The sequence below is a fragment of the Notolabrus celidotus genome, chromosome 19, assembly GCF_009762535.1.
Source record: "Notolabrus celidotus isolate fNotCel1 chromosome 19, fNotCel1.pri, whole genome shotgun sequence".
NCBI lineage: Eukaryota > Metazoa > Chordata > Actinopteri > Labriformes > Labridae > Notolabrus > Notolabrus celidotus.
The window spans coordinates 25,682,826-25,971,183 of record NC_048290.1 but is presented as its reverse complement, the minus strand read 5'-3'; the positions used below and the strand labels follow the sequence as shown (position 1 = coordinate 25,971,183).

Genomic DNA, 288,358 nt, shown 5'->3' with positions numbered 1-288,358 from the left:
ACTACGATTCAGATCAATGTAGTCTCCACACTAATCAGCAGGTGTTCCTCTGAAGCTCTGAGACATTTCAATTTGCCCTCCTGCTTTATTATTCAACAGGCAGGGGCACTCTGATTAGAATCAGCAAACAATGGTGCAAGAGGCTTGCATAATCCATTATACATGAGTGGAAACGGACAGAGAAAAAACACTTCTCAATCTATCTATTACTCAAACCTTCTCTCTGTGTTCTCTCATATTACAGTTTTGAACTCAGCATACGTGTGAGCACAAAACAGTGGGACACAGGTGGTAGATACTGTGAAGACAGGTGAAAAATGAAGAAAAGGGAGGATATGGAGAAGGTGAGGGAGAGGAAGGAGCCTGACAGGCGGATATGAGATTCGTCCCGCATGCTCTCAGACATGTGACGGGGGGTTTGGGGGAAAGAAAGAAACCAGTGAGGGAGGGGAGCTGTAGAGTAGGGATGGGATTACCGCAGAGAGGAAGAGCAGTGTAGAGAGAGAAAACCGGGGCATATTAAAAATGAAAAGGCGGAGTAAACTTGAGGAAAGGGAGCTTGGCAAAGAGTGCACAGTCAGGACAATAAGGAAGAAAGAGATAAAAGTGACAGCAGACTCAGTTTCATCTGCAGGACAAACTGCATCTTTGAATCAAGTCAAGCATAAAATCCTTTGTGTCACTTGAAGGCCTCTTAGAGGGCCTTTCACCTCAAAGGGGCTTCTGCAGTTCCCTTCAAGTACTGTCCTCTTTCTGTGGTCATGTTTTAAAGAGGAGATATAAATATGACAGAGGTTCAAGTCAATGCCCTGGATCAGATCAGATCACATGAGATGTTCTAACAGTGATGGAGCACTTAAAGAGACTAGCTGAGGTCTTATACCCTGAGGGAAAAGTACAAGTCTGTCCTAAAGTGTTTCTAAATTGGACAGGAAATATTTTACAACTCTTCATGCCATCAAAGATTATAGAGAGGTTTACATTCAAGCGTTAAAGGAACAAAACTCATCAGAGGGCCAATTTTCTTAAGAAGGGTCATTTATAGCTTTCTGTCATATTCCATGCTTCTCCTCAGCAGATTGGTCAAGCTGTGATGGGAATGCAGATGACTCTTAAGGACCTACACACATGTTGGTTTGAAAAGCTGCAATTCAAACTTACATCTGTACATCACAAAGAGCAGGCATTAAAGTCTGCTTTGGTAGTCGTTCAAGAGCAACCACATTATCTTCATCAAAAGATGATGTAACCCTGTTGCCATGGAACTATGCCAAAGGACTAAAAATCTTGGAGTAAATGTGCAATTTTGTGCCAATGTGAAAGAGTTACCTCAATCTACCAATAAATGAAAGCTCCAAAATATGGAGCTGTTTTTAGAATGATTCCCAATATATAAAGAAGCGACTGGTTTGTCTGCAATCATCTACTTTATGAACTAAAACTTGCAGCAGATAATGAAGGGTTGTCATTGCAATGTGGCTCTTAAGAAAACTGTTCCATCATGGCACGCTTATGAGCTTATTGGCAACCAAAGCGAGGAATTTTTTACACTCATACTCTACTATGTCTTGTATCTGTACTGATTTTATGACAGGGTGTTGACCTCAATTTCCAACATGCTTTTCATGTTACTTTCTATGGTCCATAAAATGTCCACTTACTGATATATAAGAGAAATGACCAAATTTACAATCCATCTCACAATGTCCTTGTGTTTCTTAAATGAAGGATAGACAATGTCACACATGAATGCAGAGCTATCCTCCTGCCAACTCAGATGTCCCAATGTCCTAGAACAGTACAATTGAGAGTTTTGGAAACAGTTCCCCTTCTCAGATACCCAACACTTCTCCAAATGAATTGACCTTGTTTGAAAGTGTCCTCCACAGTGGTGCATAGAAACAGTTACTCATCTGATCATCAAGACTGTGAGACAACAGAATTTTTCTGTGTCCTTCAAAAGTGGAAATATAAATCAGTTGCATGATGTTTCAACGCTGTGGTTGAAGCTTGTTTTTTAAGGCAAATAAAAAACCTTGGTCAGGGTCAGATAAGATCATGATTGGAGTGTGGTTTAAGGTTGTAAATAAATGGTTGAGAATGAGGAGAAAACCTTACTTCCTGTCAGCACATTAGTTTTCATGAGCATGCTAAACTGGTAGGCCAAAGAATAATGTTGGATCCTGTCCTGAAATCCAGGCAACAGCACAGAGCTGGTGAGTGCATCTCTAATAATGTCTTTAGTTTGTAGCTGAGTAATAAGCACAATAATGTATAGTGAGCATATGGTTATGTGTATTAGAATCCCTTCAAAGTGGGGCTGCACGATATCAGGAAAAAAAAATGGTATTGCAACATTATTCCTTTCTCCAGTATATATTGCAATATGAAAAAATACAGGGATTCACACCAGATAAATGCAGTACAGTTACACCTATTCATTATTTGGATATTTAAATATATTTTCTGTTTCAAATCAAATCCCCTCCTACTTTTATCTCACTGTGCCAACACAGTGGCTCTGGCACCTGCATGGAGAAGAAGAGAGCCAAAAGCAGGAGAGAGTACAGGAGGAGCGACACGTTTCTCAATTAACTTTACTGATAAGTGCAACTGACTTGATTACATGTTGCAAGCAATGAATGTATATTAAAATGCCATTGCTCAGGATTGATTGATAGCTCTGTTGACAAATATAGGCTCCTGGGACGTTCTGTACCGGATTAGCAGTGTAGAGGAAGAACAACAGGAGAAAACGTAGCAAACACTAATTTGAGATAACCATGAGTGTCTGCTTGACATCAACAAAATAATCTGTTCTGCTGTGGACTTATCTGACCTGAGGGATCTTTGACATTTTTTTTGTTTTGGTTAGCAGAAAGGATGTGACGCCTGTCCCGTGGCTCTACCAGCCAGGCCCATGTCTGTGAATGCCTTAGCTGGACCACCACAATATATCAGCACCTGTGGAAACAGTCTTCTGGCTTCAAAGCTCATGATGGTAAGAAATTAAAGCATGTTTTCCATTGTATGTACAGTCAGTGGTCAATCATCTTCTTCTGCATGTGATTTTCACAAAACTACATTGTAGACTTTGCTGCAGGTGTAGACACTAGAATTAGATACTCCATCTTAGCAGTCTGAAAGTGTGCCCACAATGATAACAAGCACTGGGATGAGAGGGCCAACACATCCATCCAATGAAATCCATCTTCAAACTTAAGTGTGTATAAGGTTAGTCTTTGACAACAGCCGTGTCTTTTGCATGTGCATGTTTTACAGTCATGTGACACAGGTATAGATACTGCACAGTGCTCAGTTCTCTGTGTTTTCAAAGTGAAACTAAAATGATGTCAGACCTTTATTGTAGATTATCCATGGAAAATGAGGAACTGGTAACAGTATTACATGAACAATATATGATCGTCAAGGAATGTATTGTTCAGCTTTAGTCCAGGGTCACACATGACCCCTTCACTTCACATCAGGGTCCTACTCAACCTTTTGGGATTCTAATTTGCACAACAACCAGCTTACTATACCTTATCCCTTACTTTACATAGTTGAGCCCTGATAGGTTCCAGGATTGCAGCCCAGTGGATTACTTTCCATGTCTTCTGAACTCTGAATGGACTGTTGTCTTGCTTATTTCCAAAACTTGCGAAACACTAATTGATGATACTGATCGAACTACAGACAAAAACAAGGACATTTCTAACTCCAAAAAACCCACAGATTGTGCCTTTTTATGCAGAATCTATTAAGAGATTAACAGAGACCAAAAACGTTGTCAAGTTCATTACTAAACATTAACTCCCAATGTTTCAAATATCCATATCATTAAAAATCTCCTATAGGTACCTTCATCTTCATGGTATCAGTAATAACTACATGGTTCATGTTGATCGGCAAACCTCCTCTGTATGCAAATTATTTTCCACAAAAGATAAAGTCACATGACATCCTTCTCTTTATCTCAACAGACAACTTCCATAAATGCTACAGCTGCTAGAGGACACTTAACATAGTGTTTACATATGCTGATTTTATCTGGAATGACTGATGTTGTCATCTGTCTTGGAGGACAGTTTCCAACATCAGTCTCATGCAGCAAAGATACTGAATCCTCGATGTCTTTGTATAAACTCAACTCTTAGGTTAGCTCAAATTCGGTGATATAAATAACTGAGGACAACTTGAAACCTGAACCTGCTGTCTATTTTCTTGTCATCGGTTTTGTTCCCTCCGAATGAGTGAGTGAAAGTGGATAGGAGAAGACTTCACCTTTGCTTGAGTCTACAGTTCAGCAGGTTCTCAGGTGTACTTTGCATTTCACAAGCAGGATGAGTCAGACACAATTACGCACAATCCGATCCTTCAACGACAGATTCTGCCACAAACTCTTCTAACCACCCCCACATGCATAAAACGATCCTCAACAACAAGAAGATACACCTCAGCCCCTCAGCTCTTTTAATAGATTCAGACAGAACAATGCACAACCAGATACCTGACAGATGGGAACATTATAAAGCCTGTAAACAAGCGCCTTTCCATTCAGTCTCTTCAAGTTTGTGCTCACTAATACATGCAGGTGGTTAAACATTGCTCATTACTTATTCCAGTGGCACTTTATCCCTTTTTGTTTGATGTTTTTTTTTTTCAAAATGTCATGTTTAGGGTGCTTTCACTCCTACATTTTCACTTCTCATCAATCAGACATTTTGGCTGGGTGGGTTTGCTGTTACAGGTGCAAAATATCCACCCACGTTTGGATATGTACCAGCCAAACAAACCTTTCCTTGTCCTTCTCCAAGTGAAGAAATATTAAAGTACAGTATATGTTCAGTCAATGCAATTGGATATAAAATATAACCTGATTTCAAGATAGCAGTTTCACAAGAAGATGTTTTGGAACACAAAAAAACTCAACTTTTTAATGTGAAAAGATATTTAAAAATCCAGTGTCTTCATGTTTTCACTCTTCAATTGTTTTTCTTGTTAATTTCTCAGTGAACTTAATCATGTACCAAGCACTTTGGTTATTTAAAACACTGATCTCATCTAGTATTGAATGGAACTATTCTAACCATGCAACTAGGAAAGTGAAATCTTTTTTTTTATCTAGAAATGGTGAAACTAAAGTCTATACAGCTAACAATCCTTTCTAGATCAAAACTTTCAGCAAGAACCCCGACTGGTTAGGGTTAGGGATCAAGTCCACTGACAAATACTGTAAATTAGGTTTAGGGACCATTTAGGGTGACAGATTTGCCTTAAGCTGTGCTGCAAAAGCAATGTTTAGAGTTCCTGACTTCCTTGAAAGCATCAGAAAAGAACAGTCCAACCTCCATTTAACAAACAAGTAAAACAATGTATTTAAAATGTATCTACTTAAGACCCATTAATGGCATGTGAATCACAAGAAAATCTGTTTCTTTGAGGGCTCTGGAGTAAGCCTGTTTGAATAATCTGTATAACTTACTATTTACAGTGAGACTGAGACTCACAGATCAGAGAGGGCTCATCTGGTGGAAACAAGGGGTGTTATATGCCAAGACATGATGGTGTTGGAAGGGCAAATTTCACTTCCCTTTTGATGTGTACACGTTTGCTTCTCAGGTTGCTAATTAGTCTGTAAACAACACGGTGCAAGTGAGTCCTTAGCCGGAGAAATGTATAGCCAACTGCTGGCCTCATCGGACTGCTCGGGATCTTGGCCAGTGTTTCCAGAGGTGTATATTGTTTGGATACAGTAGCCGATTCTAGGGTTGGTTTAAACATGACTTCTGGCACAGTTCAACCACCAACTCTATTATCAGAGCTACACCTTGTCAAATAATAACAGAAGGCCCAAAGTGTCAAAAGACACAACAAAAAAAGAAATTGCCCCTGTAGATATACAGGTTGCCTTGAAATTGAAGAACTGCTTGTCTCATGGAGTAGAATTTATTATAATGCTGCCACATACAGTGTTTCATGCCATATTGAACCATTTCCAATCATCTCATGCCTTTCCCCTGTGGATTTCGATGCAGTTCAACACTGTGACGATACATCTTGAGAGGACGAGCAGCTCATGGCTGAAACCAGGCCATCACTCCCCCTGGCCGAGTTCCCATTGGTCTCAATATCATCAGAGCTGATGTCTCCCTGGGCGTCTCTCCACTGTAAACAATGGGCTGCCAGGCTCAGAGATTCCTCACTCTTAATGCTCCGTAATCGAATCCACCTCTCAGATGGTCTAATTGAATTGGGTTTCCTACAAACACACACATGGAGGAGCACACACACACACACACACACACATGAAGGCACAGCTGGGGTGTTGAAAACCTGTTGAGAGGCTTGTTGCGCACACTGAGGGCCAGAGGGACCCGGGAATGTTAATTGCAGTCTTGAAAGTGTGGTGCAGTATGGGACATGTGGGAATGAAGCACCTGATCGAGGAGCTGATTAAAATGTCAGCAAAGCCACTCGAACCACATACAGTGCTAAGTGATGCAACTGTTTCACACACACTTACACGAAGCCCCCCACCCCCCTTCTATTTTGATTTGTTTTTTCTCTGGCCTACACATATTAAAAGTATAATGCGATAAATCTTTGGCCTTCAGTTTGAACATGACTGGACCAATATTATTTATCTAGACTGGAATTATCACGAGTGTATTTTATCCAAGGCAGAGCTGTGTTTCATTTTGTCACTGGAAAACACTAGATAATACGTCAGAGTGGGGAATAAATTTAACCAACCGCTTTCATTAGCTGACCTTTTCTGCAGCTATAATTCGGATGAAATGATATACCATCAATTTAAACATCACCCCCCCCCCCCCCCCCCCCCCCCCCCCCCCCCACACACACACACACACACACACACACACACACACACAACTTTTGTATTTCCTCCTTTCCAGAAAATACAAACCACTAGGGGTCCCATATAACTGAACAAGAGACAGCTCCCTCACTCCAGGTCTCAATCCCTCTGGTTCCACCAACACCAGCTGACACCAGTCCATCATCTCTCCCCTCAGTCTCTCCAATATTGACCCCAAGCACCTCCCTTACCCTTCATTCCCTCTCTCCATCCTTCATCCTCCCCCTTTTCATCTGTCACCACATGCCTCCACCATCATCACCCTTTCCTCCCTCATCCATCCTCCAGGTCTCTTATTCCTTCCCTTATCTACCTGTTGGATCCCTGCCATTTGTATCATTATATCAAACAATAGATTATTGTAATCCATACCTCTGATAAAGTGGGCTTTGTAACTGACTTTGAGTTTAACCCTAAATATCTCAACTCCCATGATCTCAACCCACTTCATGACCTCATCAAACAATGTCTTATGTTTTGATCATTGACTATATATCAATATGGTCACCTCCCATTGTGAGATGGGGGGCTGAAATACCAACTTGATGGGAGCTGATATTTAGGGCTGTTGGAGCCAAATAAGCAGTTTGGCTGGAGGAGCAGGGGGACTGACTTCACATCCCTTCCACTAACAAAACACACATTTAACTTACTGATAAAACAACAGTAATCCCTCAGGTCGGTACAGTCTGAACAGATTCTTATGTTGATCTGAAGCAGACACTTATGGTTATGGATAGTTCAGTGAGTTCTTGTGTGTTTGTTTTCCTCACTGTGCCTCTCTACTCTGCTAATCCAGCAAAGGATGCTGCCAGGGCCCAGCATCTGTCAACAGAGATGCCAATCAATCATCTTTTTAACATCAAATAATCAATTAAAACTTCTGAAAAATGAACTCTTGAACATAAATCAACAAAATGTCGACTAATTGCTCTGACAGAAACCATGTTTGAGAAACATGGGGAGCTCAAACAGTGCTGGCTTAACTTGGGATAGCTGTTGTCCAATGTGTTGTATTGTGGTGATTGTGAGAGCCAGAGAAGGAGTTACAAAATGTGTGTGTGATTTAACCGTCCACCAATATTGGCTGATAATTAGGGAGCAGGTTGGCTGATGGCCGATATATTGCCAATATCATGTTGTTGTTATTTTTTTCATTTGATAAAATTCAACAATGTAATGATAACAAATGAGTAACAAGTCATGTATAAGTCCCCTATGTCATGCACATTACACCAAATATAGTGTTAGACAGTAACATGTGTTATATGGATTATTTATTATATCATGAAATTGAATAGTACATTGGGTTACGCTATAGATTTCAGATTTCAGTCGGAAGCAATGCTGCATTATTCTATACATCATAGCAGAATTGATACACTAGCCAGTAACTGCTTAGATATAATTTGATATAGGATGGGTAAAACATGTTATCATTTAGAAAAGACGATGACTGCAGAAATTTAGGCAAACATTTATAGCTAGGTTCATGAGAGTTATAAGAAAGGCACAGGGCTCAATACTTACTTTTCACCTACCTCCCAAAACTGTCCCAAAGCATATTTTATGTTTGTTTATGTTTGTTGACAGACTCTGCTCCAAGTCAAATAGCCAATCTAAGCCAAAAAACACATTTAAAAAACATAACTTTATTCACTTGCATTGCACAGCCTGCTCACATACCATCTATCTGGAGGCAACACTAACAATGCTGCCTGTAGTGTCTGCAGACATTGTTTTTTTATTATTGTAATCAACCTCTTGAGTGCCAATGCAGATCATTTTAAAATGCCATTAATCAGCATATCTCGTGATCAGTTCTTTTCTGTCTTTGTCTTGCAGGAAACATTTGATTTGAAGCGGTGTGAAACGTCCTAACAGAGAAATGAGCAAGGACTGTTTTGTTTAAGTGTCCCAGTAATAAGTTTAACAGTGTAACAGGAAGACAACGTGAACAACATCAGGTCTTTAAAATGAAATCAGCTAAATGGAATACAGCCATCATTATGTAAATCATTTTCAATAGCTATTTTCATACTGAAAATACTGTACTGTATTTTCATACTTTGTTGAAAAAGGCCATACTGTAAAAGTAGGAAGAGGAACAAAAGCTGTTGACAAAATCAGCAGTCTCTTTTATAAATTTCAGCTTGCTGAGTCATTTCTGATCTGTAAACAGCTGGGCCTCTAATGTTCTGTGAAAGCTGAGAAAACTGGGTTGATATTATTTTGTCAAAGAATAAAACAAGAAACAGAGTAAATGTGCACAGAAGCAGACAGACAAATAAAACAATCAAATAACACTGCAGGAGCTCCAATCATTCTTCAGTCTGTAATCAATACAATCTGCCTCCTTCAGCATAATTATTGCAAAGGTATTACACTGTGGGAGATTGTGAGGAAGATAGATGTGATAGAAGAAGACTTGTTTTGCTCAGAGACAAACCACTTAGAAACTAAAATCCAAAATGAGAGTAAACAGAGGATGCCCACATTTTCAGAGGTTAAGAAAAAAAATCCTCACTCTGTTGAGCTTGAATGAATCTGAATAACTGTTGTCTCAAACAACGGTTACATAACTGCCCTCAACCCCATGAACCCATTGGCTGCAAACCTGCAACAAAGACAGTTGCTTGCACCTGTCCTGAATAAACCCGGACACGTATGCATTGTTTCATTATTTCATTAGCATTAGCATTGCATTTGCTTTCATCTTGCATCTCTCCCATCTTTCACTCCCCCACAGCTCTGTGAACACCGTTGTCCGATGCCCTTCAGCCGAACCACCACACAGCCCCGCTCTCCTTCTCTCTGGTAGATTGAAGATCAAAGTGTCTGCTTTCTCACTCATGTTGCAGAATTCTGGTGTGTGAATTGGCTGTAATCTCTCCTTCTTTCTCTCTCTTTCCCCCCTTTCTCACTCTCTGTCGCTCTCTATGTCTCAGGAGCTGCCAGAGGGGATAGCATGACTTGTTTCATAACCAGCAATCCATAAACATGCAGGAGATTATACGGGCACAGACCAACATCAGGTAAAAGAAAACAGAGTCTCTTTGGGGTTTCCTCATGTATTATTGTTATTCTATACCCAACCAACTGATGCCATCTTTAACAGCTCGCCATTCAACAATAACCAACAAGCTCCCAGAGCTTCCCTCACTGACCCGTGTGAGTTTTTGTTCGTCATCTGGCTGGGACAACGACAAACCAGCAGTCATCTAAATTCATGCAAGCATTGATGCAATAAGGCTTGCAATGTCAGACTGTCATACATTTAGGTCCAGATGGAAATATTTTAGCATCTATGAGATAGAGTATGATCAAATATGATACACACATTCATGATCCCCAGAGGATGAGGCATACTGACCCTCATGATTCCCTCACTTAACCTCTGCTGAAAACAGTGGTTTAACATTTTTAACTTTCGTGGAATTTCTTTACAATAATGGTACAAATTGCATAATTCTAGGTCTGGATTTGGCCTGGTGGAACAGTAGGATTTATCTGGGTGATGAGGAGATTCATTTATCTTCATTTAAATCAGGTAATCCAGCTATTCGTCCTGTTTTTTTTGTAGAAAAATAAATTTGACTGACATGATCCAAATACAAGGATAAGAGATGACCAAATCTGGATTACTCTTAATGGGATCAAATAGGATATACTGTGTCCACATGGGATGCAAAAATCTGCACAAACTGAAAGATCCCAATAATTACTTTCAATTAAATTACAATTATTTGATGTTAAAGGTATTTAATGTGTGAAATCTTTTATTCTTTAAAAACTCTAGGGTCACGTTTACCTACTGGGTCATATAACGATTTAAGAGCAAAATTTTGAGGGAGAAAAAAGTCTCTTGAGTCAATACCATTGCAAAAAAGTTGATTTGTTTGTTAAACTAGAAAGTCTTTAAAGTTAGTTGAGTAAATGTTATCCTAATCCTATGCCAAAGTTTTGGACATCCCAACTATGGATCACTTTATTTTATAAGATTTTCATACCTTTTAGCAATGTTGAACTGCTTGATTTCACGATTAATCCCATCAAATAGTTTTAATCCATTCAGATGTCTGTTGACAGACTGGGCCCAGTGGATAGCTCAGACTGACTTTGGTTGATTTTAGGCCCACAATAAAGAGAAAGATTGAAGTCAAGTGAATAAAAGAGGAGATTTAGGTTTGGTTACAAAAAGCTATTGGTTGAAATGAAAGGAGTATTGTTTAGAGCTCAATTAGAGTCAATTTAATGGACATTTCTTATAAAAAAAAAATCAACTGTCTGTGTTTGTGTAAGGACATCGCACATTTTCTTTTATTGGATTATATACAGAAATGTGTGATTTTAAGAACAACATATCATTCCTACATTTGGTATGAGAAGACAAGGGAAAGATTTTTATGGACAAAATCAGAAGAGAAGAAACTGCAACTGCATGTTAAATATTTCTGTAACCAATTGCTTCAGTCTTCACAGTGTGCAGTGTGCTGGCTGCTTGTCAGATTCAACGCCCTTTCAGATAACTGAGGCGATTCAAAACTCAGTCGATGCCGTGACCTCCTCCACAGGTCAGCATATTCAATAAATATTTCATGTACTTCTCTGAGAGTAAAGTCAATGCAAGAGAAACTGATTACAAAAGTTAGGATGAATGAGGAAAGAAGTCAGAACTGTGAGGATCTTTTATACATGTGTGTTGGTTTATGTGTTTGAGTTTTATAGAAATCGTTAGTTAGTGTTGGTTACAAGCTACAGCTAGTGTTATGATTTTGCATAAACTAAGTAGTGTAAAGTTAAGAAAACAGGGAGTCCTTAAAGTAAGTAAGTGAGTGTGTGGGAGGGGTGGGGTGGTCTGTATTTATGACCCCAAATAGTCACTGCTTCAGGTTATTTATTGGGTGCAGGACAAAAGGTCTTTGTATATGTAGTTATTTGTGGATGTGCAAATGACGATGACTCAGACTTATAGACACCTGCTATCAATTACCTGCTCTGAATGCACTGAAAAGTCTCTCTCTCTCTCTCTCTCTCTCTCTCTCTCTCTCTCTCTCTCTCTCTCTCTCGTCTCTCTCTCTCTCTCTCTCTCTCTCTCTCTCTCTCGTTTCTCTCTCTCTCTCGTTCCTCTCTCTCTCTCTCATTTCTCTCTCTCTCTCTCTCATTTCTCTCTCTCTCTCTCTCTCATCTCTCTCTCTCTTTCTCCTCCTCTCTCTCTTCTCTCCTCTCTCTCCTTCCTCTCTCTCTCTCTCTCGTCCTCTCTCCTCTTCTCTCTCTCTCTCTCTCTCTCTCTCTCTCTCTTCTCTCTCTCTCTCTCCTCTCTCTCTCTCTCTCTCTCTGTGTGTGTGAGTGTGTTTTGTAAGTACACAATATGCGGAAGATAGAAGGAAAGTGAAAGAAAATTAAGAAGGTGAGACAAAGTGTGTCATCATCATCATTGAACTATGTGTGTATTTTTGTGGGTGTGTCAAACTTAGTCTAGCTCCTCTGACAGCAGTGTTTTATAATACATGTCATCCTATATGATGTGGAAGCTGTAGCCGGCTGGACACTATCTGAATATCTTCATGAGTCAAACTTTGCTATGACCATACTCTGTGTGTGTGTGTGTATGCCCCTGACCTCAGTCATCATTGATATCCAAGCATCTTAAGACTTCAGGCACTCAAGAGGCTCATATTGACCATTCTGACCTGATATAATCCAAACATCATTTAACAGTAGAGTGTATTTTCCTCCTGAGTTTTGCACAAACAGCAGTAAGGACAGCTTACGTTTATAGCCTCAGCAAATATAACAAGAATAAGAAATAGCAGCCTGGCCTTGTAGATACAAAAACACAAAGGTAATTTGAGTTGTTTCAGATGTTTCACTGAGGGTCACTCAGCTGCTCAGTTTTTCTTACCCTGAAATGTATTCAGGCCTCACACATGACGCAAGCTCAGCACAAAATGTTCTGAATGCACAGTATTGCAAAAAAGATCCTTGAAACAATAATTGAAAAAGAAATTGTATGTCAGAGGCAAAATACTTCAAATATTAATGAATGAACATAGCTGCATAAATGGCTGTGCTGGGAAAGCCTAATGTTACACTGCAGACCGAGCTCCAATATTAAAAAATCTGCAGGGTCCGGCCTGCAAGTGTGACTGACTGAAGTGCATAAGTATATTCTGATGAAATGCAGAGAGCAGAGTGTGCACACACGCTTGACTGTACACGTTTAGATATATGTCTGTGTTTAATTTGTGACTGAGGCAGAAAGGTGTCCTAGAAAAACACTTTGGAGTGTTTGCTTCCACAGTCACGGGTCTTGTCACAGTGAGAGGCTGATCAATATTGGATGTGATTCAGCTGCTTCTCCCGTGTATGGGAGGCAAGGCTCACTCCATCATTAACTCTAAAAAAATGTGTGTGAGTGTGTGTGTGTGTGTGTGTGTGCGTGTGTGTGTGTGTGTGTCTCTGTCTGTGTGTGTGTGTGTGTGTGTGTGTGTCTCTGTCTGTCTGTGTAGGGGATTCTCCTCAACAGATATGCAAAGACATAGGGAAAAGCTTGCTGGCCTCGAGATCCCCCTACACACACACACACACACACACACACACACACACACACACACCAACTACACCTGCTAAACACACCCTCATAGTCCCTTGCCATTGATTATGAGCATCTCATTCCCATCTTCCTTTCAAGGTGGCCCATACACACACTCACACGCTGCAATGCATACAGATTAAGGCTCATACCGACTATGTAACCTAACGTACGGCCGCCTCACACACACCGTGTGCATGACGTAATAGCACATCAGCCCACATCTGTGGCTGTTTGAGTCTGCTCAAGTCAAGGTCATTCATTGATTGAGTTACAATTACACACCCAGGCCTCCTGCTGAAGCGTGGGAAAAAAAATGTGCAGAGTTTGTATCCTGATCTCACTCCAGATCCACGCTCTGCGTCCGCACAACATGTGTAAACGCATGAACACAGTCACACGTGCTTTTCGGCACAGCTGCAGCTCCTTTCAGCGCGAGCTGCACACACACGCAGGATGGGGATGACTTTGCCTGCATGGTGCTTAAACAGATTGATGCGGACGTGGCCATTAAAAGAGATCCATACAGGCCATAAATATACACTGAAAGCCTCTCTGGAGTGAGTCGTTAACAGCATTTAACGTGTTGGTCTCGTGCCAAACAGTCTGAATATATTAACAAACGCTTGTGCCCGCGCTGCCCTCTTTGACCGCTCCAATAACTGTCCGTGATTGGTGATCCCTCCCAAACGACGCAATCGATTGCAGTGATTGATTAATTGACAGGTGGATCATTGGCCCGGCGGGGTGTGGAGGCAGCACCCTCGTCGCTGCACACGCTGTCCAGCTTGGGTCGATGCGGCCAGACAGGAAACCGTTTTTGTTTAAATTGGCGTAAAACATAACTTAGCAGGCTATGAATACAGCTGATGATGGTGTCGTTCAAGTAGTGTGGCTTTGAGGAAAGCGTATCAGGGTTTCTGTGAGTCAGAGCAACCCTCGCTTTGCCTCTGCATGACTTTCATTACACAATGATGCTTCATTCATAACATCCGTAAAACGCTGCGACGAGCCAGGGGGCAGAAAAATCCTCCTCCAGCTAATTTAGTTCAAACAGAACAGAACTCAGTCTGTGGGGAATATGGGACAGCCTCCCTAAAAATAGTCTGCATTTTTCTAGTTGCAGGTGCAGTTTGGGGAGAATAAAGGGTCATTTACGCACACATTTGTTCAGACGCACGCCCCAGGCTAGACGGGACAGACGTGCGAAAGCGCAAAGAGCCTCTCTTGCGCATTGCAAAGAGATTTGGGCTTTGGCTGGGATAGCGCAGTGGTAATTCATCACAACACACAACTGTCACACATGGTAACCCCGCACCTCAGGGCTGAAACACCTGCCAAGTCTCCCTGAGGCTGTAACAAATGACGAAAAGGGGAGCAAAAAGGCAAAAGGCTCCGGCAGTCACTTACCTAACTTTTGCTGCCACAGAAGATATCGCATCGTTTCTTAAATTCTTCCTTTTGGACACGGCAGTTCCCATGCTGACATGGAAACGACGCAGGCAGGGAAACAGTTCATTCCAAAGACTCTCAGGACGGAGGACTGCGACGATGAAAACAGTTCAATCAAAAAAATGAAAAGAAGAAAAAAAAGTTGAAGGAAAATCCGGGAGCTGATGTGTCACGCACGCGTCTGCGGAGGAAAAGATGCAAAAGAAGGAGAGGGGACGCCAGCCTCCCTCTCTCTCTCTCTCTCTCTCTCTCCCTTCCTCTCTTACTGTGTGAGCACGTACGTGGGGTAGCTACACAGCTGTCAGCGTGTGGCTGAAAATACACAGACCCCTCTCTCTCTCTCTCTCTCTCTCTCTCTCTCTCTCTCTCTCTCTCTCTCTCTCTCTCTCTCTCTCTCTCTCTCTCTCTCATTCTCTCTCTCTCTGTATCTCATTGATGGGAGTATGGTATGGCTGGTGATATCATCATCATCATCATCATCATCATCATAAATGGGAGGGCAGCATGCAAATTGTGTCTGAGGGACACATGGAGCCATCCAGAAGCTTTTATCCCATCCATTTTTCGGTCCATTATTTGGATATCTTTATTTATTTATCACATCCTGTTACGTAATTGGACATTTTGGTAAAAGGGTCCCCCTTCTCTTACAATGGAAAGCTTCTCATCCCCAGCCAAAGACTGGGGGAGCAGTGAGGTTGAGACTCTGCAGTGCTCTGTGAGCATCACTTCAAACAGCAGCAGGATAACAATAGCTTTACAATGTTGTGCTTTTTTTCTGCTGTAGAGTGTTTCTTTGGGGCCACTGGCAGGACTTTGAATGTTAGCAGCATTCAAAGAGGTGCAGGAGATTGACAGATCATTAAAGGAAGCTCTAACTGTATCTAGGGCAAAATTACAGCAAAGCTACTCATCAAACACTCCAAAGAGGGGTTCCTTTTTTGAACAATACTCCAATTTTTTTTCTTTCTCATATATATGTGGAGGAGCCACAAAGACTCAACCCAAACAGATATTTGGCTACTTGAGGTATCATCAAGTTGTTTTGATCCTTGAAGTTAGGACCTTTGTGAGCAGGCATACAGGTTATTTGCTTAGAAATTGACAAGATAAAATAGAATGGATTGAAAAAAGAAAACTGCATAGAGATTTATTTAAATGTGCCTTCTGGCTGCAGAATGCTCATATTTTTCAATAAAGTCATCCTCACTTTATTCTGTCTGTGAAATTTCTGCAGCGAGAGTCAAAATATCACTAGTAGCTGTCAGTCTTTCTTGCTCTACATCAGTTCATCTGCAGAATTTCAAGGTTACAAATACAAGTGAGCTGCTGTCTTGAATAGCCTGCGCTACCCAACACAGAGGCCTCCAAGAAAACAGAGTGATGGCAAAATGATATCAGAAGAGAGAGATTGAGAGGAAGAATAGAAGGAGAAATGAAGGAGGGAAGGAGAGACAAAGAATAAAAAAGAGACAGAGGAAGAGAAGTCACCCCTACGTGCTGTTTCACATAAAGCAACCCCTTTTGGCTAAGCTGCATAGATTGTACCATTCAATGGATTGGTTGCAAATAAAGATGGGCTGCGTTTCTCCACATCCTCATGTTTCACAGAAGTGAAGCCAAAATACCCCTATGACAGGACTGACATTTTGCAATGGTAACATTTTTGGACACAAAGTCTTTGCAGTAAGGAACTGCATTGTTGATACCCCACCCCTTCTCTTAACCAAAAACACATCTAACTTAGAGATAAAACAGCAAAGATCCATCAGAGTGGTTCAGTCTATAGCAGAACAGTTTCTTGCTTCTGAAGCAGAATTATAGAAGTGTCATGATTCTTATGTTAGCATCAGTTACGTTGCTTCTCACTGTTCCCCCTTCACTCTGCTTATCCAGTGCACGCAGGAGCCACATTTGACAACAGTGCTGTCAATCATTGGGGTTATATCCACATTTGATAGTATCAAATAATTGGTTAAAACTAAACTTCCCAGAAAAGTGAACATATGTAAATAAATCAGGGTTATACAAACTAACTTTAAGGATAACAACTGCTTCTGAAATTTGTATTTGACAAGTATTTTAATTTTAAGGTTTGATTCATGTCCCATCTGTTAACATTGAGGAATCCAGCTGTTTAACTATACTGCAGCCAGTCATAAGGGGGTGCTCAAACAGTCCTGGTTTCACTTGGGATAGCTGGTCTGTCTATACTGCAGCCAGTCATTAAGGGCAGCTACAAATGTCTTTGTGTCACTATTGGAGAGTTGTTATATCGTCCATCTTTTTATGCTGTCTATGGCTGGTCTCCACTTGGCTTCACAACAGCTTTTCATAGTTCTCACATTGCACAGCCTAGTCCCACATCCCATGATGGCCTCCCGTCACCACTCCCTGACACCTTAGTTCCCAATTTTTATTCTCTTATATCCCCATATCCCATCGTGTGGAAAAACATTTTTTTAGGATGCACAAATATGTTGAGTAAGCATGGCTTTCAGGCAAAGAGATATGTATACTACTTTTTTTAACTAAACAAATCTTGCTACAAATTCAAGCATGATTGAGATTCATGAAGTAAATAAGATCATTAGAGATCACACTTTTTTGATGCATTCATGAACTTGCTGTAGTTGTGTCTCAAAAGGCCTTACTAAAAACTTGGCTATAACAAGCAGCATTCTACGGTGTTGAAAAATGACGGTGATGTTGAAGTGCAAAGGACTGCAGTTCCTCAAATGTCCTCTTGAGGCTTGCTCCAAAAGCCAAGGAATCCGAAGTAACATCAAAGTTAAAATATCTATTATTTACTGAAGAAATAACCATGTTTACATCCAAAAAGGTTATTCTAATTTATTTATTTGTGTACATTATATGTGGGAAGCATAATTTCCTGACACGTCCATTAAGGTAGCATAAAGGCTTGGAGATATACATATATTTGCATAATAAAGGGGCATGGCTAAGTTGTTGTACAGGTGTATTGTTGCTGTTTACCAGGTTGTCAAAAGCCCACCTTAGTTTCACCTCTTGGCCTCATGTTTCTCTGTTATTCAATTGTTAGGCCAAGTCAGTATTTTCAATATTGTGTCCACCATTGTTTAGCTTTAAAAGGCTTCTTCAGAGACCTATCACTGAGACTATATGCAAGTTTTATACAGCCTTTAAGGCTGACATGAGCACCACATACTTCTGCGTCGATGTGTCCGTGACAAACAGCAATTCTCCGCCGAAACACTAAAAGGCAGTGTGGTCTCTCTGATAGTCGGTCGCCTGCTTCCGGCCTCGCTATGATCTCTGTTTACTTTTCCACAGAGATTCAGAGCGTGTTATGTTAATCTACAGCTGATACATGTTACTGTTTATCATACAGACATGATTACAGGAAGAATAGAGAGGAGGAGAGGAAATACACGGCCGATGTGCAGGGATCTCGGAAGTGCTGCTAGTACGGGAAATACAATGCCGCCAAGCGGACCAATCACAGGGCTTGCGGTCCACGTCGATTCTACACATAGTAACATTTCGGAGGAGGTGCATGTCAGCTAAGTGCGTAGGCCTCTGCGGAGGTACGAGAGCTACGGGGACCCCTGGCGTAGGCTACGCCGTTGATTCGACGCAGAAGTATAAATCAGCCTTAAGGTTGTAATGTATAAACAATTCACTAAACACTATCCCTGGGACAGTCCTCTGGTCTATGCAGGGAGTTGGTTGTGTTGGAATCTTGGAATCAGACACAGGGTTTCAGGTGATATGTCATTGCCAATGCCAAAAACTAGCTTGTATTTTTAATTTCTTATTGCGCTTTCAGCTCATATGTCATGTTGCTGCTAATATCATGCCTAAACAACATGAAACCTTAAACAAGCACAAAAACACTGCATTGTACTAAAGCACACTGCATATTTGAACCACTTTATAGCAATTTAATTAAATCTTCACTTGAAACTAACACCAAACGCAAACATTTTATTACACTGTATTGATTTAATTCTCTGCTGTACAGCCTCTCTTTGTGTTAGAAATCAATGTTGACAAAAGTCCCAGCGGTAAAGAAAATCCGTTAAGTCAATCTGTTCAGACACAATTGATCATTAGATAATGATGAGTGTTGGTCACTGTGATGAACACAAACACACATTCACACACACATTCATAGTGGCACACGCACACATCATATAAGAGCCAGGAGCACTGCAGACAGCAGACGAATCGCCCAGTAATGGCCGATTAGCCTTCAAACATCAAACCAATCAATCTCTCAATCCACAGGTCATTTCACCAGAAGCTCCAAGGTACAGGATGTCCTTGGGCTTTATGTCTTTTAGTATGCGCTTCTCCTGCACACACCCACTCACGTATACGCAAACATACAAACACACACACAGACAGAGATATACACACACTGAGACAAAAGGAATGAAAATCAATAAATAAAGCAAAGCACTGCTGGGCTGGTGTGAGCTGCTGTAGGCCATTAAGCAGTAAATAATTCCAGGCAGCGCTGACGAGACTGAGGCAGTGTGTGTGGATTGACTGTAGATGAGTACAAGAGACGAAGGGATGAATGAACAGAGAGAGGAGAGGAGCTATAAAGAAAAGAGAAAAACTATAGAAGGTAGAAGGCATGAATGGGCAGTAGGGATCTAAAATGGAAAAGGTGACACGTAGGAGACGTCATGCAGAAAAGATGAAAGAATGAATGAAAGAGGAGATTCATGTTTTTCATCCTACAAAAAAGGGTGCAGCTATGTGTCTAGTATCAGAAAACACAGTGGGGTAGTGCTGTGCTGGAACTGCTGGGGAAGGGAGGCGACAAAATAGATGAAAGGTGGTGAAAATGGGAGGGGAAGAAAACCAACAGCAGCCATAAATCCACATCTGCACGTTATATTAGTGTCTCCTCTGACCCTGACGAGCACTCACCCTTTGATTGATTTCAGAGCAGGTCGATACTTTGAGTCTGCAGCGGGTACAGTCAGCTGAGTGGCATGAGAGGCACACATGAGGGGGCTTTGGTTATACTGTCAATCAGAATTTGTTTATGGAGCACAGTTTTAGTGTTGGAATGACATTTTATTAAGGCAACATGACATGAAGCAGGCCACATAAATGATATATAAAGTGTATGTGTGATTCAACTGAACATGTGATTGTCCTGCTGATTAAGTGAAAACTGTATATCAGTAAATACATTATTTTGGCAATGTTACTTTTGTGGTCACAAACATAAAGCCTTCATGGGCTCCGGTTGGATTTCTTGATAATGAGGAATATATCTGTCAATTTGTGTGTTTTGCACTGTCCAGTTTGTAGAGCTTGTTGGGGACAGTTTGTATTTCTGATAATAAGCAATGCAAATAGAGATGACTAGACTTTACCTGGGACTACTCTGGACAAAAACAATAAGTTATAGCCTGGTTAGTTATAGCCTTGATAGCTGTTGTGCAGTGCCAGCGAGCTGTAACCAGGATTTCATTGTTTAAATTTAGCTGAAAACAGGCCTGGGTGTCTAAGACTTGATTTTGAACATTTTTTGACTGTGTTGAAATACAGCTATAACATCAGTGTGTCTCAGAAACACAACTGTGTCTTTAAATTTTAATAACTTGTTTATTTTAGCATTGAAAGTAGGGTGGACATTTTTATTTTTTTATTTTCATTTTTCCAAAGTAATTTCCCAGCAGTAGTTGAAAGCACGTCTATGCAAAGACATGATTTCAACACATTTTATATTTCATAAAAAGTCATGACTTCTGCACTTTATAGGCCGTCTTTCAGAGACGTCCTAGAGGAAGCAGTTTTACACATTCTCCCCAGATGAAAAAGGGCAGAGCATGACTGGATACTTAGGCTGCACAACTCTGACTATGAAGGCAGAAAGACATCTAAGTTGATTTCATGTAACAACAAACAGTTTTGCAGGTCCTAGTGGTTGATGGTGATCGATGCAGGCCTTTTCCTGTCGTGTGTTCAAATCTAGGTTGTGCATTCAGGTATGTCAGTGGTGACTACGACACCATGCTCCTATTCACTATCACTTTTGCTGCTATATTTATGAGATACGGCTTGAAAATCAACCACAGCATGTGTGCGATATTGTGATCAACCTTGTGATAGGAGCTGATTTCTCTGTGAAATATGATCTGAATCAGTGCTTTGAGTATATTTTGAAAAAATAAGGGCGTCGCATTTGTGAACCTAAACTGCCAAATCTGCTCAACCTAACATTTTGCAGACTTCTCCCTTCAGTTAAAGTAAGTGTGAAGTCAGGGTGAGTCAGTGTAAGCTGGTAATAATCTAGAACATTCACTGAAAGTTAGTGGGCGGGGCAGTAATGTTCACTGTTGAGCTGACTTTTGCTGCTTTCATCCTCTGTGCTGCTCACCAAAGTTTGTTGGTTTGTCATTTGTTGCAGAAATATCCTTTTGCATGTTGTATTGATGTTAACAATTATGGAAGACTTCTTTCTAAGGCACATACATACGTGAAAAGTGATTCTGTAAAATTTGAGGTCCTCATTGTCTTGAGTGTACTTTGAAAGTGTCACAAGTAATGTGTGACAGGGGTTATAGTCCAGCTGTTCTCAAAACAAACCACTGCTAATGACACAGCCTCAGGGTATAAGTGCTTAATCTAAATATATTTCAGCTAAACCAATGACTTAAACTACCTGAATTATGTAGTTTGGTAAATAACTAATTAGGCTAAATTATTATGGTGACTGCAGTAAACATATTTACTTCCCATTAGAGTTATCATAGAACTTTAGGATGCTAATCTCAGCATTTCACACATTTCAATCAGGAGAGACACAGTTTGAAGATTAAATGTTATTTATTAAAATTGAATGAATAATGAAACGTCACAAAAATCTTTGGCATAAGGACTCTATGGGGATAATGTTGTGAGCGTAGGATGTGTGAATTTGGCAGCAGAAGAAATCCCCCTAGAGTCCAGACTCTGGTGGTGGTGGTTGATGAATTCTAGAAATTGAAGACTTGCAGAGACCAGGTGGAGATGGGGAGGTGGAGGGGTGCGCACCATCATGCAAGAAGGAACTAGCTGGAGAGAGAGACACATTTAAAAAGACAGCAGAAAGTTGATAGGCTGACAATAAGGGCGTGCCACTTAGCTATTGGCTGACAGTAGCGGTGCTGATTAACCAATGACAGCTCAGGAGCGTGCAGCTTGAAGCAGGTGAGCTATTGAATGAGGGAGAGGAGAGTTAAACAACTGCTGTGATTGCTTTTATAGTCTTCCTGTCTGAACTTTCGCTAGAGCTACATTTATGCCAAAGATCAGTTAGAGACAGAGCAGCTAGCATGGCTGTGGAACTTTATGTCTCGATGTCTTTTTGGATCATAGAAACTTTCCTGAGTGTTATAATCTAGCTTTGCTTTATTCAAGCTTTATCAAACTTGTAGAGTCTCAGCACATTTAAGTGTCTCACACTATCACACTGTTTGTCTGGGACTTAATCGGTGCATCTGACAGTGAGAAAATGTGCGCAAACCAGCTGATGATAAATGCCTTCAAAGCAGGAGCTAGTGTGACAGAGCTAAAGAAGAGCTGAGATATTGTGATGATGAATTGCAACTTTACCTCAAGGGTTGTGCCTGACGTGTAATGTGAGCACACAGGCAAATGTGATGCAAAACTAAAGAGCAGGGCCTATTTTTGGAGACACTGTTGAAAATTTGGGGCAACATTGAGGCGTTGGGATGAGGGATGTGTGTAAAGTTAGGGGTTTTACATCTCAGGAGTCAGTTAAGACTTTAAAAGCTTGTAAAGGCTTTAAGTGAGATAATATTAAACTTTGATATCTCCCCAAGAGAATGTTAATAACACTGAGTTCTTTTAAAAATCTTGTTTCTTTAAATATTCTATTTGATTTAAAGAGGGTGATTCAGAGGGTCCAACTCATATTTAAGAAGGATACTTCCCGTTAGTAATGAACTCTGATAATGCAATATAATCTCATTTGCAATATTTTATCACTTAATTAAGTCTCATGATCGTCAGGGCAGACAGTTACTCCACCTTCTTTTTATTAACACTGCCTTCTTCAAAACTCAGTATTAGGATGTTCAACTATTGAATGTTGGGAAATGTCCTAAAAGTGCTACATTGAGCAAGTAGAAATATTTCTTCCTGTTTTGCTATAGCTGTGCTGCAATGTCACTTTAAGAGTTTTGTGATAAGGATATAAAAAGTGTTTTCTCATTAAGGAACAAAATAGGGGCCCTGGTGGCCTTGCGGTCTAAGCATCCCACGTATGGAGGCTATAGTCCTCGTCGCAGAGGTCGCCGGTTCGACTCCCTCCCGGTCGACTATTTGCTGCATGTCTTCCCCCACTCTCTCCTCCCTATGTCTCCCTTCAGCTGTCCTATCTAGAAAAAGCCCAAACATATATCTTTAAAAAAAAAGAACTAAATAAAAAGCAGTCTGTATACGCTTTAAACTCAACCAATAAACTGATTCTCAAAAGTTCTAAATTCTTGTTTAAATTGATGATTTGTACCTTTGTGTCTTACCCCAAAATCATGCTAACTCTATCTGATTAGCTCCTTTGAGTGATTACTTTTATCATCAGTGTTGCTTTCTATTGCCATGCTACTGGTTTGGCGCTATGAATGGAAATATTGAACAATCCACCACTTTGATCCGAATATCTCAGACACTGTTCGACAGTTTGAATCAAAGGTTCGTAAAGACTATCACATTCATCCTGAGGAATAACCCAAGTAACCATGGAGATCCTCTGACTATTCCTTCAGTTACACCAATGTTGTTTTTGAGTGAAAAATATCCCAACAGCTCAACACTGTCCTCAGAGGTTAAACCCAAATAATCTTTGACTCTTCTGACAGCAGGTTAATGGTTTAACCAGTGGATGAAATAGCTCAACATATACATACATACTTTATTTTTTACAAACAATCAAATTCCCCTCAGACTCGGCTGTACCTTTGTTTAAATGCTATTAAACGATTTTAGATTTTCAAACATGCTTATTCAAAATGATGAACATATTATATGTAGCTAAGCTCAACATTAGCATGTTGGTATTGTAGCCAAGGGCAAGTAAGTGTACTCAGGCTAACAGTTTGGTTAGAGCATTGCTGTGCCCCAGTGCAGACTGACACAGCAGCATGCACAGATGAAGTCCTCAGTAAGTTACAAAGGGAACAGATGAGTGCATGTGTAACTGTACTGCTGTTGTTGTTTATTCTGTATCTTGATATATTGTGTAAACTGTCCATAAAGCAAGGCAAAAAAGTACAGGGTTTTCTTACCCCAAAGGCAAATGTGTGACTGATTTGTGCATCAATCCATCTCACTGTGCTGAGTAGCACTTTGGTTACACAAACTTTACATCTTACTCCATAATAACATCAAGGACTGTTGCGGTAAACCATACTCTCTTGAGGCAGGCAGACTGTCAGGGGATTCCAAATAAAAACAACAGTGATAGCAGGAAAGGAAAGCGGAACAAAGCTTTGAGAACAATTGCAGGTTAAAATGATGACAAGAAGAAAGAGAATGTTTCACTGTGAGTGCTCATTTGAGTTAAAGAATATCAAAACAGACAGTAGAAAAGGTCGGCATTCACGTCAGTGTACTGGTTATTTGCCAAGAATCACTATCTCTATTTAAAGAAGGGGACATCTCAGTGCTTCTGAGGACCCTGCGCACCTGATGGAGCAGGGAGGTGAGAGAGAGGAGGAGGGAGGGGAGATGGATGGCAGCAGTAAAGTCACAGAAAGCAAGGCACAGAAATGAAGTGTGTGTGTGGAGGAGAAGAGAAGCACAGGCAGATGATGGATAGTGCAATCCGTGGGCGGAGAGGAGAGAAAGTGGGTTAGTATGTACTGTATATGTGTGTGTGTGTGTGTGTGTGTGTGTGTGTGTGTGTGTGTGTGTGTGTGTGTGTGTGTGTGTGTGTGTGTGTGTGTGTGAGAGAGAGAGTGTGTTTGGGTGTGCATGTGTGAGGTTAGCAGGGGGTGACCAGGGAGGTTGAGAAATCTGAAGGCTTTAGTTGAGTTCTGAATTTTATATTATATGTATTACGTGTAGATATATGAAAATATATATATATACGCGTAGGTATAAATATGTATGTTTTATAAACATATATATACATTTTCATGTGTGTTTGTGTGTGTGTGTGTGTGTGTGTGTGTGTGTGTGTGTGTGTGTGTGTGTGTCTGTGTGTGTACATGCATACTTCACAGATACAGTCATTATGTCTTCTGCTGCTTCTCATCACTCTGCCTCCAGAACTTATGTTTCTTAGTAGCGAATAAACTACCCAACAAGGTCAGCCAAGACACATTTATTCCCTTTTGCATACATGCAGTGTAGCCACCACATCAATCTCGCCCTAAGAAGCCTGTGTGAATACAATTACAATGTCACTGTAGCTGATAAACGAACCATGAGTGCTTCCACAGGCGAGATGGCTGTGTGTGGAACAAGCTGCCATACAAGCAGATCCCTATCAAGGCCTGTGAATGTGGTGTTCACCCCGTTTTGTTCTTCATGTCCGCGCCTCATACTCGACTGCTAAACAGAGCAGACAAGCTGCCAGCAGTGGCTTACATGAGCTGTTTGGTCTGTCTAAATAAGTAATTGAGAATTATGTTAATGTTGCTTTTGACAAGTTGTTCAATTCACTATGACAAAGTCATTTTTACATTATTTAATATTCATGATTGGGAAAAGGAGCTGTGCTGTTCCTTTGGATTGGAAGTGTCTCTCATTTCCTAGTTTGTTAACTTTAAGAGATAAATCTGGCAAGAACAAATGATTTTCTTATTTTTGATGAATCTCATGGAGACGGTGTGTTGAGCCATCTTGTGATACTTTCCAGCTTTACTGCTCTGTCTGCGGTAATCGAATGTCTAAAAAAGAAAAGCCCAAAAGCCACAAGAAGAGGAAAGAGTGGCTTCTACTGTTTTAAGATTTTGTTTAACCTTCATATTCAGTGTGGGTGTGGTGCTTATATCCTCTTGTGGTAAAACCAGACTTGCAAGCAGCCCTCTAACAATGCTGCTGCAACACCAGATCTCAAAAATGAAATCTCTGACAGAAATGTCTTCAAAACTCAGAGGACTAAATCCCTTGTCACTCCCTGATAAAGAAGTAAAAGTCTGCATCGCTCTCCATGGTGCTGAAACCAGACACTCTTCCAGGACTGGGAGGAGAACCACTGAGGCAAATGACTGCTGTGAATACTAATGTTGGGAATGACCTAGACGGTGCACTTGGCACAGTGTTGGGAAAAATATGGCTGACCCTAAATAGGCCCAAGGAGAATAAAGAAAAGGAGATCTGCAAAACAGAAGACAGTAGTAGACTGAAATGGTAAGACTTGAATTGACAGAGAGAAAGACAGCCAAAGGGAGATGAAATAGAGAGTAATGAAAGAGGATGTTAGGCAAAGAATGATATAAGGACAAAGGTGGGTGTCTAGGTCTAAAAGAGAGAACCTACGTAGCAAGAAATCCCTCCTACACTTTCTTTGGAATCTCAGGAAAGCCTTCATTACCCATCAACACTGGACATGAGCTTCATTAGAGAGCCAAGCGTGGTTCCTCTCCTGGTGACTCATCTGCCATTCGCTCTCTGTCGGTTCTCTCCTTTCTGCTGGGCCAAACGTGGCAGGATGGTAATTGTCATCCCACCTGGTTAACGGGAATCCCCACAGTCACGTTGTCCACCCACGCCCTGTGACATTCAGACAGCAGCGATAAATGAGCTGTGGAATCCCGTAGATGATGTGGTGGATTAAAGGTCTTTGTATGTTGAGGGAGTATGAACCTTGCATGTCTGCTTATCATATTTAACATTATCCTCTTTCCCGTCCAGTCTTGGTTTAGAGCCTTCATTGGACTTTTGAAGTCATTTAATCCATATTTGGCAAGTTTTTACCTCTCAATCTGTCAACATACAACTAGAAGCATTTATTATGTTTTGTAAGGTGGACAACAAGATGCACAAAAACAGCCAAAAATACTTAGACCCAGAAAAACAGACTGCAAATTTAAATACAAATACAAAAAGTCCCTGACAAATGAAACAACAGAAATGTTGAAGCACTTCCCTCTGGGAACTCATTCCAGGTGGACTGAGGACAAGTGGAAAACTGTTCTGTGGTCTGACAAATCAAAATCTGACATTTTTTTTGGAAATCATAGACATGGACCTTGGGACCACCCAACTTTGTATCAGTGCACAGTTCAACAACCAGAATCTGTGATGATATTGCATCCCATTGCACGGATAGCTTACACGTCTGTGAAGGCACTATTAATGCTTGACAATATACAACAGGTTTTGGAGCAACATTTGCTGCCATCCAGATAATGTCTCTTCCATGGAAGACCTTGCATACTTCAGCAAGACGATACCAAACCACACTCTACATGTGTTACAACAGCAAGGCTCTGTAGTATAAAAGTCCAGGTGCTTAACCCTCCTGTTATATTGTGGGTCAAATTGACCCTTTTTAAAGTCTATTTTAGGCAATATATGCCTCCCAAGCCAGCTAAATGCAGCATAAAAATCTGGGCAGCATGTGACAGAAGAGGTGTCGTGTTAATTTATCAACATCACTTCATAAAAATAAAAATAAAAATTCTAAATTAAACAAAAATCATGTCATGTAAAACTATTGTATTTACATTTAGGGCTTTCAAATGTACATTAAAAAAAAGTTTCAACATGGATTTTAATGAAAAACGAGTGAGTTATCCTCATTGAACCATGATCTGTGAGGATTAAAGAACACCAGTGGACTAAGTATTGATTCAAATGGTTAGTAATGGAGTTATAAATTAGATTTTAAAAATGTGTAATGGGCTTTTTTGGGGTTCTGACACTTTTGGATAATTGAATATCCCCCGGGTCAAATTGACCCAGGACCATTATTGCTTATTCCAGAGAAACGAACACAACAGAAGGGTTAACTGGTCAGCCGAAAGTCCTGTTATGTCATCAATTGAATACATTTGACCCATCATGAAAAAAAAATTGCGGAAACAATATCAGGCAAAAATGGAACAACATTTCACCTCCAAAACTCCAGAAACTGCTCTCCTCAATTCAAATTGTCAATTAAATATTTGGTTTAAAGGGTTTGCAAAACATCACATTCTGTTTTTATAAATGTTGCAGCATTCAAACTATTTTGGAATTGGGATGTATTTTTCAGCTTTCTCTATTATTTCTTTTCAAAGTATTTTTAAATTTGCATTTTTACCATGCTCACTTTGCTTGATGAAAATCATCTAAGCCACTGCAGCATATCTCCCTTGTTGATCAGCAATGTTGAGCTCTTAGTTAACATTTTTTGGTTGGTTTTCTGAGAAATTTCTTGGTTCAACCTAGTCTCCTCTTTTGATATCAGCTGCCTATACTGAGATTTCCTCCGTGGTGGTCCAGTGAATCGCCTCAATACCTCATACTGCAGTTGACAGTGACGCAATGGCCCTTTGCTCTATAAAGGCAGCGATCACTGTCAGCTCTGTCATCTGTATGCCTGTGAACAAAAGCAGCCTCTCTTTCTTGAACAGTGAAGCAGAGAGGAGCCAGTGCACAGCTCCTTCAGCTGTAAGGTCAAACAGCCACCTCCTCCTCTGCAGTGCTCTCTGAGGCCTTTAATTCACACATGGGGCACTTGGGGAAATGTAGTTTAAGGTGTAAATACATGTGAGATTTTGTGAGTGGAGTGAGACCAATGCACATGCATGGTTTTTAGGACAGTCATTTATAAGTGGATAAAAGGGACTTAATTGGCATATTAAATAAATATAATCACATAGGCTATATTTCTTTAAACATGTTATTTATAATTCATATCTGAGGCTTGAACTGCTTTTACTTTGCTTTCAGTCTGCTGAATATTTATGTGACACTGGAGTGCAGATGTTTTGCATGCCACTTTGAACAGTTCAGACAGAGCTGCTTATATCAAAGGGATATAACTCTATTTTGTACATTTACAAGCTGTATTTGAAGGGATAATCTCTAGTTTGTTACCTCTGCAGTGCAAAACACCTTATGAAAAGGGTTGAGCAGACACAGTCAGTATCACTCACATTAGAAAAGCACAAAATGCAAAAGGTATGAGATGCCAGGAAATAAAAGTACAGCAAGAATACGATTAAATAACAGGAGCTGCTTGGGATGTGGAGGAAGAAATTAACTGAGCAATCAACACAGCCAATAATACAAAGTATAGACTGACAGTCTTTATTAAACATTATTGCTGACTTGTTTGATTGTGATTGATCATACTTATCAGAGCTCAGCTTCGTTAGATGGCTGATCAGATACTCATAAACTGCATAAGTGGGTTTATGTTTGAAATTATTTAGATATTTAGTTGAAGCCCCTGCAAACCTGCTTTCTCTAAGAATATATAAAAATACTCATGGGGATTATGTGGGGGCGAGCTGATTGTATTAGTTTCCAACAACATCACAACTCTTACCAGATTTAGATAATGATTTCTTAGCTCCTGATTGGAGGATAGAGGAAAATAACATCAACCTTTTTCAACCTAAACCAAAATAAACTTTACATTTTTAAACACAGCATGCACAGAAACAACTTGACCTGTGTGGGCAATAGTGAACACTCACAACACCCTGCTTCACAATTTCTACTGTAAAAAGGTGCAAGGTTTACCACCACAGTATCTTCTCCTCTTAGAGCAGTTTAATATCAGATGAAGACAGAAATCTGCATGCAAAACACCAATACACTGATTAAAACTTGTAAACAAAGTGTGCATTAAAAAATATCTTATTGTTCATAGAATGAACAATAAGGTCTCTTCTCACTGTTAGATGGGCACCGACATATTATATATATAGATAGAGTAAATGCATGGGCAGAAATGATCTGGTTGGAGGAGTTGTGAATAAAGTCTTCAGAGATTCTTGAGTTGATTTAAAGCAGACACTCACGGTTCTGGAAAGTCAAGTGAGTCTTGTGTTAGTATTTGTTACGTTTTCAACCACTTCTCTTCCCTTCCTCTTCTCTGCTAATCTGGTGAAGAATGCTACAGGAGCTATATTTTTGATAATAACTAACTTATATATAAGAAAGGATGTTTGAAAAATGATTATATGATGTGTATTTTAATATTCTTCTTTGACCCATATCCAATCTGTTAAAATGGAGGAAGCTGGCTTTATGTAAAAATCTATACTGCAGCCAGTCACCAGGGGAGGGCTCTACAAGCTCTGGCTTCACATATGGTGGTTGTGGTGCTGTCCATGGTTATATAAAGCTTATATAGTTGGTTGCCATGACATGTACTGTATTTTTAATATATGCATTTATAGCCTTATATGGGAAAAAAATCTATTTTAAATATAATGACTTTTGCACACAATGCAGTGTCTTGGGTGAGTGAGGAAAGCCCATGTTCCCATTTGGACCTCAAAGGACAACTTCTACAGTCAGTCTATGATTGTAATAATTCTGGTATAGATCGGGGATTTATGCTAGGTTGCATTTTAAAGAAATTGTTCTGTTATTTTAAGGGGGCTAGGAGGTAGGTGTATTAGCCACAGGAGATCCTGTTCAGCTTGGCCCCCTTTGCTTGCCTTTCTTTGTTGTCAGATGACTCCTAAGTTTAAGGTTAGTGAACAGTTAATTATCAAAAGCATCAGTAGCAGCAGGTTAATTCATAACAGCACAGGAAACACAGACACATGCTCATATAGGTAGGCTCATTTTCTGCAGACCAGCTAAATGAAGCCACATTAAATCACTTTGGGGGACAGTGGGGGTCGCAAGTCTTTGGCATCTATATTTTGGGGGTCCTGGGCTGAAAAGTTTGGGAACCCCTGATCTAAGCCATCAAGTAGAGCCATCAAGCCTAAGAAAATTGGAAAAATGGAGCTGCTGTTATTCAGACGTTGTGCAAAATGGGTTGTCTTGTATGTGTGCCCACCACAGTGTTAGCAGGTGAATTTACAGTGTTGTTATGGGTGAAATAACTCCAAGCGAGCAGTCACCCAATCTCATTACTGCTTCGAATCACCTCTGAGACTAATGGCATTCATGTCGGGTCTTAGGGTTCAACCACAGTATGTGAGTGTAAGTAAAATAGAGAGAGGGAGAGAGAGGAGGGAAGGCCTTTCTGTACGTGACACCCATGCCTATCCCCACCTTGTCTCACCTTGGTACTGCAGCACACACCCCCTCCTTCTCCACCATTGCTCTTCTTTTGCACCCTCTCCTCCCTACTAAATCGCTCGTAACATCGGCTCCCAGGTGACATATTTCCACTATAGTGCTTAATAGATTCCTGAGCTCGCTGCCTGGCTGTGGAGGAATGGTTTGATTCTCGCAAAGGTAAAGGAGAAGCGATAGAGCAGGGTAAAACGCTGATCGTTTGAAAGTTGTGAATGAAAGGGGTTGAGGAGAAGGAAAGTGGGAGACAATTATAAAAAAGAAACAGTAATGTGTAAAAGAAAAAAGGAGAACATATTTGTTTGCTTGATTCTGTCTTCTGACATCAAATTTAGATTTAGGCTGCATTGTAGCTACAGGGAGAAAAATGCAAAGCAAAAAGTTTTATACAGAGTTGGTTATGAAAAGATGCTTACATGCCAAGGTTGTGGGCTAATATCGAAAAAAATAACTGCTCATATCAGCATGCTAGCATCTTCAAATTAGCTTAGCTTACAGTTTTTTCTGGACAATAATTTGCAGCCGCTGATGCTAATATTTTGATGATTATTTAGTATGTCTTTAGTATACTGGTGAGTATGTAATAATAACAATAATACATTTTATTTTGGGCGCCTTTCAAATCACCCAAGGTCACCTTACAGATAATAAAAAACATTCATTCATCATACAAACAAGCAAACAAACAAAAAGTAATAAATAAAAAAGAAAAACTAGTGAAGTGCAGAGAGTCCAGTTAGAGTGAATATACCAGTTTGAACAGGTGAGTTTTGAATTGGGATTTGAATGATGTTATGAATTCTGACTGTCTTATGTTTGTGGGGGGTGGGGAGTTCCAGAGTCTGGGTGCTGAGCAGCTGAAGGCTCAGGCACCCATGGTACTGAGGTGTGACGGTGGAATAATCAATTAGCAAAACACAACTTCTTTCAGGTACATTTCTGAGTGCAAACCAAGCTGCCACCTCCAGTGTTCTAAAGTGAAGCAAATACAGCAGGGCCAAAAAAATGCAGTTCCTTGAGTGTCCACTTGAGGCTGACTCCAAAAGCCCAGGAAGTCCAATTAACACAGAAGAAACATGATCACAGCTTAGGGCATAAGTGTTTTTTTGTCTGAAAAGCATGTTTATTTACGTGAACACACTGTACAGGGGGTACATCTTTTTATTTATTCATAACATATTAGTTTTGAAGATATCAAGTCTACAAGTTTTGCATAATATTGAAAAATCAGCGGTGTGTCTGACTTGACTGACAGGCGGGCACATTGTAGCTCTTAGTGACGATGCTGAAGGTCTGCCTCAACTCTGTCTCTTTGCTTCTTGCTAGGTTGACCAACAGTTAGGTTGAGCTAGCATTCCCTGTATGACTGCTCTCATCATTGGGCCTCAAACTCCACTGCAGAAACCAATAGGTGAGTTCATTAAAACTACTCCTATGTTTTCTTATTGTAAGCGGTGCAAAGAAATAACTGTGGTGCTAGCAAAGTGAAATGTTAGTCCTAGTTGACAAAATGTTTTCTCCATCCATTGTTATGTGAATTTTTTTGTTCCATCAGTATCGGAGGGGTACTCTGTATCAGCCAATAAGCAAGTCTTGGTATTGAAACTGGTGTGGGGAAGTGAGAATAGAACACCTGTAATTAAACTCAAAGCACCGGTGTACCTAAATACAGCCTCACAGAGCAGCTAGCATAAAGATGGACTTGTAGAGTATTGATGGTAAACTGTGATTCATTTGATACCACATAACAGTTTTTAGGGTAAGTGACAAAGTCAACTTCACTGGATACAAATAATGTTCACACATACCTGTAACGCATTTACACAAACACTTAAAAATCTGTTTATTAAACAACATGATTGTATTCTTTACAGTTGAGAAAGTTTTATCAAACCCTAACAAAAGTCTTCTTGTGACTTGAAACCAAAAAACAAGGTCTACATAGCGCTCTTTGTAACATAGAGGCTGTTTATAAATATACCTTTAATGTGACAGTGATAACAGTTTGGCAGCCAACCCTAAAATCGCTCATGTCCTTGAATGCACTGTCAGGAACATTTTCAAAATCTGTCTCCACTAAATTGCTTCACTTGAAGACAATAACTCTAAGTCATCTCTTGAAGTAGCAGGTTTTATGCCTCAGGAGGGTACTTACAACTTCACTCACTAAGCTCTTAGAAAAAAGGAAAAGGTGCATATGATGTGCTGGGTGTGCATTTGCATCATATGAGACATCATAAAATTGCTCATTATTTTGTCAACATTTATGGCAACAACAGCATGAATGTGTTATTTGCAGTACTCAGATCTAGTGGGATTACCTCAGCTGTAGCTGCTGCAGTGTAAGCAGGTAGTTCAATGTTAACAAATTTGAGTTGCTCTTTGGGAGATGTCCACTGGATATATTTAAGCTTGGCCCAGAGTGACTCCACTACAGTGGTGTTACAGTGCAGATGAATGAGAGACTTATGCCAGCGCTGGCTGTCCTCCCAGAGGCTGAATGATGAATTATGGAGGCCTGTTGTGTCTCTCTCTACCCAGGCAAACATGCTGATGCTCCATTCATTCGTTTTTAGTGTGTACGTGAAACAGGGAGAAAGACAGAAATGCTAAGGTAGTAAAACTGAAGCTAAATGATGTCACCAGACATCAGCTGAAGATAGATTTGCTTCATACTGTCACAAACACACCGCCCCCCTTACTGAGAACTCTTTTGGAACAATGTGTGCTTTGCAGGGAGGCTGGTGATTTACAGCTCCTCCAGGGACATTATAGAGAAGCTGAATGAGAAGCCAAAGTGCCAGTAAGTATTTCTGTCCCCTACTACAGCTTTTCTCCCTGTACAGCCAGGGAGGTATACAGGAATGTGTAATGAAAGAACCGCTGACAGGCTGTTATAAAGAAAACTAGGATTGACAGAGATTGTTGAACCAGCAGGCGGGAAGAGGCCCACATACAGACTGTGATGAATGAAGGAAGGAAACAGAGGAAACAAACTAAAAGGGCCTGTGAACATGCAGTGTATACTGCATGACACTGCACGCATCAGCCCTACTTCTTGCATAACTCAATCCATTTCTAGTGGAGAAAATATAAAGTCAGCTACATGGTGAGTTGCGAAAGAGCATTTGAACTCCACCAAGAGGAAGTGCTCAGAAAAATCAGAATGAAAAAGGATATTTCACTGATATGTCAATATTTCAAAATATAGAATGATAGATTAAGTGGATAAACAACCACAAAATAAATGAAATAGATCTTGTCCAAAACATAACTATAATCCAAGGTCTTTGAATGAGGCAAAGTTATTCATCTGAGTAAAAGAAAACCTACTCTATGCTTACAGATAGGCAGCTTGCTTTGATGGATACATTCCTCCACAAAAATATATAGCCTTGCTAGAAAAGTGTCAGTCAGTCAGTAGATCCATACTTTGGATTCTTCAAAATCCACTGCTTTTATCAATACAATTTCAGACAAATACAGTTCTGAGTTGGCTGAGCCATGACTGGAGCAATCACTTGACTTTTCCTCAACCAGCAGAAACATTTTACCCCTGTATTTATTTTATGTAAAGTTCTTATGTGCTCATGTTAGAATGCCAACTCACTAAACTATGAGAATAAAGCAGAGTAAATATGACACCTACTTCACGCTATCATTTTGTCTGGTTTTCTATTTAATTTAGATTTCTGTTATTAATAGCAATTGATGTAATATCTTACTAGTATGTCACCTTCTACTCATATGCATGCAATCATGCTGAAATTAGCCTTAAGCTAAAGAAACGTTGTCAGCTATCTCAGTACAGTCTCAAAAGGTACAAGCTTTGCTTTGGAATTGAAGTATTGTTGCTAAAAGCTTGCTAAAATTATTAATTTGAAAATAAACTATAAATTGAAAAATCATATATATGTAGGGCTGCGTTAATGTGTTAACAAACATTGACGCTTCACTCTTTTTGTCCTTTTTGACACACTGTAAGATGCACCAGTGATCTTATTAAGGTTGTCTACAAGTTCACTAATGTTATTTTATTATTTCTATTTAAACTGTGATTGTTGTTCACATTGGGCTAGCACTGACTACTACTGTGAATGTGATGTCATGTCTGTGGAGGTGTTTTTTTATTGTAGAAATGAGAAACAGCTACTATGGGTTGTTTGGATCATTTTGTTGTGTGTGTCTGATGTACCTTTCATGTTGTTGTGTTTTTTAAGCTGTGCTGTACCACAAATTGCCTCTTGGAAGACATCAAAGTTTCCTCATCTAATCTGTAGTAAAGCCACAGCAGCGTCTTCCTGTTGTCGCCATAATGGAAAAAATAATAAAATAATACTACTAATAATAATAATCTCCCAGATACCAAAGTTGATGTCAATTGAATTGATTGAAGTCAAATGTAATAAGCACTTTGTGTCAAACAGAATACAAATATCACCAAAGTACTTTGACTTTGTTCTACCACCTGGAAGCTAAGCTTACAGAAGCAGCTAATCATATTGATGTCAGTAGACCATTGCGTCACAAAAGCTGTCAAAGTACTATTTTGGAGTGTGTAAATCACCAAACACCTGTGGATGAAATTAAATCGTTAGCTACAGTGGTTGTTAAATGGGTGGCAACTGACTGCAGGCTAATCAACACTGTGGAAGACTCAGATCTCAGGGACGTCCTCAGGTTGGCATGATGTGACCAGTTATATCCCTTACCTTTGCTGGGAACAATAGTTTCACACATGCAGGAAACAAAGACATGTCAATGAGTAATCAAAACTGTTAGTATAAACAGTTCAATGGCAGGTGACTCATTCGTTTTTCTTTGCTAACCTCACGTTCCTCAAAACAAAGTCATTCAAAGTTAATGGAGCTATGGGGTGCTTTAGGTTTTTATGCACTTTATTGAAATGTGCTGCACAGTTTGAGCATGCACTCTTGTATATTCCTTAATGTGTAACAGTGTTATACTTAGAAAAATAACAAAAATAAACTCAGAGTTTTTCAGCATAAGCACTTTTATACGGTCTCCTACCTTTAAGTCCTGGTTTCAGTCCACAATGATGTAGCAGTGCACTGTTTTTTTTTTACATTTTATTGTATTTATTTGATGCCCAAATCCTCTAGTACCAATCACATCACATTTAAAATTTAGACTTCAAAAACGGTTTTGAAATGCAAATCATGACATTTCAAATATGATTAAAAATGCAGTTAATTAAGCTAACTATTGAAATTCAGTGATTGATTGTGATAAGAAAAGTAAACAGCCATCTACCGTGGAGTCTGACAGGAACATTTCCTGGGTCAATGTAGTGATATATCCATCATCTGTTATTTTTAAAAGAACTGATGAAGAAAATAACTGAGAGATTTCCAGTAACATACAGAAAACTGTTGCTCCCTTACATATCCAGGATTCATCATGCAGTAACAAAAAGTAGATTCATAAATGAACTTGCTGAGACACCTGTAGTTTCACAGGCAAATCAGATCAAGCAGGTAAAAGACAAGCAGAAAAACAGTTGGACAGGTAGATGGATGGCACAGAGAAAATAGATACTGAGGAACAAACAGACAACAAATGAGCCGACGGATACACAGACTGACAGGGCAGACAGCGGGATGACAAAGGGCACATTGATCTGATTAAACCCCTTCACCTCCCATCTCTCCTCTCTGTCTTGCTGTGCGGCTGGGAAAAGGTCATTTCTTTCTGACTTGGTTTTCTCACTCACTGTGGCCTAATGCCTCCGAGGGCAGCCCTGCCAAAATGCCTCAGATCTCTGTGGGCGTGCAACTATTACGGGGGAAGACAACTTACTGTAGGAAGAGGGGGTTTACCTGCATCATAAACACCAATTAACAGACGGCATGAGCAGTGAAAGATGCAGAAAGGGAAGACGGGAAATGGCATATACAGTATATAAAGCAGATGTGAAGGTCAGAAGTGGAGGAGAGGAGCTGCTGTATCTATGTAAAAAAAAGTCTGGAAGGGGGATATGTTTCCAAAAATGGAGAGCAGAAAAAGGACAGATAAAAGGTGAAATCCAGAGAGGACAGGGACTGGTACACACAGAAATGAAACATGGAGGGGGAGAGCTGGTGGTGCACGTCATGGGAAGAGTTGAATGGACAGGCGGGGGAAGAGCAAGAGAAAAAAAAGTGATAAACGAGCGGTCATCGCAAAGCTGGAGGGGGGGAGCAGTGGGAGACCCTGGTGCTGACAGACTGTGCACTTCCCTGAGACCCTGACACACACACACACACACACACACACACACATACTAACACACAGCAGTTTCAAGGGGAAGGACAATACAGTAAATGTTGGTGACAGCGCTATGAAAAATGGAACAGGATTTATTGAAGTGCTGTGGCCATCATAGTCGAGCACACACATTTCATAAGTGGCATTAAAATGCATATGTGAAGAATTGAGACACTGATCTTCAATCTGAAATATTTTTTCAGTAATGAACAAGACTGCATCTGGAGTATTATATTGTAGGAAGAAAGGATGGGTCTTGATTTTTACCAATATCAATTAATTTATGAAAATCAAAGAGTTAATGCAAAAATGATCTCACCTTAGAAATACTTCTTTCTATAGTTTTTATTCCGGTGCCTGGTTGTAATACAGTATTCCTGCCGGATGGTGGCTGTACTGTGTCCGACAGCTGCCTGATGACACTGTGACAAAAACATTCGTCAGCATTCTAAAACAGTAAACATCGGAGCAAAAACCTTACTTTTCACCTCAGGCTGGTCTTGAGAGTAGTGGAATTATGACAACTAGCGATCATAGATGTGAGAGCAGCCTGAGGAGCTGCTGAACTGTCTATCATAGGGAAAAGTGGAGAGGGACCCTCTCCTGCAATCCAGGCAACAGCAGCAGAGCTAGTGAGTGAATCTGTAAGTTGCTGATCGCTCTAAAATGCATAGTACTATAAATTATAAGCAGTAGTGATTATAACAATAATGTTAAAAGGTGTACATAAAAATATTAAAATGAGTCATATGATATTTGAATCCATTTCTTTTGTGAACCTGTTTATGGCTTCAGTTGGTAGTCAGCTCATTTACAGTGAGCAGGTGGTTATGCAAATTAGAATCCTTTCAGGATGAGACAGACTCTGCTCCATCTCAGAGTCTTGCTCACCCTGTCGGGTTTTCCTGACAAAGAGATGCACAGTAGGAAAGTTAAAGACTGCATCATGCTAAACTAAATGTATTTCTTGTAAGTTTACAGTCAGGAGATTAGAATAGGATTCAGTGTTTAGTCATCTAACCTGTCTGTCTTTTATTTATCTAACAACAAGCAAAAAGTACATATGTTTGACCATAAGTTGAAGAACCCTGGTGTAAAAATACAGCACTCGCGTCACTGCAACTTGTATTCGCTCCTCTAGAAACTATATGTAGGAGTCTTTCTGCTGGGCATATTCAAAACCCACGACCCTATTCCTATCTGGGGAAAAGTTATTCTTCTTTTAGCAGCTGCCAACTTCGATGACGTACTTGGACAGCGAGGTGCTCTCACCTCGTGTTCCTAATCAGCAGTGTTAGCAGGATATTATTAGCCTGGCAGAGCGCTGAAAGAAGCTGCAGCTCTGCCCAGACCTTATGCTGGATCAACCAGCAGCTGTGACTCCATCTTTGTTTTCATCCTGACCTCAGAGTCTGTGAGAGTATTACATAGGACCTACACTCCTCCCACACGCAGATCTGCAATTATATTCCTCGTCTTAGGGGGACATACAGTGTACTCAGACCTACTTGAGCTGCCAGTTCAGCATATACCTTTCTACTGTGCATCTTCATAAAGAGATGTTGTTCTTCTCAAAATGTTTTAATTGAAGCAAGCAATCTGTATTCAAGGTGTAGTTTCCTTATCAGCTCATCCTCCTGCTAATTAAAATTCAATAAGTGATTATGTTTGTTCTCCTGTGTGGGTGGTGGTTGACCTTCACTGGTTAACAGTGGAGGTGCCAGTATTCCAGTCTCTGTGTAAACAAAGAAAATGCATGAATAGGTCTTTATTTTTACTAGGTTTCCCAGCTACCTGTAGTTAAGGTTGTTGCGTAAAGACATTTAAGCTTAACTGGAGATTCTGTATGCATCTATGGGCTATTGTTTTGTTTATTACTTCCTCATAGACAGTCATTAGCATTAATTTATAACAGGCATAAGGATATAAGGATGCATTCATCCACACAGCCTCCTGCACAATAAATAAGTGAGAAAATATGTCTTATTAGATGGTACCAAAGGAGATGATAATAATAATAATAATAATAATAAGAATAAGAATAACAATAACAATAACAATAACAATAACAATAATACATTTTATTTAAAAGTACCTTTCTCAACACTCAAGGCTACTTTACAGAGGGATTAAAACACAATAAACAGTAAATAGGTCCTTTCATGTTTGCAAAGGTAATTGTAAGGGATGCATGATATCTATTGGGCCGATAGGTTAATGTCCTTAATGTCCAGTATATGTTGCATCCTTACAACCATGGCTACCTAACTAAATCTCAGTACTTTGACATATTATAAGTACAGCGACTACTGTTATTGTCATGTATGGTCTTTGTTTGGTGATGTATCTATTATTGGTGATTCAGTTCTTATGTTGCGGGTATTCACTTGTGTTTTTTCATGTCTTGTTTTATTAGTTATTCTTGTTTTAGTTATTGCTGTTTGGTAGTCATTCCATGTATTGCGTTCTTGTACTCCTTGTGTATGATGCCACTTGATTACCATGTCCTTTGGGCAGCTGTGGCTCAGTGGGTAGAGTCGGTCGTCTCCCAATCGGAAGATTGGCTGTTTGATCCCAACTCCTGTAATTACATCCTAAAGTGTCCTTGAGCAAGACCCTGAACCCCAAATTGCTCCCACTGTTGTTCAGTGCTGTGTGAATGTGTATGAATGAGATTAGCTATACACTGCAAAAACTCAAAATATTACCAAGTGAAATTGTCTCATTTTGAGTCAAAATGTCTTCTCCCACTTGATTTAAGATAGATTTACTTAACAAGTAACATTTGAGCAAGATAGAGGGACTTGTTTTAAGACAAAGCATCTTAAATATCTTGTTAAGTCAAACAATCTTGAATTGATCTTGTTTTGAGTTGTAATTTAGAAGAAACAAAGTTTATTTTACATTTCAGACATTTTTCAAGCTGAGATCTTATTTGTAGAAGATGGATAATCTTGATTTAAGACATTTTATTGGAGAATCTATCAGAAAACAGCTCCATTGATAAAAGAAAGAAAGAAAGAAAGAAAGAAAGAAAGAAAGAAAGGTTGTTGTTTTTAAGGGTGGGTTACAGTTTTCAGGCAGTGTCTTCTAAATCAGATTAAAATATACATCCTCAAACTACATGCACACAATGAAACACCTCCTTTAGAGCATAGCTGGCTTATCCTATAAAACAACATGACTGAATATTAGTATATCCAGCTCACTATGAGAAGACATCATATCTCAAAATGCTCAAATTAAACTTTGTCATCTTATTTCAAGTACAACATGGTCTTAAACCTAGAGAAGTGCCGCTATAATACAACTCAAAGCAAGGTGAATATATCTCAAATGAAGAAGTTGACATGAATGTTATTAGTGCAGAAATCTTTTTTTGAGTGAAAAATACTAACTGTTATCACACCTGGCTTATTCTGAGACACTAATCTTTAAAATACTGGTCAAATATTGCTTAGAATAAGTTGTCCCTGCTAATTTTAAGATCACAGTTTTCTAAATATTGCATCTTATTTTAAGAAATCTTACAAAGAAAATTTTCAGTTGTTCTATTGGCAGATTTTTTTTTGCTTATTCCAAGGTAAAAGTACCTTGAAATAAGTTTGTTTTTCTTGTTTCTGGGAGGGGCATTTTGTTCAGTTTACTGATGTCCACTTACGATAGCAGCCTACCATCAGTGAGTGAATGTGGTGTGAATGGGTGAATGCGACAAGTAGTGTAAAAGTGCTTTGAGTGGTTAGAAAGACTGTAAAGCTCTGTAAAAGTCCATTGTGTTTACTGTTTTACATTGTTGCCCATGCTCTCAGTGCGTTGTGTTTTCCCTCCTTTAAGGTTGTGTGCCCTGCCCTGATTAGTTGCACCTGTGTCTTGTTTAGCCCACCTGTATTTGATTACTCTACTTATACTGCCTTATAGTTGTATCATGTACGTACAAGAAAGGCTTGGCGTTCAAGTGGTAAACATATTGGAAAAGATGAGACCACTGGAATATAACATTGATGTAACATCTGCATGACCAAGGAATGATGGTTTACACATTGTAATATAGCCCTTAATTCCTTTTTGAGGTTTGATGTAAGACATAGAAGATGTTGAGGATATAGTGAGGATCCTCTAAAAATGATGGAATTTAAATAGAATGATGGTATTAAAAAATCCTGTTAAATTTAAAAAGTTTCTTAAGGAATATGTGCTCTACTGGCTTCTTTGGGTATGAAGTGCATGGCATAAAATATGGATATATACGCATTAGCATTAAATACACATTTCAAATTCAGGCCCAGGTTAATATTGGTTATCAATACCAGCCAAAAAGAAATCCATATTCTGTATCAGTAGAAATGACTACTCCAGTCTCAGATTTCTCAGTTTTATAGATCTGAATTAACCTTCATATACTATGTATGTGAATCATAGGTCCTTTCTCAAAAATTAAGCCACCTCCTAATGAAGCCAGCCTCTGGAAACAACAGTAAGTTCTCAGGCTTCAGGTTTAGCCAGCAGTAGTGTCACTGGCCAAGACTTAGCTTCCTGTGCATGACCAGTCTGACTAGCAACTTATGGAATTGAAGTAGAGAGTATCTCAGAATGTTTTATTTATTACTTGAATCTGATTATACTGTGTGTGTGTGGAGGGGGTCCTTTAATGGACAGGACAGCTGAAGGCAGGAAATGTGGGGAGCAGAAAGACATTCAGCAAAGGGTTCATGGCTGACACTTGAACTAATGACCACTTTGACAGTAGCCTCTATATATGTGGCGCCTGCTTTTCCTGCTGATCTAAACCGGTGCCTTGTTTAAAGCATTTGATATAAACTGAATGGTCACCTGATAATAGCCATTGGGTTCCAGGGATTGCATTATCCCCAAGTGTGTTCCACCTCAGTTGCTCTCCACACAGACTATTTTCTTACAATCAAAGCTCGCTGGAATGCTAGCTGAAAATTACCTGGTCCCATTTACCACTCGGAGACCCATGTCTTTCAAGAGTAATCCTGTAAAGTGTGTGTGTGTGTGTGTGTGTGTTCTGTGCTGTCCCGCTGTCAAATCATTACATGTATTTTCAGTGTCAAAATATGCACGTTTAGTGATTCAGCATATCCGCAGACATCCCTTTGAACTTGTCTTGATTACATGGTGAACATAGAGACGTGAAGGATGTGATTGTCTAGCTCCCCATTAAATATGCTCAATAGTTTTTTATTTCGATAAAGTAAGGGAAAAAATGAAACAAAACAAGCATGGAGGATGACAGGAAAACATGCAAAATGTGGTGTAAGTCTGTAAGTGACAACAGTTCAGAGTCCAGACTTTTCTGTCAAATATTCACAAAGAATTATCAGGAATGGATTTTTTTGATAAATAAGTTTGACAAAATTGTAATAATGTAATAAAAGACGCAAAACTATTGCTTAGCTTTTTCCATGCAATCTTTTGGGGCACCTTGAGGAACTTATGCTATCACAATACATTTCTTATTCCTTTATTTTCACCCATCTCAAACCCTCAAGGACTCATAGATTGCATGCTTGTGTTTAATAAAGCCTTCAAAGCTTCAGAGTGTACCCAGTGAGCATTTTTTATCTGGAACAGCTTTTTAAAAAACATTGATGGCCCCCGTTGAAAAGACTCACCTCTCTTGTCAGTGTAGCAATGGTGTCCATCAAGGATGAAAAGCTCCTGTAATGCATCATAAGTATGGTCCTCTATTTGTGAAGTTTTTACTTTCAAAACGGTCTGTCAATACAAGCTGTTTTGTGCACAACAACAACCACTCTCGTCTTCTTTTTATTTTTCTTATTATTTTTATAATTATTCCAACAGGTGCATTCATACAGTCATACAGTCACTCACACACTAGAAGAACATGTATGTTACTGGTTTGTCCGTTCCATGCTACAGCAGAAAAATGGGGGAGAAGATGCAAGACGGCAGCCTCCACAGCAAGGAACCCTCTCCTATGTAGATAGGAGGCTGGTTCTTAGTTCACAAAAACAACCCTTTTTCTATATTCAGGTGACTATACACTAATTTGAACATATTTACAAATATTATATTGCATGTCTGACAAGTCTGCTTTGCTAAATGCTGCTAAATACTGAGTCTTCATTTTTAAAAGTACAGCACGGTTTTCTTTATATGGATGATTTAGAATTAATGAGAAAGAAAAGCTGTTAAAAAGTGATGCTGCCAGCTTGGCTCGTGTCGCTAGGTATCCCAGAATGCTTCACACAGTAAAGAAGATGTTGCAAAACACAGGAAATGGGAGAACATTTTCAGCCGTGCTGCACTGCATGCAGTCGTTTATGTTTTTTGCAGAGAAGGGATTAGGTCAACATTACTTAATCTACAAACAGAAGCCAAAGTCTTCCAACGTTTGTGAATCTGTTAACAGGAATAAATGGAGGATTTATAGTAGTGATAGACCGATATGGTTTTTGCAGGACAGATACCGATACTGATTATTAGTGGTCAAGGAGACCGATAACCAATATTTGGAGCCGATTTTCATTTGCAGTAAAAGAGGAAATATTAGCGTCAAAATTTTGAATAATACAAACTCCAACACTTAAACTTGTTTAAATGCCTTTAAGCCTATGTTTATTAAACAGCTTTTCAGATTTGCAACTTGTTAAAGTTTTTTTTTATCTTAGAAAATAGACATCTTTGTTTTAAAATTCTAACACAAAGTGCAGGGAGCTCCCAGGCTCAGCAGCATGTCTTATAAAGTTCAATGAGAACTTAAACAAATAAATAGCTCCCTAAAGTTTTCTACAGTAAATAACATTTTCAAAAATTTGAATATAACTTAATCTTACACTTATCTTTGTTTTAGGGGATATTTCAGTTTTTTTTTTTACATGGGGTTGTATGAGTTTTTAATCACTAGTAGTTGTAGGGGCCACAACGGATGCTGCTCAGCTCGTCTCCTGCAAAGAGAAACTGCAGGAGAAATGGAACGCAATCTAGGCTACGGTTTCTGCAGACGTGTCATTTCTGCCACGTGATGTAGTGAATTTTGAAAGATTCCAACTCGAGCACTCACTCGGTTTAGGTGTATGTTCTACTTGGAGTTACCTGGTGGTGCTGCATCAGAGCCAAAACAACCCAGTTTTAAATAGATCTCTTATCGGCCGTCAGATTTTTAATAAAGGCCGATGCCGATATGTGCCAAAATGCTGAATATCGGCGCCGATAATCGGTCCATCCCTAATTTATAGTACAAAATGTCCTTCTGAGAGCTTGCCTCTCCTTCTTTGTTGTATGGTGGGTGCAGAAACCTGTGAGTTGGATGACTGTTTTCTTGTCATTCTCTTGTTGTCAGGTTTTCTTGGTTGCAATTTAACTTCTTTTCTCAATTACAACATCTAAATGCCTTTAAGTGGGCTATAGTTTTTAACATACTCCAGCATTTTGTTGATTGAAGTTAGTAATCAGGGCACAAGTAGACTTTGATGGGTTTTTTAATGGTTTATGCAGGGTTGTACTTATGTGATGGTGTTTAAGTTGTGCAGTGTATACGGGGGCAGTTCAGTCGTGCAGAGATTATGTAAACGAGTGCTTGAAAGTGTATGCAGGCTGTTCACAGTAAGGTGTTCCATCACATTTACTGTAAACGTGTAAGCGCCTCCTTTATGTCTGAGAGGTACAATGTGTTATGTAAAGCTAAATATGAATCATCACCTCTGTGGCCCTGCAGAAAGTAGAAAATCTGCTAAAAAGCAAAAGCCTGGAAGCAGTGGCTGCATGTTGATAGCGTCTCTTCTGGTACAACAGACCATCTCATTTCACTCCTTATCGCTCCAACCCTGTGCAGCCCTGCGGCAGTGATCACCTGACTCCTGCTGAGACAGATTGAAACCAAGACAATAAAAGGAAAATTTTGAGATAAAGGAAACCGTAAATTACAGGAGCATACTGAGCCTGCAGCTGACAAATCAAGCTGTCGGATACAAGGTTCTTGTGAAAATAACGTGATCCTTTATTGGAACCTGCATTATCAGATATAAAGCAAAACTACAAGGCGTTTTGTTTCTGTAAGTGTTACAATAAAAACCTGAAGTCAAAATATTTGATTATTCAAGCTCTGTCCTCTGGCTACCAGTGGATTTTACTTGCAGCACACAGTAATCAGCTTTGGATGAGCCTCTGCCTGAAGCTTGAATCAGAGTGATTTTTGGTTGTATTTGAATGTTTGCAGTGAACAAACGGCAGCATGGAGAGGACAGAGATGAGGGTGATTACAGAGGATGTCTGCACTATTTTTTTGGCTGATGGTGGTTTATGTGATCATTGATGAGCGCAAGTGTAGATTAGTGATAGGGGACAAGCAATGGAGCAAATAAGAGCTTTTTTATTACAATATTTGCCTCCAAAAATACAAAACAAGATGAAGAAAAACATAGGTGTGAACTATAACAGTTCTTAAACAATATAGCACTTTCACAGGGCAGCCATTCTCCTATGTCACACTCATGGGAAGCTAAGAGGTTATCATTTCAGACTGCTTTGTCCCTGTAAGTTCCAAAGTATTTTTTAATTGAATATATCTATTTGCTTTCTTAGAAATATAGTACTATCATGACATGTCTTAATAAATCTCCTTAATAGGTGTATGTGCAGATGAATCTCAGTAACCTGCGTTTAGAATCACTGTAACATGACTGTCAAAAAATAAAAATACCACACATAAATACAAATACCTCTGAAAAGTGTTGAATTTGCATCTCTGCTTTACTGCAGACAGAAATATCAAACGCACAAAAAAGGAACACAGAACAGATTGGTTGCAAAAAGGCACTTCCCCGACAGACTGTCCCTAAAAATGACTCTGCAGCCGTGGGCACAATCTTACCTCTGGTGAGACTCGTGCAGCAGTTAATGAAAAGCGTTTGATAGATGTGATTCTAGGAAGCATCCTTGATGGAACACAGAGTATATGTCTCATGTTATGGATGGCAGAGACTCATGGAGAGGGAAGAGTTTACACAAGTGGTCGTAGCTGCAGGCTGACAGAGGTCTGATCTTGAGAGACGATAAGAGAAGTGACTGCGGCAGAATGATTTTAGCTGTGAGAGAGGGAGAAAATCCCAGGGGTAGTTCAACCTGAACCAACCAACCACCAAGACATGTTTTGTTAGGACTGCCTCTTACCTTTAAAAACAAGGGGAAAGCTTCTCAGACAGCCATCTCTCTGCTTCTTTCATTTTTAATGGAAATGCAAACGTTTCAGCCTGAGACAGTCTCCCTTTGGTTGGTTCAATTTTGGGTCAGAATGTTGACATAACTGCAAATAAGAGAGAAGAAAAACTATATATCCATGCACAGCAATACAGCTGTGCATAGATATATATTTAGTCTAATGTGGAAAGTAAGTGTTACCCAGCGCCTGCAAAGAGTTGTGGTTATACAAAAAGGGTTCTCTCTGATGCTGGCCTGCACCTGTCTAAGCCATAGAGTGTAGAAAACATGAGCAGGGTCTCAGTGACGTCATCCTTTGTTTTCTGAAGGGGCTCATGAAGCCTAAGTAATGGTGGTTACCATATTGGGAATACTTGCTGCTTCCACACATTGAACTCTGTTACAGCAGTTTCCCAGTGCACGATTTCACATTGCATTTCGGCAAGCGCATGCATGAGAGATACAATTTAAGGATTTCACGCCACTATTAGACCTCTGTGCATTACACGTTGCAGATGAGGAGTAACTGGGGCATAAATTATAATAAAGGGTATATCTTCTGAGCACCATGAACTAGTTTCCACCTAATGTTAAGGTAAGGCAGGGACATGTTTTTGAGATATTTCATACAGAATCTAAATGTCAATCTTGTTGTAGAGCAGTAAGGGAAGCCAATATATTTGATCCTCTGGGACCATCAATATGAGAACAACATTTTAATGCCAGTCCATAAATTGTTGTGATATTTCAGTGTTAAATCAAGTATTGGAACAACAGACTATGCTTAAAACAATGCTGATGGTTATAAAGAAGTAGGCTATATAAAAAGGTGAAAATTGTTGTTGCTAGTTTGTCAAACTAATAGACAGTGAAGGAACCCTGTGATACATATTTTATTACCAGCTTCATGTTCTGACTTTGACTGAAACGTATTGTGCTAAATAACATTCTAGATTCAGTAAGTGACACTAATGTACTTTTGTACGGGAACCTTTCTGCGTGTTGACACTCTATTTTTGAATTTGTCACAGAGGCACTTTCACTACAGCAACAGAAAGTGTGACCCACTTACCTGTTTAAGTCCTTTTTGTCCCCGTTTTCCAAAAGCCTGCAGGCAGCAGCAGAAGAAGAATGAGTGGTGATAAAACGAGGCGGAGCAGGGAAAAAGGGAGCAGCTTTGTACGGACGGAAAGAGAGAGATACAATATGTGGCTCTGGTCTGTTTTATATGACCTTCTATAAATCAAACTTTCCGTCCGTTTGAGGGGAGAAACTGCCCCTGGTCTCCCCTTTGATGTGCCTCATTTTCTTTTAACTCCAAAGCCTCTGCTGCCTGTCAGGGTAATATAGTCCACAGTGGGGTCATCATCCCCCCACACAGCAGCAGTGTGGCGCCTCATGTTCACTGTCAACACTGTCGTTCTATCAAAAGACTCTAATATCCTGGAAGCCCACACTCATTCACACCAGTTTTCGGCCCTCTGTGATGTATCGACCAGGGCCAGTGCCACTTATTCCCCCCTAGTTTTCTCCTACTGGCCCCTCTCGTGACCTAAATTCCCCCGATGTGCTCATTAATTAGCTGATGCAAGTCTGCGTTCCCAGGGGAGGGTGGGGGATTGAAAGAGCTCATTATAGGACTCATCAATAAGGTGGGATTAATCATGCTTTGCTATGTGTGATCCATCGCTGTCTCTGTCTTTGTATGTGTGTGTGTGTGTGTGTGTGTGTGTGTGTGTGTGTGTGTGTGTGTGTGTGTGTGTGTGTGTGTGTGTGTGTGTGTGTGTGTGTGTGTGTGTGGGTGTGTGTGTGTGTGTGGTAAACAGGCCTACAGGTGTGATAGCTCTTCATAATCTGTTTTCTTTGCACCCTCCCTTGAGCTCAAAATAACACAAATATGTTTTCTTGAGCATAAAATCTTCGTTTTCTTGAATAATTACTCACCATTACGACTGTAGGCTACTTATTTCAACCATCCTGAGTATGCTTATTTGTGGTCTCCAGGGAGTTGTGTACCCCAGCATGCTGTAGCCCAACATCAGTGACACATACTTGGTAGAGCATTAGTCTAGGGCTATGTTACTGAAAAACATATTTTCATTAAGGTTACAACATGAGTTTTTTCTAAGGTCTTTTGGGGTCATTTTAAAGCTTACACTTGCATGTTTTTGTTATTCTTAGCATCAAACTAACATGCCACCAAGCTGAGCTACCCTTCTTTATATATTTCTTATCTTATATATCTTTATTATTATGTATTTGGGGCAGAGGTCGCTGAGGCAGTTAAACTACTCAGAAGCGGCAAGGCTCCGGGGGTGGATTAGATCCGCCCTGAGTGCCTCAAGGCTCTAGATGTTGTAGGACTGTCCTAGTTGACATGCCTCTGCAACATTGCATGGACATCGGGGACATTGCCTCTGGAGTGGCAGACAGGGGTGGTGGTTCCCCTTTTTAAGAAGGTGGACCAGAGGGTATGTTCCAACTATAGGGGGATCACACTCCTCTGCCTCCCTGCGAAGGCTTACTCTCGGGTGCTCTAAAGGAGAGTCCGGCTGTTGGTTGAACCTCAGATGCAGGAGGAACAATGCGGTTTTCGTCCTGGCCTCGGAATACTGGACCAGCTCTACACCCTTGCGAGGGTGTTGGAGGGGGCATGGGAGTTTTCCCAACCAGTCCACATGTGCTTTGTGGACTTGGAAAAGGCTTATGACCGTGTCCTCCGAGGTATCCTGTGGAGTGGATGGCCTGTTGCTACCGGTCTCTGTATTGTCAGAGTCAGAGTTTGGTTTGCCTTGCCGGCAGTAAGTTGAATCCGTTCCCAGTTTGGGTTGGAATCTGCCAGGGCTGCCTTTTGTCGCTGGTTCTGTTCATAACTTTTATAGACAGAATTTCTAGGTGCATCCAAGTGGTGGAGGGTGTCCAGTTCGGTGACCTTAGGATTCCATCTCTGCTCTTTGCAGATGATGTGGTCCTATTGGCGTCATCGAGCTGTGACCTCCGGCTCGCACTAGGACACTTTGCAGCCGAGTGTGAAGAAGCGGGGATGAGGATCAGCACCTCCAAGTCTGAGGCCATGGTGCTCAGTCAGAAAAGGTAGGCTTGCCCACTCAAGGTCGGAGGAGAGTCTTTACCCCAGGCGGAGGAATTTAAGTATCTCAGGGTCTTGTTCATGAGTGAGGGGAAAAGGGAGCGTGAGATTGACAGACGGGTCGGGTCAGTGTCTGCAGTGATGCGGAAGATGGATGATGGATGGATGGATGGATATCTTTATTTATTCATGTAATTTATTCACTAATAAATAAGTAGTTCACACCCTTCAGACACTCTAAAAGGATCTACCAATAATATGATGATTCATGGATGATTCTTAGGATTGAAAGAAAAATCTAATCTATGATATATTTTAATGAAATACTGCAAATTTGACCTCTACGGACCTTCAGAATACATCAGATTACTTACTTAAAGAATGACAAATCACTAATATCTTCACTTGTATTTATAGAAAAGTTGGGAACATGGCTTAGATGGACAAATGAATAGAAACACCTCTCAGTATCTTAGAGTACAGCTGAACAGCTCCTCTCACTGCAGCCTCTGAGAGGACCATACTATAGATTAATAAATATCTCAACAGAACAACTAACTTTTTTTACTTTTGTGAGGACAGCATTTAATTTGAACTGCATCAGCTTTAACTTTTAATAGGTACTCATTAGTACTAGAGAAAGTACTGCTAACCAATGGTCTTCTAAAGTGAATCTTGCCTTTTGCTTGCTCATCCTTTTAGAGAAAAATAGCTTTAAGTTGTGTTCACATGTACAGAGGGGCGTTAGGGCCAGAGATGAGAAAAAATAATTAGGAGGAAGATTTTTTGATATTGAGTAGAAGTTCATTTAAGTTCAGGATTAAAGGCGAAATGTCTGGAAAAAAGCTGACAGCTGCTAAGTGGTGACATCACACTTCTACATGTTCAAAGCGCACCTTCTTTTGCTATTTAACACTTGCTCTCCCCTACTTAATAAAACCCCAATGAAAGCATGTAGAAACACCAAATGTCATCTGTTTATCTGTGCAATCTTACATCTAACACTGCAGGTTTAAACCAACACAAGATGCCAGCTGAGCTAATACCATATGAGCTAATACACTCTTTCACTGATCTTGAAACTAAGCAAATTTTTGTAAACTGAGCATCAGCCCCTCCTCCCTTTTATAACGGTACATCAGCAGAGGAAGAACTGATTTTTATTACAGATAATTATTACTATTTAGGACTTCTATGTTTCTCATGTATGATTTCTGCAGAAGTTGAAGAGCCCATATGGCCCAGCAGGAAATATTCTGGAGAATTAACCTCCACCTACTCCCCCAAAAGAGGGCGGGGCTACAACATTAATATCATGCCATCAGTACAATGTGATGAACCCAAGAGGTTCATTTTCAAGATGAAAACAGCAAAGATGTCTGCACATTTGTCTGTTTACATGTAACATTGATATTAATTCAAAAGCGGTTATCATAGCGTAGGTCTTTGTTGCTCCGTCTCTTATTGTGCTGTAAATGTTACATTATGGCTTTCACAGCAGTCTTTAATGTCATCTCCTGTCCCCCACCCCTCTCATTCCACAGGGAAAACTTCTTTCTCTGAGGGACATATGCAAGGAAGCAACGCTGGAAAACTTCAGAGGTAGATCTAAAAACATTTCTTAAAATGTTCAGGAGTAAACATGTGGAAGAGGCTTTTTAAACCTGTAGAGTTAAAGGTAGGGCAAGGACACTGAAACACTTAAAGGCTAAAACCAGTGAAGAACCTTTAGTAACAGAGGTATCCAGCAGAACTATTTTTTGCCATTGGTTGGTATTTTTATTGTGTTAGTGATGCTTTATTTACTCAGGTGAGCATCATGACCTCATACAGAGAGGGTCAAAAGCAACAGCACCAAATAGATTTACCTGTGTCCCTCTGCGCACTATGGGGAAAGACTTCCTCTGAATTTATCAGCTAAAACATGTCTCTCCACTTTAAGGAGTCTCTCAAATTAACTTGATATTTTGCAGAAACAAAGGTTGATTAATTAATTGTTTGATCAATCAAAAAACTTCCCTGCAGCAGCTTTGTAGAATGACTCATCGTTCAAGTCATTCATCAAACAAACATTCAGCTTCCAGTTTCTCCAATGTGAAAATTTAGTTTTAGACCAAAATGCAATTTCAAAACACCTTGGGCTTTTTGAATTTGTGTAATTATTTACGATTCATTTCTAAAACAAATGATTCATTCAAACTATAATAAGCTCATTAATCAAAATTGAATATAATTGCTAGCTGCAGCCCTGAAATGTTCATGTTTGTGTTACAGCTAATTACAAAACCAGATGGGCAGTGACAAGTGAAAAACAAAGAGACAGAGAAACAGTAGTTTATTAGTAACAACTATCAAAACATATATATCTTATAACAAAGATATTTAGACAAGTAATAGATATTGTACAGTCAGGCATAAAGGTAAACTTCATTCATAGCTCTTTGTGAATAATCAAAACGTATGCCAAAATCAGGGCACAAGTGGTAGTTTTTCTATCACGTCATCTAAGGCTTTGTTATATTAACTCTGTGGCACAGTTCCACACATTGCATAAGCCCCTCATCCATTACAACGTCTCATTTTATAAAGAGGTGAAACATTCATTCTGCCAGACAACATCAATTCATTGTGCTCGCTTTCTGGAAACCTCCCAAAAGTCAAAAGAAAAAAGAAAAAGAAAACAGCAGTGCAAAACCATTACCTCATGAGTAGAGTGAAAACTTTTTCCTGTTTCTGCCTTTCTCTCTCATTCTGCGTTCAGGTTGTGTTTATCCGACACCACATGGGATCCCACTAGTGTTTATCACAGGGCCCCTCCTACTGTCTACATATGTAAGGCTGCAGGCGCTGTAGCACCAGTATGAGCTCAGATAGCAGCTTCATACAGGGGGCTTAATCAACTGTGAAGGCAATTAGATCATAAACAAGTTGCATTGATATTCTAACAATGACAGTCAGATTGATCTTAATGGCTGCAATGAAAAATCAAAGGATTCGGATGCCAAGACTCTTTCTTCATATAGAAGAAGAGAATTGAGTGGAGCTTTTATTCTTTCTCTAAAAGCAGAAAAAGAACAGTGTAAATATGATGCTGTGGGCAATTTGGATATTCACTTACTGAATTACATAGACCCAAATGTTAATAGTTAAATGAAAAAATATATATAATCATTGCACTTGCATATTATGAAGATAATTGTGGGTTGCAGCCCCAGTTGTGACTGTGAAGCATGATAAATAAGGCTATAAGGCTATAAATTAAATTGTAAGCTATTTGTAGTACCCTGCATTTCATATCTGGAATGATTGTCAGGCTTTTGTGGCATCCTAAACGTGTCCAGGGCTGGAGTGATATAGTTTACAACACAAAACCATCAATGTACTGTTTTGACTAAGAATAATAAATGCAACAAATCTAGACAACTTAACTTTGCATGAATTCTGAAAGAGAAATCTGATCCCAAATAGATAAATCCCAAAAGTTGAATCACATCTTAGCATGCCAAATAACTTGTGCTACAACATGTTCCTGTGAAAACTACCCTCCTCCTGCTGCAAGTAACTCCTGTACATAAACTGAACTGAAACAAGTTGCAGCTTCAGAGTTCAGCCAACAGATCCTCACTGTCTGCTGCTCCTTCTGAGTCTGATAGATTCAAGCCAGAAAACAGATGAGGGGGGCTGACTCGCCAGCTGAGGGAGAAACCAGAGCTTTGAAGTGGATTGCAATCATCACTCCCCTCCATGTCCCTGGCACACTGGGTCCAACGAAACTGAGCTGAAAGCCACAGCCGCACAGTGAGCTGCTTGTTTAGCTCTTTCTGGAATTAAATGAGTTTGTTTGGAAGCGATTGTTGGCGAAGATCATTACAGAGACTGAGTCGACAAAACTTACAAGGGCGGGTTCAGATTTCTCTAATACAACCGCATAAATAGCATATTTACATTGAAAGGTTAAGCTTACTCAGAGAGCCAACACTGCGTCAGTTTGTTACATGTCCGTACAATCTAATACAATCCAGTATATGTTCAACCATTACGTCTACTTTGACAGTCTTTATAACTGTAACAGAGGTTTTAACTGAAATAAATATGTCAGTACAAAGTGGCAGATCCATGGGGTGGCCATGGCCCCCCTTAAAATCTGATTGGCCACCCCAACATCCTAAACATGAAATGCCTTGTCAGAGGTGGTGTTTAAGTTAAAATAAACTCTTTGGGCTGTGTGACAAATGACTCGAGCAGCTGTCTAAGCATTTCAACGTAGCATATTTTACTTTAGTTTACACTTCAGTTCAGATCACGGCTTTGGACAAACATCCTGCTTTAATTGTTCAAAATATAAGCTCAAATGTTGTGTTACTTTAACATAAAACACAAAAAGTAAAGTAGAAGGGAATAGGAAATCTGTTGGATAAGTCACTGTAAGTAGTTAAAGTCTGATGATTGGTGATAGAAGGGGGAAATAAGTGCTATTCATTAAGTGCCCTCAGCAGATATTGGCACAAGCCACTATTGGTGAGTCCAAGTCAAGTCTTAGGTCCCTGCTCAAGAGTCCATGTCAAGTTTAAAGTCTTTAAGTCCCAGTCAAGTCTCACATGGCTTTAATAGAGTATTTAAAATACAAATGCTCTGGTCATAAAATGGGACGTTCTGTTCAATTGAAAACACATTACCCCATGGAATTTAAGTTTGTATATATTATTAGGTTTGTTTATAAATTAAATGTGCATTATTGTTCTATTATGCAAACATGCAAGGGCGGGGTGGAGCCAGACTTTTTTGACCTGGGGGAGCATAGCAACCCCTAGCTATCCCCTGAATTCGCCCCTGACATAGCAGCAACATGTCCCACCCTGCCATTTCTTTATGCCTTTATCCATGTCTGACAACAGACAATACTCATGAGCACTACATTACATATAAAGACGGCTAAATAACACAACTCATAGTTTGAAATGTTTCACAACAGATGATTCATGTGTGTAGGAGGCTTGTTAATAACGACCCTAAATGAGAGATCAGAATATCACCAGCAGCAACCAGGTGCACAACACAAACCGCGTTAAGAGAAGGGATGTAATGAGGTTGTCTGTCTCTCACTCTCTCTGATCACTAGAACATGTATCTGACTCTATTTGAAATATACTAGTATACAGAGCACGGGGTAGTCGCTCAATTACTGGTCAGGGAAAGCGATAGTGTATGAATGGAAAAAAATAAACACAACAATAACAAAGGTCAGTAAAGATACTTTGGCAGCTGGCCCAGGTATAGTCTATGTGGTGGGAAACACTGTACTGCAGCAGCTGCAGGTGATGCGCCCGCCATGGTGTGGGGTGTTGCCGCTCGCACACCAGATGCCAAAGGTTACACATGATGGGAGGGAATGACATCCAGACCTAAATTGTGAGGAATACAAAACAAAAAGATTGTTCATGAGTCCCAAATCTCAAGTCTGAGTCTCTTGTCTTTGTGGGCGAGTTTGAGTCAAGTCTCAAGTCAAACTTAAGTCCCCTGTCTCTTGTCCACACACAAACTTAATGCCACTCCTGTTTGACCAGTGGCGTAGCCAAACTTTTGAATGGGGCCAGATAGAAGGCTGTGTTGTGCTGCATTAACTGAGAGCTTTTCAACATGTAAATATAAGTAGAGAGGTCAAACACTTAGAAAAAACTCTCAATATTATGTAGTCAAGTAACATTACTTCTAACTCTAACCCTAAAATTTAACATCTGATTTCATTTACTGATTTCTAAACCTGTCACCAAAAACAGGTTGCACTTTGTAATGAAAGGTACAGTGGCAGCATTAATGCAATGAACTAGATCGCATTGCAAAGGTGTACCTGAAAGAAAGCTAATGTGCTGGTCTAACTGTCTCATAGTGATATACACTGACATGCAGATAGTTGTCCTAGGATTGTTGATGCATCCCAAAAAGATTGCTCACGAGGTTGAAAAACTACTTTTAGCTATCATTGAGAAGAATGCTGCAGTCTGTCAAAGTCAGATCATCACTGACTCTGAGACCTCAATAAGCCATTTTACTGACAGTAAATCTATCTATGATAGTGTTCTGCATAGTATGAAGAGTTGTGTTATTCTACAGTTTGTCTTTTTACCCTTTAATAAAGTCACAACTACTTTTGGCCAATCTATACTCTTCTAGTGGAGAGGACTTGTGGACTTCTGTGATTTGCCTCCTTGGACTCTTTCCTCAGACAGCAGAAGTGTCAACAGCCAAATTTAAAAAGAAAACTGTAAAGTTAGCCAAAAAAAAAAGAGGCAGAAATGTAATTTTTCTTTCCATCTCTTGAGCATGCTGGCAATTTTGTGCTTGGCAGAAGTCTCAGAGATGAATGTATCAGAACTATCAACGTGTCTAAATAGCAGTCTTGTGAAAGAAGTTAACTCCATCAAACCTACACCTAAATTCTGCTTTCTAATTCTAAGTAACAAAGATTGGACGTTTGACCTTAATACTTAAAATAAATATTTCATGGAAATAATATCTACTCTTTACTGATAATTCCCATCTTACACTGTTCTGTTATGATTTATGTAAAGCAGAAAGAGTTTGGCTGTCTCAATATGAGAAACGATTATAGCTGCTAATGTTTTGTAGGAGTGTATAGGACCTGCAGATGAGAACATTTCATACAAGCTCCCTGTACTGAGTTTTTGTTTTAGGGGACTGTCTGTTGTTGTGTCAGCCACACAGCTAATGAGGCCGGGTTACAGAGGACTAAATGCTATCAGTCACACTGACAGTGTCAGGGTCAGGGGACGGGTTTGGAGTCATGTGGGACGGACTGGAGGGTGGAGAGACAGGCTTGTTACATAGTGATGACCTGTTGGAGAAAGGTTCATCAGGGCCGCTCTTCACTTAATGGACTGTTTGGAAAGGACTTCCTGGTTTGACCGCACGTGCAGTGGACTGTCCGAGACGGAGGAAGATTGAGAGTGGCTGCTGGTGAGTGAGGTAATGTGGCGTGAACGTCTTTCTTCCAGCTCTTCATCCTGGGAAGCAGAAATAAGATCATGTATCAGTAAAGAGATTAGAACCTGGACTTACATTTGCTCTGAATAATAAGATTGGTTATCCACAGCACATATTAAAGCATGTGTGTATTGTATGAAAATTTACATTAAAAAAAAGTTAACCCTCCATCCTTGAACAATCTCATACTTGATTTGATTTGAGCTGCTTTTCCTTCTCAGATCTCTGAAGTAACAGGCTTTAAAGTATCCAGTTAGAAAAGGCTTTCCTCTAATCCTTTCTTTAATGGCCTGAGCCGGACACCTCCAATCCATTCTCACTAATGATCTCTTTACTCCACCCTGTGTCTGTAGTGCTCCTATCAGCTGATAGACTGAGTAGGGGAAATCTGTTTGAATAAAATCCAGTTTAAACAGACTAACACAGCTATTCTGTTAACCAAGATGACACACACTCTTTAATAATGCCAGTCCAACTTTTTCCTTTTTGAAGACTGATAGAAGGTGAATGAAAATATTAGGACCAGACATTTTTTTTGCTATAAGACCCAGTGTATCTTTCTTGGACTGGAATATTAAATCATTTCTTTAAATGTCTGATGTGGAAACCATTGATAAAACTTTGCCCGGATTACAGAAAACCCCTTAAACTTAGGCCACATCAGTTGACTATATATAGTCACCACCTCCTCCTGCTGTTCAAAAATGAAGCCAAAATACCCCCACCAACATCTTGGGAATTTTGAGCCTAACTGATTGACATACTGATAAACCAGCAGAGATCTCTCAGGTGAGATCAGTCTGCAGACTAGTTGGTTAGGATGGTAGACACTTGTGGTTCATTTCAATGACTTGTGTTAATTTTTGTTACATTACCTTTCCCTGTTTCTCCTCCATTCATCTGTTGCACTCAGCAGCTTTCAATCATGGTGCTTTACTTTTTATTGCATCGAATGTGTTTTTTGTATATTTAAAGGTTTAACCCATGTACCATCTGTTAACATGGAATTTGCAGCCTTTATAACCTATCCTCCAAGAGGTGGAGTTCCACATATTTTTGCTTTCACTTTTGAGGAGGTGGCATGTCTATGGTCACATCGCTACAACATTCTCCAGCCTTAGCTCTCACAACTTTAACATATCATTATAGTGTAATAAGAGGGCCTTGCAGTGCTCTGGCCTCACTCCAGCATCAACTACTATCCGTTTTTGGACATTAGCCAATGTGACTATTTTATCTTTCCCAGAGTAACATCAGTGCTGTACTTAACAGAAGAAACCCTTCAGTATCCACCATTATCACCAGTGTTTCGCACCGTGTCAGCTGTCTCCTCCCCTTCTGTGTGCTCTTCGTGGCATTGATTGTATTGCTCCAAGTCAGACAGAGCGCTCTCCAGTGCCTCCTCCTCATAGTCAGTGTGGTAGTCTGACTCTTCTGATGGAGGGAAGGGGTGGAGGACAGGAAGCAGAGAAGCACATTGTGGGTGAATAAGTTGGAATGTGTGGTGTGTCAAAGAGGTGACAAAACAAAGTGGGCGTGCAGGTGCGTGAGTCAGAAAAGCAGAAAAAATGTGCAACACTGTGAGAAGGCAAACAGGGCAGTTTGATGAGTGTTGGATGACAAAGAGGTTATAAATAGAAAGAAGAGGAAGAATCAGAAGGTAGATGTCCCCAAGAATCATCAGTTTGCTGAGTGAAATTGCATCTTGGACATGGTTTATAGATCGAATAGGAAAATATATAACTTGTTCTATTGGATCCAAAATCTGACATTTGCACAGACCCTACTGTCTATCTGTTGTTATTCCATTCGCATGTTACTACCTGTCCGGTCCTCATATCAATTCTAAGATTAGAATCCATAAATCTGTTCCTCCTTCATATTAAACAGATTCATGCGCAAATACAGAATGACAGGAAGGAAAAAATCTAAAAACAAACAAGAACAAACACTAATGTTGATTCAAGAGAGTAATAGCCATCCTCTTCTCAGACACACAGTTTCTAAATCATCCTGTGTGCCAGAGTGTCTGTGTGTGTGTTGGTAGTTTTACCATCCACCACAGGAGGTTTGACAGGCTCAATGCGGGACACAATCTCCGCCAAGTCAGTAAAGGAGGCATTGGGACACGTCACCACCTGAAAGACACAAGACGCAAACACACTTAAGTACATGTACATATTACAGAAATGATACAAATAGAGTGAGGCTGGTTAGAGGCTGAGTGTTAGGTAACTTACTTATCCTGCTCTAACTACACCAGCTGCTTGGTGTCAACACCCTGTCAGTCAAAAACACTGGTAACAACCATGTGTTATAAAAATGTATGGATTTTTCACCAAGAGGACACAGACACAAAAATCTGTCCATACAATATTTCTAGAGACACAAAAATCATAACAGCAACCACAGAAGAAAATACTCATCTTTGAAGCCAATCCTAGTTTAATATAAGTAGATCGATGAATGATAAGTAGATCCTTTAAAAGTAGGACTTATTTTAGGGTTTAGGTTTGGTGACGTGACGATATTTTGTGTTACTTTTCTCCACTTAACAATCACCATGTGGAGATTTTGTCTTTTGATTGTCCTCTGCATATTTTAGATCTCAACCACAATAACTTCATCATTACTTTCTTCTAATAAATCCCCCCCCCCTTTGTCTTCAGCTTCCTGCCCCCAGATTTGTCCTTTTGTTTGCTCAGCGCTTTATGCAGCACCACTGAGCACACGACTGTATTAAGTATCTATCACAGGAGGAGATGCACTATTTCTCCTGAGAGCTGCACCCTACAGTGGGGCCTGAAAATAGAAAGAACACTCATTAACTGCCTGTGTGGAAATTGGACATAATTACAGTTTTGATTCTTAAACAGTGACTGTAGCTCTATTGTTTCTTCTCTCTGCACTTCTTCAGGTTTATTTATTAGTTGTTACTTTGGGTCTATCATCCCAACTAAGTCCAGTACCAGCTCTGCTATTTCCCCTTCACCCTCCTTATGTTGTCTCTAATCTGTCTCCTCTTGTTTTCAGTTGGTCCTTTTTCTTTCTTTGACATTGCCGGAGGACAAATGTGGTCTTTGGTAAATCGGTGCTTTAAATAAAGCCTGATGAATAGTTTTAATGGTGTTACTCTAACAGTAGGGCCTCTTTAATGAGGATATATTGTAGACACAATAAGAATGAGAGGGAATGGAAACAATGTGAAACACAGATGTGATCTATCAAACATATTTGGCTTGCATAATGAGGAGACAGTTTCTCAGACCAAACTCTAGAGTATGTGAATTTAATAGTATCGGGAGAGTTAAACTCATTCATTTGGAACCACTATGATCTCTCTGGCTGTTTTCAAAAGTGCTTGCTATACTAGCAGTACGTACTGATTTGGCCAAAAGTCAGTATGTAGTATGTAGTATGTGAAAAAGAGCAAAATCTTCAGTATGCCAAAAATGTCTCAGTATGCAGCAGACCAGTCTCCCTCGCGTACCGTTTCCCAAAATGCACAGCGCTAACGTTCTGCTTCTTTTTTTCTGTCTCAACTCAGTCAAGGCAGATGGCTGTCTTACATGAGTCTGGTCCTGCTGGAGGTTTCTGCCTGTTGATAGGACATTTTTTTTCTTGCTGCTGTGAGTTGCTAAATGCTGCAAAGTGCTCTACTCATGGTGGATTAAGATGAGATCATAAGATGGTACTAGACCTTATCCTGTGTTGATGTTGGGTCTTTACTAACAATAAGAGTATGTTTAGACCTGCTATGTTTATAAAAGCATCGTGAGGAAACGTTTGTTGTGATTTGGTGCTATATAGATAAAGATTGATTGATTGACTGAACATAACTGAGACTACTTTTCACTCTTAGCTTTGACTTCATCTCCTCTTCTATTTGTTTAACAGATAAATTGCAAATGTTTAACCTCAAACTGAATCATAGAATAGATTTTATTTGTTGATGGTGATATTGACTCTGTACTGGATTTACACTTACTAATGTGTTATTGTTTAACGGTTTCATAATGGATGCAGTTACACCGCTTGATGATGTATAGGCTTTAACATAAGGTGTCTTGTGAAAGTCTTATCAAATCTTAGACTACTCCTAGTAAGGATGTAACATTTGCTAAATGGAATTTTTTTGGACGATCATGTAAGTTGATAACAGATTGATCAGCATAATTTCATAAGGGGTATAATTTGGAAAGAGTGTTTCTTCAACAGTAAAAAACAAATAATGTATGCTGTTTAGTAAGACATAGATAAAAATAAATCAAAAGAGCCACATGTGCCTGTTTTTAAAAATAATGAATAAAAATGCAAAACTGTTTTGGAGGTAATGTCTCAGTGAGCTCGTTTATCCACGCAATTATGCTGCGAAACCACAGACTGTATAAATTATGGATGTAGTATCCGTGACATCACCCATCTGTTCCTGAGCATTTTTTTTAAGCCAATCGGCAATGGCAGCCATATTGGAAATGCAGAGCTAAACAAGGCATAGTGTGGCGTAAAGAGGCGGAGTTTGAGCCTCCTAGCCAACAGCTATTTGTTCCCATCCGGGTGTTAAGTCAGTCATGTCCTTATTTGGGCAAAACTCATAATCTGAATATCTTCTGAATATCAAGACATCTTGTTGCATTGAACTCAGTTTGTTGGCTTTCTTTTCATATGTTCTACAGTGCTCCTCTATGTTCTTTCCTTCTGCCCATACTTACATTGTTCTTGCTTTGTGTGTTATGAAACTCCTCCTGGTGTCTGTCTTTCATCATTTTCTCCACCACTCCGCTGCGACTCCACACGTCAAACACAGTCTTTCCGTGCTGGTATCCAACCTCCTACGTCACACAAACACAAACAGATGTTCTCTTAAAATATTATCTCAACTGACGCCAGATATTATAAGACATAAATGAATCCAGAGCTAATTTGGAGGATTATTTCACAACTTAGAGAACATAAAAAGAGGTAAGTAAAACCATCATGATGGGACAAAAACACCTTTCTCAAACTTACAGCAATCTCATCAAACTTTCCAAACTCCAGAGTCCTGTATCTGTCGATCGGGGGTCTGATGTACTCGCAGTAGTCGCTGTTCTTCACAGACTCCAGCTGCCTAACACAGCACACGTAGGCCAACCGAGTCTGAATCTCTGCCATGTTCAACACCTGAGACCACGTGTGAAATGCAAGATGAACAAAATGAACATATGCATCACTGAAATACAAAACACCTCCAAAAATATCCTCATTGTTATTCATAGGACTCATTTACTTTTACACATCCCAGCACATCTATTGTTGTGTCTTCAGTTTTAATCGATCCATTACCTTTACTTTCTCAGCCAGGGGGTTGAGGCGTTTCCATAGCAGCCACCAGCCAGAGAGTGAGTCGCCATAATTAGTGAGGTTGGTTTCATCCCGGCTGCCCACGTCGATTGCTATCACCACTTTGGCCCCCATGGAGCGCGCCACATCAGCTGGGAGGAGAGGCGGGGACGGGAAGAAAAGGTGGGAAGAAGGAGAAGATAACTTTGAGAAATAATCCTACAGAAGTGGTGAAAATGACACCATCCAGGGACAAGGGAATTCAACAGGCTGAGTGTAATAAACCTGGCAGGTTGTTGATGTAGCCTCCATCCATCAGCAGGTGTCCATCTTTGGGGTCACAGAGAGGGGGCAGGTATCCAGACAGAGACATGCTGGCACGAACATATCGCCACAGGGAACCTAAGACAGCAAAGACAAGTTTTATGTCCTTAAAGCACTCTGGGCCTCATGCATCAACCGTTCTAAGGAAGACATTTCTTCTAAACAACCACTTACACACTTATCAGGAAGATTCTGACAAGCACCAGAGTAACCTGGACTTGGCTCTTGAGTAAGAATCAAATCAATAAACACTCAAAAACATATTGGCAGTGCTCAGTGTTTAGACTGTCAAGTCCTGGACGGTCCTTGAGTGGACGGCCTGAGTTTGATCCCCACCTGCAGCCCTTTCCTGCATGATATTCTCCCTCCCAGTCTGAATCTCTGTCCTGTCTCTAAAGGCAGAACTGGCCAAAAATAAACAAATAAATAAATGAAAGAGCACATCTGTGTACATCTGAGTGCTGATACTTCATTGCAAAATATTGGTGTATTTATTGTGTTTTTCTTACTTGTGCACCTGTATATTATTAAATATTAATATTATTAAATATTAATATTATTAAATAAATAAATACATAAAAGGTGATTCAATATAAATCACCTTTTATTTTAATTATGTAATGTTTCTCTAAAACAGCATAATATCTAATAGTGAATTTGAACAAAAGAAAATTAGATTAATGTTAAAAAAAAGGTCTGGCCTAACGGTCTAAGTGCCCCACATACAGAGGTACTCGTCTCAAAAAAAGAAGAAAAAAAGAAAGGTCTGTTTAAACAATAAAAGTTATTTTAATGACAAATCTGTCAAACTGTCTTTTTACAGAGCAGCCTTTTAGAGGAAATGTACCACCACGTTATATAATCCTGAGAAATTATGAGTCAGCATATCTTGTGTTACTGGAATAGTTTTGATTTTCCCTCAGTTCTGACATCAAACTGTTTTGTTTCATCCATCTGGTGTTCTCCCTTTGCTGATGACAGCGTGTTCTGAACATCATCCAATGTATCTGTTTTAAGTTAATGATTTATATTTACTACTCACTAACCACAACTTCTAAATACAATATAATAAGTCATCCTGTTTGCTGTTCATGTCCAGCTGACATAACTCCATTTCAGATTCCACTACACTTTTTGCTCATGTTAGCAGTCCAGTCATTGTCAGATTTGAATTTGAGCAGTCAAGAAGTCTTTCTTCATCTCTTTTTAATCCTGTGTTTTCTGTGTGCACATGGCCCTGCAGTCTTATGTCTTTTTATGGACATTCAAGGGGTGTTACTCTTTGCTATTTGGGAAAATATTACAAAAGCTTCAGACTTAAGCTATTAAGGTATTCATCAATTAAAGAACACAGGTGCAATTAATTTTGTGGTTCAAAAATAGGTTCAGAAATCTTCCTTAGACTTCTCTTAGGATTCTTGTCAAGCGCAAAATAAATAAAGATTGTTGAATGAGACCCTTTGTAATTTATTCAAAGCAAATAAAATGAGAGCCAGCAAATCAAACCCATCAATACGACAATTCTGAGTAGTTCACCCACGAGGACAGAGGTTACATAAAGTTGTTTGAATTTGGGTGAACTGACTCTGAGAAAACAGGAATAAAGGATCATAACAGAACACAGTTCCTACCATCAGTGTGTACCCTCATGGCCGAGGCAGTGATGTCAGTTGTAATATTGAAATAAGGGATCCAAAGGTCCTGCATACACATAAAGGTTACATCAAAACAGATCAACATAACAGGCTCACGTGATCCTGCACTACCACAGGATATTTCTGGATGTTTACCTGATGAAAGGAATTATTTTCCATCCTCTCTTTTTCTTAGTGTCATTCTCACTCACCTCAATCTGTTTGCTCTTGAAGACATTGCTGAGGCTGGAATTAAAGGAAGCGCCGGAAAACATGGAGGTGACTGGGTATGTCAAATCCAGAACCTTCTTAAACACGGATGTCATTTCCTACAGGGAGAGCCAGAAGGTAGAAAGGTCAAAATGTTTCCTCTACCTCTATAAAAAAAAGCAGACTCATTCTGTTAAAATAAACCAAGTGCATTTGAGGTGAACCATTTGCTGGATTAAGATTAATTCAGTTTGTCAGTGCTGTGCATGAAGGTTCTTTGAGCTTTGCTTTTTTTTCCCTCCTGTTGTGCATACAGGCTCTACTCACTAATTTGAAGAACCTCGCTCACATAAATAAGTGTTGATATTTAGACAGTTTGCCTGATTTGCAAAAGACAAATGTTCCATTACAACTGCTGTTGTTTTAATTCAACATGAAGGAGTAGCAACCCAGCCAGCTGCTTTTAAATAAAACTTTCAGGACCAAGGACAGAGCCAGACGAGGAGGGCTGGAAATACTGCAGGAAGACAAACGGTGCCACATGCTCAGACGGCATATCAGGGCACTGAGCAGGTGTCTCAAATTAGCCATCAAGGAAAGTCTCAGTCAAAAACATAAGGATGAAAAATATTAATATTATTATCATTATTTTAATTAATATTAACAAAGATAAAAGTTCTGCTCATAGAGTTCAAATGCAAACCACCCAGGGCTGTATGTGCTGCAACAACCCATTACTTTTGATGGTTCATCAGCACAGCAGGTTTAATCGTATCAAAGGGAGAATCCAGAGCTAAACTGCATTTAAATTTCAAAAACGTGCAGTTGGAGAGAATCACCTTCACAAGGACGAACGCAAAAGCACAGACTGGAATGAAAAAAAAAAAACCTCTCTGCAAGAGTCACTGGAGTGAGTGGAAGGCATGCAGATGAACTATTTGTGCATCACAATTGTGTCTACACATAATTAACAATGCACCATTGAGGGAAGAAACAGGTGTAGGTTGTCTCTCCAGGCTCTGCAGCCAGCAGATGTTATGTAACATGCTGCAGATGTTTGACCAAGGTCAGAATACATCAAAATGTTACAGTAAATTAATTCAATAGAGGTAGAAAAAATAGAAAGAGGGGTTTTCCTTGTTGCTAAATTGGCCTTACGATGCAGAATTCCCCAGTTTCAAATCCATCTCCAGAGTGCTGATTGTCATCTTTCTCCGTCTACACGCATTTCAAGTCAGCTTTTTCATGCCTCCTATCTACTACTTGAAAAAACGTCCTCTCAAAGAATCAGAAGATTTACTGTGGGGACCCAATCTAAATGTCTTACCTTGTTATCAAGCTAATCAAAACATCAGTCAGTCTTTTATTTTGTTTTGAAACAAGACTAGTGTGTCTTTGACTCTCACCATTGCCCACTCTTTAGCTCTCATCCTCATGCGGCTGTGGCTACGGTCCTCAGCATAAAGCGCCCCCATCAGGGATCCAATGGAGGTGCCGCCTATGAGATCCACTGGGATGCCAGCCTCGCACAAAGCACGCAATACTCCCACCTGGGAACAGCCTCTGAGCAGAAGGACAAATAAATACGTTTAGAAACACAGGGAGATGAGTAACTTTTCTAACAAGTAGACACAAACTCATCTAGAATAACTGCTTATGTCCTACTTTACCCTTTATCATGGCGTGAAGTTTTTTCACCAATTACTGAGAAGAAAGACAGTTACCTGGCCCCTCCTCCTCCCAGGATAAGGGCGATAGCATTTCCTGTGAGGACTCGAGCCAGGCGGGAGAAGTCTGAGTGTCGGTCTGCTGGCTTCTCAAACACACGTTGATACAACTCCAACTGAAAAAAGAAGGGGACAGTTACTCTAAAAGAAGGAATGAGATGACAATAGGAAAATCTGTTGGTGTTGAATGAGAAAGAAAACAATAAAAGGATATTCTACATTTTCAGATGAGTAAAACTCTGACCATTTCTTTTATTCTTACCAGTTTGGGCAGACTCCTCTTAGAGAAAACCCTTCGAGGACAGGAGAGATGGAGGTGTCTGGAGATCCAGCTTCGCATGTTAAGCCAGTCTACAGTTCCTTTGGGTGGGGGGCCGTCTTCTCTGTGCAGCAGCACCAGCTGCTTCTGGGCCCGCACCGCGCTTGCTTCCAACATGCGCTCCAGCTAGAGGGGAGACATCAAGCACAGATGTTTCAGAAGTTTTTATACTCCTCACTTTTATCAGATGGGCTGTGGTGAGGTACTTGGACAGAATATTGAGCGTTAGCCCAGAAATATACTGCAGACTTGTGACTGCTTCAGCTTTAAGTGAGCATGGTAACAGTAGGCATTTGATAACAATAACATATCTGTTTGTCTGAATGTTTGTTGTGTTTTCAAGGAGAAAAACAAGAATCAAATCTAGTGGGACTCTTATTTTGAAAGGTTCTTTCAATGAAAGTGTAGTTTCTTCCATGTAATGATACTTTTTGAGACATTTTTCAAGAGCAGTTTCCCAGCTGAGGTAGTTTTACTATAGAGCTTTTGAAAAAAAAACAAAGGTGTGTGTGTGGGGGGGCTTAAAGTCCAAGAGGAAGGTCAGATGTCCCATCAAGTCAACAGGCCCTTTGCAATAAGGTTTTGTGTGTGCATAGTGAAAAGGTGCATGTGTGTGTGACCTGAAAGATAAAATCAACCCAGAGCTATGACTCATTCTGGGCCTGAGCAAATATTGATCCATTTCTCCCACCATCTCCTGTTAAACGATGTTACATTCCTTACTTTTCTCAGTGCCCATTTTTCCCTTTTGAAGGCAATTACCTTTCCTTCATCAGCTGGACGTGCACTCTTTTTCCTCTCCCAGACCTCCTTTCTTTCACACATCCATTCACCCTTTGCCAATTTCTCCTGTATGCCCAAGGGTCAAACACAGGCTTAACACAGCCTGTGACCGCTAACTTGGTTAAATCCCTTTGTGTAACACTGATTTAAGAGTATAATGATCAGCTCTGACCTTGATATCAAATCAGGCCAAACCAAGATCATGGCTTTAGAGTGTAAAGAGAATAGACTGAACAAAAGCCCAGGTAACAATAATTGGTGCGATTATTTTTCCTGGAGAGTAAATTCCACAACAACTAATCTGATCTGAACGCTTAAGTCTGATATGAAGGTAGTTTTCTCCCTCTGTGACACAGAACTCCACACCGCTGAAACTGGAAAACATCGATAAGTCCAACTGGAGCTCCAGGTGACATGTTCCTGCTCTCCTATAAACATGGACTCTGTAGTTCATATTGAGTCAACCAAGCATACTCCATCCTGCTGCAGTATACTCAATAGCTCAACAAATCTACCACTGAAACACAAACAAGTCATTCTTTTTACATTGGCCTTTAAACTGTAGTGGTGATCTGTTTGAGGCAGTGAAATCAAATGAAATGCTGGGCCATGGAGCCATGGTGTCACTGAGCTTTGTACAAATAGGAATAAGTGTAAGTTATCTCCTTTAATAGATACAGTAGAAGCAACAGCAGAAGGGTGAGGGTGATCCATTTCTCATCATGTCCTAAGAAGAAGTGTAACCAATGATGAAAATGACATTATGGGGGAACTATGGATGTGTTTGGAGTGACAAAATGAATGCTAAGGATTTTATTCTTCAAAGGATACCAGTGGGTTAAAGGCTAAAGACACACTGGGTCAGAGGACAAACTAGTAAATTGTTGTTTTTGGTCTTTTCTTGGCTTTTTCTACAGAAGGCAACTGTTTATTAGTGGAAAAAAACACTTAAATCCCACTGTGTGTTTGCTAAGCACAAAACTTTAGAAAGACACAGTTATTAATTAGCTGGTGAGCATAGTGAGGCATGTACCAGCTATCAAAAAACAGAGCAAAAAAAAATTCAACTCAAAACAAAAAAAAAAAAAGGTTTGTATTTGCATTTGCTAACAGGACTCCACATTAATAACAATATTCTTTGAATATAAATAAGCAACAGGGGCATGGATTTAGCCTAGTGGTTTTGCTGCGTGGCCAATTAGCAGGAGGCGCTAGTTAGATTCCAGCCTGCGGCTCCTTCCTGCATGCAGTTCCCTACTTTCCCTCCTGGTTTTCCTGTTAAGTCACTGTCTTATCCTCTCGATATAAAAGGTGTAAAAGCCCCAAAAGTAAAACTCAAGTAAATAATGATTTAAATACATACATGACAGTTCGCCACATGTTGTAGCATCAACTCGTTAGGAACATAGACGGTGTAAGACATGAACAGCGCAATAGCTATTTGAGTGAAGCCTAGACGCTTACGGCTCCACCTGGTGACTTGATGCAGTATAAGTCTGAAGCCCACTTCTTCCATGTTAACAGATGGAACAAGGGTCAGACTAGAAATCAAAACACATGTCCAATGAATGTATCTCCACTTACTTTCTGTCATAGTAGTTAGTTTATATTAGGGCTGAACAATATATTGTTTGACCATCCCAGTTGCAATGTGCACATGCGCACGTTGCAGGATGTGCGATGTCAGTCACACTACTGGAAACACGTAGTGCTGTCACCACTCTGTTTTCTGTAATAATACTTTAATGCAGCCCCTCACTTTGAACACACACAGAGAACTGACCTCTGAGCCATATAGAGACATCACCTTGGACTCAAAAACCTGTGATGGGTGTTTTTCACTATTTGGTAAGAGACCCCAAATTATCAAGCAAAAGCTGGATTCCTAAACTCATGGCTGCCTTCGCCACTGATTCTCCTCCTGAATCCTCACCTCCCCAACAGCTGGGTCCTGCTCTCCAAGTCCCACTATGATGATGCAATCAGCCTGACGGATGCAGCGCTGTGTCCACGGGGTCAGTGTGTAGTCAGTCTGGTAAAGGACAATGCGATGGATGTCTTCCTGTTGGCCCAGCCAGCTGGACAGACGGTACTCATGCACGCTGAAGAGAAAGAGGAGTCCATTAGTGACAAGCTGCACTGCCTTGTTGGCAGTATATAGTGGATCCATTTTTCCTGTTGTGCCAAAACAGCATACTTGAACTGAACGTAATAAGTGGCTGAAAGAGGAAGAAAACTCAAAGAATAAACAAATGAAACGATGAGTATTAAGATGATGTTAAAGAGAATGGAAGCGCTATATTTCAGTGAATTCCAGTCCACACTAAACATACCTGTCTAGGGCTGCAGCCCCAAGCCGCTGTTTAATGACGTCACTGGTCAGCAGCAGAGTGGGACCTGTAACCCAAAAATGTTTTGAAGTGAGGCAGGGTTACATACACCATGGCTGTGATAAGAAGTCAATATCTTTGCAAAAAATCATGCGCACGTGTTTGAAATGGTTAAAACATCTGTGTTGACCCTAAATGGAGCTTTAACAAGCAAAATAGGAAATCTTTCCTCCCACCTTGCTTGGAAATGTGAGTAAACAATGACTTGTTTATGTCAGTGTAGTTATACCGATGCTGTAGTATATGAATCATGTGAAATATGACATCAAAAGTGGTGTCCCATGATTTCAAACCCTGCCCTTCAGTGCTCCATTAGGATGGCCGTTTTTCTGTCAAGGGCCCTCCAAAACTAGGGGCAGGACTAAAGGGTGTGGAATATGCCAATATCTGATTCAACCATTAGAAATGAAGAGCCAGTCTAGTTACCAATAGGGAGTACTAAACAACATAAGCAGATACATAACACTAAAGTTTGTGTCCTTGTCTGTGTGAAAATGTATGCAGATGGATCAGATTGTTTTCTAAGAAGGTTGTTAGACATGTATAAAGAGATCTAGGACCTGAAGTGTTGAGCATTGTGGTGAAACATTTTATCAATGCTTCTCATTATACCTATTGCGATGAGTGCATGCTGCAGCTCCAGGGTGAAGGCAGTGAGAGGTACTTCTTCAGAGACAGGCAGGACTGCCACAGTGGAGAGGTTGGAGGCTTGGTTCCCTGCATCCCACTTGCTGCCTGGGGTGTGGAGAGCCAAGCTGCGAGCTGGGGAAACGCATAAATATTAATAAAGCTCTCACTTAACAGTAAATTGACATAAACACCCATACTGGTTGAATAACCCTGAGCACCAGCGGGAAACAGCATATGCTTATGTAGATGCATACACACACCTGTCAGAGGACCATTAACCTGTTGGAGGATCTTCTGTCCTAATAAGTGGATCAACCTGGTAACAACCTGAGCACAGATAATCACAAGATTATTCAGAGGCTCATTCTAGAGGGCTGGATCATTTTTATAGCTGATCTTCGTTAATCCCACACATATGCCCAATCCATGGAAAATAACTTTCACTGGATGTACCTGTGGGAACTTCCTCTTGATGGAGCTGAGAGCTCCCTCTGGTAACTTTGCCAGCTCAGAGTCTCGTACAGCGTGCACTGTGGTGGCTCTGTTCTGATGGGTTAGGGCCTCCACCTGTGGGAAAACAAAAGACACATGATGTAGTTTACTTAAGTGAGAAACGACTAGTTTGAAAAGTGAAGCAAACTTCAATGATTCCAAAGCTTAAAACATGATGGATCACTGAATTAAATTTACCTACAGGATACTTTGAGGAATACAGCACTTCAAAAACACATATGCAAGTTCATGACATTTGAGCTTTGTACCTTTGTTTAGTTAATTTAAACCTTAAGTGAAAATGAGCTTTAAATAAGATCTCTCCATCTCGTGATCCTGAGGTGACGTTAACACATCTGTGCTAATTTTGTCTCCGAAGTCAAACAATTACAACCTTATTTCCTCCATCACAGAAGCTGCTAGACCGCCACCCTCCTGCAGGTAACAGTAACCATAGCATCCATCAACACAGGTATTATTAGACGCATCTCAGCAGAGATGAGCAGCAGCAGCCAATGGGGAGGTGGCTGAAGAATCACAAAGTGAATTAGCTTTACGTAGTTTATCAAAATGTAATTGCAAACAGTGCTGCCGTGTGTTTTCCATTTTTAGACTCAAAGCTGACAACTCTGGAAAAAAAACTTTGATTAGCTTTGCATTCTTGCTAAATCAATTCTGAATATTCTAACTTGAAAATATTTATTCCTATTTAGAAAGTAAGGAAAGAAAATCTAAGGCAAAAAATTCAAAATGTTTGTCCATAGTTAATTTGGCAGATTGACTAGTTCAGCTGATTCTTACTTAAGAGCATTAAAGATGAATTATGATGAGTTATTATTATTATTATGACCCTGTTTCTGTGATACTTTTCCTTAAATATTCTCAGGCTGTAACTGGGTGATTTTTTGTATGTACAGGCAGTGATAGCAGTCTCATGGTCATGCATTGAGGAGCTCACTCTGTTTTTCTGAATAGCTCTTACTTGCTGACAGTGAACATGCTACCAATGTGATGATTAACTGCTGTGAATGTAATAAACTATTTTCCTCATGCATATTTAATCTGCAAGTTTGGCTCAGAACTACTTATCCTGATACACCAATATTAATATTCATGAGGATGCTGGGAGTGAAAAAAAATCTTAGCAGAGCACAAACATAGTAGATATTCATAGTTTTTTCGCCTACTATTCACCATCTGTCTCCCACCCCACCCTCGCCATCATGGCCCTTACCACTCCAATCAGGTCCCCACGGCCGTACTCTCCTATCAGCTCCTTCTTGCCGTCTTCCTTTAGGATGACAGAACGCAGTCGACCACTTAGCACTATAAAAGTACTGTCAGACTTCTCTCCCTGCCTGGAAAATACACACATAACTTCAATTCAGCAGGGAAAATACATAAACAAGCCTGATTGACTTCAACTTTGATTCGATATGAAAGAGGTCATTTCAAGGTTATAAGAAGTATACCTGTAGACCGCTCTACCAGCTTCCACAGCCATCCAGTCCAGAGCGAAGTCAATCTGTCTGACGAAAGAGGACATTCTCCTCACCACAGTGTGAGCCACGTTCAGCACAAACTTTGGCTCCACTCGCATTATCCTAAGGAGGAGACAAAAACAATCACTGAAAAATAAGGCATACGACAACCAACATACCCTTATTACTGTTCCTTTAACGTAAATGTTAAATGTTTTATCATCATCTACAGTCTTGGCTGCCATACAAGCCAAATACAGTAACTGAGACTGAGATCTAACCTTTGGAAATCTGGAACCTACAATAAAAATAGAATATCATTGCGATTTATATGTAGAATCTAAACAAGAAATTAAACTGGAAAAATATTTGCTTTATGAAAATGAAAAGTATAGACAGGCTATCTGTAATTTTAAAGTGAACAACACCAGGATCCCTAAGGTTAATGGAGGATGTAAAGGCCTGGATAGAATACAGAGGATTTGTAATCTCTGTAATGATGATCATAGGGTGACGAGTACCATATTTAGTTTGAATTTAAGAATGTAAGCATAGTGAGTTATAGAGAGGTACATACTAAAGTTTTTTTTAAAACATCCCCCTGCGTTTAAAGTAATTCTGTTATTGCAATCGGATAAGCCAAAAGTTATTTGCAAATTAGGGGCTCTTCTGAAAAATGTCCTTCCATTGTTAAAGTAAGATCTGTTGTACTTCAGCATGCCGTGTGCCATCATTTTGTTACTTTTATTGTATGTTTTCTCTGTTCGCCATACCATGGGATCATGGTCTGAGTGTCAAATAAATGAAATTAAACTTTGTGACAAAAGGCAGCCTAAACAACTTAATGGAGCTAAACAAAAACATAAACCTATCAGCCAGATTGGCCAGCGATATGAAGGTGAAAAAAGACTTAGCTCAACTAAATTTGTTCACTTTTGATGTTTCAGCATCTTAATAATAAAGATTTTTGTAATACATAGGACATACTACAATTCCTAAAGCTACTGTATGAAACTTCACATTTGTGATAATTGTAGCGCTCCCTGCCAACAAAGTTGTAACTCCTACATTCTTTGCTCCTTTGTTTTTTCTGTAAGTAGAATTTTCTCACTAAAAAACCCGATCCTGCTTCCTTTTTATCAATGAAAAGTTTAAAAAAAGGACATTTCTTAAGTGTATTGTCAATCATCTTGCCTGTCACCGACACCCTCACTGCAGTCAGAGGCATTAAAACTTACAATCTATAAATTGTCAAACCTGTCACTGATGATCCCATTTACGTTTGTAGTTCACAAAGAGGCATCACTGTTAATCTTCAAATGATAAGGTCGGAAAAATACAGACTTTCTATAACAAGCTCAAAGCTAATGAAGCCTTCCTTAGCACAGAAGACTCTAATACATGTAAATAGTATTCACATGTTACTCGCAGTTGAACTGCTTTTAAATCAAGCTTTTAATGGATTTACTCCAAGCTGAATCATGCTCCTCCTACAAGATAATAAAAGGAGCCTTTATGTGTGCATGCTGTAAATGGACTGGATGCACTGCAGTTCTTTTAAGTGTTGTAAGGTTGGTAAAAGCTACTAATTTTACGCCCAAGGGGGTATTAAATTCAGGTTTAACAATCCTGCATCTGCCACACAGTTTTGCAAAGAGTCCTTTAGGCTCACTGTATTTTTAAATAAAGACCCTCTGAACACAGAACAGAACACCACACATGTACATTGTCTCTACGTATGGGTGTGTGCAGATGCGTGCGTGTGACTGACTCATAGAAATGGGTCTTGGAAATGGAGAGGAAGCTGCAGTCCCGCTGGGCTCGAACGGTGAATATGAGCGGTTCCCCAGTCAGGACAGCGAGCTGACCGACAAGCTCTCCTGGGTGCGTCACAAACAGACGCGTGTCTTCTTCACGGTCAATCATCCGCTGGTAAACATGGAGGAGGCCAGAAATGACAAACTGGATGCTCACCTCCTGGAGCACCGAGAGGACAGAAGAGGACACATTTTGCAGTCAGCACTGTAACATAGAGATGTGCTTATGGGACACACTGATTGGTTGAAAGATCAAAGATAAACTTCACAGTTATACATTTATAAGTGGTTTTCTATATGGTTGAAAGTTAAACTCCTGTTTGTCATAAAAAGTCTAAATGTTATTTACTTGTTTCTTGCAAAAGGACAGAAGATATAAAAGTGATATTATTTTCTTAAGTCCTCTGATATTGGTAGCGAACATTAGCCTGCAAGTCATAGAATAAAGTGCAGAAACAAACTGCTCTAAGCTTGAAGAGATCTAAAATCTTATTTAATGTAACTGTGTAGTGGCTGAGGGTCACAGTCAAAAAGCAGAGAAGGAGAGGGTCAGTAGTTGCCCTCAACCACAACTAATTGAAATAAACTATTCTAAAATACTGCACTTCGATATCAATGAATCAACAACACTTTTCTCATTGACAGAGAACTCTAAGGTGAGTGTTTGACATAAGAAACACATCAAAGACACAAGGCTCTTCCAGTGAGCCTGGTTTGTTAACCACCCCTGCAATGCCTGCACATGTTGAAGAAGGTCTAACCTGGTCTCCCTGACGAGCCACCACAGAACCAGCTTTGACTTGATGGAGAGTCACTCTGCCCTCGAGCAGACTGGGGTCCTGAGGCAGAAAAAAAAACATTCAAATATCTGCTTATTAATCCAAAACGTCACTAAGCTCTACTCTAAGAGAACTTTCAGCTCATCCATCCAACATTTCCATCAAATATGTCACTTCGCAAACATCCCTGTTGATGTTCATTTTCTGTGATCAGCCTGTCACCTGCAGCTGGATGATGCCCAGTAGGTCTTTCTTGGCAGCCTGGAGAATTGTGGAGCTCTTGCTGAGGTGGATGGCATCAGAGTGCCCCCCACTGTCCGTGTAGTGAAACACTTCAGAGGGAGTGTGCTGCATTGTCACACTCTTCTTCAGGCTGGACTGCAAAGTCAGACACAAGAGAGGGATGAATGTGGAAGAGCATGACGAGCAGAAGCTGCAATGTACGCTGGGGTATGGTGTTCTATGCAGCAAACTTCATGGAAAAAGGGGACAAGATTCGGGGTTCTTACTTTGGGAGTGATGACGGGACTAGATGGAGCCTCTTCTATTGTGACACGAGCTCGCTCACAAGCCATGTTCAGGTCATTACCTGCAGCTCACGACAAGAGAGGAGAGTTCTGGTGTGACTACATGTAGGTGTGAGTCCTTACCAGATCAGTGCCTGTGATAAGTGTGTGCAGGAAATTAAAAGAGACAGATGCCATTACGAGATCACTTATATACCAGGCCATGACCCACCTGCGCAGTCGGTGGGCATAGATGTTGATCGCAGCTTCCTGTAGCTGTTTGAAGGGCTGTCCTTTCCACCATCTGTTTATTGCAAAATGAAGTGTCAGCGTTGGATCAGTCTCAACCCATCCACACAGTTTTTCAGTATATGTAGTGTATGTTTGGAATTGTCTATGTTTGTGTTTGTGTTTGTGTTTGTGTGTGTGGTGTGTGGGTGTGTGACCTGTCTCTGTGGGGCTCTCCATGGTCCCGGCAGGTAACTCGTCCTGAAAGTGCAAACGACGGGGCGCCTTCACAGAATTTGCCTCTGCCATCATGCTATTTATATTTGTCAAGGGCACTGCCTGACTCTCCTGTCAATCAGGCGACAAAACAAACTAGTCAACAAACAACATACATATATCTTTGTTTGTATATATGTGTATGTAGGTATGTGTCTGTGTATACATATATATATATATATATATATGTAGGTATGTGTGTGTGTGTGTGTATATAGACTTTTCTTACTTTGCCATTATAATTTTTTTTATTTATCTTGTCCTCTTTTTAATTATATCATGAAGTTTACGGGCTACTTATCCCTGAATAAAATGTTGTGCTTTATTCTTAAAAGATACACATATGAAATTTGCAGTTGTATGAACACATTATCTCTTTTTGGCCTATGTTTGTTTTTTTTTGTTGTTTTTTTCTCTCTCCTTTTGCTGGTTATTCTTACTTTATTTATGTATACTCTGTCTTAAGTGAAGGGATGTAGGGGGCGGGGGGGTTAAAGGGAAGCTAAAAACATGTTGTGAGAATTTTGAAAACAATCAAAATAATATTGAAAAAAAAAACAAAAAAACAAGCAACATTCAGTCAGTCAGGTAGAGTAAAATTTGGGATTACACTGAAATCTTTAATAAACAGATTTTAAAATCAACAAAAACTTAAAAGTGACTTAATATAAATGCTGATTTTTGAAATCCTTCTGAAATAAGAAACATGAAGGTCTCTCCCCAAGATACGAGGAGTATATTGTTGTTCATCATAAAGTCAAAGGCAGAGCAGGTTGCAGTCAGCTGTCCACCTTTATTGTATGGACGGTTTGAAATCATTTTTATTCATTTCCGATGAGCTTAATGAAGGACCGAGTTATGATACTGTGCTTAATGTTGTATGAAATTAGCTTGCATGTGTGTGACCTTGTGTATGCGCCTCCTGTGCTTGTTTATGTACAAATTCATAGCCAGCCTCTCTGCAGGACTCTGTGTGTGTGTGTGTGTGTGTGTGTGTGTGTGTGTGTGTGTGTGTGTGTGTGTGTGTGTGTGTGTGTGTGTGTGTGTGTGTGTGTGTGTGTGTGTGTGTACACGCTAATGTGTGAGCACTAATTAATTTCCCTCCTACCGGATTGAAGAGCTCAGTTGTGAGGCCCAGATAGTTATGTAACGCCAAGAAGGTGACTCTTTGGAGGCGCACCATGATTATCTGTAACACAAGGAATCAAATAGTGAGGAAACAGAGCAGAACATATTAAACAGCAGATGTAGTCACACCCAACTTAGATCAAAATGATTACATTTTAAATTGTACCAATACGTTTCAGTAAACAATCACATAGTCTGCATGTACTGTTAGACAATCTGTCACCTGAATGACGCGAACAAGTGTTTCTGGGTACTTCTTAAACACCGACTCAAAGGCTGATGCAGGTAACCGTAAGATGGTTGAGCGAGTTGCGGCCCGTGCAGAGACAGTCTTATATGGAGCTGGGTAACCCTGGGAAACGCAAAACAGTCAAAGCAGAGAGATAAAGCAAGGACACTAAAACCTCATAACTACGTTTGACTTAGCTATCCATCCATCCACTTTGCTAAGCTAAGTTCAACCACTTCCTGTATTGTGGATTGAAAAAACACTATTGATTCTCCAACATTATCATAATTTAATTTTGTGTACCATAAACTGCATCAATGTGATCCTTAAAAGTTTGTTTTTTAGAGCCAGCATGTTCAATTCAGTCTGTTCTGAACAAATACAGTGTCCTAAACTGAAATTTATTTATTTATTCCCAGAATCTTAATGACACTCTAAGTTGTGGAAAATCAAATCCTCATCCCGTAGCATCATAGTAACTGTGACATATACTGCTCTAATTAATGAAATTTCACCCAAATGGATGAACAAATCAAAACATGCATCTGGACAAATGACCTAAATTAAATGGTAAATAGAAATATTAAGGTAAATAGGGGTTGAACAGAAAGTACAAAAAGAACTGCTCCACACAAAAAGCATGGCTGAGAGTGTGAATATTTGAGACAGTGAACTGAGAAACAAACAGATCAGAAGGCAAACAGGGACAGATGCAGGGGGAGTAAGTCTGATGTGCAGATGGAGGAAACAAGGAGCTCACAGTGATGATGTCCAGAATACTGAGCAGGCTGTGGACGCTGTCTCCCGGGTGCACATCCTTTACAACTGGTTCTGTACCATCCTAAAAAAAGGGAAAACCAAAATTACACCAGCAACTACGTATTTCTCCAAATTCTGCTCTGATGCCCTGCGGCTCTTACAAATCAGATTGGACTAATCACACTGGACAATAAGGGGACACAATGGGGAGGGGTAAATACTCATGATGCACATATTGACAACTACAGACAGAGCCACACATTAAAATACAGACAAGCCTGTGCAGAGACATCTTTTTGTCTTCTATTGCTTTTACTGTGTTGCATTACTGCCCCCTACTGTTTGCATTTGTTCATGTTCAATTAAGGGGCAGAGAAGGACACTGAAGAAAGCACACTCCCCTGCTGTAAGCACACTCCCCTGCTGTACTAGATTCATGTTTGGCTAATGATACTGATCAGAGGGGATGACTTGTCCCTGTTATGGTATCATATACTGTAGGACTATGCTTTTTGTAACATGTAATCCACGTACGTTCTCCTGGATGCTGAGCTCCAGTTGTCCATCTTGTACCACGTAAATGCTATCATCGTCATCTCCTGGCCTGAAAAGACCTTCACCTTCCTGCAGCTCAATAAACACCATATGGCGGCACAGCTCGAGGAAGAGGGGTTTCTCAAAATGACCCAAGACCCTACAACAAGAGGAAGACATTTTCTAGAAACAAAAAGGACAATGAGAGAAGCCAACTGTAGATATAGTGGTATGTTTGCCTACCTAACATTCTTCAGCATGTAGAGGACCTCTGAGGGCAGGTTTGAACTCTGCACATCAAACTCTGTTAGGTCTGCCTCCAGCAGGGAAGGAGGAGGTTCCTTTGGCTGCAGTGTGGGAGGATCTTTACGGATCCTCAAGATTCTGGAAAGATTTTGGGAAAAGGCAGAAGAAACATCCATTATTCAATTCACATTACAAGGCCCAAGTGTATCTGAGGAATTGTTCCAAGGTTCCACTTGCACAGACAGAATAAAAAATGTATCAATGAAGCATACTTGCGGGCTATGCTTAGAACTTTGGTTCTTTTGCGTATGCGCTGGGGTTGCTTTGATACTGAGGTAGAGGAAGGGGGAGGAATCGAGGACAGCGTCTGGACCTTAGGAAAATAAACATATTACAGAGGTTTAATTTTATTAAAAGCAGAAAGACAGTTCATGAGTTTTCAAAGGTGTACAGCTAATCATTATAGATAAGTAATGAAAAAATATGTTTATCTTTCTACCAGAATGTTTCAGGTAGTGGTGCAACTAACACCAGTGTTTGGTGGAGAAAACTACACCTAGTTTGATTCATGGAGAAAAAGAAACTACAATGCCTAACTGTTGCCCTTAATTAATATTTAACCAAATCAGCTAATTTATTTAGCTGAGGTGAATCAATCAGAACATAAATGTGTCTGTTTGAATGTTGAGGAAACCTTTCGCATTATCTTCCTTCCATAGAAGAGCACTTTGTCCCGTTTTCTGAATCGGTAGTGTGGTACACCGGGCTGTTGTTGTCCTTGTCAGGAAAGAGAAAAACAAATTGCATCTCATTCAATCCATCAATCTGAAGACCACTTTCTCAAAAACTGAAAAAACAAAAACATATGTGCCTTCCTATTAAAGACACAAACAATGTCACTAGATGTGCTAAAGGATCAGAATAAGCAGAGAGTCCAGGAAGAGGTTTGATGACTTACGAGCAAGCTTAAACCTCCTGTACAGGAGCAGAACCACAATCCCAATGAGCGAGACAGCGACTGCAGCTCCAATCAGTGCACCAGTGAGCTAGAAGACAGACAAGAGCATTGCAAGGATATGATGGTCACATGAGGAGGTATAGAGTGTAATTGGGTGACGAAGCTGGTTGTTAGGGAGCATTATCCTTTGAAGTCCAAAGCTCTGTTCTACTTAATTACCACATACTTAATCTAAGTAGGCTTTGAGTATTAAGTGTGTTTACACCAGAGAAGCTAAAGTAACAGTGTACATACAATAACAAGCCACAGTTGAGTTCAGTTAATGCACAACTTTTCCCAAAATGAAATACCCCACTGAAATAGATGAGCAGTGCACTGCTGGTTTCCTTTAGGTTTATTAGTTCAAAGGAAAACAGAGTAGTATTGTATGTTATCAATAAAAATGACAAACTCTGCATAAATGGTGTATAAGGCAAGGAAAAATCTCCTTCCAGGAAATATTCAAAGACTGTTCTTTGAAAGAGAGGGGGGTTATAACTTAAGAGGGAAGTTAAGATTAAAGATGGTGAGTGTTCGGACCACAAGGAGAAGTTTTTGTATTTCAATCTGTGGAGTAAAACTTTGGAACAGTCTCAATATGGAGCCACAGCAATGTCAGAACACAATCCAGTTCAAGAAGAGGTATAAATAAATTATTTTCATGAGGTACTCTACTTGTATGTTTTTCTATTTTACTTTTACATGTTTGAAATATAGACATCAAATCAAATCAAATCAAATCAAACTGAAAGCATACATCATTTTGTATTGTCTTGAGACATGGCATAAGGTGCACATGTGAAGATGAATGCATATTGTTTGACAGAAAAATAGTAGTAGTGGTTAGTAATGTCAATTGCATGTTAAATCTAAAACAACAAATCTACTTAATTTGGTGATTATCCAATCTCACTAACACTAATCAGAGAGGTAATTGAGCCAATGCTCTGAATTAAACCACCCAAACGGTAGCAAACGTGGCTCAAAGAATGACCTCAACCCACCATACTTGATTTAATCCCCCTGCATATAAACAAGTAGCTGTGAAAGCACCCGGTCTGGAAGTAGTGAATGAATGACATAGGTCCCCCTGCTTGCAGAAAGTGAAGACTGTCAATGAATCAGTTTTCATACCATGGTGGTCTGCATCCTCTCTTCCACAAACTTTTGCACTCGTGCTGTGAGGTCACTTTTGCTGTATTGGTTAAGTACCTAAAAACACAACATAAGGTTAGCAAGGTTACTTGGATACAATTGACAGTAGAGAGAACAGTAGACAACTTGCATTAAAATTTGACTTTAGCATTATAAGTACTCCTTGTCACTATCATATCATATATAATGTTGATAATTACTTAATAAGCAATATGAAATCAAAATGACACTGCTACTAATGATTGTTTTCTTGATGAACTTTGCTCCTGATTCAGTTCTTCAGAGCTAATTCCACATTTATTATTCATATGATTTTATAAAAGTGGATCCAGTGAATCCTCATATTTGTAAATCTGGATTCATACATAAACGTTTTTACAATCATCAAAATGCTGACAATTAATTTTCTACTGGTTAATTAATTTAAAAACAGTTTATTTTGTTCTATTTTGTGCCTCATAGATCTATGAGCTCAAAACCCCGATGTAAAGTGAAGTGACTTACATGTAGTTCAATGAAAATTACATTTCTCACTCTTGTCATGTAGTGAAGGCAAAAAGTAAAAGGCAAAATTGAATAAAAAATGGCATCAAGTAGAATTACTCAAAATGTACTATTGATCACTGAAACTCAGTGTAATACTTGAATCACTGAACTGCCTGTTCACATCCTTTATAATAATTCAACACAGCTGTTCCAGATGTGTCATAGGTGAGACAGTAAGAGTGGATCTTAGCAATAGCAATAGCAATTTTATTTATAAAGCACATTTCATTACACCTAAGTTCAATGTGCTTTACATGGAGAATTAAAAAAATAAAAACATTTTTCCAAATAGAATAAATAAAAACAGATAAACAATACACCCCAACATACATCAGACACTGCAATCAAACAAACAGCAACTGTTTCTGCACATGCATCCAGTCACAACAGTCATTATATCATTCATACGCTTGAGGAAATAAATATGTTTTGAGTCTATTTTTAAAAGTGGAGACAGTTGTGATGGACCCGAGGTCAGCAGGCAGTTTATTCCAAAAAGATGGACCACAGTAACTAAAGGACCCTTCACTGGACTTTGATTTGACTCTGGGTACATTTAAAAGACTTCCACCTGCTGACCTAAGGATCCTGCTCGGGTTATACACTGTGAGCAAGTCAGAGATGTACTCGGGAGCTGAACCGTTGAGTGCTTTATGGACTAATAATAGGATTTTGAAATGGATTCTGTATTGAACGGGGAGCAGTGAAGTGTTTTGAGAACCGGGGATGATATGATCATATTTTCTTGTATGTGTCAGGATTCTAGCTGTTGTGTTCTGTATGAATTGGAGCTGTCCTATAGAGTGTTCGGAAAGGCCTGTGTACAGTGAGTTGCAATAATCTAACCGGGTTGATATGAATGAGTGGACTAATTTCTTGCCATCAGTTTGGGATAGATGAACACTCTGAGGAACACGAATCCATAACAGTGTCATACCTGTCGCTGTGAAATAAACACGGAACAATACTCTCTGCAAATAAACATTTAGATATACAATGTAACAATTCTCTAAGCAGAATTTACTTTTTTATTATTATTACCTACATATACCTTTTTAATGTAAAAACGACCTCACGTTCACGTCAGCATCTTTGCACTACTCACCACTGCACTATTATCATATATTATTTTTAACCTGTACATATTTGTCATACCTGTTTGTTATTCTTTTGTATTTATAGTTGATGTTATTATTATTATTATATTTATATTTATATTTTTATGCCTTATTCTTATGCCTTGTACAAAGAGAGTACAGTTTACCAAAGACAAATTCCTTGTGTGTTCCAGCATACCTGGTCAATAAAGCTGATTCTGATTCTGATATGATATTTAAATGATCGGAGTTTGGAGATGTTTTTTAAATGGTAAAATGATGTTCTTGTTATATTGGTAATGTGGTATTCACAGTGAAGATCGGAATCTAAAATTACACCAAGATTTCTGACAGTGCTCACAGTGTCTTGATAACTTACACTTGGCCATTTGCACATAGTCCCATCATCCTCGTCATGGTGGTCCATCCTGCAAGAAATGAATAAGTATGAGCCCTACGAGTGAAATTTCGAAGCAGAGACGGTAATGGTTTTTAGTGAGGAGGTTAAATGTCATGGAGGGAACACTAATCTAAGGCAAAGGGGGAGAACTTTAAAAAGAGGAACAAAGATTTTGAATGATCAGCAGGTTTCGCCGCTACCAAAGGTAGTCATTTGACTTCTTGTCGTCAAGTTAAAAAGCGAACAACAAGCCGGTCGATGAGTCTTAAACAAATGAAGATGCTGGTGTTTACTTCACCTTAATTCAAGCGGCTGATTACATACAGTATGGACGTTAGCTGTAGCCTGACGTTAGCTAGAATAACATTAGCTAGCAATTTGTCTGAATTCGCTTTACCCGTCGTAGTAGCCAAAGTCCATTCCTAATGTTAGCAGAATGTTTTCTCTGTGAGGATACAATGACAGGCTTACTTTTCGAGGACTTCTGGTGCGCTCCTTCAAGAAAGTGACATACCAAACAGATGGTAGAGTAAAGTTAGCAGGCAGCTAACAAAGTTTTCTGTATGCTGTCACTTGCTAAGCCACGCCCATTTTCAACCTCCACCAATCGCGGATATGATGACTGTTGTTGCCTTGGTACCGTTCAACGCTCTCATCCAATCAGAATCAGGATAAGCACAACCCAGTCTTCCTGTTTACTCCATCACGTGAAGCCGTCTCAGAACAAAGGTGCTTGGAAACAGCGTGTCCTTTCTACACTCTATGGTCCTTACAAAACAAACATAACAAAATGAGTTAGGCTTTAAAAGGTTATAGGTGAAAAGCAAAGCAAAGGGACTCAATGCTTGTACTTTGCGTGGGTATTTCCATTTAATGCAATTTAACGCTACATTTGCCCAAAAAAACCAGCTTCATTACTGAAGTCAAAGTATAGATCCTCCAGGTGAAATATTACTCCAACACAAGTGAAAGATGCTCTGTAAAATTATTACTTGAGTTAAAGTACTGAAGTACTTGCTTCTAAAAATACTTAAGTATTCAAAGTAATTCTTAAAAAAACTCAAAACATAGTATTTTCAAAACACATAAATGCAGTCAAGAATACATAGAAGTATATTCTGTTACATTGTGTTTATTTAGAAACCATTACTTGAAATCTCTAAATCTATACCATAGAATAAAAACAGAAGTTACTCCAAGCACTGATAACTTAGTGTGAAATGTTCATCTGGAATGAAACAAAGGTTCTGTAGCTGTACTTGTGCAGTTCATTAGAAATGTATATGAAAGTCAAAAATAACTAACTCATTGAAGATACTGTACATATTCATTTTCAAGGAGGCAAGAACAGACCATTAAAAAGACAGAAATGAGTATAACATGTTTTTATTATGAGAAAGAAATCATACGTACCATTATACAACATTTCAAAAGTGAAGAGTAGTTATTAACAGTCCACTCTCCTTATCTGCAGTCAAGACCATTTGTTTAATGTTTTCTCTTGTAGTTTTCTACTCTGAATAGTATTTGTTTTAAAATTTAAAGTAATTGCAATCAACATTACGTAATGCTTTGACACAACACATGCATGCACAATATGACAGAACATATATAATCTCTTGGATTTACAGTGCTTCCTCTCTCTCTCGTCGGGGCTTTATAATAAATCCAAATTATCAACTTGTGCACACATTACAGTATATACAGTGTTTACAGATACAGATTTTAGTTGTCAAATATTAGAACCTAATTCATGGAGGACATTTCATTGCAGGTTTTTTTTTCAGAATTGTACTTTTCATACAATAAAACAAATCATGTACAGTTTTTAAACATCTTGTCCCCTTTTCTCTGTAGGTCTCAGTGTCTCCTATTTGATTGGCCTTTTTGTTGGTTCAGGTACACTGCCACTGACTGGTAAGCAACAATGATCTCTGACTCTGGTGGGCAGGTGTAACGGAACTGATCTTCTTTGTAAGCATTCTCCAGGTAACGTGTGAGACCTTTCAGCTGTGCAGGGATGTCAAAGTCACGATAATGCTTACACACCACCTGAAAGAAGAGGATTATCATTTAGATCTCTTTCCTAATGAGACATTCTTTAAAATGTTTCACGTATTGAGCAGGGCTGATCTCTGCTTACCTTGACAATGTTGAGTTTGGGAAGCAGGTTGCAGTCTGCCAAAGTGAAGCTCTCACTGTCCAAGTAGAGGCGTGAGGACACAGTGGCATTCGGGTTCTGGTCCAACTCATGAGGCAGGGGCGTCTCAAGATAATGGTTCAGCTTCACCAGAGTGGTAAGAAATTTCTTCTCTCGTACTAATAGATAGAAAGATTTAAAAAGCTCCTTTATTAAGCAATGATTAAAGCAGACATGACAGTAAACTCATTCTGTAACATCCAATTAAGGCCTTACTGTCATTCAACTCAGGACTGGGGTTTTTTATGTATGCAGAGAATGTCCGAAAGATGTCCTCTCCAGCCCCGTTGGACTCTTTGTATCGACAGCACAATTTTGGACACCTGGTAGAATGATAAGTGTTATAAGAGCTTGTAGGTGTAGTAATGAATAAGATAATGTTTTAAGACAACAGAGTACAGTCTCCTTACTGTGGTGGGGCTAAGGTCTTCTCCAGGAACTCCTCAATCTTGTTTGTGTCTGTTATAACCTCATCGTTGTAGCGGAGGAAGGGAGGCTGAGAGCCAGGGGCCAAAGCCTTCAGTGTAGGAGGGTCCCTGCAACAGAGCAGCACCAAAGGTTTGGCTTGTCAATGTTGGTCAAATGTTAAATGTGTTCTGGTAAGAAGGGATGTGTTTCTTTTAATTCACTTAAAGCTTCTGTTTATGTTGATTTTGATGCTCCCTGTGGACAAAGCAGCACCTCTTACATATTTGCTGATTTTAAAAAAAAAGGCAGTTTCTTCAGCATGCTATAAATTGTCTCATCCGTCACCTTCCCCCTCATCATGATTATAGGCGTTAAAAATTGAAATACAGAAATTCATTTAAATACAGAATTTGTTTCATAATCAGCCAAATCTCCTCACAGGGGCTTTCAGACAACAGGGAGAAACTTCCAGTAGATTTTGGCGCCCCCTCTGGACAAAGCAGTCCCGCCTTTCTATTTGCAAATCTTGTCCTGTACATTTACAAAAAAAGTAATAACCTCATCATGCTTTCCTCTCAGTCAATTTTATACTCATCAAGAATCTTCAAAAAGTTTTTAAAAAGTAATTCAACCCCTTTGACACTTACTGCACAGAAACAGTTTCAGACAGTAAAAATAATGGTATAAAAGTAATCAATTTTCATCCTGATGATATCATTTACTTCTGTAGCTTATTAAAAAACAACATCAGTATTCATTCTAGTCATTTTTATTTTCAACTAAACACTCCTTACTTGTGCTTTAAGATGGGATTCTGTCAGGCAAAGTGCTTGATCAGTTTTACTATTTATACTAATACTATCCAACTATTTGGCTACAATCTCTAATCCCTTGTTGACCTGGACCCTGTTAATTCCTCATTGTTTTTCGTCTAGAAAAGTGATTGAGTAAAGAATGCTTGATGTTGGTTGGCTTGGTTATTCCTGCCTGCTTTTTAGGTTCTCTGTGTTCTTAGCTTCTCTCAGTTTAAACTTCACATTTAAAATAAAATAAATACTGTATTAGTTTGTCTGTGTGTCTCTGTTAATAGTTTTTATAATTGTGTCCTTACTGCACCCATGTGTGCTTGTATCGCCAGTAGCCCCCCCCCCCCCCCCCGATGATAAAATCCTGAGTTGGATTGAATGCTGAACAACTACACATCTCTCTTTTCTTTTCAGAGCCACGTGATGTTATGCCGTACATCTTTTCAATTCCTTTAAAATTACAGGGAACACCTGTAAGATAATAACATGAGCACCTATACATTTAAATACATGTAATTACCACAAATGTTACTACTTGTTGTTCTCGCTGATCACTTTGTAGTACGTTGTAAGATATTTGTGATAATATTTTAAACTCATGTCATTCATAAAAACAAGATCAACAAGTTAAGGGGGGGGGGGGGGGGGTTCTCTCACCTTATCATGTCCACTGTGGTGATTTGGAAGTTGACCCCTTTTAACCAAATAATCATAAAGATCCTCTGACAGAAGGGACAGTTCCCCACACCTTCAGCATCAACACTGGCCTGATGACAAAAACACATAACTTTATAAACAAAAATACGTGACACTGCTAACAAACATTAAAAACAAGTTCAGACATGTGTAACTTGAAGGTGTCTGACCCAAACAAGAATACCTGAACAGGTAATCTTGTTGAGCCTGCTCTGTTCTGACAGTCAACCACGGAGGAATTTCAAATGGAGGGTTGAGGCTGCTTTACACGCAGATTAAACAACCCAGTGTTTGAAACCAGTTTGGAATCTCAGCATTTGGCAGTAAATTTTATTCTTCAGTTTACATGATTGCAGCACAGGCTAGTGTGGAGGCAGAGGCTGTCTTTAAGGAACACATTTCAAAATTGGACAGACCCCTTTCCACTTAAAACTTTTTTTACCAGAAGGCCTCACACTAACATTGAGCCTGAAATACGACAGAGTGATACACTTAAAATAGCCATACTTCATTAATTCAAACAGTCCAGCACTAAAGAGGCTGCTCAATTTCAAATATAATATAATATAAATACAATATAGTAATACATAAGCATACAGAATGACAACATTGGAGTCTTATGGCTTTTTTTTTCATGATTTAAAGATAAAAGAGGAGCAGGCAGCTAAGAGGACATAAAGAAACCACTGTTTTATAGTCAATAGTTTTGTGTAGTATAATATTGCTTTAGAATTTTGGTCACAATAACTCCAGGTTTACTTAATATGAAGTAAGTTATCCTCAAAAGGAAATAATCAATATAAAGAATCGTTAGAAATGATTACACACAATAATGCAGTAATGCTGAATTTAAACTGTTGTATTCACATCAGTAGTGGTGTGTTTAAAAACCCCACAACTATTGTAAGTCTTACCTTCACAAAGAGTTCAATCTTCGGGGCCTCGGCCATCTTTCTTTTTGTTTCTATCTCACCACGTCCACCTGTCTCTATCGGATCCACAGCAGTTTCTGTCAATGTAAAGATAAGTCAGAGATTCTCAACGGTGTTTTGAAGGAACTGAAGCAAAGATATGTCACTGACGCCCGTACTCACACTGATAGTCACAGTGTATGCTAGAACGCTGAATTATCTTCCCCCCTGTGTTATTTTCAATCCAAGTGCCTCACCTCTCCCTTTTCTCCCTCTTTTCTCTCCTCTGTGTCTCTTTTTGTTCATCTCTCACCACACCTGTAAAGCTCGGAGAGGCAACCTACACCTCCTCCGGCCTTACCAGTCCGACCAGTAAATCAAGATATCTACTTTTGGCCTCTCAGCCTTCCAGCAAATTCTATGAAAGAAATCTGTAACTTTTTATGTGTGACTCTTTTTGCTCTACCAAAATAAGGCACTCTAGGAGGTGTATTAGGGTGTCACAGGGTGCCCATACTGACGATGGTGAGGTATATTTTTTGTGGTTTCAGGTTTGTTGTTTGTCTGTAAGGTGAAATTCAGATAGCTGAAATAGCTGATAGAACACAAAGAGACTCAACCCCACTGACTGTGTTTCCTCAAAACATACTTAATTATGGCTTACAGTACATAGACACCAGAGTGTTAGGAATAACCTTGAACACTATACATGTGGTCCAGAAATTGTGGTGTTATTTTGAAGCTAAACCATAACTCTGCAGCTTTGATTTCTGGCTTCCACAAGAGTTTTATAGCATTGCTGCTGAGAGTTGCTTTCATTCAGGCCCCAGAGTGATAATAAGATCAGCACTGATGTTTGGTGATAAGGCCTTGTTTACTGTCAGCGTTCAAGAAAATCCCTGAGGTGTTAGATTTGGTAGATATCAGGGCTTTGTGCACGCCAGTAAATTTCTTTCAAATGAGATAATTCTTCCCTAGTGCTTGATGGAATTTACCTGGAATCGACCTTCTGAATTGGAACTTTTGGGGCAAAGTAGGAAACAAAGTGCACAGAGGTATGTACACACATGTAGGGCCATTTCCTTGTTGTGTCTTAGTGTCTCTGTCTTTTGGTTTCTAGTGCTTCCTCCTTGCTTGATATGTTTGTTTTGTTTTTATCCCACAGACAATTTTCTGGTGATGATCAGCATTCATGACTGACAGAGAATGCTGTCATGTGGCAGGCATTTGCTGAGGTTTTACTCTGAGGTATCATTGTTTAGAGAGAGAAGGGTGAAACATCCCCAAGCATATTTTCACAGAGAAGTGAGGTAACAGAGCACACACAGATTGGTGGAGATATGGCTTGAGATGAGCAGGGCAGTGTTCATCTCTGGTGAGGATGCACCTGAAAGGATTATATTTGGGCGTGATTGTCTGCCGTCTATGACTCTGTTCTGTGGAATCCACAAAATGAAGTCAGAGATTGTTCAGGGCTAATTAAGTAATTTAGTATTTAGTTTACATTATTGTTTTGTTTGGAATGTAAAAGAAATATGTTCTCCCATTTAAAAACTAAAACAACACTGGTAACACCTAAAGAACCAATCACATTGTCCTTTTCTTTTTGGTTAATGCTTAAAAACCTGGTAAGTTTCTTTGCAAGCATGATTAACCATTGTGTTTTCTGTCTACCTCACCTGACATTTATTTCTTTTAATGTTTAACACATGAAAAAAGACTGGATAACTCACCAGATTACATCAGATGTGTCCAGGGGTGCAGGCATACTTCTTTGACTGGAGTTGCCAAACTGGAGCACTGACTTTGCACTAAGGCAGCACGTTTGTGCACACATATAATGAATTGCATTTATTTACCCCTTGAACATTGAACTGACTTCAGTATTTGCCAATGTTGTTGATTTAATTGAGTCCTCCGTCATGATGAATTGCAAAGTTTATTCAGTGTTTTGTTGTAATGTTTTTTGGTTTACATATACTAAAATGGATAAAAATAATAAATAACTGGGTTAAAGTTACAGTGGCTCCAACTCAAACATTTAGATGCAACTCATTCACTTGTGCATCAGTATTTAAGGTACCTCTATTAGTGGCTCTGCCGCTATCTGACTGTTTTCCCCATCATGTCCTCGCAGATGACTGTTCACCAAGAGGTCTGGTCCAGCTCAAGATTCCTGCCATTTAAATTGAAGCCCTTTCTTGTTGCCAAGAGCTTTCTCATGGGTGGATTAAAATGGGATCTTTCTAAATAATAAGATACCAACTTACTCTTTCTGTACATACATACAGAGCATAGAGAGATGTCGTCTGCTAGGCCCCCTGTGGAGGAGAACCTGCTGACCAGAGAAGGACAGATCCGCAGTCCAATCACAAAAACAGATGCATTAATGTGGAGGAAAACTGCCCTGTGGTCTGTAAAATCAAAATTTGACATTACACTATGGAGAGGAGAGGGACAACCTGGCTTGTTATCAGTACACAATAAAGCCAGCAGCTTTATATACAGCATATACAGGCTCCAGTAATACTGAATATTTGGAGCAGCTTAAGCTGCCATCCAGACAATGCCTTTTTCAGGAAAGACTTGTGTGTAATTTAACAGCACGGCTCTGTAATGGAAGAGTCTGGGTGCCAAAATTAGAAATGATGAATATATTTTTCAGAAAATATACAATACAATATTCAGTTATATTCAGAATCATGCATTCAGTCGTTTTAACCACTAGAGGGCAGCATGTAGTCTTTAGTCAGTTTAGATTGCTTTGTCATACATTGAATCAATAGCTGTAATGTTCATGAATATTTAAATCTGCACTTATATTGTGATGGATCTATTTTCCTCTCATGATCTAAGATCTAAACTGACTGACTCTGTGTGTTAGAACACGTTAGTGCTCCTGTATGAGCTCTGTCTTCTACTGGGCCACAGTCTCTTCATTGACCAGCTGTCTATTAATTAAAGTGACAAGAACAGAAGTAAGTCTGTTTTGATCTAATCCTAGGGTACGCCTCTGCAGAATTAGAGATCTGAGGACAGACTTTGCCAACACTGGTTCTAGTGAGTCCATCCTGGCCCCGCAGAGACCTTTCACCGACGTGCATCACGACTATCCCGACTCTGTCCAGTCTGCTACCTTTCACCAGGCAAGGTGCCGCATGTTAATACAGTGTTAAAGCACATTTCTACCACTGATAGCATTTGAGGTCCACCTCGTTTTTTCAACAGGACTTTTAAAACTTGCTTAGTTGAGTATCTGGTTTGATTCTAAAGATAGTTTCAAGTAAGGAAGCGCAGTTTAACTGACCTCATCTTCTGTAATGTTATGTTCTCATCTTTGAGTCTGAATCAAAACTGGGCTACAAAGACACAGAGCTGTGTGAAGATGTCTCATCATCATATCTGTTTGCTGTTTAGTCTGAATGGTCTCTGATAGAATAGAATGATAGATTGACGTGATGTGGAGAAAAAATAACTGAGTCGTAATAAAGGGCAAAATAACCACTCCAACACAGTCCCAGGCACTGCTCTCTGCCACTAGGTAGATTGTGTACAACATCAGTCTGTTAAATCATTGTGTAAGCAGGTTTGCATCATCTTTATCAAGCCACCGTGGTTATGCAAACTTTGAAAAACATCCATTTACATGGTTTTATATTTAACAGCAGCATTCCACCAACACAAATCTCTTCAGCAGGAGCCCAGTCTGGCTCCTCCAGCTGTCTCTGCCTCCATGAGCCAGGTCCACCATGCTACTGCAGAGCAGTGGAGAGCAATCAGTGAACAGTTTACACCTGTGCTAATTAACTCTGGCACTGCTCCAAACCCCTCCCACACATCTCTCCACTGCAGCTTAGCCTACACCACTCCCCAAAAATCACCACAAACCAAAAGTTCCTGTCAGAAGCTTTGAACACACAAAACTCATTTGTAAACAACACAGTGTAGTATTTTGCAGATAGTTTTTTTTTAATACAAAATTTAAAAATAACTTGTGAAGTTTGTTGAGCATCAATAGTTTTGATACAGTAATAATATGTATGAATATAAAATGGGCCATCCTGCATAATGAGGACTTTTATTTCAACATCTGCTGGTTTACATGAGGAGAGTGTACATACAAAACTTCAGCTTCAGATGTTAAGACTCTGGCTTTTCAACTTTTGCTTGAGTAAAAGTTTTGAACAGCAATTCACTTAACTGTGAAATCACACTGGCATTACTAGTAGAAACAAGGCCCTTTTCCATGACAGTACTAAACACTAATTCTTTCAATCAGGAGCTAATATTCAAATCCTTCACTTTAAGTCTGGTGCTAATTCACTGATAATTTACAATTTAATGACACATTTTTACGCTTTGGTATAAAAAAAAATTTTTTTTAATCCACAACATTTAAATTCAGAGTTGACACATTTGTGTTAGCAACCTTGTGAAACCTTCTCTTAACATATCATCATGTTCAACACTTCCTCTCTTCCAATCAGCGCACATATGAAGCAAACACCTCCCGGTTGGGCTCAGCTGATCTCACAGAGTGTGGCTGCAGAAAAGAAAAAAGCTGATAATATCAGTTTTAGTAGAAAGCAGAAATTGTGGCAGGAAGAACAGAGATGCTCAGAGTGTGTAACACGATGCTGCCAAGGTCTATCATTTGACAACCCCAACTTGGCTTCTTTAAAATGGTTTTCAAGCTCTACAAGTTCACTGAGAGTTTCCTTTCAACCGTGACTGAAAAGAGTATCTGTGGTGACTGGTGGCGGAGAACAAACGCATTTTCAAATCAGGTTTGTGTTCCTCTGGTGAATATGCTCTGACTTCTTGCTCTCTGTTGTTATTGGCACTTTTTTTCTGTCTCTGTGGTAGGAAACGCTAAATGTGAAGCTGTGTTTTAAAGCTGACAGTTTGTAAGTGCACAAACTAAGTCTCCTGTTCATTAATTCATTTCGGTGTCAAGTCGGTTAGTTTCACATTTTCGCCTTACGACACTACAACTTCCAGAGAAGAGAAAATACCACAGCCAACATAAATCTGACCACATCCTGTTCAACTCTAATTTAAGTTTTGTTTATTTTTAGTCAAAACAGTAGCTTGTAATATGCTGGATTATTTATAAACTTCACTACCTGCATCCTTGTTATAATGTGCAGTGCAGGGCATACATAAATAAGTAGGCTGATTCACCTAACAAGTAGATAGTGTGCAACAACAACATTGAAGGCAGAATTAACACCATGCTGGTGCTTTCACACCAGACATAAAGGTCAGTTTCAAAATGTGCTGTATTTTTTTACAAAGGGTGTTTTTTTCATCCTGCGGTTTGTCAGCTGTGTGTCTGGTTGTACTCTTATTGGGCATTATGGAAAAGTGATGACTCGGTGATGTTTCATGGCTGTATTGTGACGTGGTATCAGTGGGTGGATCTAAAAGTATGCTTTTTTTCCATAGATCAAAAAGAGGAAGCTTACTTAGGCCGGAGACAGTCATGGTCCCTGATCTGAGTGGGTGATGGTGAGCTCTCTTCATACTAGGAGTCACAGCCTGAGTCGGGGTACCTGATGGTGAGTTCTCATTACAATCATTTTGTCCATCTGGAGGAAACTACTGTGATAACTGTTGCAGCATAGTTTACCTTAATTAAAAAAAATAATAATTAAGTTCTTAACATTAACATCTTAACAGGAGAAGGTGCAGCTCTCCTCTTTCTTCTCTTAGAGATTTTTTTCAGAGTGCCTCTTTCTGCAGTTTCATTTAAAGCTGTTGGTCAATTACACAAAAGTCAGAGAGCACTCCACCAAATAAAGTTGGTCATAGTGTTTTTACTTTAGACCTCAAAGCGACAAACCTCACAAGTCTTTTTCTGCCACACCCAAGAATCTCCTTTGAGGTGGTGTCTTACTTTCCTTTTGATAAATGTCAGTATAAGATACCACATCTGCTTTTTACTGTCTGGACACCTAAAAGAGTAAGCCGATGGATTTGGTCATACAAAATAAATATTGTCCCAGAATATGTGGCGCTACTGCTGGTTACTTTTTCCAGAGGTGACTGATTTTCTACTACAATTTTTTTTCTGTTAAAGGTAATATGATCTGTTGATGGTCATCAGAGCTTGCCAGTGTTTGCAAGATATAGCAAAGTAATCCAATTCATGCAAAGGTTCTGTTTTTGTTAATCACAATGTATTGCCATGTAAAATTAAAATCATTTACTTGCAGTGAGATAAGAAGACATGAGGGATGAGCGAAGGGAAATGATTTGTAAAATAGATACCCTGTCTGACTCAAAGTGAGAAAGTTGCATTAATGGTCAGAAACTTAACCCCTTCACTACCAACACCTCCGAACTTGAAAGACTCTACTTCCACGGCAATTTGCTGCATGTCTTCTTATACCCTCGACTCCCCTGTCTCTCTTCAGCAGTCATTTCAAATACAGATAATTCTAATAAGAATTATTTAAAAAGGAAACTCTACCTTGCCACTGTGAGTTCATGCTCATTGGTGTATTAATGCTGGAACCATGTGGCAACCTCCAGTAAAAGTTCCAATAACAGCAGAGCTTCAAGTACCCACTTGGGTCCACCTCCAAAAGCCAAAGTACTCCCATCAGAGCCCATGTTAACATGCTCCTTTTTACAGCAAAATTAAACAAATTTTCAGCTTGGAACAATATATGGTTACTTTACTCGCACATACTTTACAGGGGTGATTCTTTTAGAACTCCTCTCTTTTTTTAAATACTATATCTAAGATGTGTGCATGGTTTGCATAATTAGGTGTGTGATGAAGCCGTTTGTCAGGGGGCCAAAGGATGGCCTCAACTTCCCTTCTTGTTTTTTTCTAGGTTAACTGAAAGTTAGGCTGATTCAGAAGTTCCAAAATGGCAACCGCCACCTTTTCAGGATCAAATGGGTGTCATCACTGTGGTGTCTGTCTATGGTTAGAACTCAGTAAACAATATTACAAAAGAATACAGTCGAGCCCTGTTCATTTTGAAATTATTAATAAATAATTTTTTTTCTGGTTTGGACTTTTAAATAAAAAACTTGATTTACTGATGGCATCACATTATTTTAAAAAGGACCACAAAAACGTTATTATGTTTGTATAATATGTGTATAAGAAAAAGGAAACTAATGGATGTATAAATGAAAAGTAGACCCTAATTAAGAGAACACTTTCAAATTAATTGTGTTAAGCGTGTGTGATTTTTAATTTGGGTAACATGCTAAAGTAATCGATACTGTCAGTTTAAATTCAATTAAGAAAAAAAAAAGGGCTACAAAAACCTTCCTGCTCAATAATGATTCTGTCTTCCCTTTTCCAACAGAGGTGTGCTACCATAAAAAAGCTCCAGCTTAGCTCAGTGAAGAAGAGCCTCCTCCTCCTCTCCTTCCTCTGTGTTTTACCTCTGTCTCTTCTCAACGGTTGGCCTGGAGGACTTCAGACACTGACAGCTGTGAATCCCTTCACCACTAGTAGCTGGAGCAGGGGTGATAGAAACGTGACTATCCTGCTGTGGTACTGGCCCTTTGGCAGGTCATTCCGCCTGAAGGGCGATGTTTGCTGGGATCACTACCGCATCCCTCGCTGCAGACTGGTGGATCAGCGCTCTTTGTTTCCTGTGGCAGACGTAGTGGTGTTCCACAACCATGAGCTGGTGCAAGGCCGCCAAAAGCTGCCCTTCGACCTTCCTCGTCCACAGGGACAGAGGTGGGCCTGGATGTCCCTGGAGGCTCCTATTTATAATGGAAACCTGCATCAGTTCTCTAATTTCTTCAACATGACGATGACCTACAGGAGAGATGCTGATGTCACTGTTCCCTATGGCGAGGTGTTACCAAAGGAGGATGATAGTGTAGAGGATGTCCTCCAGAATAAGAGCGTTCAGGTGTGTTGGGTTGTCAGCAACTACAAGAGCCAGCATAGGAGAAGCCAAGTGTACAAGAACCTCAGTGAAACCATTCCTGTGAAGGTTTACGGCCGTTGGACAAAGAAACCCCTCACCTCCAGAGCCCTAATACCCACAATCTCTCGCTGCTACTTCTATTTGGCGTTTGAGAACTCAGACGGCAAAGATTACATCACAGAGAAGCTGTGGAGGAACGCTTACCAAGGTGGGGCAGTGCCTGTTGTCCTGGGACCACCGTTAGATGATTACAAAGCTGTGGCTCCACCTAAATCTTTCATCCATGTTGATGAGTTTGCCTCAGTAAAAGAGTTAGGGGAGTATCTACAACAGTTAGCAGAGGATAAGAAACGCTACAGTCAATACTTTAACTGGAAACATGAGTGGAGAGTGAAGCTGTACACAGACTGGAGGGAGAGACTGTGTAGGATCTGCTCACAGTACGACAGTTTACCTCCACATAAAGTTTACTCTGACCTAGAGGCCTGGGTCAATGGCATTAGCACTTAGCTAGCACAGTATTTGTTTGTGTTTCACCGTTAGCTTGTTTGACCTCATTTTGTGTGTTTAGTGTTAATCTTAAAGGTGACATATCACGCTTTTTTCATCAAAATATATTGGTCTAAGAGGTCCCCAAAACATGTCTTTAAAGTTTATGCTAAAAAAACCCCACTTTGAAATCAGATTTTGGCATGCCTGAAAACCCCTCTTTTTCAGCCCTGCTCATAACAGGCTGTTTTCTCTCTGACCACGCCCCCTAAGGTGGCCTCAGCACGTTGATCTAATGTTTACATGTTGGCTGAATATACAGGGCTGCACACAGACCCGCGTTACTTCAACCCTCTGAATCTGATCCAGAATCTGATCCTGATGGAGAGGCGCCTGCAGCAGGACCTTTCTGAACCATTGGTCACAGATTTAGTCATTCTTGTTGTTTTATTTGTCAGTATGTAGACGTGTGTCTTGGTGCACAGCTATGTAGCTATGTGGCTAAGCTAACTAGCGCTAGCACTTATCCATGATGAATAAAAATCATCCACTAGATCTTCACATCTGCAGACGTGGGGAGTAAAACCGACCTTTGTGTTTATTAAGACCTCCTAAGCTCCTTGTTAGCACACATGTGTGCAGGTAATGAAAAACAGAGGAGGGGTTGAGTTGTATTTTATACAGTCTATGGGCTGAACAAGCTCCGAGCTCTGACTTCCGTTACAGACCGGATGTCGTTGTGACGTATGAAAAACACTGAAAACTGAAACGGTTCATTTCACACACATTTACAGAAAGGTGGAGAAATCAGAACAGGGGCAGAATGGATTATTTTCATTTTCAGGGGGTTTGTAGACATGCCAGGGAAACATATTTCAGGTAGAGAACCATTAAACAGTAGTCTGATTTAGATAGACTTTTTTTTATACTGGTTAAAATGATCTTTATGTCCTGATGGCAATCAATACATAATGTGTTCTTAAAAAAGAGTGAAAGAAAGAGTCCTGAGGAAATGCCACATTCAAATTCATGTGAGTTTTCTGTGACTACCAACCCTAGCTTTAATGATTGCCAATTAAAGCTGCTGTTGGTAGGAATGGTTTAAAAAACGTTACTTTTTTTCTGCTGGGTTTGGAGAAAAGATCATAATGCCCATCGTTACTCATCGGTTAGTGTTGTAATTTGACACTATTGTGAAATCTCTGCGTTTTCCAATGCCTTTGTATCAAGCAATGTTATTATTCTCCTCATTCCCGTTATGACCGACCAATCATAGCTAATCTCCAATCCTCTGTCCTGATTGGTTAAGGTTAACTACGGTTAACTACGTCCTCTGATTGGTTATGAGTCTGGCACTATCATGACTGCACACGTCGATCTGTGTTGGGGGGCTAAGAGGAAATCTGGTTGGGAGGGATAGTGTTGACATTCAAAGTCTCTCTCTCTGAACAGATGTTTACTCTGTGACTACCAACGGCAGCTTTAATAAAAATCATGTTCCTACAATGACAATCGAAACGAGAGAGGAAAAGAAGGTGAATATTTTAGAAAAATTGGAAGTATTTAATTTGGTATTCAGGAAGCTAACAGTGGGAACATTTAGCTACACTGAAACAACATCAGATCCATAGCACTTTATACAAATACTGGACCTCTGTTAAGTCTGAGATAGTCATAGTTACAAAAATACTTGTGTTACCTTTCTTATATGCAAGTAGGACTTAAAGGGATATACCCTTTCTTGTCTGCCATATAGATGTTATATAGATAAATATAGAGCTACTGTAGCATACAAAGTAGAATCAATAGACAACAGCAAGTGTGGATCTTTTAAATGCATCTGAATGTTAACTAACATTGACAGTGTATGAGGAACTGTTTGTCTGATTATATTACCTCATGACTCAAGTCAACCTAGCTGTTCAGTTTCTGTCTATAGGCCGGGCAAAGCTACACTAAGCTTAGCGAAGCTAAAAAGCTGCTAAACCTGAGTATTATACACTGTTAAAGTCATTACACTTTGACAACTCTATACACTGGCTTATATTGTGCTGTGTTTGCTACATGCAGAAGCCCATGTTCTTCACTATGGCTACTGTAATGGTTTGTAACAGCCAGAATCTAGTTGATTTAATACTGCTACAGTACAATCTTTCTGTTTTTGTTACATATTACAGACAAGTTGCTACTCTCTGAGACCAGAGTTGTTGTTACGTTCCAAGAGGACTCATGTAGTGACGAGATGGTGTAAGCAGTGCCTGTTTTCTATTTGTCATGTTTGATATATGAATATAGCGCAATGGAGACCTGGCATTATAAGGTTGACTATTCATTTCTGTTTAATAAACAGTGTAATCTTGTAGCTCTATGATGCCACCTCCCTATCTTGGGTTGACTGCTAACTGCTCCACCTGTACCAGCCGCGTCACAGGTTACTGACTGCCTCTGATGGTATTTGATTATTTCAAGTACATCCACTCTGTATGTTAAGTGATCTTTGTTGATGATAATGTAAACCAGGCATTACATCTGTAATAAATGTGAATAAATGCTGTTTCAAAATACTTTCCTACTGTTTTGTGCACTAGCACAATGAAGAGTTCCTGTGCTATATGTTGTGACACCTCAATGTTTCCCATTTAAAAAAATCTAACATGTAAATGTTTGTTGATTGAGTCTACCATAGGCCTATTAAGTCAATTTACACAGTAGACTCTGAGAAATCTCAGTCTTGTTTGCATACGAAATAAATAGTCAGCAAAAGACATCTTGATGATCTTATAGTCTTATGACATAAAACAAAGATTTATGTACTTCCGTGGGTTAGTTTTTCAAGTAGCCACATTCCCACCAACAGACCATCATTTCAGTTCCAGTTCATTCATAGTTAAACCAAATCTCACTATATGTCTCAACATGCTTTAATACTAGAGCAGTCCTTTTTTTAAGAAAGCACAAAAACAGAAGATATTTCACAAATTTTGGTGGCACATATTTACTGAAAAACAAGACACTTATATACACACAATGAAAGTTTTGCCTGAATGACTGGATGCAGATACATTTATGGTTCAACTTGAAAACCTCTAGATGTAGCTAATGTTTCAATAAATTATAATTTAATTGATTTACAATCTGTAGAGAAAAAAACTGCATTGTAGTTTCAAACAGGTATGATTGTAGTCTCAAACACAGGTGAATATTGCAGCAGTAATTCTCATTTAACAAGTTAATGACAGAGGTCATTTACCAATTTTATGGAAGATATTCCGTCTCTGATTATTCAGATTTTATTCCCAACTCTTCTTTGTCACAGCCAAGCATGAGACTTATAAGTCACAAGGTAAATGCTAGTAAGTAAATGTCACCTGAAACATGCCTACCAAACAAGACCAGATGAGAGAATTACTCCAGTGAGCCCCCAAACTTGACTTTTAGTTGTTCAACATTTCATTAACAAAATTCCTTCACAATAAATTCATGAGGTATTGAAATACAACTTGGCTCTCAATGTCTATCACCTGAGTTAACATTGTTCAAAAGAGTGTGCAATTGGCAGAAGTACAACGAAGACACGCAAAGTCATTTGTCACATCCCCAAAAATATTATTTTCAATCATACCATCCCAGTTAAAGTTAAAAATCCTTGCTGGAGATCTCAGAGTCTCAGCCTTCCAATACATGTGGCACAAATGTACAAAAAAAAATAATACTCAATATCAAAAAAGGCAACTTTGTGCAAAATCCATGGAAATACACACCCTGAATAAGAAGTCAGATTTTCCATTTCAAAAATACTCTGGACAAAAAAATGTAGCTGCTCTGATCAATTAAGACATGTAAGTATTGCACAAATGTTGACTTAAATGGTGAAACTCTGGTCATTTCATCAGACATAACCATTCCTCATTTAGGGCACAGCAAACTTCCCCAAACTAAGTACAAGTTTAACCTTAGCTCTACTTGGTTTTACGATCCATAAGTTGACTCAGGCTACTGGCACTTTTTGAGAACTGTGATGGAAACATCCTACAAAATCCTTTTACAACACAACATCCAAGAACACGTAAAAACATGAGCAACATTACTTCATAGTTCTTGAAGTTAAAAAGCTGATGTGCAGTTTTGAGTTGTGAAGGAGGATGTGGGCCATGGCAGTTCCTTAAGTCACAATTTCTACACGTTTGATCCATCTCACTGCTGCGGACGTAGTACTTCGACCTGGAGGCTCAGATTGAGTTTGAGTTGGATGATTAAAATGTGGGAATGCAATCTGTGCTCCTGCCCAAGCACGCTTATCCAGTCAGGTGACTAACCAGTCCAGGGTGCAGGGCTTGTTTCAGGATGTCTGGCCGGTGAAGTGGGGCCATGTAGAGTGTGGGAGGAGGGGCACTGGGGTAGCTAGAAGTAGAGTAGCCCTGACTGGGAATGGGAGATTGGGCCATACCAAGTGGAGAGGGACTCTGCTCGTAGTATTGGCCATCGCACTCCTCATCTAACGGCAGGGCCAGACGCTTTCCCTTTTGTCTTCTGTTGCAAAACCAAACACGTACAACCTGTCGAGAGCAGCATATGTGTCGTAAAAATGTGACCAATGTAACACTGTATTTAAATTACTGATCCCTTTAAGTTTGTACTTACATCTCTTTCTAGACCCAAGTCGTCTGAGATATGTGTGATCTCCTGGGTGTTGGGCTTGGGACACTTGATGAAGTAAGACTCCAGAGCAGAGCGCACAGCCCCCTCCAGGCTGGTCCTCCGTTTTCTCTTTCTGGTGTCAACAAATACTCGCTCAATCTTGTACATCTGTGGAGTCAGAATTAGAGAATAAAGTTTCTTTCCACACATCCAAACGTCATAGTTCAAGCCACTAGGTGGCGCACTACACTCCACAAGATTAGAGTGCCTTGATTCAGGTTTGCTCAGCAGGAAGTTAGCCAGGTCTGAAAAGACCAGCTGATCCCAAGAAGCTTTGTGATCGTCTGTTGTCTTGTAAACTAGTTGGCAGATGTCAAAGATCTACAAACTTACATCCTGGGGATTGTCCGAGGTCTCTGCCTCGTTCAGCCATCTCTGAAGAAGGGGCTTCAGCTTGCACATGTTCTTGAAGCTCAGCTGCAGAGCCTCAAAGCGACAAATGGTCGTCTGGCTGAACATCTTACCTAGAGGCACAATAACAAGTGTCATTAGAGAACTGGGTAGGCCCATTCAAAAACCAAAACCTTGAGTTACACTCATCTAAACCAAAGACCCCATCGACTAAAACAACTCAATTTAACAAGGAGACCTAGTCCATATGATCAATGTGTGTCTTTAGTAATTATATGGGAAATTAACTTACCATAAAGGTTACCAAGAGCTAGTCCAACATCCGCCTGAGTGAAACCCAAAGTAATGCGTTTGTGCTTCAGTTCCTTAGCGAACTGCTCCAATTCTTCAGTGGAAAGATTCTCCTGAAGAATACAAAAAGTGGGAATTAAATATAAAATAAATCTAGCACATCTATGCAGTGTCATGGCAAGCAGAGTCTACAAGCAAAGTCACAAGTAGATTGACGATAACCCTGAGTCAGTGGCTTGTCTTACCTCCTCGGAGTCACTGCAGCCGCCGCTGGAGGAACCGCTGCTCCGCGCAGAGGAGGCCGGATTCTGCGCCTGAGGCCCGGAGGTAGCCTGCGTACTGTTCACGCTGAAAAAAGCGTTCCCTGGAAGACCACTGCTCGGGGGTGAAGGGGACATAGATGGCGAAGAAGCGGAGGACGTTGATGGGTTTTGATTATTGCTCCCAGGTGGGGTAATGTGGGTGATTCCGGGCCAGAAGGACGGGTTCCAGGCCGGAGAATAAAACACTCCGTGCGGCATGGCGGCCGAGGCCGGGTATTGCTGAACCTTCACCTCCGTTGGGTAGCCATCATGAACGCTGTCCTTCTCGGACTTTATCTCGGGAAGTTTGATCTGCTCCCTGGTTTCAGCGATGGGAGGACTCAAATTTACAGGCTGGGTAGCTGCTGTTACGCCGGGTACCTGGCCGGTGTACTCGGATGCAGCAAAGGGATACCAGTGCTTGGGTTGCCCAAACTCTCCGGCCTGCAAATCGGATCCCCTGTAGTCACTGGTGACGGGAGGGAAAGGGAAGAAGGTCTGCGCAGGAGCCGATGTGATGCCTCCGTAAGCGGTTTTGTTGTATAGAAAGCTCGGGTCGGTTAGCATGCCGTGAGAGAGCTGGAATGACGCCGCGCTGCCCAAAGTATCCTGACCCAAACTCTGGGTGCCAAGGTTTGTCCGGCTGAAGTCATACGGCCGGGTTTGGCAGTCGGGACTCTGGGGTCTTTCAGACATCCCTGAAAGTAAAGACAGTGCACTTCCGAGAAGTAAAAAATAAAGATGTCAGATAAGACTGTTCAATGTGTTCATCCGTTTTACGCACGAACCAAGCTAAGGTGAAAGGTCGAGAAAATAATCAAAAGTGCTCGAAAAAGCGTCCCTTCCACAGTTCAGCCCCAAGTAGTTGCCGTTATGGTGAAAAAATAACCACCAACACACCTCCGGCCCTACTCCATTCAGTCTTGTTAACACCTCCAGCACCAACCTCAACTTCAACCTCAAATGCCCCTCTCCGGCCCCTACCCCACAGCTTTTCCCAATCACAGCTGCGGGTGTTGCACATCGCCCTGTCTCGCTGCCCATTGGCTGGCGAAGACAATTGCGCACAGCTGATTGTGAGTTTGTGAATGACCTTGATTCTCGTTAAACAGTGTGGGCGTGTTTAATGTGTTTTCACATTTCATTTAAGACATTCTGTTGTGATTTTGCTAAAGGTGGGATTAAACTATTTATGCACAATGTGTATAATTCAGGATAGCATGAATGACCCTACAGTGGAAGTCCCCTCATAAACATATTTACATTGCAAATAAGGCACAGGTTACTCCTCCTGTAGATTCATGTAGAACAGTGTAACTTTGTCGCCTCATTCATGAATTATAATGCCAGGTTTGTTAAAGTTATTCACCTTAAACGAAATGGCTTTGATATTTAAAATATCTGTCATTGAGGTTTTATTCATTTTAATTATTGACCTTCATCTATGATAAATTAAATACACTAACACTATAATGCTGAATGACTGTGATTAAATAAATCAACTTCTACCAGGCCACTTGCATTTGCAAGGATTAGGGTAATTTATAATTTAAAGAATATTTGACAGTCTAAGGAAGATGTCGCCTTATTGGACCATTTAAAGTTGCCTATATATTTATAAATCTTGAGAAGCATTCGCCATGTTTTACAACGGAATGTTAGAGGTTTTGTTTCTGGGTTATGTCAAATCACTTTATTTTGTCCCAGACTTGTTGTTCTTCGATTATTAAGCCACTTCACATGAAACAGCACAGATAAACCCGCTACACACTATCCACATGTGCAGCTTGCTCCTCCTGTAGGCCTGTTGGATTTAAAAGCTGTACTGGCTTTAAACGCGCACTCTGAATTTAAGCCCTTATATTTAGTCGGCTATTCCTGTTCAAACTAGAGTTTACAAAAAGAGAGAGAGAGTTAAATCATAAAATGACCAGCAGCATTCAGGTGAACCTCCCATTCATTCCTGATGGGTGCTCATTCAGAGCCCTGGATGGTGCAGATGCGCTCCCCCAGCGAGAGTCGTTGGCCGCAGATTGCGGCAGGAAGACCCACTGCGGGGAGTGAGAGGCGGGGGCCATTGTACGAGCTGTCCCCGGGGCACCCCGTGGATTTCAGATCCCGAGTTGCGATGGTCGACCATTAGCTCCTTTTCAGGTTGAAACAATAAGTCTCAAGCCTTTGATTCCGCCCCCACACCCACCACCTCCTGCTCCCCCCGTGCTCTGAAACAAACACCAGGCTGGAGTTTCACTCTGGTCTGCAGAGAGGGGCCAAAGCCGTGGCATCCAGTCTGATATGATCTAAAGGTCCAAAACTGGTCTGAGGACCAAGTAGTCTGCAGGTGCAATAATCAAAGTGTGTTGTAATATCTTTGCTCGTTTGATAACCATCCAGGATGGAGTTTGAGAATCACATCCCAAACTGTTGTGGCCTTTAAAACAAAGTTTTTCAAACTTATTTCTTACCTTGTGGACCCTCAGAGATACCTCACTGTTGTACATTCATTCAGTGATTATGATGTCAGTGATGTAACTCTGCAGGCTATGGTTTTTGTTGTCAGGTTTTTAAGGCCTAGAATGACTTAAGATGTATTCCACAATACACAAAAGTCTACCCCAAAATACTTTTGTTTCTATTTCCTGCTGCTTTGGAGCCTAAATCATTAATTAAGCCATTTTTATTTTATACACTCAAACCAGGATATCAACCCTCTCTCTTCATTCACTTACAGAGCCATGTGTGTCCAGGACCAGAGATCCTTGTGGGAGACCACAAGAGCTTGGTCAATAGCTTAAAAGACATCAAACCCCAACCACAGCAGCATTGTCCTGGGCCATGGACTTGGGAGGATGATTCTCATGCAAAACACAGACCGCCAGAGAGAGAGTAGACTTGAGGCAGGGCTTCAGAGAGAAAGGGGACAGCAGAGCACTCAGGGAGTCCAAAGGAGGGGTGGGCTGGGAGGGGAGGGGTGGATAGCAACATTGAAAGGCTGGGTACAGTGAGGAGGAGATGTGTGAGGGGACTATGTGGGGATTTGGTTGAAACCCCCTACAGATGTCTCAGATCTTGTCTTTAGTTCTTTGTAAAGGGTCTCTTCTAGACACTTCAGAGACCTGCTTGCTGTGGTAAAACTGAGAGAGGTGAAAGTTTCAGATGAAAGTCTGTAGCTGCAGCAGCAGCAGAGTGAACGTGACTGACACACCTCAAACATACAGGTTTGGCAGAATCCTGCTGTGGAAATCAAACTCTCAGTGGGGAGAGATGACCACACACTTCTAATGTCATATACCTGGATACCTAGACTTAAGTGTTTTTTAACAGCATCACATCAGTTTAATAATGTTTAATTATGACAAGTCTTAAAGAAAACCTTCTCCTTCTCTAAGCAAGCAATATCAACAAATCATACCCTAACTTCTGAGCCTACACATTCAACTTTCTGCTATTCATAATGTGTTTTCACACTCACTAGAGGCTGTGCACATGTAAAGGAAATTACTCTGGGTGTGTGAGCCCCAATGAAGAGATGTTGCAGTCTAAATTTATTAGAGCTTTCCTGTAATGTGATGTGAGTCATTATTTGAGCTGCTGCAGAAAACTGACACCTTTCAATTAAGGGCATGATGGTTTGACAGTAGCAATTCACAACATTTGTCAAGGTGATGCAAACAGATTCATTCTGCAACAGAAGTGATAACCCTTTAAACCACTTCTCTGGAGGTTATTGTAAATGATAGATCTTCTGAAGGCTGAGTACAAATGTCAACCAACGTGAGTGATAAAGTATTCACTGCTGAGTTTTAGTTTGTTCAAATAGGAGAAATATGATGACTTATCTTCAAACAATACAGGCATCAATTTCAGCCGTTAGTCTAACTTGGTAACTGACTCAAAAGCAATTCGAATTTGAATGTATGTGTATGGATGTATCTTAAAAGTTGATCTGGAAATGCAAACTGTTTAAGTATGGTTATGAAAAAGAAAGGAAAAATTGGGCGTTTCATATATGTGGTTAAAAAAAAACTTCTGAGAAGTTTGATTTATCAGAATACTCCAGGAACTGAGTGAGATATTTGAAAACATGTGACACATAATCCTCATAAAGTCGCCAAATTCTCTAACAATATGTTGTTTCATAGCTTTGTTGTAATGTTTTTAATAAAACTCCCATGATAAATTAACTTGTAATATGGTGAGCATACATTTTCTACACTGTTAAAAAAGAAGAGACTGATTTGATGAAGTTCTATTGTTGAAATTTAGAAACCGCCCCTCCTGTTGAGCAATACAATCGTCCCCCTCAAACAAGTCTGATGGCTTTTTGATTTTCTTCCTAACGGCCCTGCCTTTGATACCCACCTTCACACACCCTCCACCCACCCAGGATTTTCAACTCCAGGGCCAATGGCTGCCTTCCTTCCACCGTCCACCAGCACAAAGGGATTTTAATGGCCCTGAGCATGAGGCTGAATGGGGGACTGGAGACTGAGCCATCCCCTCCCCTACACACACACAGACACATACTCATACAACCACATACACACAATAACCCCACATGGAGGTACATGCAGGCTTTCTCCTTGCCACTACCCCCCACACACATCTCACACTTTCAGGGTGTAGTCATTTGTGTGGTAAGGTGAAACAGGGTCAAACTGGATCAGCAGATAGAAAGTCAACAGATTGAAGAAGATTAGCGGTGAAATATCAGTCACACTGCAAGGTGAAAGTGTGTGAGAGGGCAAAGTTTTTCATTCGATGACATTAAACTTCTGACTTACTGTTACAGCTTAAGGACATTTGAATTTGAATATTCTTATAAATGATTAAAGAAACAACAACAGTACCTTAAGTTTGTTCTGCTCCTTGAAGAAGATGACAACACTCACTTTTAGGTCTTGGCATCCCATTTTATTTAATTTCTCTTCTTTATTTTAAGATTTAAAAATCCATCTCACCTGGCACACCATCACCCTGGACTCTGGGATATTTTTTGAAAATTGACAAACTGAACATTTTTAACATCTTGTGTATTGCTTTAAAGCTTAAATTCAGGCTCAAATATTTACTATCTTACTGTTTCTGTGGCATGAACAATGTTTGGCTGCAACTAAGAAGTCTGTATTGACTATTGTCTAAAAATTGTAATACTTCTGGTTGCAGATGTGAAAATCAAAAGTTTTTACAATATATTAAGGATCTAAAAGCAGCATGTATTTAATACATTATAGCATGTTTTATATTTTACAATTAGACTACATACAGAACATCTGATCATAAACATCAGATTGAACGTAATGCAATGCCTACAAAACAGAAAAGTCACTACAGAAGATTTTGAGTTGTCAGCATGTTGTGGAGGGATTTTTGTGAGTTTCGCCATATGTTCGTTTATGTAAACTATTAATTATTTTTGTGAAACTATACCATGGTTACAGAGAGTTCCTGTTTCCGTAGGTGTGTAGGGATTGTCCCTTAACTTGCGGCTGTAACTGATCCGTCCGCCTTGATTAAGGGTGCTTCTGTCAGCTGTGAGTCAGACATCAATCAGACTACTTTCTGTAGTGGCGTGGAAGTGAGGAGTGTTTGAGATAGAAGTTGTTTTGTTGGGCTGTGTAAGAACTGAAAATGAATTGTGAGTTTGTGCTTGTAAAGCAGCTGAAGAGACTTTTGGAGGTGTTAGTTTATCAAAATAAGAATCTTTTATTTGTGAAAGGAGGTTAAAATAGAAGCTGTTCAGTGAGTTTCACATCAAAGGTTTTGTAATGAAGGCCTGAATGACTCTACAGATAAATTTATGGGGTCTCTTACCCTGAGGGAAAATTAATAACAACAAATATGTGGAAAAAAAATTAACAAAAATCATCAATGTCTGTGTCAACATTGGAACTGATATCAGCCCTGTATTTTTTATTTATTTATATGGCGGCTTGTTTGTCTGCTTTACCAGTTAGTTTTTATTTAGAGAAGTCATGTACACACTGTATATGCTGCACTTAAATTAGATGCAACAATGTATACTTGTATTGTCTCATTCTAATAAACTCATAAATACATTTTAAAAATTCTCAAGTGTGCAACCCTGACAATTTGCATCATAGTTTACAAATAGTTTAGGAAATTTTGTTGCAAAAATTTTGCCTCCATTTAATACAAAACATTAAAACACCTTCTATTTTTCCTCTCACCTTCTTTGTGTTTTTATAATAGATGATGATGATGATGATAAGAATTTGGACACTTGGTAAGTCTCTTTAAATTAAATGTCCATAATTCACATACGTACATACTTATAGTGTATCAGTGAGTGTCTTCCATGTTGAGGACAAATTAAATATACTCTTCAAAATTTTTTTCACTTGTGGTAAAAAGTTTTAATTCCAATCCTTGGTCTGCATGTACAAATGTCTATAAAAAGTGAACACTTCACTCTTTGTATATGTACATTTTGCAGCTCGGGGTCAACTTCAGAGCGACACAGGGAGGGACAAGGAGAAGAGAGGGACAGTACAATATTGTGATGTTCACCGCCTATGTATCCAGGATTTCAGTTTTGTCTTCAAATATTTCATTCAATATTTCATTACTCCTGCAGCGACAGGAGGCAGAATAATCATCAGAGCAGCGCCATGATTCCAATACAGTACAGTCAAACCATGCAAAAGACATCATCAGGTATTTCATTTCATATATGTATATATATACATATTAATTATCTATAATCTTAAAATCTTTGCAAGCAGCTTATAGGACAAGGAATAAAAATTAGCAACACCAGCACTAACATTGTTAATGCTAAACCTTGTGTGGTGTTCGGGGATCATTTCATCTGATTAGAAATATTTCCTGGGAATCTGTTGAGAATGTGGTTCAGCCACAAGCGGTGCATGACAAAGGAAAAACAAGGGAGGGCACCTGTTTTCCACTTTTGTATGTAAGTGCATGTGTGTGTGTGTGTGTGTGTGTGTGTGTGTGTGTGTGTGTGTGGGAGATTCTCACATTCTTTGGAAATAGCTGCAGAAAATGATGGAAAACAACAAAGATGGAGGAGAAAAACTCAATGATGAGTTTACAGGACGCAACACCTATACAGGGGCTCTCAGACTGTACAATAAAAGAAAGGAATGCTTCAAATCAACAACACAAATAAATCAACGAGGATTCCACACAGATTTATACTTTTGAAAACAGTACTCGGGGCAGAGAGAGTCAAAGGGATGAGAAGAAAACAATCATTTTTATCACTTCATCCTCCATCACTATTCTTCATTTCTATGCATGCAGTGTGAGATCAAATGGTTTCTTCAAGAGAAATGGCGTATGTGTGGCTGCATGAGTGTGTGTGTGTGTGTGTTTAAAGTGTCTATCATTCACTTCTGATTCCCCTGGTAATGTAATGTGGAGTCATCAAACAGAGGGTTCTTCACCTCCATTTCTCCCGTCTGTAAATGAAGAGACGAAAAAAGATTATACGTTGTATAATAACAAGAGAATGATTATTTTGTGTGCTTGTGCTTGTGCGTGTGCGTGTGCGTGTGCGTGCGTGTGCGTGTGCGTGTGTGTCTACCCACCGGTGCAAGTCCGGGGCACTCGTATACTGTGAAATCTCCTCCCACTTCTTCCTCATCTGATGTGACCTCTGTGTCAACGGTTTTCTGTTCAGGTTTGTGACTGCAGATAAAGAAGAAGATAGAGCGTCAGAAGGATGTGGTTACATTTCCTTTAAGACATATATGAGGCGGGTGACGGGGAAAAGAAGGGAGAGGACGAGAAACTTACTTGCCCACTGAGAGCATCTGCTGTTTTTGATGCTGGTAGTGATACATTTGAGCACTCTGGGCCAGAGTCGTATCTCCCGACTGGGGACAGATCACAATCAGGAAGTGAGGGTGAAACAGAAACTTGTGGTTATACAGAAGAAGAAGTGAAACATGGAAACAAAGTATGCTGTGAGATTTGTATTCAGGTGTATGATGAAATGCTCTCTTACAGAGGTACTGTTGGTTGCAGCAGGAGGAGGTCCCGACCCTTTAAAAGCAGGGTAGTCGACTTTCTGAGCCAGGCGCGATTCTTTCTTTAACCTGTAGGGGGCATCAGGGATCTCATGAGTCTTTTCAAATACTGACAACTATTTTCTGCCTCTGGCATGAAAACATCCTGCAGCCTCACTGCAAACGGAAGTAGGCTTTAGCCCAATCCCAATGTCCACCCTGAAGCACTGAACCCTCACAGACCCTAGTGACAGCAGCTTTGCAGTGTGTGTGTGTGTGTGTGTGTGTGTGTGTGTGTGTGTGTGTGTGAGAGAGAGAGAGAGAGAGAGAGAGAGAGATAGAGAGAGAGAGAGAGAGAGAGAGAGAGAGAGAGAGAGAGAGAGAGAGAGAGAGAGAGAGAGAGAGACTGTGAGGGCTTTAAATGGAGCCATGTTGCCTGGAAACCAGATGCACAATGAAATACAAATAAAAAAGCTCATCTCCTTTGTGTCTGTATGTGTATTACAGGACACTGCATTCATATTGTTTTAAAGCAAAGTAACAAAAGTAAAAAGGACATTAAGGGTTAATCCAGCTTATTATGATATTTAATGACAAATAATAGAAATTAAAGAGACTCAAATCATTGTCACTGCTGCACACACAGAGGTTAATAAGTTGTGCACACAACACAATTAACGTATGTGCACAAGATAAAATGATCACGACATGGGACTTCAGTCGCTCTGTGAAATTCACCTTCAACACACAGACATTTGTTTGGGTATTGAAGTGGGTGTATTTAAAAAAAGGGGGCTGGAAGAATCATGTCCGAGCTGTGAACTCTGGGTAAGCCCCACGGGTAAGTACGCAGAAAAACGTACTCACGGAAAGTACATCATTTGGCATTGCAAAGGCTGCATCAGACAGCCCACGCTCGATTTGCTGTAACAGTAGGACAGCTATCCGCACCCACAGTCTTACCAGGCATGTGCCATAAATTCTGAGAGGCCATGAGGGTGAAGTTTCCGATTTAGCTTTTGAATAAATTCAAAAGTTGAAACAAAAGAGATTTGAGGTCGAGGCTAGATCCTCCTTGATATGTTGATGAATTTTTGGTTTGCATATGTCAGGTTTTAAACAGTTATCATACAAAATGAACAATAAACAGCAGTATAGAGAAAAGCTGAGTATCACTTTGATCTGTTTTACGGGTGTAAAAGCATTAATAATAGACTGACTGTAGTTTATTTCAGAAATAAAACTCACTTCCAAAAACTCAGTTTGTTTAGAGAATTCCACAGAATACTCTTCTTAATCACAATAACTTAATTCATCAGGTTTATCATAGAAATGAATGTCCTCGTACTTACTTGACTAAACAGACGGTTGCAATAATCATTCCGATAGCGCCCACTGCCACGAACAGCGAGATCAAGACTGCAGGTCAATGCAAAAAGAAAGAGGGACACAAAGCATGTTAAGGAATGTGAGCTAAACTTAAATGTAGCATACTTTATTTGCAAAATGGAGTTGTTCTGATCATCTTTAGTGAAACTTCTGCAGAAAAAGTCACACTCACTGATTAAAACGCCGTTGCTGTTCTTTGATGTGTGTTCGACTAACGGACCAGCTCGGCCGTCACCTTCAGTGGCCCCGGGCTGGGTGGTCGGTGTTTCGAGGGCAGAGACTGCAGGTGGGGGGGCTGCAGTGGTGGTATGATTTTCGTGTGAGAGCTGACCCTGGTTTTTCTGTTTCTGTTTGGAGGCATCTGTTTTGCTTTTCTGAGCGTCTGTCTGGGACGCCGCTGTAGCTGAAGAAAGACACAAGAAAACCAAACATCTGATTTATAATCCATATCTGATAGAGATTATTTGGGGACATGTTAAGAGAAAATGAAATGCTGCACATGTTAAAAATGTTTCTATACAAGAGGAACAGTCCTCAGACTCAAGCTAAATCCCACATGTCTTTATGTGTTTGTTATGTAATCACATTTCAAGGATGGGAGTGTTTGCAGGGTTCTTACCAGGATGTCTGTTCTGCTGTTTTTGGGATTTGACCTCAGAGACTACCTGTTTCTCAATGATGCTGTGGAGGTAATCGATCTCATCATCCAGGTTAGGGTAGTTAGACACTTTTCCTAAAGAACAGAAAAGAAGAAAGATCCCAGATTTTAAGATGAGTGTTAAAACTCATTTTCATTGTCTCAGCATAAAATGTATAACATCTGAAGCTCCAAACAGAGGATGAACTTCCTTTAGAGGCGGTCTTAATGATCCCTTGATGACCTTAACGTCAAAAAGTTCTACCTAAGTTAGGATAATAGAAATATTCTGTTTAAAGAATGAGGGGGTAAAGTGCCACACTAGAGGAAACGGGCAAGACATCTTGCGATGCAGAGATCCACCATCAGTTAGTTTGCAGATTGACTCCTCAGCTCATATTTTCTCCATTTCGTCTATTTCTGCTCCACAAGCCTGATGTCAGGCTTTCTCAATTATGAAGTTTGTCCACTTTCATGGCATATGTTTTAGACGTATCAACAGTCCTGTTCCCAACCTCCACATGTGTTTCTCTGCCACTCTCTCACCTCTGAAGTGATGGACAGGGAGTGTGTCCTTGTGTGTTGTTTGTTTGTGGACCGATAAAAATAGGAGACAATACTAAATGGTTGTTAACAGCCCCTATGGCCAGACAGTGAGCCGCATTCCTGCAGTGCTGCCGAGGTCTCCAGGGTGACCAGGGACGATACTGTGTGTGTGTGTGTGTGTGTGTGTGTGTGTGTGTGTGTGTGTGTGTGTGTGTGTGTGTGTGTGTGTGTGTGTGTGTGTGTGTGTGTGTGTGTGTGTGTGTGTGTGTGTGTGTGTGGCCAGGGGAGGAGGAGGCAACATGGGGAGGGGAAGGAGAAATCTGACAAACCTCAGCTTCACTGAGCTTTGGTTTCACAGTAGATCCTTTAGCTCAGTGCTGATGGAGGTGATCAAAGTGCTATTTCCCCTCTATAAAGTTCCCCTGCTATTGATCAATATCAAACTATAGCTGTTTGTGATCAACACAAAAAAACCCCAGGAACAATGCCAGTAAATGAAAAAAAAAGTTCTATCACGCGTTACATTACAAAATTGAATTTCCCACATGGGGATTAATAAAGTATGTTTCTTCTTTCTTCTCTTTCTTCTTCTTACATCCTCCTACATTACATGAATGATTACAGTGTCACTCTCACCCCAGAAGGCTGGCCATCTGGCTGAGCTAATGTGTATGATATGACATGCCAGTACTTTCCCTGCCTGCTTTGTTGTTCCTTACCCCCCTCCACTAATGGCCATTTAGTGCACTCCATAGCAGGTGTCTGCGGAGGCGGGACGCACCATCTGTACTTTGCAGGTGGCTGCGAGCTCCAACTGTGTCAGTGGGCTCACTGCGTGCATGTCGTGACACACATTTGAATTCAAGAGGAGACTCCAAACAAAGATGAGCCTTTTTATTGGAGGTATTTGTAGTGTCTTAAAACCTGCAGGATGAGGGTTAAAAGATGTGTCATTATTTAAAGGGAAACCCTCAGGACCCCACAGAGGCCAAATCTTTTATTTCCCCTCTTAAGAAAGTAGTGATTGTGTTCATGTGTGTGGTTTGTCACACACTAACTGAGCACACACACACCTCCCTGTGTAAGAGAGTTTTGTCACCAGCTTGATAATGACCCAGAACCTCTTGAGAGGCACCCAGGGGGCTGCTGGGTACAACAAACAAACAGTAAACAGCTCAACGGGGACAGAGAGTCACACATATTTGTGCTGTGCTTTTTTACCACTTAAAAACCATTCACATTTTTCTGTGTACAAACACACACAGACACACACACACACCCTTCCTACCAGCCCCCCAAAATACACAACCAATTTCTCAAGCCTCATCACTTTACCTACAACTTTTATGCTGACATCAGTGATCAAAATGATACTCGGCGTGTCCTGCTGCCCTCTAGTGGCAAATCTAATAAGTGCTGTATTTAGAGAGGAGTGACAGTCAGACAGAGAGACTGCAGGACTCACCAAAACAAGTCAACTTACTTTATTAGTCCATCTGTTTTTAGAATGAGGGACTTCAAATGTATTTCAGACAATAAAAACTAAAGTAGGTAAGTGTGTGTGTCTTGTAATCGTGGCACTGAGTCATCCTCCCACTGTTATGATAACTTAGTCACAGCTGACTGCAAACCTTTGAGTCAATATATGAACCTTCTGTAAAAAGTTTCACTCTCGTCCTGTGTTTCAAACAATAAAACACAAAGAGATAAGAAAGTATCCAACTATGCAATGAACCTCAGAATAAAGGAATTATTTGTACAACTTCATGAAGTCAATGCCAATACCTGTATCGGCTTTAAATGTGGCATAAGCTCTGGGAGCAGGATATTCAAGACAGTACTAGCACACCTAAGAATTTCACAGAATGTATTATTTTCATTGTTACAAAATATTCTCAAAAGTCCTTTATTAGAACAGACACAACTACTGTCAGTCATTTGCACATAAACTTGTTCCTTCCTTTTTTTTTCTTCTTATTTTAAATATTTCATTAAAAAAGCACAGCTGAGGGGCGCTGGTGGCCTAGCGGTCTAAGCGCCCCACATACAGAGGCTACAGTCCTCATCGCAGGGGTCGCCGGCTCGATTCCCGGCCGGTCGACCATCTCCTGCATGTTCTCCCCCACTCTCTACTCCCCACGTTTCATGTCTCTCCTCAGCTGTCCTATACAATATAGGCAAAAAGGCCAAAACATATAACTTAAAAAAAAAGAAAAAAAGAAAGCACAGCTGCAAAAGTACAGCCGGGGGATGTAAGACAAAAATATAATAATAATAATAATAATAATATAATAATAATAATAATAATAATAATAATAATAATAATAATAATAATAATAATACCTTTATTTGTATAGCACTTTTCAATACAAGTAACAAAGTGCTTCACAAGAACAATAAAAACACAATAAAAGCAAATGAGAGGTAAAATATTAAAGATTAGAATAAATTCACAAAATAAAATCTTTATGATAAAAGAGTGTCTTGAATAGTGAAATAAATTGAGGGACTGACTCTGCAAGTCTGATTTCCTCTGGCAGGCTGTTCCACAGTCGGGGGGCTCTGACAGCAAAGGCCCTGTCACCTTTAGTTTTTAGTGTAGACCGAAAAATATGTATGTTATTAGCTTTTAAATTGTTAACTTTAAATACATTTTAAAAATATTTAGATTTGGCTTGCCCCGATAGTCACTAACATTACATGCCCTCTGACTGAAACATTACTTTTGTAAAAATCACAGAAATGTATGCTGAATCTATTCAACTGATCAACCTCAAATATACATCCTTCAAGTCTTTCTGCATATGTGTAGATGTATATTTTTCAGTTATACATTTTTGGTCACTTCTGCCTTTATTTGATGGGACAACTGCAGAGAGACAGGAAACGTGCAGAGCAGAGAGTAGGGGAGGACATGCAGCAAATGGTCGGGGCAGGGAGTCGAACCGCTGCGACAAGGACTATAGCCTCTGTATGTGTGGCACACGCTTAAACTGCTGGGACAACAGCGCAACTCTCTGCATATATTTAAAGTTTTCTATTTTTTAAAAGCGATATTGATTTAATATTGAAAACGTGGTTCATTGTGTCATTCTAAATCCTCGCTACTGTGCCAGTAAAAAATATGAAAAAACTCTGAGTTAGCTTTGCATTTAGTAACTAACTTCATCACCAAGGTAAACTGTGACAGGATATTGGTTATGTTGATGCACTCAAACAGCTGCTAGCAACAGCTCTTACATCATGTGAAAGATAAACACACAAACACAAAAAGAGGGAACAAAACAGAGTCCAGTTCGATTATATGACTGTATGTCTGAGAGAGAGGGAGCAACATGGAGACAGCAAACCAAACCATCTGTAAAACATGGCACTCCATGGAGACAGCCCTGCCTTTAGCACATACAATGAAACTGCATATTGAGAACACACTATTCACTGTCGGCTTGTGTGTCCTCTGAACAAAGAGCATGGCTCCAAGGCGCACGGTATGTTTACTGATGGCAGTGCACGCCTACATATCAAATACAAGCAGGTCTTTCCTGCAATAAGAAGTGCTGTCTGCTTCACTCGTTCACCGAGTGTGCACTTCCAGCCTTTCTGAATGAGGAATGCTGGAGAGACTCTGGGATGAGATTTCCAGTGATTTGATTATTGTAATTTAATGGCGATTGAATGTCAAGAACAAAGAAGTGCAAGAACTTTACTGTTATTATGTTTGAGTGTGAGAGGAAGTTGAGAAGAGGTGAAGAAGCTTACATAATATTAATATAATCGTCACCTTATTAAAATAATGGCCTATGTCATTTTATGACAAAAATGAGTTTTTGGCCTAAATCATCTCTTGACGATTCTGGTCACCTCTGGTAAAATCGTCTTAACCCTTAGTTGAAAGGATTCTGCTCTTTATGCCCTAAAGGACAATGGCGTATATCAAGAGGGTGAGTTAGTCCATTTTATTCTTGTCCCAATTCAACATTTTTGATTCTTTAGGATAAAATGTCTGACTTGGGCAATTTAACAAGCTTTCATGATGGCAGCTGCTTCAAGAAGCAACAGAATCTATAGTGCAGAAGAAGCTCTAAACATGATTCTTGAATCAGTTTCTACTGGTCGTGATAAGGTTTACTATCCACCTGACATTTGTTCAATTTAGGTTAGATTTATTTACGTTTTGAGTTTGCTTTATGGAATTGAAGGACAGTTAATAGTCAGGTTTCAAAAAGTTGTCAAAACTGGATGTTGGAAATGAGTTAAGTTCAATAAAAACCCAGCACAGAAGACCTGGAGAAGTGAGGAAAGGGACTGCCTCCTGACCAATTTGATTGACCTGACATTTGTTTAATTCAACTCAGGGTCAATTCAGTTTTGAGTTTGCACTATGGAATGAAAGGGCAGTTTAAGCTAGGTTTAAAGTCGCCTAAGTCACACTAGAATGTTAAAAAATTGGCCTACGTCACTTTATTCTTTCATGTTACATAATTGACACACAACGTTCTTTGTATGTCAACAGTCATCCACTGTCAAGGCCTTTTTGATTGAAATGATTGATAAATATTATATGCTCTGCATTTGGTAAGGGTTTTGTGTTTTCCCAAAAACTCAAAATAATGACTTAGGCCATGATTTTAATTGGGTGACGATATGGAGAGTTACTGCAGGGTTTGGCATGGGAGGATAATCCAACTAGGGACACAAGAACCGTCAGAAAGCCAAAAACGTGACCTGCAGGTAGACAAGAACTATTTAAGACTAAGCTGAAGTCAAAACTCTTTTTTTAATAATTTGTTATAATAAGTGGGTTTATAGAATGATTATTATCACCCCTCATAAGTATAAATGCATGCAGACTGAGTTGCATTCTTACATGCACACTCCACAAAAAACCTCAGCTTCCTATTCTCTGAGAACACCTAAAGATACACTTTATTTCATCATCGACCTTTTTCGTGGAACAGTAAAAAGATAAAAAATCTTCTGCTGAGTCAGTGAGTCAGCTGGCTGATGCTGAGATGAGGTTTTATAAGACTGAAGGTAGAAACTGAAGTGGAAGAACAAACAAGCAGATTTTCTGATGTCCTTGCTGACAAACCAAGGTTTAGCAACAAGCCAGTGTGGAGGTGTGTGTGCAATGTAGATATAAAGAAACAGACTGCATGACACTTCTGTTTGTTTTTTTCGTTTCACAAGCACACTAAAAAATAAACAAAACATTGAGCTGTCCGGTCCTGAAACAGGTGTCATATCTCTGATGTGACATCTGATGCGTCATTTTCAGCCTGCAAAACAACACATGCGGCAGCTCTTTGTTGCACTGGTAAATAAAAGAGGGGAAATTACTCTTTTCTTTGGTTCTTTTCCATGTTTTGTTACTTTTGGTCTGTATATGCATGTGTGCACGTGACTGGAAATAAGAGTTGGTTTCCAATGCAGATCACTGTGATCTGTGGTCTCTTGGGGGTTTATGTAACCTCTTAGGGAGCTTATCCGAGGCCTGTGATATGCTGGATTCACAACATAGGCTTTAACATGATGCCAATGTGCTGGGGGGAAAAAAATCCTCCTTTCTCCTGACCTTTCTCTTTAATAAATCCTCACACCCATCTCCCTCTCATGTTTGCTGCTCTCTGATGCTGCCGCCAATTATTCGAGCCAAGTTTGTGCTGTATCCTCTCCAGCTGCAGACCCATCTGAATTATTAATCCTGCAGGGAGCACACAAACACGTGCCCACTTGCAGACATAAATACGCATGGTCACACACGCACACGCACAAACACACACACACACACACACACACAGACACTAACACTCGCACATGCACAAAAGCGAGGCCAGCACACTTCAGATATTTACATTCCTCTTTCTAATTTCTGCAGCGCTGTTTTGAAATATTGTGTGCATGCCAGCAGCTTGATGTCATGCCATGGAAATCAGAAAAATAAGATTTATTTTTGTTGCTCGGTGCTTTCATTGAATGACATTAGAGTCAGAGATGGAGATGAAGGGCGAGAGAGAGGCGGAGAGAGAGAGAGATGCATGTCATCTAAGTGATTAAATCTGTCAGTGCAGGGCTCTATTTGTGTGTGTGTGTGTGTGTGTGTGTGTGTGTGTGTGTGTGTGTGTGTGTGTGTGTGTGTGTGTGTGTGTGTGTGTGTGTGTGTGTGTGTGTGTGTGTGTGTGTGTGTGTGTGTGTGTGTTGCAGACGCAGCGGCAGCAGCAGGGGCAGGGCTGGATTAAAAAACACAGAGGATCAGACCACAGCAGAGATGTCAGATATATGCATGTGAGTAGGAGGGAAAGCCAGGAACACAACAAGGACGTGGAGAAGAGAGGGGCTGAATGGGACAAGAGCAGAGGGAAGTAGATACATGAGTTATACTGAGGGAGAGAAATACAGAGATCAGACTGAGACTGACAGGGGAGAAGAGGCATGCATAATCAATAGGCAATAGAGAGAAAGAGGAGGAGTGGAGGAGAGATGTAGGACATAGCATACACAGGTCAACTGAAAAGAAAAGAGGCAGTGACAAAGAATGAATGTGAGGCGATGATGCTACAGAAAACAAAGGGAACAAATGACAGTGAGTCAGTCAGTGTGTACATGCACACTAATAATTCAATTGAACCAGAGGAAGTCACTAGATGCATCTTGTTTAAAACTTAAGCAGGTTATCTAACAGGACCTGATGTTGTAATTAGAATACACATAACCTGGCTGTTCATTCGATTTCAATGTAAGAGAGTTAAATCTCTTCTTCTTTTTTCATGCAGCAAACACTCTAATCATTATGTGTGTAGATTACAGAATTATTTTATTGATCACTTGCCTAAAACAGTCAAGAGCACCTGCTTTAATGTCATGAAAACAGTCCATAATGTTTTTAGTTTACTGTTGATACACAGCAAATCCTCTGAACCATGAACCAGAATAGGTTCTGAAAAAGGATGCCCTGACAGATGATGTCTGTCAAAGTTTTTTTGTTTTGTTTTGCTGTTGTTTTTTGTTGTTATTAATCCCACCATATGGATCAGAGACATAAATGAATCTTCATTAGAAACATAAGTGATATATTTGAAGTCTTTTACACTGTCATTGTACTATCTTTGAAGGAGGACAAATTCAGTCATATAACTTTTCCAAACAACTTTTGATTAAACCTTCTTTCACGTAGAAAAGGAAAAAGGATTTTGAAAACATATATGGTTGTATCAAAATTGAAGGGAAGGCTGAATTCAATTTTATGTCATACCCTTATGATGGTTCTGACTCCTGGCCACACAAAATCCTTCATCATTCTCGACCAATCGGTGGAGGCAGGGGCCGCAGTAGCTGGAGCCTGGCTTGCAGAACTCGCGACCCTCTTCGGCACAGTCTAAGGGGGGAGGGCACTTATGGTGGGCTGAGGAGAGAGAAAGAGAGAGAGAGAGACTTAGATTATATTAACACATCTGCAAAAATGATTTTAGAGTCCTTTAAAGAAAATTGAGCACCATCATAGTCCCATGTATTTTGAAAAGCAACTGGATCTTCCATTTTTACATAATATCTGTACTCTAAAAATACTCAAGCTTTGACAAGGTTCTTATAAACTATCAAACAATCACACCTCTGCCCATTTTCCATTCAGTCTTTTCTACTTAAATAAATTGCCAGTTTTGCTTGTCTAAGAGAAAATTCAGAAGTCGACCTGTTTTCTTACTGTAAGAGAAACCAGAAATAAACATCTCTTTGGGGAAATCTTTCCGAAAAAGGGTTAACAGAGAGAGAGAGAGAGAGAGAGAGAGAGAGAGAGAGAGAGAGAGAGAGAGACAGACAGACAGACAGACAGACAGACAGAGAGAGAGAGAGAGAGAGAGAGAGACAGACAGACAGACAGACAGACAGAGAGAGAGAGAGAGAGAGAGAGAGAGAGAGAGAGAGAGAGAGAGAGAGAGAGAGAGCAGTTTCATTAATATCCTTACAACACCGCAATTCACCATATCCATATGGCGCGGCCATTTTCCAGTGTCATCCCGCTCAGGGTGAGAAGCTCAATTGTCCTAATGACAGAAAGCTACAAAGCGTCTTTACGTCATTAGTCATATGAAATCAGGAAGTCTGAAATTTGTTTCCATATCACAATTTTCTAATCGATGAGATCTAAAAAAGTATCTTGTAGTGAAAATCTGGAGGAACATGTAGCCATAAGAACAAAACAACATATTTGATAACCCATTGACTACCAACAGACAACAGCTAATGCTAGCGTTTAGCCAGACAAATCCTACTGTTATCAATACCTAAATAATAATAATAATAAACAATACCTGTTTAAGTTTTTGTTGTAATAGACAAGAGGAAAGATGTCAATAACTAGTTAATGATAACATTAGCAGGGAAGTGGTTGATTGTTAACATTAGCAGTTGTGTTGCTAATGGGTTATCAAATACATTATTTTAAAAATGTATTTAATTAAACATACTTACACACTTAAGGTGTAGTATCTCGATTTTAAAAGGTCATGTTAGCATCCAGTAGCTTCCTAGCTAACGTTAAGATAAGCTAGTTAGTCTCTAACTTCTTAGAAAAGCTTAACTTCCTGTGTGACACTAGCTTGTCATTCATTATGCTGTTTTTAGCCTATGTCAGACTAAATGTTGCTCTTGATTCTTTGTTGTCTCATGCTGGTTAACCCTCCTGTTACCCTCAAATTTACCAACATCTTTTATCCTTGGGGTCAATTTGACCCCAGCATTTTAAAGCTCCAGAACCTGTTACCTAGGTGTATGTGTCAGGTACTTTGTGTTTCTTTGTTGACTATCTAAATAGCCCTTTAAATAAAATATATTTTAAGCATAAACACAATTTAAAGCATTCAGAAGGACTTTATCTGTAAAAGAGAACATTAAAGTGCTGCAAGTTGTCATGCTCCCGTCGGCCCTACCACGCTATCAAGCTAGCTTTTATACGTTAGCTCCAACCCGAAGTTGTGTGAAATATCAATGTCTTCACATGAACCATTATTTTCCCGAGCTATGGCATGGGAAATATCAAAGTTCTGGTTTGGAAAGACATTTTCCCCCCTCCCCCATTGTTGTGTGAACTATCAGTGGTTCTCGCAGTACTACAGGTATGGTTACGTTAGGTTAAAGCTCTAAAGCAGAGGGAGGCTTTTTTAGGTTATAAAATTGTATGTTATGGTGACCTCAATATCATCCAAAACAAATGTGTGTAAATTGTTGATATTTCTTATGTTTCATACAGCTAAAACAGCCCGGGGTCAAATTGACCCAAAAGAACACTGATGTGTAATTTTTTTTACAGTAAATTGGAACATATAAACATTTTAATTAAATTAGGACAAGTCATGAAATATGAAGGCAAAAAAAAACAACGTTAAACATTGATTGGGGTCCAATTGACCCCAAGGATAATAGGAGGGTTAATAGGGAAACATACTGACCAGTAACCTATTACTGATTCCAGTATTTATGAGACCACTACACAAGTACATTTAAAAAGCGATGTGATGTTAAGAGTTCAATGGCCATCATATGAATAATGCCAATTATGCTAAATGAGGCATTCAAACAGAAATAATCTCACTAAGAGGTTCCTTAGCTTTTAAGCCCACACGTCTCTAATCAGTGGATGGATCTGCTCTTCAGCACATTGAAGAGAGAGACCTAAAACAAAGACTCTGCTGATGTCAGAATTGCATCACAGCTTACTAGTGAATTTAAAAAGGGTGCCGTCACAGCATCTGTGCTGAATATACAAGGTTAAACTAATGTTATCAAATGTTTGGAGCAAAAATAGGACAGTCTGAGTTATTTTCTGCTTGTCGTAATGGAATGAACATCACCTGTCTGACACTATGAGTCAGTCAGGACAAAGCAAAGACAGGAGTGACCAGCAGCTGTTCACTCACAGATCGGACAGTTAGATAACCAGCTGACCTGATTACATTGCCTCGGCACCACAGAACCCAAACACTGAGTTAAGCTACACACACTCACACACAGACACACACTCACACACAAAGAAGTGGGTCACAGAATCACAGCAGGTATGCTTGGCAGCAGAGGGCAGGTGGAGCGCTGGGACTCCATCAGAGCAGATAATGAGCACCAGCAGAGCAGCACGGCGGGGCCGGCTAAAGGTGAACAGCACAGTGAAAGAAAATACTTCATAAGAGAGAGGAGGTATCATAAGGTGAAAAGAGAGCAGATGAATCCAGAGTAGTTGAAGAAATCTGGATCTCAAAGGTGAGGGTTACTTGAGTCTGCAGGAGCCGTGTTGTCAAAACTTCATTTTAGATTTCAAACTTTGAATACAGATCTTGAAAAGTGCTGTTTTTTAACAGGTCTACTGCATTTTTTTCATTGAATGATTCATCCTTCTTCAAGTGATGTGGCATTGATAAATCAGCACTCACTTGGTTAATAAGAGAAGTAATTTAATACATCCTCTTAGTTGTGCAACAGAGTGCAGCTATTCCTTCTTACTTAACCTATTCTTTTTTAAAAAAACCTGCTTCATAAGAGGAGAAAACCGCACATCACGGAGGACTGCTAATCCCAGTAACCTCCATGGCAACAGGGCCTGTAATACCAGGAGAGATGTGATATTGAGGGCATGGACAGAAGTGCTGCAGAGATGAAGAGCAGATGGAGGAGAGGATTGGCACATTGGTGCTTTTTGAGTGCACACGTAAGATGCATTCCAATGCGAACGTTTATCTCACTTATAGGGTGTGATGAAAAGCCAGTGAAATGGGTTTATGATAAAAAGCTGTGTTGGACCAATCTGTTTATCTGTGACAAAAACAGACTGCAGGTGTTCCTCAATTTCCATTTGCGCCCTGGTGTTGTGATGGCAGTCTCTTTTTTTAAAGTTAGCTCTTATCTTTGCCTTCTTTTGATTGTGGAGTGGTAAATTAAAGCTCCTGTGAAGAAGTTTTTGCTGTTTATAAAACAAACTGAACTTAATGTGGATACCTTTATGACCTTAAAAGTCAGGTTAGCTCATTGCTAAAACATCCTTTGTTAACATTTTCGAAAGCATAGAACATGTTGACTGATCTGACTGTAAAAAGAGGCAGAATCAGATATCTGTCTCAAAACACTACTCACAGGAGCTTTAAAGGAGCAGTGAGGAATTTTTATTGTATTGATTTAGAGGCCCCTGTGGACAAAGCTGGATGTCCTGTATTTTGGTTGATGCAGCCCTGTGCATGCATGTGTCATATTGTCTACTGGAAACTTACATCCTGCTTATCTCTCTCTCTGGCTCAATAGAAAGCACTGCTGTGGAAGAATTGCAAACAAAGGGTCTTTGAGTCTGCATAAGGTAAATCTGACATGGCAGAAGCGGTGGCAGACTTTGAAAAATAACCTTAGAGTCACTTTGGTCTTCTATAGTCTTGTTTAATGTTGTAGGTCACATAGTGGCATAGCATGTTCAAAAAGTCTAAATTTTGCTTTAATTTGGCTTTACTTTCTTTGTTTTTGGTCTTCATGTATCCTATGAGTTTAGGTTTACATTGCAGCATCATATCTGTTTGCATTAGTCAGTTAATGATGCATAAAAAGTAAATGCAGCTATAAAAAAAAAAAAACACTGAGGCATACACACCCATTCAAACACACGCATTATTGAAATTCATGCATCATCACAGCTGAACTACAGAGCTGCAGGCACACGTTCCCCTCTTCTTCTGTCACTGGCTGCTTCGGCCTCGGGGAGTGAGCAGACGAGTGACGCAGGTGAAATCTGAGATGCTGGTTTTTGTTGTTTCTGATATGACAGTCATTTCTAATTTTGTGAAACAACTACAGCTGAGGGCGAAATAATTTCCTCCCTATTCTAACAGAGTAGTGTGATTTTTCCCTGTCCTAGCAACATCTCTGTCACTTCTGTGCTTCACTGCCGCCTTATCTTCCTCAGCCCACGTTGTCGAGTTATTCCACATCCCTATTATTGTAACATACTCATGTGACAAGCCCTTCTTTGCTGATTAGATTAATGATCGTTCACATTTTTAATTACTGTCTCTTTTCTCCTTCAATGGTCTTCTATTTTTACATGCCATGTGTCTCCTTTAATTTCCCTCGAGGTATCAAACCCTTATCTGATGTTCTCACGTGTTCTTATCGACTGCATTTATTACTATTTATTTACTCATGACCTCAAGAGGAAATACAAGGTGCTGCTAGAAATAATGATCGCATAAAGTGTACACATTATTAGAATGTGTACACTTTATGTGTGGACTTCTTGTGGGGTGGAGTAGAAAATCAACTTGGGCACGTGTCTGCTGAATGTGCATGACATTAGACTACACAAACTCATGCAAAAAGAAAAAATAATAAACTCACATGTACAAATTTGAGATTTCTTTGTTCGTATAAGTTACAGTAGACATCATGATTGACTGGATTGAACATATCTTGGAGAGCAATGTTGAAAGAAGCCAGAGGAGAGAGTCTTCCCTGCTTCAAAATACGCAACAAATGTATCTCTATGCTAAACTAAATATTTCTGTCATCTATAAATTTGTGAATAACTTTCTGTCTGTTGAAGTGTAATTTCCAGAGCTTAGAATGACATTTTGAAGTAATTTGGGTATTCAACTTACAGCCATGGGAAATATGTTTGCTCATCTATCCTAATTTGATATTCATGGTTCTACAATGAGTGTATTTCTCTTACGGTTGGTTGAGTAATATGTAACCAGTTAAATGGCTAATGTGGGGCTGATAAACTTGATGTAATGAACAGATCAGCTACTGAAGTTAATGTAAAATTATTTGCAGGGAGCATAGACTGTATAAAATATGGACGTAGTATCCGTGACATCACCCATCTGTTCCTGAGAGCTGTTTGGAAGCCAATCGTCAGCGGCAGCCATATTGGAAATGCGGAACTCAACCAGGCATAGTGTGACGTAAAGGGGCGGAGTTTGAGCCTCCTAGCCAACAGCTATGTGTTCCCGAACGTGAGTCAAGTCAGTCATGTCCTTATTTGGGCAAAAACTTGTAATCTTAATATCTTCTGAACTGTCACGTTAGAATAAAATGCACCCCCTGTACAGTGTGTGCCGATGAGAAATGAGCTATGTAGAGCCAAGCCCTTTTTTGAACCAGGCTGTAAACATGTTTATTAATGCTGCAAAGATCATCTTTTGTGTGTTTGTGGTTTCCGGTGTTTCTGCAGCCAGCCTCAAGCGGATTCTCGATGTATTGCAGTTTATAACACTTCTGCATGGGCTTCATAGTTTGAGACCGGAGGTTGCCGCTTGGTAGGGAGACAAAAAATAGATGATATCTGTCAACAGGGCAAATATCGGCCATTACCGATACTCAGCCGATTTATTGGTGCATCCCAAGCGACTGCTATCCTCAGATTCACTTTACTTTTCCGATAGTTTCTGGAACCATAATCTATTACATTATGTCTCCTCTTCCTCATTGTGGAAGACGTGGGGCTTTGCAAGTCACAAGATCTTTTAAAAAAGGGATGCCTCTGCTGAGTCAATGATGCAGTTGTGGTGTCACACTGCACTATAGTGAAGATGTAAGAATAACATTAAGTTATCACAAATCAACCTCAGTCCTTACCAAGCTTTCTCAAACATGCTGCAGAGGCATCATCCCTCCTGCCCTTGATATTTTCTCCTCCCATCTTCCTCTCCCTGCCAAAACCTTCTCAATATTACCTGAACTGCATGTTGTCGCATCGTTCTGCTGCCCTTCTTTTAATGTGCCTTTAATCTGGTAACTCTCTTAAAATCAAAGGCTGTTACTGCTAAGATCAGGTGCAGACATACGCAATCATGTCATAGATCAAACAACTTTCTACCCTCTTAAAAGTGTTTGACATTTCTTTATTGAGAGGATTAATAAATTCAGAGTAAATTAGTCAGAGCATTAGTTTGTTTGTACACTATTAAGGTACTATTAACACTGGGTAACTAGTAATGTCACAGTACATACATCATTGCATAATGCTTGAGGGTATTTATGTCAGTAAGTTAGTGCTTTGTTAGTCCACCACCCTGGACCAGAAACTTGTAGAAGTTTAGTAGAAGTACTACCTTTAAAAAATGATTTCATGTTTTAGAGAAAGACATTTGAGATGTTAAGCAGTGACCCATTTCCTAATTATTTATACAAAAATATAAATTATGATCAATCAATCAATCAATCAATCAATCAATCAATCAATCAATCAATCAATCAATCAATCAATCAATCAATCAATCAATCAATCAATCAATCATTAAATCAATCAATCAATCAATTATCTCAAGATGCTTTTACAAACAGAGCAGGTCTAGACCACTATATGTTAAATTATTGAAAGAGATCCAACACCAAGACAGGATAAGACTCAGTCTTATCTCATCTTAATCCACCATGAGCATTGCACCTTGCAGTATTTAGCTAGTTACAGCGGCGAGGACAAACTTCCTTTAACAGGCAGAAACCTTGAGCAGAAACAGACTCATGCTAGACAGCCATCTGCCTCGACAGAGTTGGGGTTGGAAAGAGGGATAGAGGAGAATCATGATGACAAACCCACTCCTCTAAAGATAAGATAACAGTCAAAACTGAGCACAACTTATTTAACACAGCTAAACTTGGGATCAGAGTGTATGGGTAAACAGCTCAACAGGTTTACCAAATGTGGCTAATGTTAACAGAGCTACCTCTATCAGCCAACATGTGCATGCCTGTGCTGGTTCTGCATTGCTCAAGTCATGTGGTTATACCAGTTTAACCTGAAACAGCCTATATACAACTTTATCTCAATTTTCCATATCATTTTCTGGATCTAGCCGGAAGACACGCTGCCCTACAAGATGACATCTGTTGCTGTGCTTGTTTGCATCCGTGTAGTACAGGGGTTCCCAAACTTTTCAACTCGCGACCCCCAAAATATAGATGCCAAAGACTTGTGACCCCCACTGTCCCTCAAAGTGATTTAATGTGGCTTCATTGAGCTGGTCTGCAGAAAATTAGCCTACCTATATGATCATGTGTTTCCTGTGCCATTATGAATTAACCTACTGCTACTGATGCTTTTGATAATTAACTGTAATTAACTAACCCTAAACTTAGGAGTCATCTGGCAACAAAGAAAGGCAGAACACTCATCACATTTTCTATTTTCAAGGTTTTATTTCAAGTTTAGCTACTATTTTTGTTGATATTTTTTATTAAAATGGGTAAAAATTATAATTTTTAGATAACTTTTAAAAAACAAACACTCTGGAAGACATCTCACGACCCCTTATTTGTGTCTCCCGACCCTCCAGGGGGTCCCGACCCACACTTTGGGAACCCCTGCTGTAGTAGAGCATTAAAGCAGCATCCATTAATTGGATCTACAACCCCAGCTAGTTGTGGTTGGCTGTGCCACAGTTTAGACATATGACCTTCAATTTGAGCCTGCAATAATAAACATATGAATAACTTGATAAACTGACTATTAATACTGGTTTAATTCTAGTGTAATCGTTTCATCCACTACAAGTGCACATCTCTACTTTGAAGTGTAAATTATTTTTATAGTCTGACCTGTGTATAACCTGTGTCTAATCTGCGAACATGGAGGAGGCGGGCTTTATGACTTCGACTGCACCCCAGTAGGGGGTGCTCTAAATACTTTGGCTTCACTTGTGGGGAGTCTGTCGTATTGTTCATCATTTCACACTGTTTATGGCCTACATTAGTATTGCATGTAAGGTAATAAACTACGATTAACATTTAACTGAAAACACCAGTTTGCTGTGCAACCTCAAATGCTTCAAAAATACTATGTAGAAACACAAAACTTTTTCTTTTAGATACTGAGTCAAGATTTGTACCCGACATCTGTTGACTGTTAATGTGTCGTGCTGTTAGTCATCTTGTTACAAGTTCCTTGTTTTCAGATCAGACTGTCTTTATCAGGGTCAGTCACCGACAGAAACTTGTTTGCACAGAAGCACAAATGAGTCACATATTATTGTTCACTGCATTAAAAAATGCTCATATAGTATTATTCAAATGTTCAGACGAATGGGGTGAGCAAACTCTTTAGTCTTATTATTATTTTTACATGCATCAACATGCGTTACCATTTAAACATCAGACAGTCAGTGATTAAAAAAAAGAACATAGTGAAAGATTGGAGCAAATATGTTGAGGTAATCCTTTCCAGGAGGCTCTGTCTTTGTGGATTGCTGAATCTTTTGCTGGATTAGTCTCAACCCTGCATGTCATCACGCACAAAAAAACACAATCTGAAAATCCTTGCCGCGATGAATCACTGATGTCTTGAACAAAACACAAAGCCACGTACTGAAGAATCTTCAAATTTGCACAAATTGGAACAATAGAGCGATGATCTCAGCACCTCATCAATTATTCATCACGTAGGTGAAGTTAATATGGTGGAACAAATTGAAGTCACATGAATGCAGATGATTATTCTCCTCACACACAGACGCCCATAAACACAGGCAGACGCAAACCTGCTGTACGTGTGCTTGGTGATGAATGTGTGAGGCCGGGCGACGGCGAGAAAATGAGGGTGAGAAAAAGCAAAGAAAGTGTGAAAATGAGGGACAAGCTGCGGTTGTTTACGTCAGATAAACAGCGCTTTTACAGAAGAACTACGCTGCAACAAAATGTTATAAACTAGGCTTCACTAGAATTCTTCTTTTACTGAGTTCAAAAGCTTTTGCTTGAAGAATAACACAAGATGCTCATCATGATAATTACATGACAAAGCAGCTCCAATCTATTTAAAAGTCTAACAAAGGAGCCTCAGAGGTGAATGTCAAGCAGGAGGTGGCCTCACATCAACATCCCTCCCACACAGTGAGCAGTGCTGCTAATTAAAGCTCTCAATCAAGGAGGCAGAGAGAAAATAAATAAATAAATGAGGTGAAAAGAGTAAAAAGGGGAGAAAAAGGCTTGGTGCTGCAGTACATGCGGTTGTTTTAAGGACACTGGAGGTGTGAAAAACATTATGTAACACAGGGACTAAGAAAATAGTCCTTGGAACAAGTGAAAAATGACGTTTTTAACCATCTGCTGCTTCTGTTGCCAGGCTGTGCTCAACAGCAGCAGCAGTTCTGCCAGGAAGATTCTCACACACATGCATACACTCTCCTCATGTCACGGCTAACTTGTGCTACTTCAAGCTGTTCTCCAGATCCAAAACAACAAGTGTCAACCAATCTGTAATAGTTGGTGCATGTCTGTGTATGTGGCGGAGAGATTTAGCAAGGAAGCAGGAAATGGGTCTGCCAGGAGGGTCAGACGCTCCCATTGTGTGTGTGTCAAGATAACAGACAGGAAGTAAGCCAAACACTCCAAATCAAGTGGAAACATTAGAGAGCTCTCTGCTTGATGTAAAATCACACGGGTTATTTCCTTATGTCCAAAGTGTGTGTACATGTGTGCACATTTGTGTAACCAGGTGAACATGTTTCTGTTTGTCCACCATGCCTCCTCACTGTCAATCCACAAAAACAAACAGAGGCCAAGTGTCCTGGTTCTATCGAGCTGTTTTCATTGGCGTCAGCTGAGACGAGGGATTAGGAAATACTGTATGATGATAAAGCATGAGAAAGTACACACGGATCAAAGTGAGGAGATGTTTCCATTCTCTATCAACATTAATAGCTGTCCTGTTCTTGCCTTTAGGAAAATAATCAACTGCTCTAAATACAAAAATATGGTATTGTGTTGTAAAGACAGGACAGAGATGCACTCATTTCCATAACCGTCATCGGTTATGGAAATGATCAATCAACTAGTAATCAGATAATAAACCGCACATGACTCGTATCCAGCTATCAGCCTCTAAATTTAACATTCTCTTTAAAACTCATAACATGATGTTGATGTTTAAAACAGAGACGTCCAACACACTTATGTTACAAAAACGTCCCTGCAGGCAGCCCTTTATGTTGTAGCTTACAAAGCAGGTACAAGCTCCCAGACTTGAGAAGTTTTAGGATGTGATGCTGTTGTGTTTGTCACCCCTATTTGCTCTGTTTTGTTTACCTATCACTGCTAACCATAGACTGTATAGAATATGAACAGAGTATCCGTGATGTCACTCATCTGTTTATGAAGCACTGTTTTGAGACTAATCATCGGCGGCAGCCATATTGCTGCTGTCGAGCGAGTGTGACGTAAAGAGGCGGGCTTTGAGCCTCCTAGCCAACAGCTACAGTGTTCCCGCCTGTCAATCAGGTCAGCTGTGCCTCTCGTTGGAAGACTCGTAATCTCAATATCTTAGAAATTTCTGCGTTAGAAAAAAAATGTCCCCTCCTGTACCGTGTGTGCCGATTGAGAAATGAGCTATCCAGACTACACTGGTCTTTTGTACCAGGCTGTAAACATGTTTATTTCTGCTGTAAAGATCAGCCTTTTTTTTTAAATTGGTGTGTATGTGGTTTCCAGTACTTCCGGCCAGCCTCAAGTGGATCCTCAATGAACTGCAGTTTTTAGCACTTGTACATTGGACTCATATTTTTAGACCGGAGGTTGCAGCTTGGTATCATGCTATCAGCCTCTAAATGTAACATTTTCTTTAAAACTCAAAACATGATGTTGATGTTTAAAACAGAGATGTCCAACACACTTATGTTACAAAAACGTCCCTGCAGGCAGCCCTTTATGTTGTAGTTTACAAAGCAGGTACAAGCTCCCAGACTTGAGAAGTTTTAGGATGTGATGCTGTTGTGTTTGTCACCCCTATTTGCTATGTTTTGTTTACCTATCACTGCCAACTCTGCAGAGATAGTATGGATGCAAAATGGCTCACTCCTACTAATCTCAGTTACAGAAAACAATATTACAGTTTGTCTGCTCACAGGATGAAAAAAAATCTTGCTGGTGTAAGCTACTAACTGTCAACACTAAATTTGTCTGCATCTTTGAGAAGATGATGTCCATGTTGTCATCCAATTTTATCAAACATGTCCCTAACTGCTGCACCCTTAAAATCCACAAATAAATGATCAATGTAACAGACATATAGATGCTATTGTCCAATTTTCTTTCAGTCTTCTTTTCTCTCACAGCTTTTAAATTAGTGGCAATACAATGCAAGGCAATACATTTAAAAATCACACAGCTTTCCTCCACATTCATCAGTAACAGTAGGGAATCATAATGTGTTTTACGTAGGGTTGCAAAGGGGTGGAACATTTCCGGTATATTTCCATGGGAAGTTAAGCTGAGGACTTTTGGAAGTATTCCAAATTGGAAACTTTCCACTGGAATTTATGGGAATTGAGGGTAATTTAATGGAAAGGTTTCATATCGAAGCATAAAAATTAAGCATTAAATATTACTCAACCCCCCCGACCCAACCCATTCAAAAATGAACAAAAATGCAATCCCAACAAAGTCCCATTCAAAATGTTAAATGAAAAGAGCCCCTCTCCCTCCGACAAAGTTTCATTCAACATGCAAATAAAAAAGCATCTTCCCTCAGATTCTCAAGCTTAGCCTCTGCAGGATTCTAGAAATCATCTGTGCCTCATGTGATGGAGTAATGCACAGTGCATGTAGGGGGCGTGGTCTAAATAGCCCTGTAGTAAGCAGTGTGCTATGTGCATGGGATTGAGGAATAGCAGAGATATTCAACTGTACTTGCATGAAATCTGGTTGTTTCAGTCAGGATTATGCTAAAATATATTTTCCCCAACTATATTTAAGTTCTCTATTAAGAGCCAACCTTCAGTTTAGTAAATTCCTGGTTCATTCCCGTTAATTCCCATGGAAAGTTTCCAACTTTGAAAATTCCCAGAATTTTGCAACCCTAGTTTTACATGGCTGTGTTGAATACTTGATCCCAATGAGCAAATTATTGCATTGAGGTCTTCATTAGTGACATAAGGTTAGGAAATACAAAAAAGTGATAAAAGCAGAGCAAGAGAGGTTTTAAGACACAAGAATTGAACGCTATGACAGAGAAATCTACAAACCTGAATGAGGCCCCTGACGTAAACACAGCACGTCACGCAGTATGGGACTCTGTGTTTACGGACTGATGAATGGAAAAAGGAAATGTCATGAAGTCTGACAGAAGAAGTCGATGTGCTGATTGATGCGATCCTGCTCACCTTGTTTGACTTCACCAACAGTGGAAATGTTCTTTTCAAAGTGAGTTACACACACTAGGTTTTCTCATTTTAAGACAGCTTCAGAGTGAACCTTGACCAATGACACGGCTGAATCGGAGTGTAACAAACTATTTCTAAAGGAAGAAATATAAACATTTTTAAGGTCATGAAATAATCTGGAGTTAAATATTTTCAGTCAAACTGTTGATCTGTTGAGTAAATAGAGGAGTAATAAGCCCTTCAAGGTCCTGCTCACTCTGCTGAGGTTCTACTATCCCAACCAGGTCACTGCTGTAGTACCTTACATCATTTGAGAAGCTGATTGTTTTAAAAGCACATTAACAAGAGTATAAAAATGAATTCACCTTAAATTAGTAGTTGTTTAAAATGTGACACTTACGCTGTAAATAGTTTCTGCAAGGAAATGTTATTTGGCTGGTTTTAAAGGTTAAAACTTCAGAGTGACTCGCTTTCCAGGCAGTAAGATGTTAACAGATAGAACAAAAACAATGTAGGGCACAGAGGTGATACTGCTCAGTCAGCTCTGAATCGTTCATTAAGTAGCATAAAAAGGAATGGCATCATTTTTGAAAGCCTCTGTTCTGAGGAAACCGTGTCAGAAAACCCTGAGACATCATCAGATGACTCAACGCATGGAAACTATCTTTCCACCATATCAGTTCCTGTGAACCAAAATAAGGTAGGTGTTAGTTTCCCACCACAATCTCAAGCAATGACTCCTGCATGTTTAATTTTCTGCAGGGCTCAGTGGAAAATGGGGCATGACTTAGCACCTGTTAGAAACACATTTGCAAATACACGCACTCAGGCATGCATAAAGACGGACGTGTCATAATGCACAGGCAGGAAACACACAGGTGGTTATAACTGAGTAGAGCTAAAGGTGAAAAGGAAGTCATTTCACAAAGTCAAACATTATCCTCCTCTAAGGAATGTAGGTTTGTAGAAGAACGGAGTGGAACAAGTCTCTGTGTCTTTCCTCCTGCGGCAGTCATCTGTCTTATCTCTCTCTGCGTCTGTCATTTGTCTTTCTGTTGCAATAAGTTCTGTCATGTCGGACAATGACGAGTGGAGGCCATTACGCAGGAGGTAATTACATTGTGGTTATCATTAGAGGGGAGCAGAGCTGGATGCCCTGCAGCAAACAGAGAACAGGCTGAGGAGATTTAGACAATGGAAACAAACACCAGGGTATGCAGGAGGAAACAAAAATGCTTCTGATTCAGTCTTTTTTTTGTTTCCTTCTACGTGCTCATGTTGTTTGGCCTTCAATAACTGAGAGACCCGTATGTAATGCAACAAATCAGGGTTTAATTATAAGAGCTTCTTCAACTGTACCGATAATAACCCCAAAAAAAGATTTATTTATTATTATTATCTATGCTTTATATACGTCTGATCATTTATTGGTTGATGTCCCCCCTATTTTTTCCCCATACAAGTTGCTTTCATTTAATCATTAACAGTTCTTAACATCCAGAAATAGTAAACAGCAGTAAACGATCCACCATCACATACAGAGAGGAACATGCACCGCTGTAACAAGCTGACCTTAGAGTAAAAAATGGCGTCACTCATGTGGATGTTTACCACTGTTTGCAACTTGTAAAACATCTAAACATTCTAGAGGAGGAAAGAAAAAAGTCCTCAGTAACAAATCTAGTCTACCTAACCTAGGTGAAAGTCATCCTCACAACAAAGCTAAAGTAATTTCTAACAAAATCACTGTATCCACATCACTTCATGACCCACTATAGCCTGGCTAATGAGCACAGATTTGGCCTTCAACTGGTGCATTTGGAGCAGTCTCCTGAATCGCTGCTACTTTGCAGATGTATATCCCAACTAGAGATGTTCACAATTAATCAACTATCGATTTATTGTTTGTTAAGAACTTACTCAAACACATTTTTTTGGTTTCAATTTTCTATCACGTTGAACAAACATCATGTGATCTCATACTTTGTTCAGCTATCATGGAGGTGTTTTAACTTTAAAGCATGTTTGGATGTGAATCAGCTGACTGAAGGTGTTGCTCACAGCGGAGACTACAGCTGGGGGCTGCAAATGAGTGACAGGTCTCCACGCCCACAACCAGACTGATTATGTCCCGGTTGCGCTCCCGGCTGACACCTGACCACGTTCACATGCTTATTTTTCTCAATAAGAACAAGTAGACAGAAAACTGGACACTGTGAGTCTGAAATATGTTTCTGTTCAGTTCTCTTGTTGAAGTCTGAGCCTTCACTTTTATGACTGTGTATCCGTGGAGAACATCACCCTGCTCCACATGTTGACATTCAGCGTGTTTAACATTTTGAACACCTCAATACGATCCGTAGATATTCAATACTGTCAGTTATATACACTGTCGTGAAGGAAAATTTGATTCAGGGGGGAAAACGCATTTGGCATTGTTTTTTGACATGGAAAATATCTACATTTCTTTTTAATGATTAATCCATAATTGATTGTTAACATTTCCAAAGATCGATCACGGAAAACACTTGAAATTACATCCCTAATCCCAACCTGACCTGTATGATGTGATCGCTTAACACATGGACGTCAAACTCATTTCAGTTCAGGGGCCACATACAGCCCAAGTTGATCTGAAGTGGGCCGGACCAGTAAAAAAGTACAAGTCCATTCTGAAAAAATTCACATTTAATAAATCATCTTTCTACAAAAACAGCTGTTGTATTGTTTTGCCAGGATGAGTCTCATAGTGGGACGAATGTTTTCGCTTTAAGCACTGAAAGCTGCTGCCAACACACCAAACACACAGGTTACCCATTCACCTGACACACAGAGTGAAATGTTTACATCAAAGGAACAGATCGATTATATTAATGAAGAAGGTAAAGTTGACTATTTTAAACCCCTCAGTTCCAGCATGAACAGTTTGCTTGCTGGACAGTGTTGTATGCAGGGTGTAGTGCTAGTGTTAGTAGTTAGTGGATCATCTTATAGTGCTCTAAAAGTCTTGATGAATCTCAACCGGATTATGCAAACAGCAAGCAATCTATTTTCTCACTTTGAGAAAAAAAGTTCTGGAAAAAAAAATCACTGTTCAGGTGTGCTCTGTCAGCTTTACGATTTTATGCGACCCCCAGAGGACAGATTTAAAATAGTAGTTACTTTTATTGAAAAATTGGAGTTAATGTCTTTTTTCACTTTACAAAGTCATTCTGCGGGCCAGATTGGAACCTCCAGTGGGACAGTTTTGGCCGCATGTTTGACACCCCTGGCTAAACACATTCACAGTGTGACCACCAACAACAACAACATCAGGGAGACAGGTTTCATCATGGACATATGGGTTACTGATGCACACTGCCGCACTCATCAACCGACCAATCAGAATCAAAAAGGGGCGGGTCTTCTGATATCAACTTTGTCAACCGAGGTCTGAATAAAGGGAAAAGTCCCCACATTATATTTTTTAAAGTACAATCTCCAAGTCTAGAGCCTCTGCTAATGCTATGATATGATTTCTACCAATTCTTACTGTTTCTTTTTAAAATGCCATTAAATGAAAGCTAATGTGAAGCATATAGAGAACCAAAGCAGACCTGACTAACCTCACCACAAAGGGAAGAGGAAGTGCTGCTGAAGAGGTTTCATTTACTTAATACAACAGGTGAGAAGAAGCACTCTGAAGCTGAGGTCGCAGGTGCTGCCAACGCAAAGAAATACCATAGTGGACACAGCCCCTTATTATTATTATTATTATTATTATTATTATTATTATTATTATTATTATTATTATGCACGTATAGAAATACTCAAGTTCACAGTTTAAATAAATAAATGACAACTGGTGTCAATAACAGTAAGATATGCTTTTTTGCTCATTTATAAAAACTAAACTTCACATTTTAAAATACAAAAGTGTAAAAAAAAAAACTTCATTGATCTAGATACCAGCTGTGGTGTCTATAGAAAGACGGCTTTGTGAGAATGAGCACAGCAGCAGAGGTGTAAGCGACATTTCATCGGAGCTACTGTTTAAATTGGGTTACACATTGCACACGTTGCACTCTTGGTGAGGATGTGGCTACACACAAAAGCAAACCAATGCACGTATGCAAAAAAAAAAGAAGGCTGACAGTCAATAGTCTTTTTTTCCCTATGCTTCACTTTACATCATGGCATCCGGTGTAAGAGAGACACGAGCCTCGGTACAGCAACCAAGGTTTAAGGTAGACCAAACAGCTGAACTGTGCTACTGCAAGCTGAAAAGTGAAGGAACCATCAGTGGGGTTAAAAAAAAAGAGAGCAAGAAGAGAAGAAAGAGAGAGTAAACAGCGGTCTGGAGAAGCCACCACAGCTCAGCCATAGCTGACCGCTTATATCTCAGACCACCAAATTGAGACAACAAGCACCACAATGAGGCAGATCAATACAATCAATGAGGCTGTTCCTGGCTGCTCTGTCATGACGATATGAGAGGCCGCACAATACTGTATAACTGGGCGATAATGTTTTGTTCCACTTACGGATGAACGCCAGTAATGTCACATTCCCGCAAAGACCACACAGGCTACAAAACAGATGCATTTAAAACCAGACAGAGCATTTGTTAGCTTAAAACTACATTTTCTCAATCATTTCCTGGAAGCACTGAGTTCACACACACACACACACACACACACACACACACACACACACACACACACACACACACACACACACACACACACACACATACGTCACAGTGAGGTATGAGGAATGGCACAGATCTAGAAGTACTGATAAATCTGGCCCTACTGCAATCTGAAAGCACTCAGTTTCAAAGCCAGATTATCTCTTGAACCTGAGCAAAAATAAAAACCAAAACCCTTCCTCTCGAAAATTTGCAGCTACACTTGATCTCCAGTCACAGGGAGATCCAGATCATTACTTATGAACCTGATCATCGCCTCAGTGATCTTTATGTCCTCTAACAGCGCGAGTATGTCCTTCTCCTTGACTTTTTATTGCTCTTGCTTCCCAGTAAAACCCAGATAAGTAATTTTCCTGCAGGGCAAAAAGGGTGATTTCAAACAGAGAAACCAGCGGCTGTGTGTGTGTGTGTGCGTGTGTGTGTGTGTGTGAGGGAGAGAGACTGAGTGCGACATTGAAGATATGAATCGTTAAAGCTTAATCCTGGTGGAAGAAAAGGCCGGAGGCAGCATCACTGTGAATATTAATCACATCATGTCTACGTGGGTTTGGTGAATGACAAACCTGGCATTTAAACGTGGCAGCACAACAATGAACAGGCTGCATTAGGACACTGAGAGGTGAAGGTGACGCTTCAATAGTGGAAACTGCTCAAATTAGAGCAGCAAGAATGTCAAAATGAGAATGTTTTTTCAGTTAGGAACCAAAACAGTGTTTGGGTGCTGCTCCACTGAGCCTGATTAAACCAATTCAGCTTGTTAAGTTAATTTATTCTGTTTCTTAGCCAGCCGACTACACATAATTTATGAAATCAATTGGGTTCATGGAGACTTTGGATTTCTTCCACCCTTAAGAAGGCAATGTTCTGTGAAAGCTTTCTGGCATATTAACACATGATGATGTGTCGATGTTTGCTGAATCAACCACCTGATTACTATGCACTTCATGCTGTTATCACACTCCAGCAAAATCTCACCCAAACCTGACTCACTGCAAAAACTGAATGTGCTTTTTGGGTTCCTGTAGATGCCTCCATGTATACTGAATGAAGTGAAGTTGAAATGGACCTATGAAGTAGATCTGACTCTGATACAATCCCCTGTGCAACGTACAGTTACGTACAGTCAGTTATTCACACAAGACTGAAAAAATGTCATACTTCAACCATAGACTCAAATATGGGTGTAGTATCTGTGACCCATCTGTTTCTGAAGCGCTGTTATGGCGGCAGACATATTGCTGCTGTCAAGCGATTGTGACGTAAAGAGGTGGGTTTTGAGCCTCCTAGCCAACAGCTACGGTGTTCCCGCCCGGCAATCAAGTCAGCTGTGCCTCTCATTGGAAAACTCGTAATCTCAATATCTTTGAAATTGCTGCGTTAGAAAAAAAATCAGCCCCTACAGTGTGCCGATCAAGAAATGATCTATCCAGACTACACTTGTCTTTTGTACCATGATGTAAACATGTTTATTTCTGCTGTAAAGATCGTCTTTTTTGAATTGGTGTGTATGTGGTTTCCATTAGTTCCGCAGCCAGCCTCAAGTGGATCCTTGATGAACTGCAGTTTTTAGCACTTCCACATTGGACTCATATTTATAGACCGGATGTTGCCACTTGACTTCAACACAACAACTTCAACTATAGCCTACATATTAACACACTGCATTGTCAGGAACAAGCTGAGTTCACATGTGTCTCAACAGGTCAGAATTCAAATAGAGATAGACAGATTAATCAGGCTGATTTATGGTAGTTTTAAATAATCTGCACTCACGGGGCCAATTTTAAAAATAAACAAATAATGTGTGCAGACACTGCAGGCAGCAACGTCGAGTGATGTTAACATTCATCCCTAAATGACAGCATGTCAAATCTAAAACAGTTTCTGGCTGGTGTTTAATATATGTATTCTGTGATGATTTAGAGAATAATAATGTTTGATATTACTTCTGGAATAAATATCAGTCATGTCTGATAGGGATGCAAGATATTATCGGCACGTTATCGGTATCGGCCGATATTGGCTTAAAAATTGAACATCGGCCAACACGCCGATATCCGCCGATATAATGAACTGATAAACTAATGGGCTGCTGCACACATGTTGGGCTCATGTTTTAAGTTAAATTTGAATTTAATCAGCATTCTGTAAGGTACATGTAGCTGAATAATTTAGACACATTTCCCGTCAAAGAGTAAATCATTTGATTTAATTTGGGTTTAATTGCTGTACAGTCACACTTTTCACATGTTCTCTGTGAACAGAGGTTAGGTTTACTTGTCTCAGGGAGAGCATCATCCAAGTTTTAAGGAGGATGTATCTTTTTATATGAACGCAATTGTCAGAAATAAATATGCAGTTTTAAGGATTTCTCTTATTTTGCACAAGAAATGAATATTACACAACAAATGTGATAAGAATATCACCATAATACTGTACGCTAATTCCAATACAGAAGAGAATTGAAGATCTCTGCAATTAGGTGTCCAGAAAAAAATATCGCTATCGGTAATCGGCTAAATGAGTTGTAAAATATCGACATATCGGATAACAGCAAAATCCAATGTCGTGCATCTCTAATGCCTGAAATCTATAGCATAACCCAATGTAATATTCTGTTTCATAAATTGATTAAAAATCCACCCAAGACAACAACAACAACATGTGTCAGCATTATATATCGGCCAACCTGCTCACTGATTACCGGCATCGGCCATTGAGAAAAAGACATTAGTCGACCACTACTATCAACATCCTACAACTACAAGTGACACCAAACATTTCATTGAATGTAATTATAAAGACAAGAACACACAGTAATCTATGTCCAATGTGTCCGTCTCCATCCATGAAGAGAGTTACGATTGTATTCTGATTGTGGGAAATGTAATTTGCTCAGCTTGCTTCCCCACAGTTCTCTTCAACACTCACAAACACAGAAAACACAGCCTGCACACACTCAGCCTTCACCTCTGACACAGCTGCTTTTCCCACCATGCCTGTCCTTTTCTCTCTACCTGTATGTCTGCTCTGTTGAAAATATTCATCATTAGTCTGTTTTATAAAGTCACCCTAACAACACACAACACATGTGTCGACGTTTCACTCACAATGCCTTTATGACAGCAGGTGATCTGCGTGTTGAAGAGGCTTGTTGTTAATGACGAAGCATGTGGCAACGCCTCTAAACTAGGGCAGAAATACATCAGGTGTTCAGACAAGAGAGCAAGATGACTGGGTGTGTGTTGGTAAAGCAGAGGGACAGAGTGAGCATGGAGAGTGAAGCTGCAGCATTCAAGAACAAAATTGACAGGGCAGACTTTCTGTCACAACAATCCAGCCCTTGAAATTGTTGAGGTGCTGATTTAATAAATTAAATCTGTGATTAATAATCTTAATCTTAATAATGATCAAAATAACTCTGATTATCATTTTGGCCATTTGTATGAAGATGACAAGCGGAAAATCCCTGGAAACAATAGCCGACACTGTTGATGCAGTCACAGTCTCATCCCCTTCATCCTCTTTGTTCTTTACAAGTAAAATAAAACTACACAGTGTTTGACTAAATGCAGACTTCTGTGAGCTGAAGTAGATTGGTTTTATATTTTGGCCAGTTAAAGCAACTATTTTTAACTACAAATTCACCCTAATGTGTGCCCCAAGGTGTAGGCGACTGCCAGTAAGGATTCAGTGTCCGGTTATAAGTGCAAAGTGTGCGTTTGTGTGTCCTTGAGATAAAGGCCAAAGATTACATGTGACAGACCAGCTGTTGGTTCTCCCAAAGGCTGTCTGTTTTAAAAGCCGAAAGGAAGATTATCAAGCAGACACATCAACTGCAATCATTACTGTGTGAACACACAAACACAGACAGACATGGACTTCATGTCATATATCCTAACACTTCCCTTCTTTGTGATAAATGTAAACAATATACTGGAACACTTGCCCATGAATTTTGGTTTTGCCCTAAATGAGTCTCCTTCTGGAACCTTGTGTTTGATTATATATCAAAAGCCTTTAATAAAACTATTACTCCAGACCCACTCCTTGCTATCTTTGGTTCAGTAGACACAAACCCTTCCATAGATAAATATTTTGGGCAATCTATTTCCTTATGTACATTGTTGGCTAGATGCCTTATTTTACAAATGTGGATGTCAGAAGCAAGTCCTTCATTTCAGCAATGACTCAAAGATTTGGGGAATGTTTTGCATTTGGAAAATTTGCAGTAAAAATTAGCTAACAGAGAAAACACATTCATGAAAATATGGAAGCCCCTTTTGGACAAATGGACGACCTCTTCCAACAAACCGCCCTCTCAAGCCACCTCGCACTGCGCTTGAACCCTCCTAATGGCTACTCAGATGACAAGCTGATGCTTACGTTTTGTTTTGTTTGTTTGTTTGTTTGTTCTTTGTATTTTTCTTTTCTTTCTCGTATTGTATGACTGTACGACTCTTATATTTGTGCTGTAAATTTCACAATCTCAACTACTGCCAGCATTATAATATCTTTCTTTTATTCTTATTTGCTTATTTATTTCCATTATGTCCTTAATGTTTGTCTTGTGTTTTTTTTTATTTATCTATGCCTGAAAAAGAAAAAAAAGAAAGTGAAAAAGAAAAAGAAAAAAAACACAGGCAGACAAGGAGGCACAGGGCTGCACTTGAAAATGTTCTACAATGATGAAAACTGTGTTCAAACCAGTTTCTCAGATGAACACAGATTAACTTATTGTTTGGCTATTGTTGGGATACTACTGGTTGAAATGATTAATTAAGACACACTGAATAAATAAATTAACAATGCATCCCTCCCTAATCAAATGCATCATGGATCCACCATTAATTGTTAAGTATTCCACATCATGGTCGGGTTACTTACTGTTAAAATGACAACAATCTCTGTGTACGTATGAAAAACACTACACCATGCGAACCTAACAAGGAAGGGAATGAGTGTTTTTCCCCCAGTCTTTTCCTTGTGTCTTGTTCAGCCTGTACTTGTTTAACCTGTCCAAAGCAGCTGTCTGAACTCAAGGGACATCCCGTAGTGTTAAACTACTTTATCAAGAAGAAACTGACTCCTAAAGGAGCAATACAAAGTAAATCAAACAGCTGTGTCACAGCTAAAAAGTCCTCCTCAGGTGGAGAGTCCATCAGTAAAGATGCCCAGGTGACTCACACTTATCGATGAGTTGTTTGAACATTCACAGAAGCTATCGATGTTCATATTTCTGTCATGGTAGCTTTTTAATATTGTTGTAAATTACCTGGCAGGCTCCTGCTGACAGGAATGGCACAGACCACCACCACGACAAAGAGCAGCAGCGAGGCCCGGCGCTGAGGTCCGTTCCGCGGGCTGGAGAGCAGCATCCTCAGGGTCTTATCGATGACGGAGAACCGTAGACGGGGACAGGTGTTGTTGTCATTCCCCCATCACTTTTCTTCTTTGTTGTTTGTTGTTTTTGTATTTTTTTTTTTTTGAAGGGGAGCTTCAGCACCAACTAAACACGCCGTTAAGCCGAACAAGTCGCGCCCGGACACAGTCGGTCTACAATGCACCGTAATCCGTGGAGCTAAAGATAGCGGAGCTTCAGCCGGGGAAGGAGGAGGTGTGTGCTCTCCTGTGTCAGGGCTTGTGTTTGACATGATGCATTCACGGACTTTTGGAAACTCAGACAGCCTCAGACTGTCTATTGTGTCTGACATTATATTGTCAGACAAACCCCTCTCTGGGTGTTTTTAAAAGTAAACTTAAAACTTCCCTTTTAATCTAGCTTTTCATTTGGAGTCATTTATTTTTAGACCTGGACTATATTATGAATTTTATTATTCTTATTATTTGTATTATTATTTTAATCATTATTATTTTAATCATTGCTTTAACATTTATTTATCTTATTTAATAATTTATTTATCTATTTATTTATTGTATTCATCTGATCTTGTTAACACTACCTTATTTTTTACTTTTCTTTCCACTATTACTTATTTTATTAATTTGACTGTATTGATTTTATTTTATTTTTAAGTATTTTAATTATAATCATGACTTTTATAATTTTACCATTGATGTTGTTTTCTGTCTCTCTATCATTCTGTGAAGCACTTTGGGCTGCATGTTTTTATGTATGAAAGGTGAGTTGAGTTGTTAAAATATTTATTTGTTTCTTCTGCATTTACTTTTTGCTATCTCTGTAGACCAAAATGCACACATAGATAAAGTAGCATTTCAGTAATTGACAGATTTGACTTTACATGTAGTAAGTTCAATTGACATTTGGTCTTGAATCAACTCAACTCAACTCAAACTTTATCTATAGAGCACGTTTGAAACAACCGGGGTTGACCAAAGTGCTGTACAGATCAAATAGCAGCACAAATGACAAACATAACATACAATGCAATACTAAAATACATAAACACAGTGCAAATATATAATAAAATAAGATAGAATAAAATAAATTAAAATTATTTGATATGATATTTGGTTGTTTGATACGATGTAATTCTCAATTTTATAGACTATCAATTTGGGATTATAGTAAAGATAAAATGAATTGCAACCAAATACGACTGAAAAACAACTGACGGAGTAAAACTACAATAAATTAACTTCATAATAATTTTTTAAAAATATTATATTGTATTCATACCCTATACGCTCACTCCATGAAAAATTACATATAAATAAAAATGTTTTTTAATAACTCTTAAATGCACGTGTAGGACTTTTTACGGAATAGAATTGTTTCCTGCAGCACGTAAAGGCATCCGTTTACTGCAATTATAAACAGGGCGGGGATAGGAGGTCCAGTACGTGAGGCGTGATGACGTGGTTAAACCTGGTGTGGACTGTGGATAACACAGCTGATTGTGAATGGTAACACATGTTTATACAGTGTTAGCAAATCATTTGCTGATGAAAATAATCATTTTACACATTATTTCAATCTGCATACCAACGTGTTAAATGATGAATGTGATGGGTTTTTCACGGACTCAGACACACTACCAGGTAATTGTCAGACGAGGAAAGTGCATAATGGAGTAATGAGCAAATAATGTTAATGCAAGGAATAAAGAGGGACGAGCAGGTGCAGTAAAGTGATGCAGATCAAATGGACAAACATGTAGACTTACTTTCAATTGTTGTTCATTCAACCTGCTTTGTCCATTATTGGTGACTGGCTGTGACAGACCGGTCTGTTCTTTTGCTTAGAAGAAGCATATCCAAACAATAGCCTCTGTTAAATGACCATGGCAGAAAACAACCTACAGAGCAAACATCAGTTGAAGAAAACTGATTCATTTCATTATTAAAAAATAATGTGCTTTTCGATGCTGATCACCAGTGTCACGACTGTTTGTGAAGACAACATAGTCTCCATCCCTGAATTTGAAGGGATTCAGAGTATTATTCACTACCAGGGGCATTCAGAGCTGGTAGAAAATTATACTTTTATTATACTTCAAAATATGAAAGTATGAGTCATTTGGAAATGTGTGGTGTATTGTTTTGCCATAGCTCTGCAGCATCATTGTCATCGACAATTTCATGATGAACGTCATCATTCTACCACTCTGTGGTAGCTGTTTCCATCAGGCACAAAAGGTTTCAAGGTCTGCTTCGCCTCATCTCCTCCTGACAAAAAAATAATAATAAAAAGAGAGAAGAGAAAACATTGTCAGTTTATTAGAAGCAACAGGATTTTGTCTCCTGGGTTTTCAACATAATGAATGCTTATTTTTACACTCTGAATACGTCACAGGGGAAACAAAGTGTTGATACATTAGCTCAGTGTAATGCAAAGTTTGAAAATAGCTGCAATAAAAACTGAATTTTTGATGATTAATACTTTTTAGGGGAAGCTTAAACTACTGTTCAAAAAGTACTCTGAGCACTTACTTAACACTTAACTTTGTTCATCATAGGTAAAAAAAATCTATTTGACCAGTGTTAACTGGTTGAAAAATGTCATTAATACCATGAAATTACTACCGAGACTACATGGAAAGCAAAGATCACTAAGGCAAATCTATTATTGCATTCTTTTGGACAGTCATCCCAGAGTGTGTCATCATTAGCTCAAGCTGCAGCTAAGACAGAAAACACAGAGAAATGATCATCTGTCAAATAAATTACATTTGAAAAACTTCAGGGAAAAGGGTATTATATAGTGGATTCAAATTTATTGTTTCAGCTCAGTCCCCAAACTGAATACAGAGAAGATGTGTCACAGAAACAGGAGTCGTGTCATGCATCTATTTTAACTGCATGGACAGAAACTTCAGAAAATAATATTAATTAGTGTTAAAAATGAATGGAAACAATATGTACTACTTGTTCATGATGATTTTCTCTATGTGAACAGTAACATGCACAGTCCTGAGGTATACCTGTTGGCAAAGCCTCATTTGGGCTAAATCAAAACACTGTCACTTTGAATTAAGACTCAATATTAACTCAGCAGCATCAAGAAGAAGGTTCACGACAAACACAAAAGATACTCTGGCACAAAAGTGCTGTTAGACCAGACTTGAGGTGACATTTATGTATCACAAGACAGACATCATGGAACAAATGATAAGTGTGAAAGACTCAAGTGATTATGAGGACACTGATTTGAGAGTTTTTTATGTTTCTGAACTGTTGCATAAAAGTTTGTACACACAAGAACGCTAACAATATGTTTCAGTATGTATAGAAAAAGTGAGAACAGTTACATTTAGGTTTTAATGGAAGAAACAAAACAGAATCCAAAGTGCATCCAACAATCCACAAGTACAGCTATTTTAGTCATCCAAACTATGTCTGTTATCCACAGGTAACTCCAGTTACACCTTCTGGGTGACTCCTGCTGCAATCTAGGAATTGTATTTGTAATTACTTCTGTTTTTAAAGGTGAAGTTTAAAGGTGCAGAAAAGTTGCATCTATCACTGAAGGCCATGTTGATAAATGACTTCAATTCAAAGAACGTATTGCACACAAAAACACATGGTTTGAAATGTTTGAATCTGCCAGAGACAATCATACCCGTGTTTCAAAGTGCATACCAGTCTGGGACTGCAGCATTTGGAACTAACCCTGTGACATGCAACTACACCTTCTTTGGTCATTTTTTTTTACAAGGCAATAAACACGATTTAATCAGAAGTTATCAATCACTCAGTTTACTCATGAGTCTGAAAATGTCAAACAGCCTAAAACTCCTCCTGTCCTGAAAGATTCATTACTGCAGTCCTAAAGACGTGTTGTTATGATTTCCTGGGATGATCAAGTTGTATAGAGAGTAGGGTGATGTTCACGCTGAGATGCTTTCTTTAGTATTTTAGTTATTACACACCTTGCACACACTCTCCAACATTCACACGTGATAGCAAAAAAGGAAATGCAAAACACACACACGCATAAACATTTGACCAAATGGGTCAACCTAGCAAACTGCATTTACTCTTTAAATTCCCTGAAGATGCTTAATTGTACAAAACAAATATCTAAATTGGCCCCAGTTCATCTCTTTCATCTTTGTGTGTTATATTAGTGACACATTAAGGTGGGCGCTAACTCCACCTACTGGCTGGTCTCTCTGCTATCCACCATTACTGAATATTTGACTTACTTGTAGCTTGTTGAAGTGAAAAGGTGCAATCTACCATAAAAACAAACTGCATTGCATAAAAAAAAGGAGCGGAGTATGTTTTGTTTTTGCCTTATCTGAGTTTCCTCCAGGGGGAGGTCAATTTAAACTTGAGTCAGTGGTCTACGTCATTGTCTCTAAGAGCACCTCACATGTGCTCACAACAGCAACACTACAGGATCAGCACAAGCTCAGCCATCTTAACCTACAGCTTACAGCCTCTAAGTATCTACGTTAGTTTCATGGGACCCCCCTCACTTCAGGCTCCACTTTGACTCTCTGTCTAATAAATACAGACACATCTTGAGGTTTCACAGGATAAAAGTGTTGTCATCATCACACTGCTCCTCCGTTGGTTGCAAACATGCAGGCTGGGTCAGTTAGAGCTCCTTGTAGGGCAGTGAGGGGCTCTGACGCACAAAGCCAATCAGAAACTGACGAGGGATCACTGTCAGGAAACACGGGATTAGCAGTGGTCAAGGGTTTGTGTCTGGTCCGCAGTCAAAGTTCGTACAGTCAGATGAACCTGCTGAATGCTGTTCAGTTCTACGTAACTTCGCTGCCTCTGTGCAAAACTCCTGTTGCTGTTCCCTGTGCTCGAATTCTTCCTCATCTTCCTCCTTAATGAGGAACTGTTCTTTCTCCAAGACAAACTCCAGGGTGGGGCCTCTGGCTGTTCCATCCTCCAGCTCTCCCTCCTCTGCCAGGCGGAGTTTGATGTTCACACCGATGGGTTTTTCTTTCTTATCTGGACAATGAGGAGAACAAAGGATATGCAAAATGAGGCAAATGTTATCAAGCAATAACCTTAACTAACACTCACGTAGTCTTGCTTTCACTTCTATCTTTTTAACGTACAAAGTATAAGATCTAAAACTCAACTCTCTGTCTTTTCAGGGGAGCTTTACAACAATCCCAATAACTCTAAATATCATCATGCCTTGTCCTAAAGTCTTCCTCCTCCTCCTCCTCAACCTCACCATGTCCTAGCTGCCTCTCTTTAGGCAGCAGCAGCACGTCCACATTCTGATGCTCCTCCAGAGCGCCCGTGAGCATGGCACCCTCACGACTGAACACAAACACCAAAGGCAGGGTGATGTCATCAGTGGAGTCGCCATCTCCAACCATCTGGAAGAGGGGGGTTTCCTCGCTGTTACTTCCCTCCCGGTGGTCTAAGAAGGAGAACAAGGGAATTGTTGGAAGAACTTTATGAATTTGGAGATCTGACCTTCAGTATTTCACCGTTATGCTAACCATTTTAAAATGAGCTTTGAGTAGACTGAATAGAAAATGTGTTTCCAGCTCATAGAGTGTAAAAAAAGAAGGAAATAGCTAATGTGAAGTGACCTTGAGATCTGCTGCCATGTTGAGTTTTTGGCACCAAACCATACCTGGAGGTCAGGGTGGATACAGATTGCTGCAAAATGAAACCAGATGACTGGCTTCTGCAGTAGATTGCAGTCCTGAAATCTTACTCCAAAAGAGCCCAATGTGTACTAAACGAACATCATGCTGTGCTGAAGAAGACGTGAAACTTGTGATTGAGGCTATTATCTTGTAAGGCAAATACTGAGGAGTAGGGTTGGATTCATACAATTCAACTTCTTTATGTAAACAGTGTAGTCACTCTCTGCTGGCATTTGAATATTTTGAGAAGTCCACGTCCAACACTGATAATCTCCTGGAGTGAGGTACATGTGTGAATGGCAAGCACCTTAAAACATCAGGACCTGGATGTTGTGAGATTATCTTGAAAATGCCAACTTTTTTTAAGAAAGTGTAAGTGTCAGCTCTTCATGTATTCATCCTCACCTATAAAAATGACTCCCGTGGCTCCTGCCTCCTGCAGCTGACGAGCTTTTGCAGCAAACATGCAGTCACCACGCAGCGCCAGAGCAATCTTGCCTTTGAGCTCCTCTGCATTATCTATTGGCCCACATGCAGTGTACGGGGAGGCTTTCAATATGCTGCCCTTCACCTGCGGCACAACAAAAACACTGTTATTCTACTGTTATTATAATTAAGTCTGTTCTTGAGAGAATAGAAGTTGTTGGGAGTGTAGGTGTTGATAATGTATTCTGAGGTTTTACTCACCCCGTGCTCCTGCTTTGTAAGGTCCATGCCAAACTTGGCAGGTCCCGCTGTGAGGACCGTCCTACCCAGGAATGGTGGGGAAATGAGCTGAACGGCGTGAGGCACCACCTCCTCCTCCTCTGGGGTCTGGCTCAATTCTGCCACCAGTTTCACCCGGTACACTCCTTTATGCTCCTAGACGGATTCAGAAGTAGAGAACTTGATTAAAACAACAGCTGAAGGTCACTTAAGTTCAATTTTGCTATTACCAGATCGTGTTCTATCATAGTTAATTAACCCTCCTATTATCCTTGGGGTCAATTGGACCCCATTCAATGTTTAACGTCTCTAAATTAATGACTAACATGTTGATGTTGATATGTTCCAATTTCCTGTAAAAGAAAATTACGCATCAGTGTTCCTTGGGGTCAATTTGACCCCAGGCTGTTTTAGCTGTATATAACATAAGAAATATCAACATTTTACACACATTTGTTTTGGTTGTTTTGGATCATATTGAGGTCACTATAACTAAGGACACTTCCGCATGTGACTGCAGGAGCTGGGATCGAGCCGCCAACCTTTAGATTGAGATGTAATATTTCCAGCCTCCATGTCTCTAAAGACATTCAATGATGCGTCCTGTGCAAGCGGCAACCTCCGGTCTCAAACTATGAAGCCCATGCAGAAGTGTTATAAACTGCAATACATCGAGAATCCACTTGAGGCTGGCTGCAGAAACACCAGAAACCACATACACACCTATTTAAAAAAGACGATCTTTGCAGCATTAATAAACATGTTTACAGCCTGGTTCAAAAAACGGCATGGCTCTACGTAGCTAGTTTCTTTATCAGCACTCACTGTACGGGGTGGGGGGGATTTTTTTCTAATGCAATGGTTCAGAAGATATTTACATTACAAGTTTTTGCCCAAATAAGGACATGACTGACTTGACTCCCTGTTGGGAACACATAGCTGTATGCTAGGAGGCTCAAACCCCGCCCCTTTATGTCACACTCTGCCTGGTTGAGTTCTGCACTTCCAATATGGCTGGCGCCGTCGATTGGCTTCAAAACAGAGTTCAAGAACAGATGGGTGACGTCACGGATACTACGTCCATATTTTATACAGTGTATGGTCCTGTGTCATACGTTTTGATGACATAAAAACAAGGCAGGGCTGACGTGAGCATGACAAACTCACAGCAGTTTAATGTTCTCTTTTACAAATAAAGTCCTTCTGAATGCTTTAAATTGTGTTTGTGCTTAAAATATGTTTTATTGAAAGGACTATTTAGATAGTCAACAAAGAAGCATAAAGTACCTGACACATAAATCTAACAATAACAATCTGTTTCTGGAGGTTTAAATTGCTGGGGTCAAATTGACCCCAAGGATAACAGATGTTAGTAAATTTGAGGGTAACAGGAGGGTTAAGCAGTATAAGGACATTGCGATATCAAAATAACATGTTCTACATTGTAAAGCACTTTGTCACTCTATCATTGTCACTACTAAATTGTTTACTCTGCTTTTATGATAAAATTATATATTCTTTATGACATATTTACTTTTCCTCTCTGTGGGGGACCTCATAACACTAGAGAGATAATACTAGACAGCACATAACAACTGATAATATAATGCAGAAACCCGTGGTTTGTTTAAATCATCTAACGACTCTGTAAACCCCTGCTGCTCAGCGCCCTGTTATTTATACAATTTGAAAAGCTATAATTGGTTGAACAGCAGGTTGCGTAATTGGCCTGTTTTGACAGCTGCATTGACGTGTGCTTACAGCGTGAAAATTAAATCGGGCCTGAAATCAGGAGCTGAAATGTGTTTTGCATATTTTACATCAAAAAGTAGTGCCATTAAATCCCACTGAGGAATACTCTTCTCCCTGTCTTAACAGCTAAGAATCACTTCTAGGTAACGACAAAATAGAGGTTCAGCTATGAGGAAGTTCAGGCAAGGAAACATGAGCTGCTCTGCTTACACACTTATGAAAATAATAACTGATAGGACTTAGATAGTACTTTTATAGATACTCACAGACGCTTAACAGGAAGTTGTGGATGTTTGCTGAGAGATAGTTTTAGAGAGTTTGGGCAGCACTTAATATGCGTCACTCTGGACGATCACCAGATAAACGTATCTTCCCTTCTATTTCAGCTACAAAATTTCCAATCGCTCCTTCTGCTCCGTCATTTCCATAACCTAACCTTTATCTGCACTGTGTTCTTACTCAAAGCTCTACCTCCTTGGGTTGGTATCTAATCCCTCCTCATATTTGGGTATGTAAAACAAATCAACGAGGGGAGACAAGGTTGGAGCTTTGACTCTAAACACAATGCTGTTTTTGAAACCACCTACTGTACTAGCAGTATGTACTGATTTGGCCAAAATTCAGTTTGTAGTATGTGAACAAGAGGAGCAAAATCTGCAGTATGCCAAAACTACCCGGATATCGTACTGATTCAGGAAAATTTCTCAGTATGCAGTGGACTAATCTCCCTCGCATACTGTTTCCCACAATGCACAGCGCTAACGTTCTGCTGTTTCTTTATTTAGTATTTGACGGGGGTTTTGAGGTGCTGTGAAAATGATTAAATTCCATATAAACCACTTCTTAACTTTTTAAATCATAAGTGGATGCTGAAGAGGCAGTTTCGCTATCAGCTTGCCCGTTGATCACTTCTGCTTTCCAAAACTGGAAATCTAGCGACTATTGTTGTAGTACTTGAGACCGGTCTTAGTCTCGAGACCGGTCTAGGTCTGGAGGCCGCTTATTTCAGGTCTCGGTCTCTTCTCGGAATCGAAAGCATTTTTACTCGGTCTTGTCTCGGTCTTGTCTCGGTCTCGGCGGACTCCGTATTTTATATCAAGACTGGTCGAGACCACCACTGATGCACTCTGTGTCCCTGTCATTACTGTGATAAGAGAAAAAATTAAACTTAAGGAGTCAAAAGAAAAGCAACAAAGACAAAACCAAACCTTGTTTGTTGCTGTCAATACTATTTAAAGCAAACTTAAATAAAATAAACAGAAGTCGTTTATTTTGTTAACTCTCATGATGATTTTTCATTGATATATGGTCTTGGTCTTGTCTCTGTCTTGCCCTGCCTTGGTCTCGATCCCTGAATGTCTTGGTCTTGTCTTGGTGTCGGGGCACTCTGGTCTCGGACATGTCTTGGTCTCGGTTAATGTGGTCTTGACTACAACACTACTAGCGATGCCTGACCCAGCATACTGCAAAACAGATCCAACAGAACAGTCATACTACATACTACCTTCAAAGGCAGTTTCTAGGTAGCATGTAGTAGGCAGTTTGAAAACAGCCATGGTTCTTCTGCTACAATAAACATTTCAACCCATTACAGATGGAAGTTATCTGATGGTTAACTTTTACTAAACTATGCATACAGAAGGTTCTGTAGGTTTAAGAAATCACAGGTTAAGCTAACAAGAGGTGGTTCTTTTGCTGATTTAGTACATAAACTGGAAGGTGGCGGGGCTGTTTCTAAGTCATTTGGACGCCTGCCTGCAACCTCCTGACAACAGAAAACCCTCACTGTTTCATATATTGATCTTTTAGAATATCTCCGGCTTTACTATTGCTCATTAGAAAGATTAGCTTCCTGCCTCAGCTCCTCAGCAGTAAAAAGGTCACATTATAGTAAATGACTTTTACTCACTGTCTTAATTCAACAGTGATGTCTGCTTGTTTTCACTTAGTGCAGTTTAGAAAGATACAAATAAAATGATGCAGAAAAACAGGGCAGAGCAGGGTATGAGTTAAAGCATACCTTATGAAGTTTCCTGTCTCCTACTATGATCTCATTCAATGGAGTGAGAGAAATGCCCATGCTTTTCAGGAACTCCACTGGCTCCATGCCGTTATCATGGAGCGGTAATTCAATTTCCCTGTAACGTACAAAACAACTGTAAATAATCATCGCTAACAGCTGTTACCTGTGTTTTTGCTTCAAATCAAAACAACTGGACACACCTGATAGGTAAAGGGTGGACAGCTCGTCCCACCCCAGTGAGGTACTTGTAGCCATCCCGGATGGTTTTGGCAAATGAAGGGTTGTTGGGGAAGAGAGTCTCCAAGCTGGGACAGGAGTGTGTAAACAGATCTTCCTCTTGAGGGATTGGAACAGCCTGCTGAAGGACAGACAGAGTGATTAGAGGCTTGATTCAGTATACCACATATCAAATGACTAAAAATGGCGTTAAAATGTGCGTACCTCTGTTTCAGACAAAGTGAGATGTCTCACTGTGTCATTGCCTGGACAGGGCGGCTTGGTGGTGGACAAAGACACGGGGAGGAGGTGGGCCTCTGTGGTGAAGATGTAGTCGTCAATATCGATCGGCAGCTCACTCTTCTCCGAAAACAGCAGGTACAGGTATTTAAACATCTCTGCTAAAAAGAAGGAATCCATCCTACGCACAGACATGGAGAAAACTCAGACACAGGCACATAAAGATGTCACAGCCTATTTATAAGAGGTATTTGTGGCTCCATTAAAAACAATTGTTTCATTAACATAAAGACTCTCAAGTTGCTGATGTGCATGATGGTGTGTGTACCTGTCTTCATGCGTCCCAGTGCGGACGTCCTGAACAGCAGCAAATCCACAAGGCACCCTGGCGTAGGCGTTGAGCTTCTCGACGATGGACTGTCCAACTCTGAGGTAGTATGGGTCGCCAGTGGCCTACAGAAACCAAGACATCATCAGAACCAACCATTTGTGAATTTGGTACAGAAGTGAAAGCATTAGCCCACAGAAAACAGGCTGTAGGTTCCACTTTTTGGAGACGCGTGATGTCTTTTTTTTTTTTTTTTTACCTTATAGAGGTAGTAGGTGCTTTCTGCAAACTCTGGTCTCAGTAAGTGTTGGCCCCAGTGAACTCTGAACTCTGTGGTGAAAGCCTACAGAGAAAGATGAAGAGTGTATTAGTGACACCTCTTTCTACCAATAACACTTTCTTGACATTATTGAGCACATTCATCAAAGAATGTGACAGAGCTAAACAAAGCTGATCATCATATAATCATGACTTTTTCCTATTGGACACATCAAAGCAGAGTATAACACTACATATCAAATGATAATGACTTGCTAAGGCTGTTAATATATTATACATTAACTTTAAATTAATATTAAAGTTAGTTGATATGAACATACATATTCAGTAATAAAAACATTCTTTAACAATGTAGGCAGTAATGTCATCAGTAGTCCTGGCTATTGCAGATTATGTTTTGATTAGTGTCTGATCCCTAATAACAGTGTTAGATTGTAAGTCACACCCCCTCCAGGAGACCATAACAACACTAAGTAGCTCGTTTAGTGACAGACTTCTTCACCAGCGGTGTCTCACAGAGAGATATCATATAACATATAAACTATGTGATAAACAGCTATATGCACAGCGATTAAATATTTAGTAATCTTATTCATCTGTATTAGGTGTCATATACAGTATACATCATATACATACAAACACACATGCCTAACAAAAGAACAACCCCATTCCAAAATAGTTGGGGTTCATGTAATATGTTAAAAAGGAGAACAGATTTTGATAGCTTGCAAATCATTTAAACCTTATATTAAATTGAAACTGAGGCAAAGTGAAACATTGTCCTGAGGTCCTCTGCTCAAAGAGGATAGGGACCACCTGGTCTCTCTCTCTCTCTCTCTCTCTCTCTCTCTCTCTCTCTCTCTCTCTCTCTCTCTCTCTCTCTCTCTCTCTCACTCTCTCTCTCTCTCTCTCTCTCTCTCTCTCTCTCTCTCTCTCTCTCTCTCTCTCTCTCTCTCTCTCTCTCTCTCTCTCTCTCTCTCTCTCTCTCTCTCTCTCTCTCTCTCTCTGTCTCTCTGTACAGGGATACATCAGTGCCCATGGCATGTGTAGCTAACACATCTGGGAAGGCACCATTAATACTGACCAATATACACAGACATTGGAGCAACATATCCTGCCATTCAGACAATGCATTAAGGGAAGACTGTTTCAGCAGGACAATGCCAAACCACATTTTGCATGTATTACATCAGTATGGCTCTGTAGTAGAAGAGTATGCATGCTACACTAGTCTGCCTGCAGTCCTGACATTTGGTGCGTCATAAAATGGAAATACAATAAAGGAGACCTGAACTGTTGAGCAGCTGAAATCCTTTATCAGGCAAGAATGGGACAACACCTCACTTTCAAAACCCCAGAAACTGGTCTCCTTGGTTCCCAAAAGTTAACAGAGTGTTGTTGAAAGAAGAGTGGGTGCAACATGACACTAAAAACATGCAGCTGTCCCAACTGTTTTTAAGTTGTTGCTAACATAAAAGTTAAAGGGTATATTTTTTTCATAAAACAATAAAATTTTTCTGTTTCAACATCTGATATGTTGTCTTTGCACTATGTTCAATCAAATACAGGGTTACAGTGATCTGCAAGCCGACAAGTTCTGTTTTTATCAACATTGTACTTATTGAGGAACTGGGGTTATAACTGAATAGCACAATAAGAGTAGAGATTCACTACCTCTGGAAGAAACTTATGCTGTTTGGTGACTTGGTAAAGCATTTCATGAGTCTCAATAGCTGGCTTCAGGTCTCCTCTCAAAACCTGTGTAAAAACAAATCTCACATAAACATGGTGCAGTTCAGTTCTTTAAAAGCATTCCAGGATTTATTTATGATTGCAAATGTGATAAAGCAAGTGAAATCTGAAAACAGGATCCCTGACCTGTAAGCCAGGGAAGAACGCCAGGAGAGAGTCCATCCAGCTGCGTACGCTCACAGTGGGATTGTGCATGTGCACATTAAGCAGCAAGGGAGGCTGACTGATGTACTTCATAATGGCACTGTAGTGCTGTGGTAGACAATCATCATGAAAAATATATGAGCAAACACCTCCACTGTGGAAAGTACCTTTAAGCTACAATAAAAGGAGGTTTCATGATGCAGCAACGGGGTTGAATACAGCAGGTGGATGTGGTAAGCACTGAAGGAGGAAGACTTACAGTGTTGAACCTTTCAAGAAAAACGTTGTCTCCTAGAAGAATATAAGCCTTCATGAGATATTCATAGTACGAGTCAATCCCAGCACCAACTCCACTGTCTGCAAACACACAAGTGAGAAGACAGTCAAATTATTAGAATATGCTCCATGTACAAAGTCATTTAAACACCAATGTTCTGCATCATGTTGATCCTCTGTCTGCGTAAGAAAAATGTATTTCCTCCTCATATCGATGCATTTGCAACATGTATATTTGAGTCGCCCTCACCTCTCCTGACCCATTCTTCATTATGAATGTTGATGACAGTCCCCACCAAGTCACTTCCCCTCTGCCTCCTGTCCCACAAGACGTCCAGAGCCTTCCTAGCATGTTCCTGTGAAACAAACATTCTATCCATTACATGTTTCTGGAAAAACAACTACATCTTTAATTTATCATTTCAAGCTTCAGAATCTTGCACCAGTTATATCCAGTTCTATGTACCGTCCTCTCCCTGCCACTTTGAAATATCTTGTGTAATTTCTCTAGAGGTAGATGCAGGTAATACCTCAAACACAGTCTCTCCGGACAGTCTGCTGAGGGCAGCAAACTCCAGGATCATTGTTCCGGCGCACGCTGTGCAGGTGTCTGACTCAGTGCCTGTGCGTGAGAGAGGGTTCAGGACTCCATATCGCAGATTCACCTGGAAAACAGATCAATTAACAATGAATCTTCTCAGGTAAAATCATTTTAGTTATGTCCTAATACATTGATTAGCTATGTGTTCTGTAGCTGCTCTGAGATGGGTGTATAACTACAACAATCTGGAATACATCTTAACTAAGTCCTGTGCAGTTTATCAATAGAATAAAGAAAACCTTGGGGTAGGGAAGGCCACTTGTGGTGTTAAAGGCAGGCAGCAATCGATGACCCAGCTCTTTGGCCATGTGTAGGAGCTCATCCTGATACCACTGCATCCTCTCCCCGCGCTGCCGCAGCAAGTCAGCCATCACATGGGCTCCCAGAAGACCTCTAGCGGAAGTTGGGGAAGACAGACTTTCTTAAAAAGATACACGGATGGATTGAGCTGGTTATTTAAAAAGTATATAAAAAGTGGAACATGTTTTGTACCCCAGTACTCTGATGTTGGTCTCAAACACAGACACCACCACATCATTGTCCAGGCGGACATCGCTCACAGCTTTCTGCACAGCGTCCTCAAATTCATCAAGCTTGTTTAACACCTGCACACACACATACACACACACAAAAGAAAACAATTCTCTTCAAACAAATGTAGAGTTAAAAAAGGAGAAAAAAGCAAATCAGCACAGCAAAAGTAGGAACTCACCACCAGGGTATCAAGAGTGTCGATCAGTGTGAGAGAAAACCTGCAGCAAAGAAAGAAACTGTTACAACAGGAGACTCCTGCAGAGCACAGGCGAGCTGCTGTCCCACTTTGCCAATGATACGGTTTCATTTGTAACAAACCACAGAGTCTTACAAGCCTAATCTGTTAAATTTGCACTCGAATTGCATAACGAAACCTGCATGGTGTATAAACAGATGGATGGTTCTGTAAGTCCATGATTTATTGTCTTTTTATAAATCTCATTGCCTTTAATTAGCATCTAATTAATTGCGTTCCTGTGAAACTGGGGCATCTACTGCATGACAAATTTTAGTCTGATGGGAACAACACGGTCTTATAAAAAGAAATGAGTCATTTTATTCATTGAAAATTCTAAATACATAATCACATTTGTAGAAAGATTTGGCCATTTATGACTAAAAGAAATCCAAACAGTTGTTAAAAAAAATAAAATACTTGCATAGTGTTGTAAATCAATGGGTCCTTTAAGACCAAGTTTACAGTCCTTTATTTTACTGGCTTATTTTATAGAGCACCATGGGCAGTGATCAGAAACTTAAAGAAGCTCCACATCATTTGAGATGATAAGTTTTAAAAAGATTTAAAAATGAAGTTGGAGACAAATTGAAGAAAGTAATACAGTTGTATTTTTGTCCCTTCTTTGACTCATCCTCCATTTATATTATTGACATTTTCAGTCTGGAGTAAATAGTGAACGCAGACAGAGGATAGTGTGAAGTCTTACATAATAAATTAGACAAAATCAAGCACATTTAAGTACAGTTCGTATAGTTATCATGCAGTTACATTTTTATAACATAAAAACTGTACTGTTGATTTTAGGATCGACTTTAAGATTATTTTATTGACTTTAAAAGCACTACATGGACTTGCCCCTTTCTAAATCTCTGAGCTTTTATTCCCCTACAATCCTGGACGCAGCCTGAGATCCTCTGGCAGTGCTCTGTTAGCTGCTCCAAGGACCTGACTGAAACTAAAGGGGGCCAGGGCTTTTTCAGTCAGGGCTCCTACACTCTGGAACAGCTTGCCAGAGGAATTCAGACTTCCAAAGTCGGTCCCATGTTTTATTTCATTACTCAAGACACATTTTAACAGGAAAGCTTTTATTGTGTGATTTTATTTAATTTTAACTCTGATTTAAAGGGTCTGTTTTATAAGTCTGGATGTTTTTAATTTCTAATTTAATTTAATTTTGTATTGCTTCATTATGCTTTGCATTTCGTCTTGTTTTTATTGCCCACTGTGAAGCACTTTGTTACCTGTATTGAAAGGTGCTATATAAATCAAGTATTATTATCATCATTATTATCATTACCTCTACAACACAGCTTGATAAAGGGAAGCTCTTGATGACATTACACCCTAGACTCTAAAAGAATGGTACAAGTGGTTTTGATTCACTCTGATGTCAACTGATGTGTTAAAACTGCATATCATGTGCATTGATGATGAACTTACTTCCCCAAGGAGTCATCGATGTCCCCTCTGTTGGGCTCCTGGCCTCGAACTCTGCCCCTGCAGCTCAGAGGCATCAGCTCATCTGCTGGGTAGGCATATTTCTGAAACACAAACAGCACTTACTGGTCTAAAGCTTCATTTAGAAGTCTTAGGAAAGGTGTCATTTAGAAAAGACAGCTGCAGGGCTGAACATTCAGAGAAAGGAAAATAGCTGCCTAAAGCTGCATACTTTACGCAAGTGCCGGGTCCCAGTTGTCTTTTGTTTACTTGTCATTTAGTCAGAATTTTGCTGATCATAGCTGACCAACTCCAGATATTTGGGGGTTGAAGTTAAGGCTTGATTTAAAATCTGGTATCAGTTAAATCATTTCCCAAATAGATGGCTAAATTTAATTATGAATCCAAGGTACAAGAATAATCATTACACAATTTTCTCAGTATAAGGAACTAAAAACTTTGTCAAAACATTATGACCATATTATTACTGGCCAAAAACAGCCCCTTTAATGAGAGAACAATAACTATTGCTATTGATCGATCTCACTTATGGCTGGTTAATGGAACATCCTATGTAAAACACATTTATTGCAAGTTTACTTCCTCCATCTCTCCTTCACAAAACCCTCACCCTTGACATCTCTTTTATCACTCAACAAATCAGTACAAAGCCACCATGAATAGTATCTTTTGGAATAGATTTTAAGATTATTTTATTGGTTTTAAATCTCTTAATGGTCTTGGCCCTTCTTATTTGTCCGATTTGCTTTTATCATATGAGCCAGTAAGATCCCTCAGGTCTTCAGGTAGTGGACTTTTAATTGTACCAAAAGTAAGAACAAAGACCCACGGTGAGGAAGCTTTTTATTATCACAGCCCACACCTGTGGAACACCCTACTTGAAGATCTGAGGGCTGCACAGAGCGTTAACAATTTTTAAAAACAAACTCAAGACCGACCTTTTTAGTCTCGCTTTTAACTGAGTTTCCTTCTTATAACAGTTTTATTTATTTATTATCTATTTCAAATTTTAGTCACTTTTATTCTATTTTATTTTGTTATCATCAAAACCTGTTGGTTTAGTTAAGTAAGTCTTAATACTACAAGTGTCACTGCAGTTTCACTGATTCAGGTATTTTGTAGTTCCTCCTTCTACAACATTAAAATACAAAAGTTGAGGTACTTTCAATATCTACATTTATTAGACGCTACATCTTACCATGTAACTCCCATAGGCGTGATCAAACATTTCAATAATCTGGTCCCTGTCAAAAAAGGAAAATCACTCATTATACATGTGAGAAAATGACACCATTTAACAAAAATTCAGGGGACTTCCATGTTGATTTATTCTCAAACACATCTGTATGTTCAAACCTGATAGCAATCTTCTCTTCCGGTGTCATGCTCTGGCTCTCCTGACATTTCACCCAGCCAAGAAGGCTGATGATCAGCAGGGTCTGTAGTATCATGCCTTTGCCTGAAGACTGGATCATGATCTTGCACGGTTTATTTCCTATTCTCTTCATGTGGTGTTACCTCAGGTTGAGCTTTAATATGGACAAACAAACCCCCCTGTCCTTTGTCCACCTCCCACACAAAAGTCAAACAGTCCTGCAGGCACAGCTGTCCCCCTTCAGAGCCCCGATCATCCTCATTTTAGCAGACAGTGGGTTGTCAACAGAGGTTAGCTACCTCCCAGCTCCATTTTTCATATTTCCACTATACTTGATCCAGAATTGTTAGGACCACGGCATGCCCATAAAGGACCTCAGCTGATCCATGTAAACAATAGAGGCAGCTAGTTACAGCCGAGTCTCGATAAATGATCAGTTGACGCTGGCCTGTGAGGAAAAAAATAAGACTTAAATAAGATAAAGAAAGAAAACCATTCAAGGCAAAAAAAAACAAAAAACAAAAGGAGAAATGTAAAGTGATGTAAATGAAATGTATGAGTACTTACACAATTGAATGGAAGAGCGAGACAGAATGGCTAACGTCAGGGAGGCTCCCTGTTGCTAGCTAGCTAACAAGTTGCTAGTTGGCCGACAGTGATGTAGGTTACAACAAGGCTAATAGAAGAACTGAAGTCAAGTAAACCTAGACATTGTTCCTGTTTAAAACTAAAGAGCTTCATTTAACCTGACTGTCAGACAGCTAAATGGATTATGACACGTCGCCATATATCACTATAATGTTGTAGTACTCTGACGTCGAGTCCCGAGCTGTCAAAGAATGGGCGAGCGTCCTATGTGCATTTAGTGTGTCTGCTGCCCTGAGTTTTACACCACAGGCAGGTTTACCGCCCACGTAGGCTGCTGCGGTCTCACTTTCTGACCGTTTAACATTTAATACATTAAACACACGGATATCAAACATTTCAATCGGTTTTATTTTAGATGGTGCACTGGCAGGTGACCGACGTCCGATAGTCGTATAGGCAGGGGCACAAAGTTTCCTGTTAGACTTTTTGAAGGGACAAAACCCAACTTGTCAGTGACGAAGACACGCGTCACTTTGTGGGTGGAGTCAAGGAGATGTATTTGTATATTTGTCAACACTGCACAGCATCCATGTTTTAGATATAATGAAAGCAGTCTCTTTACCCACAATTTTTAAGCAATTTATATTTTGTTTGTCCTCCAGGCAAACCGGTGTTATATATATATTTATAAAAGATGGTGAAGATCAATTATCACTATTTTGTATTTGATACAATTGCACATTAAACCTGGGAAATTTCCACTGAATAAAGAAAGATGGTTTAATTTTAAATTTTTTAATTTTCTTTTTATCCTTATTTATTCATTTATTTATGTTTTACTGTGCAGGAAATTTGGAGGAAAGGGTGAGCAAGTGATTGTAGAGTAACACGTAAACAAGGCACGAATATGGACAACAATAAAAAAAAAAAACAGAGACAGAGAAGTGGTAATAATAGTTATACTAATAATAAAAGAAAAACCAAGGCAAAAACAAAAAGAAAACAAAACGAAAAAAGAGACAAACAAAGAAATCAATTGATGAAAAAAAAAACAGAGCAGAAATAACTTATACAAAGTAAGCCATGAAAGAGGGAGAAAAATATAATAATAATTATAATAATAATAATAATAATAATAATAATAATAATAATAATAATAACAATAATAATAATAATAATAATAGGAATGTAAATAAATCTATATTTATCAATAAGTCCTTATTGTTAATTTCAAGGGATTAATACATCAAATAAATAGATAGAAAAAATTAATAGAAGTGTAAAAATAGATAAACAAAAAGTGTGTCTTGTGAGGGGAAAAAAAAGAATTCTTTACTCCTTGCAATCTTATCAATCTTTCCACTTTCCGCTTCTCATATTTGGAATGCATCGTAAGATATTCAGTAACCATAATACCTTCAATCTTCCCACACAGACATTCACCCTCAGAAAGATAGTTTTAACATGCAGGGTTATTCCATCATTTCTGTCCGATTCATCAGCTCCCAGTCACAAAAAGGACATCCTGTAGTTTCTACTATTACCACAAGATGTCACATACTACTTTCTTTACAGCTTGTTTTTAATGGATTTGTGTCTGGAGGAGGTTGAAAATGAAATGCACCTATTGTTCTACTGTCCATTATATCATGATCTAAGGTGTCTTCTTTTCAACAAAATGTTAGAATATAGTCCTGATTTGTTTCCCATGTCTGATGAAGGAGGACACTTTATGTCTGATTTAGTTGTTGTCACTGTCAAATGTCTGAAGTGTAACACTGTAGCCTACGTTTTACTCACTTTTGGTCATTGCTGGACATGTGCAGTATTGTAACTGCTCTTTTATTTTCTTTCCTTCTCTTCTTATGTTGTTGCTCCTATTTTGTTCTGTTTTTGTAGTGTCTTGTAAGTCCATACGGGCTGGGCACCTGTCCAGTGCATGACACAATGAATAAAAAAACTGAAATAAACTATATATTTTTGCTTCACTTGGAATCTGTCAAAATCGTCAAAATGCATGGCACATCCACTTTTGCCATGTGTATATGTAGGCCTACTGCTATGTAAAATACTTACAATAAACAAACTCCTACCATTATAATAACAGAACATAATTCTCATAATAAACCTAAAATAAAAAGATTTATGGGCTGGGTTTATTCTGCTTGTTAGAAAAGAGACTGTATGAGGAAGGGGTTTATTAAGATCAACAATTGTAATGTCAACATAAAGTTTTTTTCAGCAAGAAATTAAAAGGCCGATCATAATCATTTATTTTTTCCTCTTCATCAGTTGACTTCCTCTGTTCCCTTGACTCACATCCTTACTCTGCATCAAGGGTAAACATGACTTTGAACCCACTGTGTGTTATCACAGAGCTCGGTGATTTACGGCTGAAACGTAAAGGCTTTTAGAACACTGCATTTTCGATACTTCCAATAAACTGCGCAGCATGATTCATCTATTTTCGGTGAATGTGATACAGTATTGCAGAAGGGAGCCAAGATCATACGGTGAAGAAGCAGAATTGATTCCGACTTCTTCTCTGAGAGCGCTCAGTATGCCTACTGTTATTGTTTACAGATGAGGAGGAGTTTATGGAAACAGTCTCCATGATTCAACTTCCTCCAGTTGATAATGGGCGTTGCCTTCACAACTTTTCTGAAAGGTGTGGCGATTTTAGGCTCACTGTGAAATTCCTCCTTTGACATCAAACCTGTGTTCTCTCTCTGAGGTAAGTAAGACAACTGCTCTCTGACTTTTGATCAACGCTTTTTAAACTTCACAACTTCTCATCCTCTGTCGGTGAGGTCACTGTGTGTCTTTTACGCCTTGCTGATCGGTGGGAACCTTGCTACAGACAGTGATCGACATGGGATTTCAATTTGTGCATGTCTACCTATGATTTCTACTCCTGTACATGTGTACACTCGATTTAATAGCCTCATTCTTCATCAAGCGGTCAAACGAGTGTTGTTATGTCGCACTTTAAGGCAGACACTGAAAGAATAATCCAGGAAATGTTTAATGTTGCCCAATGTGGATTACAAGAGCGCTGGGGCACTAAAAGAGGAGAGATAAGTCATTCAAACGCAGGAATACTGTCCTGTTATGGAAATGTTTTCATCTCAGATGTTAATATTATGTCATTTTGTCTTCTCCCTAGTTTGAGGCTGCCTCTGAACCATCAAAATGAGTGTTTGGGTTAGTAGCTGTTGACAAGTAGTGAGTGAAAGTGTCATTTAGATCTATGTTAAGGCTTACAGTTTGGGAAATATAGGAGATAATTTTAACATATTATTTTGTGTTATAGGATGACCTGGATCTGCTCTTAGACACCCCCTCCTCTCTGACTGTCGCAGTAAGTTGGATCATTCATCAGCCTTGAGTATGCAGGATTATGGAGATGATGGGTACTGAGTTTGGATATACTTCTGTGCATGCACAAAGATGTGTTACAGTTTAATGTTTTACCATTTGGTTGATTGTTATTGTGTGTGATTGTGTGATTATGTTTCTGTGTCAAACAGTCCAGTGCTAGAGGGACTGTGAAAGACAGCGTGAATTTCAAAGTGGCAGAAGATGTTGCTGCCATACGGAAGGCCATAGAGGGCGTGGGTGAGTTAATCAGTTACACTTATCAGTATTGTTTGTAGATATTTATGTAAAGAATTTGAATCATATTTTCTACATGTGGGCATCAGCCAGAGACATTTTCCATGTGTTGTAAAAAAAATAAACAAACAGTAAGCATTTCTTGTGTTGTCTTGCACTTACAGGTACAACAGAAAAGACGCTTATTGAGGTGTTGACCCAGAGAAGTAACGCTCAGCGGCAGCTTATCGCAAACGCCTATCATAAAGCTACAGGGAGGGTATAGAAAGTTACTTCATTTTTAATGTAAACTCTCAGTATTGTGACAAACATGATGATTGATAATGATGCTGGAGTAAAATCTGTGTGTTATCAATCTTGCTCTTTCAGACACTAGTAGCTGACCTGGAGGGTGACACTCATGGAGACTTTGAAGACTTGCTGGTTGCATTGGTAACACCCCCTGATGTCTACGACTGTCATGAAGTCACCGGGGCCATCAAGGTGAGATTGTATGGGAGTATAAGTTTATTTTAAGAGTATAAGAAAATGTCTGAATTATTTGACTCCATCTTTCTTTGGATTCATATCATTTCACCACACTCACATATTTTGTCTATATAAAAGCACTCCACTGTCATTTTGCATACATTCTGATGAAACCAGGTGGCAATTGACTCCTTATTATCACAGCTTAAATGCATCTTGGGTTTCTCTATTATCAGTTCACTGTGTACTTCAAATTTTGTATGTATGACATGCAGGGTGCCGGGACCACGGAGTGCACGCTGACTGAAATCTTTGCCTCCAGATCGAACAGACAGATCCAGGCCATGTCTGAAGCATACCTTGCTGGTTAGTCTCCTCAACACAAAATGTATCATTTCACAGTTTGAGAAACACCAGATGTTTCTTTTTTATGATGTAATGTGCCTGTGTAGTTGTGAAATTCTCTGTACTATACTCTTTTATTTCAGAAACTGGGAAATCCATGATTCATGATCTGAAGTCAGAGGTGTCTGGAGATTATGGCAAAGCACTGCTCATCTTGGCTGAGGTACCGTGCATTAATCTTAGATAGTGACATGCTACATAAGTGCAAATCCAGCTAACAAAACAGGCCTTTAAGCATTAAATTGACTTATCTAAGACTCCCTAAGAATGGAACAGGAGAACAGAAAAAAAATCCCCTAATTTCTTGAACATAAAATATTAATTGGGAGAAAACCAAATTAAATGCATTGAAAAACCAGACTGCTCTAAGAGGCACTAATTATTATGGAAATTACTTTTTCAATAAGATCTGTATCTTTGAAGGTTCTCATTTGTAATTAACAACAGTATTAGGTTCAGATGTTGGATTGAGGCAAGTATCTCAAAACATGATATAATAACTGATTAGGAATAAGCAACCTTTAATTTATTGTATCATGTTAAGTTCCTCAAACTGTTTTCTTTTTCTATCAACACAGGGCAAACGAGACGAGAGCACCAGTGTGGATCCTGCCAAAGCTAAAGCAGATGCTAAGGTATGTTCATATTAATGTTTTTAACAATTGTTTCTCCAACATAACTTATATACTCAATTATTTTTAAAAATGAAACGTAGTAAAGCCACCAAGCTTAAGCTTCAGAGAATAACAGTGTAGAGCAGTTAAACTATTATGTATAAGACGTATCAGTAGGTGTGGATTTGTATACTTCAGTTGTTCTTTAAACATTCGTAACCTGACCTCACTCATTCATCAGACTGAAGCAAACACTGTCAGATAACTAAGCTCTCAAGCCTGAACATGCTTTGCCTATGCTAAACATGTAAACATTGTCTCCTGTATGGAGGCCACTGGATATAGCTGTGAGAAACTCATATTTATTTGTATAAAACCAAGAGTGCTGTATGTACGTCTCACTCACTGTTCTTCCACTCAGGCCCTGTATGAAGCAGGGGAGAAGAAGTGGGGGACTGATGAGGAAAAGTTTGTTGACATCTTGTGCCACAGGAGTATTCCCCAGCTTCGACAGAGTGGGTACACCCCTTCTACTTTCTTTCTGATAAATGATGTTGTTATGACTGTGCCTATAGCTGTGCTTACGCCTCTGTGAGGTTGTGTTTACAAAAACCAAAGGTGCTTTAAGCTTCAGCTAGTGTCAGGATGCACATTCACACAGGCGTAGTGTTGTCGACTATCTTAGTTGGGCTTATCAGCGTGCAGAGACAAACTTATCAGTTTCAATGCAATAAAAAGCAGATATTTTGTCCTGCACTTCCTCCCTGTAGTAGTGCTGCCCTGTACTCTTCACCATATACTGAACAAAAGAGCTTTTGGTTATTCATGGTGCTCTACATTAAGTAAAAGAATCAGCAAACATCTGAGAGGAGCAATCTTTGTAAAGCCTTCTGGAACAACAGAGAAATGTTGTGCTTCTTGCAGCTCTGGTGGAGTACAAGAGCATAAGTAAGAAGACTCTGCAGGAGAGCATAGAGAGTGAGATGTCTGGAAGCCTGGAGAAGATACTTGTGGCTGTTGGTAAGAGAGACTTGTTCTAGTATCAACATATTTCTGATCCATAAACTCAGCCAGTCTCCTTTTCAATGGAGTTGTATTTTGACTTATAAATGCACATTCCTGCCACACAAACTAACCGATGTATAACAAGAAAGTATTGTCTTGTTTGTTTTTCTAGTCAAATGTGCGAAGAGCGTTCCTGTGTACCTCGCTGAGAGGCTTTTCAAGAGCATGAAGGTAAAGCTGTTCAATATGTCTGTTTCTGCCATGAGGGTCTATCGCAGCCGATGGCGACTGCCCCAACATTTGTATGGCTCAAAAAGCTAAATCCACACATTGTCACATGACAGCCGCTTCTCTTTGGCCACAGCAGACAGCTGTATTTGTTAGCAGTGGTGTGGAAAGAAATGTTAAGCCTCCAATTTGTTGCTGCTGCTTTGTCAAAATGTGCAACAGTGGTTTGAATGTGTCAACATGTGTTAATGCAGGCAACCAAAACACACGTGACTGCAGGCAGAGGCAGATAACTTTGCTTGGTGTGCTTGAATGTTTCCTGTTCAGTGTTGGATGTAGTGTCTTGGCAGTGATTGTAGTTGCTGTTGCAGTGTGATTTATTTTTATAAGATTAATAAATATGTCTCTAATTTGATTTTTTTCCAGGGTGCAGGGACCACAGAGTCCACTCTGATTAGGATAATAGTCAGCCGCTCAGAGCTTGATCTGCTGGACATCAGAGCTGAGTACAAGAAGCTGTTTGGGTGTTCCCTGTACACCCAGTTAGAGGTCAGTACAAATGCACCAGAGGCAAAACCTTTTAGTCACCATTATACTCTTAAAGATCCAATTTTGTGGTTTCTTAATTTTTTTGAAATTAAACAAAAATCTTTTACTCTGTAGACATATTCCAGGTTTCATATTTCCTGTCTTCCCTCTCTCCCTTCATGTTTGTGCAGTCTGAAGTTTCTGGCAGTTTTGGCGACGCCCTCAAGCGTGTAGTTGGCCAAGACGACTAACCCCCCCCCCCCCACTCCTGTGATGAGAAACATGTGGTGTGAAGTTCTTCTCTATAGCAGATCAGAAAAACTGCATCCAAAAATGAGGCTGACCAGAGTCTGACCTTTACAACAGCGTGATCTATTTGCTAGAACTCAGCTGGAACTAACCACCTTGAAATGCTTCTTAAGAAGGAATTCCAGCACTTGTCATTCATGGGTACGAAGAAGAAGTGGTTGAATGTCTTATTGAATATATCAAATTGTATTCGTTGTGACTTGTACTTAACATTTTTTTTTTTTCTTTTGAAGCGTTGCATTGTAACGGATCATACACACTAAGTGTCAGATTTTCCATGCATGTTAATGTGAGTGATAAAAGCAATACAAGAGGACACTTCAAATAATAAAAAAAAAACTAGTTTTATTTGAGGGTTTTGTTTATGTTGCTGTAACCAACTCCTACACAAGTCATCAGGACCTTCTCTCCACCTTTACTTTCGTCTTCTGAAGGCTTCTGAACCTCGATCTTGAACATGATCTGGAAGAAATCTCTAATGTGCCGGAGGAACTCGATCCTGGTGTGAGGAAAAAAGGGATGGATGGAGGAGGGGTACAGAGAGAAAAGGGTGTTAATAGGAAAACAAATGCTTAGTTTAGAGTCACAATATTATAAAAGAAGATGCAATCACCTTGTGTTAAATAAAACATGTTGAAAATAACTACAAAAATACACAATGGCAGCTCAAAGGTTTTATTTTTCAAGTGAGGTTATATAAAGTGACTCTCAAATGTAAGTGTGTTATCCACGTAGACACTGGTCAGCTCAGACTAAAAGAGAGAGTGGGAAACTTCTGTGCTAACTGGAGAGCAGGAGTGATCCCAAGTTACCTGGAGCAGGTGTGTACACTGTGCACCCATGCCCACAAAAAGAGAGAGCTACTGCTGTCATGAGCTGGACTTGGTGAAAACAGTATCTAAGGACATTTCTGAATCAGAGATACCAGCGGCTCACATACAGCTGCAGTCTGCATGTCTCACCCATAGACGGTATAAAATATGGACGTAGTATCCGTGACGTCACCCATCTGTTTCTGAAACACTGTTTTGAGACCAATCGTTGGCGGCAGCCATATTGCTGCTGAAGAGTGATTGTGACTGATTGAGCCTCCTAGCTAACAGCTACAGTGTTCCGGCCTGTCTATCAAGTCAGCTGTGCCTCTCATTGGAAAACTGGTAATCTCAATATCTTCGAAATTGCCGTGTTAAAAAAAAATTCACCCCCCGTACAGTGTGTGCCGATCGAGAAATGAGCTATCCAGACTACACTGGTCTTTTGTACCAGGCTGTAAACATGTTTATTTCTGCTGTAAAGATCGGCTTTTTTGAATTGGTGTGTATGTGGTTTCCGGTACTTCTGGAGCCAGCCTCAAGCGGATCCTTGATGAACCGCAGTTTTTAGCACTTCCGCATTGGACTCGTATTTTTAGACCGGAGGTTGCCGCTTGGTCTCACCATGCAGAGCTTCCTGCTCTACTGAAACTGAAACTTCATAGACCCAAACGGCTGCATAGCAGGTGTAGAAACATTCCTGTGCTGTGTTCACAAATGTTCTAAAAGTGCTTAAACAAATTAACTGGTGGCAAAGTAAAGTGCTCAACATTTTCTAACTATGTCATACACTTGCATCTAAATTGTTGGGGTTGGATTTTCCTAAAAGGTAGCCAATTTCACCAGCCAGTTTCTCGATGGGGCCAAGCTGATAAGACGTCTCCTGTGGGTGAAACACTTACTGTTGTCAGGTACCTCATACAACCTCACTTAAAAATAAGAATATATCCCTTTAAGATGAGTCTATTCCATGTTGCCTGCTTCAAACAACAGCTTGTGTTGTCTGTCAACAGCAGCCTCGAGTGAACTGAGGAGTGTATTGTGATGGCACTGCCAATCTTCAGTTATCATAGTACTGTACTTGAGAGTGACACAGCACCGGTACCATGATAACTGAAAATGGACAGTTCATAGCTCCCTCCTCATCCATGATGACACATGAACTCTCACCATTATCTTAAAACAATGAAAACTCTTGAGTTTAAGAAATTAAAAGTATGAAGTAGACCTCAACTAACACAGTAACCTTGATGTGACCTACAAAAGAAAATCAGACAGAAGACTGCCTAGATCTGTTTATTTGAAGTTCCTGCTAATAGTACACCTACTTACTTTTATTAACCTGCTGGTATCATCTTTGACTCTCGCCTCAGTTTTGAAAAACATATCAATTCTGTAGTCCAAACATACTTTTTTCAATTAAGAAAACTGTCATACATTTGGTAATTTGTATCAATCAAAACCTAGAAACAGTAATTCATGCTTTTATTTCATCCAGGTTAGATTCACTTTACTCCTGTCTCTCACAAAATAATCTCAATCTTCAACTGATCCAGACTCATAAACAGGTCCAGCAGGAGAGAACACATCACACATTTTAAGATTGCTTCACTGGCTCCCGGTCTACTTCAGAACTGATTTGAAAATGATGGTGTTGACTTTTAAAGCTCGTAGGGGGTCAGCTCTAGACTACATTGCTGACCTCTTTACTCCCTATGAGCCTTCATGTAACCTCATCAACCTAGGTCATTACTAACTATTCCACGCTCAAACAGAAAAACAAAAAGACGATCAAGCATTTTCTGTTTGTGCCTGTAGGCTGTGGAATGACCTGCCAGAGGATATCCAAGAAGGTAACACACTGTTGTCTTTTAAGTCACTTTTAAAAACTTTAATTTAAGAGTTGCTTTGTATTGACTTTAAGGTTTATTGCTTTGATGCTTGTTTTAATACTTCTGTTGGATAATAATATGTTCGTAAGTACTGCCTACTGCTTTTTAAAAAACTGTTTGTAAAGTGATTTATTTTGAAAAGGTGCATATAAATAAAGTTATCATCATTATTATTCCTTCCCCCATCATTATCTGTACTCTATTTGTGAGTCTGTGTGTGCTGTTTCTATTGTTGTTGATGTTGCTTTTCTTTGCCACTGTAACTTGCTAAATGCAGCAAAGTGCTCTGCTAATGGTGGATTAAGATGAGATAAGAGCCCACTGATGATGTGCTGACCTTTGTTGCCCATTAATCCCAATCTATCTTCACGCTTGCGCGTTGGAGGACATAAGGGGTCATGTTGTTGGTCACATATTGGTAGAGTATAAATGTTGGGGTGATGGCCTAATGGGAAAGGTTTTTTCATGAGAGCACAGGTCCCTTGTGTTTATTTGAATCCAGGTATTAGGTAGGGTTCATGTTTTGATTGCTTCTGGTGTTTACTTGTCCTATATTTCCTGCCCTACATTTGAAAAAGAACTTTGAAATACTGTTAGCTGCCAACATTAGATCGGTAAAAGAATAACAACATGTAAGGTCACTTGAGTTCTACTTTTGGACAAAGTGCATCTGTTGTAATGTAATAACTTAAAAATAAACCAACAGCCTGTTTGCTGTCCAGAGGGGCGAGCAGCTTTGCATGCGTCTTATTACTGAGTGACACTGGCTGGCTTACGTGTACGGGGAGAGCGGTCCCAGCAGAACCTTTGACACGTCCTGTTGGCCAAGGGTCATCAAGAGCAGCGCCAGGCTTTGATTGGACGAATCCACGCAGCCACCCTAAAAACGGGGAAAGAGGAAGTTGACGTTTTTTGAGCAACAAAAACAACAGAAAAATACACCATGGAGGTGGAGAATGAGAACTCAGTAACCCCTCGACTGTTTGATTATCAGAGTTCAAACAAAGATAGCAAATTACACTTGATTAGAAAACAAAGTGAGGGTCCAGGTTGGTGAGAGGTTCTGTTGTGCTTTACTCAGCCTAGCGTATTTCAGTACCTATCGATACATTGGTAGTTATTAAATAGATTCTTTTTTCCTAGAGTCTGAATGTTTATTATTTTCCCTTTAAATAATGATGCTCTTTTCTGTCCCTCTGACCTTAAATGCTTCACTTACTGCTTCCCTTTTCCCCTGCCACAAGAAGTATTAGGAGGACAGAGGATCCACTCTGTATCCAAGTGATCACATGCTGCTGTGATTACTAGACAACAGCTTACTGCTATGTACCAGCCAGGTTCTCAAGCAAGATCCGACATGACACACCCAAAATGATTTAATTCCATTGTTTTTTGGGGGAGTTAAATTTAAAGCTAAAAGTAAAACCTTTTACTGTCTCGTATTGTCACTGTTAAAGTTTAAAGCAGCTAAAACTGTCTGTATCCTGAACTGTGCATCCTCTATAAGTGAGCATGAGGCACAGTCACGCAGTATGATGGCATCCAGACAGCATGTCAGCAGGAATATGATTCAATTACATAATCATATCATCAAATCCAGAGTGAGACTATAGTTAGATTGTCTCGGTTGTTGATGAGGCTGCTCTTTTTTTTTTTTTCTTTCTCAAACTACATTCCCACTACCACTAGACGGAGATCATCAATCTTCAAATGCTGAACATTTGAGTAGCATGAATGCTAAACTTTTGGAAAACTACTCAACAATCACAACATATTTCCATGATTTTACTCCATTACAGGGCTTGAGACAAAAAAATAAAACAGACTGAGTATATCCCAGTGTTCAGTCAACGCTTTTTACTATTTAATCTACAAATATAATCATCTGGACAGGTATGGTTATTTCACCGTAAACATTTTATTCAACTTCACAGACAACTAAAACCAAAATAAAGAACAGTACTGTAGCAGCTGCCCACCTTACCTTTATTTGCTGTTCTGGACTGTAAAAGTAGAAATGACTCAAAAGCCTTCAGAACGGTCTCTACCTCTACCGATCCTTTTCAACTAGCAGCTTCATTTTTGTTCAATTACTTCAAAATGCATTGAGCCCATTTCTGACAGCTAATTTGAGGCCCTACCCTCCAGTGAAAAAAAGAGACACTTCAGGTCTCCCAAGAGGCTGACAACTCCCAATCAGTGAACAGAAAAACAGAAGTCGGGTGGAAAAGTCCCTTGAATTCTGCCCACAACTGGCTAACTTCCCTTACCCACAATGCAGGTGAAGACACACTCGAGCAAGCAGGTTCAAGAATGTAATCAAATAAAAAGTCTATTTCCAACGTTACAACTTTTGACATTTACAATTAAAGTGTAATCATTAACTCTTTTTGCATTTTGGAAAATCTTCTTTCCTGTGGACTTATATTAAACTACTATCAGTTTTTTCTACCACAAACCTATCCACCCTCGTCTCAAATCCTGAAGATTCAATGTGTAACCACCACTGTTGTCTATTTTTTTAACTTGTAGCTCTCAAGCTCACAAAAGTAGCAGACACTAACACAGAAACATTCAGATCATAACAAACCCCTGAGAAAGAAATGAGAGTAATCTTAATCTGAAGTCAACAAATTGGAGGAGTGCACCACTTACATCAGCTCCTGTCCTGTGTTGACGTTGCTTCCAAAAACAAAATGTCCATCGTCAGCTTTGGTTTACTACAAGAAGACTGTACTGATTAACCATAAAACAAACAGACGCACACATGCAGAGCACCCGGGTCCCCTAATGCCAATCCAGCACATTTGTTGTGCCGTCTCAATTTTCATTAACTCTTCAAGCCGCAAAAAGCCGTCAGTTCCCCTCAAGTGTAATCCTTTCTCTTCCTTTCTCCTCTGCTTCAGAAATCCCTGTCCTCCTCATAGAGCTTCATTTTAAAACCAGTAGTTACGAGTTCTCTGTCAGACTTATGAACTGGTGAAACTATTTCCAACAAGAAACTGTGGCTACATTTAAAAAAGAAAAGAGAAGATCATTTCAAAATAAGCAGTTTATAATCCACCATCCACCGAGGCTGCCAAAGACAAACTTTTCCCTCTCTGTTTGCAGGAGTGAAGAGGATACATCCAACAATATCCCTGTTTCAGAGTTAATCAGCACTACCCTGACCAGCTAACTGGACTCACATGGCAGGAGGAAAAACTGAAGTCACTAAATGACTGGATCTAATTGTACAAAGTCTAATGAAGTGGGCTCTTCTTTTCTGACATGGGGGTTGTCATTAACTGCCTGTTGGTGAGCTTTCCATGAGGTAAACAAAAAAAAGTCTTCAAACATGAACGGGAAACGCCACATTTAAAATTAACACAATGTGGAATGTGATGCCTAGATGTTGCCTCTCCCTTGGCCTTTAATAGAAATAGTTAACAGGCGATTTGGCATTGTAGAAGCTTACCTATATTAAATCAAGACTCAAAAACCCATCTCTGCTTCATTTCTCTGCTTCTTTTTAACTTGGTGTTACTTTGCTTGCTGTATTTATTTATTTATTTTATTGTGTTACTGTATTTATGGCGTTGTAATCCCTCTATAAAGTAGCCCTGAGTGTTGAGAAAGGTGCTTTAAAAATTTATTATTATTATTATTATTATTATTATTATTATTATTATTATTATTATTATTATTATTATTATTATATAGTGAGAAAGAAGGTTTTAGAGTTGGTAAATATTTAGGAGTCATTTTTGTAAATTGTGAAAACTGGTGAATAAGCCTCGGAAAAAAATGAAGCTAAGGAAAATGACAAAAACAAATTAATCCAAGTATGAGTAATGTATCTTAAACTTTGATGTGTATGTACTCTGAATTTCCTGAGGGAACCTTCTGAAATGATTAATAAAGTTTCTATCTATCTATCTATCTATCTATCTGTCTATCTATCTATCTATCTATCTATCTATCTATCTATCTATCTATCTATCTATCTATCTATCTATCTATCTATCTATCTATCTATCTATCTATCTATCTATCTATCTATCCTTCCTTCATATCATCCTGTCCTTATAATCTAAATGTTTGCCAAAAAGTTTTTTGCCTCTAGTTATTCGAATCATCTGTAAAGATTTTCGATTTCATCCATTTTTAAAGCGTTTCTATTCGATATGAGAAGCATTTTTCATCTTTTTGAATTTACACACCACCATATGTTCTAAGAAGGGAGAGTTTAGGTGTTTTTATTGGCTCTTTTTATACACAACTTGTTGAATGAATAAAATTATACATGTTTAGAATACAGTATAATTTTAAATAATGCTGTCATTTTAATCATGAAACATGTGGATCAGACATGAGATCACTTTGGATCTTTTCAGTGGACAGATAAATAACAGAGATGTTTGAATTTATTATTAAAATCTTAACAAATAAATTAAGATATTCCCTCTTGTATTAAAGTTTAATGTAGTTCACCTTAAACTGAGAGGCTTCAACATTTACAAGTACTGCTATATTTCCCCCATGCCCATAGCTGACCGAACAAGGACAAGGACACTTCTCAATTTAACGCTCAAGATTACATCTTGAAGGAGCTGCGATACTGCCTAATCAAACATTTGATTAAATCTAATCTTTTAGTGTTTTCTACACTGTGGTTCTTGTCCACAATTTGTCAACTGACTCACAGAACGGATCATTACCAAGGAATGTGCGCAAACAAGAGCAGCAAATGTGATTGTTGCATGCTGATGTTCTTATGTGTCCTGACTGCGTATGTCAGGTATTCCCCTAGAAATTGGATTTGTCCACAGATGGGCTGATTCTCCAGCTGCTCTGTGGGCCATTATTAAGACCTGATATCAACTTCCAGGGATAAACCTGCAGAGTAGGGATGTACATTTGAAGTATTCTCTGTTATCTATCTTTGGAAATATGAACGATCGATTAGTGATTAATCATAAAAAGAAACGTAGGTGTTTTCCATGCCAAAAGTGTTTTTTCCCCTAAATCAAATTTTCCTTCGCAACACAATGTGTATAACTGACTGTATTGAAGAGCTACGGATCATATTGAGGTGTACAAAATGTTAAACATGCTGAATATCAACGTGTGGAGCAAGCTCATAAAAATAATCTCCACGGACATACAGTGAAATAAATGAAGGCACAGTCAAAAACATGAAGACTTACTGCATCAAGAGAATAGAACAGAAACATATTTCAGACTCACGCTGTCCAGTTTTCTGCCTACTAGTTCTTATTGAGAAAAATAAGCATGTGTTCATGGTCAGGTGTCAGTTGGGAGCGCAATTGAGTCATAATCAGTCTGGTGGCCAAAAAAACAAAAGTGCTCATGGAGACCTGTCACTCAGCTGCAGCCCCCAGCTGAGTGTCTCCGCTGTAGGCAACACCTTCAGTCAGCTGATTCACATGGAAACATGCTTTAAACTGAAAACACCTCCCTGAGAGCTGAACCAAATATGAGACCATATGATGTTTGCTTGTGATATAACATCGAAAACAAAAATGCGTGTTTCAAGTAGGTTCTTAAAAATCAATGAATTGATACTCAATTAACTGTTATGGTAACATCCCTACTGCACAGTAACCGATATTTCAAAATGTCAACTTTTGACAATAAAAAATAAAAATAATGGAAGTCAATCAAAGTTGGGATATTAATAGAAAAGTATTTAAATCACATTTGCACTGCACAATTATTTTCAATTATAAATAATAATAATTCATAGGATTTATAAAGTGCTTTTCTTGATACTCACAGTCGCTTTGCATAAAATAAAAGTGAAAATAAAACAGGACAAGGACAGAGGTGGGGCGGGGGCAGAGGTCATGTGCTGTATGCTTTTTTGAATTATTTTCAATATAAAACTAACTTCTTCGCACACAAAAAAATGTGTCACAAATAATTACATAATTAATTAATTAAACTTGTGCTGGATAAATCTACTGATCTGTAAACAGGCTTATTAATTGCCTCTTTAACCCTCCTGTTATGTTGCGGGTCAAATTGACCCTTTCTAAGTCTATTTTAGGCAATATATGCCTTCCAAACCTGCTAAATGCAGCACAAAAATCTGGGCAGCATGTGACAGAAGAGGTGTTGTGTTAATTTATCAACATCACTTCATACAAAAAAAATTTCAAAATGTAAAATAAGATAAACTGAAATAAATGTCATGTAAAATTATTGTATTTATATCTAGGGCTTTCTAATGTACTTTAAAAAAGTTTTTACATGAATTTTAATGAAAAAGGAGTGAGTTATCCTCATTGAACCATGATCTGTGAGGATTAAAGAACACCAATGGGCCAAATCTTGATTTAAATGGTTAGTAATGGAGTTAAAAAATTAGATTTAAAAAAAAGATTATTGGGATTTTTTGGGGTTCTGACACTTTTGGATAATTGAATATGCCCCGGGTCAAATTGACCCAGGAACATTCTTTCTGTTCCAGAGAAACGAACATAACAGGAGGGTTAACATATAAAAATGAAGCAACTTATAAATCTGATGGTAGACAGACTCAAACCACAGACCCTCTCTTTGACTAAAGACCTTACAGACGAAACAGACATAGGTGTGTGTGTGTGTGTTTGTGTGTTTGTGTGTTTGTGTGTGTGTGTCTGTTTGTGTGTGACTGAGTGAGTGTGTGAGTGGTGTGGGTATCTGTGTTTGCGAGGGTCTCTGTGGTACTCACCCGATGGATCTCCTCCAGAAGTAGTTTGGCACAGTTCTTTCCAAGGTCCTCGGGTAGCATGGGGTCTCCCTGCCCTTGTGGCGTGGACGACATCTCAGCACTGAGGAACGTGCCATTCAGTGTCTCTGCCACCAGAGTCAGACCAAAACCTGGAGACCTGAAGTAAACCCACATCAATAAGTTTGTGTTTTCCTCTGAATGAAATGAGATTATTAAAACTTGCTAACAATTCACCTTCTTACATTGACCTTTATCTACACAGCACCCTGGTTTACAATGAGAGGAATTCAGTATAGGGTTTGAATTACACTTTGAAGAGCTTATTGACTTTGTATGCATGACTAATAAATGCTTTGTTTTTTACAAACTGTGTATAAATATTTGCAAAACATCATGTAAACAGTGCTGTTTTGCTTGCATGTACTTTATCTCATGAAGGTTTGAGTACCAACACGTCAACCAAAGAGAGTAAAGTGATGCAGTCCAATATGTGATGTTCCTGTGTAAGCATTAATGTTGAGGTACTCACTTTCCAGAGTTTGGTCCTTTCATGTGGTCGGTGTAGATGTAGATGTCTGGAATGAACTTGTTGAGAACACTTCTGGTTGATTCTACGATCCTGTTTGCCATCTGAGGAGAAACTCGCACAGAGTATCTGGTTTCATATCGTCAAGGAGCTTCAATGACTCACGAAACATGGGGGATTTGTGCTCTCTCTGTTTGGAGCTCAAAGACAGATTCACACAAGTCATCAGTGAAAAGGGTATTTTAGCTTATCTTGAAATACAAAATAACAATGATAATAATAATACAACTACATTTATCCTTTATTGAATCCCTACCATCCACAAGTTATAGTAGATTTTGGGGTGAAAATTAAAAATCTAAATGTGCTGCTCATGTACATTTTAAACTACATATCTGAAGCTTTTTCATGGTCACTTGGCTGTAACAAGATATTTGTCATTCTAAGCTATTCTAAAGGAGATTTGAAAGCCAGTATTTAACATTTTACTAAGTAACAGATTAATAGAAAATAATTAGATTAATCAAAAATAAAACAAATGTGAGTCATGGCTCTAGAAAACAATGATTCACAGTTTATGTGCAGTGTAAAGGGTTTAAATAAGCCTAGTTCTTCTAAATTGTTGTTTACAGACAAGCTAGTCTATGACAATGAGACTGAGAAGGATACGCCACTCCTCTGATCCTCTTGATCTTTCCTGGGTCGGTCAGCTGCACCGGTCTGATGGTCCTGCGGACGGGACAAGTGAAGACTACCTCTCCTCCTCCACCAGGTGCCATGCCCCTCTTCACCACCTGAGGGAGCAGCAACAGAGGCAGTGAGAAGCATGAGCTGACCTGTTTTCAAGTCATATTTGGGTTGAAATGTATCATATTACTCTGGTTTTATCAACAGGCCACAGTGTGTCCTCACCTTGAGATCGAATCCCTCTCCATCAATGCCAAACTTCTTCATCACAGGGAGGGTGGAGGACTTCAGCAGGTCGACCTGTGGGAGACAGATTGTTTACTTCCTTTAAAGCATCCTTCCTCATCTTCAAAGGACAGAAAATGTTAATTATCAGGAATAGAAATGCCAGGAAGAGTCAAAACTGGATCATTTTGTTATCATGGCAACCAATACAGATGCTGCTCACTGTTTCCATGACAACACCTCTTCCAATTCGTTATCGCACTGCTTTCTTGCTTGTGGTTTATTGACATTACACACTTAAAAATAGGGGAACTCAAATGAAAAAGCAATAACAAAAAAGACAGAAAATTCAATATTCTTCTTCACAGGGGAATGCTTCAAAAGAAGGCCCGTGCTAAAGGGAACTAAAGGTGGGAAGCTGGTGCATGTGAATCCTTACTGTTGGGTCGGTGGGGTCGTTGGTGACCCCCCTCAGTGTGGCCTTTAGAGACGTCTTCATAAATGGAGCCAGCATGAGCAAAGCTTCCAGGTAGTAGCCGACCGAGCGCTGCGTGTTACAGTCATGTTCTACAGGACCGCCGTACAACAGACCAGGCTGGTAGAACAACACCGTACCTTTAAAAAGAAAACACACACAAAAGAAATAAACAGTGAGCTTAAGTGGGCAGCAATTTTTAATATTGAGCCAATGAAGTAAGATTTAGGATATCATTTATTGAGAGGAGGATGAGTATTTGCAAAAATAAACAGATTTAATAAATGCTTCATAAACAAGCTGTGGGAACTTTAATTTCATGTTATTTTGGCCATTAAGCGAGTGAGTGACAGAAAGATGAAACTTCTTTTATTTACTATTTGTCTTTCTTTTTTAAATGAGACAAAAAAAACGGATTTTAGGCTAAGATCAAAAATTGTAAAATGAAAATGACCAGGGTGAAACTTTATGAAAAAGGTAAAATATTCATATTCATACAGCTGGCTCAGCCGACAGCAAAAACATTCAGGTGTGACTTTGTTGAGTAACATTCCCTCAAAATATTATGTAAAAAATAACACCCCTCCAACAGCAAGCTACAGTCCCTCTCAGCAAGATCAAGATCAGTTTGTTTTACAGGCTAGTTGTGAAACAGTTATATCAGAAGCGATCATTTTTGGGCTTTAAAAATCCACGTCTAGCAATGTTTGTTGAAAACTACATCAACATTTTCCAAACCTGTCTAAGAGATAGTCAGACATTTTCCAATCTGATTGTGCTCCAACACTTGTTTATTGTTGTGATCCTACAAATAATGAGCATGCACTGTGTTCACTTAATAAGAAGAATCTGCTTTCAGCTTGCTATTATACTACTCATCACATGAGTTTCAAAGGCTGCGTGTCTCTATAGGAATAATCAATACCCTTAATGATGATGTGTTGATGTAGGCCATTAAGGCTTTAGTGTTGAATTAGGATCAGTGTTCTGAGTTTGAATGTCTTCATGGCATTGTTTGTGAATCCAGTTAATGGAGTTTCTTTTGCAAATGTAATGTGGTCACTGTGATAAGCCCTGCCATGGGCAACGTGAGATGGACGGACTAACAGGGCCAGGAGTCAGACGGAGTTTCGGGAATGTAGCATGGTGTGCTTCACGGAAATGTGGCTGCATCAGGATATTCCCGATCACGTCTCCATTGACGGCTTTCAGACTGTCCGGGAGGACTGGGATAGCACCGAGAGCGCTGTGGGAGATCTCATAGGCTACTGGTAGCTGTTTACATCCCCCCCTCTGCCAACCCGACTACAGCGTCCAACGTTCTCAACGCTGCCATATCCAGACTCCAGACAGACCACCAGAGCACCCTCTTCCTGATCCCAGGGGGAATTAACCATTTATTTTCTACATAGCTTATTCTGTCTTCTGTACATGCTTTTGTTATCATTATTTTCATTGTATTTGTATTTATATCTTATTAATTACTTCTTCTATTAATATTACTTGATATTCTTAATTATTGTGTATAGGAGCAACTTTAATGACTGAATTTACCCCCAGTTAAACAAAGTATTTCTGACTCTGATTCTGATGACTACAGCTGAACTTTACATCCATAAACACATGCATTAAGATGCATTTATGACACTTTAGAAGTGTAATGAGAGAACAAGAAATCCATTAAGACAATTGTTTAAACTCAGTTCTTCATGTTCAGTTGGTGACGGACACTACTGTAATGTCAGCACTCAGTTATCCTCTTTGGCAGTAAACAGTAATTACATAAACCCTGCGACAAATGTAATATTACACTCCCATCCAGACTACAACACTCACCTGTTTGGTTGATCTCTATTCTGGAGCCATTGGTCACTTTGTCAAGCAGTCTGATGAAGCTGGCCTCAAAATCTGGAGAAGATACACAGTAAATAATAATATTCACAGTTTATAACTTTGAACAGCTGAATCGCCGATGACAATAGATTAAAACCGGACTTGTAAAAGTTTTTAATAATGTCAACAATATTTCATAATGATATTATACTACAGCAACATACACTCTGAGGGGAAAGAAAGGTGTCACCCTTTAATAACATCTGGGGTCGCTTTGTAATCTATCTAGAGGAGACAGACATCACACACCTGATGGAGGAACCTGGGGATGAATAGATGGCCCTCTGAGATACACATGTTAATGTTAGATGCTCAATACTAGGTGGGTGAGGACATTGAGATATGCTGTATGGGTAATCGTTCATTAATGCATATAGAATATGTAATTTATGTAATATATGGTTGATATGTATGTGATGAATATAATATGTAATGAATATGGTGTGTGATTCATGCATCTGTGGTGAGTGTAGTGGGTTGTGAATATATATAATGTATCGTATGAATTTATGTGTTTGGCAATAACATGTCTTTGTTCATGCCAATAAAGCAAAATTGAATTGAAAAATTGAATTGAATTATATCTCCTTCAAAACTCCCCAACTCTAACTACTGACATAGTACAAGAACTGTTTTCCTTCTTATTATTCATTTTTTTCCATTTAATGCATAATTTTTTTATTACGTACTTGTATTTATTTATTGTTATCTTTTTTATTTTTTATTTGTAAGTGTATGTGGGTACATGTGTATGTATATAATGTGTTTTTTATATTATTATTATTATTTATTTTATTTTGTATATGTGTGTATGTAAGTGCTTAGTCCTCTGTCCTTTCTTAATGCACCTGGGATTTGTGTGTGTGTGTGTTCTGTATTGTATTTATAAGTGAAGATATGTGTATGAATGTTTATAAATGTATGTCTAAAGTTGTTGAAAATCAATAAAAACAATGTTGGGAAAAAGTATTATACTACAGGAAACTGGTAAAGCCTTTTAAAAATGTAACCAAAACCAGAACATATGGTAACAAGCGTTACAGCATTCCTCCATCCACTGTGGGAACTTCTAATAACTCCTACATACATATGCCAAAATAAGTCGCTCAAATAATGTCATGTTGAGCTCTAAAGGCAAACTTTTAACAAGCAAGACGAAGACATGACTTTGTAAAGTAGATTAAAAATGTTATTAACTCACATTTACACTACAGTACCATCGTCCCCACCTCCTACGCCCAGTGATCACACACACTCCCAACTGCGTATCAGCTAGCACTTAGCCGCAGAGCTAACTGCGACGCCACATGTAGAGAAGCTGAAACTTACCTCGGAGCCCCGGGTTGTCATCTCTCGACCTTATATTCTTTATTTTAACACGCTTTCCGCTGAGTGTGGATAAAACAAGCCGCTGTCTGAAAAAATTGCAGCCGTCGTATATGAGCCCGTGGCTTGCCATGTTATTGTTGTTTGTGCTGCCTGGCGTCAGGCTGGAATCCACGTGTGTTTGTACAGGAAGGCGTTGGATGAGAGTGAAGCTATGGAAGCGCAGGAAGGCCAAAAGGGCTTTTTTTTTGTACATGCATTTCCCTGGTAGGCCACAAGATGGAGCCACATGACCAACCATATAAGCAATGTGGGCGTGTCTATTCAATATTTTGACATCTTAAAGGCACAGAACAACATCAAAGTGTAAACAATTCTAGCAGAAGCAACATGTTAGATTATCTCGTTTATTATAGTCACTTTAATTTAGAATGTAGAGATAATATTAAAAAGACTAATGAAGACTAAAACGCGCTTGCTGTGATGGAGATGTCTTTTCCTGTGGACAGCCTATTTACCTCTTATGTTGTGTTTTTTCAGAACGCAACAGAACGGCTCCTATGTGATATTTAGTAAGTGATTGCGTTTAAAGCGTTCAAATTGCTCTGATGTATTTCGGATTGTAAATATGAGAGAGGGAGCAGTCTGGTTGATGTTCAGCCCAGGCTGTCTGCCATTCTGCAGGTCTGTCCGCTGAGGGCAACGAGACTCGGAAGGGATTAATCATCGCAAACCATTCCAACAAGCTTTCCTCTGCCTGTAGTCCAATTACATAACAGTATTACACAATAAATACATCTCCACTGAAACTGTGACATCGGCTAGGAAGTTGATTCCAGCGTGCAGGAGAAAGAAGCTCATTTTACTGAGAGTGTGTCGTGAAGAGAGCCTATCCTCGTCTGCCCCTGCTGACACCGACACTATTGGTTGCACTTCTCATCTTTTTCTCCCTCCTCCTCCTCCCCCTCCTAGCTTTCCTCTTCCTTCTGTTTCTGCAGCGCTGGGGCAAATAACAGTCAAGGTCCAGTGAGAGTTGCAGAAGACGCGCCCACTCTTGGCGACGTTGCGCACTTCTGGGTAAAGAGAGTACCTGCTCTGATCCAACCGCTGCCGAGCATCCAGAGAGAAGAGTTACATGGGAAGGATACGGCTGTTCTCTGCTGTCAAACTTGGAACTTTGTCATCAATAATCATCCAGTGATGGGTCTACAGAAGATTTTTCGTGCAGTCATTATGGGACCTCCGGGCTCGGGGAAAGGAACAGTGTCCGCGCGCATTACCAAAAGTTTTGGACTAAAACATATTTCCAGTGGGGACATTTTGAGAGCAAACATCAACGCCAAAACTGGTAAGATAGAAGTCCTGTTACAAACATAATCAGAGACAGTGTAGTTTCATCCTAAATAAAACATGCAGTGTTGTTTTTGCACACATCCATATGCTGCAATGTAACATCATTATTTAGACCTGTTTAAAATATGTTGTTCTGTCTGTATTGTTATCTTGAGGATACTACACAAAATATCCCCATAGTCTAACACCTTCAAATATTATTACAGACGAGCATTTGGATGTTCTTAGTGTGAAAATAAAAACAACCTAACCTTGCTTTCTGAGCAACTCTGATAGGACCCCTCCTAATACCGTTTGATTTCTTATCTCCATGTGACAAACCATACTGGTCGAACCAGGACAGGTAGAATAATCTGCATTTTCTCTACCCAAGGGCAGACTGGTTAGCAGGAGTTAAAGCCTGCAGCAAGTTCTTTTTCTGTTTATACTGAAAACACTTGTGCCTGAACTTTGGAAGGAGGCCTACCGCCACTCAATATCACCTTGGATGAAGATAAAGAAAGCTGAAAACAGTTGCTTCACCTTTGGGCCTCCTTGAGAGGAGTTACTACAGATGTAGAAGTATGCATTTACAGTTATGTAACACAATAACTAAGAAATGTAATTCTTTAAAATAGCACTAAACCCTGTATTGCACAAATGCATTTTCCTTATTGCACTGTTACAATTCCAAACTGTGAAAGAGGAGACATTTTTAAACCCCTCTGTATAACTCAGTCCTTGTGTTGGTTCACAGAGCAGCTCCAGTGGAGCACATTGGCAGTCAAAGCAATCCTCCATATTAACCGCGCCTGCTCAATCTTTCTGAAACACACCATGGATCTGTACCAGTGACCTTGCACTCCCTGAGACTGCTGTACCAATCTTTTGACATGTTGTAACAAACATTGCAGAAACTTTGAGGTTTAACTTTAAAATGTATGAATTGTATAAAAATGCCAATATCCCTTTAAGTTGTCACTTTGCCAACATTTTACTTGCCAGACTGGTTGTCTTGCAACAATGCTTTTACTTAAAAAAGACAGTCAGAGCAACTAATCCATAAAATCTTTCTTTCAACACGTCCTATCTTTTTTCCCAGGGTACAGCTTGCCAACAGCTTCACAACCAGTTTCACCCTTAACCATATAAGCACAGTCAGTTCAGTTCTGCAAAGCTTGTCAGGAAGTTTCTTACTTCAGCTGGACTGTGTCCAATTAAAGCAGAAGTGACAGGAGAAAAAAAACTTATACCTTAACCTTCAAAACATAGTGTGACTCGACAGGAAAAACTATGCTCATACAGTTTCACAGAACACTGTCATTCTCTATGAGTATGATATTAAAAACTTCACTTACTCAAGGTAAGTATGGTAGGTGTTCCCTGCATTGTTTTAGACCACTTTCCATATAATTTAGTGCCACATGTAATATGTTGGTCTAACATTGGTTCTTTGCTAACATCTAAAACACATTGCTGTGGTATTGGAAATGCCACTTACGGTATATATATAGGCCAGAAATACACATGGAGAGGGCTGCACACAGAGAAGCCTGGGTGTAGGTTTCTTGCTTAAGGGCACTTCAGTAATGCCCAGAAAGTGAACTAGCACCCCTCCAGCTACTAGCACAATTTATGTGCCTCTGGACTTTAACTATAACGCCCCAAGTTCAGAACCAAATCCCTGCAGATTGCTACTGCTGTCCTCAAAGCATGGAGTGTTTAAAGTGATGAACCCCGAACAAACCATGACATGGTACAAGCAGCTGAGAAATGACAAGAGGCTACATTTTTATAGAGTAATTATGTGTTATCATATTTTAGATCATTTAGATATATACAGTAAGATTCTCATGAGACTAATGGGTCATATTTTCATTAAGGTAGGTCTTTACAGCTTATTTTGTCACAACAGCATCCAGCTTCCTCTGATTCTGTTTCTCTTTGTGTTTAAGAGTTCGGCCTCTTGATGAAGTCCTGTATTGATCAGGGTCAGCTAGTACCCGATGATGTCATGACTCGTCTCATCCTGTCTGACCTTAGAGCAATAGACCAGAGCAGCTGGCTGCTTGATGGTAAGAGTTTCAACCTTTTGTGATTTAATACAAATTAAAGTTAGTTAAAATAGAACCAGAAATGTTATATATAGACTGTTAAATAAGTGAGAAGAACAAATCTTCTAATACCTCTTATCTTTACATTTAAAACCAACTGTTACTCATCACATCTTTCCTTTCCTCCCTGCACCCTTTGCCTTGCTCTCTTGTCCTTCTCTCTCTCGAACCAGGTTTCCCTCGCACAGTTTCCCAGGCAGAGGCTTTGGATGACGCCTGCATTGTGGACACAGTCATAAACCTCAATGTACCTTTCCAGACCATCAAACAGCGGCTCACATCTCGCTGGACTCACCTTTCCAGTGGCAGAGTCTACAACACAGATTTCAACCCGCCCAAAGTCCCAGTAAATACAACCTCTTTCCCCTATCATTACAGGGATGAATCACCGTTTTGATTTCTGGTTTCCACTTAACTTCAAGGTTGAAGTTGGTCACAATATTTCTCTCAGAGCTCAAAGAAGAACCTTCAGCTTCCTATTTGTTTTCTTATCTTCTATGAAGCAGAGAACACTGTTTTTTTCAAGGTCAGTTAATTGCTTGATGTTTCTATTTACTCCAACTTAGATAAAATGAGATGCAAATATAGTCGTTTGAATACAGGGAAGCAGGTTTAGAGAAATAAAGCAAGAAATAGAGACCAAAAGTGACACAGGAGACACTAAATGATTACGAGAAAGACGGCAGAATGTTGCATAAATTAGAAAAATGGAGGAGAGAGCGAACAGAAAGATTAGACGGTAAAACTAAAGGTCATTTGTTTGCTGTGAATGTTCAAGTGGGGACCTTTGCTCTCATCCAGAGCAATTACACAGCTGTACACAGAGCAGATAGGGTCGTGAGAGGCGGTCACTTTGATTATTAGTTTTAACAACAGTGAGCAATTACAGGACTTTGTATTTTATGAGAGGGGTATGAAGATGATAAGAATACAAAGCAACATCAATAATCAAGAATGAATCTCTGTGTTGACTTAATTTTCAACTTTTTCATCAATTCATTGAACTTGTGGTTGAACTTAGTGTCATTTTTCCATATCCCAACCTTAAGTTAGTTTTTTGAAGGTGTTTATGATGTAGAGTTGTGTTATGTGAAGCTCACTTTGACAAACATATTTTTTGTGCATGTTATATGTGTTTCAATGACTTTGGGCTGCAGGAAAATACTTTGGGAAGAAAACGACATGGACATCAGAATGACTGAGAACAATTAATTTGACCTTTTGACCTTTTTCACATTTTTTCAACCTCCATCATTTATTTTTGAGTAGTATAACAGAACATTTGAGCATAGGTAATTATTCAACTGTGCACATGTTTACCCTGATTCAGCATCTCAGTGGTAATTCTTAGATTCTCTAACAAAGCAAAAACAGGTGTTTATGAATTCTATGAATTATGTAACAATCATGATGAATTATTATTTTGCTTTATTAATGCAAAGTTAAGGTTGACACAGTAGCTGCTTAAGTTCAACCGTTGTGTAATATATGCTAACATGCTGTGGTCATAGGTTTTCTCCTTCCTCAAAGTCTATTGGAGTTACATATCTAGAGTTAATCATTTCCTGAACTCATTTCTTCACAATCCTATTTGAGAGAAAAGTGACAAAATAATAATAAAAAGTGGATAAACATCAGTCAGGTCAAGGGTTGAAAAATGTAGCATTTCTCTTTTCTTTAACGAAAGAGATCTAAGTACAGAACTACAGCTATTCAAGGCATGAATGTAATGAGTTACAAACATTTCTCTGGAACCATTAATCACAGGAGACTACAGTTTCCTTCAACACAGAAGTGCTCTATGGGGAAGAAAGAATTGACTTTGGTCAGGTGGCTGGTTAGGGTTCATGCTAAGGCATAATAACTGTATGAACAAAGCATCATAAAGTGAATACATCTCATAGCATTGTTGTAAACCCTGTATGATGAATGTTTCAATTCAGACAGGCTCAAGATATTGTTTGACAAAGGTAATGAACCTTATGAACATTACACCCATTGAACATAAGCATGTAAGCACTGATTGTTGTGCATTTTGGCTTGAAGTTAGCATTTAGTTCGAAGCACCTTCTTGAGGTCAGCAAAAGCGGAAACTCTCTTTGTGTTTCCTGAGTGGTGTTTACATTCCAGTCTCTGAGCTGTGTCTGAGTTTGAGTTCTACAAATCCCAAAGATATAAAAGAATGCCTGAGAATGCCTGCAACTCTCCTAAATCACATTTCTCCGTACAGTGAAGAAAACCATTCATTTGCAGCGTGTAGTAAACATATCCCGATGACAGAGCATGTTGGTATTGGTGTAGTTTTTAAGAAAGTCAGCAGCAACATTTTTTTGTATGTTTTCTCCAGGGTGTGGATGATGTAACCGGGGAACCTTTGGTCCAGAGAGATGACGACACACCAGAGACCGTCACACGGAGACTGAAGGCCTATGAAACGCAGACAGAGCCTGTCTTAGAATACTACAGGTATAATACTGTTGACAAATCTAATATTATATCTTCACCTTCTTGTGTAGATCGAGTCCAAATTATTTGATTAACTATATTTTAATTACAGTCATCACTTTAGAATCTCTGCACATTGATCCTCATGAAGAAAATACATTACAGCCTGTAATATATCTCTCTCTGAGGAGTGCTCATACAAAAAGACCATAATACACTTGTAGGTAAAAAGCTACAACCTAATGCTTCTGAACCTTGATCCTGTCCCTCTCTGCACATTCCTCACAGTTGACTGCACAACTGCTAAAATGCTTAAGAACCACATTCCAGGTGCACAACTGATAAGTACAAATACTGGAGAGATGTTAGACTTGTGGGGTTTGAACCCACTTTGGGAGTATATGAATCATATTTGCTATTTTTGGACCAATTAGGCAGGACAACACATAGTGTTGGTGTATTCCATCAAACCAGCAGGACATACTTAGCCAGTGTCCCACTTCTTTTTTCCCCTTTTCTTTGAGAGGTAATTTATCATTTAAAACAGGTACATACAATTACAAAAGAGAAGGGGTGTGCATGTGCATCTCTCCTTCATAGGACAGTCTGATCTGGATCTTGGTACAAAGGCTATGTTTAATTGAGGGATGATTCATTTGAATGATTTAGAGTGATTCAAGGTTAGCATTGTAGCTCAGGTTTGGCCATTCCCTCTCACCAGGTAAATTGATGTCTGAGGTGAAGAACGAGCAATCGCTTCTGCAATTTCAGACATGCTGTTTTCTACTAGCAAGCCAGCTGAAGCTAAATGGCTAGCCTTGTATCATAACTTTATAATCAGGCCATCTACAGGTTTGTATGACACTCACCATAAACATTTAAAGTAGTTGCTGATTCACGCTGGTGAATCTTTACAACTCTACAGAATGAGAACTAAGCAGAAGCATAATGTTCACTTTGAAAGCTGAAAGTTCAACGCTGTGTCATATAATTGACTTTCAAGTGATTTTGTAACAATAGATTCATGTGTTTCTTTGTCTTTTCAGGAGTAATGGTATGCTTGAGACCTTCTCTGGGACAGAAACGAACAAAATCTGGCCGCACGTCCAGGCTTTCCTCCACAGAAAACTCCCTCACGTTGACCATAAGGCTGCATAAAGAGCCTGAACAGAAAGGCTCAAGAAGGGTTAAAGTTTACCAACAGAAACCACTCTGAACTTAATGGTCATTCAAGTGGCACTTCTTGTAGAACAACAGAAGAGCTATCTGTATTATTTTAAATTCTGAATGTGTTCAGTGAGGAGCAAGCTCTTACGTCATGTGAGCATTAGCAAGACAACTTGTGTTGTTTGGAGAAACTCCACCATTGAAGTACTTGTTGCACTGCTACTGCACTCTCAGGAGGCACAAAAGTCTTCATGGATAAGTCCTTATAGTTCAAAAGATTGTTTCTTTATTCCATTATGTGCCTTTCTAAAGCAAGATGTCCCTGAGTCTGATATCAAACATCAACATGTTTAAAAATAGAATCTCAAAGTTGTGTTTTTTTATAAGAAACATTGCATAACGAAGAGAGAAAGTAGCCACCTTAAAGAATTTATGGATTTATGTGTACAGTTTAAACTTTAATTTTATTTTTATTATAATGACATCCTTTCTTTGTTGAAAAACTTGATTTGTTTCTTATGCAGTGGGTATTTGCCTTAAAGGGAACTCTGCCATTTTCCACACATTTTCCACTACTGTAAATCTACTCATAAAACTCAAGTGCCTTTTGATTTTCTAATAGATTAAAAAAAGCCTACAGGTAGCTCAGTGAATGTAGACTGTAAATACATATAAATAAGGACCACAGATTAAATAATGTATAAAATAGTCTATCTTATTTAAAAACAAACAAATACAAAGGTATAAATAATGAGCCATCATTGTATTACAGCCTCTTTCTAACACTTAAAGTCTTACTGATGTTCGTTTTACAGGCTTAAATTTGCATTTGTACCGGGCATTCCTTGTTGTGACTTGAGGGGCGTTCATTCCAAACACAACAACAAAATAATTTGCATCTGGTGTGAACGCAACAAAAGCCTGTTATGTATTAGGAAACCTCCATTCATTTTGACTTGACAAGCAGATCATTTCTTTAAAGCATTTAGAGCACAGTTCATCATTGTGTTGGATTATAGAAGAATATTCAAGCTTGTTGTGGGGCTCTGTGTTTTCTTGTAAGAATTTTCACTGTATTTGTAGCTATTGAAATGCTAACCTGCCTTGTGATGTACTGTAGATTTATGCTGTGAATGTTTCCTGAATTGTTCTGTGTGAATTTTTGAACACTTGAATACAACATTTTAAAACACAACTCCATTTCATAGACAACGTACAACTGCTTTTTGTATTTATTATGAATCACAATAAATTTCTGCTGTTCTATTTTGGGTCTCACTATATTAATGTAGGCTTATCAGAATAACACCACATCGTTTTCATTTAACTTATTTTGACATTTGCATAAACCAACCTTTCAAATACAAAATGTCAAATTCATTAATTTAATAATTGATAAAGAAATTCAGGTAAGGTTCGTGCTTGGGCCGAAATTACCCACAGTGCTATACCATCTGTTCAGAGTGTGTTATGCTGGTTGGCTAGCAGTAACTAATGTAGCTCGAAGCAGCTTATCTTGAGAAAACATAATTTGAGGAAATGCGGGGTCATGTCAGGTCCCTGGGCCTTTGTGTACTAACTGCAACTCTACAGAGAACCACAGCAGTAACAACAAGACACAAACTTTTAGCTTAGCACTGGTTTTATATTTGAGTTTCTTAAAGCAGCAAGACTAACCAAATCTGACAGAGGCCTACTGTGAATGGGATCATTTTCCTAAAGCTCACAGAACTTGTACCACAGTCTCTTAGTTGTGCACTAATACATTAACTGACAGCTAAATCAGGAAGTTGAGACACTGGCCAGAGGTTAAGTTATAACAGTTAAAGCCATACAATTATTTTTGCATAGTTACTTAATCACTGTGGATAGTGAAAGATAACATTTAAGACCACTACGGTACATTATTTTAGCTTAAATGCTTACAATACCATGGTTTTTGTTAACTGTTAAATATGGATACTTGTTATGGATGTACTGCACAAGAAGGGAAAAAAGCACTGCGAGGGGCCAGACTCAAATCTGTGAAATAATGAAGAGTAAGACAACCAAGCATCAAGGAGCATCTAAAAATCAGAAACAAATGTAATGGTCTTTAATGCAATGAAAGATATCTTAGTTCCACATTGTGTAGGAAAAGCCTTACTGATGGTGTCTCAGCAGGGTTTTCACACTTATTTCGTCCATTTTGTTAAATAAAAATGCATTTCTCATTGAAGAAGACAGTTAACTGGAAGCCTAATAAATCTGGTCAAAGCTGCCCTGAACACTGACAAGTAAGCAGCAAACACAATACAAGAGGCAAACATCACAGTCCAAACAAACTCACCTAAAGTTTGCTTTTAAATGAAAATCTAAGGGGACATGATAAAAAATTATAAAACCAAAATGTGGTGCAGGGAAGAATATTAACATCAAGTGCTTCATACACTTTCAACCTCTTAAAAAAATCTGTGTATAGAGACATATAAAGTGCAGGACACATTCTGATTCAGAGCTCTTTTCTGCATACACACATACAGTAGAAGTCTTTGTAGAGAGCTCAGCCCTTTTCCCCCTCCCCGCTCCATGAAGAGACGTTTTAGCTCCTCAAATTGTGAACTTGAACCAATACACTAACAAGGAAACCAAGGAGTGCCTGAATAAGGAGACTTCTGGTGTTGACTGGATTGAAATGCTTGGTTTATGAAAGCTAGTTTTACCCTAGCTCACCACTGGACCAGAAAACCAGATTAATTAAGCACACACAGGCCTTGTAGACCTCTGATCTGCTGAAACAAGCAGTGATATGCACTCTGTCACCGGTAATCAGGGTTACACTCCATCAGCTATGTGTGCCTGTTGAAGGCTTTGATTATGTGAATGATGAAACATTATTAAAAAGTAGCATGATCCAGATGATGAAAAAGCAAATTAACCGACAACCACAGTGCTCATGTTTTCCATTTACATTATTATGACTCAGCTGTCAGAATTAGAGCTATGTTGCTGCAAGTATCCCTTTAAAACTGGATTGCTTGGGAAGCTGAATGCTCGGCATTAACAAACTCTGACTTATCATTGTGTCTGAAAACTTGTAAAATGATGCGCCTTTGTCTTCAGCTCATCTTTTGTCCACTTATGGTGAGCTGCTTAAAGAAATGAAATACAGACTTTTATTGTGAAGGCTGAATAAGTCTGTCATGGGGGGATAATGAGAGAGCAAAAAAATAAATACTGTCATCTGCAGTTATTGTAAGTGGACTTTTTAAAAAGGCATTCTTAAAAAACTTTTATATAATAAGTCATGGTAGACGTTTTGTGAAAGAAGGCTCTTAAAGGGACAGTTTGGTTTTTTTCTGTGCAGGTTCATCAGACAGTTTCTCAACAAACGTCCTGCACTGACCGGGATCTCCTGTGGGTACCGCCGACAAGTACCTCATACCTTCCACTTAAAAAAGTCCAACTATCCCTTTAATTGTACATATTGAGGAGGTAGTCTAAAAATGTGCAGGTCTTTCATCTCCTTTATGCCTTTCTAGACATCACTAGGAATACTGTCACAATTTTTTGTATCCCTAAAACCACCCATGTCCTGCTTTTCAAGTGATGCTCGAAGCTTCCTCAGATAATTCAAAATGTGTATGAACTTTAGATTTAGGCATACTCTTAACAGCATTCCCAGAACAACAAGTACTGGTACCAATCAGGTAACAGCAGTTATCAACGATGAAAGCCAAAAGAAAAAGTCAAATATGTTAAATAAAAGCTGCCATGTCAAAACATTTGTCTCCTCAATTTAGACAAATGTGAGTCAGCACAGCAAATTATTTAACCTTTCTGATTATCCTATTAGAGACATGTGGGATTGTGCACTACTGCTCAGATGCTAAAACATTGAACAAAGTCTGCATGGTGAAACGGACCCAAAACATCATCATCAAACCTCTCTACATCTCAGCTTTCATTGCAGCCACAAAAGTTCAATCCTGGAGGACAAACGGAAATCTAAGACACCTAAAGTGCTCTCTGTCTTTGCTGCAATATCAATGCAGGCAACCTCTTTTTTCCTCATTCTCATACAGCAATAATTTAGATAGCCATGTGACAGATGAGAGACTATTTGTGGCATGACTGGTGATAAAAATGTCTGACAATTTGCACAATTTTGTAGCAAGTCTGGGATACTCTAGCAGATAAATTCCCCTGACTGTCACAGCTTTAGGAGAACTCTATTGCTAACATGCTCAATCAAACCTGTGTTTTTTCTCCCCCATGATTTTAATCTAAGTATTTGCATCATACTTAGCCTATGGTAGTCTTTTTACCCTAAGACACTTTGCCTTAAATCCATCACCATTAACCAAAACTGCAACCTGTCCCACCCTGGGGACAAACCCATCGATCTGAGCGGAGTCATGCTTCAGGCACTGGATTTGGTGTGGAACTTCATGTGTACGTACTCTTTGCGTTGACTGGAATTTATTTTCAATTTGCCAGTTTTGTCCTGCTTCACCTTGAGGATGTTGTTTTTTTTTCCAAGAAAACCACATTTAAGCACACGTGAGCTCTGTATGTAACACCAGCATTCATTGCAAAACACATGCATCTAGCTGGTGGGAAACACTGCAGGGTGCAACTTAGCAGAGGCCTTCTACAGTGACATAACAAAGACAACACTGAGAAATATTTGTCACTAGAGAAACATTATTTTCTGCAGGTTCTCCTCTGAAAACTCCAGCACAAAAAAACACAAGTTCCTATTTATTTCTGTTCCTGTGCCGGTGTTTTCCAGCTTTTCTGCTGTGCGGAGAAGAGTTCAAGCTCAAGTTGATCCTAAACGGTGGGCCAGGATGAAAATGGGAAAAAAGCAAGGGCCAATTCAATGATTACTAGGAGGTCTCCATCATGCGTATATCGTCTGTTTCTGTAGCGTCGTCCTTTGTCCACCTCATTGTGTTTGTCCACTGTCCGGACTCTAAACAGCTCTTTGTAGGATACTCTGCCACCTGGAGGAGGAACACAGAGACAGGAGAGAGCCATTCAAATCCCACAGCGTTCACAGGTATGGTGGGTCCAGCAGAAATCAAATCAAAAGTAGATCTGGATTGAGATGGAGAGAGTATGTGGGAGGATTAACCTACTAAGGCTGAGTTTAAGGATTATAATGGTTATGTAACTGCACCCTGCAGCTTTAACGTTTCATGCAGATCTGATCTGAGAAATTCAAATGTGAATTCATGTGTTTTTTGTGCATTCATTTGACCTAGAACTAGAACAAATCTAATGAGGCAAAAACATTTGCTACAATAAGACAATCCGGCATCACAGTAGAAGAAGAGACGTGCTTCTATCACAACAGGCTGGATCGCATTCCTGTGTAGCCACCTCTCCTCTGTGGGAGAAGGGAGGAGGTTTCCTTTCTCCCAGAGCAGACGTTTGGCAGACGGTCGAGCTTTGGGGCCACAGAGGGGAGGAGGCCTCATTCTTCCTCATTCTTCCTCATTCTCTTGCACACAAAAGTTTAGCCATTTGGCAACTTTTACACTCTGCTTCATCTGAATATTGATACACTGTGCTCAAATAAAAACAAACCTTCATGTCTGTATTAGCTTCTCAATGTCATATATTAAAGGCTTTTTCATTTTTATTAGACATTTCCACACGTAGAGCTCTTCTCCTCTGGGGAGGCTACACTAAAGTATCTAGACACAAAATCATACTTCATAAGGATCTCTGATTGCGAGGATGTGGATTCCTATACAAATTAGTAGGATGATTGATCCCGAAGTTACAAGCAAAGGGGATAACTTTTGCCTCATTAATAGCCTGAAGACTCATTCTTCTACAGTGGAAATCTGATAAACCTCCCATCAAATATATCAAATCCTCTGTATGTCTGGTGCATACTGCAGTTTTTGACAATAAAGAAGACTTTGAACCTTTTTCATCAACAGCTTGATTTGGGAAATGCTCTCAATGCTGCAACTAGAAAAACTGAGATACAATCAAGCCAACTGTCCTGAAAATTATAATGCCATTTGTTCACCTTTCATTGAAAATGTAAAGAACCTGAGTCCATCATAAAAGTCTCTCTTCTGGTTTTGGTAATGTAAATATTCATGTTTTATTGTCAAGTCTATGAATGTCAAGGAGAATTTTTTATTCTCTTTATTTATTTATTTTTGGCATATTGTGTCAGTATTTGCTTATTATTCTACAGATTTACGTTCATTTTAATTGGCTATAATTGTTACTGTTTTTACTTTCATTATTATTGTTTTATTTTATTTTTTTTTCATTCTTGTCACTCTTGTCTATAAGATCAGGGTGGGTGGGTGGGTAATATGGGTGGATGAAGGGAATAAATGTTCTTGTTTGTAAAATGAAAAACTATAAATAAAGCATTAAAAAAGTAGGATGATTGATGTCTGAACCCCAACTTTTTTTTAAACATGTTGCTGGCATCAAATTCAAAATGATCATCAATTATTCATAAAATAATAGAACCTTTCAGTTTTAACATCTGACATGTTGTCTCTGCACTCATTCAGTTAAATATACTCCGTAAAGGATTTGAAAACCATCAAAATCTGCTTTTATTAACATCCCCATTCTTTTGGAATTAAGGATTCAAATGTAAGAGTAACATGTACTCTATTTATCTTTATGACACAAGTTGAGATTTTGAACTTAAAGGCCATTTGCAAAAAAAGTCAAAGATATGGCTGGTGGCCTAGAGGCCTAAGCGCCCCACATATTGAGGCTATAGTCCTCAACGCAGAGGTCGCCGGCTCGACTCCCGGCTGCAACCATTTGCTGCATGTCTTCCCCCTCTCTCTACTCCCTACATTTCCTTTCTCTCTTCAGCTGTACTATCATAAAGGCAAAAAGCCCAAAAATATAACCAAAAAAAAAAAGATATGGAAGAGTAAAAGTTAAGGATCAGCAGTTCTAATCTCAGATAACCTTGTAAAACACTGGTGGTTTTCTGGAGTGCTCGTCTGAAAAATGCTGAAGCAGCCGACTAGTTTTACTGTCAATACCAGCAATATGTGTTGCTGGATGTTTCCTGCGATGAGGAGAAGGAGTCAAGGACGACGTGCTGGTACTGAGGCGCAAGCTAAGAAAAGACGACATCGACCTGTCCTTCAACCCACCTTTATGGGGAATGTAAGATCTATCTAGGATAAGGTGGACGAGCTAACCCAGCACCAGAGGGAATACTGGCAGGGTAGCATCATGCTAACAGAGCTAACACCGGACATGAACGCCACATTGGAAGGATTTCAGGAGAGCGGACAGGATACAGGAGAGCAAGACTGAACTAACTGGTGAAGAAGGCCAGCTCAGTCCTAGACCCTGTGGAGGTGGTAGCTGACAGGAGAATTATGGACAATCTATCGTCTCTGATGAACATTTCTTTTTTAGATATATATTCTGATAGATTAGATATATATTGACATAGAGTGGTCTAGACCTCCTATGTTTGTAAAAGCATCTTGAGATAACGTTTGTTGTGATTTGGCGCTACACAAATAAAGATTGACTGATTGATTGATTGATATTCCTTATCCCAGTAATTCATTCCCTGATGACTGTAGTTATGTCAGTTATGAAAAATGGTGTTCCCTCATACCTCTTACAACTAAAATAAGCTGTGCAGGAGCAAAATTATTTCAGCATGTTTTGTGATAGCACTAGAATTAAAAACATGCATGCTTTCTGGCAATGCATATGCATCTCACCTGAAACTTTTACTGTTTATACTGTTGTTTTTTTTGCTCTGCAACCTGTAGGACACACAACTGTAGCTACTTCCTTCTAATTAATTATTATTATTATTATTATTATTATTATTATTATTATTATTATTAATAATAATAATAATTTACATTCATTTTATTTTATTTTATTTTTATTTTATGTATTATTCTACTCTAAGTTTTTACTCTTTTCATTCCATGACACGTAAATAATAAAGTGCAACAGAGCTTTTGTGTATCTTGTATCCTAAAAAATGTTTGAAATATAAAGGAATAAAAACACAAAAAACCCCACAAAAAAGCACACAAAAAACACAAATAAACATGAATGCTGACACTTTCAAATCAAGGATTTAAGCATTGATGCCACTTTTGAGTTCTACACATATCCTAGACTCAAAGGTTCCCCCTGCAGGTGTTTGGGGAAACTGCAACAACAGAGAAATCTTACCATCACTGGGAAAAAGAGAGAAGAGAAGAACTTACTGGAGGTAAAGAGTCCAGAGCTTCTTTGGGGTTGAGTCTGCAGTTTGTGCCAGTGTTGTGTTGTCCTATGATGTTGTGCGTATCATCTCTACACTTGAGCGCATATTCTCTCACTCTGTGTTTGAAGGTGTCAAGCTCTGTGTGGAAGACTTCTAAATAGACGTCTTGTCCGTCCTACAGGGAAGAAGGTAACCATGTTAGAAAATCATTCAACAAACAACAAATGGACAGATCAACAGAAATCATCATTTTTTTAGAGTTGGACACTGTTGACATTTAATACAAAGATAAGTTGTTGATAGGCACATAGGTAGGTGTGGTACATTTAAAAACAGACAACAGACATTACTCAGGTGTGTGTCTTACTTTGGCTTTTTGGAAGAACTGCCTGAAGCAGCCTCGAGGATCCTGCTGAGAGTTTGAAGCCATCTCTAGGATGAACTGCATGACTACAGCTTGGTGTGCTACCTGCTCCATAAGTGCTTCTTTCTACAAAACAACAAAACATGTGATTAGCCTCTTCAGCTGTTCAAAAACCTCAATGAAGCCTCAATTATGTTTTCACTTTTTATTCTCAGGCTGTGTTTTAAATACATACATGTTTTTTAAAGGACTTTTATGGTGTGTTTGGGGCTTCAAGGAAGAGGGGCAATGCTGAGTGAGTGTAAGTGAGTGCCAACGTTTTTCATGTGCTGTACTGTTTACAATCCAATTAAAAACTTCAGAAGCGACTGTGTGGTGGGACCAAAAGCAAAGTGAAATACCCCACTCCAGAAATGTCTGCAAAATAAATGCTGCAATTTCCAGGTTCATTACATCCTTTGGAGGAGCGCGCCTTCATCTTTTTATGGTAAGTCTTAGTTTCACTGTAAACCGCAAGTTACACTGAAGCTCCACTCTGGCTTACTTCAGGTGAGTGCACCCAAAACATTCACAGATTTCTTTTGATTTACTAATAATTACATGGTATTAAGTTTGCGGAAAGACAAACATCATGATGCAGATTTGTAAAACAAAAAAAAATGCAAGGTTTATAAGGTGAGTCCTTGAACTTTTAAAGTGATTGTTTTCTGAATGTAGGTCTGATCAATCATTTTGATGCATTCCAGAGGATTGGGAAATAAATGCTGGTTAGATGTTTGGATACAGGGTCAGGCAGTTTTTATCCAGAGTGGATCATTGGCCACACTTGCTTGAAGATATTTCTTCATAGTGATAAATAAATCATTGTAAGATTGCTGCGGATGGGATGACTTAAAGCTAGGGTTGGTAGTCACTGAAAACTAGCATGAATTTGAATGTAGCATTTCCTCATGACTCCGTCTAACCCCTCCCCTCCTCCCTCAGAGCTCCTCCAAAACGACACCCCCCTGCTCACATGCACGAGCGCCGCTGACTTGCGACCATATGATGGTGACTGATTCAAAACTGGTCCTCACCAAAACATTCTCATAGTGAAAGTTAAAAACACAAACAAACATGGCTGCTGTTAGCACTCGTAACTGTCATGCTAGCATTATCCAGTTGTACTGGTGACACGATATCAGGAGAAAAGTTATAACACACATATAATACTGTAACAGCTCTACTGTTTGTTAAACGTGTTCAGTGTAGATGCTCTTAATTCCTACAGTGTTGACAGTCAGTGAAGGCATCAGGGGAAGTGTAGAGTGTGTGAGCTGGAGAGAGGAGAGACAAGAGGAGAAGTTTTTCATTCATTCAAACATTGACTGTTGTTTTGTTGGTTGGTGTGATCACGGCCGACAGTGACCGGTTATTAAAACTCAACGTGTTCATGAATCGGCTCGTCATCCCTACAGCGTCCGGACGGACGCTACAATACATCTACATTTTCTGTAGGACTTACTAAATGTCATTAATTCTTCTGCTTGTCAGAGCCCCCGTGGTGAGAGCTTTTTAGACTCTGATCCGGACTACAGTCCTGAGCAAAGCACCTCATCGGGTCAGAGGGGACAGGCCCGAGGTCGAGCGAGAGGGGCAGTCAGTAGAGTCAGGGGAAGCAGCGGCAGGGGAAGGAGACTCAGAGTACACGCCGGGGAAATGTACGCGCAGGAGGAGGGCAGAACGGCAGGACGGGATTTGAATGGTTTAAAATTTTGGCACCCAAAAAACGGTGATTGGTTGGTGTTTTCCCAGGTTTACTCCGGCTGTAGATAGCAGCTTTTCTTCGCTCTTTTTTAAGAACACATTATGTATTGATTACCATCAAGACATAAAGATCATTTTAACCAGTATGACAAAAAGTGTATCTAAATCTGATTACCAACCCCAGCTTTAAAATGGATGTAACTTTCTGAATAAATCTGTTATCATGTTGCATGGCTTTATATTAGGAATGTCAGGGCTTAGACAATTTACATTTGAACTTTGGCATGCCTACGCATGAAGTTGGAAAATGTTACACTATCAAATATCTTTTCCAGGGACCAGTACAGAGACCAAAGTGGTTAAAGGAGAAATTCCTCATTGCTTTTTTGTCTTGTGTTATTGTTGATGATAAAAAGATAAAAGTACACCAGCCTCATCCTTTCTTTACATTACCCCTTCTTGTTGTAGTCTCATGCACCACAGAATTAAGTAGTTTGCTGTTTCCTCACAGATGAGCTGAGGCATGTCCGCTAGGAAACGCTGACTGTCGTCCCATCTCCGTAACATACCTAAAATAACAAAGACAACAGATAAAAAGCCTCATCAGTTTATATTTCTCCTGCAGACACAAGGACAGAACTCATCTCCTCTTATTTAATCAGTGGAACAACTTATGTGGAGTTTTTCTTCCAACAAGTTGACTGGCAGTTCTCATGGTAACATTTTAAACCTGCATCCAGAACGTTTCCACACAAACAGACTGGTTCCTTCCTTCCAAAACAGACACTCATGCCATTTTGCAATAAGGACATTTAGGGTGCAGGGTTTTGCTTCAGATTTCATCATAATAAATCTACCGTTTATGGAAAAGTTGTACTGTTGGTTTGGTAAAATTTGAAAGAAACGTATGTGACTAGGTCCCTGAAGCTCTGTGCGATATTGCTACCACTCTCTGTAGTGATTTAAGGGTTACTTCTATATAAATGTACACACAAAGTCAGTGCTTTTAATTTGAATAAACTAATAATGACAAGAGTCTGGGATGCAACAGTGGATTTCAAATATGGACATGGAAACAAAGTAAAATGTCCTCTTCTGTGAAACCTGAGGGAAATCCTGCAAGTTGAACAGCTCCACTCTAAAATATGTAACCAATATCTAACTAGAAATATAAAAGTGTATCTGAGTGAGAGTCCATTGTTATAACAACTTCAGATTTTGCATCTCACTCACCAAAATGCCTGAGCTCTTGCTCATACTTTTGGAGGAACGAGCACTTGTCTTGATCCATTTCTACAGGCTGATTTTGAACATTGATGATACTCTGAAAGACATAGAGGATGTTAACCAACTGTTGATAACAAAACGAAAATATGACAAAGTGAGATCTTTCAAGACCAGGCTGCAGCTAGGATTTTGCTTACTTCGTCAGCTTTATGTGTCACTCATTTAAACAGAATGAAAACGTCCTCACTGATTCACTTACCTTATCAAATACGTCCCAACTCCCAACAGCTCCTAGCACAGGACTGCGGCTGAGTTCCTGACCTCCCAGCATGCTCTCCTTGCGGCGCCACTCCTCCACAGTGTGTGTAAGTTCTGAGGGACATGTCAGAGTCCTAGCACGTTCCTGCTCCAGTGATTCTGAGCTGTGGACACCTAAAGAACAGAGCTGATCCTGAGCTTCAGCCAGCCTCCAGCTGGAGACGATGGAGGCTTTCACACAGCGCTGCTGGCTCTGGCACAGTGACGACATGGCACAATCACAGAGGCGTGATGATGGTGACTGCTGTGTGGTAAATAGTAGAAAAAGACATCAGAGATCAATAGTGGGTTACCACTAAATCACATCTCAACACTTCACAATTCCACTTTATTTGCATTTGGGCACAACTTGTCTGTTTCTCATTAACATTGTATTAGCAGCCCCTGAACATCTCCTGAGCTATACTCAGAACACTTCTAGTCAATCAGAGCCTCCTTCACAGCTTCTAGACCATGTTCTAGACGGGCAATCCCAGATGACATTACTCATCTTTTCGTCCAGCAAACGTCCCCAACATTAACAACCTAAAACACTTGCACACATCCCTGAAGCCTTGGGGCTTAAAAAACAAACAAAAGCTGAGCTGTGTCAGTTCAACTTTTAAAGTGCAGTCTGGTGAAAACAGATCAAACAGACTCCTGGCTTTTATAACAACATAACAAAAGCTCTCCTTTGCAAAAGGAACAAAGGCTCCTAGCATCACAAGAAGTAATAAAAGCAGGTGGGCATGTCTGAAAAAAAGAAAACAAATAAACTTAAACAGGTGTTCCTGTATCAAACTGTTTACTTTGGGTTTTATATGAACACAATAATACACAAGACACCTGTGTCATTGCCTTTTTAACTTGCTTTTTACCTTGTTGTCATCGTCAAGATGAGACTGAACATGACTACGCACACACACAAAGGGTGGTCACATTGACAGTATCCTCTAGAGCAGGGAGTCCCAAAGTGTGGGTTGGGACCCCCTGGGGGGTCGCGAGACACAGATTGGGGGGTCGTGAGATGTCTTCCAGAATTTTTTTTTTTTTTTTAAGTTATCTAAAAATATTTACTATTATTATTATCATTTATTTTTGTTTATTTACCTTGTTTTCTTTTGTTTATCTTCTGTTTTGTTTGTACTGTTTATTATTATAATTATTTGTTTATTATTATCATCATTATTTTTGTATTTCTTTGTATTAATTCGTTTTTTCTTCTCCTTGTTGGTTTTGTATTACTTATGTATAATTTGTTAACTTGTGGTGAACAAAGAAATACTAAAAAAAATTCAATAAAAAAAAGTTGAATTACAAAAGTTATCTGAAAATAGTCAATTGTATCCGTTTATATATTGACAAAAACAGTAGCTAAACTTGAAATAAAACCTTGAAAATATAAAGTGTAATGAGTTTTCTGCCTTTCTTTTTGCCAGATGACCCCTAAGTTTAGTTAGTTAGTGAACAGTTAATTATCAAAAGCATCAGGAGCAGGAGGTTAATTCATAACAGCACAGGAAACACAGACCCATGCTCATACAGGTAGGCTCATTTTCTGCAGACCAGCTAAATAAAACCACATTAAATCACCTTGAGGGACAGGGGGGTTGCAAGTCTTTGGCACCTATGTTTTAGGGGTCGCGGCCTGAAAGTTTGGGACTGTGGATGATCTAATCCACATAGGGCCTTTCTCTTTGTCTGTTACCCTTCAATAATACTGAGTTGTTAATATAGTGCCAGGATTTCTTTCCACTGAATGATTGACTCCCCTATAATCGGACAACCGACCCCCACAAACTGCCTGCTCACTCTGAATCTCAGCCTAGATGTAGGCCTGGGCTGTTATGCTTCCATGACCACAGCCATGCTGTATTTGGTACAGGGTGGGGCGAGAGATGGCTAAAAATAAAATCAGTGCTTGATTCCATATCATCCATGGCTACACCATTAGACAAACGGCCAAATACCTTTTCCAGACAACAACAAGAATCTCACACAGCTGTCGGTGTCTGTGAATGACGAGCTGAGGGAAAGTCTTGTTGTGGCCTCTGATCTCACCATCCCACATATGGATGATCTCCTCCTACGGGCACTGATATGATAGGACTCCTACAGTGATCTGTTTCCCATAGAACAACATGTTACAGTTGGAAACAGCTAGTGTGATTGTGCAACTTTTAGTCAAAACCAAGTTATATTCTGTCAGGTATGCAGCTTGCAAACTGGTGTTATGCACAGTGAGTGTTATTGGTTAAATGTGATGGCAGCTTCTCTGTCCCACAGCTAGCAGAACAAACTTTGGTACGGATGAAAAGGAAAAAATAAAATGACTAAAACAAGATCGATGGCTAAAAGACACTGACACAGCCCCTACTTTTCTGACTGTGAAGCTGTCAAACTTGGTATGAAATAACTTCAATGATCCCAGAGCAGACATAGCTAGGTAGCATGCTTTTAATACCGTTCAGTTACCTCTGTGATACACATCCTGTGCCAAGAGCACACATGCTATCATGAGATAATTACCTGCTGGTGAGGATAAACACCACTGAAGTCCTTGGCCGCTAAAGCTGGGTCACAGCTTGGCTCTTGGTCGGGGTGAACTGAAGCTCCGTTGCCCAGCCACTCCATCACAGCTCAATGACTGAGCTAGCAGGCTAATGCTAGCTGTGTCAGAAGAATCGGAACAAGTATTTTTCTGTTTCAAGGATTCACTGCCAGAGTTATATATGCTCCGAGTGGAGGTCTGAGAGTCAGCAGGGCCGACTGGGGAGAATGATGCACCACGGAAACTTCTGCTCCCGTAAATACACCGTAAGCTAACAATTAAACTACAACTGGCTGTCCCAGCCGTCCCAGCAACCTGCTGCGTCACAGGACCACGTGGTAAACAACTTTGACCACGTGACTATTCGTAATATTTAGACCACCAGATAAACACCTATTTAAAGTCTATGATAAAAACGTATACATATATCACGCTTATATACGGAGGAGGATTAGGGCCACGTTAAAAAATAATCATCAATAAAAAAAAGTATTCGTGAATTTAGGAGAATAAATTTGTAAATTCAGGAGAATAAATTATTTTATTATAATTACTACTGTAATTAACACAGCTATTGTTCAGCAAACAAACCGTATCACTGTTAACAACTAACTCTGAATAAAGTATTTACTGATATGGCCTCAATAATATTAGTAACAGTTCTTTATGTTAATTTGTAATGTCAACCTACTATTTGCTTTCCTCGTACTGAATGCATCATTTTAAGTTGATGAATGATAACGAAAAAAAAATGATGCAAGTTTACCATTCGACTCCAGGTATATCAGGCGATGAGTGGTGTTTGTCTCGTACGTGGACTTAAAATGATCCACACATGTATACTTCACTGCAAATGTCATCATCTATAATTATTAAAGTAGACTTTTTTAATAACTAAAGCGTGTATCAATTTTATCCTTACCGTGTTTAATGGCCAGATGGTGGCAGCAGTAAAGTTTCAGCCTGCATGGCAGCCTCGTCTGAAAATCAAGTAGAAGATCGAGAAGCTGATCAGGGTTTATTTTGCCCCAGGTATAGTATTACAGGCATTACTTTCTATCAGGTGTACGACATTTAAAACAGTCACTGAATATTAAACACTCTTTAATGTCTCTATGTTCAAATTATACTATGTTTTTGGGACAACAGCCAGTTAATGATGTCTATTAAACCCAGAACTGTGCAGTGCTCTAAAGTAATGGCTGCCTACGAGGCTTTACGCAGGGCGAATAATAATGTACAGTGCAGTCATCAACCAGAGGAAACGTTTTCCTTACTGAGGTAGATATTTAGTCTCATTTAAAGGTAACTCACTGGAAGAAAGAAGCGCGTGGTGAGTCTGTCAGCACCAATACATTGACATTACCTTGTTACATATTTATTTTTGCTTGTCGACATATTTATAAAATGATATCCACTGTGTTTCATAGCGCAATATGACAAGCTAGCACTAAGGTTTGAGCTAGCCCTCAGTGAGTCACTCATGAGCAAACCAGTACGACGTCTGTGGGGAAACCACATACAGTGGCGTGTAAATTTGCAGCTCAGACACATTAGAGCAAGTATAACCTGTACATACACATAAATGTCATTACAGGATGTGCTTGTTTTGACCAGGAAAGCTAATGTTCGCTGACAGTGTGAATATAGCCATTATTAAGGAAGTAGGATGTATTTTACTACCACTAGGGGGAGATAAAGGATCGTACAAAAGACCTCAGGTGTCACATTTATTGCATTCCCCCTTCTCTAACCACTGAGGGAGTGCTGTCGAGATGGGATTTTTGGCTCTTTGAAGGGAACCGGATCTTGAGGAGCCGTTCAAAAGACTGTCTCTTTGGCTCATTGTTATATTTATTTATTTTCCATTGTTATATTTATTTATTTTTTATTCAACCAGAGGTAACTCGTTGTTATCAAGGAAACAATCACTGGTAGCAGTTATAAGATAAGATTTGGATCAGAATAATTCAAACTTACACATCCCACAAATATATACTCTATTGGTGGGAATTATTCTGAAATATAGATTATAATTTCATTTGGCATCGTAAACATTCCATGAGATGGTGCCATATTCCTATGCTTCGACAGTGAGATCACTATTTTGAATTTTCCCTCACCAAAAAAACTTTGTGGAACTATAAAAACAATGCAGGCTACAGATAACTTCCATGCTAAACCACTGTACTGTAAAATGTTCCACACAAGAACATTTTAACAATATAAAAAATAAATAAATACATATAAATATATATGTATATAAAAAATTAAAAATACAACTAGAATAAAAATTAGGACATTATTAAAATGTGAATGCAAAATTGTACTACCCCACCTGGTATTTCTACACCTGAACTACTTTACAAACAGGAGCTCAGCTCCTGGACTTGAATCCACATCAAAACAATGTAAACAATAACAAAGTGTAGACAATAAGTGTGATCAAAATTAAAGACAAACTCATACTGGGAGATGGCATTGGTAGTTCACGTGAAGGCAGCGTGACAACTCAGACTCATGGGTCACGCAGGTGACACGTGAAGGCAGCGTGGGCAATCTGCATATAAAAACGGCTCCCAAATGAACTGTTCCCAACTGTGAATCGGTTCTCATCATTCACTTAAAAGAGCCGTTCAAAAGACCAACTTGTTCGCTATCAGCACATCTCTAGGTGTCACTAATATTTTATTCTCCCTTCTCTAACCACTGAGAGAGTTCTGTCACTCAGGCAGTGCTGAATGATGAAACCCGCCTCTGGGTCCTGTAGACAGTAAGACGGGGAGTAATACCCAGAAATCAGGCCTATAAAAACATCCTCAGCCTGAAATCTGGTCTCACAGCCAGCTGGCATCTTGCCCTTTCTCAGACTGCTGTTCCCACAAGTCTGTGTGTGTGCTGGAATGATAATGTCAGCAAAACTGGTTCATAATCATTTGGTACGGGTTTACAGTTTTCCTATAGGTGATATTTAAAACTGCTTCATGTGTTATTTACTGTTTTATTTTAGTTTGATTTTCACCTTATCACATATTTCAGAGAAAATGCATTTTCTAGTCTGGCATATTACTCAAGGCTTTTAATGTTTGATGAAAATAACTACATATGTTGCAAATAAAGCATCCTAAGGTTTTGTGTTTTTTGTGCCTTTCTTGACAGATTGACAGCAGCACACCGTCCTGTGGACAGAAATGAACCATACTACTGCAGAGACAGCAGGTTAGTACTCAAGTTTTACATCACACTCTTGATTATTGGTATTCAATGAAGAAACGACAGACATCAGGGTTGTTTGCAGTGTGATGACATGTAACCAGGTCCAAAAGGTTCAACAAACACTCACTCTGACTCTTGTCTGCATTAGACCACATCAGCTGGCTTTTTACAGCAGTAAGGCAGGGTTGTTGATATGGATATTATACATCACATCCAAACAAGTCACATCTAGAGAAAAACAGACCAGGACATATTGTAATTACCAAGCGGTTTTCTACACTTTTACAAGTTATGAAGCAGACTGAAAACAATCTATCGGAGCTTAAAAGCCTGACACCAGGTCAGGGTTAGACAAAGTCATGACAGGGGATGCATGGATTGAGAAAATCCGAGCAGTCCAATGTTGTTTTGTTTTTGTTGTCATTGATTCCCCCCTCTGCTCTAAGGGGCTCAAATTGATCTTCATTGTTAATAAAAGTAGGGAACTTTGTTAAAGTCATTCAAACTTCAAATTCAATAGAAAAATTTTACAGCACAACTTTTGCTTAATTCTAAAATTTTCAGTTCTTACCCAGCCCCCCTTTTTTAAAACAAACAGAAAAAAAAAACTTTTATGTTTCAATTAAATTAAATGCACATATCACTAGAAAAGCAGGAAAATACAAAAACAGATCTAAAATGTTAATGATAAAGAAACAAAAAAAATAAGACTATCATTCAGCTCTTTACTTCATACAAAGGCTTCTGTCTTTCTTTCCAAACCGTACACTTTGACAATACATGGGGCTCACCAGTTTCCATCATTAAACTGATGCAATGAAACTTACTGTATGTATAAATATACGTGTGTGCTTCTATCTCTCATAGCTGCCTGTACTGTGGTGGCAACTCAGTGTTCTCTGCTGCCTGCCGACAAACAGCAGAATAAATAGTTAAATAATAAAAAAATATTGAACAGGAACTGATGAAGGTAACTTAACTTGATTTAACTTTTACAGATTTGACAACAACAGCCTGATTACTTAATGGAGAAGTAGAGAAAGATCTGTGTAATATCGTGTTATTCTACTGGCTGGTTCGGTTTATCAATGAACAGCTGCTTTTAATCTTCACAGTCTTGTTATAACAGGAAAATAACTATGGTTGTATGGGTAATGATACAGCCTGTGCTTTCTTTTTGTTTTTGCTAATACAGCTTGTCTGTACTGATTACATGCAGCTCTTCTTGATGATAGATAGATAGATAGATAGATAGATAGATAGATAGATAGATAGATAGATAGATAGATAGATAGATAGATAGATAGTTCCCCAATGGGTAAATAAAATAAAATAAAATAAGATAATAATAGTATTAATTATGAGGTGAATGATACATAAGATAATATAAAATATAGTAAATATAAGAGATATATACACTATGTACACTTCTATCTCATGAATGGATAGTAAGTTATGTTATTGCACAGATACAAATTGCACCAGGTTTTTTTTTTTATTTCCATCAAATCTTTTTATTTGATTTTTTTAGAAAAATGACAAACAGTGTGCATTGTAATACCATTTGCAGTTACAAGTACAATAGCTAAGAAGCCGCACACAAATTTAAGTTTGGTTATTCATACATAAATGTACACACACACAAAGTAAATTAATACATGAAAAAAGGAAATAAAATTAATACATAAATGAATGAAATAAAATAAATACATAAATAAATGAAATAAGATAACAAAATTGAAATAAATAAAAACCCACCCCAGAACAAACTGAGACCACCAGCTGCATCAGACTAAATTGCACCAGGTTTTTATGGGCAAGCTAGTAGAGGAACATGATATACACAAGATCTTTTCATGTATCACCTTATTCTAGTTTTTATAATCCCAGAAGTGTTTTGTTCATTAATTTGCTGAGCTACAGTAATTCTTTAAAGATACTTTTTAAATAAAGATGGTGCTGCTTTAAAGCCACGTAGTCTGTCACATTTCCATTTTGTACCTTACTTCATACATTATTCCATGCATCATTAGTTTCCTTGACGAGATGAGCTCATGAGATGTACAGGGAATCAGCATCATCACTCTGTTTCCTCTGTGGAGCCTGTGAGCAAGTGTCAGCGCCCATTTGGATAGAAACCAAGTTGTATCGGGTCAGTTGTGGAGAGGTTGCAAACAATGCATAAATACGCATTATATCCAGTTAGTGCTTGCACTCTTCTCTTTTTCAAGCTTCAGTAGTAGCACCTGTTGAGAGTTTTTTTTTCTGCACCTACAACAAAACAGAAAAGGAGAGAAGTACTTGTAGAAGAATGTCGTGGCATCCTTCCAGTGGATTTGAGCCACTTGCACGGTCTCTGCCAAGTCACACTGAAGCTGTTCTGGTGGCTGTAGTGACACCAAACGCCCCATTTAGACACTTGATCTTTGTGTTTTCTTTATTTTGGCAGCTGCCAGGCAACAGCTAGTTAGACCTGCCCGTGGATTTAATCTCCATTTAATTCAACCAAAATTTAAGTGTGACTTTTACAAGTTGGAAAGAGTGGGTAGTTTGGATTGTGCCCTATAACTTTGAACTCTGCAGTAAAAATGTAGCACAGTCTCTTATTCTAAATGATCATGTGTCAGTTAAAGAAAGAGAAATAAATCACACTTCCCTGAGGTGAATGAGTGTGTGCACCGTGTGTCTATTTGTCTGTGATGATGGAGGTCATTATGTTATAATGAATGGGGAGCCCCCAGCTCTGTCATTCACCGACGGGGCCACGACTGTAAAGAAGCTACATGCTCCACATTCCTCCGCTCTGCTCTCCTCACCTCTCCTCTCACTCCCTGTCCTCTCCTCTCCTCACACAAACAGTGAGACTGAAGTGGAGTGGGTTGTGGTGTTTGTGTTTGTGTGAGTCCCTGTGCTCGTGCGCGTGTTCGTCCGTCGGATGAATGGGCTTGAGTGGCGTGTATAACAGCAGAGAAGCACAGAGAACAGCAAAGGAAACTCTTAAGCTATTCAAATGCTTGAAATTAAAGGACTTTCAATGGGCCATAGCAGTGTTTCTGTGCTCCTTAGTCCATTTACTACATGTCCGGGCTGCTATGCTGTGGACGGTTTTCCATAGTATGCTGTAGTGTAGCTGTCAAAGCTGTGGCATCATGGTGAGATACCCAAGTGATGGTTATTTGAAAGGCCTGTGCTGTTTTTTAATAAAACAATGAAGCTTATTTTACCAAAATGAAGGCAGCTTCTTTGTGAACTACAAACAGAGTCTCAAATCATCAAGTAAAAACTTAGTTTGTATGCTCTGATTTGAACATTGCTTTGGCTGATATTTGCCCTGTTGACGGACATCGACCCATCAACAAATGTTGAGCCATGCATGTAATCTCGGTAGCTGATGTTAATCTGTTGTGTGTGGAATCAACGTAATGCTGGTAAACTGATTGTGATTCAGAGAAGGGCAGAAGGAGAAGTCAACTATTGAATAAACTCTGATTTGTTTTCCTGGTTAAACATGAAAATAAACGTTGGCAGTGGGAGTTTCAAACCTTCTCTGGTAGTGATGCAACAACCATGAAAAGCAGGAGCAATACCAAGGTTTGACATCACAGTTAAGCTGTTAGTTGATACAGATACGGATGACTTTGCATTACCTTTTAGTAATTCTTTGTAGGGATGCACCAAAATGAAAATTCTTGGCAGAAACCGAAAACTGAAAATGAGGAAACAAGGCCGAAAACCGAAAACTGAAACACCGAAATAAATGATTATGCCAATTATTAGTAGGGAGACCAGGGACAGTTGTAACACAGGTCATTTGTGACACTTTGCGCTTGCTCCAATAGAGAACAAGTTAGGAATCACCTGATTCACTCTGCACATGCTCAGTTTAGTTGCAGCTAGTTTGTATAGCAGTTTGAACACACTGGGTTAAAGGAGCTCAAAGTTATAGACAGAAATGTCAAAAATGTTACAACTGTCCCCGGTCTCCCCTACCATTGCATTTCTGGCTCTGACTGTGTACTAACCTCACTAAAATCAAGGATCTCATTGAACATATCAGAAAATGAGGGTGCATGCCCCTCATCTGGTTCAGAGATGTTCTCCTTCTCCTGCACTGTGCACTTCTCCGTCTCCAAGCAGGTTCTCTGCATCCATCGCAGCCTGGATCATTTCTTGTGCTCGCTGCTTTATTCCCACATCCAAGTAATGATCTTTATATCGCGGATCAAGTACAGTCACGATGAAGTGCAGAGGATCTGAATAGATCTCCGTGAAACATGTGCTGACAGACTCTAAGAGACTTTTCATTGTTTTCACTCCTTGGTCCGTCTCAACCTCTTTGCTTAGAAGACGCTTTAGTGCTGCAGTTAGAGGAAGACCGGATGCAGACATGTTGGCCCTTATCCAGACAAGCATGTTCTGGCCGTCATCACAAAATTCTGTTTCGGCCATGTTGTTTCGGTGCTAAAAGTCTTTTGGCCAAAAAACGAAAATGCACTTCGGACGAATATTTTCAGTGGCCGACTTTTCTGTGCATCCCTAATTATTTGTGTCTGTTTTTCCTATTAATTAGGAATTCTGACATATTAAAACTGTTGCTGGAAGTTCCTTGTCTTAAAATGTCACTCGAACATTTCTTACAAACTGCGTGTCACCGATCTGTCTCAGACACAATGCGATGCGTCCACACAGCTGCCATTGTACCATTAAAACAAATCACACGTTTGCGCACGTCTGCTGTCGCCCTCTAGTGGCCAGATGGAGAAAAAACTCAGAATAAGCAGTTCGAGATACTAGCACGCCAGCAGTAAATTAATGTGTCATAAGAGATACACATTTGCCACTAACAATAGTTGATAGCCCATTATTTGATGAAGTTGGTCAGTAGTGTCGTCCATGCATCTCTAGATTCTGGTAAAGATTAGCTTCACACTGTTATCAAGACATGTTCCAGGGAGGTCAAGGGGAGGGAGGGCATTATATGTCAGAGCTAATTTGAAATACAAGAAGAAGGATCTGCTATTATTGACTTTGTTATTTTAAACCTCTGTATTGTATTGGCCCTGGTTTTCACTTGGCCCTGATTTCTGCATCTGTTATTTAGATAATGTGTACTAAATGGGCTTGAACATAAAACAATGCTGGCAATACACGACTAACAATTCTTAAAATACAATGAACATCAAGTTTTGGGCAGCAGGTGAAGTTCATTTTTAAAAGGCAGTTTGAGGAAGACAAAGTGTCAGACCAGGAGACATACAGTAAAGAAAGAGGCCAACACTGAAAGAGGGAGAGGCCTGCTGCTGGTCAGCTTTCCCAGGCTATGCATCAGGAAGGTTGTATTTTTTACACCATGACCACCGCATAGCCCTTTCCTGGGGAAATCCGAGACAAAAATCGAGAGAGGCTGCTGCAGGGAGGGAGAGGAGAACAGGAAAGCTAGCCCTGGGAAGCAGGAGGGGGGAGGGGGGAGGGGGGAGGGGGGGGAGGTTTGGAGGGGGACAGGTTACGGCGGAGCCCACACAGCGTGAGCGACAGAGAAAGAAGCTGTAGCTTAGGAGAGGGCTCAGTGGAACACACGCACAGGCAGATGGACAGAAAAACGTGAAACACATGCATACTTATGTCTCCTCTTGTTTCTTTGCCCTTTTGTGCACTCTGGCCTTCCCGAAAAAATTTGCCCCGAGTCTTGTCTCTGGAGTATTTTGGCTGTCGAATCAGCTGGAATGCAGAGCTAATGCTGGGTTCCTCGACTCCGCAACCTGCCTCGGCTGTTAATCCGATGTTATGGCTGCTTTGCCATGCCTGTTAAAGAAATAATATTTGACGTTATGGCTACTCAGCTATGCCTGTTTTAACAAACAATATTTCCAGTATATCACATTACCTAGAAGCCCAGATTTAGGACACGTGAGTCCATATTTCATTATCATTTTGGAACAAATGTTTAACTTCTTATTCACACGCCACAACATCAAGTGAAGAGTCGTGTTAGTACTGGATAATTGTTATAACCAGAGAAAATAGACATCATCGTTTGATGCAAATGAGAAATGCCCAAAAACTATCAGGTGCCTATCATTGGGGGAGGAAAAGGGGCCAAAAGGTTTGATGCCTTGACAGGTTGATGGAGGTCAAAGGTCAGAGTGAAACCCCACCTCATCTATGTGTGCTCGATCCCCCATTCAGGTCTTGACCCTGCCGTGCTGAGAGACCAACTTTTTGAGCCATGGAGCCGGAAAGACCTGCAAATGGTGAGAGTCACTTTCATGGCGTGTGTCGATTCCACATAATATTCCATACATGCAATATTGAATGCATGTGTTTACAAAAGGTAGAGGGAAGGAGGTTTTGTGTGTGTGTGTGTGTGTGTGTGTGTGTGTGTGTGTGTGTGTGTGTGTGTGTGTGTGTGTGTGTGTGTGTGTGTGTGTGTGTGTGTGTGTGTGTGTGTGTGTGTGTGTGTGTGTGTGTGTGTGTAAGGAACACAAAGAGAGAGAGAGCATGGACAGACATGTTTGGATGTGCGTGTGTGCATGCGTGTGTGTGTGTTAATGAGGAAACCAGAGTGTCTGTCAGTAGGAAGGAAGGAATTTGCGTTGCACTGAATGAACTTGAGATCTGTGTGAGGAGGATATTGAGTGGATGACATCTGTTTTGCAAATTAAGACGCAGCATAAAGCATTCTCACACAGATATTATTTTCTCGTGTAGGAAGTTTCTAAGGACACAGTTTGCATTCTTTAAAAAGTGTGTCACAAGTCTTTGTCTGCTTGGTACAAAAATGAACTTGTCGCTCGTCTTATATTACTAACGACTCTGACCTATTTAAAATTATTGCAAAACATGGAATGACAGAAACAACTGTTTGCGTGCGTGCCCGTTAACATGACTGATAGGCTACACAGGTTTCGCACATAGAATGTATTTTGAATGCATCCCCCTCTTAGTAAGATTTAAAAGACAATTAAGCTGCTATGTTTTATACATTATCTTCACCTTGTTGACATTTTAGTTTTAATGCACGTAACTCCTTGTCCTTTTCTCCCCCCTCAGCTACATTTGGCCGCCCTCCAGGGATTTTCAAAGCTCTCTGAGCCCCTGGAGGCCCTGCTAACAATCCTGGAGGGCTGTCCAGGCAAACAGAAGGGCCGGAGCCACACCCTCGGCCACCACATCCTCATGGAATTCCAGACGTGGATCAAGGAACATCCTCAGGTAGGAGAGACGCAGAAAAAAAAAGCTTTAACCAAACTATACTGCAGAGGCTGTTGTTAACATCTTTAGAGCTGCAGTTCAGTGCTTCTGTCCAGCAGTTAAATACACATGGTTATGTACAATCCCAATTTACAAAATACTACCACCTACTAGTGCCACCTGCAGACATTCATTGTTACAGTAAGACTGTTTGAAGAGCATTACATTTATATACATTTATATATAAGACGGCTTATTTTCCATATTTTTGACACACTTGATTGCACTTAAAGGCTCTGGGAACCCAAATCAACAAAAACGTCCTACCTATGATATTTCAGAAATATTAGAACTCAACTTCAACCTATTTTCAAATATGTTCAATTACGTTTTTTTAGCACGTTTTCAAACTGGGTTTTAATGGGGCTGTTTTAACCTGATATTTATTAAGTCATAAATATACAACTAATCTGAAATGAAACACTAAGTCACATGCACATATGTTCAACAAAATTACTCCGCTCCTGCTCAGACCGTCTCCTGACGTCTTAAGTCCAAATTCCACCAGATCTGTGTCTGGTCCGTCTCCGATCCGTCACAGCACTGGATCTGATAAGTTTCTATTCTAGTCAATCTGTTAACCCCCACTGGCAGCGTCTCTGATCCGGCAGGTCGAAATGCAACGGATCAGATACGTAAGACTTCTATTTTTGCTGGATGCCGGAGCACGACGCATCAATTCAGCACAGAGCAGATGTCATTTAAAAATGTCATTTAGAGCGGAGGCAGGCCTGGAGTCATCAAGTCAAAGGTTTTCAGAGGCCGATAAAGACAACATGGATGAAGAGAGGAGAAGGAGAATCCCGATGCAGTGTTGCCTTAACTGTTAGCTTGTTTTCTGATCACGTACTATCTGTAATCTGTCTGTATAGCTGTCTCTCTGCTCTTTGTGCCGCTGTGCTCGTGTGTCCCTGTCTGCACATCCACCGCTGAAGATGACAGCTTGTTGTCATTCTTCTATTTTCCTAACTGCGGTGAATTTGGGGAAATTTTGGGACGCGGTTGAGTGCCTAAAGCAGTCCCGCACATGCTTGGCTCATTTTCCTCAGGACCGGTTCACTATCTTCCTCCAGGACCGGTTCACTAACCTTCCCCACGACCGGTTCACTAACTTTCCCCAAACAGCTCAGAGTTTAGACACACAGCTCTGTCTGACACTCGGAGCCGAGCTCCTCTGCATGCACAAACTACAATTCAGTCTCCGCTGCTCCGGAGACTACGGAGTGATAAAACGAATAAATGATATAAGTTCCGATTCTGAAGTATTTTGTGACTCAGCACTCAGAGACTATTTAAAATGAATAGTTTTCTGATTCCGGATTCTTTATGTCTTTAGATTCAGAGTCAGACGGCTCAAACATGCAGGCTGTGAACTCTCTCTTGACCTGTCAATCAAAGAGTTAGGCCACACCCACACAGTCCTGAGAAATGCTCTGACCTGTAAAATAAGCTGGTTTTGAACAGAGTTTTTTCAGAGTTATGGATGTTTATTTTCACTCAGATTTTTGTTTAAGCTTGATTACACATTTAACTTTGATATTCTATGTGACTTTTTAATGTTCAATTTATGTTTCCCAGTGTCTTTAACATTTCTGTTTGATTCTCATTATTTGTATCCTTTTGCCAGGTGACCCTGAGCTCACTCCCAGAGCAGCAACGACTGCCACTTAAGCGGCGAGCTCTGAGCTTACTAACAGATAGCCACCCCAGCTATGTAGACGGTCTTTTAAACACTTACCAGCTCAACTCTCTGGATCCAGCCACACTGCGACTGCACATTATCCGGCTACAAGCTCTTAACTGCTACAAAGAGGTGAGGGCCTCATTTAAAGTTAACGTGGATTTTTATTGTGGGAAGATTTTGGAAAACAAATTAGTTTTGACATTGATTTATAATTTGTGTTTGTTCACAGGCAGCAGCAATTAGCATAAAACTGAAGCTACAGAAGGAGCTGGACATGGAGGAGGTGAGTGAAACCTTTGTGTGTGTCTATATGTAGTAAAATATAAAGCAATAACACATGTTAGATACTAACTTTACCTTTTACGTGTTCTCCAGAATATCAAACCATCAAAATTCTGTCTCATTCTTCTTCTGCAGATGTGTATACCGCTCATCTTGCAGAACAAGCTGCCTTTAGCAGAGTCCTTTGTCACAGGTCACAATCATCTGGAAACACAACTGGTCACCCTGCTGGACTCTTGGTGCCATCCAAACTTTAGTGTGGAACACGTAATCAAGTATGTTGAGTGTATGAACATGTCCAAACCTACAGTTTGTTTGAAGTCATAAGTGATCTGCTGTATGAGCTCACATAGATGTATCCTGTGTGTGTTTCCACAGAAAGTTTCCTCGCCTCTCTTTGTCCAAACAGTCCATGGGCCACATCCAGCCAAAGCTTCTCACCAAAAATGTTTTCAGACTTGTGGAGAAGTTCAACATTGACCCAGGTGTGTGTGTGTGTGTGTGTGTGTGTGTGTGTGTGTGTGTGTGTGTGTGTGTGTGTGTGTGTGTGTGTGTGTGTGTGTGTCTGTGTCTGTGTGTGTCTGTGTGTGTCTGTGTGTGTCTGTGTGTGTCTGTGTGTGTGACTCTGCACATGTCTGGTGTTCATATTTGGGTACACTTAAAGCAGAATTAATAATGATCCCATTTTTTTGTCACAGGTCTGTGTCCCCACGCTCTGCACAAGAGGAGAATGGACTCTATGCGTTTCCTCATGTACAAGAGATTTGTGGAGGTGAGTGGTGCAGCTGGATTTGTATTTGATTTGACATTCATAACTTACACCAGGTGTTCAGGCGAGCTGCTCAGTCTGTACAAATCTTGATAATGAAGTCGGTACCTTTGGGGTGAAAGACAGATATTTGTTTTTCTTGGTCTCCCAATTTAAAACTAATAAAACCTCTTTATCCTCTTGTTTATTGTCAGTGGTTGCACCATTTGCATATTATCTTGGTGTGTAAGTGTGCAAACTTTCCAAGTAATTTGAAATGTTCACAGTTTTTTTCAATATAGTCCAAACGATTAACCAGAAAGTGATTCAAAAAATAATTCATAATTGTATTTATTTCTTTATTTTTCATTTAAAAGGACCATGCATATTAATTAACACTTATGCCAGAATTAGCCAAAAGGCTAGTTTACACCTGTAGTCCCTTGCCAGGTGTTAAAAAGGCTCCCTAAAGAGATCAAGAATAAACAAAAACAAAAAATGAAATAAAGTAAAATCAAATCAAATCAAAATAAGAAGGGAGAGGAGAAACCAAAACACAAACAAAAAATGAAAAAATGAAAATGAAAAGAAGAAAAAAAGGAAAGGAAAGTACAAATAGCCCAGTACGATTAAAATGACTAAAAGCTATAAGGACATGATATAACCGTCTTTGAGAAAGTTGCCATGGACATAAAACACATGGAGCAATAAGGAAATGTTAAGGAAGAAACAAGCAGACAAAACAGGACAACATTTAACTGTGCTGTACACATTTGCATCCGACAGTGACTATCAATGAAAATAGTCATTGCAGAAAGACATCAGCTTACATATTCAAAGCCCCTCGTAAGAAACATGTTGATTTTTTCATTTGACGTTTTTTGAGAATGAGAATCATTAATGCTTTCTTGAAAGTTGAAATATAACCTGCCTTGGTTCTGCAGTTTATTTGCACTTTTCCACACAGCTAAGTTGTATTTATGGTCTTTTTTGCCCTTTATTGTTAAAGACAGCTGAAAAGAGAAGGACATATGGGGAGTAGAGAGTGGGGTAAGACATGCCGCAAATGGTCGAAGCTGGGAGTCAAACCAGTGACTGCTGCAACGAGGGCTATATCCTCTGTACATGGGGTGTGCGCTCAAACTGCTAGGCCAATGGTGCCCCAGCTACATGACTTTTTGAATTGTTCTTTCAGTACATAAAGTTTCGGCCTCTTATTTTGGGGGAATTTACAGCACACACGGTGAAAGATGAACGTGTACTTGTAAAAACTGTGAGATTTGGATTATGGTTTACCAAAAATGTTTTCTTAGAAGAATTTGGACCTTTACCCTTAAGTAAGGATGAGACTAAAGCGTATCCCAAGTACACTACTTTTGAATCTATAAAGTTTTCTTCCAATAGGTCCAAGGGGTTTCATAAGATGTAGGACACAGAGGTATTTGTACTCTGGTGTCTTCAGGGTCAAATAAATGTTCACTCAAAATCGAATGTCCTCTTGCTCAGATCTATTTTCAAATTTTAGTGAAACATACATCAACTCTGATCACTGTCAAAGTTATCCTTATTCTGCCTTATTAGACAACAAAAGCTGATAACCTATCTCTGTGGAATCTCAGTTGATTGGGTCAAGGAAGTTTCTTAAAACACAGAGACTCTCTAAAAAATGAAATCCACCAACATGAACCCTAAAAGTCAAAGAAAAAAATAGATACACAATGAAGACTCTTCTTAACTTTTTGCTCAATACACATTGCTCGCACTGACAAACAGACTGAACACACGTGGTATTTCATTGACGTGTGGATCAGTGGGAATGATCTGGGAGGAATAAAAATGATAGAATTTACTCTGCTGGCATTTTTTGTTTGACTTTTTTTCAGCGGTGGAACGAACTACACAAATTAGATAATCAACCAGATGAATTTCTGTATTTCTCATACCAATTTCTATTTTAGAAAGGCATGACGGAGGAGAACTGGTGTGACCATGTACAGGTAAGAGTTCCTTCTGTGTAGGAAAACATTAGGCAGTATATTTTTATGATAATCAATAGTATTGCAGGCTGTTTAACTTTTGTGTGTACTCGTCCGCGCAGTACGTGGTTGCAGACGACGTGGAGCTGCAGATCATGCTGGTAGGGATGTTGGTTAAATACTGTGGTCTTCAGAAAGCCTCTCAGTGGTCCTTGAGATATAACCTCCCCAGACATCGACTCCCCTGTGGGCTGTGGGAAACGCAGCAGAGTCTACCGCCTGAACTACAGTGAGTCGGCCAAAATATGCATAAATATATCCTATTATGTAATTTGTGGTATGCACAGGCAGTACTTTTTTTTTTAAAGAGGGATACTGTCAGCTACAGAGTTTTTATCCTTGATGTGCAGCCTGAAGTTTTGTTCACCACATCCCTTTTTCACACATTGCATGTCAGTCGGTCTTTGCTGTTTTAGCTACAGCTGCTCATTTGAACTGGGCTAAAGAAATGAGGTTCATTAAAGAGGCCATACATCTTCATATGGAATTCAGACACTTAGATTTAATACTCAATCAATCAATCAATCAATCAATCAATCAATCAATCAATCAATCAATCAATCAATCAATCAAGCTTTATTTATATAGCACCTTTTATACAAATCAAATGCAACCCAAAGTGCTTTACAGCGATTTAAAAACAAGAAAGAAGCAGAAATAAAATAATGGCAAGACATATTAGGGGAAGATATTATTAATAATAATAATAATAATAATAATAATAATAATAATAATAATAATAATAATAATAATAATAATTCAATAATAATAATAATAATAATAATAAAACAATAATATTAAAAATAATAATAATAATAATTAAAATAATTCAACAATAATAATAGTAAAATAATAATAATAAAAATAAAAATAACATAAAATAAAATGGAGACTAATGCATACCAACAATAAAATATATGTAATTAGAATAAGTGAAATCATCAAAATTAAGAATACAAATAGTTAAATAAATACATTTAAAAAGGGTAAGGATAAGAGTTGAAAAGGCTAAAAATATCAATAAAACTGAGTAGATAAATAAATAAATAAATAAATAAATAAATAAATAAATAAATAAATAAATAAATGAATGAATAAATAAATAAATAAAAATAGAATAAGATAACAATTAAAACTACTAAAATAATAAAGCAACATTTAAATCAATATTACAGTAAAAGGTAAGTAATAGAATTGTTAAACCCTACATAAAAGCCAGACTGAATAAATACATTTTAGTTTATGTTTTAGTTTATGTTTTAGTTTACATTTAAAAGTCTCAATACTATCTCAAATTCTGTGGGACGAGTGAGCCACTTCAACGGCTAACTGCAAGACCAATGAGCAAACTTGACTTTGCATCCCATGTAGCTGCAAGAATGCCCTTAATCAACAACTTTCCTTTGCAGCACTTCTCAAATAGAACTTATCTCAATCTTTCCGGCCATTGCTGTGCATGACTTTATGGTATGCGTCAACTTTTTTTCTGCAGGATTTTTTCTGTTCTTTTTCCCTTTTTTTCTGGTCTGTTCTTTTTTTAATGGGCCTACTTGCTCAAACACACATATTTATTTTCCTGATTCAGGCAGATACATCTGGCTGATGCAGCACACGCAGAGGAGTGGGTACCCTCTCAGTCTCACTGTGAAAGGTTCTATCAGGTTCCACTCACCAAAGACAAAGTTCACTTCGTGGACACGCAGGAAGCTCTCCAGAGATGTCAAAACATTGTGCTGAAGGTACAAAGAAAGAAACATGTGATTTCATTTAAAAGGTTGTACTTTTTTTTGGAATATGTCTTATCCTTCTGTGTCTGTGTCCTCTCTTAGGAAGGTAGTATAGTAGGAGTTGACATGGAGTGGCAGCCCACGTTTGGCTGCATCTCAACTCAGAAAGTTGCCCTGATACAGCTTGCAGTTTGTGAGCAGGTTTTCTTATTAGACCTCTGTGCCACTGGGTTCTGCCAACACCCGGATACGATCAGCTTCATCAGGAGTTTGTTCTCTGAGAAAAGTGTTCTTAAACTGGGTGAGCAAAAGATTTTACCCATGTACAATCCAGTTATTCAGACAGTTCTCCTGTCTCTAACTTCTGTCTTTTTCAGGTTACGGTATGTCAGGGGATGTCAAGTGTCTCTTGGCCACCTGGGAGCAGTTTTTAGAGGAGCCACTGAAGATGAACGGGATGCTTGATCTTCTTCATATACACAAGAAGGTAACATAAGCAATCTGAGTCACAGAAGGCCTGGTTCTGCTCAGAAAGTAGGACCATATGATTGTTATTTAGTTTATCATTTTCTCAGCTCTAATCTTGTGTGTGTTCGGTTGCATGGGAATAACTCAGGTACATACTGTACTGCAGCTGTGGCTCTGTAGTTTGTGGAGATATATGTAGCTGGACTTAAAGTCCCTGAGGAGGATAGGAATGTGGAAATGGAAACATGCTTCTATAAGTGATAATGTTGCTTCACCATCTGCTCAAGCAGGCTGCTGGATGTCAGGAATTCAAGAAGAAGTGTTGAAATCTGAGAGTTTCTGGCTGAAAGGGGACTTTTTGGTAGAACTAGGATGGGAGGGACTTGTTTAAATGTTTTAAAAGTATTATAACAGTAGATGTTTAAGTTAAGTAACTGTAATTGCTACCATGACAGCCTGTTTTATTTAACATAGGTGGCTGCTGTATTTATATCTAAAATATTTCATATTTGACAGATTCAGCGTGGTAACGTCAAGTTGACTCAAAATGGACCAAAAGAGGTTCTGGTAGGAGAGGAGGACTCTGCCGAGAAAGGCCTCAGTTTGCTGGTCCAACAGGTTCTTGGAAAGCCTCTGGACAAAACGGAGCAGATGTCCAACTGGGAAAAACGGCCACTGCGCATCAGCCAAATTAGATATGCAGGTAAGGTTTTAAGCATGCACAGACAGACAATAACAGGGAGACAGATGGCCACTGATGTTCTCACCAGAGAACATCACAGACGATTTGGTTCACTTTGCCCTTTACAAACTACATACCAAATAACTCACCCTCCTCTTCTCCACTCTCTCACTCTGTTTTTATAAATCTCATTTTAGTGGCAGATGCCTGTTGCCTGTTGGATGTGTACTCTGTGCTCTCAAGTGACCCGGCATCCTTTGGGCTGCCGGCTGACCTGCCCAGCATCTCTTCAGCTCCACCAGAGAAGAGCCAAGAAAAGAAGCAGAAGGAGAAGCAAGCCAAGCACACTGAAGCGGTAAAAAGCAAAGAAGTCAGGAGTCCTTTGGTTTAATTCCTGCAAGGGTTGTTATTGACACTGTTTAGTTGTTCAATGAGATTGCCATTTTTAATGCTCTGAAGATACGGTTGTGGGAATAAATGGATGAGAATCACAAGTTTGTAGGAGGCCAGGCCAGGCCAGCACAAAATGATTGAGCAGACATAGACTGTAGTTTTGAAGCCAGAATCTGTTTAATACTTGGCCTGCTCTCGACACCAATTCTTACATATTTTCTTCTCACTTTAATAAAATATGGCCATTCTCTCATATCAAAACTATATTCTGTAGGTTACAAACTTGATCAAAACTGTTACATTTGTCCTGGTACTCTCATGGCTAAATATGGATCACAAGGAAAAGAAAGCAGGCAACTTTAGGGGGGCATTTGTATCACAATTAAATTTTTTATTAAAGCTGCTTAAGAGCAAATTAAACAGGACAAAATTTGAGATTTTAGCTGTAATATTACAAATGTCCTTTGACTGTTCTATCATCAGATCATTGACAGTTATTCCTGACCTGTTCTGCTTCACAGATCCTTATTTTGAATAAGATACAACTCATTTTCTATTATTTGATTATATTATGCTAATTCATTTAACAATACCTACGTTGTGTAAAAAACCTACTAGCCACCAAGTGCCATAAAAAATGCAGAAAATCCCAAAGTGAAGAACCTTGGATTAGGCACCCAACCTGCAGGGAGTGACACTGTGTGTTTGACCAAGACACTTCAGCAGTTCCTCTCAGCTCCAGGGGTGCAGTTGTAAAGCTCAGCCCGTGCTATGACCTCCCCTCACTGCGGTGCAAGTGAAAAGAAAATCCCCCTGTGGGGATCGGTTAAGTATCACATTATTGTCTCTGTCCATTTAGGAATGTCAGGGGGCTCAAAGGGTCGGTCCCCCCTGCTCTGAAGCAGAGAAAGGCCTCCTGTGTGGCGAGAAGCCAAAGGAAGACACCCCTCCTCTGCCCCCCCAGCAGTTGCGGGTGGTGTGTGACAACATGCTGCAGGGACTCGGGAGGTACCTGCGCTGTTTGGGAGTCGATGTGATCATGTTGGAGAACACTGATGATCATAGAGAAGCAGGGAAGGTTAGTAAGCATTCAAAAGGATCACAAACATGCTTTTTTGTTTTACACAGAAAATAAACACATCAGGAAATTTACACTGAAAGTAAGAAAGCCCGACATATTACCATAAACCAAAAATCATTTTATGTGTGTCTCTGTTCTAATGTGTTTGTTGTTGTGTGGCAGTTAGCACAAGCTGAAGGCCGTGTCATACTCACATGTGGACAACCGTTCCAAAGTGTAAGTTCTAACTAATATGAATCATTTTTGATACATTATGTTTGTCTGTGTGTGTTGTTTTAAATACATGTTCCCTTGTTTCTGCATATAGTTGCGATCCCAGGTGGGCGAGGGTCGCTGTCTGCTCCTGGACTGTTCAGAGAAGGCCAGAGACCAAGCCATTCGAGTCCTCAGACACTTCAATGTCCAACCCACACCGGGCGACATCTTCAGCCGCTGCCAGGTAAAGAAATTCACGCTGTGTTTCTGAACTGTGGCATTGATTGAGTTCTGTGTCACATATCATATTTATTTAAACTAACATCAAAAAGGCAGCTAAGAGAGAAATAGGAAAAAGCTTTAGTTCCTTAATCAGTGAGAACAATGAAATGAAATGAAATTGCCGACCCAGGCAATATTTCTGTGGTTATAAACAATGCAGAACTGGTTCCTGCATAATGAGAACAAAGCTTGTGGCGGCTGTGGGGGTTTTGCGTAACGCTGAGAGAAAAGGGAAGAAATGAAAATATGATAAGCAGGATTGGAAACCTTCATTTTATTTTTCTGGGAACATTTTGACAAAGGCGGGAGGGGTGGGGGTGGGGGGTGGGGGGGCTTGACATGCTGAACTCTAGCTACAAAAACAAGGTCTTCAGACTTGGAATGTCACTTCTCGGTTTGAGAGGCTAGAGCAAGAGGTGAATGTATACAAACCTGATATAAGGAGACACTGAAGGGGATTGGGTATCCCATATGGCGTTGGAATGTCTCACAGGCCCTAGGAGTAGCTGGAGGTTGTGGCTGAAGGGAAGATGTGTCAGAGTTGAATTGTTTAGTCTCTGCCAACAGTTATACTGCGTGTGTGGTGGTGGAGCAAAGAATTGATGGTTGGATAGAGAAAAATGTTGGACAGAGGGGGGAATGAAAGGGCAGTGTTTCAAGAATGAAATGTGAATTGTTTCAAGAAAAACAGAAATTTCACCATGAAAGATTACACAAGGAGGACCTTTGAAGGACACAAGGGGAAACTTTATTGATTAATACTTTCTTTACAATTTCACACATCATATTGTTCTTTACTAAAAAGAGAACAAAACAAACTAAATGACCAGTCACTGTCAGATATAAAGCACCTGACCCTGCAGGTATCTTCTTGGGTGGCTGTTTGGGGAAACTTGTGTGCTACAATGTTTGTGTGTTTACTGCCGTCGTTGTGACTACTAGTGGGTGTTTTTGCAGGACCAGTTCCAAACTTGGGTGTTCTTGCCTGCTCCTGGTAGGGGGCCCCCAAATGTGTCAAGATAATCAACTGGGTGCATTTGTCTCAGACCCACAATGTAAAACATACAGGACCACCTTGATGCTGTCTCTACTGTCTTCAAGTCAGGAAGATGACAGCAACACACACAGACAAAATCAGACACTCTCAGTCTGCCTTTAACAACCAGCAGCCAAATGGTCATCCAGCTACATGTCTTTACTGCTCATTCACACTTTAGGGTAGAGTCACTTTTATGTTTATTGTATGGCCAGAAGGAGGCCTGATGTGACTTATACACCTCTTGTAACAGCCCTGCCTCAGATAGAGTCTGAGCAAACCTGAAAAAATATTAGCAATCTTGTGCGATCCATTACATCCTAAATCCTTAGTCTAATTTAAAATCTGTTTGAAAGGATAAATATAAATAAGAGCTAAATGAAAAGGGACCCAGTTTTGATATCTGCAATTAACCCTTATAATATCGAAACCAAAAATAAAGAGTATTTTCAACCACACCCTTAAGGATGCGGGTTAAAAGATCTGAATGTTGTTCAAGTTGTTGGTTACTCTTCACATAATGAAATATTCCACTGAAACAGTCTTTTTTTCAAATAGTAAATGAAGGTGATCACAATGTTGTGTGCCTTACGGGGAGAGTTTCACCCTAGGGGCTGCTCCATGGCCCACCCAGGCGAAGTTAACCCCTTTGTTATCTGATTGTAAAGCTCTCTGATTAGCAATGGATGGGTTAGTTTCTCCCCCCTTTGTGTCTCGGTGCTTCTCCCTCATGCGCTGATGAATGTCGCAAGGAAAGAGAAGTGAAAGAACACAGTAGACAGAGAAGAGGAGATTAACCACAGACTTGTGTACTTGTGTGTAAAGATCGTGCAGAGAAAGGGTTAATGTTTGTCTGAAAGTATCAATGGACCCAACAGAGATTTTGGAGCAGAGGAATGTGTGTCCAGCATGGAGAACCCCAGAGAGAAAGAGAGAGATGTGGAGGAGCCTCCTTATGTATCCATACATACTTGTCTGCATACGTGTACTGAATTACATCAAAGAAGTGACGAAAAAAGAAAACACACTGCAGTTATTAAGGTTTCAAAATCATAACTGATGATGTCTGATGGGTTTATTTGCAAAAGTATTGTGTCTCTGGAGACCTGGATACCAGAACACTGAGTCATGTTGGTCATCTTTCTTTTTCATCCAGAAAAATCTACACAAGTGACACATTTGGATGTTTCAAAGACAGCAGGATGAGATTTCTTGTCTGACAATACCACATCAGCATGTATGGGACAGGATCAACAAAGTGATACATCTTTCTGTCAAAATCCCCTCAAACCTGAAGTTCCTCCCAGCAGTTTCAACCAGTATTTCTTTCTCACTTAACGTATGCACGTTTTACCTTCTGGATTGAGGCCTGGGTATAACAGCATTGTATTGCTTACATACTATTAATTAATTAATGTCAGATGAAGCGCAAGTTATCAGCTAACCTCTGATTATTGGTGCCAATTTAGCAGGGAGCCCTGCTTTTGGAATCATATGTGATCCATGAGGTACATCTAGCATATTTTTCAAATCCCACATTTTTCTCATATTGTGCAGGCCCAACAGAAATGTCTATTTAAATATTGATTCTAAAAGAGGAAGAACTTTTTAAACTTAAACTTAAAAGTCACATCTGTGTTTCATGTATTTGCATAAAGGCCCAGCAGCTGATGAGTACTTTGATAAGCTTTGGCTAAAAGTGCTGTGGTACTGTATCTGACATTGATCTGCAGTTTCAATAATCCATCCATCCATCCATCCATCCATCCATTTTCATCCACTTATCTGGGGTCGGGTCGCAAAGGCAACAGTCCAAGCAGACCAACCCAGACATCCCTCTCCCCAGCAACACTTTCCAGCTCCTCCAGGGGGAATCTTGAGGCCATCCCAGACCAGGTGGGATATACAATCCCTCCAACGAGTTCTGGTTCAACCCCCGGCCTTCTCCCAGTTGGACCTGCCCAGGACACCGCTAAAGGGAGGCGTCCGGGAGGCATCCTTATAAGATGCCTGAACCACCTCATCTGACTCCTTTCGACGCGAAAGAGCAGTGACTCTACTCTGAGCTGCCTCCTCTGTATGTCTGAGCTCCTGACCCTATCCCTAAGGCCGAGCCCAGCCACCCTTTGGAGGAAACTCATCTCTTGGAACATAGACCAACTGGTAAATTGAAAGCTTTGCCTCCCGGCTCAGCTCCCTCTTCTCCACAACAGTCTGGTACAATGTCTGCATAACTGCTGACGCTGCACCAATCCGCCTGTCAATCTCACGCTCCATTTTACCCCCACATGCGATCAAGACCCCGAGATACTTAAACTCCCCCACTTGGGGCAAAGACTTGCACCCCACCGAGAGAGAGAAATCCACTGTTTTCCGGCAGAGAACCATGGCCTCAGACTTGGAGGTACTGACCCTCATCCCAGCCGCAAACTGCCCTAATGCCTGCTGAAGGTCTTTGCTTGAAGAAGCAAACAGAAACACATCGTCTGTATAAATGATAATTTAGTAATAGATGTTGCAGAAGTGTAGCACACAGGATGGACTGGATGACGCTGAGAGAAACAATAGTTGTGAATACAAAAGAACACATAGGTTATTTAATTAAGCAATTAGTTGTCCTAAAAGTCATATACTTGCTTTAATTGATTTTAAGTATGTCAATCACAGAAGAGAGGGACCTGCTTTTGGTTTGTAGCCACTTTGAAAGATTTTCAATATGTCCGAAAACAAGTCAGTCTGGTAGTTATTAAATCCATATTGTCCAAGTGAAACAGTGTCACAGGACTGACACAATTTCTAGCTCAGAGGCATTGTGAGAAAGACCTAGTGAGCGGTCATGACCATACAAGGAGGCAGTGGCAGGAGATTGCAAAAACCCCACTTGGTGGGCATTTATTTTCAGTGCACAATTTACACCAACAATAAAACACCAGGTACACAGCCACATGCACAGGACAGAGCAACCCCCTAAGAGACAAACAACCCGCTTAAATACCCTCCCTAATTGGGTGCTACCAAGTAGAGGGGTGCTATACATACAAATGCTTTAAAACTCACTAAACACCAAAACACATGTTTATAAAGTTGTATTTATGCTCTCATTCCCTTACAGTACATTTACACAATCTAAACAATCTAAAAAGGACATAAAACCAGCCAACCCTCGGGCACTAACCACCCCCTATGCCAATCATACATTTTATCAATTACAAAGCCTAATCCTTCTATAGAACACTGTAACAGTTCAGGACTCTGTTACTGTTCACTGTTTATTCCCCATAGGTGGTGCGGCCAATTAACGCACCTGGCAACCGGACACACACCAATCGCCTGCGGGGACAACACACACACATGATTACTGGCAGAATACAATAAATAACCTGGCACGACTTTTCTGCCTTATCATTTTAAAAATCATGATACCCCAGCTATGCACTTATTTACTTTGGCTCGTGCCACATCAAAAGGGTCCAGGTAACCAATTTATTTGACAACACCTCCGTTGCAGGCATATAGCTCTGTCACTCCACTATGGAATCAAAAAACGTATCTGGATGTAGGTATTTTAGATTAATTTTAAAACGTTCAGATTTTTTTTATAGTTTAGAAGCAGACAATGTATTCATTTGTGCAAGAAAAGAGTCTCTTTGGCGCCAAAATACACATCCTAAAAACATATGTCCACTATCCAGATGTTGACGTGTGTAAAATGTAATTGTGTTAATTGCTACACATTGTTAGGTTGGAGGTTGGAGTTGGGTCTGTCCATCACAGTTACCTTATTCAGCTATATCCTATCCTTCATTCCCATGCACACACACTCAAATACACACACTTCTGCTGGGTTGTGCAGTTCCATACAGATGTACCATACTTGCCTTTTATAGACATGTTGAGATAGCAGAGATATGTTGACAGGCACAGAACCAACCAAACACAAGCACACTCATACATATATATAGTAGGGATGTACAAACTTAAAACTTAAATATGGCAACAACATACACACACATATGCAGTAGTTAGAAGCGAAGCGTACACACTCTATCTCATATGCGAACACATTTAGACTCGGCCGTAGACACTAGTGCAGCAGAAACACTGGTTCCCACGCACCAGACTTCAGGGGAAGTGAAAACAAGAGCAACAGGAACCGCCACACTGTAAGAGGGGAGAGGAGGGGAGGGGGGGTGGGAGAGAGGAAAAAGAGGAGGGAGGGAGAGAAGTGAGAACAGAGGTGATGGTAGGGAGGTAAAAGAGATGGTAAGAAAAAGGACACAGCACAATGAGAAGAAAAAGAGAAGTGATTCAGGGTTAGGAAGAAAGACGAAAATAACAGAGCAGTTTAGACAGCTGTTTTTTGGAGATTGTGTGAGAACGTCCAGAAATAATCAGCTTTTGTGCAAACCAGATGAGTGTTCGTTGAGTGAGGAAGAGCGGCAGTAAGAGTGTCTGAGAAAAGGTGGCATTGAAGGAAGAGGAGAGCTGGAGGAGGGCGAGGCGATAGAAAGACTTGTTGTCTGTGCTTTGATCTACAAAGAGAGCCGCGGGCTGAGAAACAGGAGGAATGTGAGAGGTTGAGACACGTTTAGAGTTACCCTTCACTGGCTGTGTTTGCTCATATCTGTCCGTGTGTGTGTGTGTGTGTGAGTGTGTGTGAGTGTGTGAAATAGAGCTGGTCAGTATCAGGATGTATGTAAGTGTTAGAATCCAGAAGACAACAGAAGAGACTTTAAATGGATGTTTGTTCTCACACTTAGTCATTTTTAAGTACATATGCACACAACTTTTTGAGAACCACAGAGATGAACAGTTTCACGTTTGTCACACGCAAGCCATGAAACCCAGACGCACATTATATCCCTTTGCCTACTTGTTCAAAATATGTATGTGTTTGCAAGAGTGTTGGAGCTTTACTTTTTCTGCATCGGGGTTCTGTCTCTGTGCATGTGCCGCTCTTCATTTCCACGAAAACTGAGGTCAAATTTGTGTGTCCCGCCGTTTTTCCCACTCTCCCCTCCCCTATGCTGAGACGAAAGGGGAGCAACAGAGAGAGAGAGAGAGAGAGAGGCAGGGGAGGAGGAGACCGGGGGGATGGAGGGAGGGGAGAGGTGGTGGGGCATTCCATAGGCACGCCAAGACATTCCGAGGGAAACCATCCCAAATATTTCCAACTGTGTGTGGCGAGGGCTTCACTTCTCCTGTTACACACACACACACACACACACACACACACACACACACACACACACACACACACACACACACACACGGTTTGAGAAAGTGCTAAAAGTGAATACCCACATGGGGAGAGTGTAAAGCAGGCTGCTCTCACAATCACTCTTTCTGGTACACACATGAAAACAGTTAGCTGGTGCAGTTAGGAGGGACTGACGGGTTGTATGCTTGTCTGTGTCCTTTGTCTGTTTTGTGACTTGAGGGGTGACGTGCAGTCGCCGCGTTGGTCTTCCTATCCATCTGCAGGGGAGCCAAATCAGAAGGGGCTATTGTGATTGATGAGTTTTATGAATGAACAAGCAAGTGAGACGTGACTACAAGTATTAAGCTTTCGCTTTGGTGCTCAGGGTGTAACGCCTTCCATGGAGATGACTTCTAACTGGAATCAGCAGCTTAGTCATGTTTTATCAGAAGTTATCAAATGTTCCTTTCTACTTCACTGGAACTCACTGGCAGTCATACAGACAATTATTACAAAGGAAACAGAGCTTCACATAAATTCTTTACGTCTTAAAAGGAGGTAGATGTAACACTCTTTTCCAATATGTACGGCTAAACTTAATTGGACTCAGAGTTAAGAGGTTATGAGTTGGTCACTATAATTATAATATAGATAAAAACTTTTAATTGAAAACCTACAACTTATCTGTGCATTCAGTGAACAAATTAACATAAGAGGAGCGAAAGAGATTGTTTAATCACGTTGGTTGTGTGGTGAACTCCAGGTATAAACCAGGTGCTCTTGAATACTGAAGCATCACTGACAAAAGGGGGAAGCCAGAGGGGCTGTTCTCAGGTACGCTTTCTGGAATCCAGCATCAGGCAAAAAGCCTGTATTCACTTATGACAAAGCGGCAACCTCCGGTCTAAAAATATGAGTCCAATGCAGAAGTGCTAAAAACTGCAGTTCATCGAGGATCCGCTTGAGGCTGGCTCCAGAAGTACCAGGAACCACATACACACCAATTCAAAAAAGCAGATCTTTACAGCAGAAATAAACATGTTTACAGCCTGGTACAAAAGACGAGTGTAGTCTGGATAGATCATTTCTTGATCGGCACACACTGTATGGGGGTGAGATTTTTTGTAACACGGCAATTGAAGATATTAAGATTACAAGTCTTCCAATGAGAGGCACAGCTGACTTGATTGACAGGCGGGAACACTGTAGCTGTTAGCTAGGAGGCTCAAAGCCCGCCTCTTTACGTCACAATCGCTCGACAGCAGCAATATGGCTGCCGCTGACGATTGGCCTCAAATCAGAATGCTTATGACATATCCCATAACTTTTCTTTTTAATTTACCCTTGACTCTAGCAAGTGTGCCCGAAGACAGCCCCCATGGCTTCCCCCTTTTTGTGAACAATTAACACATGTTACAAGCTGGTCACAAACTTCAGAGAGCATGTTAAAGCCAAGCAGCAAACCTCTGGTCTCAAAATATGAAGCCCATGCAGAAGTGTTATAAACTATAGTTTATTTAGCGTCTGCTTGAGGCTGGCTGCAGCAACACCGGAAACCACATACATACTAATTCCAAAAAGACTATCTTTACAGCAGTAACAAACATGTTTACAGCCTGGTACAAAAAACAGCTTGGGTCTGAATAGCTAATATCTCTACTGGCACACACTGTACGGTACATTTTTTTAACGCGACAGTTCAGAAGATATTAAGATTATGAGTTTTGCCCATTTAAGAACATGACTGACTTGATTGACAGGTGGGAACACTGTAGCTGTTGGCTAGGAGGCTCAAAGCCCGCCTCTTCATGTCACAATCAGTACAGTCTATGGTTCAAACATAAGAACATGTGTGTGTTGCACCTGTGAATCGTGCCAAAATAAACAGGCTTTCTGACACACTTAAGAATTTCTAAATATAGCTTATACTTACACCAATATTAGTGTTAAGATCAAGTTTTTTTTTAATCAGCTAAAATACATGGTTAATTTGACCCTGTTTGAGGTTTATCCTATAAATACACAAGGTTCTGAAGTGAATGTGTTTCAGTGTTCAGTCTGACATGAGATCAATCTTTTTGTGTGTGAGTGAAAAGTTTTCATAACTCCAGTGCAATAACTTCACAGAAAGTATTTAGGTAATGACAGCTGTTAAATGTTGAATTGACAAAAGGAAGCTCTTCGAACTTGATGTGAAAATCCCACATTCATACCTGCATCTTGCGACATGTGAGATGCGCCTCTACTGTCTTTTTGGCTCATGTTGAAGTTGATTCTCATGGCTGTGTGAGCAGACACAATATAACACACACATAAACACACACAGTAAAACACACATGCTTAGATAAGGAAGAAGATGAGCCATCACTCAACAAGCATCTGGTCTTTAAGAAATAATGCCTGTTCTTTTTTCCCACAGTCTAGTTGGCCCCAGGATAACATAGCAATGCAATGACACCTGTCTGTGCGGGTGCATGCATGATATGCATCAATGTGTGTGTGTGTGTGTGTGTGTGTGTGCGTGTGTGTGCGTGCATACTTATGTGCAAACTTGAAGGTGCTCAGACACCTCTAAGGTTTCTGTCTGCGCTCTGATGGGAGGATGAATGTGTGCATAGGTTGTTTTTAAAGGTATTTAATTACAGATCTAGTAGGAATCCTTCCAGAGGTAATGATCAGTTGAGAGACTAGTTATCTGCTGCTTCCAGCTTTCCCTTTGATAGTTTATGTTTTATGGTAAGTATAGCCAACACAGGTGTTATTATCGACAGGTTTTTCTGTTTGTATTTGAAGAACCCAGCATTAGCCTAAAATTAAGATTTACATTACAGGTAGCTGTCAGTCACATGCTTCACTTACAGTCATGTAGCTGTCAGACACCAGAGAAATAGATATGATTCAATAGCCTATTAAACATTAGGCCGAAACAGGGTTCCAACAATATTACACCTTTGTACATTGCACCCTGAAACTGCGTAATCTTGGTGATCCAGTGTGTGCGTGCTTACATATAGCATTACGTGGTTGCAGCAGGCACAGCTGGTAAACAGACAATGGGAGAGCTACATCAGGCGTTTTTCGACCAGAGGAACTTTACCCCCGGTACAACGACAATAAAGGCTTTCAATTCAATTCAATTCAATTCAACTAGGGACGTCTACCCCTGAACTACGTGCGTTTCGACCGGTGGACCCAGGGTCTAAATTTAGTTCAGGGGTAGATAATCTCCCCCCTAAAAAGCCCCTGCCAGGGGGGTAGTACTTTTCAAAGGTCCTGGGGCTTTAGGAGGACAGGGCCTGCAATGCCGAATGTGTCTGATTTGTAGCTTACCTGCAGTGTTTTTAATTCTGCCCGCCGTCCACTATAACATCACACACATCTGTGACTCACTTGATTTCTCTTTCTTTAATTTGTTCCATCTTTTTTGTATGTGTGTGTTCTTTTCAAAAGAAGGAGCTGTGATTCTCTTGATTTAGCAGCTTGTAACAGTAGTCTTCTCTCAGCTCACCATCAATGCGTCTCTCCCAGTGTTACAGTTTTAAAAGTGACCCTGTAAACTGGAGACCTTTGTGGAGTTTACACAGCTGTTGAAACACAGAGTCAAGCATTTAAAACAGCCAGGTGATTTATAAGAAATCTGGTTATTAACAAGAAAACAACAAACAGATCCTGCAATGTGTTAGCAACAACAAAATAGTGGGAGTTGTTCTTTCCTCACTACAGTTATTAATAGGCATGCATCGAAAATTTGGCCAACGAAAATTTTCATCTGAAAATGGCCCAAAAGTGCATTTTCGTTTTTCATCCGAAAGACTTTAATCACCGTAACAACACGGCCAAAACAGAACGTTGTGATGACGCAATCAAAAACTGTGGCCAGTACGCTCTTGTCTGGATAAGAGCCAACATGTCTGCATCCAAGTATATTATGTTAAATAGGTGTCATTTTCACAACCTGTTTTTTAGTCAGAGTCAGAACCAGTCAAAACTCCCTTACAGGAGCTTTAATAATTAACTTGCATTGTGTAGATGGCCTCAGATGAAGAACTGGAAAAAAGATCTTCTTATGTAAAGTGAAACCATTTAAAGAGCTGCATACTGTGTGTCAATGTGATGACACAACTGTGCATACATAAGCTTTCTAGTAACATATTGTTGTTCAGGAATACAGTTCACAAATCCTCTTTTAGTGTTGCTTCTTCTTCTTCTTCTTCAATACTCCTGCTTTCCCATTTCCCTCTTCTGCTCCCCAGCACTTCTTTCTTTATCTCTCAGTCACTCTATCTGTTTCTTCTTCTCACCCTCTGCTTGGCCCTCTCTCTCTCTCTCTCTCTCTTTCTCTCTCTCTCTCTCTCTCTCTCTCTCTCTCTCTCTCTCTCTCTCTCTCTCTCTCTCTCTCTTCCTCTCTCACCCTCTCCATCTCCCCTGTTCTCTCCCTCACCCGCTGTTCTCACCCTGCCTCCCTGCTCCGCTCCACTCCCAGTCTCACTCTCCTCCGTTTCAGATTAGCCAAGGCGAGGAATCCGGTGCAGCCGGCAGCTGGAATGTCCTGTTTGTCTTGCTCTGTTTGTGTGTGTGCGTATATACGTGTGTTTGTGTGCACGTATATGTGTGTGTGAGAGTGTGTGAAGCTGGTGAGGCTGGTGCTGCTTTTTGATGTGTTCCATTGTCTGAGAGCCAAGCTGCTTCCTGCCCCTGCTTTCCCCTCCGAAAGCCTGAGAGAAACACAGAAGAGGGAAAAGAGAAGGGAGAGAGATTGCGTGAAAACATTACGGTGACGGGTTGCGATGGATGGAGGGGGCCAGAAGGTGAAATGAGAGAGAGAGAAGATAGTGAGGGAAGATGAAGGGAAGATGTCCAGGAAGAGAGTGATGAGGCAGGAAGTGATGAAGTGATGGATACGGAGGAGAGGAGTTAGAGAGGGAGGAAGAGAGGTGAGAAGGAAGGAGGGAGAGCTTCAATGGGGCTTTTCCTCCAAACACCAATACAATGAAGTAGTGCGTAATTTCCCATGTCCCCCACACCCACACACCCACACACACACACACATATACACGCACATACATTTTCTCACAGGTGATATTGTGTTGTTCACTATTCTCAGCCGCTTATGCTTGAGAATTTTTTTCTTTTCTCTCACACGCTCGCTCTCTGTTTCTGTGATCTGTGTGTGGTCTGACACTGTGGCCGGCTCAGGCAATACAGATATGAGAGGATGAGAAATTAAGAGGCACATCGAGCAAAACAGGGTGATAAAGAGAAGAGAAGAGATGCAGAGGAAGATGATGTGAACAGTGAGAGGTGAACAATTGCGTGCAAAGTGTGAAAATGCAAGAGGAGAGAAAATAGCTCAGAATACCATTCGAGTGCGTGCTGTGTACGTGGTGTGTTTTCCTGTGAAAATGTGGACGTGCATAAATCATTCAACATGTGTTTTTGTGTATTTATATGTATGTATGTGTGTGTATGTGTGTGTGTGTGTGTGCAAGTCTCTGGCCGGTGGAGGGATTTTGACGGGGCAGAGCATAGCATTCCTGCTGGGTGGTGATGTCATGAGAACTAGCTCTCCGCTCGCAGACAGACAGCCCTGTTTATGTTCCCCTCCAGAGGAGAAACCACACTGTGTGTCTGAGTGTGCATGCGCGCGCATGTGTGTGTGTGTGTGTGTGTGTGAGAGAGAGAGAGTATTAATGTGTGTGTGTCTCTGTCTGACTGCGTTATTGGCTCATGGGGGAGGTGGGGGAAGCCGAGAGGCACTCGAGAGGGGTCTACTTTCCCCTGCCGCGCAGGGAGAGGGAACCACTTACTGATGCCTTCCTCTGAAACATGCACACAGAAAGAGGAAGTTTCTCATGTTTTTCAGTAGCCGCACAGCCAGACTGTGCTGCTGTGAGTGATTGCCCTCTGCGTCTAAATAGTCTCCTAAGGGAGGCAGAATTATTTGCAGGGTAATAACAAGGCTGGGGTCAGCTAATGGCAACAGAGCCACACAGAAACACATTCAAAGCCATTGAAAATGCTTTATATTACATCCCATTACACAACTTCTTTAATAGGCATTGAGTGACACATCCTGACATCTAGGCTATATAAAATCAAATGCAGAAGTAGGTCAAAGATATGTTCATATTTGCAAACAGTTACATTCAATTTGTTTTCTGTGCAACCATGCAGAGGCTTCGTCTACACCAATGAAATGGAAATCAAATATGTAACTTTAGATCAATGTTGTGAGAACTCGCTGCAGCAGTCGTGTTTTGAGAAACCCAGATACTGCTGGTATGACTGTCTTTGTGTCTGTGGTCATGGTATAATGGTTTCCCTTGCGATAGTGAAATGTGATCTTGGGTCTTTTGGAGCTTAGTGAATCATACATCATTCTCCCACACTTGACACTCAGTGCAGCACAGCAAACCCTCCGAATGTGCTCTGCTCACACCACACACTACCGGTATGATGAAGAGCTCTTGTCAGCCCTGCTAGAACCTGCCAGTGAGGAATAGCTGAGAAGTTTAGGGTTGTTATTATCACAACTCTGTGGCACATGGGCTTACTTTAGTAGCTCTGGTGACTCCCCCACATGTTGTGTTGCGTTTGAGGGAGCCATGCTTGCTGAATACTGGAAAAGAGCATTTAGTTTCTTTACACCATCAGATTGCTATGACTTTTAGTGGGAGTGAACTGGATGGTAGGTTAAAACCAGAAACACAAGTGTTACATCAGCTTAAGAGGCCAACATGGAGCCAGTGTTCTGTTTCCTAATTAATTTAAATACCTTATCTTTAAAGTGAGGAAATAATGACAGTGAATGGACACAGATATGAAAGCAGTTTGGGTAGCTACTGGGCCCCAACCATAGACTGTATAAAACATGGACGTAGTATCAGTGACGTCACCCATCTGTTTCTGAAGCGCTGTTTTGAGGCCAATCGTTGGCGGCAGAAATATTGCTGCTGTCGAGCGATTGTGATGTAAAGAGGCGGGCTTTGAGCCTCCTAGCCAACAGCTACAGTGTTCCCGCCTGTCAATCAAGTCAGCTGTGCCTCTCATTGGAAGATACGTGATCTAAGTATCTTCAAAATTGACGCGTTAGAAAAAAATTCACCACCTTACAGTGTGTGCCCATCGAGAAATGATCCATCCAGACTACACTCGTCTTCTGTACCAGGCTGTAAACATGTTTATTTCTGCTGTAAAGATCACCTTTTTTGAATTGGTGTGTATGTGGTTTCTGGTACTTCTGCAACCAGCCTCAAGTGGATCCTCGATGAACTGCAGTTTTTAGCACTTCCGCATTTGACTCATATTTTTAGACCGGAGGTTGCCGCTTGGCCCCAACCATCTCTGATAGAGAAGGGTGGAGCAAGATCCTGTCCAAAGTAAATTAAATCAAAAGCAGTAATGAGAATAGCAACAATGTTAAAAGTTGAGAAATTTCCCTCATTTCTTTTTTAAGATGTGTAAAATCCAAAGCCCAGAGAATAAGGAGAGCTGAAGGAAGACAGGGTTGATAATTATTCCTGCATTCAGTTCAATGTGAATTATATCAAATAAGCAGGCTAATGTTTTAACTTGATTGTAAATGAAAATCTTCAGTTTAATGTTGATTCATATCACAAGGAGGCTGATAAGAATCCATTGCCTTGGACGTATTGCTAACTGTTAAAGCTAGGGTTGGTGGTCACGTAAAGCTAGCATGAATTTGAATGTAGCATTTCCTCAGGACTCCGTCTAAACCCAGGGGACAGGCCCGAGGTAGAGCGAGAGGGGCAGTAAATAGAGGCAGGGGAAGCAGAGGCAGGGGATGGTGAGTGCACATCGGGGAAATGTACACGCAAGAGGCGGGCAGAACGGCAGGACAGGATTTGATTGGTTTCATCATTTGGCTCCTGAGGGCAGGGATTGGATGGTGTTTTCCCCGGTTTACTCTGGCTGTAGATCGCAGCTTTTTTTCACTCTTTTTTAAGAAAACATTATGTATTGATTGACATCGGGACATAAAGATCATTTTAACCAGTATGACAAAAAGTGTGTCTAAATCAGACTGCCAACCCCAGCTTTAAATCGGAGGCACAATTTTTTTTAAACTGTATGAAAAAATATCTTTAAATCAATATTCCAATTTTTAAAAATCTTTTCAGGACATGATTCCATTTGCATGGCGTGTCGAAATCATAGACTGTATAAAATATGGACATAGTATCCGTGATGTCACCCATCTGTTCCTGAGAGCTGTTTTGAAGCCAATCAACGGCAGCAGCCATATTGGAAATGCGGAACTCAACCAGGCAGAGTGTGACGGAGTTTGAGCCTCTTAGCCAATAGCTATGTGTTCCCGACCGGGAGTCACATCAGTCATGTCCTTATTTGGGCAAAAACTCAAAATCTTGATATCTTCTGAACCGTCACGTTATAAAAAAATTAACCCCCTGTACAGTGTGTGCCATTAGAGAGTTTAGCTTTGTATGGCCAAGCTGTTTTTTGAACCAGGCTGTAAACATGTTTATTAATGCTGCAAAGATCGTCTTTTTCCCATTCATGTCTATGTGGTTTCTGGTGTTTCTGCAGCCAGCCTCAAGAGGATTCTGGATGAATTGCAGTTTATAACACTTCGGCATGGGCTTCATCGTTTGAGACAACTTGTGGTTAGGAGGTCACTTGGTCCCAACACATTGTAGCACTAAGAATTGGAATGAATAAGTTTATAAATGTAAAATTAAAGTTTCATAACTGATGGAATCTTTTTTTTTTTAACATTATAACAACAGTAAAATCTCTAACAATCATGTAACAGTACTTTTGAGAAGAAAAACGTGTCATCCTAGGCGGGGTTGTGCTTACAGCAATAACAATAACAAGGACTTCTAGGAAACAAATCATTTAAGCCCTCCTGCTGTGTTTTACTAATGTTAGGTTATTACCTGCATAATTTTAGCTACTTTTCAGCCCATGATTGCTGACTGTCTGTGAGAAGAATGTGTGTGGTCTGTTGACTGTGCAGTCACATAAGAGCAGGGGTAATGAAATTCTGTGGTTGTATGGGTCTTCCTGTCTCCTGTTTATGGAGTTTCGGGGACTATTACGATTTAAAAAAAAGATCTGTGAAACCGAAGAAGTAGATGACTGTGATTCACAGTTTTCGTAGCTACAGATTATGAATATTGATGTTACAGGCAAGAAAATCATATCCTGCTTTACAGGAACCAGAGCCCAGCTGCTTTTTGTATCCTGGCTTTTAATCAAAACAGATTTACACCTTCACTGTCATGGGAATGTGGTTTATGCAACAGATTCGATGGGGAAGCAGCAAGACGGGGAACCACTGACCTATATATCATTACAACAATAACCTCATCCATTGTCGACTGAGTTTTTTTTTTTTTTTTTTTTCGTCGACACCCCTGTGTATGTGAGAGCAGGCGTATGAGTGTGTTTGTGCAGTTTCCGAGAACAAGTTGTGTCAACAATTAAATCTAAACCTCATGGAGTCAGAGATAATAGATGGTAACCCCCCCCCCCCTCCTCACCATGTCTGTGGTTTGTGAACCCCTAACCACTGTACTTGGAGAGGTTTTGTTTTGTTAAAAGTTGATGTTCCTGTGATGTATTACTGTTTTTCTCACTCGGGGTGTCACCATCGGGTCCGTGTATTTTCACAGTTTAAAGTCTGAACGCAGGCCTTTACATTCTGTGAACATTCCTTAAATGTCTGATCTGCGTTTGTGTCTTTTCGTGCGGCTTGTACGTGCATGTGTCGGTCTTGGGAATGTGAGTTCAGCTCAGCCTTTAAACTTTAAAATCGAGGTCCTCCTGAGGTTCCTCCCAAAGCCGGCAGTTTGCGTGATGTGATGCTATCAGGAGGTGAGAAGCCTGTTTGCTTTGGGAGCTGCAGGCTCGCTTAGTACACACGCACACAAGCTTTTTTTCCCCCTGTTTTATTCTCTCTCTTTCTCTCCTTTGTTACTTACAGACAGAATAAAGTAAAAGTCATCGCGGGTTGAGAATGGTTGCAGGCAACCCCCCCCCCCCCCCCCCTCTTTCCCCAGGGAGCTGAGAGGTACAAGCCTGGAGGGGTCACGCTGCTTGGCCTGGGAAAGACCTGATTGAGTGAAGGGGAAATGTGAATGGGTAAGGATAGAAATGTATTGCTAGAAATAAGGGAACAGGACGAGGCAAAGGGCACAGAGAAGCGATTAATGACAAACATACAAAGCATCAGAAGGAAAGTAGATTAGAAGAAGTAGAAACACCACAGTTGTAAGCCTGGGGAAAGACAGGAGATTAACAGCGGAAGCCAAATCTTGGGATTTCTTGGACTTCCAAGCCACTGAGAGCCACACAGGATATAAAAGGGATGGAAAATTAGACCCGCAGTAGGTAAAAAAAAAAAAAAAATGATGATGCGCAACTTACGTCTTTCCCCGTTTCCGCCTCCCCCTCTCTCAGGCCAAGGAAAACCAGTGTCCAATATTTCTCATAGGAACTGCGTCCCAGCATCATTCTCGCAATGCCATGACATGTGTTTGCATGCATGTATTCTTTTGTGCAGCCTTTGTGCAAAATTGAAGTCATCATTATGCACTGTGCCGACAGAGGTGAGGAATAAAGCTGTGATATGGTCTCTGATATTATGCAAATGACACCACTGTCTCTGTAAGGCTCTTGTACATGCAAAATGAATATTCCCACGGCATCCAGATACAGAGGATGAATTAGTATTTGATTGAAAAGAGGTAAAGACTGCGACTGTACGGACAATTCTAATATGAATATGAATAACATATAAAGAAGCATTATTAGGAAAGGGCAAAATTCTAACATAATGACATTATAGTGAACATTTAGTGAACATTTATAAACAAAGGGCATTCTGGTCCCTTATTTCTCCTGTAGTTTCATTTATTTTAGTGTGTAAAAGTCTTATTCTAAAGTTCTTCAATACCAACTAATCCAACGTCCCCTTCCTCAACTGTAACTTTCATATGAAATGCTTCTGTTTGCACGTTTGCTCTCAGAGGTGCGTGGTTGCGGGTGTGACTGGGTGTGTGTGATGGTCTGGTATTATTAGTGTGCTGCTTGGGTGTTGGTGTTTGTGGTTAAGGGTGTTGCCTTGCTCTTGCATGGGACACTGCTATCTTGCAATTGCAGGACCGTTAAAAATGTGTGTGTGTGTGAGAGTGGGAACTTTCTTCATGTCCCACCGACTCAAAGCATAGCAGCATGCGTATAAATGAATTAATGTAGCAACTCAAGCCACCCAGCGTCCGCCTTTGTTGCCGGTGGAAACCAGAGGTGGCTGGAGTGCCTGAGTACCTGTCTGTCTAGATGATCCCATGGACCTCCTACACACACATACACAGACACACACACACACACACACACACTGGCCTCCTTGGATGCAGGGAGCCCTTTCTTTCTTTCTTTCTTTCCCTCCATTTTCCTGCTGTCTATTTTGGTCAACTGGTGGCCCGTTCCCACAGTGCTGCTGTTCCCATGGTTATCGCCGCGGAGATAGCGGACGGGGGGTTGGGGTGGTGGTGGTGGGCTTGACAGAGAGCGGGAGAGACAGCGTTGCTCTGTTCGGAGAGATAGGGGACTCTGTAGCTGTAGGGGAGGCGGGGGTGAGGTGGGGTGGATTTGGGGGAGGGGGTGGGGGGTGAATGAAGGGTATGGGGTTGAGTGTGTGTGTGTGTGTGTGTGTGTGTGTGAGTTTGTATGATGTGGAGCTCCCATGAACATCACAGGTGGCCCCTGAGGATTCGGCGCATACAAGCTTTTGTTTGATGTATGACCCTTAATTGAATCTTCCTCGGGGTGATGCTGACGACACACACAGTTTGAATGTTCACATTAACTCATCATTATTTCATATTAAAAGGGTGTCATCATCAAATGAGGAGAATGCAGGTGCATTATTAAACATAAGACTGATATCAGCCTTGGATTTTAAGAGACGTTTCTGCCCTCATGTGAGACCTCTCTCTGAGTTTAAGATGCCACTTCCTCAGACAGAGAGCAGAGATTGGGTGCAAAAAGAGAGGTGGCAAAGGAAGTGGAGGGGAAGGGGTAGGAGCCGGGAGCTGGTTGGGGTTGAGGGGGGTCGAGGGCCAGCGAAAGGAGGGAGAGCGGGAGGGCAGCGGGTGGGAGTGCGGGGCTCAGAAAGAGGGACGGATTCAGTTCCCACACTTCTAATTACTGTGTCACTGGAGACTGAAAGGGGACTGCCCCTGGCCCTAGGGAATTTGCCGGGGCCGGTCGCAGAGAGGGAGCAGCGTTTGAGGGAGGGGAGGAGGGAGGGTGGGGAGGAAGAGTGGAATTAAAGAGGGTGTATGGCACAGGAACTCTCTCCATCGTCCTTTTCTTTTTTTTTTGGTTTTACCTCATTGCGTTCACACTAGAGGTGAACCTCTACATTCATGCCTCCCCTCCCTTCCTCTGCCCTCATACCCCAACCTCTCACCTACGACCCACTTCTCCTTAACCCTCCTTTACCCTCCTCCAACCTCAGGCCTCTCTTTCCCCTCAGCCTTTGTTCACCATCGTGTACTGCTTCCTTTTTTACCCCCACACCCCCTCTTTTTTTTTTAACCACCCCCTCTACCTCTCTGAGCTTCTAACGCTGCTCCTCTGCCGTGTCTCCTGTTGACATGAACAGGCTACAGAGACACTTTGAAGTGAGACTGAACACACACACGCACACGCACACACACACACACACACACACACACACACACACACACAAATGTCTCATTCTGCATCATTATTGCCACTTAACCCTGAGAACCTCCCCTCTTTATTTGCCTTCATATCACCCTCCCACAGCCTGACCACTATCATCTATGTGTGTGTCCTGATAAAATACATATGATGACTGAGAAGGACAAATATGTGTGTCTGTGTCTGTCTGTGATTGTCCAGTTATCGTGCTCAGCATCTCTACCCATTGTCTTGTGGACCATGTGGTCATTTGTGGTCCCTGTAAAGTCACATCGTAACCGACTTACTGTCCTTTCTTCTGAGATAAACACCAGCTTTTTTAGGATGGGTTAAGTGTTGTTAAATTGCCTTTCCTCTGTTGTTTGAATGTGTTTACATTTTGGCAGTCAAATATAGGAGCCTGTTGGTGGCTTGCTGGGCCAGAGCTTAAAATGATTTGAGTGTTTTCCTGTAGATATGAAGTGCCTCAAAAACAGTGCCTCAAAAAGGTATGTGTGCTGATTTCTATTACCATCAAATTTGTTTTGTAAGACACTCTTCATACTGTAATTTCAATTATAAAGTGGGCTATGTCCTATATACTGTGGCAACTATTATACCTAGGGTTGCAAAGTTCTGGGGATTTTCAAAGTTGGAAAATTTCCATGGGAATAAACGGGAATAAACCAGGAATTTACTAAACTGAAGGTTGGCTCTTAATAGGGAACTTAAATATAGTTGGGGAAAATATATTTTAACATAATCCTGACTAAAACAACCAGATTGCATGCAAGTACAGTTGAATATCTCTGCTATTCCTCAATCAAAAGCACATAGCACACTGCTTACTACAGGGCTATTGAGACCACGCCCCCTACATGCACTGTGCATTCCTCCATCACATGCACAGATGATTTCTAGAATCCTGCAGAGACTAGGCTTGAGAAGCTTGAGGGAAGATGATTTTTTATTTGCATATTGAATGGGACTCTTTTGGAGGGAGAGGGGCTCTTTACATTTAACATTTTTAGTGGAACTTTGTTGGGATCGCATTTTTGTTCATTTTTGAATGGATTGGGTCGGGGGGATGAGTAATATTTAACTCAACATTCATGTTTTTGTTCTTCAATGAAATAATTGATTGTTGAATAAAATATTTAACACTTGATAAAGTTCTACTTACAAATACATCTGTTTTAATTGTATTATTTTGGATGGATGTCTGCTTATAACAAAACAAGTATTTATGCTTGGATATGATTTTATTCCATTAAATTACCCTCAATTCCCATTTAATTCCCATAATTCCCATGGAAAGTTCCCAATTTGGAATATTTCCCAAATTCCCCTGCTTAACTTCCCATGAAAATTTCCCGGTAAAATGAAGAGAGAGGAGGATGGTGCCATGATCTATAAGAAGCTTCATCACCATAGTGACCACCAGTGCAGCTATCACCATTACCTACTACATGCAACCTGATTTTATTCAGAATTTTGTTCATTTTGTTTTGCAAATTTAAGATAACAAGTGACCAGAAGTGGATGGCTCGACTTTAGAGTAATTGGTAGCTGGATGTGGGTGCTTACCTCAAAGGATTGCAAACTCCACAGAGTAAAAAAAAACAGATGGTGCTACAAAGAGCTGCACGGAAACTGAACGTTGTGGACTTTGCTGAACTCAATGAAAATCATCAGTTTAAACCATTTCCCTCTGAGACATCCCCCAAAACAGACTGCATCTTACATACCAGTGTGACTTATATCCCAGATGTTACCTTTTACAAAGAAAGAACAGTTAACATCTTTGCCATATCTTGAGAGAATCAGATTTGAACATGGTACAATGTTGCCTGTCCACATTAAGTGCACATCAGAAGATTTACACCTTGATAATGAATGCAGGTAGGAGGAAAATTATTCATCTGTAATGATTTAGTGTTTGCATCAAAATCATTGCAGATTAGATTTGCTCTCACACATTTGTAGATGTGTGAAGTCATGCTAATGGACTGTGCAGAGCCTTACAGACATACGCCATTGACAATTTCACATCACGTTGCCCCTTCCAGAAAGATCTGTGTGGAAATGTATGGCCATGTCCAAAGTGCATGAATAAGACGATGCAATAATTATCTATCCTGATCTACCTAAATAAAAGAACAGTAGCTACATGCACCTATTTTCTCTCTGTAAGTTAGGTGAGAAGAGAGGTCAGAGAAGTTAGGATGCATGCTTAAACACGGGTGATGCTTTGACTCTTCAGAACAATGCTGCAGATGGAGTAGCCAAGACTGTAAAAGCTCTTGTAAAGTCGCGCTGGAGAAAAACGAAGAGTGGAACCTTGACTGGGTTCAGTGCTCGGGTATTTATGGGTCACAGTGAAATCAAACTCACTAAACTGTGTCGAAAGCACTGGTTTGGGAGTGTCCACCACAGACACATTTGCTTGGTACTTGATTCACCACATGTCAGTTGTTCCGGAACTGAAACATCTGATTACGCAAGCAATCGACTGTCAAACCAGGCAAGTTTGTAAATGATGTACTTGTTGCCCGCTCTGGTTCTGACACCATGCTTGTCAAAAAAGCCATGTGGGAGACTCTTTTCCTCTCTGTTCCCTCGGAGCTCCTCGGGAGCCAACGGCCCGGACCAGCAGCAGCAGCAGCCTCCACAACCACCACTGTCAATATTTACAGTCCTGGATGATTCACTCAGCATTACAATAACATTCCCTGCGTGCCTCTACATCAGGAAGAGATGAGAAAAAAAAAAGGGGGAATGAAATATGCGCCAGCAGCGATGAACGTTGAGCAAAGGAATCTGCCGGTGGCTCTCCCATGACAAGGCTGTCTGTGTTCATGTGTGTGTGTAGAAGTAGTTCAGGTTGATGGATCCAGGTTGAGGGTGGAATTTCAGTTTGGAGTGTGTGGGTGTAGTGACAGTTTGAGAACTGTTAGCGCATGTTGAAGGAAGCTGTGGATGTCGTAATATTTCAGGGTGAATGGGTGCATTGAAGACAGGAAATGTTAGCATACTTACACAGTTTTAGTGAGTGTGTGTCAACAGGCTCACATTTGGAACATTGGCTCTGCCCGAAAAAGCCAAATGTTAACTGACAGTTTCATGAGAGACCCAGTTGTCTTTATTGCACACATGACACCACCACAAACTCCCCATTTGTCTCTTCAGCAATCTTGTTTTCTCACATCAGCTTTTCCCAAAGCTTTTGTAGTTCAACATGTGGACTTTTCCCTCAGTTCAACCTTGTTCAGTAGGTTGTGATAACAACTCAACAGTATTGTTCTGTTTCCTGTGAGTGGAGCAACCTCTCACTGTTAACAGTCATACAATAATGAAGGAACAAAGTCCTGATGTCACATCCAGGTTATTTGATTTCCATAACGCAACAAAATCTGATATTCGCTGCAATTTCTGCTGTCCAGACAAGTTTTCTCATTTTTTTATGAATGAAATTGTTGCCTATAAATGTCAGCACACATGAAGTGAACTACTACAAATACAGTTAAGCAAAATATACTAATAAGAGTGTTTTCTTAGGGTGTTTGTATGGAAAAACATCAGTATGTTTTGAATTAGTGTCTATTGCTGAAGTTTTGGGTTCCCTTTTGTAGTGGCTTGCTTTCGCCAAACGAAACAAACACCTATAAGCCACTGAGGGGCTGCTTTACCGGGTTAAGTTGACGCGTCCTCCTCGTCAGGATGAATGAATGAAGTCCGCTCGTGCATTGACATCAACGGGTTTATTAGACACACAATATACGCACAGCCGATCAATCCACACTTGCATCTAATCGAACTTGTAGAATTACAGGCTTACGTCTATTGTAGACAATACGATGAAAAGACGGAACAAGACGGAACGAGACGGAACGAGACGTTCGAGACGTTCGAGACGGTCAAAAACTGTTTGCTTCCCGGTAGGCAGCTCACCTGCCACTGATTGGGTCTTCTTCCCTATATGCTTTCTAACACCTGGTTTGACACACCCACCACCTAGTGTCCACACAAGTGAATCAAACACACAAACAGTCCACACATAATATTGACACACATATGGCTCTAACACCTTTGGTTCCAAATGTAAATACTATGCAAGGGATAATGTATAGTGAACAAGTGGTTAGGCAAATTAGAATATGTTATCCCACTTAATACCCAGCTACTAACTAAAGACATAAACATATGAACACAAGATATTTATTTAAAGATTAATTTTTTGATCTTATTTGATTTATTTATTCAGCTTAAATACTTGACAGTTTGGTAATGCTTCCATGGACACAGATTCTTACACAGGACTTCTACCAGATCCGTCTCCGATGTGCTGCGGTCTGGCTCTGTGCTTTCTCGTCCGTCAACACCCTCCGGATGCGTTTTCGGAACGCAGCACGGATCAGGACTGCCGCACATCTGGAGTCATGTGACCGAGGTTTTCCTGCAGTAATCACTGAATCAGGATTCTCCTCCTCCTCTCCTCATCCATGTTGTCTTTATTGGCGTCTGAAAACCTCAGACCTGTTGACTCCAGACCTGCCTCCGCTCTAAATGACATTTTGTTGTCATAGTTAAGTTAAAAACGATCTAACGATTTATTCTGAAAATTAACTGGGTTTTTATTTTGTTTTGGTGCCTGACTTCCTGTCCTGCTCCATCTGCTCTGTAGAGATTGATGCGTCTTACGTATCTGATCTGTTGCCTTCCGATCTGCCGGATCAGAGACGCTAGAACGCAACAGAGTGGATCCAGTGGAAGTTAACACATTGACTAGAATAGAAACCTATCAGATGTGGTGCTGAGACGGATCAGAGACGGACTGGACACGGATCTGTTAGAATTTGGCCTTTATCAGCCTCCTTGGGGCACAAATTATCACTAAACGAAACACTTTAGGCACAGATTTAGTCTAGTGGTTCAACATTAGCTTCTCGGACTGCTCTCACATCTGCGTCAAGTAACTGTCATTATTTCTTGACTGTCAAGACCAGCCTGAGACAAAAACTACTGGCTGAGGTGAAATGTGCCGGACTTTGTTCCACAGATTGATTTGATTGGAGGTTTGTAAACAGGTTATCCCTGACATCTATTTAGCTGTTGAGAAGTATTTACTGTTGTTACAGGGTTTTTGACCAATCAGAATCAAGTGTTTAACACAGCCGGGTAAATAAGTGGGATGATTATTAACACATCTTGTACCCCTAAAAAGATAAACGGCCTCACTGTAACTTTTAGCGATTCTCCACCCCATAAATCTGACCCTAGAAGTTCTGAGCCTGCATGTTTGCAAGCTTTAAAATGGAGAACACAATCAAACCCAACACTCAGATGGGAATCAACGACAAAGGTTTTGTGCTGCTCATTCAATTGTTTCTTTGGCTACACATTTTTTACTCAAGTTGGTTGAATTTTAAACGAGCAACATAAAAAAATAGAGACTACCTGGGAGATATTCTTCACTTTTTTCATCCCCTTTTTTAAACTCATTGCCCAGTGAGCAGCACTGTCAGTGGACCTGTTCAGCACGTTGTTTTCCTCAGCTGTTTGGCTCAGACCGGCCCCAGCTATCTGGCGTCTGCAGGGAGAGGGGAAAAAAAAGAGTTCTTAGGGAAGGAGAGAAAGAAAGAGGTTAGAGGTGAGAGACAACCAGAGAGAATAAGGGAGAAGGAGATTGAGGGGAACGCTGAAGGGGGTAGACAGAGCTTCAAGCAAGACATTGAACATTCGAGAGAGAAGACATAGGTTGAATTGGAGAGAGGGAGAGATAGAGGTGAAGGTTGAAGGTTGAGTGGGTAAAAAACAGAATGAACTGTCTGTGCCAAGCCAAGGGAAAGCTGCAGTGCTATTTGTGTGACGGCGGGGCTGTTATCTGCTAGACTCTAGACTATTATCTTCTTCATTACCCCTTTTAGTGAGCTCCAATAAAGAGGGACCAAGGGAGCAAAGGAGGGAGGGAAGAAAAGGCAGAAATGTGGAGGCCGTGTAGAGGGTAAGAAATGCTTGAATGTGGTAAACAAAGTTGATGAGAGGAAGAACCAAAAAGTGATTATGCAAGCGTTAGACTAAGAGAGCAGGATTTAAGTACCAAAGCATCAAATTAGGAACATTTTGAGACTTTTTCTGGAGGGCTGAAAGATAAAGTCATGGATTTGTTGCTACTGATTCAACATAAAAATTTAGAAATTGTACTCAGTTGTCTGAATTGTATTGGAAGTATCCTGGTTTTCATTTGTGGAATATTTTTTTGTCCAAGTAGTATTTACCAATCATGTATCAGCAGGCTTTGCTGTATGCAGAAAAAACAATCCGCCTGGAGAGCAAAAACAGACAGGACATGCTACATCACAATGACATGCCGGCTCCTTCAACTGAGCCACAAATCTGTTCGATGCTTTGTCACGACAACCATTCTGTGTTTTCAGTTTTCCAACTTCCTGATAATGATCTATAATTATATGTTCCTACTACAGTCAGCACATAAGCATTTAAGAAGTTGGTTTGTTAGACAGACCTGACAAAGTTAGCTTTTTTACTTTTTATAAACCTGTATTATATTGCTATTCTTCCCCAAAAATGAACACCTGTTTATTATTACTCAGTCACAAGGAAGTCTGTTCTTTCTCAGGTTCATAGTGCTGAAGTCGGACAGAATAAAGCCTTTCTGTAATTTACTATTTACAGTGAAACTGAGACTCACCACAAAAAGGTGAAAGGGCACTGCCTTGGGGATGTAATGAACGAAGATGTTTCTTTGCAGACATGACTGGAAGGGCAGATGTCACTGTATTTCCGATCTGATCACATGATCACTTCATAGGTTGCTAACTGGACTGTAAACAATGCTGCACACAAAATGGAAGACTTGGTCTAGAGTCCTTTATTGCTGACTGCTCGCCACCCCAGAAATCCTTCTCAGAGGCATGTCTTCGTCAGACGATAGCAGGTTGGTTTGAAAGCAGACATTCAAGTAATTTTCCTGTCATATTCTGAAGTGACTAGATAATGATGATACTTCTTTGAAGGGATTTTAGTTGTCAAAATTAAATGTTAAACTTTCCTTTTTACAAATTACCTCCACAATGTAATAAAGGAGGAGTGTATAAGCTTAAGGTTTTTTCATTCGCAAATACAGCATTATGTTAATTTAAAGCATTAAAGCTAGTGTTGGTAGTCACGGAAAACGAGCATGAATTTGAATGTAGCTTTTCCTTAGGACTCCGTCTAACTCCTTCCCCTCTGAGCTCCTCCAAAACGACGCCCCGCTCACATGCACAAGCGCCGCTGATACGCGACCATATGATGGTGACTGATTCAAAACCGTTCCTCAGCACATCATGTCTGTTTTGCGCTACGTCAACTCACGTCTCACTGTTAGTCTGTATAAAATATGGACGTAGTATCCGTGACGTCACCCATCTGTTTCTGAAAAGCTGTTTTGAAGCCAATCGGCAGCGGCAGCCATATTGCTGCTGTGGAGCCAGTATGACGTAAAGAGGCAGGCTTTGAGCCTCCTAGCCAACAGCTGCAGTTTTCCCACAGTAAGCTGTGCCTCTCATTGGAAGACTAGTAATCTCAATATATTCGAAATTGCCGCGTTAGAAAAAAATTCACCCCCCTCACAGTGAGAGGACATCGAGAAATGAGCTATTCAGACTACACTCATCTTTTGTACCAGGCTGTAAACATGTTTATTAATGCTGAAAAGATCGGCCTTTTCCCATTCATGTGTATGTGACTTCCGGTACTTTCGGAGCCAGCCTCAAGCGGATCCTCAATGAACTGCAGCTTTTAACACTTCTGCATTGACTTATATTTTTAGACTGGAGGTTGCCGCTTGGTCTCACTCAGCGGTAAGAAAACACCAAAACATTCTCATAGTGAAAGTTAAAACACAAACAAACATGACATGTACGCGCAGGAGGCGGGCAGAACGGCAGGACGGGATTTGATTGGTTTTATAATTTGGCTCCTGATGGCAGGGATTGGTTGGTGTTTTCCCAGGTTGACTCCGGCTGTAGATAGCCGTATCAAATTGCCTTTCCAAAGAAAAAAGTAAAAAGTAGCAACTAATACATTTTACAGGAGGCATATAACCACTGAAAGGCAGCTTCATTAAGAAACACAATGTCTTACTTGAGTTATTTTAAAATGCCAATTTCCATAATGTTTACATACCAGGCATTGTTTCACAAAATGAAACTAACAGCAGACGTATGCCGGAATGTTCTTCTGTGTTGCACAACTGGATGAGTTATAAACCCATGGGAAAAATCAGAACAGAGATAATGGGACTTTTATGATACCTGTTTCAAGTGGACGAAATGAGTGGGTGAAAACATGAGTCAGGCAAGGGTGTGCATGAGTGTGAGAGAGTTGCTCGTGAGTTTTTACATCTTCTGCATGCCTGAAAAGTATGTGTGTGTGTGTTTGTACATGTGTGTGTGTGTGAGTGAAGTGAGTCAGAGGAAGGTGTGTGTGATGTCAAGCCCAGACAGGCTCCTCTGTGGTCCAAGTTCAGGTTGCTGTCAGGTGGTAGTGGTTAGTTAACAGTGCTGGTAATTACCTCAGACTGTCGGGCTGAGACACTGGCCAGATCCCCTCAGGATACTGTGGGAAAGTACATTCAGTGGGTCAGTGCAGGATTTCTGCTGCAGGAAAGTCACCCTGTGCTCTAGGTCTTTGAATTCACTGTATACACAGAGAATGTATGATGAGTTCTTAATCTGGTTACAAAAAGACATCAGTCAATATTGATGTATCTTTATGGCCTCAAGATTGGCTTTTACAGAATTATCCTTAATGTCTAAAACTTTTTTTTTTTTTTCATGATTTTCACAGTAAAGATTCTCGATGAGTGATACATTTAACTGTTGAAATAAATCAGTGTGACATTTTTTATTTTTACATGATTTACACATTAACAAATGTACAGGAATAAGCCATAGAAAAAGAAGAGGGACAGCTTTGTCTGCATTGGGCACCAAAACATTTCTGAGACATCACTCATCCATAACACAGTACACTTGGTATACATGGTACAAGCCCCATACATACATTGTTAGTTTTCCTGACTTTAACCCCATGATGACTCACCCCAACTTCTTTCAGAAATTACTCAGAAGCTGGCAGGAAAAAGTCCAGGTAAAGTGGGGGAAAAATATACAGTATGACTGTTCATGTTCACACATGCAGTGAACTCCTGGAAAATCCATTACATTTTCTGGACTTCACTGCATGTGTGAATACAGCACATGTGCTTGCTTTTGTCTAAAGTCTAACTTGAAACTTCAGAAGCAAGGATGGAGTTAAAGTTGAGAGAAATCATCTCAGAATGGACTGCTTGCTGCACTTCCATCCATCCATCCATCCATGGAAATGTTATGGACTAAAAATAAATGTTCATCCCTTTGTCTTGTTGTGAACATTAGTTCCTACCTGTCATTGTTTCAGGAGGGACAGCTATGGGTGTGACGGTGTAGAGTAAACCAAACTAATTCCACTGACTGTGGCACTGTGCCTCTTTTGGGAACAAACTCTTCATCAACGCTGGCAGCCATGTTGTTGATGTGTGTGGGTGTCTTTGTAGGAAGTAAATAGGAGTAGGATGTGAACTTCAGGAGCCCAAGAGGAGTGTTTGAGAAACGTAGAGAGAAAAAGTAGACTTTCTTTTTTAAAGCCTGATTTATAAAATTGTATCTATTTATCGCCCAGGCCTACATTCCCAAACCAATAACAGCTTTATCTACTCAGACGCTCTGCATTCTTATTATTTCAAACTCATAGTTGGATTTTGAAGCTACTGACCCAAAAGATTTCCTTTTGAGTTGTAATGAATATATTTGTGTCTTCTAGGGGCCTTTTGTAAATCAAACTGATTTTCATGACCTCTCTTGACTTGTTGGTCATAGGTATGACCAGGGTGTAAAATGAACAACCGCCAAGCACCAATGGCGGATAAAAAATTAGTTTGGCACATAAAACAAAAACACACACCTACCAGTGGTCGATGGAAAATTTTGTATTGCATGTGAGGTTATGTTTTCATACTTTCGCCCATTTCTGCCGTCTGTCAGGCTATTTTGACCCTCGTGGCGCGCTGTACTTGTGTTGTGATTTTGTACATCGGGAACGGCGTGACGTCAGCTACTGGAGTTCTATTCACTCCCTTTGCTTGAAGAAGCACGGCGGGAAGAGCTTTTGGAGGAAGATGTGGCGACACATTCACAGCATGAAGCCACCACAAACAAAAAGGGTAAACAAAGAGGCAGGAGACATTCAAGAAGAGGAACAGACAGCTAAACGAAGTAATGTCACTTCACAACGTTTCAAAGAAAACTGGAAAATTGACGAGGCTGGCCAACCTTGGTCCTGGCTGACTTACGAAAATGAACACACAAGAAAAAAACCAAACACAAACACACAGGAGTGGATTTTTTTATTTGGCCGGTGAAAAATATTTTTGGCCTGTACATTTTAGGAGGTCACTAGCCAATGGCAAATGAGGTAAAAAGTCAATTTTACACCCTGGGTATGACATTACAGACTGCAAGCCGCTATTCAGTTTTGATTTCCACTCAAAGATTACTTTGATTTAATGTTCAGCTCTTGAGTATTGTCAGTTTTCACAGTTGGAAAGTGCCACATGAAGAAAAATATCTCCATCATTTACTCCTTCCTCCAGTCCAGCCAAAGAAAATCAACTCCGGCCAACATTCTGCAGTTTGTATCCGTCAGTTTAAAATCAAGTGTGAGATCTTTATTGGCTGTTGGAAGGTGGCCAGATCACCTGGCATGACCTTGGGGCGGTGTGGGAAAGTAGAGAAAGAGGTCAATACTTGGGCCAGATGGCTTTTCCTTACTCATCATTTTTACGGGAATGAGGCTGATTTTTCCACCTCAGCTTTCCGTCTCACTTACCATGGACCTACAGCATTTGACAGCGGCAACAAAGTTTAGTAACTGCCTGAGAGAATGACAGGGCACCAGAGATGGCAGACATGGGATGATGGGAGCAAACAATGAATCCCTGGGGTTGTATATTTGAAGTTTCTTTCTCTGGAAGGGGTACAGTGCAGTAGTTTCTAGAAAAAGACATTCTTTTCTTACAGTGTATATGTTTTTTAGACCGCATCAACTTTGGAAAGTGGACTCAAGTATTCTTAACCTTAACTTGGACTTGGAAATGGCTTTAAGAAGAGAAAGAAAACATTTTCAAAGGGAAACATTGGTGCACTCCTTTCTCCCCTTACATGCTTCTTCTCAGTTCCCACGCTGCCCTTTACCTGACTTACCACAATTTGAATCAAATCACTGGTGGCCAATTGGCTGCTCTGACCATGTGACCTACATCGGCCTGAAAAGCACCGCCTTCTGAGATTGGTCTAGGATTTTCCCATGGGAGCTGCCTACAAAGCCAGTGCAGTGTGTGTGTCTGTGGGTGTGTGTGTCTGTGTGTTTGAGAACGTTAGGGAAAAATCTCCCACCCCCCTCCCTCTCTCTTTCCTAAACCCCCTCTACTATCCCCCCTTTCTCTCCTCTTTTTTTTCCACCACCTCCCATCCTTTGAAACACAGTATCACACTTTAGATAGCCTTTGTTGTCACGGCAAGGAGCATTCTTTCTCTGGCACGGCCACACGGAGTGTGAGAATGCAGGAGGTTCCCTGGAAAACACAGAAGGAGAACAAAAGAAAGAGAGTGAGGGAAGCAGTAGTGTAGCAACTGCCTAAAACTGTATAAAATGGCATTAAAATGAAGCAAATCTTTTCCTGAGCTGATTTAATTGTTGGTGTCCTTTTGATTTAAGACACTTCTGCATCCTAATGAGAACACAGACTTAAGGCTGGTATTTTCATAAATTAGGTTTGTTTGCTAAGGCTGTCAGAAGTTGGGCTGCACCTTGTTTAATGGAAAGAAACGTGTGTTGCAGTTAGATACAATCACCACCATGTCATTGTGTACCAGCTCAAAGCAGAAGTTCAAAGAAACTTCTAAAAGTCCTGCTGGCCAAGCCTCTTTCACACATGCACTCCTGAAAATTTGTTGACGTTTTTCTGGAGCGTCAGCCCCCAAAGTTTTTCTGGGTTGCTTGTTCACACGTCCCTTACAGCGTGAAGTTTTTCCTGTCAGACAACGGGTGGTCTCAGGAGGCTTGGCATGACATCAAAAGGATGCTGCATCAGGAACAGTTTCTCCACAATCAGTACTGTCTTTATTTTTTGGTCCTCTCAACCTCTGGCAGATATTTTCAGGTATTTGAACGGATCATCAGTATCCAGGAGCGAGTGTATAAGAACATAGAGTAAAGGAGAGTAGAAGAGAGTCTGACTGTGTTAATGTTATTTTTATCACGGTACATGTCGCTCTTACAGGTTCACACAGGTGTTCCATTGAATGGTGCTTCCTATCAAAATGTGTCCAGAGTAAGAATTCTTGGTGTTTGTCACCATTTGGACCATTATTGTTTAGAAGACAGCAGTCTATCCAAGTCAGCTTCTCCTGAAATCTTAAATAAAGCTTCATAATAGAGCACCAAAACCACTCACTCCTGTTTGTGACCACAAAATATTGACAAATGGTGCACACTGAAAGCCTCTGCTCTTCATTGGCACTAAGATAGAAAGCCGCAAAACCAGACGGAACACCAGCTGTATGATATGAACATGATAACCCTTGCCTGCCCGCTCGAGGTGAATATTCCAGAAGACTTCCTGCTCTGTGTTCACATGAGTTCACTCAAACTTGAACCTGGAATTCTAATAAGGGGAGTGGTAGTAACATTCACGGGAAGAGTCGGGATGAAAAACTCGACCTCTTGCGTTCGCACATGCAGCTCATCTGATCTCAGGAACTTTGTGCATGCCTGAAAAAGGCTACAGACCACAGTGGCATGAAGCCACACAACATGCTGTGCTTCCTGGTGATCACAAACCTGATTTTTGTTTTTTACCCATGCAAACATGTCAAACTGTATTAGTTGACAAACCTGTCAGTTTGATGCTTTCTGTGATTAGAAGGAGCAGCAGTGGCACATTTCTGTTTGAATTTCTTATGCTCTCTGTGAGAACTGCATGCACGAGAACTCTAGTTCTGACTGTGGGAAAATCGAGCCTGGAAGTCCTGCAGCATGCAAAACAGAGGGAAGTCAAACTGAAATCATCGTGTGAAATAAGGCTTCAGATCATAGATGAAGGATCAGAGCCACCATCTGTGTTCTTTCAAAAATAATGCACCACATGCAAATGCAATCATTTCCACTTTCATGACGATGCATATTTGTTACTATCACTCCACTGTGTGCAAAAAACACATGACATTTTTCACAATATACTTGCTCTACTTTCACTTTCTTCACAACTTATTAGCTTTACATACTTATCCAACAGATCTCTGGAGGATCTTTGGATTTGTAACAAGCTTTGTTTTGATTAATTATACATTGAATTGTTTCCATCCAGGTTGCGTGTGTGTAAGATGATGTGCGTGTGTGCCTGCCGGTCTGTGGCTTAGCCTTGAGAGTTCAGAGCAGGTTCTGGCTTGCTCGACTCTGGGAAACTTTGAGCTGAGCAAATAGCTTGGTCTGTTTTCCTGGCTGCAGCCACACTTGTATGTGTGAGCCTTGTGTATGCGCTGTGAGTGCTTTGTATGCATGCACTTTATGCTCACTGCAGTGAAGTCTGTGTGGATCGTAGTGTTTTGTCTATGTGGTGAATTTTTTGTGCGTGTGAATACAAAGCGGGGTATACAGAGCGTACTGAGGGAGAGAGATGAGCTTCATTCCCACGGACAAGACAGAAGATGACACCTCTGCTATTCCCACACCTCCACTGTCTAGCCGCTTTCTCCTGTCCTGACCTCAGTAACCGCAGAGGCAAACACCACTCTGCATGTGCACACACAGAAGACGACATTCTTTATTTCTGATCTGCAGTCTGCTTTACTCTTCTTCTTTTTTTCTCGGGGCAAAGAGACAAACTGTCCTTAAGTGAGCTAGTCAAGGATCTGGCTCTGTGAGGTCTGTGAGTGAGGTTTGATTTACAGCCCACCTCTAAGTGGAATGCTGTTTGCTGGGTGGAGCTCAGGTGTGTTGACAAGGCTTTTAGCACTGACATGCTGTCAGGATGGCTTACAGACGAATGTGTGTGCGTGTTAGGGGCCGGCAAACAAGAGGTCACTAATGTCCCACCAGGGAGACTTTTAGCACATAGAAGGACAGGACGGCACGGACATGTGAACGTTACTGAGGCGTGAACGCTGTCTTTACACACACTCACACACTGGTCTGATCAGTCTGTAACACTCGGCTCCTTTCACAAGAAAAGGGGGAACATGTCTGTTTGCCGGTGTGTATGAGTCAACAAAGTTCTCAGGCTCTACACTTGGTTTTTACAAACAGGTATGACCCTTTTCAGCCTGAATGGGGTAAATTTGGTCACTGTTGGTTGAAGTTATTAAGGCTATGGAATCTCCAGTTTCACACACATTGCTGTTGTGTGACTGTGAGGCAGCATTATTCGCCAACAGGACTGTGGGGTCGGCATGTTTGAAAGAAGGTGCCTCACTGAACAGTGTTTGAAAGCACATATCTTTCACCTCAGTTTTTATATTTCTGCTGTGTTCTATATTCAGCATTTGTTTTTAGTATTTTTGTATATTACCTCAAGCTGCATTCATGCCATACTTTTTTAAACAAATAGCAATGGAAGTAATGATTGAAGATTAAATTACAATGTGATGCATAACTTTACAATCAGTTTTTTCTTATGTATGTCTCAAATGTATTTCTATTATATTTCCATCATATTACTAACCTAAGTAGGGCTACAACGATTAGAGATTTTGGTGGTATGATTATTGAGAGAGAAATAATCACGATTTCCCGATTATCCCGATTATTATGTGTTATGTTTTATTTTCGGACACAGGTGTCATAGGGATGACCTCACCTGTAGAGAATAAAAGAGACGCACTCCCCAGAATGCTTACTGAGTCCCTTTGTCTTCTTGTGCCGTTTTGGTGGCGCCTTTTCAGCCGCACTGGACTCATTTTAATAAAACGCAGCCAACAAGTCGTTCTAATGTTGCTGTTAAAACTGAAAACAATGTTCTTCATGAAAACACCATCTGACTCTGACAGGATCAGGGGCGTCACGGAAATGGGCAGAGGAGGCTGCCTCGCACTTTTAATTGATGGAGAAACTCCGCACAGGTGTCACTCATTTTTCGTGTACAAGTTGCGCCGAACACAAAGCACCGCCCCCTTTTTGACGGACGCATTAGAAAAACTTGGTGTAGAGCAGCCGTCACGATTAGATTAACCGTGACACTTCTAAGCCCGGTTATTAGTGAAACCGGTTAATCCCGACATCCCTAAACCTAAGTACTCCAACCATCATCCAAAGAAGACAAGGGAGAAGAGGTCCTCTTTAACATGGCCCTATGGTTACACCTCTGTCACACCTCACTGTCGGTGTTCTTGTCAAGGAGGAGGGAGGGCAAATGACGAGAGTTGTTTTGCCACTGAAGCATTAACAAAGGCAAATGTCTTCACTGTTAAAGGTGACATATCACGCTTTTTTCATCAATATATATTGGTCTAAGAGGTCCCCAAAACATGTCTTTAAAGTTTATGCTCAAAATAACACTTTGAAATCAGATTTTGGTCTGCCTGAAAAGTCCTCATCAGAACAGTCTGTTTTCCCTCTGACCACGCCCCCTCAGGAAGTGGATGTGCCTCGGCTGTCCAGCACGTTGATCTAATGTTTACATGTTGGCTGAATATACACGGCTGCTCACAGATCACGTTACTTCAACCCTCTGAATCTGATCCTGATGTAGAGGCGCCTGCAGCAGGACCTTTCTGAACCATTGGTCACAGATTTTGTGTTTCTTGTTGTTTTATTTGTCAGTATGTAGACGTGTGTCTTGGTACACAGCTACGAACATGTTGCTATGTGGCTATGCTAACTAGCGCTAGCACTTATCCATGATAAATAAAAATCATCCACTAGATCTTCAAATCTGCAGACGTGGGGAGTAAAACCGACCTCTGCCAGAAAGGCAGCAGGACCTTTTCTGAAGGATTGGTCACAGATTTAGTGTTTCTTGTTGTTTTATTTGTCAGTATGTAGATGTGTGTCTTGCTACACAGCTACAGCTACGACATGTAGCTATATAGTTATGCTAACTCCACTAGATCTTCAAATCTGCAGACGTGGGGAGTAAAACCGACCTTTGTGTTTATTAAGACAGCCTACAACTAGCATGCCTCCCTCCTAAGCTCCTTGTTAGCACACATTTGTGCAGGTAATGAGAAACGGAGGGGGGATTCAGTATTATTTTATACAGTCTATGGGCTGAACAAGCTCCGAGCTCTGACTCCGTGACAGATCGGATATTGTTGTTACGTAACAAAAACATGGAAGTCTGAAACGGCTCGTTTCACAGACATTTACAGAAAGGTGTAGAAATCAAAACAGGGGCAGAATGGATTTTTTTCATTCTCGGGGGGTTTGTAGACATGCCAGGGACACATATTTCAGGTAGAGAACCATTAAAAAGTCAATTTTGCATGATATGTCACCTTTAACGCCGGAGCTGATACAACAGAACAATAGTATATGTGCTGTTAGTTCACACATTGTGCTTTTGTGCTTCTGCAGCTGTAGCAGTTCAATGTGCACAAAAAATTAGTGAGAGCTCAAAGCTCTCAAAAAGATGTGTAAACTTCTCTTCTAACAGCTGTTTTGTTTCTCCAGGCGTGTAACAGCGATGAGTACGCTGCAGTGCCCAGAAAAGAAATGGTCAAGATGCTTAAACAGAAAGGTCAGTCAAACCAAACAGTATCTGGAAAGAGGGTTTATGAAAATATACAGGGGGTTTCTACATGTCACTATTTCTAATCTAATAATGGATTTATTTTTTTGTAGGATTTCTGCAGGACCAGGGTGACACTAACTTCACACAAGAAGAAGAAGAAGAGAAGCTCAGTGACATCGTGACCCCTGAGCTCCCAAGGTATGCCCCTCGGTGTCAATGGGCCTCACTTTCAGGGCTGGACCCCGACACCCTGACCTTTCCCGGGGGGGCGCCCATACAGCTCCACACCGTGCCCCCTGGCCTCCTGCCAAGGATACCTCTCTTCTACGTCTGCACCAGATGTGGCAAGGTGTTCTGGGAGGGCTCTCACTTCAGCCGCGTGCTCTCCATGTTTCAGGAGGTCTTGCACATAACAGACGCTGAGGTCGCAGAATCGGCCGCAGTGCTCGTGACAGCAGCACCGTAAAAGCGACTACTGTCGAGCTGCATCACTTAAGTTAACACCCAGAATAATCGTTTGCACATTCAGCACCTAGTTAAAATGCAGTTTATTGTTCTCATGTGTTTGTTTTATTTTTCATCTTTTTTTATTTGACTAAATAATTTTATGAAAAGTGACTCAATATTTTTCTGATTTTGAATAGATATTAAGATGTGGCAGTTTGCCAAAATCTAAGAAAATATATGAATGCATTTAAAAGTAATACACTAACATTGTCAGCCAAAAGTTTTTTTCAGATTGTAAATAATTTTACGGTTAAAAATATGTCTATACAACACATAATACTTCAAAAACCAAAGATTGTTTTGACTTTGTAATTTTTATTGTTGATGGTATAGCTACAGCAGATGAATGAGTTATATGGTTTGGACTTAATTTTTTGCACTCTTGAGCTTTCTGACTCGGCAGGGATTTTTATCATCAAATTATAAAAGTAAAGATGAAGTAGAGATGTGCTACCACGTTAAGTTTGTTCCTTTAAACACTTTCTTGGGTCATTTTTATGACTTTTTAAAATCTTTATTGTTAAAAAGCTAGAGCCATAAGAGGCTAGGACTCATTTACTTTGCCTTTTTAACAGTCTGTGGTACTGTGTATTTTTCCATTCTTCATTATTACATGTGTACAATGTTTACATATTCAGCAGGAATCTCAACATGTGTTAATAAACGGTCATTTATTTTAAGAAGCTGATTGAAGTGGTGATGGTTTCAGTGTGTCTGCAGATACTTCTGTTTTCGATGTGTTTCAGAATTCTCAAAACAGATGGTAAAGCACTGAGAGCGGACAGATTGGTGAGATCATCTGAGCTTCACTGATGTCTGTCAGGTGTAACACTAACAGTGTGTGGGGGTTTCCTGCCCTGAGGCTGAAGAGCAGCCAGGTCACAGAGTAACCCAACACATACACCCCCTCTGAAAGCTTTCATATTTCCTCATACCTTTCTCTCCTCTTCTATGCTCAAAAATCCTACATTGGATGTGTGTGATTGCAGAAAGATTTGGAGAGATCTACTGTGTAAAATTTGCAGTTAAAGATCCTCTGGTATTTTTGGACCAGAATGAATTAGGCATTTAGTTGAGATTACATTTGTAGACGGAGTTTTACACTCATAAAATCTCAGGAACCCTTAATCATAGCCAGATGTGCACTTCATTTAATTGATCACTTAACTTGCATCAAAAAAGCCGCAGTGATTTTCTAAGACAGGTCATACTGTGAATCACTGAGGTAGATGTGTTTTTAATGACAGTGTTTGAATCACAGCGGCTGTGGTAGGAAGTCAGGAACTAATCATTTTTTATGTGAAGGTTACAAAGTAAAAGCATTTCTCAAGATCATACACACTATAATCTGACTATTATATCATCATCAGATGTGAAGTGTTCAACATGTGCAAGCTGAAGGTTTTAGTTTGTGATGTTCACACACTGTCAGTTTGCAGAGATGAGCTGCTGCCCAAACTTAAGTCCAACTTAAACATTACCTGACCCAGTCCCAAAACTTTGTCATTTTCAGATTCTCTGCACCTCTTATCTCTAACAGTCTGTTTGAAAAGGCAGGTAAGGCTCTACCTGTAAATTATGTAACACCATTTTACCAATTGCATAACCCAATTGGCATTACAAAACAAAGGCCTAGTGCTTTTGTTGTGGAATATTATGTCACACCCATAATAATGCAGATATCTGTAAGGATCGTATGAGTCCTGTCACTTTCTGTCACTGAAGAAAACTGGACAAATATGGGTGTGAAAGACTGAATGTGAAATTCAGTCTTTATTGTTCAGAGTGAGTCGAGGTTTATCTCATCCCCGCTTGCTGCTCTTATGTCCCATCCAGGATACACTCCTAATGTGAAACAGTCTTGGATATTTGAGTGTACGTGGATTAGTGTCTTGATATAACTTACAAGTTCCCAGGGCATCCTGTGATAATATGAAATGCTTGACAGTTGTTGTAAATGTCAACAAGTTGTTATAAAAAAAAAACGTGGATTGTGGTCCTGATCCTCTGCAGCATCAGACAGAGTAGTGAAACATTTTTGCAAATATGTTTCTTGTCTTCATTGCTCAAAGCCTGACATCTCATGTCTAGTTATTGTTGTTGGAGCCATCAGGAGATAGCTTGGCTTAGCTAAGCTCAGACACTGGAATCATTGGGTAACAGCTGGTCTGACTGTATTTTTGTTTGGATTATCCCAACAGTATATAATATGTTAATCATAGAGCTTAAGAGTTGTTAGTATGCAGATTCTGTGACCTTATGGCAGGCTAGCTATTTCCAGTTTCAGGGCTGTTAAGCTAACCATTAAATTATAGATATGCAGTAAGTCTGGATCTTTCTAACTCCCAGTAAGAGCGTGTATTAATATTATTCCCAAAAGTCTTTCAAATATTTTTATCCTTAAATCAGAATCAATACAATAGACTGTATCAAATATGGACGTAGTATCTGTGACGTCCCCCATCTTTTTCTGAAGCGCTGTTTTGAGGTCAATCGGCGGCGGGAGCCATATTGCTGCTGTCGAGTGATTGTGACACAAAGAGTCGGGCTTTCAATCAAGTCAGCTGTGCCTTTCACTGGAAGACTGGTAATCTTAATATCTTTGAACCTGCTGCTTTAGAATAAATTCAACCCCTCACAATATGTGCCCATCAAGAAATGAGCTAGGCTGTTAACATTTTTATTTCTGCTGTACATATCATCTTTTTTGAATAGGTGTGGATGTGGTTTCTGGTACTTCCGGAGCCAGCCTCAAGTGGATCCTCGATGAACTGCAGTTTTTAACACTTCAGCATTGGACTCATATTTTTAGACTGGAGGTTGCCGTTTGATCAATACTTGATTCCTTTTTTTGGTCTTAGACAATTTTACTTTCTGGAGAGAATGTTCACATTAGCCGCATTTCACAGGTCTGAATGTAGCCAGGGTGCTCCTGGTGCATTGAAAAGGTAAATAACAACACAGACTAAGTGAGGAAGGATGTTTTTTTTTTAATATGGAATTTTAATGAATTAATTAATTGAATTGAATCCCTCATAAATTGCCAATTAAATAAACCGTCAATTATGTATAGATGCATTACATTTAAAACGGTTGAAGCCAACTGCGCGTGCTTCAATTAGCAATGACGTCAGAGCATAATTGGACTCCGCTGGTGTTTATGTGCATCAATTACAAGAGAAGAGACCTTGACTTTCTTACAGTCACATGTTTATTCTCCGTATTCCTCGTTCAGGATTGCATTTAGATTATGGAAGCAGATCTTCATCGCTGCATTACATTATCTCAAATTAGATTTGTTTAAAGACTGACGCAAACAGCAGAGGATGACTTGACATCAATCCGGAGGAAAGATTGGACTGTGAGATAACAAAAATCCCAATCCGTTACATGAGGTTTCGTCAAGGTGCACATTTTTATAGTGTCCCCTAATAATATAATTTCAAACTAATGACCTATTTCCTCTCAAGGACACATCCTGAAAAACAAAAGATGTTGGCATATTGCCATGCGCTTCTCTTTAACGCAGACTGTATAATAACTCCAGAAACATTCATCAACTCTGAAGTATTTTTTATTGCTCTATGAATGAAGTCTACATCCTAGCATCCAGATAAAAACCCTTCTCTGTGTGTCTTGTCCCGTCCTTGTCCGGGTGGTCGCAGCAGCCCCTGCCTCTGCACAGAGCGCGAGCTTTCTGCTGCAGCACCGTGTTATTTGATCCCTGCTCTTTCTTTGCTGGGAAGAAAAGCTCGCCTCTTTCCCACGCTCTGAGGACACGTGGTGCCCGGACTGAATCGGACTCAGAAGGCCCTCCTTCCCGGTAACACGTCACCCCTCTCTCTCTCTCCTCTCGCTCTCTCTCTCGCGCTCTCTCTTTCACACAGCAATCTGAGTTCAACATACTCTCTGGTATGAATGTAGGAGAATATTGTTGGCAACGCGTCATGATAAATAACGATGCTTTACGTGACAGCTGTGCGTTGATTTCCTGAAAGTTTTACTGTCTTGACTGTCCTCTGTGGTGACATGCATGCGCACCAACATGCTCAGACGGGACGGAAGGCTCCTCCCGTTGAGTCTGGCCCTGGCTGCCCCGGGTCTCGGCGCCAAAGCTCGGTACAGTGCACTGATCCAACCGGCGCTCCGGAGCCGAACATCACTGCGCGGCTCTGGCTTCTTTCAACACACAGCGATAGACCAGAGATATTGCTGCAAAAATAGAAACAGAGTTGAATTATTTTATCTTTTGTGTCTTTTTACCATTTAGGTATTTGAAGAAAATTTGGCCTCAACTCAAATCTTCCAGTCGGGGCGAATTTTCGATTTTTTCACGATCAAATGACTGGGGTTTACGTGGTGCGCTTTTACGCACATATGGTAATCCTATGCGTAAATAATTGCTTTGAATTGGTTTCTACCCTTCAAACAACTGGGTAAATAATGTAGCCCTTCAACAAAGAATCCAGAGAATGTGTAAAATATGTGTTTCAAAGTAGTTAATGTCTTTTTGAAGTATATCTAGACAACGATTTCGTGGCTGTATCTGTTTTGGCTGCTTCCCAGACGCACATTACCAAGAAAGACTCATTGCTGCGAAGTGGTGGGGGGCCGAGAGAGGAGAGCAAATGCCACAGAGTTTAGGGGGAGAAACCCATCCAAAATGAGAAACTTTTGGCTCCTGCGGTCTGTGCAAATGTTTTCCAAGTGTCCAGACGCGGTGCAGCCAAAGCTCTGATAGCGGACAGATGTTCCTGATTTTCCAGAAGATGTTCTGCACCATTCAGTAACCCCAAGAAAGAAACATTTATATAACAAACATAATAAAATGTGTTCTAATCCTAAAATTACCAACTCCTGGAATCATATCTCGAAAAAGAAACCCAATGTGCTGAGAGTTTTGAACTCCAGTGCCAACTCAAGCAAATGCTGTGTCATTTGGAGACTGAGGGAATCACACATCTGCTACTGTAGCTGACATAAAAGATCTGAGTTAGGTATTCACCACATTTCTATGAATGAGTCAGAGCCGCAGTCTTTATTTTGGAACGTTTGCAGCTGTGAGAGGAACAAACAAGCAGGCAGCGCGCAGTCACACAAACAGTCACCTGCAGATGCAAAAAGAGTGTCAAAAACATATGAATCACACGGTCTCTTCAACAAACATCTTAACCTATTGTTCAATCTTTCTTTTCAATTCCTTATGAGTATACACTGGTTAGCAGGCGTACTCATTGCTGATTGGCTATCAGGTTAAATTGCATTGTATACCGGCTCACTTTTAAATACCAAGGTTCTTGAATCTGATGTTCATTGTATGTTAATTAATGATAATTGACGACAATTAACTCACTGTTGAAATCAGCCTTGGTATATCTTAAAGTCAAATCCGTTTCATCATTACAACCAAAAATCGCACATTTACATACTGATCTTTTTTTTTTTAACAACACCTGTGCTACTGTACTTTATATTAGGCAACAAAAAATGACTGCAGTTAATGGTGGCTTTGGTTTAGGCACCCAAAGGTGTCCTGTTATTAAAAATAACAGATAACAGGTAGTCTTACCTAGATTCATGGAGAAAAAAAATTGAGTAGATTATTTGTATAATTAAACAGTACATGCAATGATTTCTTTAAAGTGAGATGTCTGCTGCTTTGTTTACTCAATACATTTAATACATTTGAATTGATTTGCAGTTGTACCAATGCTATTGGCAATTTGATAAACCAGCTTGAGCAGTACTGCAGAGCTGCACTTGAACTATGTCTCATAACCCACCTTTTTTCTTAAATGGACACACGTGCAATCATGTCTAAAGCAGCATCATTGTGCACATGATAATGCACTCCCAACTGTGCCATTATAGTCACTAATAACGCTGAATATCTGAGAGGGTTATTCACAGGTTTTCTCAAAAGATTAGATACATAAGGTTGTGACCTTCTTATGTGGGATTTGTGTTGCTGTCTGTCACACACTTGATGCACAGATGCATCGTCACACTCACGTAGACAGATGCAGCCACAGACGTGCACCAAATGTACAGTTCAGAGTGTGGGAAAAAGAGGACAGTGAGAAAGCCACCACGCTACCCGAGCGGAGAGCGGTTTGTAAAGTGTTACACAGATGAGATGAAGCACTCTGGCCGCCAAACGGAGCAAAAGGCGCAGAGGAGGAGAGGCAGAGACTTATACCTGCTGTGGTTTCCACATGTTTCTCTCTTTCTTTCCCACTCTATCCAGATCTGTCACTTTCACATGCGTTCTTTCTGTTAAACTGTGTTTCTATCTATCAGTATCTGTCACCATCTTGTCTTTCTCTCTTTCTCACACACACACACACACACACACACACACACACACACACACACACACACACACACACACACACACACACACACACACACACACACACACTCACAGGCACCCAGTTCCCACGGTGGCGGGGGGAGCTGAGCGGCGTGTCAATCTGCGCACAGCGTCACCTCTTTTCACTTGTAAAAAGGAAGTAGCGCAGGGCTTTTGTTATTTGAAGTCCCACAGTCTAGTCGTCTGAAAACAACTGGAATATATCCGCAGTTTATGATTTAAACAGCCGCCTGTAATCTCCTCCTCTGAGGTGTTTTTATAAGGATCCTAACAACCGTTTGGGGTTTGATTGTACTGTCCTTTCCATTTGGTTTGTTTGATTTTTCGTTTCCCTTCACAAGTCCTAGCTTATTCCTAAACGCACGCAAAGCCTCCGATCAGACATCGGATATTTACCCCCGAACTTCAGTCAAAGTTGTATTCATTGTGTTCTATATTTGCGCGCAAATTATGGAATGTGTTCAAAGGCACTCAGTCATTGGTTTAAGGGTCACACAGCAGGGAAAGTTGAGCCAAGTAATTATCAGACACCTCTCCTGTGTAGTGTATCATTATCAGCACCTTTTATTGCCCTAAGCCATTGAGAAAGGGTATCAATGAGTCCAAATGCTCCATCTTGCCTTAAAAGAGACATTTTTTATCAATCATTTGCCCAAAATGTATGTAGCAGTGAGGATATGTATTCCCTTATAGAAGCAAATCGGTGAAATAACTAATTCACCTGTTTTGATGTGCCCACATGCCTAATGTAATCTTCCAGTGTTGCGTAAACTACCTCATGAGTGTTGGACATAAGTTTTCTGAATGTCTATTTGGCTTTATTTTTAGTAACCTTTTGCTTTGCACAATCCTCTAATGCTCTGTAGTCTCCGTTTACATCGCAGCCAGTGAAACGTAGAGGGAGTTCCTGTTGATGTTAATCCAGTGGATGATCCCTCACACCGTGCCCGCTTTCTCAGCACTTTACTGTTCTGGCAGCACCATGCCTCTGGCTTTCAGTCCGCTTCCTGGGGTCGGCAACAGGAGATCGGATGTAGGGCTCACCGTTAATATTGCTGCGGGCGGCTTGTTTAATATTTCTGCAACAACATTTGGCTCCCCCCTCGGATGACCACGCCCCCTCCCTACAAATTCACAGGAGCCTTGATCCCTCCCCCTAACCGAGCCGGCAGCCTATAACCTCCCCGGGTTTCCGCCCATTCCTCCACAGTTGATTCTTTAGGACTGTATTGTCATGCAAATAGAGGACGCGTAAAATATTTCCCCAGAGCGCAGCGCAGAGCAGAGACTCACACGGACCGCGCGGAGGACACAGACCGGGGACTCACTGTGGATTTGTATCGATTTCGTCGCTACGGACCCGTCCATCTGTCACAGGTAAGTCCCAAATCTGCAGCGGATTAAATGTTAAGTGGCAAAAATGAGCGGTGTAACCGTGCGTAAACGTTTACGCACGGAGTACCCTGCTCTGACTGCTGGATGTGGAGGAATGTGGGGTCTCCCCGGAGTGTGTTGGTGAGGAATCGAGATTTATGTGGACTCTGTATGCTTTTTTGTCTTTCCCAGACCACATGAGCAGCGACATATAGCCGGGACGTGTAGCCAGGACCAGGAAACAGGTCGGACTCTTCAAGGAAAGTCTGCGGAGGCTACCCTGTGGAGATAGTGTGGTCATATTTCCAATTTGGCCGAGTGGAGTCGGAGGTGTCTCTGTTCTCCATCCCCTGCTACAGGCTACCTGCTGCTGCTTCAGAGAGAGGGAATACATCCGCAGACCTCTGGATCGCTTTTCAGCACCCTAATATGTTTTAGAGGATTTTAGGATCTCATATATTTACCTTTTTGCACACCGAGTGTGTTATTTCATCTCTTGTCCTTTTTGGGATATAATCAGCTCTTTCTCCTGTTTTAAAACTTTTAAGTGCCTTAATAACTGGTGGTAATCCAGTGTAACTGTGGCATTGTCACCATACCAGAGACGCTCAACAGGGAGAAGACGATTATTGTCAGCTTTAGAGCCCGGGCAGGATTAGTGGTTCCCCCACCCTCCAGCGAGTTGCAACCATGAGCCAGGCGGATGTGTCGACTTGCTCCGCGCCGCAGAGGGTTTTCCAGGAGGCGGTGAAGAAGGGCAACACCAAGGAGCTGCATTCTTTGCTGCAGAACATGACAAACTGCGAGTTCAACGTCAACTCCTTCGGGCCTGAAGGACAGACGGCCCTGCACCAGTCCGTCATTGACGGCAACCTGGAGCTGGTAAAACTGCTGGTGAAGTTTGGCGCAGATATCCGACTGGCCAACAGGGAAGGGTGGAGTGCTTTACACATCGCCGCCTTCGGGGGCCACCAAGACATTGTGCTATACCTCATCACCAAGGCCAAGTACTCCTCTGGCTCCCGGTGATCTGTCTCTGCTGTCAGGTAAAAATAAAAAATCAGAAAACAACAAGTGGAAATAAAACTGCAACACACGGAAAGCCAAGCTCTTGCTCTTCATAGTTGTGCCAAATTATCCTAGAAAAGAAAGTCAAAACAGGCCTGCACAGTAATCTCCCCTCAATGTTAACCAAACGGGGCTCTCTGTGCGCTCCGGAGCCAAGCACCACACGGGTCATACACAGTGCTGCAACACGAATCTTTCACATAAAAACAACGCCATTTCGGTGAGTTTGTTGGTACTAAAGCTTTCCTCTTGAATGTGTCTCCTAGATCCACTCTAAAAGAAGCCAGTGTCTGTGTATCATGTGTGTGCTTGGACTCCAGAGTGCAGATGGTCCAGTTTTATTTCGACCCTTCCATCCCCAGAATACAGCTGAAAAGTTTCTTTGACATGTTGCTCCTCATTTTAAAACCCTTTCTTTAAGTTATTTTATCTTAAAATAAATAAATAACGGCACTTGATGCTTGTGTGGCTACATGCTGGAATACCTGAAAGGGAAGACACATGAACACGAGAAGAAGGGTTGCCCTCTGTTGGCTACCAGAGGTCTGATTCCTTTAATAGATTCATTTGTTTTTTACTCAAAGAGCGGCATTGTGGCTATCCAACATGCTTTCAGATGTGTAACCATTATGTAACAACAATTGTGACTCCATTATTGTTGTGAAGTACTGTACACAATAGCTTTATGTTTCTGTTTTATTTTGAAAGAGACAGTAGCTGAATGCGCTCTGTGTTGATCTTGCCATGCTGGCGTCCAACTTCTTCAGGCCAGTGTGACCACTTTTGGGTCAATGTGTTATATTATAAGAAAACCGCTGCTTCCGCTTTGTATCAAAACAAAAGTTGCATTTTTTTTTTTTGGAATTCACTTTATAATCTCCTTTCAGTATTTTATGAACATCCTAGTCATCACTGTGAAAGCGGGCTGGGTTTTTTATTTATGAAGGTACATTGAGAAGATGCATTTTCTTTTTTTGAATATGTTGTGGTTCTTCTTAAAAAATCTTGTGAGTGTAAGAGGGTGACTCAAGCTGCTTCAGTCTCGTAGTGTAAACTGTCCCGTGTGGAGGTATATCTGCAACTTCCCAACCTAGAATCCCCCTCCCTGTTACAGCCTGTTGACCCCTCAAGAGGACTTTCTCCCCTTTCCCTCCACCTCCTCCTCCTCCTCCCATTTAAAGGACTTTGTTTGGTTGCCTTTGCCAGCTACCTCGACTATAAAGTATTCTCAAGTTGTTCAGCTCTCTCACACCGCTCTGCCACGTTTTGTTTGGAGTCTGAAGAGACTCACAATTTGTCTGTGATCATCCGCATATCAGTGTGTTATTTTTTTATGCTTTTGGACTTCAAAACAGGACATGCAATGAATCCACTCCTGCAGCCTCAGTCGGGACAGTTTATTCTACACTACAACCAAACCAATTCTGACAAGCAAAGCATCGTTTTTTCTGCAAGGGACTCTAATTTCCTGTTTCTCTGTATCTCTATTTCACTGCCATTGTTGCATATCTTCCCGCTAAAACTCTTCTTTCCCCCTATCTGTCATTCTTCATCATTCATATTTTATTTTTTCAGTCATACAAAAATGGAATTGTATCGCATGACTTATAAACGCAGGGAGTTTTATTGCACAAAAAAATGCGGAGCCTTGAGCGCCCCCAGTGTTTGGGCGGGGTAACTGCAGGAGCAAAGGCTTTGGAATAGTTACTACTTACTACTGAGCAGGACCCTTATACTGTTGGACGATGAAGACTTAAAAAAAGAAAAGAAAAGCAACACCACATGACTATTTGCAGGATTTCACTGAAAAGGAAAAAAACAAATTTGGATTAGATAAGTTTCCTGAAAGTCATGGCACCCTAACGTTTGTATCAATGCTGCTTGTTTTTTTGTTTCTATTTTGATGTCTTTTTGTTTTGATTTTACAAATCCTACTGCTCAAATCACAGTTTTGTCAAAGCTTCACAGCAGCACAGGTTCACCTCATGAGATGCTGTTGAGAGAGTGTGTTTTTAAAAATTCAGCTTGTGTGTGTGCGTGTGTTTTGTCTGTCTGTGCGTGTGCTTCTCATGAGTCCCCCACCTGTGTTGTCACTGTATAGCCCCAGTCATCCAGACTGATAACTTCCCATTGTTACAACCTGGAACAACCACAAATAAGTGAAGCGATAGATCCACTACATTATGGTATAGATTTGGTATCAGGCAACAATTGAAATATGCATCGATTGTCTTAAACTTGATGTTTTATTTTTCTCTCTCTTTTTTGTTTTGTTTTTGAATATTGCACTGATGACTGTTGTTGAAAGTTGGCGTTTATTTGTCAACATTTAATTTTTTTCTGAATAGAAAAAAACATACACAACAAAATACTATTGTATAAATATATGCTCCAGGTGATGATGTCCTAATATGTGTGTGTTACTTTGTGGAAAAAACATTGTGTTTTTTTTAACAAAGATGCGTGTATCTTTGTGATTGGGTGTATGTATATATACATATGGATATATATATATGGACGCTGATGATGATGATGATGATGATATCTTGGGGCACTTTCTTTTCTGAAGTGCTGTCTTCCTGTTTTATTTGAAAGGGGAATAATACATTTGATGGTAAGATCATTGTAACATGATTAAAAATTGCACGGTTGTGTGGTTGTGTGGCTTACCAAGGTCATAACATTTATGACGTTAGGAGCCAGCCGCCGGAGTGGTGAGTGAGATGTTTCTTTGTTTTGTTTTTTGAATAAGACTTCTTTGGACCAAGATGTGTTTCTGGTCTTGCTTCATTTCAAGCAGGAGGAAACGGCTGATTTTTCATGAGTGATGCAGATGTTCCACCATGTTTGATTTATTTTTCCTGTTTGTATTCTTTTTATTTTTGAACATTTGTAACACTGTGATGATGACATGATGTCATGTGGAGATGAGTGCTGTATTATTTTTGTACGTTTGTGTACAAGCCAGTAAAGAAATCATTAAACTCAAACCCTTGGTGTATGCATACATTTCTTCCTCTCTCCTTCCCTCATGTGATTTTCCTAGAAAAGTTTGTAAAACACACCCCTTCTCTCTCTCTCTCTCTCTCTCTCTCTCTCTCTCTCTCTCTCTCTCTCTCTCTCTCTCTCTCTCTCTCTCTCTCTCTCTCTCTTCTCCCTCCCCTATTTTCCAAGCCGGGCCCAACCCAGATCCCCCATTCTCTCCTTTTGTCATTCATCTGGCCTCATCCTTTCACTGCCGGGATAAAGGAGCCCTGGTGCATTGTGGGTAGGCTCGGTTTAAAGAAGGGTCCCCTCCCCTGTGTGTGTTGTGGGAGAGCCGGTTTTATGTTACCCCCACACACACTCAAAAACTTCCCAACACACACTTCTTCTCTGCGAGTAAGGAGGGAGCTTTACACTAATTCAGTTCCCTGCTAACAACCTGCTTTTACCCCTCACTTCATACACATTTCACTTATTAACACAACTCTTCTTTCTGCATTTAGCATTTCACTAACTGCTTGCTCAAGCTTTGCACCTCTGCTTCTAGATAATAAGCAGTTAGCTGGTTTGTTGGACCTTGTTTTGTGAATTTTATTGCGAAATATCCTGCTGTAATGGTGCATGAAATTGTCCTGAAAATAGTTTGATTTTCCTGTTACTCGCTCTCACATAATTTGGACCAGTCAGGAGTGAAAGATTTGAACACATGGATTCATTTGCAGCCAAAAGCTGTTGAGAAACTGAGTGAGTGCTTGCTTTTAGCTGGCCTACAAAAGTTGATGTGATTCTAAAGCTTTAACGAACATTTTTAATCCTTTCCTGGGTTCTGATTTGACTTCTTGTCCTTGTGTGTGAACTTGTTGCATTGTTAACAGAAAAAGCACAAGACACTGCGTTACATTTTTCAACACATGTATTGTCCCCCTGGTTCCCTGCACCTGTTTCTCTGAAATGCACCCTTTCATTAAGTCATGTTCTCTCCTCGTTTCTTGGAAAGGCTGAGTTGCGACTGATATTGCACGGCTGTGGGAGGGTCGTGGGAAAAGCGACACTACAATACCTCTTTCTACATGTCGGACCTGTTCGTGTTGCAACATTGACTGGGTGTCAACCAGTAGTTGAGAGCATATGTTTGAGCAATGGGGGGTTACAAATGTGATGGAAGTGTAGTTTGAGTGCTTTGTGATCCTGATGGAGTAGTATTAAAAGTTGTACTGTAAAAGTTGAAGAATAGCTGTTAAACTTGCTTTCCATCTGGAAATTCGCCATCCATAACTTGGCTAAAATGCACTGTGACCACACAAATGCACCACTCCAATGCATGTCTTCATCATACTTAACACTGAGAAACGTAGCTCCTTTTTAACACCATCGCCTCTGTGTTTTGATACCGAACGGGCTATCTGGCTTGCTCCTCGCCCGTCCTTTCCTCTCTCCCTCCCAGTCTCTCACTTCTGCAGGATGTTTTTGTTGAGCTGGGTTCCCTATTGTTCACACACTGAGTTGGCTGGCCTCCCAGGGTTGCTGCTGCTGGCTGCAAGGCCCCCTAATAGGTTCTTCATGTGCCTTGGCTTCCCTTCGCTCGTCTTGGTCTGGCCTGTGCACGGAGCAGCTTGCAGTGAGCCAGATAACATAAGGCATTTTGGGAGGATTTCTGCAGGAAAAACTAGAGGAGTTTTTTGTTGAACTGCATTAACGCTTAAACCAGAGCAGCACCAAAATCACTCGAGTGGGGACATAAACAGGTCAAATCGGGAAAAATAACAAGGTCCAGCCTTGTACTTGTGTATATTTATATATCTAAAAGAGAAACGTAGTGGAATAGTGTTAGTTTCTCAGCGGCTGCAATCATCTGTGAATATCTACCATCTCTATTCAGATAGCCCATTGTTCACCACCTCATAAAATATTCATATCCATGCTAACACCCCGCACTTAAAGGGTTACACTAAATCTGTAAGACACCAGATTAACTGAACATCTTGTGATTTGTGTTAAAATGCAATTTAATTGCTTCTACAACGCCAAATTCTTCATTCTTTGATGGCTCCGGTTATACTGGTGCACAATGATGGGAGCTCAGATTGTGGGATCTCACGCATTACTTCCTTAAAGTGCCTCTGTATTATCAAGATGGTGCAAAGGAGTAATGATGTAATACTAACGGCTTGATTGAATGACATCCTTTTTTTTTTTTGGCATTAGAGGACATATGAGGAACTTTGGAGCTTTTGCAGGACCCTGTTGATTGATGAAAAGCCACGTAAAGAGGAACTTAAAGTAAAGTTCAACAGGTTTTCCAGAGTCTTGAATCAGACTTCCCTTTAGGTTGTGATCTAGTTGAATTTTTTTAAGACAACTTTTGAACTGTTTCTCTTGAAACTATATGTAAGGTACTTGAAAAGTCCTTTTATTCCCTTTGTATCAAAATCTTCAACTTGGATGACCCAAACACACTTTGTTACCAGACTTAGTTCGCTTATCTTGTTGATTGTTTTCTTTTTTGTGAGTGGTTTATTTCCCATGATAACTCCACCCAACTTTGGGTGCAATCAGCATGAGTAATTGAAAAATACTTGTGTGGGTGTGCATAGCCTGAAAATATGTTTACGATAATGGAGGAGCCAAGGCACCGCAGTCATGAAATGCTTACGGCTGTTCAGGAAATTTCCCACTGCATGCACACCTGTAGACCCGAGGCCTCATTCACAAAGATGTTCACAGAACTTTTCAGTTTTGTAACTTCACTCTATTCTATATTTAAATAATCATACCCTCAATTCAGTCAGGAGCAGTAGTATAGTACGGATGAGTGTGGAGTTATTTCAGATTTTTCCTGCCTTTAATTACATTATTGATAAGAACGTGTTGTTTCTGTCATTACAATACATAAAGACCATATTCAAACTTGCATTGACTTATTATTGAGTGTAATTGAATGCAGCACAACAAGCTCCAAAGACACTACTTCTATATCATCAAGCTAACAGTTTCTTATCTGCATACTTCGCTGACTTTGAGGAAAAGATTAAGCAACCATCCAGAGTTGTGTTGCACAGATAGTGAGACTTCTATGACTAATTCATCAAACCTGACTCTCCTTTTTGCTCTGTTTTGGTCTCTACCAGTTTCTGATACAACACAGGATGGGTTGCATCCTTGAAAGGACGCACACTACGATGGGTGCGTCTTTCTTAGTCTGCGTAGTCTACAGTGTTAACGGTTTGTGTCCCCATCTGTTCCTGCCCTAACCGTAACATGGTGGCTCTCATGTCACCTTGCAATGGGTAACTAGCTACCAACCAGCTAATTTAACCAATGACAGATATTGTTGCCAGTCCTTTTAAAGCTCTTGTCAGGAACTTTCTGTTTGTGTTGATTGTGGCTCCTTCTGTGGATAAACGAGTACCTGTTTTTTTTGCAGATTTATTATTGTAAATGTGCAAATGTACTTATTATTTACATAAAATCTTACCATGATGTATTTGAACTTTCAACTGCGTCACTCTACAAGAATCTTTGCAGTGGGAACAGTTAAAAAAGGAGGTTTCTGTAGCATGCAATCAATCACCTGGACTGACACTTACACCCTGCCAGTAGTTTTAGACATCAACAGTACCTCTACAACAATAACAATAGCCAACCTGTTATTGGTCCTTTTTGATTTTGTAGGCCATAAAGACACATCAATATACAATTCAGTCTGTTTGGTGGCCAGCTAAAAAGTCCCCACAGGCGTTCTAAAATAATGTAAAGTTTTAAGACCCCTTTAAGCTTTTTTAAGAAGCATTCTTATTGCTAGCCATTTGATTATTTGTAAACCAAAGAGTTACATTTAACAGTTTAATCCTCAGCCACCACCTCGTATGACTCTGTGCACAATGAATCTGGGTATAGGTTGGACCATGAAGGACACATTTGGATCCTTCGTGACCCAGGAAAGAAGGTTGCATTTGAAGAAGCCTTCGAAATGCCGCAGCCTTCAACACACTGCTGTGACGAAGTGAAATGTGAAGGATGCAGTCCCTCAACCAGGAACAACTAATATTGCCACCTTTAGTTAATGTACATTCCACTATGCTAGCTAGTTGCTAAATATGTCAGAGTATCTGGTGCCAAACAAGAGTATGCTCCTTTTTTTAAACAGCATATTTGTATGCAAACAATGCAACAAACTATACAGCAACAAATGGCAAAATGCTCTGTGGAGCTTGGAGTAGCATAGTTCTTCAGATGGGTTCAGTGCTAACCCTACCCTACCACCTTGCATGTGACAGAGCATCTCCTCCCATAACTTCATGTTTTTATTGGGACAGGTATCCATGTCCAGAGTGTGCAATCAGTGGATCTTGGTATTCTTATTTGCAAAAACTGCTCTTCCTGGTGTCTTAAATTACATTCCTTAACCCTTAATTCTCAACTTATCATTATCATTTTTCATGTTTATTTATCCTGTGTGAACTTTCTATTTTACTCTTGAACTGTGTTCCCTCCATGAGTTAGTACATTTTTTTCCATGAATAGAGAACTCCATCATTTCCAGCAATGTTCTGACTCATGAGAAGCTAAATCAGCACAGAGTCAGTGATGCTGGTTGTGGATGACAGTGAGCTTTAAATCCTGCTGATACGACACTTTCTCCTTGAAAACAAAAACATGTCTGTCGCTAAACACGACCAAGTGAACACCCCCTCCCCAGAGTCTGCCTGTGAGTAAGAAGGGGAGTAAAAGAACTGAAGTTAGAGGGAGAGAGAGAGAGAGAGAGAGAGAGAGAGAGAGAGAGAGAGAGAGAGAGAGAGAGAGAGAGAGAGAGAGAGAGAGACAGGTGGTCGGGCCGGTCTTTTCCTTGCCCTCCGCTCCTTTTTGAACTTTTCTTTCATTCTTCCAGTTCATTCTGTGCTTCTCTCCATAGCGCCAGTGACAAGGCGCTCCATTCACTGCCTCATTCTTCCACCTCTCCCCTCCTCCCTCCACCCCGACCCCATCCCCTCCCTCCCCAGCTCTTTTGTCTAGCTTGCGGGGGCCTGCTTTAGCTGCTATTCACCAGCCAGACGGACCGCCATTGACTGGACCCCCCTCCATCCTACCCCCCCTGACATCCCTCCCCTCCGACAAACACCCCTCACACACACATATGCACACAGCAACCTGGCCGGTCCCCACCCTACGCCCTGTATCAGGCAGCTGCTATGCTAATAGGGAGGAAGGGATGGATGGAGGGAGGGAGGGAGGAAAGGATGAGGAGGAGAGACAGAGCAGCCAGCCTATAGTAAAGGGACGGAGAGAGAGGGAGAGGAGGGAGAGTGACCCCGCTACTCCATCTCCATAGCCATGCCAGCAGCAGACCTCCTGTTACACAAAGGGAGTCCCCCGGCTCCCCTTCCTCCCCCTTCTCACCCCCAGCTCCCTCCTCCTTCCACCCTCTGTTCCCCTCTTTCTCATTCAAATCCATTTTATACCCCAGTGGTAAAGGGAGCTGTAAGTGCAGTATGTAAAGTAACCTTACTCCTGCCCCGCAGGCGTAACCATTCAATACACAGAGAACAGCCTGTGTTTGTGTGTGTGTGTGTGTGTTTGTGTGTGTGTGTGTGTGTGTGTGTGCATGTGCATGTGCTTGTGTGTGTGTGTGTGTGTGTCCTTGTGTGTCTGTGTGTGTGTGTGTGTGTGTGTGTGTGTGTGTGTGTGTGTGTGTCCATTCCCCTGCTTTGTTTAGGACTGCATCCCATACCTCCACACACACAACTGACACCTGTCCTTGACTCGAGTTGCATCTCCTCCTCATGGTCAAATAGTGCCCCATTAGAGATTTGCATTCTTTAAACACACCAGTGAAACAAATACCTGCTGCTGTTTGATGTTGAGATCTTTGTGTGGATGAAATGTAATTCCTGCACCAAGCTGAAGCGATGCAGTCTTAGACAATGGAAGTAAAAGTTGCCAATTAATTGTCTCTAAGATATTATAATACATTGCATGAAAGTGTGTTTATAAATTTTTTGTCGTCCATATTCGCATCAAGGGGAAGCATTTTTGTAGTTTCTGGACCATTGCAGGATACTATTTGTTGCCCAAAGTAGCAATGATTGTCCCTATATGGACAATATAAGTTGGAGAGAAAGGTAAAACTATGTTTATGAGGACTTCAAAATGAATACTATTCAAGGATTCTGCACACATATTATGCACCTTTTATTTCAAGTATATGGCTGAAATTAGCAAGGATTTATTTTATCCACATAGCTCAATTTTCTTTAGTAAAGTTTATACTAAGTTAATTCAGCACAAAGTGCATATTTTGCATTAAGTTTACCTGTGTGAACCTCATTGCCAATAAAACTTCTATTTTGTCCTGGATGAGCGGAACAAAACTCAACGACACCAATATCTTTATGTCTGAGATGTCATCAATAGAATCAGCCATATAAAGCTTTGACATCTCCATAGCAATTAAGCAATGCCTACAGATGATGTTGCAGAGAAGCAGCATGTAAATGTTAAAAAAGTGTACGACCTAGAATGGACCCTGAGGAACGCCACAATCAATTGATTGTTTATTATTCACATAATAAAATACAGCTTTATACACTACTGAGGGAGTACTGGTATGTTTATGTCCCTTGCCAAGTTTGCATCTCCCATAGGTGGGTATTGGCAGGGAGGCATTTATCCTCTCTCTCTCTCTCTCTCTCTCTCTCTCTCTCTCTCTCCCTCTGTCCCTCCTGTTCTGTTATTTATCCCTGTGCAGTGTGACCCTGTGCCCCGTCAGGGAGGCACGTCCCATTTGACATCTGCCTGTTTGCAGGGGGGGGTGGGGGGTTACAAAGGGTGGGGTGCCCATATGGAGCTTCGACACCCCCATCACCACCCCTCACCCGACCCAGCCTTCCCCTGTCCCTTACACACACACACACACGCACACACACACACACACACACACACACACACACACACACACACACACACACACACACACACACACACACACACACACACACAATTCCAACACAGCATCTCCTTCTGCCTGCACCCTTTGTTCCTCTGGTGTGTGCATGTGCTTGTGTGTGTGTCAGTGAGAGAGACGTCATACCATTCCAACACACAGAGGTGTAGAAAGCCAGGTGGAGGGATGGTTGTGTTTAGATAGATAGATAGATAGATAGATAGATAGATAGATAGATAGATAGATAGATAGATAGATAGATAGATAGATAGATAGATAGATGTGATTTTTGATGAAAGGCAAAAACAAAGATGGATTAGCACATTTTACTCTGACATTCCACCTCCCTTTATCTTTTGATTTATAATTTAACTTTAAGTGTATTTGTGTTTATTCTTTGATAAATGACAGTTATTATAAAAAATAATACAATTAATTAAACATGATTGGTTGCAATATTGATATCAAAAACTAAAGTTTTGACAGCCCATCCCCAGGTTTTTGACAAATAGAGTTTAAAATGTGACCAGCTTGCTTGCTGGACCTTTGCATAGTTAGCCATTTTCCAAATAAACAGGTTAGGTTGTTGGAATTGGATTTGGCTTAATGTATAGCTAGACACATAAAGTATGCCTATAAGCTAGCTTGTTGGATATCTAGCATAGATAGATAGATTTATAGATGATTAAACAAGGTAGCTTTAAAGTTAGCTGATTCTAGCTAGGTATCGGGGTACATAGATCGTCTCTGTAGCTAGCTGAAACAATTCCAAGCTAGTTAGCGCAGATACTGTAGATCCACCCAGCCTTCCTACTACATCTGATAGTCCTTGTGCACAGCATGATAGGGTGTAACAATTACCCTGTATGGATTATCCTCTCACACAATGATTCAGTGTGCAGGACGCACAATGAGCAGGCTGGCTGCAGAGCTGGATCTAGGCTAACGAGCTCGGTGGAGTTTAAATGGCCCAGTGTAACACTGACAAAAACTGTTGGTGATACTGCACTCTGTATTAGACAGCACTTTCTCTGTCAAGGCCGGCTGCCTTTGTCTGACAGGCTGTGTACGATAATACCTCTTGTTAAAGGGCTTACAGTTAAATAGGTTGTTAGTACATATTGTGACACATCTGTTGTAGCTATTTTTTCTATTACTGTGAGGAAAATTGGGTTCAAATAGATTAGGATATTAATCTCCATATGCACTGCTGAATTGTTTCTCTCTTGCTTTGATAGAATGTAGGAGGGTCAATGAGTGCACATCCTGTCCTGTATTTAGGTCAGGTGCAGGTGAGCTTGCAACAACAATTTTACCCTCAACTAAACGCTGAAAGTATTTGGAGATGTTGTCAAATGTCAACATTGCACAAAGTTCCTACTAGCTACTGAACACAGGTCAAAATGACCTCCCTGTGTTGGTAAATGTCACTTAAAGCGACAGTGTCAAGATGACTGACCTTATCACTCACCATAGTGGTCATAGGTTCTACAAATTACGTTTATCTATAACCCAGTATTGAATAACAAATTATGACCTGACTTTTGATGGTTGATCTCTACAGTTGGCTTTGAATGAACAACAGTTAAGTGGTGTATTCATGGCTGTAGTCCAGCCCCAACATGATAAAAGACAATCATAACAATGCTTTAGTACAAAATATTTTAGTCTACAATGTAATGTCATCAACTATTTACAAAAGTTAATCAAAAAATATATGTTATTTTTCTATAAATTGACTTAAGTGTCATGGGTTGTAATTAAATGTTGACCAGTATCAAACAATCAAACTGACACTTGACACGTGGTAAGACTGTCAAGAGTCACTCTGGCTGTTATTTTTGTGATTAGCGCATCTTATTATTCATATTTGTTCATAAATATGCATGTGAATGTATGTATATCTATGTGTGTGTGTGCATATGTGTATACATGTGTGTCATGGAGTAATTATGGAGAATAAAGGCCTGGTTGTACAGGGTGAAACTGTGGGTTTTGAAGTGAGATGGAAGATGCTTTTCTGTTTGGCTGAGCAGACTCAATGGTCCCATTCAACCAGCCCCCTTACTGCCCATTGTCCTCCCACCACCAGCCCTACACACACACACACACACACACACACACACACACACACACACACACACACACACACACACACACACACACACACACACACACACACACACACACACACACACACACACACTCAGTGGTAGGCTTTTGGAGTAGATGCCTAAAGGAGAGAGGGCGATATAGGGCTGGATCTTTTTTTGTTGAGCGGCTGAAGAGAGTAAAAGAGGGAAAAAAAGGTTACTCTTCCACTTAATGTTCAAATCTAAATGATTTAATCTTCCAGAAACCTGATGTCACACCACTTGCTTTTGTGTTGGATGTTCAATAACGTGTTGTGTCATAGGAATTAGGAACCATTAGCTGGAGAAAGCAATAACTTTTCATAATCTGCTTTGTAGTCTAAAGGCCACAATCTGATGATGAGAGGCTTATTTAACTATCCTATTCCCATAATTCTGACTTTAAAGCTCCTGTTCCAAAAACAATCTTTCATTACATTACACAGCAAATGTTCACAGTCAGTGAGATGTTTGACTGCAGAATGAGACTTTCTTTTGTTAAAACAAACCCACAAATCACACATGTAAAGGACAAGATCACAAGGTGATAATACTTTACTGCTTCATCCACAGGGTGCACACAAATCCACATGAACAGAAAGTTCCTTGCAGGAGCTTTAAGTTGGACTTCTGGCTTCAATTTTTAATGTAAGAAAAGTCTGAGAAGGCATCTGAGAATAAAGCCAAATTTCTAATTTGAAAGGAAGAACTGAAATACTTTTTTTCACCCACCATAAACCGGTTTTAAAATCGATAAGTGTTACAATCAATAACTACTCAAATAGTACTATAAATATCTTCTACATCCTGTTATTGTCACTTCTGATGCATAAATGTACAAAAAGTATTTGATCGTTTCTAACATAAAGATGAATTTGTACCATTGTGTTCCCTGTTTTATCTAAGAGATCCTTGTAATGATCATACATGTCATTTTTCATATCAAAGGACCATGCATATTGATGAACACTTCTGTTAATATGCCAGAATTAGCTAAAAGGCTAGTTTACATCCGTAATCATCTTAATCCAAGTATTAACTCATTTTTTTTTTTGGAGAGGCTGGTAAATGTGATGCTGTTCAATGGATTGTAGTGGAGTTAAAGATAAAACCTGACCTTTTCAACATTGGCTATCAAAGTGTAAAAATAAAGGTTCATTCAAGAGATCTATTACTTCAGCATGGAAACCTTTTTTGGTCCACTTTGTTTTTTTACAATTTTCTCAGGTCAAGACATCACATGCCATCAACCTCCAATGCCCTAAGTTAGACCCCCTCATCCAGCAGTTAACCAGCTCCACACGACATTAGAACCCCTCACACAATAGTACGTATATGAACACACAATAGTCTGGTCAGGGTTATGAGGAACCCGCACTCGTCAGGGGTTAATGATCGTCGACCATTGCTTTGGAGCCCATTAGGCAATTGATCTGGCTGCGTCTTTTATGCCACCTGGGGAAAGGAATGTGCCGGGTCGCCTATTGTGTCTGTCTCTGTGTCTGCGAGTGTCACCGAGTGGTCATATAATCTGTGTGTGTGTGTGTCACAGAGAGGCCAATCAAAGGAGAATGGGCCTGAGAGTCACACACTGTGCAGAGACAGTGGAGGGCTAAAAATTCCAGAGGTCACTTGGTCAAGGGTCATTTGGTGTGGATTAACATGAACACAAAATGAAGACACGCTCAAAACTTACATTAAAAGAGTGCCTGAAAAAAACACACACCAGGGAGGAAGATAAATGATAATGCAGAGCTCAGCACCTTTCAGGGCTACGTGAGGCGCATACTTACACAGCCCAAACACAAAGGGAAGAAAGGAGCTTCATTCATAGCTGCTTCTATTAGTTGGCTGAATTTATTGCCTTCTCTTATAAAACATCCTTCATTAAAAACAATGGAACTTCTCCATGGGTGGAAAACACCTAATTACAGGCGCTGTTGGTAGTTAAAGTGAGCAGCTTCTTCATGCACTTCTGCTATTTTTAAAAAGGGTGAGCGCCTCTACATTTAACAAAGTGAAAGTAGGATTTGGCAGATTATCACTTATAAATAAGACAAACTTTGTAATAGATGTCAAAGCTGTAACTTACAGCTCAATTAATATTAAATGAAACATTTGCATGCTCTTCATTTAATTAAATAATATCATTATTCAATGATAAGGAGTTGTGGTAAGTAAGAAACACAAATAAGGACTTTCTTGTAACCTCCAACATTTTTGGGGGGAATATTTAATAATTTTAGCATAACCACCAAGATCATTACTTTTATACATTACTTTTGTCTATTATTACACCAACTTTTGATGAATATTTTCAACATTGTTTCCAATAACAATCATATGGTAACCTTTTTCAGAAAACACAGTATTTACTCTAACACAATTTTAATCACCAGGACAATTTTAGGTTTGAGTTTGAACATCATAAACATGTCTTAAGATATTTAACAGATAGCCGTTTAACATCTCTTTTATCTGGCACACTTCAAAGTACCATTAGCTGGCCAGCTCTGTGGATTTGAACTAACTGTGTCCATAACAGTGTTGATAAGCTAGCCTATTAGCTTAGTCATGTGGCTATCAGAAAGTTATGCTGATATTCGCCAAATTTAAGCAAAAATAAGCTGTGCTTTTGTGCTGGGACAGGATACAGCAGACTGTTATGAATATACGATGTGTACCACTCAAGCGGCAACCTCCGGTCTCAAATTATGAAGCCCATGCAGAAGTGTTATAAACTACAATTCATCGAGAATCCGCTTGAGGCTGGCTGCAGAAACACTGGAAACCACATACACACCAATTCAAAGAAGACGATCTTTACAGCAGAAATAAACATGTTTACAGCCTGGTTCAAAAACAGCTTGGCTCTTCATAGCTAATTTCTCTATCAGCACACACTGTACGGGGGGTGGATTTTTTTTCGAATGAAGATGTTAAGATTACGAGTTTTTGCCCAAATAAGAACATGACTGACTTGACTCCCCCATAGCTGTTGGCTAGGAGGCTCAAACTCCGCCCCTTTATGTCACACTCTGCCTGGTTGAGTTCCGCATTTCCAATATGGCTGCCGCCGTCGATTGGCTTCAAAACAGCACTCAGGAACAGATGGGTGACGTCACGGATTCTACGTCTATATTTTGTACAGTCTATGGTACCACTCAAGTTTGGAGGGGCCTCAGCAGAGGTTGCTATAATACTATAGATACAGTAGTCACAATACCAAGAACTTGTCAACCCTAGAACTAATGGTAAAATACTTTATAGTACATCAAAAACAGCATCAAAAAATCACAAAGGGGATGGTTTTCCTGCATATTTTTTGTATCTCTTACACTTACAAAGTGGAGCTGTTTTAAATTTGTAAGCTAGTGTGCTCAGTAAGTGGTGCTTTTAGCCGTCTCTGCCTGGTTTGGGAGCTCTTGGACACAGTGTTGGTGTTTGAATTTCCTACTAACCCGAGAGCTTTAAAATGTCAAAAGATTTAGGTTTTCAAACTCAACTTGAAATCAGCTTGGTTTCTGAATTTGCATCCTGCTTGTCCTCACTTATAGATTTGAGCCAATGTAGCATGTCTGTGACCCTGTTGAATATGACATGAGTACCTAAGAATTCATAAAGCAAATGGTAACAAGTTATAATCCTGTACTCCTCATAAGCAATTGTGTTACCATAACAGGCACACATCTTTGTATTTCATTAGAAACGTTTTCAGGAAAGCTTTGGTAATGGTTAAAAAAATCAAGTTTGTTTTCTTTCTGCTCCTAAACTTCCCTTTCAACTTTTCATGTGTTTAATCTTTTTGGGGAACACATCTGTTGGATCTCAGACTTTCTAAAAACCCTCAGATGACACAGCTGGGGTGTAAGGGAGAGAGCTCAGTGGGTCTCTAAACATTGGGGGTCAGCCATGTAATCAGGGTTGAACTTGAAGAAGGAAAGAAAGTGATGTCCAACACAGGATGAGGGAGAGAAACGTGTGTGTGTGTGTGTGTGTGTGTGTGTGTGTGTGTGGACAAGGGTTGGAGTGGGGGGTGGTGGGGGGAGTTGTCCTCTGTTGGCAGGACAATAGACAGTGGCAGCAGCAGCAGCTGACCAGAGAATCCCTTTTTCTTTTGTCATCCCGTATAATGACGTCTCCACACACACACACACACACACACACACACACACACACACACACACACACACACACACACACACACACACACACACACACACACACACACTGGAACACTGGCTCTCCCTTTTCTTCCCTTCCTCCTCACTCCATCACTTCTCATCCCTCCTCCTCCTGTGCCTGATTTGGCTTTAAGGGAAGTAGCCTGTATGCCTGTATGCCTTTATGTACACTATGTCTGTGTTTTGTGTTTGAGTGTGTGGGTTTGTACTTAGGGTTTTCTGGATTATGCTCCTGAAGAATGTGTCCTCTGATATACTGTCTCAACTAAGTAAATATCTCCAGTACAGACCATATGTTAACTGTGTTTAAGTCCAGCTCCCATCTGCATGCAACCTGTGTGTGCCGACGTCTGTTTCACATTGCTTTTAGTCTGAACGAAGGTTTTCAGTTACATGCAGCTGTAGAAGTATTACTCAGAAACCAAACTTGAGTATACAAAAGTTAAGGGAAGTGGATTTCGTAAGACAATATTTTATTCATTTTGATGTAGATTGCTTCTGCTGAAGAAAACAAAGGTCTACATAAGGGGCAAAGTACAGTGAGCGGGTGTTTCTGCAGATAAGGGTTCGATCCCAGCTCCTGCTGTCCGCATGCGGGAGTGTCCTTTGGCAAGACACTTAAACCCAAATTGCCCAGTGGCTGTGCCATCAGAGTGTGAATGGTATTAGTTATTATTGATGGGCGCATTACAAAGCAACGACTGCCATCAAAGTATGCATGGGTGACTGAGACATGTAATGTAAAAGCACTTTGAGTGATCAGAAGACTAAAGAAAGTACTTTATAAATACAGTACACTGACCATTTTACCATAGCAAGACAGGATCTTGCTCCACTTGAGTCTATCAGAGGGTCCAGCAGTTCCTCAGACTGCTCTCACAGCTGTGCACAGCAACTGTCATTGTGTCCTGACTCTCTCCATCAGCCTGAGACAGAATCTATCAGTTTGCCACAATGTTTACCACTTTAGTGGAAACTAATGATTTTGCCACAGTGTCAACAGGCAGAGGCGAAATTTGCCTGACTTATTTCTGCAGATCGATTTGATTTGTGTGATCAGTTTGACCCTGGTGCTGCTTTGGCTGTTAGCATCAATCTCAGCTTCAAAGGAGTTTCGATCAATCAGAATCAAGTATTCAACACAGCCAAGAGAAAACACTTACTGTTTTTATGTTTCAACTTGTGATAACGTGGTGAAGGCATCTTCGCTGAACAAGACAGAAGGATCAGGAGGGGGAAAGAGGTGAGGTTTTATTCTTTAAAGTTAATCAATAAAAACTCAGTCAAGTGTCTTTTTTATGGTGTCAAATCACAAACAAAGTTATCTCATGGCACTTGACATATGAAGGCGGTCTTGATAACATTTTTATAAAACCCTCACATCATAAATGAGCAAGCACTTGAATATATTGACTAAGAAAATCTTCCGTCTGACTCATTGGTTGGCAGCCTTCAACAATGGTGCTAAAGGAAAACTCAATTTATTGAAGCCTGCTGCTATCTAAAATATAAGTTAACTTACTAACAGTCAACTCTACAAGTTGTTCATCTGGGTTGTAGTTCAACAATTATTACACACAGGCACTGCTTCATTCTGAGTAGTAGAAGAAATATTGATCATTTATTTAAGACCGTTAAAGCTGGCAGACAACTGGTAGAACAGAAAGAGCCATACTTTCCTGCAAATATGTAACTGCAGAACCTGTCTATGCACAGACATTTCACTTTTCCCCCTTTACTACCTGAAATGATCACTTCCCTTCTCTCTTCATGGGAACTTTCTCACACTATTCCCCCTCTCTCATTACCTCCTCTCCTGGAAAGCACACCAAAGTGTGAAACAGTCTGTGATCTCATGCTTATTTTTCTTCATGTGTGAGTGTGTTTTTGCTTGTTTGGTAGCTCTCCTCCAGCCAGCTCCAGGTGATATGGCCTGGTACGGAAGGTCACCGCTGTGATGTCACTTCCCCTTCCTCTCCGGATATTCCCAGCATTCTACTGCCAGCAGCCGGGAACTCTGGGAACTAAGAGCAGGAAGCCTGGCTCCTTTACAGGAGAGAAAGAGAGAAAGAGAGAAAGAGAGAGAGAGAGAGAGAGGGAGAGAGAGAGAGAGAGAGAGAGAGAGAGAGAGAGAGAGAGGATGGGGTCATATGTATTAAAGTGTTTGTATTTTCAGCTTTGTATGATTCATTCTCTGAGAGAATAACTAACATCCAAAAAAGAATTAAAAATGAAGTAGATAAGCTAACTAATACATCAGAAAGGGCCTGTTGTATGCTGATTGTGTTTTGTACTATATAAAGTTAAGTGGATGTAACTGAAATCAGGTGAAGCGTCACTAAATGGAACCATATCGCCCTCTTCTGGTTATGCCAAGTCATGGTCATCTGTATACCCAAGCCCTACATGGTTTTGTGTTGTGCTCAGATTTGGTATACTTCCTCATCGTGATTTTCCAAAAAATGGCTATGATTATTGAAAAATGTTAACTTTATTTTTTTCTTGTTACTCTATTGCGTCTTTATGGAATCACTAAATGATGATATGCATCTCTATATTTCATGTATTCCACCATCCCATGATAATGAGTTAATTTATTTTTTGTCATGATCTCAATTTAACCTCGAACGATCATAACTCATATCTCTAGAGTCGCAAAAAGACAAACAATAATACTAATAATAAAACAGGGCTTCACTAACCTCATGTAGTGCAGGCAATAGCAGCATGTCATCTCAAGGTCTGGCCTATCTCAGGGACCAGCCTCTTGTTGTTTTCTTGATTGTTAAAACGGAAACGGTCATCATGAGAAAACAAGCTCTCCTTTTCCCAGTTAATGAGATAAATGTATCTTTTATAATGGGTGAATCAGCTTTGTTATTCCAAGATAACAATATAAAAAAGTTGACATCTGGAAAAAGCAAAATGGAATCACTTGTTATTATGGGAAACCAGAGAATATAATATGTATTGATGCATGTCCTCTTAGGACTTTCTTACAGTTAAACCCTAACAGTGGCAAATCTTTTTAAAGGTTACCCTCCCCTAACACAAGTTAGGATATAAAAACTTTGAAGTTTATGACATTTTAAG

At 40.1% G+C, this 288,358-nt stretch overlaps 13 protein-coding genes and 1 long non-coding RNA gene across 22 annotated transcripts in view; 6 read left to right on the top strand and 8 right to left on the bottom strand.

The window, feature by feature from the left end:
* Positions 1-11,349, top strand: part of LOC117830722 — a 42,003-nt gene extending 30,654 nt beyond the window's left edge. For 2 of the 4 annotated variants that reach the window (XR_004634828.1, XR_004634827.1), the window contains 4 exons: positions 2,879-3,001; positions 9,633-9,700; positions 9,832-9,918; positions 10,002-11,349. This is a non-coding gene — a long non-coding RNA (uncharacterized LOC117830722). Of the gene's footprint in view, positions 1-286; positions 345-2,875; positions 3,002-9,632; positions 9,701-9,831; positions 9,919-10,001 lie in introns of those variants that run through there. The other 2 variants (XR_004634830.1, XR_004634829.1) reach the window with 2 other exon arrangements.
* LOC117830721 (NMDA receptor synaptonuclear signaling and neuronal migration factor) overlaps positions 1-14,959 on the bottom strand; it is a 60,410-nt gene extending 45,451 nt beyond the window's left edge. Inside the window, 1 exon segment of the mRNA XM_034708971.1 lies at positions 14,889-14,959. Within this exon segment, the coding sequence (XP_034564862.1) occupies positions 14,889-14,959 (71 nt within the window).
* Positions 14,960-52,003: 37,044 nt separating this feature from the next.
* pnpla7a (patatin-like phospholipase domain containing 7a) lies at positions 52,004-83,295 on the bottom strand. 3 transcript variants are annotated; one of them, XM_034709270.1, is made up of 37 exons: positions 83,166-83,295; positions 82,674-82,722; positions 80,631-80,708; positions 79,458-79,545; positions 79,194-79,276; positions 78,772-78,872; positions 78,497-78,637; positions 78,254-78,413; positions 77,721-77,801; positions 76,955-77,083; positions 76,712-76,792; positions 75,546-75,675; positions 75,332-75,403; positions 75,103-75,182; positions 74,816-74,971; positions 74,576-74,653; positions 73,769-73,974; positions 71,989-72,120; positions 71,751-71,874; positions 70,478-70,591; positions 70,285-70,351; positions 70,007-70,156; positions 69,338-69,401; positions 68,938-69,106; positions 66,165-66,347; positions 65,900-66,018; positions 65,582-65,738; positions 64,178-64,294; positions 63,963-64,032; positions 62,293-62,409; positions 62,011-62,159; positions 61,696-61,848; positions 61,398-61,517; positions 58,739-58,823; positions 58,001-58,119; positions 56,537-56,705; positions 52,004-55,085 (listed from the first exon to the last, which is right to left on the bottom strand). In XM_034709270.1, exons 2-36 carry the CDS (start codon positions 82,719-82,721, stop codon positions 56,568-56,570), a joined length of 4,059 nt encoding a protein of 1,352 aa, XP_034565161.1. In that variant the 5' UTR covers position 82,722; positions 83,166-83,295; the 3' UTR covers positions 52,004-55,085; positions 56,537-56,567. The 3 variants fall into 3 exon arrangements, with proteins under 3 accessions (XP_034565161.1, XP_034565160.1, XP_034565162.1); XM_034709269.1 differs by having other exon boundaries at positions 52,004-56,705; XM_034709271.1 differs by lacking the exons at positions 52,004-55,085; positions 58,001-58,119 and having other exon boundaries at positions 56,596-56,705.
* Positions 83,296-84,135: 840 nt separating this feature from the next.
* clic3 (chloride intracellular channel 3) lies at positions 84,136-89,565 on the bottom strand. Its single transcript, XM_034709272.1, has 7 exons — positions 89,449-89,565; positions 87,719-87,813; positions 86,766-86,875; positions 85,305-85,430; positions 85,111-85,217; positions 84,838-85,013; positions 84,136-84,746 (listed from the first exon to the last, which is right to left on the bottom strand). Exons 2-7 carry the CDS (start codon positions 87,752-87,754, stop codon positions 84,555-84,557), a joined length of 747 nt encoding a protein of 248 aa, XP_034565163.1. The 5' UTR covers positions 87,755-87,813; positions 89,449-89,565; the 3' UTR covers positions 84,136-84,554.
* Positions 89,566-92,160: 2,595 nt separating this feature from the next.
* Positions 92,161-96,253, top strand: fut7 (fucosyltransferase 7 (alpha (1,3) fucosyltransferase)). The gene is made up of 3 exons (XM_034709848.1): positions 92,161-92,502; positions 93,164-93,276; positions 95,047-96,253. Exons 2-3 carry the CDS (start codon positions 93,274-93,276, stop codon positions 96,133-96,135), a joined length of 1,092 nt encoding a protein of 363 aa, XP_034565739.1. The 5' UTR covers positions 92,161-92,502; positions 93,164-93,273; the 3' UTR covers positions 96,136-96,253.
* Positions 96,254-99,019: 2,766 nt separating this feature from the next.
* On the bottom strand, positions 99,020-102,768 carry pou5f3 (POU domain, class 5, transcription factor 3). The gene is made up of 5 exons (XM_034709177.1): positions 101,700-102,768; positions 101,456-101,567; positions 101,146-101,276; positions 100,756-100,920; positions 99,020-100,670 (listed from the first exon to the last, which is right to left on the bottom strand). The coding sequence occupies exons 1-5, from the start codon at positions 102,450-102,452 to the stop codon at positions 100,410-100,412; spliced, it is 1,422 nt and encodes a 473-aa protein (XP_034565068.1). The 5' UTR covers positions 102,453-102,768; the 3' UTR covers positions 99,020-100,409.
* A 5,342-nt stretch (positions 102,769-108,110) lies between these two features.
* LOC117831675 (neural proliferation differentiation and control protein 1-like) lies at positions 108,111-142,798 on the bottom strand. Its single transcript, XM_034710473.1, has 9 exons — positions 142,408-142,798; positions 119,575-119,724; positions 111,759-111,872; positions 111,312-111,542; positions 111,103-111,169; positions 109,750-109,840; positions 109,539-109,618; positions 109,331-109,430; positions 108,111-109,201 (listed from the first exon to the last, which is right to left on the bottom strand). Exons 1-9 carry the CDS (start codon positions 142,508-142,510, stop codon positions 109,130-109,132), a joined length of 1,008 nt encoding a protein of 335 aa, XP_034566364.1. The 5' UTR covers positions 142,511-142,798; the 3' UTR covers positions 108,111-109,129.
* Positions 142,799-145,313: 2,515 nt separating this feature from the next.
* Positions 145,314-160,963, bottom strand: si:ch211-282j22.3 (ER degradation-enhancing alpha-mannosidase-like protein 3). Of its 2 annotated transcripts, none has more exons than XM_034709985.1 (21): positions 160,675-160,963; positions 160,089-160,555; positions 159,931-159,976; positions 158,715-158,815; positions 157,215-157,254; positions 156,995-157,107; positions 156,742-156,895; positions 156,432-156,566; positions 156,152-156,257; positions 155,885-155,982; positions 155,608-155,733; positions 155,404-155,487; positions 153,710-153,793; positions 153,451-153,575; positions 153,108-153,303; positions 152,867-153,024; positions 152,664-152,781; positions 148,874-149,047; positions 148,592-148,757; positions 147,760-147,951; positions 145,314-147,527 (listed from the first exon to the last, which is right to left on the bottom strand). In XM_034709985.1, the coding sequence occupies exons 2-21, from the start codon at positions 160,238-160,240 to the stop codon at positions 147,256-147,258; spliced, it is 2,640 nt and encodes an 879-aa protein (XP_034565876.1). In that variant the 5' UTR covers positions 160,241-160,555; positions 160,675-160,963; the 3' UTR covers positions 145,314-147,255. The 2 variants fall into 2 exon arrangements, with proteins under 2 accessions (XP_034565876.1, XP_034565877.1); XM_034709986.1 differs by having other exon boundaries at positions 152,867-153,021.
* A 2,270-nt stretch (positions 160,964-163,233) lies between these two features.
* Positions 163,234-168,510, top strand: anxa3b (annexin A3b). The gene is made up of 14 exons (XM_034709338.1): positions 163,234-163,429; positions 163,862-163,899; positions 164,009-164,056; positions 164,226-164,313; positions 164,475-164,569; positions 164,680-164,793; positions 165,054-165,144; positions 165,267-165,346; positions 165,762-165,818; positions 166,219-166,312; positions 166,722-166,817; positions 166,975-167,033; positions 167,457-167,579; positions 167,750-168,510. The coding sequence occupies exons 2-14, from the start codon at positions 163,888-163,890 to the stop codon at positions 167,807-167,809; spliced, it is 1,017 nt and encodes a 338-aa protein (XP_034565229.1). The 5' UTR covers positions 163,234-163,429; positions 163,862-163,887; the 3' UTR covers positions 167,810-168,510.
* On the bottom strand, positions 168,193-182,645 carry rcl1 (RNA terminal phosphate cyclase-like 1). The gene is made up of 9 exons (XM_034709335.1): positions 182,425-182,645; positions 181,039-181,110; positions 179,167-179,342; positions 178,728-178,802; positions 178,485-178,609; positions 177,819-177,944; positions 177,290-177,446; positions 171,348-171,451; positions 168,193-168,366 (listed from the first exon to the last, which is right to left on the bottom strand). Exons 1-9 carry the CDS (start codon positions 182,552-182,554, stop codon positions 168,213-168,215), a joined length of 1,119 nt encoding a protein of 372 aa, XP_034565226.1. The 5' UTR covers positions 182,555-182,645; the 3' UTR covers positions 168,193-168,212.
* ak3 (adenylate kinase 3) lies at positions 182,388-190,745 on the top strand. Its single transcript, XM_034709339.1, has 5 exons — positions 182,388-183,769; positions 185,709-185,828; positions 186,041-186,213; positions 188,215-188,333; positions 189,359-190,745. The coding sequence occupies exons 1-5, from the start codon at positions 183,622-183,624 to the stop codon at positions 189,468-189,470; spliced, it is 672 nt and encodes a 223-aa protein (XP_034565230.1). The 5' UTR covers positions 182,388-183,621; the 3' UTR covers positions 189,471-190,745.
* An 803-nt stretch (positions 190,746-191,548) lies between these two features.
* cdc37l1 (cell division cycle 37-like 1) lies at positions 191,549-204,239 on the bottom strand. 2 transcript variants are annotated; one of them, XM_034709337.1, is made up of 7 exons: positions 203,873-204,239; positions 201,306-201,605; positions 201,053-201,143; positions 200,273-200,388; positions 198,077-198,199; positions 197,711-197,884; positions 191,549-194,467 (listed from the first exon to the last, which is right to left on the bottom strand). In XM_034709337.1, exons 1-7 carry the CDS (start codon positions 203,975-203,977, stop codon positions 194,351-194,353), a joined length of 1,026 nt encoding a protein of 341 aa, XP_034565228.1. In that variant the 5' UTR covers positions 203,978-204,239; the 3' UTR covers positions 191,549-194,350. The 2 variants fall into 2 exon arrangements, with proteins under 2 accessions (XP_034565228.1, XP_034565227.1); XM_034709336.1 differs by having other exon boundaries at positions 201,306-201,608; positions 203,873-204,235.
* A 599-nt stretch (positions 204,240-204,838) lies between these two features.
* On the top strand, positions 204,839-260,897 carry exd3 (exonuclease 3'-5' domain containing 3). 2 transcript variants are annotated; one of them, XM_034709334.1, is made up of 21 exons: positions 204,839-204,926; positions 207,054-207,113; positions 213,297-213,361; positions 214,161-214,322; positions 215,989-216,174; positions 216,275-216,328; positions 216,463-216,602; positions 216,706-216,812; positions 217,026-217,099; positions 219,034-219,072; positions 219,174-219,340; positions 220,697-220,850; positions 220,941-221,139; positions 221,216-221,325; positions 221,823-222,009; positions 222,186-222,343; positions 223,241-223,459; positions 223,625-223,678; positions 223,770-223,901; positions 259,642-259,708; positions 259,813-260,897. In XM_034709334.1, the coding sequence occupies exons 2-21, from the start codon at positions 207,086-207,088 to the stop codon at positions 260,166-260,168; spliced, it is 2,658 nt and encodes an 885-aa protein (XP_034565225.1). In that variant the 5' UTR covers positions 204,839-204,926; positions 207,054-207,085; the 3' UTR covers positions 260,169-260,897. The 2 variants fall into 2 exon arrangements, with proteins under 2 accessions (XP_034565225.1, XP_034565223.1); XM_034709332.1 differs by lacking the exon at positions 204,839-204,926 and adding an exon at positions 205,101-205,227.
* A 6,841-nt stretch (positions 260,898-267,738) lies between these two features.
* On the top strand, positions 267,739-272,029 carry nrarpa (NOTCH regulated ankyrin repeat protein a). Its single transcript, XM_034708961.1, has 2 exons — positions 267,739-267,959; positions 268,149-272,029. The coding sequence occupies exon 2, from the start codon at positions 268,647-268,649 to the stop codon at positions 268,983-268,985; it is 339 nt and encodes a 112-aa protein (XP_034564852.1). The 5' UTR covers positions 267,739-267,959; positions 268,149-268,646; the 3' UTR covers positions 268,986-272,029.
* Positions 272,030-288,358: the final 16,329 nt, after the last annotated feature.

Bases quoted from the DNA above. Each gene is read 5' to 3' on its own strand.
- clic3 (XM_034709272.1), bottom strand. From the start codon at position 87,754: ATGGCCGAGGCCCCGAAGATTGAACTCTTTGTGAAG. The intron at 85,431-86,765 runs GTGAGAGAACCC...GCTCTGTTGCAG, and splicing joins ACCACAGTGGACATGATAAG to GGACCCTCCTACACTGAAGG. The intron at 84,747-84,837 runs GTAAGCAGAGAT...CTCTTCTTTCAG, and splicing joins CCAAACTCAACATTGTCAAG to GTGGTGTGTAAGCATTATCG.
- anxa3b (XM_034709338.1), top strand. The intron at 164,314-164,474 runs GTGAGTTAATCA...TTGCACTTACAG, and splicing joins GAAGGCCATAGAGGGCGTGG to GTACAACAGAAAAGACGCTT. The intron at 165,145-165,266 runs GTTAGTCTCCTC...CTTTTATTTCAG, and splicing joins GTCTGAAGCATACCTTGCTG to AAACTGGGAAATCCATGATT.
- LOC117831675 (XM_034710473.1), bottom strand. From the start codon at position 142,510: ATGCTGCTCTCCAGCCCGCGGAACGGACCTCAGCGCCGGGCCTCGCTG. The intron at 111,543-111,758 runs GTAAGAACCCTG...GTCTTTCTTCAG, and splicing joins ACAGCAGAACAGACATCCTG to CTACAGCGGCGTCCCAGACA. The intron at 109,841-111,102 runs GTAAGTACGAGG...TGCCCCCTACAG, and splicing joins GCAACCGTCTGTTTAGTCAA to GTTAAAGAAAGAATCGCGCC.
- cdc37l1 (XM_034709336.1), bottom strand. From the start codon at position 203,977: ATGGAGTGGCTGGGCAACGGAGCTTCAGTTCACCCCGACCAAGAGCCA. The intron at 201,144-201,305 runs GTAAGTGAATCA...TATGTCTTTCAG, and splicing joins GTTGGGACGTATTTGATAAG to AGTATCATCAATGTTCAAAA. The intron at 194,468-197,710 runs GTAAGTTCTTCT...TTCCTCCTCCAG, and splicing joins CTCTGGACTCTTTACCTCCA to GTGGCAGAGTATCCTACAAA.
- ak3 (XM_034709339.1), top strand. From the start codon at position 183,622: ATGGGTCTACAGAAGATTTTTCGTGCAGTCATTATGGGACCTCCGGGC. The intron at 185,829-186,040 runs GTAAGAGTTTCA...CTCTCGAACCAG, and splicing joins GAGCAGCTGGCTGCTTGATG to GTTTCCCTCGCACAGTTTCC. The intron at 188,334-189,358 runs GTATAATACTGT...TTGTCTTTTCAG, and splicing joins CCTGTCTTAGAATACTACAG to GAGTAATGGTATGCTTGAGA.
- exd3 (XM_034709334.1), top strand. From the start codon at position 207,086: ATGAACCATACTACTGCAGAGACAGCAG. The intron at 216,813-217,025 runs GTGTGTGTGTGT...TTTTTGTCACAG, and splicing joins GAAGTTCAACATTGACCCAG to GTCTGTGTCCCCACGCTCTG. The intron at 223,460-223,624 runs GTTAGTAAGCAT...GTTGTGTGGCAG, and splicing joins ATCATAGAGAAGCAGGGAAG to TTAGCACAAGCTGAAGGCCG.
- rcl1 (XM_034709335.1), bottom strand. From the start codon at position 182,554: ATGGCAAGCCACGGGCTCATATACGACGGCTGCAATTTTTTCAGACAG. The intron at 178,803-179,166 runs GTAAGGATTCAC...TGTCTCCCACAG, and splicing joins ACGACCCCACCGACCCAACA to GTCGACCTGCTGAAGTCCTC. The intron at 177,447-177,818 runs GTGAGTACCTCA...GGTTTACTTCAG, and splicing joins AAAGGACCAAACTCTGGAAA to GTCTCCAGGTTTTGGTCTGA.
- pnpla7a (XM_034709269.1), bottom strand. From the start codon at position 82,721: ATGGACCACCATGACGAGGATGATGGGACTATGTGCAAATGGCCAAGT. The intron at 61,849-62,010 runs GTAATGGATCGA...ACGTGGTCTCAG, and splicing joins CCCTGGCTGAGAAAGTAAAG to GTGTTGAACATGGCAGAGAT. The intron at 56,706-58,000 runs GTGCGAAACACT...TCTGCTTCCCAG, and splicing joins GGGAGGAGACAGCTGACACG to GATGAAGAGCTGGAAGAAAG.
- si:ch211-282j22.3 (XM_034709985.1), bottom strand. From the start codon at position 160,240: ATGAAGAGAATAGGAAATAAACCGTGCAAGATCATGATCCAGTCTTCA. The intron at 156,567-156,741 runs GTTTTCTTTATT...TCTGTTTTCCAG, and splicing joins GTGGCCTTCCCTACCCCAAG to GTGAATCTGCGATATGGAGT. The intron at 149,048-152,663 runs GTATGCTTTAAC...GAATCCGTCTAG, and splicing joins GAGACAGGAAACTTCATAAG to GAGCATAAAGGAGTGTACCG.
- pou5f3 (XM_034709177.1), bottom strand. From the start codon at position 102,452: ATGTCTGAAAGACCCCAGAGTCCCGACTGCCAAACCCGGCCGTATGAC. The intron at 100,921-101,145 runs GTAAGTTTGTAG...CTGACTCCACAG, and splicing joins CCTCGGACAATCCCCAGGAT to ATGTACAAGATTGAGCGAGT. The intron at 100,671-100,755 runs GTAAGTACAAAC...TGCTCTCGACAG, and splicing joins ACTTGGGTCTAGAAAGAGAT to GTTGTACGTGTTTGGTTTTG.
- nrarpa (XM_034708961.1), top strand. From the start codon at position 268,647: ATGAGCCAGGCGGATGTGTCGACTTGCTCCGCGCCGCAGAGGGTTTTC.